The sequence below is a fragment of the Pomacea canaliculata genome, linkage group LG2 (genome assembly GCF_003073045.1).
Source record: "Pomacea canaliculata isolate SZHN2017 linkage group LG2, ASM307304v1, whole genome shotgun sequence".
NCBI lineage: Eukaryota > Metazoa > Mollusca > Gastropoda > Architaenioglossa > Ampullariidae > Pomacea > Pomacea canaliculata.
This window is the reverse complement of record NC_037591.1, coordinates 32,866,120-33,111,840: the sequence shown is the minus strand read 5'-3', so window position 1 is coordinate 33,111,840 and position 245,721 is coordinate 32,866,120. Positions and strand designations below refer to the sequence as shown.

General features: G+C 44.4%; 5 protein-coding genes and 1 long non-coding RNA gene across 14 annotated transcripts in view; 3 read left to right on the top strand and 3 right to left on the bottom strand.

Moving 5' to 3' along the window:
- The first annotated feature begins 2,294 nt into the window (after positions 1 to 2,294).
- Positions 2,295 to 156,079, top strand: LOC112555840 (arginine-glutamic acid dipeptide repeats protein-like). The gene is given in 28 exon segments (XM_025224376.1): positions 2,295 to 2,405; positions 18,322 to 18,963; positions 22,515 to 22,585; positions 32,313 to 32,418; positions 94,127 to 94,220; positions 95,639 to 95,792; positions 96,303 to 96,436; positions 100,171 to 100,270; positions 100,483 to 100,581; positions 108,597 to 108,677; positions 129,747 to 129,882; positions 136,035 to 136,133; positions 138,460 to 138,662; positions 138,981 to 139,139; positions 139,469 to 139,546; positions 139,693 to 139,785; positions 141,070 to 141,882; positions 141,884 to 142,451; positions 143,992 to 144,142; positions 145,008 to 145,194; positions 145,632 to 145,806; positions 146,341 to 146,458; positions 146,707 to 146,834; positions 147,448 to 147,660; positions 150,393 to 150,755; positions 151,549 to 151,718; positions 152,175 to 152,345; positions 152,650 to 156,079. Coding segments are annotated over 28 exon segments (5,454 nt in total). The 5' UTR covers positions 2,295 to 2,344; the 3' UTR covers positions 152,737 to 156,079.
- Positions 156,080 to 162,508: 6,429 nt separating this feature from the next.
- Positions 162,509 to 173,436, top strand: LOC112557953. Of its 3 annotated transcripts, XM_025228119.1 has the most exons (4): positions 162,509 to 162,984; positions 163,403 to 163,675; positions 167,565 to 167,668; positions 169,560 to 173,436. In XM_025228119.1, the coding sequence occupies exon 4, from the start codon at positions 169,690 to 169,692 to the stop codon at positions 170,749 to 170,751; it is 1,062 nt and encodes a 353-aa protein (XP_025083904.1). In that variant the 5' UTR covers positions 162,509 to 162,984; positions 163,403 to 163,675; positions 167,565 to 167,668; positions 169,560 to 169,689; the 3' UTR covers positions 170,752 to 173,436. The 3 variants fall into 3 exon arrangements, with proteins under 3 accessions (XP_025083904.1, XP_025083906.1, XP_025083905.1); XM_025228121.1 differs by lacking the exon at positions 163,403 to 163,675; XM_025228120.1 differs by lacking the exon at positions 162,509 to 162,984 and having other exon boundaries at positions 163,340 to 163,675.
- A 1,174-nt stretch (positions 173,437 to 174,610) lies between these two features.
- LOC112558114 lies at positions 174,611 to 176,768 on the top strand. Its single transcript, XM_025228324.1, has 2 exons — positions 174,611 to 174,909; positions 175,212 to 176,768. Exon 2 carries the CDS (start codon positions 175,946 to 175,948, stop codon positions 176,492 to 176,494), a length of 549 nt encoding a protein of 182 aa, XP_025084109.1. The 5' UTR covers positions 174,611 to 174,909; positions 175,212 to 175,945; the 3' UTR covers positions 176,495 to 176,768.
- A 2,502-nt stretch (positions 176,769 to 179,270) lies between these two features.
- LOC112558072 lies at positions 179,271 to 184,937 on the bottom strand. Its single transcript, XR_003098064.1, has 5 exons — positions 184,923 to 184,937; positions 184,267 to 184,477; positions 180,975 to 181,164; positions 180,505 to 180,641; positions 179,271 to 179,732 (listed from the first exon to the last, which is right to left on the bottom strand). It is a non-coding gene; the product is annotated as an uncharacterized LOC112558072 (long non-coding RNA).
- A 5,798-nt stretch (positions 184,938 to 190,735) lies between these two features.
- On the bottom strand, positions 190,736 to 236,854 carry LOC112557818 (transmembrane protein 26-like). Its single transcript, XM_025227877.1, has 6 exons — positions 234,617 to 236,854; positions 201,087 to 201,321; positions 198,858 to 199,051; positions 193,402 to 193,616; positions 192,574 to 192,821; positions 190,736 to 192,302 (listed from the first exon to the last, which is right to left on the bottom strand). Exons 2-6 carry the CDS (start codon positions 201,275 to 201,277, stop codon positions 191,762 to 191,764), a joined length of 1,389 nt encoding a protein of 462 aa, XP_025083662.1. The 5' UTR covers positions 201,278 to 201,321; positions 234,617 to 236,854; the 3' UTR covers positions 190,736 to 191,761.
- Positions 236,855 to 239,120: 2,266 nt separating this feature from the next.
- LOC112556614 overlaps positions 239,121 to 245,721 on the bottom strand; it is an 86,099-nt gene continuing 79,498 nt past the window's right edge. For 5 of the 7 annotated variants that reach the window (XM_025225771.1, XM_025225769.1, XM_025225770.1 and 2 more), the window contains 2 exons: positions 245,290 to 245,389; positions 239,121 to 241,808 (listed from right to left, as the gene is read on the bottom strand). In XM_025225771.1, coding sequence (XP_025081556.1) covers positions 241,628 to 241,808; positions 245,290 to 245,389 — 281 coding nt within the window. In that variant the 3' untranslated portion in view covers positions 239,121 to 241,627. Of the gene's footprint in view, positions 241,809 to 244,107; positions 244,182 to 245,289; positions 245,390 to 245,721 lie in introns of all 7 variants that reach the window. The other 2 variants (XM_025225772.1, XM_025225775.1) reach the window with 1 other exon arrangement.

Genomic DNA, 245,721 nt, shown 5'->3' with positions numbered 1-245,721 from the left:
ATCACTTCGCTTACTAACTCTGACAATCCTAGTTCATTATCTGTCAGCAGATGTCAGATCGCCCCTATCTCCACTTCTTTTAACATGTACCAGCCCGCGCCACAAGAAAGAATAAAAAAAACAAACAAATCAAAATAACAAAAAACAACCCCCACCCCCAAAAAAAACCCCGAATAAGAAGAACAATCTCCTTTTCGCCCACATGAATGGCGTTTGATAAAAGAACTGCCTCCAGAGGATATCAACCTATCGAAGACGATTTGAATGGTAAATATAGCCCAAATGGGGGCGGCTGGTGCAGAGTTCAAAATAGTACCGGCTATCAATAATGCTGATCAGCCGTCTGATCGGAGCAGAGACAGACAATAAGCGGAGGCCTGGAAATTCTGACCAAACAGTCAATCTGTGCACGCCACATGCAGTCTAATGCTCATGTTGTATAGTGCTCGGCTTTGTTGAGGATAATGATGTCGAGGAGACAACTTTTAGGATGAGGCATTAGAATGGCGGGTTATCAAGGAGAATCATAATTGCTGAACACATTCTTTCAGAAAAAGACTTCGACGTCGTTCTTTTTTTTTTCGATGCCGAAAAGCACCTGTCTGTTTGAGTCAGGAGACATTTCCGACTTCCTTCTTCTTTCTTTCACTTTTTTTTTTTTTTTTTTTTTTTTTTTTTGCTTGCATTTATTATTTATTTCTTATCTTTGTCTTTTAGGATTCTTAATTTCTTTGTTTTTCCCTCTGTCTTCATATTTATGTTTTAATGGTTATGCTTTGCCTGTAAGAAAGAGAAAGTTTATATTTGTTACACGAAAGGCTTTTTATTTATTTATTTTTCCTTGTCTGGAGAACACTGTGAGAACTTTTTAGAAGGTTGGGGAAGAGAGGGAGAGAGAGAGAGAGAAAGAGAAACCAACACTGACGAAATGTGTTGTGTGGAATAAAGAAACAACAACAGGAAGGGCCCTTGATCTGTTATCTATCACGAGTTCTTGGTAAAAGAAAGAAATAACAATAAGAAAAATCCACAGACGCACTAATTGTTTGTGTTTGTTGAAGAATGGTAAACCACCTGCAGAAAATCGAATGAAATGAGTTCATTGTTTGGTGACTTGTTGTCAGGGCTGAACAGGAAAAGACGTAACAGGTGACTGCACAGTGGGGTGCTCTATATTTTCTGTATGTAGTCCTTATAGTTTCAACATGCATTCTTGCTATATAACTTTGTTAGAGATATTTACGTAGGACAAGCGAAGTCTGTGTCATAAATAAGCTTCCGACTGAAAAAAGAAAATCTCGCCGTTGTAAATCATCTCAAAGAAATTCATTAAAAAAAATTAGCATAGACTGTAGTTTGTAGAACAGATATTTGTAACTAGGAAGACATTTGATTAAATGCAGAACTAGAAGACAGCTTTAGTTTGACTTACATCTTGTATCTTAAAAAACTGTAATATTGTGTGATAGTCCCTAATAATTTGATGCTGAAGGTTCATCTGAAGTAGCAAGATTTTTTTTTTAAAGTAGGGGAGATAACTTCATATTACAAGGTGGATGTTTTGTTGTCTACCTTAAGTGGGTTTTGTTTTCTAGTGGTTCCCACACAGGAATAAATAAATTCATCCACTGGTTAAATAAATATGAAAAAAACTTGCATATAAGTGAAATTCTTTGTGCAAACGATATAAACAAACATATAAATCACCACAGTGTTTTTCTGTCATATTTTCTCTCGTCTTTTCAATGCTGGTTAATCATCAATTTTTTTAATTTTAAAATATATGTTTGATTGTTTAAAACATGGTAAAGGAGCTAATATTTTATCTGTTACTGTATTTTCCAAGTTCTATTTACAGCTTAGAAAGTAGTGAAAAAATGTTAAGTTATAAAGTCAAATAAGAGAGAAATGTCAATTAAAATACGAAAAGAAACCCCAGTAAAACATAAAAGACACAAAACACAAAAAACACATTTAATTTCCAAAACTGAAATAAATGTTCACAAAGGCATAAAAGCATTATTCCCACAAATTATGATTAAAACCTACGGCTGCAAGATGAAAGAATTTCGCCGAATCAACTAATACTTTAGGTAAGAATTGATCATTTTTATTTATTAACAAATTCACTGATTCCAATCATAGTATTTTATTTAAGTCTGTATTTTGCACATTATTGTATCGCTCTTTTCTTCGTTGTTGTCTCTCAAACATATTTTACAGGGGCGTTTTTTCGCTTTTCTTGTGAGGTAGCAGGATTACCTCCCCTCTATCATTGTTATACGCTCGCGCGTTCTGGATGATGATTGGCTGGAGCGAGTTTTCATTCAATGAGCACTCGCACATGGCTTGCATTGACACAAAAGATGAGTCTGCTGGCGAACGGAAGGAGCGCCTAACTGCAGGTAAAGAAACGCAAAGACTACGCCGTGGTATTTACAATGATTTTAGTTTCGTGGTTGCAAGCTGAGGTAAAGGTCTTATGTACGCATGTTTTTTTATGTGAGCTTGAAAACGAGCGAAACCAGCAAGATGATGCGAGCAAGAGGAGTAGAAGAGAGGCCCTGTCGGAAACGAGATAGAGAGGGAGGGAGAGTAAGAAGGACTGAGCGGGGGAAAATTTTACAGCTAACACTTCGCAGGGCCCTAGTCAACAAAGGGCGTTTGCGATGTTTGTGTCAGGGCTTTCAGCCTCTCTTCCTTCGGCGTTTTTACTCGTGTGTGCAGCTTCTTCTGGCGTATCTGTGTGCGAGTGTAAGGGGTTTAATTTGGGCGGAGAGGAGAAAAGAAAGGGGGAAGGCGGCACGTTAAAATCATCTATTGAAACTTAACAGCATATCTCATCAAACGGTTAGAAAGATTTCGTAAGACAGGTAAGGGCAGTCGGTGTGTGCGTGTGTGTGTGTGTGAGAGAGAAAAAAAAAGATGCGCTTCTGCGTGTGAGAGAGAAGGAGAGAGAAAGTGAAATCTGTTGTTGCTATTTGTTTTTTTTCGTCGCAGGTTAGGAAATAAAGCACAGTACTACGTTTTTTTTTTAACTTAATTTATTCATAAAATATATTATTTGCAACTACTCATTTAGTACTCCCAGTATATGATGACTACTATGACTACTATAAAGAAAAAAAAATTATGTGATCTGATGTCCATCAGCAGTTAAGGGCTGGATTACAGAAATAATCAGTTTAATGTTATAAAAAGGAAAGATTACCAAACTACCAACAAGTTATTTACTACCTCTCAAGTCATCAGGTTACCTAAATGCTATATAGATTAATTAAGGATTTAATATACATCTGTGTGTGCCATGACTACTATGATTCTTTAAAAAATTTATTGGACAGTTGCTGAATATATTTCATGAAAGAAAAATTGTTTACAATTGAACTAATTGACCTTACACTGTTGTGGGTGTTAATTTAAGAATCGGACTAGTAGAATTTGATGACAGTTAATCAGTATTTTAATTGCTGGGTTTTTTTTTTTTTTTTTTAGTGAAATTTTTTAGTCACCTTAGTGGTAAATGAGTGGAACCAACCAATGGTAGAGTATCCAACTTATCATCAAAATGGTGATCTTAGAAAATAGAGAACATGGTGTCTGTTTCATATGATATGCAAAAGACACGTTTATGAGACTGAAAATATGGCATTCACTAAAGGCTAATATTCAGAACATTTAATCAGAAAGCTGATTTCTAGCTGGTTATTGGAAAGTTATACAACCTCTTGCATGGAGCTAGTGGTATTTCTGACTGTAAATTTTTATCTATTTTGAATAGGTTTTAGCAGTTATTCACACATATTTTTATAAAATAAAGCCTTATAAATGAAGCCTTCATGTGAAGTCTTAAAACCAGCAAGAGGAAGACATTAAAAGTTCTTTGATTATATTAAAAAAAAATCAGTCCTCCATTGACATTAGGGTGCGAGTCTGTTATGAACTGTTCTTTGATCTTTGTCTCTGATTTCCATTTTTATAAGTCTTCCAGATAGCACAAAGCTAAGTTATAGTGCTTTTTCCTAGTTAAATACCATTAAGTCAATTTTGGGGTTTGATGCTGTTTTCTGTGTGCTGGAGGGGTGGGAATTTTAAAAGATATTTCAATGAGAAGGAATGGAAGGATGTTGTTGGCACTAGGACCACTCACCGTGTGAATATGCTGCTAGCTGTGAAAGGCTGATCTGAGTGAAAATTTTAAGATTTTGTTATGTTTCATTGTTTTGGAGAAATAATTCCAGGCTGTTTTCTCTAGCTTTGAATACAGATTGTGTTACAAATGCCTTATTGATTTTTCACTGTGCTTTTCTGTAAACCTGATTACTATTCACAAGAGTTGTATGGAAATTGTAAAAACATTGCACATTTCTCAGTTTTATTCTGCATGGTGCATACTATTAAAACACGAATCCGCTTTATGATGTGTGATTCGATATCCAGCAAATGTAGCCATATTTGATAACACTGAAGCAGCAAAATAAATGGTAATCACTAAGTCAAAGGAGCTTGGAGCCTTCCATGCATGATGCATTTGTAAGTTAAAAAACAGCGTCTGTATCCGTAATGAAAAACAAATTAGGCCACTTCAAAATTTTGGGTGGTTTTATAGCCTGCTTATTGGTGCCCTTGTCCGTAAAGCAGGTCATTGGTTAAAAGGCTGTCTTGGGCATGGATGGAAAACTACCATGGCTTACATAGCACTGCTTAGAAATTAGAAAAAATGGGCACCTGATTATACAGGGAAAGTAAAGGCAGCAGACATCAAGAGTTAAGTGTCACCTTTGCAAATGCTGTTCCTTGGACTTCTTACAACTGCCATGGCCACTAGGTTTTGAAATATTTTATAAATTGAAGGTTGTTTTTGTTTTAACATTACACTTTCACATGAAACTTGTCACTCAGTTATTATTTAAAGGAGTCGTTAAAGTACAGTTTCTGGTGGTTTTCCTGTTAGTAACTCTACTCTCATTCAGGCCCCCACACGTAGCCCCATACAGATCTGTCCTCACCATCTCCATAGCCTGACTTAATCTTTTCATCAGTTTTGTAATAAATATTTCTTAATGTGGAGGCAGGCTCAATGCACTGGCAAGCATAAGGCCATCTTTCACCATTTCCCAGGGTTAATCATGTAATATCTTTTTCTGTACATTTGTCTTTATACTGTCTTTATTTTTTTTTCTTGGCATTTCACTGAAAGCTGTTTTTTAGTCAAGGGAATGATAGAAATCAGGATGCAAATTCAGTTTCAAAGGTACTCGGATTCAGTGGTCGACATTTTCATACACATATTTTATCAAGTGAATGTGCAACATCAGGGTAATAAAAGTGAAGTTGAAATAGCTCATGTTAAATAAAATACTAATCTATATGCTCATTCAATTGCATTTAGTTTACAGTCTCCAAGTTTGGCCGCAGGCCATTTTATAATTTCTTATCGCTCATAATTGTTTTTATTTCCTATCCTTTCACCAGATATACACTCTATTGCTTTAGTATAGTTGATACCACAGATGTATACAACAGACGTGTATGGGTGGACGTCTGTCTGTCGAGACATACGCTTAGCCTCTTGCGAAGTTCTTCTCTTAGTCTCTGTGAGCCTAAACAATGAAAATGACTAAACTGGAAGCTTTGTATACACCAGCCTCGTTCTTGTAGTTAACTAAAAAAAAATCGTCTGCAAGCAGTCCAGTAATGCAAGTTCGTGGGTATACTTTGCAAATTGAGTGTTGCATTTCTTCCACTACTGGTTGCATTTTGCTTCTTTAAATCATGGTCAGGAATGTGTGAAGACAGGGCTTAGACTTGATTGTGTATATATGCAGTGTAAAGTGTCCTCTGGCCCTGGAAGGTTCTTAACAGTCCACTGCCTAAAGAAAAGTCTTGATTCTTTTTCCCTACAGTTTTTGCAATTTCATTGTAAATACATGTATGCATATTGATTTATATCTGTGCTCTCAGTGACCTGATATATTCTATCTGTGAGCGTGTTTATTCTTTTGATGAAGTGATAGTAGTGTTCCTATTCTAGCAGGGGCTAAATTTGCTTCATATTGGAATTAATATCTTATACTTTTTCTTATATATGGCAGGTGACTGATTTGAAATCCATAGATACCATCAAACATGGGGATGACAGGTTAAGGATGGAGTGTCTAGAATGTTCTCACGTCACCTGCCTTTATTGACCCATTATTTCTACTGTTCTGTGAACGTATATTGAAAATTGTGTATCTTAGGATCTCTTGCTCCTGGCGCAAGTGGCAATTTGATTTTTGTTGAGCAACATAAATAGACTGATAAGCAGGTGGTGACCCATTTCTTACTGCTTATAAGGATGTTGAGCAAGACATGGGTAATGCATTGTTGACATTCTCCTTGGTATTGAGATAACTTGTCCACAAGAGCAGAGAGGGGTGTGAATGTTCAGTCTCAGACTGCGTCAGAGTGCAAGCACAAGGGGGCAACTGATCTGTGATTTTGCTGGGATCTTGTATTAATCAGAGAGTGCTTAAATATGATAGTCAAAGAAACTTAACACTTTAACAGGGGCAAGTCATCATTGTTGTACTATATTTTTCACTAATTAAGCTTCATAGAAAGAACAGTAGTCCTGCTGAACTTGTGGGCACTCTTTGGTTTTATTTGTTAAGTGTCAAGGCAACTAGAAGAGGATTTCAAGAGGCAGACAGAATTGTAGACTGTTTGGATTATTAGCTCTGAAACATGGTGGACTCTACCCTCTTATCACTGTGGTGAATCCGATTTACCGTGGCTGTTTCCTTCTTCACATTTGATAAAGTTGCAATTTGAAAAGAGTCTTTTATTTGTTTTGGGTGAATCCTTTAACGGCCATTGTTAATGCTTTCTCAGCAGTGTTGTTGTTAATAAGAAGCTACTATACACAAAGTTTGCACGATTTCCCAGGGCATTCTGGGCTGATTGGTCTGGCATACATGATGAATTGAGGATTTTGGCTAGTGGCCTGTTGTGGAAGTTGAGCCTAGCTGCATAGTTTGGAAGGACATGGCTGGTGTATATTTTTTAAGCATCATTATGGCTTTGCAACAATATAAAATTACAGCCAACAGTAACTATGTTTGGTCCTTTTAATTTTTGTTTTTGGCTATGTTTAGGATGATTTATGATTCATTTCATGAAGCAAAAGGGAAGGTAACAAATTAGGCTCAAAGAGTTTATACTATTATGCAGAGAAAAGCAAACTGATCCTTATACATTACTTAGCAACACCTGTTGGCAGGAAAAGTGTCAATTGAGTTTGAGGTATTGTTAGCAGTTTTATTAACTGATATTAACTGATTTTTATAGCTTGTAATCTGCAAAATAAATCACGGAAAGCTTGCAATTCGCAGAAAGGCAAGGCTTGTCTTGGTTGCATCCTACCTTTGAAAAAGCAGGGTTTGTATTGGGCACTGTGTGTGTGTGTGAGGAAATATCAACATTCTACTTACACTACAGTTGAATTGAGCACAGAGACACAGAATGTTCATTCAGTTTTGTGAAGATATTTTTCAGATGGAGAGATCATTCTCCTCACAGTTTCTTTGGTATCTGTTGCCATGTTGAACCATCAGTTGTCATTATGAAACTGTGTTATGGTTGGTAACCATATCCGCTGTCATGTCAGGGCTGTCTAACTTGCTGAACTTTCATGACTGTGCTCTTGTTCAAAATTTTATGGCACAATCTCCGGATCTGTGATGCCAGCATTTTGATGACTGGACTTAGGAGGCTTCATGAAAGCCAGTGATTGCATTCAACAAAAAGGTATTGCAGCCTTTAGCAACTCGCCTTAAGCTGTGATTTAGAAACTTTTGTTTGTAAACCATTTTTGTTTTTGAGACCCAAAATTTTGAGAGGACATAATTCAGCATGGGGATATTTATCATGTATGCTATCTGCTAACTTAGTATACTAACTTATCATTCCCTTCAAAAGAATTAAAATAAGCTTTATTTTTGGTGATTAGTGAGAATTCAGTGCAGGAGAGAAAATAAGAATGATTCTGCAACCTGGAATACAAATCAGGGCTGTATTGTTTTGGTCATGGAAATGTTGATATGAAAGAGGAAAGGGATACAAGCTAGTAGAAACATGCATGCCAACAATAAATAGATATGCTTGCACAAAACTGATGTGCAGTCACATGTGCACATGTCATGTGCAAGCTGGTAGGGAGTGGAGGGTAGGCTGCTTTTAGGACAATTCAATCTCTGTTGTGTAGGATTTAATGTAAGTGTATTATTTTAGTCTGAAAAATTATTTATTAACTGAATATTTCTTCAAATCAATAATCTTAGGCTGCTATTGATGTGATAGTGATACCAAATAAATACATACATCATTTTGATGACAGCTTCTTTTTTAATGTGAGTAGATTTTTATACCATCTCGTAATAACAGTCTCAACCAAAGAACTTACAGGGCTTACAATTAAAAATCATCAGTTCTGTTTTGTGTCTGCTGGAGTATTGGAACTGAAATCTATTGTTATTGTGTTAAGACATCTATGGGAGAAAGAATGTGTATGTTGCCTTATCTAGGTGCTGTGTGCATTTACTTGAAACAAGGCTATGCTGTGAAATGTTTTAATAGCATTGGTGAAAATTTTTCCTTGTTGCTGATTTGCATCGTCATTGATCCTTTGCATGTGATCAATGTAGACCTCTGAAGAATTTCATCAGAAATGGCTCGTGGCTGACAACAGACTAATGAGGGGCTTTTTTTTGTTTGTTCTTGTAAGCAAATGTTTAGTGTGGTTAATTTTTATATTGATTTTTTTCCCCAGTTAGAGAAACATATGATGTGAGTAGATTCAAGCTTGATTGATAAGTCATCAGCCTAGATTATCCAGAGAAATTAAAAATATTGTACAAAATGAAATATTTTCATCCTTGCATTACTTAATGACACTAATGTCATGGATTGGTCAGTGGCAGTGGGGTGTAGGCTTAAAGGCAATTTCTGTGGTCTTAACTACTCTGCTTTGCTAGAAATTTGTTAGTTTGATTGATTTGTCAGTGCTCTTAAAGTTTGTATACACGAGGTGCTGTTTGGTTCATTGCCTAAGGAGTAAGTTCTGTGTCACAGGTCCACAGCGACTAGCGACAGCATCAGAAAGGAGTCATTTAAGATGGCAATCAGTTTCTTTTTTATCAGCTGCAGAATGTATGCCAGTTTGACTGACTGGTGAAGGGAGGATGTGAAAACAACTTTGTGTGCAGACTGACAATTTTTTATCTCCTTGGAAAATGGATCCAATGTAGATGGCCAGACGAGTTAAAACTCCCTCATCTCTTTCATGTGTCAGCTAAAGTGTGTCTGAATAATCTAACAGGATGTTTTTTTGTGTGTAGACAATGGATCTGTAGCAGTAGGTAAAGAGTAAAATGATAGAGCAGCGTTCTGGCTGAGCACAATGAATTTACTGATGCCGGCAAGCATAGTTTTTTAGACAAGGATAGCTATCATGAGGACTAGAGATAAAACTGTAAAGTGATTTTTTTTTTAATTATTGTGAGCATCCCATGCTAACTTGCTGTTTTGAACACACTCCTAAACATGGTACATCTGCAAGGAATCAGTAAACAGCATTTTTAAAATGTACCAATATATCAGGCTGAGACGGATTATTCAGTCTCCTCATTGAGCAAACACATGGGCACAATTTATTGCCGTCTGATAACCATCGGATCCACCATACTGACATCTTTAACTTTTCATCACCAAAGCCTGCTTAACGCCGTTAAGTACAATGCCACACACTGGCAAGACACAATCGATAAGACAGCATATTGAGAGCACAGGCCAGTAGATACATGGTTGTTACAGAGAGGTCAGAGTTCAATGTAGTCTCGCTGGAAACGAGATAAGGGTGGCGGGATTTTTTGCTTTTGTTTTATTTATATTTTTTTTATGTCCCTCCTTCAGAGTGGAAGGGTGGTGTGGTAGAGGAGCTGTCCTCTGGAGTGTGACCAGAATTCAGATCACGCCCGGACTGGAGTATCGGCAGACAGATCTATCGAACGTGTAAATGGCAGCCAAGGGAGCGAACTAAGTGCCACAAATAGGCCCTTGTCGCAGGGGCAGATAAGAAGTTACACTGGAGGAAATGTCTACACATGGGGTCGTGTACCGTCTTTGTTGGAAGACACAGAGACACAGGGAATGGAGGAGGTGGGGGAGAGAGGAAGAACGGACATGTGCCTGCCCAGAGGGCGATTAGGTGCATCTGTTCAGCTAGGCGAGTGTAATAAGAGGTCTGCTGTCCTGGCTAAACACGGGGCTGGGGCAGAAAACTACTTTACCATAAACTACCATCTTGGAACACAAGAATTACTCGGTTATCATCCTAGATAGGTTTCTTTTTTTTTCTTCCCCACTACCCCTGCTAAGTAGACAGAGCAATGTTACTGTGCCGAATCAAGTGTTTTTACTCTAAGTTTGCTTGTCTGGGAAAGAGCTTGATGGAAGAGGGAGCATTGGGGTGTGTTTATATAGTTTTATTTGTCTGTAAACAGCATGTTATGCTCTCTCGTAATGGAATGGATGGAGGGAGAGGAATAGAGTGATTTTTCCCCCTTTAGTTTGGAAATTGAGCTGTGTGAGATTTTGAGCCTGGGGCGTACGTTATCTCTGTTTCATTAATGCGTGGTGGGTTGGAATAGAATCGTTCTGGTACATACAAGGTTAGGGAAATACAATGTTGTCGTCACGAATGTTCTGGATTTTAAAAGAAATGTATTTTGGCGGTGTTTATACAGCGATTAACCTCTGTCGTCTTTGAAAGCAGCCACCTGTGCGGGAGCTTCAATCTCATGCTAATGAAACATTGCCATTAACTTTTGTGACGACCCAAAAAAGAGAGGCTTTGGCTTCCATCCAAAAAGCGGGTTAGAATTGCCATGTTAATAGTCGTAAATTTTTGTGAGGGGAAGAGTGTTATTGTCTCACATTTGGGGAATCGGTATCCGATATCTTGTAATGAACTGCATCCGGTCATTAAAAAAAGAGAGTTATGCTTTCGTATAGAACAAAAATTTAGTTACAGAGGCCCAAAAAAGAGCGAAACGCTGATGGTCTGACGTCAGGGCCTTGAGTCACTTGACTCGTGACTCGAATTGTTTGCTATCGCCCGTCTCGAGTGACCTTTTTGACTCAAACAGCAAGCAACCCTCGCATATAATTGGCAGTCGTCCGGAACGTTTGGTTGTGACGTGTCCGTTCGATGCCGCGCTGCTCCTTATTGCTGGTCCAGGGCGCCACCTACACCGCAAGACACACCGTGACGCCAGCGGAGAGCGGCACTGACGTCATTATCTCGTTCACCATCAGTGGAATCCAAAGGGCGAGAATCGAGACGTGGCGCTGTATCGATTCTGTCCAGCTGAAGGTTTTGTGAGTCAGGCCGTCTTAGGACACGTCATCTGCCCTTCCCCCATATCCTTCTCCCCACCCACTCCACCGTGGAGTTGGGCAGTTGCTTCGGGTGTGTATCCCCTGCAGCCGCTTGGCCTTTTGGGTTGGGTGAGGATGGACAGGCGAACTTGTAGTGGCTTTCTGTGGCTGCCCACGGGCTGTTTTCCTCCATCATTTATAGCTTTTGCATGGACTAGGGCTGGGAGGGGAAACACGAAACATCTCGCTTTGCCCGCCCCCTACGACCACCACCTGGGGTAAATAATCGCTTCGTCTGTGCGCTGTCGGCTGGTTGAGTGACTGGCTAGCGTCTGGGCCTTCCATTCTGCGTCTTTCGGTGTCAGACATCTGGTCAGGGTGGAAACTGTACAGACTATGTTATCCCAGGATACGAAGTCCCTGCTGTTTTGTCTTCAACTGACTTGGTTACCGTTAGTTTTAGTAGGTTACTCCTAAAATTTGAGCAAAAGTACATTTTGTTGGCTAGATAATACGTTTCAAACTTGGGCATTCTGACTGGTGACCGCCGTCATTTTTTTCTCCTCATTAAGACTAGGTACAAGATAATTACTGTTGAACACTCTTGAAAACTTCATATTTGTTATCTCTAACGACGTCTGTAGATAATGACTACCTTTCCACACAAACCTGGGACTATTCCAAAATTGGATGCTTTTTCTCTCGTAAACGACTGATACCGATTTTGTAAAATCTCAGTTGCTTGGAGTGGTAGCGGGAGTCATGCGTATTGTCAAAGTCCGGAAGGGTGCAAAGACTATCTGTATATCCAAGGTCCATTAAATCGCTTGGTAACCGTAATTTTGCTGCCTGCGTCACCGTCAAGTGTTCTGCGTATCGTGAAACAGGCAGGTGACAGGACACTGCCTTCAAGCTGATCACTTGTATACATAAACCATCGTTCGGAGGAGAGCTTGGGGTACAGTCAACGGAAAGAACCCATCTTCCGTTAAAAGAACTCAGAGGGTGACCAGAGTCGATATAGAAGCGTGGACGAGGTCTGAGTATCCATACATCTGCTAATTCATCAAATTCACAACCTAGTCCATAGTTTCCAGGTCGCGGCAGTTGGGATCGGCGGGATCTTATTGGCTGGCACCACATTCCACACCAAGAGTCGCTGACGTGGCGTCGGATTGCCTCTTTTTGAAGTTTCCGCCACCTTTCGCTGCGACGTCAGCAAGTGCTCACAACTGAAGCATGTTTACTCGCACATTTTCATACCTTAACTCTTGTTCATTGGAGTGGGAACAAAAATGCCTAAAAGGAAGGATGAGAAAAGGCATTTCACACTCGTAGCCATTATGAGACTTTGAGTTTGCTTACTACCGTTTCGTCAGGTTGGTGTCTGGGCTGAAGCGTTGCTGCGATTGGCTCGCAGGTCACGTGGCCTCTTTCAGGGCATTTGCTATTTCCTTGAATCGTCAAGCCTCAGGGCGACGGCTCTTTATCCGGAGTCGATAGGGAGGTCAACGCAAGAGGCAGGAGGACGTCCATTTAAGCGCATTGTTCTCGCACCAATAAGCGCTTTATTTGTCCATCGAGACGCCAGCGCGAAGAAGAGCGGCCAGTCAAAGCTGGTGGACATGCCATGAAAACTTACATCTTTCTCTCGACCTCTTTCACTCCCCACCCCATTAATTCGTCTGTCGGTGGCCTCTTTCTCTTGTCTAGACATCTTTCGTCTGAAATCTGCTGGTATCGAGTCCTGCGAGGCCAATTTTTTTCCGTGTGTGATCAATGTGAAGCAGCGAAAAATCGGTAGTAGATTTGTCTCCCCGTGTGGAAATAGTAATGATATAGAGGTACATCCAGTGGTTGATTTACCTCCGATAGGTACCTAACAGCCCTCTGTAGTCGTGATGTGGGCCATACTCAAAATCTCCAGATTGTCTGGGAGGTCTGCGCCGTCTTCTTACAGGACCCTGCAAATGCTCAGGTCCAATACTAACATTGGGGTTAACATTTGCCCTGCTTCATGATTGCAGCTCTTGATGTATCACGAGTAGAATTTGCAGACGCTTTTCTACTGACCATAGATATTAAGGGGGCAAGAATCCAGTCTGATCATCCTCGGATCCTGGGTCAGACATTGAAGTTGTAGACTCTACAGGGGTCCTTCAGTTTGTTTAGCGTGTTCCAACCGAGACTAAAAGTCATGCTGTGGCCGAGATGTGCGATCTTGGTACTTGAGACCAATAGCACAATTGACTGTTGTTGTACTGGATGACTTTTCATGGTTTTTAATGACCTTAGCAGGGATCTGACTATACATAAAGGAACGGCCAGCGTCACATTTGGGAGAGCTGAACTACCAGATTGGTATCTGACGACCTCATGACACTTTGACAATACACTACACTGAAAACCCTCTCTAGAACTAGCTGGTGGGGTCAGTTACGGGATGTCAGCCATAAAGAGAGATCAGCTGTAAGTCTCGGATCCACCTCTAGCTCGCGCGCGTTGCCAACGGCCGCCCGTGGTCATTTCGCCTCCTAATGACGTAGTACGTAGTCACGTACTGAGTGCCTGAGGCCTGCATGGTTTTGTTGTGTTCCATTGCGGCATTGCTGTTCTCAAACACCTGCCGGAGGTTTATCTTGTATCTCGTTTGACCTGAAGTATATACACACCCTCCTTCGCTAAGTTCTTGCTGGCAGTCACCGAAACTGTTTCTACATGTACAATATTTCATTCATAGTTTTACTTCTAGGTGCCAGCCGTCCACTGGCCTACATATGAGCGTTCCATCACCTCTCGTCCTTGTGGGTGTCATTTGGTCATGTGGGTCGTTAGCTTTTTCATCGTTTTTCGCTATAACCAAGAGGGGCTGTGATAGGTCAGACTGTCACGTCACTCGGGGACAGTTCGATCACGGTGAGTATACCTAATCGATTGCTTTAGCAAGCTCACAACAACTTGCCTCTTGCGTGTGAAGGGCACTGCGTTAACGGAGCAGATGTCGAAAGTTTAAGTTGTGTGTAAAAGGTCACAGCTGCTTTGGGGCGGGGCACTTGGGACATTAAACTTTTGTCCTCATGCCTACCGATCTTAGTTCAAACGTGTTGACCGCTATGTTGCCATTGGAACACTTGCGACACATTGACACTTGGGCACTTTGCCTGGTCAAGAGCTTGAAGTCGCCCTTTAGGTTGAACTTGAAGTGTAACGGAGTAGATTGTCAGGAGGTCCTTTGTTGGAAAAACTATGCTGTCTGCTGCTCCAGTTATTCGGTAGGCCATCTTGGCGGAAGTGACGCTCTTTAGAGCCTACCTTTATTGTCTGGTGATGGATTTTCACACGTTCCATTGGCTGCTTTAAACAAATTGGCACGTTCTCTTTCCATTTGTCTCTCCTTTCGTAGATGTTCTTCCCGGTCGTGTGTTCCATTCAGTTCCATTTTCGTTTCGGCACTGTTATTGCCCGCAAGGATTGTTTTTCTCTCCCCTAATACTGCCATTCTGTCTTCAGTGGTCTGGATGCAGTTGGCAGGCAGTAATCGCCAGAGGATGAAGCTGCTGGTGCCGCTTCCTCTCAGTTCGACAGTTATTGTTTTGTTGATAACTGATGCTTTATTGAGTACGGGCAAAGGGCGAAGCGAGGGGGAGCGGGGTCGACCTCGATGTTGCAAAACACGCCAAGAACTGCCCCAAGGCAGCGGGGTAAATGTCCCCGTCTCAATGGCTAGGTATTACCAAAAGGTTGTTCGTTAGATGATTGTTCCTCTTCCAGGAACGTTTTACCGATGTCTCTGTAACCTTTTAGCTCCAGTAAGAATCATGTCTCTCTTAATATGTCCATTTAGCTCGCACTATTAATCTCTCTCCTCTGTCGCCATTTTACATTTATTTTCTCTCATAGCCAACACACACATAAAGAAAGACAGTTTACACTCTTTCGTGCAGTTGTTACATCCTGCTGCATGGAGCTGTAACGGGGGAAAAAATGGCAGGACCGAAGTCTTGACACACTCTTTGTGACGTGTCAGGCGACCATTGTATGTCCAGCAGTGGACGTCAGCGATGAGGTCAGCTGCCTTCACCCCCTTGTCCCTCTCATTTCGTCCTTTTGACTGTTGTGCTAGAGGGTTGGGGAGGTGGTTAGCATGTCACGTGCTCTGCCTCGCCAGTTGTTCAATACAACTTTGTCTCCTGCTTCTGTTCTCCACGCCCGTCCTTGTCCGCGTCAGAGGTGATGGCCTCCTTCTCTTTCTGTCCTCGGTGAGTGTGTGTGTGGTTAATGAGGAGCGCGTTTATACAAAATTGCATGGCGGTAGATTTGTTCCGGTTCGATATTTGCCTTATTCCCCATCAGACCTCTCGTTGCCTTCGCGGTGTCTGATGTTATTGAATGGCGCCCCTTTGAGGAGCTCTCCCCTCTTCAAGTCAGCTGGAGGAATTATCGTCGTTTCACGCACTTGCTGACGCTCGTTGTTAGTCCTGTTTGCCCAGTGTCAGGGCAATAGCTCTCTCACTAATATACACAGCTCTTGTTTCACCTTCCTGTCAGTACACAGCACACACACGCAGAAAGAAAGAAATGGTGGGGAAGTAGAGAAGGATGTAAAAAGGAGTGTGTCAATAAAGAAAGATTAAGTTGGCGTAAAGGAGAGATAGCGGGGAAATATTGAGTTTTTTCTTCTTTTTTTTTAAATGCGTTTCCTTTAATTATCGGATTTTCTTTGGGCGTATGGTCGTTAAGAGGCCGGCAAGAAGAACTTTTACTTGCAAAGGTGAAATGAGTGAGGGATCGGATACAGGCGTAGCCTTGATGGGCAGGTATTGTCTAATCAAGCATGCTGGATGCGGGCAGTGTTGGGTAACCTTGCTTGTCAGTAGGATACCGCACTCCCTCGGGTAAACAGGATTGGGAGGAGTGGGGAGGGATGTCTGTGGTTGTTGCGGTTGAGGGGCTTCGTTGTGAGGAAGCCTTGTAGACGGCGCTTGCAGCCAGACACAGAACTAGAGTACAGCTGGTTGCACGTGGCAGATGATTGAGCGGAAGACTGAGTCGGTGCGAGGGCAGAGCTAGAAGTCTTGGTCCTGGATTTATCAACTGCCTTTTCATGAAGGGCTTGAAGCCACACCTCCTCGGTTGATTATCTTGAGCTGGTCTTCAGACAAAGCTTTTTTTTTTAAAAGATTGGTGGACAAGCGGAAAGGCTTGAGGAGGAGACTGACCGGGCTTTATGATTAAGACGTATACTGATGATGTCTAATTGGAGACTGTCTCCATTTTTCATAGTTTTTTCGCAAGCACGCATTTTAAATCACTTGGCACATCGTACCACAATGTCTGACGCATGATTTAAACTTACATGAATTAGAAAATACATCTGTGAATACGGTCCACGAGAAGACGTGGTGGTCTGACTCTCGCTACCGTTCCATCTTCTTAACAGCTTCCGACGATGTAACAGTTTTGTCGGTGATAATCCTGATTGTGTTGACGATAGTTGCGATAACGATGAGGAGGAAGAGAGTTCGGTAATGGAAATATCAGTCGTCTCCCTTTCCAGCTGTTGCATTTAAAGAAACATGGAGCCAAAGATGTTTTCGCGAACAACTCGCTTATGCCGCCCGGAATGAAACGATTCCTCAGCTTGTGTTTCCATTCGTCCTATTTGGCTCCACCTTTCCAACGTTTTTGGAATTAAAATAATAAAAATCTGACACAAGATGGATTTTTGTATTTTTACATTATTAAACAAGATTACAAAGCCATTTCAAGAAAGGCTGAAGAGTAATAAAATAAATTTCCTGATTCTCAGTTTTAATTTCTCTGCATCGTATCTATAACCGCGTGCGATCATTTTTTCCACATTTGTTAAAGGCGGTGAAGTTTTAATGTGAAATAATCGACTTTTGAAGTGCGTTTTTAATAGAAACCTTATTAAAAGTTTTCATAGGGTCGAGCTCACGGTATTTCAAAGATGATAGCTCGGCAAGGTGCTTCCGCAGCCTTTCACGCTTTTTCAGTTGTTCAGACGGAGTCGTTCGGACAAGGATTTCACGGTGCGTGCATCCAAGTGAATACGGTTAACATTGCTGCGGTTGTTTTGGTTTTTTTTTGGTCTTTTTCTCGGTGTAAGACCTTACTAGTCTAAAGCTAGAGAGAACATAGCCGTCGTCTTGCTGTAACGCAATCTAAGACCAAAGACAAAGATGGGGAGATAATGGAATTTGCTGATGATTCACGCCGCTAAACAACGTTAACTGACGAGCGGGCACTGCATGAGATTAGCGTTTTCTTGCCAACTTCCCCACATGTTTTTTTTTTCTTTTCAATACAACAAAACACCTCCTGATATCGATAATGTCGTCTCGTACTGAGCATCGTGCAGGAATTCCCGGATGCTGGGGTCTCGTGGATCCTAGTCCGAGCGGGAGGATGAGGCGGGCAGCTACGGGTCCCGCGGGGCGAGCTGACGTGGTCCTGGCAGCCGATGACCAGTGCGAATGTTGGTGCTGGCATCAGTGCAGCCGCCTACGGTTGGAGTGAGAAGGGAGAACAGTCTGGTCAGTAGTGCCAGCAGACACTGTAATGTGATCGGTGGACATCCTATATCCCCTCTGGATCATTCTTCGATAAAAAAAAATCGCCTTACTTGTTGATTCTTATTTTTCTTTCTAAAATTTCGTGATTATATATGGAGATCGATGTATATGGCTAATAGCTTCCACTGTTGAAGAAGTTGTCATCCGTGTTTTGTCTATGTGTCATGTGTTACGACCGCCTTGTGGTCATCACTGTCTTTGCAGAGGTTAGTCGCTTGGGTGTGTTCTGTGTAAAGGGATTATCCGGAGTCGGTTCTAACTAAAACAAAAATCGTATATTCAGCCTTGTGCTTTTTTATCCTAGGTCGCCCACTCAGGGACAGCGGAAGAAAGCAGCAGCAGCAGCAGCATCCGGAGGAAGCCATGATGGAGACGAACCCAGAGAGCGCCACGTGTGACGACACCCACATGGAAACCGACGGGGGCGACCAGCCCAGCAAAGGCAGCTCCACGACCTGGGAGTACCCGCTGACTGACGACAACGATAACAGGAGCGACCACAACAACGAAGACAACAACAACCTTCAGCAACAACAGGCCGAGGCTCCAGCGGAGCCAACACGGAGCGCAGGAGGTGGCAGACCCAAGCGGGAGGGGGATTCGTTGCGGCTGAACATCGTCATCAACAGCAACGACCAGAGCTTGGCCGAGAAGTTTATCGACGACAGGAACAAGCGGCTGGGGGGCCAGGAGAGGGAGGATGCACGCAAGCAATCGCTGGTGGCCACGGCGGCGGCAACGACGACAGCGAAGAAGAAAAAAAGGAAGAGAAAAGTGGGCAAAACCAAGGTGGTCGAGCCTCCACCCGTGGACAACGGCGAGGTGCTGGTGCCTGTGCACAGCGTCTGGCACCGGAATCGCCGCGTGGGAGCTGGTCACGTGATCAAGAAAGGCGACCAGGTGCTTCGGTACGTCGACCGCAAAGGCATCGTCTACAGCCCTAAAGGTAAGCGGTTGCTAGAAGAGATATTTTTCTTTGTGAGTCTTGATATTCATTTGTTTACATTCAATCGACAGGTTTTATTCATCTGCTATAGAGTCTCGTTTTCTGTTTCCGGTCGGCTGTTTCTTCCATCACCCTTCACACACACTCAAACATGCAGTCATGCATGTATCTGTATCGTCTGTCGTTTATCTGTCCAGATCTGTTCGCATGAAATAGGAAGATGTAGTTTGCAGAGGTCAAATACCTTTCTACCCAAGACACTCAAATGTGTTACGCATGGCTGCATTCGTGTCATTCTGCGCACGTGCTTACAGGCTATAACATCGAGGGAGGAAGAAAGAGAGAGTAGGGAGGGAGATAAGGTTTGTTGGGGTTGGAGAGAGAAGATAAATCACGGTTTGTTTTCGTCGGAAGCTCGACAAACTAACGTGGGTGCACCATCTCTTGTCTTCCTACCTGTCCCTTCAGAACTATTTATCAAACATTTTTATAGGTGACTAGCGACTGCGAGATGGCGTGGGGAAGGGACTTGGCAAGAAACCTTCTCCTAACTGTTGCTAAAGGAAAGCCTGTCGGAGCGGAAATGACGTTACTCGAAGGACTATCACGTGACGTTTAGGGTCATGGAAATAATGCCGTTATTTACTTCGTGGCAAATCCGTGTACGCAAGGATAGTAATTTGTGAACGATGTGGATGAATGTTGACCATTGAGATCATAAGAAAGACTAGTTGCACCTGGCGACTTGAGGCCTGCTATCCTAATTTTCATTGATTTTACTTTAACTAAATTACACAATGTTAGTAAAGTTACAACCACTGTATAGGTTGATTGTGAATGTTTTTGTTCCTTTTTTATCTCCTTTCTCTCTCTCTCCCATTCGCTGTCACTCGTTCAGATTCATACTTAGTCCATTATGCATGCATGCGTGTGCTGAAATAGCAGACGGTTCCATTTTGAAGTGATGTGTCAGTTATCTGTAGCAGCCATGTTTCTTTTTCTCATCCTGATTGTTTCTTGTGCGTGGGAAACTCCCCCCCAATCCACCGAAGCGCCTCTTAACACTTCCTTCCGCCGTCCGTGTCTCTAAACCCACAGTCTAACGATAAATACGCTCACCTAGGAGACGAAAATATTTGTAAACACTGCTTCCTCCTCCTACCCCTCTCTCTCTCGCATAGTCCCACCTTCCTCTTTTCTCATTTATCTCGTAGTTAGCTGCAGGTGTCGAAAAGAAAAGTAAACGGTGATGGGACGACCTTTAACCTATCGGGTGTGCACCTGTCAGACAGGTCAGTCAACCGGGCCAAGATGGAGTGATAGGAGGGGGCACCTGGCGACCTGCTGCCTGCGCGAAATCACGAGTTCGCTGTCAGGTATCGTCGGCTCATCTATTCACCTGTCAGCCATTCATCCAGCCATCCATCAATCGCTTCAGAACATAAAAAAGAAACAGCCGAACGTTTTAAAGGTTGTGGTTCGAACATTCCTTCACAGTTGTTTGTTTTAATGGCTACAGATGTCCAGGGGTAGTAGCAAAGGGTCGGCGAGGTTCCCGCTGGAGGCTATCAGTTTTTTTGCCCCTCCTCCTCCCAAAAAACAGTTTCTCGAATTGAGAACTCTTCTCACTCGCACTGCAGATCGCGCGAGGCCCCAGAAGCCACCGCGTTACTGCTGGCTGGCTGGTTGGCTGGCCGGCGAGGGCGAGGTCTAAATATTTACATCCGCAAAGTGGCGTGAAACGCGACACACGCCGTTCCTGTTTACTGGGAGTTCTCCTATAAGAAGTCCTTTGCTGCTTCATGCTCCTACGATCCTCACTTCACCCTACACACCTGCCCAAGGGAGCCACCATCACCATGGCCGTACATTCTTGGCCTGCAGACTACAGAAGCTGTCTTCATCCCACCTGGATGTTTGTCCGCAGCTGATCCAAAAGAAGAAAATCTGACCGGAAATCTCAGTCTGGATTCTCTCACCTCACACCTTTATCTAGTATTTGAACAGCAGTAATTTAATACCGTTATTTGAGCTCAGCGAGGTTTTATAATCTCTCAATAAAATTACAAAAAAGACTTATTATATATTTTTGTAATCGGGAGGGTAGTAAGTAGTTTTTGCAACTGGACAGATGGTGCTTCCGCCACTTGCTATGACAGCATATTTGTTTACACACGCTAACTCAGTAAGAGCAGATGTTTTTCCGAGGGCGGTAAAGGCCAAGTCACTAATGGTCCTGAGCTTGTGTTTTCTGGATGTTTTGAGTGAAAGTTTTGTCGCTTGCAGGAGGTAGCAAGTCCAGTCGAGGGGCTTGTTTGTTATTGATTGTCCTTCGCTGCCATCTTACCTGTCAGCCTTTTATTTTTATTTGAGAATCAGAGACTGCCATAAGAAATAATTAGACGGAGAGAAAGTCGTATATACTATATGGGGAGATTGTTGGTGGTTAGTACACTCCACAGTGTAGCAGACTGTCGTTAATTTGAGATCTTCTGAGGGTTTTGCTGGAAAACTTCTTCCCACCCCATCCATCCAACCAGTCCAGCAGGTTCATAAAAAAATGGAGGTTCTTGAATTACCAAGGAAGTAAAGCATGAAGAAGTGGCCTTCCACCTGCCGTTTCCTAGACACGGTGAACCGGTCACTTTCGCGTCACTGCGCCTCAGGATGCTTGGGAAGGTTCCAAATGTTTTAAGAGATCAACGCCTGTGTGCCTGGTGGCATCGCGTGGCTGGCAGCTTCCTGTTGTATTGATTGTGTGGGGCTCTCTCCCTGGGTTACATTTCAAACATTTCACAACTTGTTGCTGCGTGTGTGAAGACGTAGTTGTAGCTACTGTACGATGTATGTATGCCATAGGTATGTAAGTCGTCGTCGTCATCATCATCATCATCATCATCATCATCGATACGACGTCAGGACATATACAGGAATTGTTCACCTCCATTATTATAGTCTCGGGGAAGCGGATAGCCGAGTGGTTAGAGTGCTGGCGTCCGAACTGAGAGCGCGCTGGTTCAGTTCCCATTTTTTCCTTACTTCTGTGTGTGTGTGTGTGTGTCATTGGTTCTGTCTCAAATATATTGCCGTCCGCGTGCACCCACTTTCTCTTGCTTTAAATATATATATATGGGAAAGGGTCAGAGAGAGGCATTTGTAGAAACATTTTATCTAACAAGTGGTAGAATTAAAAAAAAAAGTTTTTCATAACCTAATTGTATGTTTGATCGCTGACACGTACGTTGCAACCCATTGTCATTAATACAGTAATAGTCTAATGCTAAGGGTTCAGATCTCGTCTCGGGCACGCTTGTTTTTATTTTCTGCAATTGGCAACCATATACCGGGCGGGCTGCATTGCCTTGATATAACTCTAGATCCTGGCTTATCATCAAATAACCAGCCATCCCCTCCCAACAACCTAATCTTGCTGGCACGCAGACATATATATATACCTCTGCTTACAGGTAATTCCACTCTGGATGTAATTTGTGTGTTCAAATGTTTTTAGGGTATGTACTTACATGGGAGTGTTTGTGTTATTGTTACAGATTCTATCTACCTGGAGAACAAGCAGGCAGACCAGCCTTTCTACATCTGCAGCATTCAGCAATTTAAATTGGTATGTATTCAACATGGTTGCTTTTCTTAGAAAACACATTTTTACATACGTGTTTATGTATATAGGGGAGAGGAGCGGAGGGTTACGTGTCTGTAGCAAATCGACAGGTTTATTTTTATTTTATTTTTCGATTCTGGGAATGAGAAGAAAGAGGTGGTAGTGCCCTCAGGATGAGTGCAGAGTAGAGTGGACCTCGGTGGTACAGGCTATTATGTCCGGTTTCAAAGCATCGACCTGATGCCCCTTTTGAAAGGTCTCCCTGTGATCTTTGAGATTAGACCTACGGCGCCCTGATGCTGGCAATGCCTGACAGAAATGTATTTCATTTCCTTCGCCAGCGAGATACGTCGCTCACATTTCAGTCCCTTGGCAGCGAGCTGGGAGCCGAATCTCCACCTCTCCAGCCCGCAGTGGAATTATTTAGCCAAGGTTGTAGAGCACACAAGCGGCCATATGCTTGAGCATCACCGCCAGCACAGATAGAAAGAAAGAAAAAGACTTTTTTTTTTTTTTTGGAGAGACGGTGCCGGAGTGGTGGCCCATCGAAAGGGAAAGGGAGACAACGTCCTTTTGGGTGCGGATAACTCCTCCTTCAGCCCGCGCATCTCTGTGACGTTTTGGTCAAATCCCTTTTTCACGGGGAAATGATACCCTCTCCAAAAAGGCACTGACATTAAGCACCTCCGATGGTCTGGCGGCTCGCGGATGAAAAGAACAAGTCGGGCAAAAGGAGCTGATAATTTGGAGGAAAAGCGAAAGGCGCGGTCGGACCGGTAGTTGGTCCTCCTCGGTGTCGTCGAGACGGTGAATGCCGCCGTCAAGTAGAGGTTGGGGGGTATGGTTGGAAAAGGAGGAGAGTGGTGTTCATACTACAGGCGACGCGCCGAACGTGTCACCAAAAGGTTCTCTCGAAAGGAACTGCTCAGTAAGCTTGTTAAAACATCTCATCTTTCCATAACCTCGTGCTGGTCTAGGGAGGGTGAGCGATATACAATGAACTCGTTCATTGGTGCTTTGGACCATGTGGTCCAACGTGCTCCTCCTCCAACCCGTTCGCGCTCGCGCGCACTACACACACAAAAGAAAACACAGACATACAAACACTAAACCCCAGAGACATATTTGTTTCCTGAGTAAACTACGACCGGGCTTGTCTATCTGCTCTGTTTCTCTGTTCCCAGAGTGTTGTAAATGGAAATCCCTTGGAAGCTTTAAGCGAAGCTTTATGAGGGAATGCAGGGAAACTGTCGGGCTATCAGCCTTCTCCCTTTCTGCGAGCGACTGCAACAAGGTGTAATCTGTTATCTGGCGCAGGAATTTGCTGCAGGAGAAAGGGGCCGAACGCATTAAAAAAAAAAAAAAAAGGACGGAGGCTGTTATTGCAGTGGGAGATGTAAATGCGAGGTTTATTTTTTCATGCTAGTTTTGTCGCGAATTAAAGCCAAACAGGAAACAGAGTCGAGGCTGTGGCTGGGGATTACCGTCGGAGCGAGAGGGGAAGAGGGTGACGAGGAGTGGAGCTGGTCTGGTGATGAAGAGAAACGGCCGGCATGGTTACGCCACATACATATACTCTCCGCTCTCCTTTTGCCCTGGAGAGTTGTGGTGAGCTTTCCATTCAAAGGACGAGCCTTGACTTTGTTTCTGATCTTTGGTTGGTCCTGCGGTTCGACAAAATGCGTCCAAACATCAGAAACGATTTTGGAGTGTTGGAAGTACAATGGAAGAAATGAACGATTGTTGGAAGGTCAGTGCATCCCCGAAGAGAAGAGTGTAGAGAAGAATTCACCCTCTTTCTGGAATGGCCCGATGAACGCTCTCACCCTTTCACCCCCGATATCCGAAGGTCCTAATCCGCCGCGGTCACTGAGGACATCTTGGAGGTATCAGGAGGATTAAATAAATGCCTCTTACGCTGTCAAGCATACGCATCAACACTGACTCACCGTGCAGATGCACGCGCAGACACGCACACATACACCTGGAGTTCTCGTTGACATTACAATTTAGTTGATTGGTTGCCTCGAGAAAGAGAGACTAGCCGTTGCTTTCAGCATTGACCTTAAATACATTTTGTCTTGCAGTCGCTGAAAACCTTTCTACAGGAGGTCTTCATTTCTTGTCGTGACTGCGCCAGCGTTTTCCCCAGTGGTGGGGGAAATAGGTTGAAGCATGGCGGCCTCTTGTTTTTGCTGGCCTGTAAATCATTTTAATGCTAAACTTCTCTTTTTCTTCAACCACGACTCAAGTGCTCGGTATTACTCTCTGCCCGCGAATTCCCCTTGCTGGGCGTTTGTTTGACAGGTCGCGTTTCTCTAAGCCGATCTCCTTGTCCTTTGCGCGCCATTGCTAAGCCGGAGAGTTGTCTCCCCCGTTGAAGCCAGTTTTCAAACGCTTGGTGTTGAACGGTAGTCATCAATACACTCTGTAGAAGCCTTGACAAAGTAGTAGTAGTAGTACTACCAGACCTCCCGTCTTTCCCCTCCAAAAATAAATATATTAATAAAAAAATTGAGATAAAAAATAATGAACAGGAACGTGGTAAATGCAGCAAACGCCACTGGATTCGGCAATGATCACGTGACAGCCTGTGATGACTTCTTTCCTGACATCAGAGTGTGCGAAGATGTGATGTTGCGCAGTCGGAGCAGGGAGCGAGGAGGGAAGGGAGGCGGGGAATCAATGACAGGACATCGGCGGATGGAAGGGAAAGGAGGGGGAGGCAGCTCTCTCATCGTTCCTTTATCGTCACCACCTAATCTCTGTGTAGAAAGATCTCGTGAAAAATGAAACGGCGGCGCTGACTTTCCCAGGCGGATTTCGACAGCAGTGCTATGTAAATGTAAAACTTACATGAAGGGAATGAAGAACATGTGGAGATTTACCGACTGTCGATCTTTAGAACCTCGCAGACACCCTTCGCGAGCATACCAACAGGAAGCTGTCTGCTTCTTTTTTCTTTATGACCCTTCTTCCCCCTGAAGAGGTAAGAAATCGATAAAATCCGCATAAGCCGGTTCAACAAATAAGTTGATCATGTGGTCTGAGACTTATTTATGACCAAAAACTTAGCAAGAAAAGCCCAAACAAGAGTATACGTCATGAGAACCTGCGTTGATTACAAAAATAGCATCAAAGATGTCTGTCTTCCAACAAAACACGCTCTCCACATCCATGCATTCGTGCGACTAATATATTAATCTTTCGTGTGTTCTTTTTTACACCTTTCTTTTACAGAATGAGACATCGTGTTAATTCTGGGGTTTTAGTGCTAAGTAGTTGTTGAGACTTGGCATTTGGGTGATATTAATAAATAACTTAAAATAGAGGCAACTTTTTTTTTTACATTTAAATAACTAAGAAAACCATCCTTTATAAATATTACAATAACCACAAAATATTTCTTCCTGTGGCTTATGTTTTAGTCTGTATGTCTACACTGGAAAAATCTTATTTCTTGATTCGGAATTTTAGCAAAGGGCTTATTGAGTAGCTGGCAGATTTTTTTTCAGATATACGAAAATAGAAAATGTGAGGTAAGGCGAGAAAATTGGGGCAGGGTGTTTTTTTTTTTTATTTATTTAATTTATTTATTTGGTGATAAGCTGGTGAAAGTCTTGTCGGTAGTGGAATAAGAGATGACACATGGTGATGTATGTCATATTTCTTCAGTCGCGTGAAAAACATGTTTGACAGAGATCATTCCCCCTGTTTGACAGAACAGATTAGAATGGCACTGGACCATTTTAGTTGGCAAGCACCAAAGCGTCGAGAAGCAGAGCAGGGACCGATCTCTGACAAGTCGTTCAGTGTAAAGGGGCCTTAAGTGACATATAGGTGCAGAGTGTCGGGTGCGTTTCTTTGCGATCTTTGCTTTCCTGTCCAGCCAGGAGAGGGTTAAATCAAGTCTGAACGTCGATGAAGTTCTAGCACTGCCATGAATCAAAGCTGGGTTACCCTTCCCCTCGCCACGTCCACGGTTAGCCGCCCCTGCCGCCTGCGCCCTGTGTCCAAAAGACATCGATCGCCGCGCGAGGTCGCCGCCAGAAGTCACTGTAGTTGTTCGGCCAGCTGGCTGGCTGGCAGGCAGGATGCCTGCGATCTGTGTTCCTTCTCGAGCTTTTTCGTTGATTTCGTTGGTTTTTTCAGCAGCATAATCCAACAGTAAACAGCGCACGCAGTTCAGTACGCACGCAAAAATCTTCGAAGCGCCATCTTTTTTTTCTTCTTCTTCTCCAGCACATAGATGTACAGCACGCCTTCGCCTTGGATATATTTATAAGTCCCAGACTGATGATTTTCTCTCTCTCGTTTAATTCCCGTTAGAAAGATGTTTCCTGTTTTGTTCTGCCACAGACAGCTTAACACCAGCTCTCCTCCTTATACGCCATCTTGTTCCCTTGGTTGTCCCCGTCGTTGGGTGGGTCAATAAGTGTAAGACTCCTTAACGACCGTCGGCAGCTTCTCCATCTCCTCCCCCCTCCCCCAACACTTATTCCGATACTGCGGTCACCTGACCTGACTTGACCCGACGTAACCTGACCTGACGGTCTACACGCCTGCAGTAACCCTTTCTCTGCTCACCTTGAATTACAGACCCGCCACCACCATAATTTATACATGAAACGGAGGTTCCGTAACTTTCATTGTTAATCTTAAAATACTTGATGTAAACTGTTAAACCTTTATTCACTTTTTCTCCATCTCTCCACCTTCCCTGTCCTAGCCTACACACGCCCTCGAACAAAAGGTGGCGCTACGATAATGTATGTCGTCCCCATAATTGTCCTCAGGGTAGCGTACCCGTCTGGTCAGCTACACTCTTAGAAATGCTGGGCTGAAGTCTTTCAGGGGTAGGGCGCGGGGTGTGTGGGTTGGGGGACATATTGACCGAGTTGTCAGCGGAGGGCGGTGGTGTCGGGGTTGAGTCGCGAGGCAAAGACGAGAGGCTGGAGGTTGGCGAGGGCGCTTGACTACGACAGTGGAGGGACAGTTATCGTTAGGACACGGCATCGTCTCAATAGTACCTCCGACGCGGGGAAGAAGGGCACTGGGTTTGTGTCCCCTCTCCCTTACATATGAATGGGAAGATAACGTGTTGTCGGCGGGACTCGCGTGTCTAAACCCTCACCCATAGAAAACTGCATTAGCTGCAAAAGTAGCTCCTTAACGATCACAGCCTTGACGGATGTCAGGCTGATACTAGTCGACAACGAAGAAACCGTCAATAAGACCTCGATTGAAAAAAAAAAAAATAAAAAAAAAAAAAAAGGATTGGTCGTCAGCGCTGGACCTGGAGATGAATTGGTGTGCGGAGCTTTTCGCGTGCAACAAAGTCCGTTGGTATTACATGACCGAGAAGGATGAGAGAGAGAGGTTTTTAGACTGAATGATGGTTGGATTCATGTGTAAGGCGGTTAGGGTAGAAAACTAATGAGGATAGGTCGAAGCGACGAATTCACTGAGCAGTTTTGCTCGACAAATTGAAACGTTAAAAAGGACTAGAGCAGTTGGAGCAGGCGGTAACTAACAGTTTGATTTTACTTGTCTTTGAGAATCATATCTTCGAGAGAGAACATTCTGTGAATCACATGATGGCTCGGTTACCTGAACAGCTTTTGTGCCACGCAGCTGTGTAAACCGCCCCCAAGCAGACATGACGTAGCCTTTCTCGCGGTGCACGTCATCAGCTTCATCACGCGCTGTAACGTCATCAAAGAAACCTTGGCGGCAAAGGGATGACATCATGACCTGTAGGTTGACCCCTAACCTTGGCAGCTGAAGTGAACGACCCTAGATGTAGCTGTCAGAGTTAAAGACGTCTCGAAGAAGTCTTCTTTTCGTTTCTGTCTTTAGTCTGTCAGTTCCGACTCTCAGACAGACATCGGCATCCTCCAGCGCTTTGGAAACTGTCAGACGCGACGTCTGGGGAAAGAATCGTCTTACCGGCTGAGCACAGGCTTGAAAAAGATATCTTCTTGCCGAACATAAGTCATTGCAGCACACGCAAGCACACACACACATATACACAGAGGTTAACAGCAGGGTTTCCATATGAGCACGTAAAGAAATAAACAAATTAGCGTCGGGAAGGAGGTCTGAAAAAGAAAAAAAAATGTTGGAGGTTTTCTCGTGTCAGTAATAAACCAATTATAAAAGATGATACTTTGCTATTATTATCAACACGTTGCACTTTCATAGGCATAAAAATGAATATCAGGAATAAGTGCTCCAATAATAGCAACAAATAAATGTTTTGTGTATTTTTTAATGCAACTGACTGATAAGATCAGCATTTTTTTTTTCTTGGAGAAACGGGAAAGAGGAGGCTATAAAAAAAAAAAAAATACCCCAACATTTTGAACTGGGGATCTGAAAACTCTTTGCATTTTATGGATGGAAAAATCCTGGTTGAGGGGACACGACTGTTCCTAATATAGAAGATTTACTACTTTAAATCTTCAAGGGTTGTTTTCCGTTTTTCATGTCTCGAGAGCCTGTTCTATACCCTCTGGCATCCACCCCCGACCCCACCTCACCTGCCTTTCGAAATCCGCGAGGGCTTGCGGCCATTACCACAGTCAAAACACTAGTTACACAGTCTGGGACAAGAACACTTTTGTCGTTTTTCCCCCTGCAACAAAATTTTACTTCACTTCCGTCAGCTGCAGTGCGTTCCTATCATTTAGTTTTCCAGGCAATAAATGGGATCGGAGGGGGAGGGAGGATGTCAACTTGTGAATGAATGAATTGTGCAGGAACCGTTTGCACGAGGACGCCACCTTCTCCAGAATGTTTTAACCGCCGCTCGGTGCTTACTCTGGAAAAAAGAGGACCTTCGACTGGAGAAGGGCCAAGAGTTGAGGAGATGCGGGCTAAAGATTTTGTGTGTGAGTGGGCGGGGGATGGAACCGAAAAAGCATTGGTTGTGAAAGGGAATTTCCGGCGTTTGAAAGGAGGAAGTGATGGAAACACTGCCTACAACCAAGCTGTAGTCGTTGTCGTCGCACACCGACGCTGTTTTTGAGATCCTCCCGATCGCGTACAAATATTAGCAACCTACTGTGGACACCTAAGACAGGCGATACTTGTATTTGCCAGCGACTGATATAAACACCGCGTGGTCCTTTAACTGTCCGTTTATCTGTTGACGCCATTGGCTCTGTGATCAATACCACGGACACAAGAGCCAGCAACCAGACAGGGAGGAGGCCCTCCAGTCCTCTGACACACTTCAACGGGGAAAGGGAGGTAAACTCAATATCATTGGGAAGCCCACATTGTACTCAGCCGTGAGGATGACCTTTCGGTCGTGGACCCAGATCGAGTTTTCTCACACCAGTCATCTAACTCTGACACCTTCTCGTCGACAATTTCAACCAAAGGCCATGTATAAAGAGCAAACTGCTAGCTAACGAATTATCTGAGTTAACTCCTAGATCGAGAGTTTTGCATATAGGTTCCGGCTTTGCTATAAACACCGAGAGGACGGGCTCTCGTATTGATGAAGAAGCAAAATGTCAAGCTTTTATGGTGTGCGGTATTTTAGATGTATTGGCTCTTAAGCCGAGAGTAATGAGGGTCGACGACTTTTGCCGAAGAAGCTATAAATAATAAAATAACTACCCAAGAAAGAAGGCATTCAGAATTTCGGCGTCATCAACCTCAACTTGCTGTTTCCAGATATTGGACTCGCCGAAACCTGATAACTTACCACTTCGTTAATTACTAAACCGTTGGTCTTGGCAGACCGCGAATAGTCCAGTTTGTGTGCTGTCCGTGGGTTTTGACTGCTTTGACCATCAAATATGGCGCGTGCACCTCCACAACCAAGATGGCGCATAACAAAGAGTTTGATGAAGCACCACTTTTTTCTGCCTCAAGCTTCGAGGCACAGAGCAATTAATTATAAAGGTTCCTTGGTGACCTTAGCTCCGATTAACTCACTAACCACACCACGTGTCACGTTCCACGCTCTTTCTTACCGCCGCGAACTGCAAGGAGGCGAGAACCTAATGAAAAGTCTTGCTTGGCGCAAGAATCTGCCAAGGAACGTAACTCTTGGCTCGCTGCGGCGGCCCGATCCTGGTTGCGTTTCTTTGTCTTCGGAAGCCTGCCCGCCACAGCGGGGCCATTTCATTAGCCGGTCCGTCCATGTCAGGGCTAATCTCCAATTAGGGCTGATATGGAAGCGGGAATGTCGAGCTAAAGCGAGTAATAAATGACAGACTGTTGGAGAAGGAGGTGAGGGTGATGGAGGGAGTCGAAGATCGATAGGAGAAAGAATGCGGGGAGGAAAACCTGGGAGCGCACGGGGGTAGTGTTGGTCGCTCTGTCCTTGTGTCGCGTCAGTGGGAATTTAGCTCGCGGTTTTTTTCTTTGGGAGTATCACGGGAGCTGTTGTGTTGCTAGACTGAACGAAATGTTATCGATGCGGCTTCGTGCGAGCGCATGTTTAGTGTACACTTGCATCTATAAACAGTGTGTGTTATATTGTGTGCAAAGAAAGGCTTTTATCAGTCGCTGGTTTTTTTTTTTTTAATTGTTATTATTTGGCAGCAAATCTCTATCGTTCAAAGTCCATTAATTTCAAACATTTTGTAAACTTCTGAGTCTCTGGAAGGCGACGGTCTGTCCTTTTTTTTTTTTCTCCACCCTCTTGGTATCTTTTCTTCCTTTAGTTGATTAATGAATTTCTTAAAGAAGACTCCATTGCGCCCCTCTCTCCGTCCCTGGATTGAGATTAGAGGAAGGCGGGTGTGTAGGGCACCATCGATCTGCCTCTCTCCTTGCTTCTCGGGCGCAAGTGAGGCCGCATTTTAGCCGCACGAAATTGCATGCCATGAGTTATCCGAGGTGTCCTCCCTCCAGGGGTATTGTTTTACCTGCCCTGCTAGTCATTTCTACCTTTCCTCCCGTGAAAGAGGGTTGGGAAGAGAAGTGCCGCAGTCAATGGCGACATCCATACGCCACTCAGTTTTCGAAATTTACTCTTCAGACACGTGATCCATCCCTTTAGAGAAGCAGGATCTTGGTGTGTCGTGACGCCTTAGAGATCATTTCTGCTCCCAAGAGGGACAGTAAGAAACCGCCGAGAGACTCTCAAGGCAAGCCTATACCTAGTTCCGCTAGCTACATTCGTATTGTCACGCACGTCCACAACACTACGTGGCATCACGAGGACGCTTTGTAACGTCACGTAGTGGATGACCTCGGGGCTCGGGAGTGTGCTGCTAAATTCCGGAGGCCACACACGGCAGTCGCACGTCATAAAAGAGCAGACGGCAGCAGAGGAGGACAGTAGGAACCGCCCCGACACTGGGAGACCACGATGGTCTTGTCAGAGCGATTGCCGCGCGATAAATGGCAGGAGGGGGTTAGGAACGAGGATTGAACCGTACGTCGTCTGATGTGATGTCCTCTCATTTTTTATTAGCAGAAAGCTCTTGAGGATAAAACCCGCTGACAACAGTTCCGTATTTACTCATGCTGGTCACATCACACCCCAACACACCTTCTGCCTTGATAGACATTTTGTCTTGTTAGAAATTCTGGCACGGCCATTAAAAAAAACGCTTTGATGTAAATATCGACCCAATCGTTAATACTCAATTTTTTCATGTTATAAATTATGAAGGAGTGTGTGGCGTAGAGTAATAGAAAGCTTAATTCAATGATTACCTCGAGGAAATGACTTTTTATTCTATTTATCTTCTTCTGCTGTCAGACCAAGAGAGACACGCTGTTGATGAACGTTAAATGGTACTTCCGGTTGTCTGAGATCCCGGGTAGCGTGTCGCACCACTTGCTTCTGGATCGCCATATCGAGCACGGTAAGGTTTTTTTCACTGTAGCTAATGCTGCTGCTGTTGTTGTTGTTGTCGTTTTGTTTGTTTCAGTTATTAACGTTTTCTTTTCTTTTTTCTTTATTTGGTTTGAATGATGGTTAGGGTTTGGATAGAGTGAGAAGTTATCGTCACCACAAGGAAAACGTGAGCTTAAAGAACAAGCATGTCAACTGTAGTCGCCAGTTTACATACCACTCTCCCTCTTTGATTTATTTACCCCACTCTTGCTGTAAATGAACTACCTTCACGACACACATGCAGGCACGCACGCATGCCCGAAAAAAGAAACGAAGATATTTTTCAGGTCATGGCTTTCTCGTGTGAAAAATATCGGCCTCCAGGATCTACTCGCTATTTTTAACTGCCTGAACAACTTGAAATAAAATAAACGAGAAATTTGTATTGTGGCCTACTTGTACAGAAATAACATTTTTTCTAGCAGATGTACTCGAAAAATAGTATTGTACTAATTTATAGAAAAAAGTGTCATGTCAGTACGTCTATAATGTAGACAATATCAACAAGGGAAGTAAACAACAGAAGCAGACGACACATGCTATTGCGTGCTCTTTTGTTGCCAGTTTTAACTGCTTGATGTTTTATGTACAAGATGTTTATATTTTGCTGCACTAAGGAGATCTGTTTAATGCACTTTTTTTATTTATTCCGTTATTTAATTTCATCGTTCCACTAAACGATGGGTCGACTGTCGTGTATGTGTGACGCCATTAAGCTAATAATTTTGATGATTAAATACTTTTACCGGGGCGCAAGCTTCGTGATTCAGTCTGGAACAAATTTTGGAACTTGATTGCCCCTACCGTTTAAAGTAAAATATTCAGGACGGACTGTACATGTTATTTGCAGGGAATATGTGTTGTGTTTATGCCTCAGTCATGTTGGCCAAGTCCGAACCGGAAGTAGTGAAAACAATAAATGTTTGCGCCTATCTTTCGCACACGTAATGTATGAAAACGTCCATAGAGGAGCCAGCACTACCGAGAATTAGCTTGTTCGGCTGTTATCATGAGATTGCCGGTCGTCTCCTCCATCGTCTGTCCTCTACCCTCCCGCTGCCTGTTATCCGCAGTCACCGACTGTCTGCGGTTGTCTCCCTTTAGTCGCCGGCATCTCCGGTTGTCAACGCAAACAGCGATGTCCACTGAGCAGTTAGCTTCCTTGTGGTGCTGGTGAAGCAGCAGACTGCATTGTCAATTATCTGTACATTTATACACACATCTTTCTTTCCTCCGCTCTGTCTTCCTGCATACCAACCTCTTTTCTCAGTCTTTGCCGAGTTATTCTTTCTTGTCTTTTATAAGCTTTATGTTTGTGTAGTGTGGCCTTAAAACGTCCTTTTTAGGTTGGTTTTTTAATATTTTTATTTGTCCGCAGATTAAAGTTGTTGTAAATCAGGGGAGAAAAAGGAAACCTGGATTAGAGAGATGGACTGGGGGAAGGGAAGAAGAGATTTTACTGCTTAACCTGTATTAGTGTTTGTGTGCGCGCGCGTTTGCTTCGTGGATAGGTAAAATCTGTCCGTATGGCAGATGATCCAGCCTGTTTTAGGCATTGTGAACTTTTTACTGCTTCCATCTTCACCCCTCCCCCAACCTTTTTTTTTTTATATTTTTGTAAGAGCATCACAGGTCATCATCGTCCAGCCGCGCGTGCAAGTGCGAGTTGTGTGCGTTGTGCGGTCGGTTCCCAGAGATCAATACGCCGCGTTCTGCTGGCTGGCCGCCTGTCTGTCAACGGGGCTTGGGAGCAGACGCCGCTGTGTGCGGTGCCAGGTTCTAGTCAACAAGGAGGCTGTGTATACAAGCTGTCCCCGCCTGCCATGCCTAGCCTTGTATTCCGGTCCTTTAGCGCGAGCTTAGCTTCACCATGCCTCCATCTCAACTCCATTCAAAACCACACACAACGACATATACCCAGCTTGCGTTTACTGAACGGTGACATCGAAAAAAGGCGTTAAACTCTTTTTTTTTAAATTTTTTAAACCAGGCAACAAGTATAACTAGTTAACTAGTAATTGATGGCAGGAAAAAAAAGAGAGGTGGGTTTTTTTTTCTTTGGTGTTGAAAATGACTTCTGTAACCTAAGTGATAATATTAAAACGATATTTTAAAAGCTGCTTGCGTGGAGAGGCGAGAATATAAATCGAATGAAACAGGTGAAGAGATTGAAGCAGAAAAAAAGGAAGCGTGTTAATGTCTCAAGGGAACTGGGAATGTTGTTAGTCGGGAATGCTGTGGCTCTACTGAGGCGTGAAGAGAGATGAAATGAAGGAATTAGCGGGGATTTCGCCCTGCGCCATGGTGTCGTGTCCTTTCCTCCCTTGGCAGCCGCTCGTGGGCATCAGACTAACGAGTCGGTTCGTGTGTTAGTGAGTAAATAAGTGCGTGCGGACTTGGACAGTTGTCGATTTGTAGTAAAGACCTTGCATGCATAGTAAGTGTTTATTACATTCTTCCTGTCTTTTATTCCTTTTTTTATTATTTTTAATCCTAGCTCCTTCACTCCTGTATGTTTTTCTTCTCTGACTGTCTCTCTAGGTAAAGCTTTGATGTTTGCTAGGTTGATCTCAAGATCTCTTAGCATATTTGTTGGTTTCTGTGTCTGTTTTGCAGGATTAGCACGGTATTGGGAAATCTTTATTCTGTAATTTTATTCTCTTTCATTTTTTGGATACTGCAGCCTTCTGCGTTTTTCGGTATGTTTGAGACCCGCGGACCACAAAGAGTTGATTACAGATCTCATGGATTCCTGAGCATTTTCTCGGTGGTGTGTCTTTGGTGAACGCCTTTGAAAGAGAGATGGAGTGGGGTAGGGGAGCGAGGGATAGGAGTTCATGGAAGTGAGCGAGAACGCGACACGCCATATTTGAATTGTTGTAAAGACATGCGACTTTTCTTTTTTTTCTTTTTTTTTTTCTTTTAAAATTCTGTCAACAGCCTACAGAAAAGATCACCGAAATAGCATTCACAATATTGTTAAATTTGCACGATTCTTACTAGATCAAGCGTTGTGCGGTGCTTTTCCACTAGGGGTTATTGTCAAGGCAATGCCAGTCCAGTTTTTTATTTTATTTATTTTTAAAAATTTATCGGTCATGATGCTTCGCGAAATGAGAACTCGCGACGGAGAAGGAAGTGATCATAAGGCTGGTCAATATCCACATCGCTAAAGAAGGGAAAGCACCCTCGAGAAATCAGCGGGTCTGCCACGGGGGCAATAATCCTCCCCTTCCTCGGTTGTCGTTCTTGGCATAGAAATGTTTAGCCGTGGTTGAGTCCCTTGATCAGGTCTTGGCATTCTGCCGTTAGGGGGGAAAACCGGGGTTAGTGTGGTCTGAAAAAAAGAAGCTAGTTCTGTATTCTGAAACGGATTGCATGCAGCGATCGCGATTTATTTATTTTTATCAAAGCTCGAAGAGTGAACAATTTCAGCGAAGAAACACGATTTTTGGTGTGTTTTGTGTGTGTGAGAGAGAGGGGGGAGGAGGGAAAGAGAGAGAGAGAGAACGTGTGAGCGTGTCTGCACGGAGCTCAGTTGCCGAGGATCGTCTAGTGATCTCCCTTGCTCTGATAACGGCCGCAAGGACCAGTCGAAAGGCCATCTTCCATTAGTGGCGGCCTCCCCAGATGCTTGGAGTGGCGAGGTGATAGATCTTTCAAGTCAAGCTCCGCCGTGTATTGGTCTGCCGGCCTCAGTCTACAGCAGCGCCCACCATTGATCGGCGGCTCCTTGAGGCTGCAGACGACAGAGAGACGGACAGGCAAGAGGAGGGGGAGGTGAGTGCAGAGACTGAGTGGTGCGTGGATGAAACAGTACGGAAAGGTAGGGCTGGTGGTCTCCCCGTCGCGTATATACCTCTTATAGACACAATTCCGCTGCCTCGGAGTTACTCACGTGCACCTCCGAAGTCACAATGCCTCGAGGGGCTGTTGTGTGTGTATATACTCGGGGTATTCTGTCACGACAGGGTGCATACCTCTAGTACACACACACATCGCCTAATTGACTGCGGTTCCAAAACCGAGTATGACAGCAGCCTCCTCCAAACTGCCCTCGCTGGCCACGATGCATAATACGTTTTCCATCTCCAGCCGTTCGCTTCATTTTGTTCTCGTCAATGCACTTTGCCGGTTCTCTGTGCCTCTCCGGCGTATTTCATAATTTTGTGGACACGGAATCGCATTATCTACAGGGCGATTGTCGCGCAATCGACCATGCATGGAAAATGAAGCCGTTCTTCTCGCTTCGTTAGTAATCTGGAACAGGTCAGGCCAGAAGAACTGCCTAGAACGTGGTGAAATGGTGCAGGAAGATTAACCTTCCTCCCCTCCCCTCTTTCCCTTGCTGTTTTCCCGCTCCCCTCCCTCTCCCCATCCTCCCACTTCCCATCTCTTCCTCCGTGCCGGAAGGCGTGCAGCGTGCGCTACAAGGACGCCTGGGGAAGGTCGTGCCTGCGAGCACCGCGGACAGAGAGGACACCTGACGGGAGGAAGAAGCCGCTATCGCATGAATAAATGATTAGCTAACCGATTGCTTTTGTTTGCTCCGCTCATTTTCTGGCGATCGACTGGACCTGCCGGCCGGGTCTCACTGTCCGAAAGGCATATTGGACGTGCCAGCCGACCGGAAGGTATGAATATGACAAAGGAGCGGACGGTGCTTCCTCCCTACCGCCATCGCAAATATGACTTTGGAGGGGAGGTCGGCGGTGTGGAGTTAAAATAAAAAGAAATAAAAATAAAAAATAAAAATCTTTTTCGATTTTTATTAACCTCCGCTAAAAACGCCATCTTATGGGGAGGAGGGATCCGTGATTAGCGTGGCCAATATGTGAAGTGTGTGTGTCTCATCGTATGCCTCCATTTTCATTTCCTTCCCGTCTTGCTGTCATTCTGTTTTACTTCTCTGTTTCATGCATCTTGTATCCATTATTTTCTTATATACCGCGAGATATACAGGCATCTCCTGTTCTCTATCGGCCTGTGTAATTACTACTCATTCTTTCCTGCTGCAGCAGATTTATTTTGTGAGTGGGATCCCGGAGATGCTGGTTGTCCTCACGGAATCCAATTTTCAGCCACATCCACGCTCTGGTTTGCTTCTTTATTTAGTCGCAGTGATTTCCTATTTTGTGTTTTATATTAATGGCAACTGGATTACTTTTTATTTTCAGGGTAGTGGGATCCGTACATTTTCCTTTCAGATGTCCCCAAGAAGTATATGCAGTGTTTGATGTAGAGTTCTCTCCCTTCCTCCATCCCTTCACCCAACCCCTACTTACTGTACCTTGGTCACCAATCATCTTGTGCAGTCTGATGTTTAGTGTACTTATTGGTCTGCTCTGGTGTGTATCTAACTGTTTGTTTTCTTGAAAGGATGCAGAGAGTTATTTGGTGGTCATTGGCATGCATTTTTTAAACTTGATTATGTCACTGATTAATTCATTCCTCAGTGTCAGTCACATCATAAATGTATCAGGATAAAGGAACAAAACTCTCCCCACTCTCCGGTACAACATATCTGATTTCGTGTTTATGACTGTTTTGCCATAAGTGATGGGTCAAAAACTGTGAAGTTGACCTGTGTGATCGTCCCCGAGTACCTATCAAACCAACATTTGCACTTGCTGGCCGAGACAAGAAAAAGAAGAAGCGTTTACAAAATTCGCTTTTACAGCTGTAAAAGACAGTTAACACACCATGCATTTGCTCCTTACCTGTTTCAAGCATAGTTCTTCGTCAGCTATGCATTTCATCTTTTATTGTTTAACACTTAAAGATAATCATTCTCGGCAGTATTACCGCGCGGCAAATTTGTGGCGAGGGGGAGAAGGCGAGGTAATGTGCTCGGAGGACGCGGCGCCCTGACGGTGGTGAGAGCCGAGGATGGAGGAGGGAGGACGGTGACGGTGTTGTGGAGGATGTAGCTCTGGGTGCACGCGCAGCCCGGCGACGGGCCGTGAATGCCAACTGCACCTAACGAGGAGTTCGGAGCTTGGTCGATAGCGGCGATGTTTGAAATCAAATTTCGCCTGCCTTGTACATGTTTATTAAATCAGCGTGCCTGCCTTCTTATTCGCACCCTCCCCTTCCTTCCTTCCTCCCCCCTGCGCATTTATCAGCGGTCACTGAGCAGCGGCCGTGGCTCAAGCCATCGCAGGATGTTCGTGAGAAAGGCTCACGAACCACTGTCACTAGTTCATGCTAAATAGATAAAAGTAAAAGGGTAAATTTTTAACAAAAAAATGAAAAAACAAACCTCTGGGATTGAAGAAGCTGCTTTTTTCCCCGCCTTGCATTTTTATCATTTTCTCCTCATTTCCTCTTTACCGAGTACCCCACCAACTCTCGGGCTATGATAGGGGTGTAGGTAGACAAGACAAGAAAGTGCGCTAAATGTTTGTGGGAGGGAGATGGGAAAGGGAAATGGATAGAAGAGTTAATTAAAATGAACATCAGCGGCTTGTCTCGCCGAAGGCAGCCTGACCTTTTCGCGAAAGATTTCAGAAAATTGAGGGTGCTGGCTGTACACTGCACCCGTCACTCACTGCAAGCGGATCTGTCTTTCCTTCATACTTTTTTTTTTTTTCGGGTTTCAATAAAAGATTAGAAAGTGTAAACTTGGATTTCATTTTGAAGTGTCTTGAGGAGAATCAAAAGTCAAACATTTTGTGTGTTTTGGATGGGCAGTTCGTGCTTAAAAAAAAAAAATGATTGCTGTGGTGAATTGTGGAACATGCACCCATGCCGAAGGTGAGAAGTACTTTTCACATGTCACATAAGCTGAGTACTGACCCGTCATCTTTGCCAGCTCAACACCACTTTCCATTATTAAATGGATTCCGTTTCGGTAGTTAACGTCGGTCATCACAGCGCCACCCCAGACGATCGCCGTTCATTAACTGCTCGCTAATGCTGGCTGCTGTCCATCTGGCTTTCACAGAGCATGCTAATGCACCACTCACCCGAGCCTGTGCACATACATAAAGCCTTGATGAATCACTCACTGTTTCTGTAACTGAGCCATTGCCTCGTAAATGTCAGGCAAAATGGCAAAGAAGGAATAGGGAAGGACACACTCACAAAACACACAGGGTCTGATACAAATAACAATTACAGTCACAAAAACAGGAAGATTAAAAGCTAGGCTGACTTTCCTTTTTTACACTAGTGAACGTGTGATAAAAATTTTGAATTAAATTTTAAAAAATGTTTTATTTAACGAGAATCCAGTAAATTCAAAAAAATAGGGATCGTTGGGAGGGCATGGGGAGTGCGAGTGGGGAAGGAGAAAAAAAAGCTGTTATTCAACTGTGAAGATGCCGTCAGGGTGACGCCTGGCGTTCGACAACAGCCCGGCTGATGTCCATCTTTCAGATCGGTCTGGCGTGAATTCGACAAGTTCTTTTTAACCTACGCAATCGAATGTTTGATCAAGTTTGGCAATGTTTTTGTGTAACCGTCATGTGAAAGCTGTTGCCGAGCTTGGTCGAACGTGTAAATTATTTGTAAGGTTAGAGTAGGCCAAGATGGCGGTACTGAGTGAAACAACGAAGTTTCACAACGGAAATACCTGAATATTGGCGGTGGATGAGGTGGTAGTTGGTGTAGGCGATGTGTGTGTGTGGACTGGAGGTGTGCACCCTGTCGTGACCGTATACCCTGAGTGCTCTGCATACACATAAAGGGAAAGGGCAGGTTAACTTCGTGAGAAGCCTTGTCCTGTTGCATTGCCGTTGAGCTTGACGACAACAAGAATATATTCTGTTTTCACCCTTCTTCTTCTTTTTTTTTTTTTTTTTCTTCATCGTTCTTCGGCGTGGTTTTTAATCGCAGTCGTTAGCGGTGAAAAGGCTTTCGACTGCGTGAGGGTTAATTTGAATTCTAGAAACTTGTCTTCAAACGGCAATTTCCTGGCTTGGTGCGTTTCCCAAATCAAGTGATCGTGCCGTGCGCGAGAGCGGACGTGGAGCACGCGAGACCTTGGCATCCCCGCGGTTACAGCTCGTCTTTGCAGGGCCGCTAACTGCGGATTGACGCTTTTCACATGCCCTTTAAAGACGTTTATGGCCCCTGTCGACAAATGGACGTAGGCGTCGCTAGTTTGATTACGATGCGCGAACAGCGGTGTTCAACGGGCAAGGGATAGGGAAAGGGGAAGGGGATGGGAGGATGGATATGCCCTTTGGTGGGGTGTGAGAAAAGAGTGGAGCTATTTAAAGTTCAGTTCCCTTGTGTTCCATTGATGTTTCTCGGTGCAGCAGAACCGTGGCAAGTCGACCTCCCTTCTTTCCCCTTCCCTTTCCTCCTCCTTGCCAACCGCCAGAGCGTGTTGCTACTTTATTTGCATCAGTTTCGTGAAGCAAGTGGGAAAATCTATGATTCTAACGACGTCTTAATCTTTACTGGCTTCCCATCCGCCATTCCGGGGCCCCTGTCTTCCAGACTTGGCTCGCGGTGCTCAGCGCCCTCTCGGGAGCAGTTATCCTGCAGTTAGGTTGGGGACAGACGTCAGAAGGTCTGGAACGAGTCACAGTCACGCACTATATTTTTGACAGTTATTTCTTTTTTGACTCCCTTACATGCTACAGCTTCTTTTTCTTTTTGGGGGGTAGGTGGGGAGAAGATAGAGACAGACTGCTGTAGAACCATTTAACGTCTAATTAGCTAGTGGGAGGGGAATTTTTTTTAAATTTATTATTCGCACTAAATGCCATCGTCGAATAGAAGTTGTCTCCCTTCCAAGTGGTGTTTAACGTTGCCGGATCGTCTCCCTTGGTAGCCACCATGATTCATGTTGGAATGGTGCTGACAAGTGACATGGGGCAGGCATTTAATGCGCGTTCGTGTGAAAGTTTTGCGGGAAAAGGGTCATTATGGGCTTAAGCATTGTTTTCTTCTTCGCAAAAACCTAATCACTGGGAGGGGGAAGGAATCTACAAGACAATACTCAACCACTTATACACGTTGCGTTAAAGATATGGGGCGAGGAGAGAGTACGGAGTGTCGTATCCTTGACTGAGATGGATAATGAATAAAGTATTTTAGTTGTAGAAGCTTGGCTCTTCAAAATGATAGCAGTGGAAAAGAAAATGCATCATTTCATTTTCCATCATCATCATTATCTTGTTTGGTTTGAGGAAGTGCGGCCTGATAGGCTAGTGTCGAGCGGGCGTTTTTTTCCGGTTGTTCGGTAGCCCGTGAGTCCGGCGCATGCGTTCAGCAGCTTGTGGTGCAGATTCCTGCCTTTGATGCTTTCGCTCCATCTACCGAGCGTTTAGAGAGAATGAAGGGGGCAAAGGTTTTTTTTTTTACCCACCCGAGAAGCATTCCCCGGCTAATCTACACCAGGCGGGACGCCTCAGCTGTCGTGGGAAGACGAGAACAACTCCGCAAGGGGACATGACTCTTGCGCAGCTCTCTAGCAGGAAGGCGTGAAAGAAATTAATGAAGATGTGTGCTTATTTTGTCATCCTGTTTGTTGGTCAGTGCTGAAGGGTTTGTGGAGGATGCCTTATTTCCTTAATTTGTCAGAATAAAATCAGAAGTAGGATTGTGCGATACAGTTTTAAGAGAGAGAGAGAGAGAAAAAAATTTTGGTGGTTGCAGTGGAGGTGGGCTTGAAGGAAAAGGAAGAGCCTTCATGTGCGAGTCATAGAAACATTAACAGAAAAACTGTGTCGATGTCTTTGTGGTGTGAGTCACTGGGCTGTTACATACAGGGCAGGGAGCACCAACCTCACTCCACCCCACACAACACACACGGGTCGCTGAGCCACAAAGGCACGGGGGCAAAGGTCGTCACATTAATGCAGCTGCACTACCCTGCTATCATTTTGACCAAACAGTTAATGTGACAAGGTAATTAAAAGTCTTGGCCGTGCCGCATCAAACAAGTTGCTGATGTTGTATCTGAGTACTCCTGGTATATGACTTGCTTAGACTGCCCCGTCTGTGTTTCAGTGTAAAACAAGACGATTAAACTGTTGAACCCTTGTTTTTGCTACCCTGTAATTTCTTTCCTCTCGTGTTTATTAATATATTTACATTCTAATTTATTACCACGCCGTATTAATATTGTGTGTCCACACACAGTTGTTTGCAAAACCCACCCAAGCTCTTTTTTTTTGTCTTGTCTCTGTCAGTCTCTCCTTGTCGTCTTAAGAAACGTTTACGCATTAACGTCTGATGGGTCGGTCTAGACGCTTATCATCTTAGGCTACCAGGCTACCAGGCTTAGCCTTCCATTACCTTTCTGTCTGAAAGCAGTGTAGGGGAATATTTATCTGTCAGCCTGCCTTCCTGCGGCTGTTAGATCAACACTGCTCCCTAGGGACCTGTACGCATCCCAAATTTTCTGGCGTGTCGACTTCGTGAAGTAAGGTCCTCCAGCCCCGAGGTTCGCGTGGTTTGTCACGGGATTGCTGGGTGGACAGCTGTTCCCTTTCTGTTGCAGCAGCACACAAACACGGGCGACACGGGGGTGCATCTGTGAGGGTGGGAGGACGGCCAGCCAGACGCAGCTTCCGCTGGTGAATTTATTTTGAAGACTTGGCGAACCGTGCTGCATCAGTCAGGCACATTAATTATATCGTGACCTCAGGGACTGCTGCGTCAGTAGGCCGCATTAATTATTATCAGGTGACCTGCGAGGTGCTGGCACTTGTTAGTGCCTTTTTAAAGGTTAGTGGGGTGCTGCATTTTTTTCTGATGATTGGGAGAAGCTCAGATACTATTTCGCTAACTCTGAATAAACACGTCTTACCTTCCATATTTATTGTGGATGGAGTTTGCTCGGGTTAAGGACTTGGAGTGGAGGCGTGCACGGATGAATCACGGATGACGTGCACATCTTTATGGTGGTGGTAGTGGTGGTGGTAGTGGAAGACGTGGTAGAGGTGGTAGGACGGGGATGTACGTGTTGTGAACTATTTAAGTGTTCAGGGCAAAGTGGCAGTGACTGTAGTACAAGCCCTGCATCCCTTTCTTTCATGCTGATGCTAACTCTACATTTACTTTTTTTTAATTTTAAGTTTTGCTTACCGTCGTTCCTTCTTGCTGCTCACTCGTGAATTTTTCGTGTTTCGCTTGCGTCTTTCTATCCGACACTTTTCCAATCTTCATCTCTCCTTTTTTTTTTTTTTTTTATCCTTGTTTCCTTCGCTGTCATTATTTCCTCTCCTCTTTCTTTGTCTTTGCTATTTTTTGTATTTGTGTTTCCTCCTAGCTGCCCTCTCGCCTTTTATCTTTTTGATCGCCTTTTTTTGTTTTAAGTTATTACTTTTTTATATTTTGGCCTTTCTTGTAAGGGTCGAGATTGACTGAACCAAATCTGACAGGCGCCTGGCGAAAGCGTTAACCTTGTTAGGGAGCTGACATGTGGCTGGGGAGATGGGGAGCCCGCTACCAAGCTGACAGCAGGATGAGGAGGGGTGGAGTTGTGGTACTTTGTTATTTAATTCTTCTAAGGGATGTGACCGAGAACGGAAGAGGCTGGTGACCGGAGAATAGGTGACGGGTGTCCGGGATATACAAAGTTTTCTGACCGGGGTAATACAGACTGGCGATGGGTACCAGCAGTGTTGTTCATAGGAATGGGAATCCCATGGGAAACGTCCCATGGGATGGGATGGGATGGGACAGCACACATTTGTATTTCCCATGGTAGTTGATACTTGATATTGCAAACTAAATTTACTGTTATTTCATTCATCAAGGATTTAAATCTTTCCTCTGAATCATCTATTGTATGTGAAGTAGCAGGAATTATAGAACAAAAGCCGAAAAGTGGTTTTCAGTGTTGTCCATAGGATTGTTAATACCATGGGAATCCCATGAGAAACGTCCCGTGGGATGGGACGTGATGGGACAGGCATAAATTGCCATGGGATGGGATGGGACGGGATAGAAAAATATGCCCCATGGACAACCCTGGGTACCAGACTTTGTTTGCTAAGGATGAGTACAGTAACGAATGATAACCTAAGGATGGATGGAGTGTAGTTAAGGTGTGTGGTGGTGGGTAATCGGTGAGTAGTGTACTGGATAAAAAGACTGAAAGGATAGGGGACGGGTGTGGGGGTTGTTCCTGGAACGATTCTCTGCCCTTGTGCCGATAGAACTTATAGGTTATCTGCCCCTGTGCGAATAGAACCTTTTCTTTTCTGTTTAACTGTTCCCACGGCTCAGCATCCCTTGCGATCGTAATTGATTTGAGCCATTTTTCCCCCTTTTTGGTGGCAGTTAGCAAAAATATCACGTCAGCTAATTCCGTGTCTCCTTGAATTTGCTCTCCCTTGCGTTTGCTGGCGTCGCAGAGTACTGGCGCCTGGATGCTGACGGCGGTCGGTCGTGCAGGCGAGTTAGTGTTCCTGGGCACTGATCCACGTGATTGCCCTCCCCATCCTCACCCCATCCTAGGAGGGGTAGCGTTTTAGTGGCTAGAGTAGAGGCCTCTGCATCGGAAGGCGCGAACGCTACTCGGATGGTTCGATACCCGTGGTGTCACGCGGCGCACTTTTCACAGTTGACTCAGCTGTGGTACCTGATTCGTGGAGGATTGGTTGAAGGGTCAGGCACCGAGAGAAAGAAAGAGTGAGAGAAGATGGGTGTCGTACTAACAAAATTATTGACCTGGAGAAATGTGCGGTGTTTGACACCTCACTCCCCAACGACCGAGAGGTCTCGAGGGCTTCCTTTACCAGCCTGACCGTGCGGAACGATGCGCCTTCTTCGTCATATTGTGAACACGTTTATTATCAAATAAATAATTGATGACGATGTGTTTGGGGAATTAGTGAGTGGCTCAATTCACTTCAAACAGCAAATCCACACAAATCCACACACCCTCTATCTCTCTCACACACACACTCTCACACACACAGAGATGCTGCAGCTGCTGCTGAATCGAGGTAGATGAGGTGCTTTGTCTGTCAGTGGCACTCCCAGCTAGCCTTGTTGCTGCTAATTCACACATGGCAGGAGTTCTCCTTTTTTTTTTTTTTTATTTATTTTTTTTTATTTAACCCTTTTTATCCCCTCGTTGCACTTCGGTGTCGGTGTGTTGAATTTTTTTTCCTTGGTTAAATTTTGCATTTCGCTAGATGCCTGAGTAATTATTTTCCATGATCTCCTCCTTCCTTTCAACTGGGAAGAAAATTTAAAAAAAAAAAAATAGAAAAGGCCATGGTCCTGAAGGTAGGAGGATGTTCTAATCACATTCATATCTTTTGAGACTAGTGTCAGACTGTTGTCAGATGTGTCCTGTGTGCTCTCAAACCGCTGTCATGTGTCATGTATGTGTCTTTGTGACCTGTGTCAGACGGTGTGGGATGTGTCACACGACTTGCTTGCGCTGTGCCATTCTCAGTGCATGCAAACCTGTGTGTCAGACATGAAGGTGTCATGTGTCATTCTGTCAGTGCCCGCCCACCCGCTGGCACAATAGATAAGAAACATTTCTCCTGCATCCGCCACTCACTTTTCTTGTCGAACCTTCCAAATCAGCTTTTGCACTAAAACAACATTTCAGTGGTTCTCGTTCCTGAGCGGAATTCTCGGACTGGAATCGACTGCATCTTCATCATCTTGTTGGTCGCGACATTTTCTTTCTTGCTTTCCCCGGACACGATATTCTGTTACATCCGGTTATTGTTTATGTGCCTGTCTACTGGGCTGACGACAGTCTTGAAGACCTGACCGATGACACTCGAATAACAGAAAGCTATTTACACGGTCGATCTCCTGTCGGATCGTTTATTAACATGTTTGTTGATCTGTTTTATCGCCTGTGCATTTAGTTGCCTCCCAGATTCTGCTTCTTGTTTCTTCTTGCGCTGATGAGATAGGTAAGATTATTAAAGCCAAGCGATCACAGGAGCCGTAAGTGGTTTATCGTGTCTAAAGCGTGACACGAGGAAGACATTTAACCTCACTTGAAAGACCCAGTAACCATTCTGACATTGGAGGGGAAGTGTGGGCGCGGCGGATGAACTTTTCCAGACACTGTCTCCCGACCGAATCACGAACCCTGAACCCTCTACGTCAAAGTCTCGCGGCACTGGTCCCGCTGTTATTGAGCCTCCACGAGGGAGTTACTCCCTGTTATTTCCACTGGGGCTGATCTTTGCCGTGCTCAGCCTTTCTACTCAGAAAACGGCTGTCCTCCATCGCCTGCCCTTTTTTCTCCGGTGCTTGATGTTAAGTCTCGCGCAGAAAATGTTAGGGTACTACGTGATGTACCACGGGGTGGGCAGACAACCGCGTGTGAGGGTGGGTGCAGGGGAGGGAACTGCGTCGGGGGAGACAATCGATTAGTACGTCACATGTTCCGGCGCCCCTGACGGTGGAGAGCTCCCAGGGGAATCCTCCTCCTTTCACTCGCTCTCTTGGTGCTCGCGGAGATGCGGTTTTTTGTTTGGCAGATACGTCAAACACTCCACCTCACCCCCGGTGTCTTTGTCTGTCCTTTTTACTCTCCTGTGTGTGTCTGTGTGATTCTCGCACGTGAGAGAGAGGTTGGGGGATGTGTGACAGGAGTTGTCCTTGTCCAGTTTACTCAGACAGCAAGTCCAATACACACTTACTCTCTAGCACGACTCTGCGTGGCCGCACACCTAATCACTTGAGCCTGAGCTCCACGTGACTGTTCATCATTAACACCTCACTTCGCTTTGTCCCCCCACACACACTCCCATTCCTTCCTCCGAGCAGTAGCAGGAGCATTGACCGTTCCATTAACTCCTCTATAACGGGACAGCAGTGTAAGAGCAATAGGATAACAATGACCGTTCCACTAACACCTCTATAACGGGAGTTCCCCCACTTTCCGGCTCTAGGATTGGTTCCCCCGATATCCACCACACAAAGTATCTAAGGACCGCTGTTCTACGGAGAGACATGCACCATTCCAGAATAAGAAGGAAGGAGAGAGAGAGAATAAGGAAATAGTGTCGCTGGGCGCATCGCTACCAGACATAGCAGCTGTCGGGCAGTCACCTTTCTTGTTACTTTAGACACAGAGTGGATAGATGAAGGTAACAACCACAGAATGGAAAGAAGAGGGGAGAAGACAAATAACCCCAAACTGTCATTCCTACAATAATATGAATTCCATTACAAGCAGTTAAAATTTAGCGTCCACTACCTAACCTCAAGTTAACCTCAGTTCCGAGAGTGTCTGTGACCCTCACACTTTTATATTTCAAGTTACATGTATTAAAGAAAACCATGAGACCCAAGGAAGATTTTTTAAAACCCTTTTTAGTACATTTCTTTTTTTTTTTTTCGTTTGGCTTTGTGACTTTTAAGAAGAATTAGGGGAGATAACTCAAGTTTACTAGTCCTAGACCAGCAGTTACCTATCTCCCCTAATTCGGCCTACAAGTTCTCATACAAAAATAAAATAAAAAAATAGTTCACTACTCTTGGACTGCTTGAATCTATGTAATATTACATTGTCACAGGAAATGAGCAACTGATGAAAATTCCAGACCTCTAGGACGATGGGAAGTGGGTAAGAAAATCGAAAAAAAAAATTTCCTCCCACAGTAATCCATGCGGCGCACTGGTCACGTGGTTAGGGGATGTCTCGCCTCGTGTGGCTTATCGCACCTCGTAATACATTCCCCACTACTGCACTGATTTCCGCTTATATATTTTTTTTTTAAGCTTTGAAAAAATGTTAATTCCAGTAGAATAAATGTTGCTTATTTTATTGCTTGTTTGCGGCAGATAATGATGCTGAGGATGATGATGATTAAATATCGTCGTTGTGCTATCAAAACCAGGTGATTACGACATCGACAAGGACAGAAACTTCGGGCAACATCGGTGTTCAGGGAAAATGGATTTTATGAAAGACGAGGAATAGCAAAACAGCTTTTACTCAAAGAAAACATTGTGTTAGTGTGTCTTACCCTGATGTAGATGGTATTGGGAATGCGGTAGGTGGTAGGTGGCGTGGAGGCTGACCCCAGAAGGTGCTTAGTGGCTGTGTGGCACAGGCCAGGCGGTAATCTGCCAGTCATTACGCCGTTAAATGAGTTCTGGTCCTGCTAATGGAGAGAGACACAGAGATAGACGCGAGAGTGAGAGAGAGAGATTGGTTCCCTTCCTCCCTATCCTTCTATTCCTCCCCATCTCCAAAAAAGGAGCATATGAGGGCGCCTGTCACAGTTCCCAGAGGAAAAAATATTGGAAGAACACTCTTTCTGTTTTTGCGCGTGTAACAGGGTAGTGATCGAGTCTCGGTGTGGGCAGCCGCAGATAGTAGTGTCGAGAGCTGTTGCTGCTGCACGTTTTTCTCCCCGTGTTTTGTTGTTGCTTTTTTCAAACTTTTTTGCTTGTTTTGTTTTTAGTTTTCCCTAGCTCGTGTTTTTTTTTTCTCTCCCCGATTGCCGATTTGAAAAGACTGATTGCCATGAATACGCTTAGCTTGTCTTCAGCTTGTAAAAGAAATGTCGTGACAGTTAAATGTCTTCTAACTCACAGAGGAACCATGCCTATGTAATTATTGGCTCATTAATTTTTTTCAAGAATTTTTACTTCTTGTGCATTGAACGGAAAAGTGCCATTAAATGCGGTTTTGTCCCCCTTTATGTATTTTTTTTCTTAGCTCCTGCATTCATTTTTCTCTCTAATGTGCATATACGTCTTTCTGTGCTTCTCTTTTTTTACTCTTTTTTCTATTTTTCTTTGTGTCTTTGATTCTCTGATTCTGCAAAATCATGGGGTCGGGGGGTCAGCCACCCTTTCTTGCCATTCATTCTTTCCTTGATCACTTAACTGCTACAAGTGGACAAACGGTTACTGGTCGTCAGGCTACCTGCCACATGTCTGATGCTCCAGGTGATTTCTGTCAACTTTTTATTCCTCTGTTAGCACTTTTAGCGATTAACTGTCAAATTTCAGTGTGTTCAAGATGTAAAGGAGTGGAGCACAGCTCGAGTGGCCGATTTTCTTTTCTCAAGACAGAAAGAAGTGTGTTGTGTGTGGTCTCGGTTCGCACTGGCTCTGATTCCCCCGGCGCTTGGCACCAGCCATGGCCTGCGATGCGATCCTGGACTGCAAAACTTTGCTTTGTGCGAGAGTGGAGTCTGTTTCCGCTAAACTCGCTTGTGCATTGTCTGCGCCTGATCACGCCGACCCCCACGAGCCTTTTCTCGGCGAACTGGCGGCCTGTGTACATAAACACACCCGGCAAAATATGACTGGCACTCACCGTCCTGCGGGGAGGTAACCAATGCATTGGAAAGTAAGGGAGATAAGCGCGCTGAGGTCTCTTGTAACACACACACACGCAGCCCACAAACACTCACAGACGGTTTTCAGTAGCTTGAGTTTTGCTCCCTGGCTCAGCTATTCCCATCACAAAGCAGTAACGACAACTGTGCAATAGAGTGGTTGTAAGAGTTGTCTCCCTTGCCCGGTCAGAATTTTTTTATATCATATTGATACCTAAGAGGTACAAAGTAGTACATGTTACAATTTAGCTGGATAAGTTGTGTTTTGAGATACAGGTTGAGAGGAAAGATAGCCTTAGTTTTAAGCACCTTCAAGGTATCCTCCTTCCTCCCCATCCTCCCCTCCTGCTGCGCATGACAGCGGTGGAGAAACTGGGAACAGAGCAGCTTTACAACGCCGTCGAGCATTTGTTGCGAGGAGATTATGGGGGAGAAGCGTGATAAAAGATGGCGTGGCAGTCTTCGCGGCAAAGCTTGGCACAATCTGTTGGTGATTAGGAGCGACATTAGCAGGGCTTTTATGGTCACGAGATGTGACATATGTGCTCCATATGCTTGGGATATTTCTTCTCCTTCCTCTCACTCTTCCACCATCACCATCACGACCGAAGGAAAATTCCGTTCCGTTTCTAGCATCGCAAAACTGACTCGCTTTTGGACAAAGCGCACACCGAAACTCGATCCTGCAGACTCTGGTGCTGCTGCAGCATGTTCGCGATAAATCAGGCGATTGTTTTGCTGTGGCAATCTGTTTGTGTAACTAGCCGAGACACGGGCATTTCGATAAATAGGGGTAGTTCTCTTCCTCGGGTGTTTTTGCAAACCGAGTACTGCTCTGAGAAAGCGAAAGAGAGAAAGAAAGGTCTGGAAGTGTGAGCTTCTCTTTTTTTTTGTCTAACACCGTGTTGGCAATATCCTGAAAATATTGCGACTTGCACCTGTTCCTGCGTCTTGATTGGTGTATAAAGCATTCTCAACTCACACAAGGTGTGCACGAGCTGGCAGCTACACCTGTGCCTGGCGGCTGCACCGACACACAAAAGGCGGGTCTGACCACATGTTTATTCGCTGCCCGAGGTCAGCTTGGGGGGATGCTGGCGTTCTTGGAGCAGAAAGCAAGGGTACGGCTTCGCGGAACTCGCTGAGCGAAAAGGACAACACTTGCGTCACATCCGCCTGAGATCATCCGCTAGAGGGCAGCAAGGGAAGCCATTAGCAGAGCGTTTACTGAGGAGCCTCTTCGTCGATGATGTAATGTAGTCAGATCAGAGGCTAGCAATGATCGCGAGAGCGAAGCTTCGCCCGCATGAACCCTCCCCCACATACACCACCCTCCAACCACGCCACCTCCTCCCTCCGATGCCTCCTTACCATGGGGGAAGAGGGGAGGGAGCGGAGAGCGGAATGAGTCACTGATGGGGATGCCTAAGAGAGCGGGGCAGATAACTCCGCTCGGCGATTACGCGGCTTGGTGTGAAGGAAAGCAACGGTAGCATTATTTTCACATCATCGCCGCTGTGCGATGTGTTTCTAATAGCGACCAACGAGCCGAGAGGGGATCAAGGTCAGAACGAAACAGCTGGTTCTTCTTTTTTTTTTCTTTTTTTCTTTTTTTTAATGAAGGCTCCACGAGGTTCCTGCGTTAATGTCAGCAGGCGCAGCGAGGCGAGAAAGGGCCATGACAAACTCGGAGTGACATAAATCTCGTCTTTCGTGATGTTGGGAAGAGCCGCTGCATCTTCTTTCTCCACCTGCAGCTAGCGCCTCCCAAAGCTGTTGTGGAGAAAAAAAAATCAGGTTGGACGAGCACGTGCATATGTCTCGGGCTTGGTGACGGTCTACAAGCGGTTCTAGAGAGACGAAGCCATGTTTCCGGATGAGTAGAAGCGTGCCGGCCCCTCTTGCTCCTAACCGATAGGGGTTGACTGGATTCGCTTTATCTAATTGCATGGACACTGTAGAGATGAGAGGTTGGGAACTGTTCCCATCCACCAGTGAAGGTGTTGCACTGTTCGTAGTCTTCTTCTATATTCAAATGTCCATCTGGTCGTTGATCATCAAGTGCTGGGCAGTTTAAAAATCATTTAAGATAATTTTCTCATTTCTACATCTTGCCCCTGTGCTCTGTAGGTGGGAAAGCAAGTCTCATGGTACATGTCAGGAGGATTGTCGAAGATACTTTTTTGAAAGATCTGTTGTAACCTATTTTTGCCGGGTTTGGTCATTGTTGGAGCGAAGGTAAGGGATGGACAAGAACCGTTGTGTGTCCGACCAGAACTTTCTAGCTGACAATGACCTTAACCTATCACATCGTCGAAATATATGACTGCTTAGGTTTTTTTTTTCCCCACTGGACGAACTCAAATACCCATCCCATAAAAAAAAATACCAAACAAACCTAGTTACGTATCCAACTAAAAGAATGTCCGATGTTAAAGCGTCTTATTCGCGGCAATGACCACCACGACTGTTGTCGAACTCTCGTCTAGTCCAAGCGCCGTCGAGAACTCCAGCGACATTCTCATATCATTAACAAACCCGTCAACAGCTTTGGGTCGAGCTCTCCTCGTAATGCCAGCCAAGGGGCTCGTGCCGGCGATCACGTTACCTGGACGGTGCGCGGCCTGCTCACTCACAGCGCCATCCACTCGCTGCAGGAGGCCCACCCTCTAGGGGCCAGCCCCGCTCCCACCCTACCCCAACCCACCCAATGCTCACAAAAAGCCACCCGCAATATTTGCGCAGACTTTGTCGCGGAGGGCGTAAATCAAGCTTTTCATACGCCAGCTGTAGCCCCCGAGTCTCAACGACGGCACCCGGTCTTGAAAATAGAAGAAGGTGGCGAAGGAGGAATAAGCACCGTCACCCAATCGCTTATAAACTGTTTGGGTGTGTCACGTGGCGGAGGTAGAGGGCTGATACGAAGACAAATTAAAAAGCAGCAGGTGGTGGTAGAGAGAAAGGTCTCCTACGTGTGTGTAGGGAGGAGAGAGACGGGGGGAGTGGAGTTAGTCGGTAAGTATCGGTTGCAGTATCATTTTCCTGTTCAACTAAACGTCATGTAAATATTTTCCGGAACATCTACCACGAAAAACTTGTTATTGTTTTTTTTTTTTGTCCTTTTTGCTTGATATTAGAGTATTGTCGACGTTTAACGGCCTGTTTAGCGGGAATGGGAGACATTTTCTATCATCACCGTAAAACGTAACTAATGACGGTGTCAGGGTATTTTTGCACCCAGTCACATAATGAACAAATACTTCTTGTTCCGCATCTTCAGGTTCATATAAGCTTTAAAAAAAAAAAAAAGAAAAAAAAAAGCCCTTACAGGTCTTTGGTTTCTACCCTGGCTGCTGTTCTGACTTCCGCCCTGCCATCAGGTTCCTCTGACTGCACCAACCAACTGCACGCTCCTGGCCCTTGATGTTCGCCATGTTTACCGAGGCTCTGGCAATGATTGACACCAACCTCCCTCTCGCCCATTCCACAAACAACTGTCCTTCTCTTTAAAGCTGCATGTTGTTATTGTCTTCTCGGGACCTACATCCATTTTATATCTTCCTTCCTGGGCGATGTTTGCATCTCACTACCCACCCGACTCACCTTCCTTGCCTCTGGTCGTGTAAGCTGTTTGCATCCGGGCTTTATCTGTGTGCGTGCGTGTGTGTGTGTGTTTGCGCGCACGCATGCGTGCTAATGGGTAGCTGTTATCGCGGCCATAACTCACGCTTGCTATTCATGTCGCGCCGACAGGCCGTGAAAACAGCCGAGCATGGGCTGCGTGTGACGGCGAGTGATAGCGAGTTGTCGGGGACTGGAGATGAAAGAGACTTGTGCAGTGTGACGGGCACCCGGGATAAACGGTGGAGCTTAGCAGGATGACATGACGCCATAGTTCTGTGACACCCTGCTGAGCGCAAATACCTCGGCAAATAATGCGGGATGTGTGCTTCTACCCAGCTGATGGCATGAATAGAGAGTGAGAGAGAAAACATGAAGTTAATTAATGTGGGAAAGTTCAAACGTTTATTCTAAATTGACCTTTTTTAAATAAAGGTGGGTTTCTTGGGGTAAATAAGGTTGTTTTTAATTTAATTGTCATGTTGGGAGGTGGCCGTTCAGCGGAGTGCCCGTCACGCTTTCATCCCCTCTACAAATCGCCATCAGTCGCCGTCAGATGACTACAGTCGAGAGATTGACGGAGGACTAGAGCGAGTAGGAGATGAATTTTGTTGATTTTGGACAGGAGAAGTACTTCCACATACAGGCGATTTCGCTGTGTTGGGGGATGTCAATGTTGGGGGAATGGGGTAGAGGTTGGGAGGGAAGAGGTTAGGGTAGTTGTTGGAGTAGGATCGCTGCTCAGTGACGCGGCAAGTGTTTACTCTTTGCATACCCTCTTTTCTTCTTGCTCGTTGTGTCCAACAGGCCTGCCATGTCCGCAGTGTTGGTATACTGTGTAGATGAGCAGAGAAACCTCATATTTACTATGATTTCTTTCAAAGATATTTCGAATTTATTATAGGGTTCTGCAAGGGTAAAAGTCGTATTATTAATTCATTTGTGGCAATGTTATTGTTTTTGTTTTGGCTCATATTGCTTTTAAATGAGTCTAGACTTTGGATGGCTGTTCACTATTGTTACCACTAGTCACAGAATAGTGTGCCAAGCTCTTTGGATGGATTAAGAACAGGGAGGAACAGTTTTTGCGTAGAGTAATAGACTTCAAAACCCGCACCGCGCGGTGTAATGATTGGAAAGAAGCAGGTGGCCAATTGATTTGATTGAAATCCGATCAGGTCCTCGTTGCACACGTGAAGATTCCACACACACCCCACCCCCACACCCTCTCTAATTTACCACAGTAATGAAGTCGTTAGACTGAGATGAAATGAGATGAACTCTTCGCTGCAGATGCTGGGCTACCTCCCCTCGACCACCTGCGTGGTTGCGGCGTGTGAAGGGGGCTTTAGCGCCTCTCCAGTCGGCGTGTTGCGATGGTGTATCAGATGCTGTAGTGTTGACGCAGCTTTATAGATCAAAAGTCAAAAGCTGTAGCAGCGAGCGGGTGCCAGCCGCAGTCCACGGCAGACTGTTTGTGGGTAAATATTTCACGAGGTGCCACCCCACACCAGGGCGCGGGACGGAATCGATTAGACACGGGATCAACGGAGGAGCGAGATTAACGCCAGATGGCGCGAGACCTGCTCGGGGGGGCAGACGAGTCTCGAGGAACTGGCGTGTGTCCACCACACCCACCGCCCGATGGTGTGGACACCGATGCCCTGCATCCTGGTTTTGTCTGCTAATACCTCCACCTTCGTCTTCTTTTAATCTGGCTTTGTTTACTGATCAACTGGATAGTTCTACTGCTAACCTGGCTTTGACTGTTGACCTGAAGGACTGATAACCCATCTTGGTTGTGTTTACCTACAAGGATAGAGACGAGAAACTCTTCCCCAACCCCCACTATATTATTCTACATCGCTCTTCAGAGACTCGTACTTCGTTCTTTGAAGAAAATGTAGTCAAGACAGTTAAAAAAAATTAAAATAAACATTTCTGCGGCCTAGTGATTGCGAGTACTGGCGATTAGAGTCTGGGTAGGGTTGCACGCGGAGTCTTAATTTGGACTTGACGGTAAGCCCAAGTTTTGGTTGGAGGGCGGTTGGGGTCTTAAAAATGAGTCACAAGGTGTAAACAGCAAGCCGACCATCCACACCAGACTTAGAGAAGTCGACTTGCACTTGTCTCAACCGGCGACTCAAAGGTTTCACGTGGAAGTCACTCAAGGGTATCACTGTTCGTTATGACGAGACATAAAGCCACCCCGAGAGCGAGTGTTTGGCCATTTGATAGATGATCTTCGGCTACAATGTGGACAATATGTATGTGTGTTTTACTGCCAAAGGCAAGGGGGAAGAAAGTAGACAGTTGAGAGTTTATGTCTCCGACTGACCACGTGACCCTAGAACATTCTGGCCTGGTCCTTTTAATACTACTGTCCGCATCCTTGCTGCTGTCTGAACTTCAATCCACATCAGTGACCTCAACTACCTTGGTGTTGGCCGAAACCAAGACCTTGTTCCATGGAGGGCTGCGCGGGTTTGTTCAGGTCAATGAAATACATTTTTAAAGATTACAGACTCGTACACAAATCACTTTTGTCACTTTAGAAACCGCTCCGGATCAACGCACAGCGAAGACAGGCGTTTCTTCCCTCCCTATCCCATCCCCCTGCTCCTTTCTCCTTGTCTCGTGCAAACTCTCACCTGGTGGTCCAGCAATTAGCGCCTCGTGGAAACAACGACTTTACCTGTGCAAGGTGCGGACTTGAGCTTTTGATGCGTTTGACTGTGCGCGAACAGACGACTGGAGGCGAGAAACAGCGAGGTGCTGACGAGCCCCTGCCGAGGTCTTCTCTTTCTTTCTCTTTCTTTCTCTCTTGCCTTGATAGACAGGTCCACAGACTGCACGGCGGCGCACCAGCTCTTACCATGTAATGCCCCTGAGGAAAGGGTGGGAGGAACTCTTTTATCTCCGTGATTTCAGCTTTGAAGAGCAGGTACCGTTGCTGCCAGCTTGTTGTGTTTTGCTTCGCCACTCCGCCTCCTCCTTGCAACCGTTTCTTTATCCCCCTTTTTTTATCATCATTATTATTATTTCACATTGTTAAAATCCTATAGTGGTTTTTGTAGGAGATCCTAGTGCTTGTCATGCACACCTCTGTTGCAAGTGTGTGCGTGTGTGTGATTAAGACGAGATTTAAGCATTGATGCAACGCCCATCATTTCTGAGGTATGTGAGATGTTTTGGTCGTGTTTTGCTGAATGTTGAGCGTCTGTGTAACATTTCGACTTTTTTTGGTGTGGAGGGGAAGGTATGGAGGCTGAACGCACAGACGGTTTATTGTCTTCGAATTCTCGTGACTAACGCGACCGGGGAACACCACAGACCCAAGAAGAAAGAATTGGCAGACAGGGGTCATAGAGGGCAGGCGGGGTCAAAGGGCTGTTCTAAATTAGAAAGACTTAAAGCACTCTGGTAACCTTGCTTTGCTTTTTGTAATAACCGTCAGGTACAATAGAAAACATTTTTATTGCTTGTTTTTCATTGTGACCAGACAAAATATGCTCGTTTCACTTGAAAAATACGAAGATTAGAACTATTTCACATTTTAATGAGTAATAGTAACTGTGTTTGGTCAAAGCTTTAATGATTCGTCCGAACTTCACGTGCACACCGCACACAGTTTGATCCCTTTAAAGGAGAAGGCGCGTGGCTGGGTTTATTTTAAGGCGGCTGATGAGTGGCTCATTGGACCCACGTCTCAGTATTAACAGTAAGAAGTGATGCAAGTCTCCGTCCTGTGTCGCCAGTCGTTACCGGGGGTCTGGGGGTCACACACAACAGTGAGTGCTGCAGCAGAGCCCGGGGGTGAGTAGGGAGGAGACATCATCACGCGCAGTTCACACGCCCGTCTTGAGACTCTTAGCCCCTCCCGTCTGCCAGGTAACCTTTGCGGGCCTCCGCATTTACAAGGAGATTACTGTTGCCAAGCTATCATCCATTCTGGATCTGCTCGGGTTCCAGCATCCCTCCCCCCAGCTCTCACCCGCCTGCAGGTTAGACGCGTGTGATATGGCGGCCTGAGCCCTCCTTTGAACCGAGCGGCATGTGTGCGATTCCTCCGCGTTTAAACCCGGGCAGGCAGGAAGGCTGGAATTCCTGGAATCTTGGAGGGAGAGTGAGAGAGAAAGGCAGTTGCCTTGTGGTTCGGGCGGTTGGACAGTAACTGTTACGTCGGCAGCTATATAATTGTCCAATTAAGGGGTAATTCCCCCATCAATACTAAACATCCCATAGATCTTTTAAAATGTTTAATTACGGATCGTTCTTAAACTGTTTAATTGTTTGGTTTTTTTTTGTTTTGTTTTGTTTTTTTGTTTTGGGGGGTTTTTTTTGGTTTTTTTTATGTTTCCTTTATTCCTGCCAGTTTGTTAGGGCGGTCCAGTGGTGCACGGTTAGCGTCTGTCACCAATACAGTCAAACTTGGTTGTCCTGGGTTCAGATCTCGTCTCGGGCACGCTGGTTTGTTTTTTTATTTTTTTTTTTTCTGGTTTGTTTGTTTGTTTGTTTTTTGTTTGTTTTTTTTTTCTCTCTCTGCATGTGGCATCTGTTCTGATCGTTTTTAATATGGAAGTCGCTCTCGCTTTGTCTCCTTTTCCCCTCCCACCCCGTAGAGCGTCCTCCTTGGTTGTGGTGTTCAAAACTATAGTAGCTCTTACACAACACGTGCCTGCTACAGAGAATCTGATGGTTGATGAGTTTGTTCCTCTGGATGTTTCATTCCTTCATCTGTTCATTTACTCGTAGCGATGCGTTCGATTCAGTTGTTCGATGATTTGATTGGAGCTTGCGATGGAGGAGGGGTAGGACGACGTAGAACAGCGGTGAAGCCGGAGTTGTCGGGAGGGTTGTGTGGGAGGTGTGAGAGGAAGAGAGGGAGGGTAGTCCACCGCTAACTTGCGGGTGGCGACCTCCTTGCAACATGGCGCAACCTCTGTTGCTGCTTGTTACACGTTATCTAGCAACGATCGACAACGTCACTCTGGCACGCGGCAGATTGTGGAAGTGAGGCCGCCGCCAGCTGCCGAACCTTTGACCCTGTGGGTCACGTGATACGCTGGCGTCAGGGACGGAGTTTTTCCTTTTGAAAAAAAAAACCAAACCAACCTCAACCACTTTCGACATGGTAGTAACGCTGTAACACTAAGAATACACGATGTTAAGCGATTTCTGTCATCTCAGTGAGATTGAATCAGTTTTTTTTAGCTGCTGAAGCATCGATGATGTGTTCGAGAAACTGGTCGACAACTGTGACTGTCAGAGACAAATATCAGGGTTATGCTTTTATCCTAATGAGTAATAATTGTGTAATGTTGATATATAAAAAAAAGTGTGGACCTTGAGGGTAGGTCAGTCGCAGGAGGACCTTTCCTGTGTGAGGAGCTTTCTCTCCCATGGGCGGCGAACCGTGAAATATTGATGCCATTATAGACAGTCACAGATAATCAGTTTGCTTTTATGTGACATTTCAGAAACATCCTCCACCCCACACACTTTCCCCCCTTGCTTATTTTATTTTGATGTGAATATCTCCATTTCGTGTTGGGATTTCTGTTTCTGTCCACACTGCCGGACTGGCGTTTCTCACATTTCATCGTTCCTCCATTTCCTCCCTTAATCGAGTCTCTTCCTGTTGTGACATCAACACATTTTGCAGGCAGATACACGTGGCGAGCACCTCGTACCCACGGCTCAGGCAGGTGGGTATCTTCAGAGTGTTGATCCATATTGACATTCTCAGATGTCTGTGTCAGAACTGGCGAAAAAATGAACGAATAATGCATATAAATTACAGTTTATAAATAATGGATTCGGCGGAGACCGCATGGCAGGATCGCTAATGATCAGAAGTGGAAAGAAAATATTCGTGAATGATAGGTTGATCGAAAAAAAAGGAAAAAGAGAGAAATCGAAGTTACTTTCAGTGCTTTGCGCAGTGAAAACATCAGGCGGCGTTTGCTACACTTAGAAGAGTCAACACGATGGGGCGTGAAAGCTGAGCAGAGCTCGACCGTCAAAGGTCAAAGGTCCTGGCTGTTAACTCCAGAAAGGTCTTGAGCCCTGGCTTGTGATTTTCTGTCCTGAGTGAACTGCGTGCTCCGAGTTAATCCTCAAGAAAAGTGCGGAGAGAGATAAGGCTAAAGACTACATCCATCTGGCCAAACTGTTGTGGTAGTGTGAGATGGTAGGGTGGGTTTGGGGTTGTAGTGTGAGATGGTAGGGTGGGTTTGGGGTTGTAGTGTGAGATGGTAGGGTGGATTTGGGGTTGTGGCTGTTTGGGTGAGTTAGAGATCATGTGATCACGGCTTTCGAAGACATTGCAAAATATCGTCTTTTCTCTTGAGGTTTCCTGATGCGATTATCTTAAAGCAAAGATGTCTTTAAAAGGAACTACAGCGACCAACAAATTTCTCTTGAAGTTCTTACCTAGTATAACCAAAAAAGCGAGCTTTGTATGATTGGCATGGTTCAGTCTTAACTGTCTGTCACATGACCAGAGGCCGACAGTAAAATGGTGAATGAATTAAATCTTTAGCGTTGTTCCTAAACAAGGATGAGGAGAAAATCAGTTCCGTGTCGCAGAAGGGAAGGATGATGTTTATAAAAAGGAAATTCTTCCTCCCAGGGATACGAGCCGAACTTCGTGGGAACTGATGGGAGTCGTCTGGAAACCCCCTGGAGGCTGTTAGCTCTTCCATCCAGCAAGTCCTGTGTGGTATCAGACGACGCGGCCATTAGGGTAGTGCTACTAAAACAAATAGCGACCGTGACTGCGGGGCTTGTCTGGTCCCCCCACGTGGACCCCGCAGACCCCGCCTTGGGAACGCGGATTGCAAGAGTGAGGTTGAGAAGAGTACGTTGACAGAGTAAGCAGTGATAAGGCTACTATGTTACGTCATCAACTGCCAACCGTGACTGCAGGCTTTGTGATCACGTGTCTTCTTTAGTCTCTAGGGCAGCGGTTCTCAACCTTTTACATGTGACGACCCCCCTGACGAACACCGGTACGTCCGCGACCCCCTTAGCCAGCTAGGTCGGTGGAAGAGCGGGGGGGGGGGGGGAGCCTTAGCTAACCTCGAACGCCGCGTCGAGGAAATCAACAACGGAAGAACAAAGTTCGTATCTGCAAGAAGTATAACTGTTAATGAAATTTTACTAAAGCAAATTCTGTGGTGCTAAAATATTTTTATTGGACACTCACTTTGATTAATGAGAAGGTTGAGCCTGCTTGCTGTTGCATAGAGAAGCGAACCTGTGTGCGATGTTCGTACCCACTGCTATTCGCAGCTCAGCATCTGCGTCCACACGATTTCTGTATTTCGACTTCAGTGCTGCCAATGCTGAAAATCCTTGCTCACACATATATGAAGTTGAAAATGGCAGAAGAACTTTCATTGCTTTCTCAGAAAGGAGAGGATATTCACCTTTGACGCTAATCCAGAATTCTGGCACTGGTGTTGTTTGGAAGACCATTTTCAGGGATTGGTCACTCGAAATGTCGATGAGCTGTTCTTCTTCTTCCGTGGACAACCCGCTTGTGCTAGGATCAGCCAGAAATGGATTACGAATCCAATCGTATTTAGTCACATCAACTTCAGCGAAATAATGCTGAAACCTTTCTTGCAGTCCGTTTAGATGGGCAATAATTACATTCTTCACCTGATCAAGATTCAAGTTGTCAGCCTTGCACTTACACAAGCACGGAAACATATCAAAAATATTTTCTTGGCGTATCTTTTGCGTCCAAAACGAAATTTTTCGGACGAAAGCATTCATCTTGTCAGTTGTTTGTAATATGGTGGTGTCCTTCCCTTGTCTGGTCATGGCCTTCTGTCAGGGACCTATAGAGTACTAGGACTGAGCACGTGTGAATGAAAGGGTGTAAATGATGGACGTTTCCTAAATGCGTGCCTTTTAGATGTTTAAAAAAAAAGTGAGGTGTGACTGGAGAGGGAGAGGGGAGTCAGCGATGAGAGATTGGGGGAGAGAGAGGGCAAAAGGCGAGAGGAGGGAGATTGGAGGCTTAATTGTTGAGAGGGGGATTGTGTTTTGAGTTTTGGAAGTGAGAAGTCACTGCATGCCGAGACAGTGTAGTTGAATAGGAAGAAGAGATTTGGAGTTTGATCGCCCTCACCACTCGGTTACACAATGTAAACTAATTTCACTAATACCAGTATAAGAAACTTTTTTAAAAAATGACCACCTTCGCGACCCCCTTGTAGGCACAGGTTGAGAACCGCTGCTCTAGGGTTTTGTTTGTTTGTTGTTCTCAAGTAGGCTCGCATGTATGGGTGGGTGGTGGACAGATGAGTACCCACACCACCCCACACCCTGGGTGTGTCGGGTACGTAAGTCTTTACTTTTGTTATCAGCGCAGGTGGCGCGAGACAAGATCGTGCGGTGTGTGTGGAGTTATTATCACTCACCTGTGCCGAGTGTTTTGTTGGTTAGCTTGCTCGCTTAGTCGTGATACCCCGGGTGACACCTGCAGTCAAAGCACAGTCTTGTTGCTCACATTTGTGGCCTAACGCCAGACTTAACTCTCAACGACAGTTTTCTTTCAAGAGAGTTGATCCTCTAGGCGCTTGTCCTTTGTATCGATACCCGGTCTCTCTATATTTCTGCTCCAGTCTTTCTTTATTCTTTCTTTCAGTCTGTTTGCTGAAACCCTGAAGATCATAGCTCTTGAGTTCAGGTCACCGGCACACTCGACTTTCTCCCTGGCTTATATCACCTGGCTTAGTGGCTGGCTGTTTGAACGCCTAAACTTTCTTTTTTTATTTATTTATTACTATTATTTTGAAATTATGGGATGTGTGAGGCTCTTAGGAAAGACATAAACACGAGATCCTCATTTTACATTGCGGCAAGGTTCGAGACTCTAAACATTTATACTTAGTAAAAACCTGACGACTGCTCCCCCTCCTTTCGAGGATTTATTGTGCCCTAGGGGATTGCGAGGTGTAAAACAGGAAACGAGACCTGAATTTACCCCGATGACAGCAGCAGGGGTACAGATGGAACAAGATCTCCCGGATGAATCAACAGGTTGCGATCGCAGCCAGGGAGGAAACGGTATGGGGGCTGAGACTAGGGTGGGGTGGGTGGTAGAGGCGCTGGGTACGTGGCACAGATTTATCAGTCGAGCCGAAGGCCGGCAGAAAACTGAGTGCTGGTGGACATTAATGAGTTTAGTTTTTTGCTCACGAAACAAGGGGCAAGAACTGTGCCAGAGGCCGGCAGGTGTTGAAACCATTCACCTAAGAACGGATGACGAATTGGAGAGGAAAGTGATGGAAAGGAAATGAAGAGAATAAAAATCTACGACTCAAGGCTTTTGCAGAAAGTTGACACCCTACCCGTCCCTCGATGTTTTTTTTTTAACCGAAAATGTAGAGTTGTTGGTATGTGACATTTGTTCTATCGCCTTTTCATCTTCTTCTGTCTTCTCCCAATTTTTTTTCCTATTATTTTTTCTCATTCTTCTCCATCTGCTCTTCCTCACAAGAAGCGGGGTAGTTCTGTGGAGCATCTGAGGAGCAGGAGGGAACCAACACCTGGCGACCTTGTTACCAGCAGCAACGCGGCAGAGATGGCTTCTGTTCGGGGTATCGCCAGTATGGCTTCCAGTCGACCACGTGACTGGTCAGGGAGCCGCATGCACCCGACACAAGCATACGTCACGCGTGGCGTCACGGTGTCACGGTGCATTAAGCAGCTCTGTTCACCCGAGCGTGGCGAGTTGGAGGACAGGCTGGGCTAAACACTGCCAGCAGGGTAAACGGGTTTTAATGCGTGGAACGTCGACAGTTAAAACACATCAACACTTGGTGGCCCAGGCCGTGAAATTTCAATTTTGGCCAACATAAACTTTTTTTCTTGCATCGGAGATCGACTCGTTCATTCATCAGGAGTGACGTCGATGACTAGGTTAATGCCGGTGTGATCACCTCCCAGCAGGTACGGCTGCTTTTCACCTGTGCCAGGAGGTAACGTGTGAACCATTAGGGAAAATTTAAAAATAGTTTAGTTTTACTTTATGCAGGATGAAGAATGCAAGAGAGGAAAGGAGAGAGGGAGGGGAGGAGTTAAAAAATTCAGACCAACGTTGGCAATCACATTTTTCTTGAAATTCCATCGACAGTTAATGCAGCAGCACCTCGTAGATGCTCCTACACAAGGGAAGCGAGTCGGCGAATGTTTTTGTAGTGTATCCGAGAGGAAATTAATGAGAGTAATCTTGACCTTCGTGCTCTATATATAGCAGCTGATACCGCGAGCTTGATGGCGTCTCGCTCCTCGCGTCGTTTATTTTTAGTACCGATGCCATTGCTGACGACTGCAGACAAGGGGGCGGCCTGTTGCACAGACCTTCGCTCCTCCTAACTCCACTTCCGCTGCCAGCCTCCTTTAAAAACAACAACAACAACAAAAATGCGCGATGAGGGGTTTGCCTTTCCATTTTCTTGTTAATTATGTTTGGTTTTTTTTTTTTTAAGGGGAAAAACATCTCTGGTGCTAAATGAGAAACATTGTGGCAAAATCGAATCGCATTTTGTAATGAATGATGGCTGTTGTGTTACCAAGGGTTAGCTCCACAATATAAAAGAAAAAAAATGCGGGTGCGGGTGCGTGCGCACGCGTGTGGCAGAAGGCTGGCAGTGTGGTACAACCTCCCTTGCCTCCTCCTCTCTTCCTCCATCATCATCCTCTCTCCAGATCCGCTGTTTTTGTTTCCACAGAGCGGCTCTGTTTAGCTTCGTTCGTTTGTCTAAGTGAATAAACCCGGTGCAGGTTTGGCGGCAACCGTTGCGACATGGCAGTAAATAAAGCACAACCTGCACTCACTTAGCTTTTGGGAGGGGTAGAGATGGGGTGGGTGAGTGAAAAGGGTCGAGGAGTGGGGCTTGGAGGGAGAGAAAGGGGTTTGATGGTTGAAGATCTTGGGAAGCACCCTTTTTGCGGTTTCTAAAGATAGCAGCTGCCGTCACTCTCCGCCTTTGGCGTCCATCTCTCTCTCCCTCCGCTGGCAGTGATGCCGGGCTCTCCTCCGCCTGCAGTCTGCTTCATGTCCGCCGCCAGTTCCGCGGGTGTTTGCCGCTTGCCGAGCTCGCCAACTCTCACTTTCCCTGTGGCTAGTCGTGACGTGGCCAGCACGCCCGGGGCTGCCGTTCCTCGCGCTGGTTCCTGCCCGTACGTCCGGCGGTTGCGTCATTTCCTGGAAGGGAGGCAACGCGGCGCGTGCGACACCGAGGGGGTAGGTACGGCGTTGTGGCGATGGAAGTACTTGTTAGTGCATGTGTCTTGGCTAGCGGTGTCGTGGAAGGTTTTGTGATAACACGAGCCGTGCATGTGTGTGTGAACTGCTCTTTTTTTTTTTTTCTTCCGTCTCTCCGCCATCCTGCTCATCCTGTTAGTGCAGGCGGCAGAGGGTTGGACTGAGTTGCTTAAAGAAAATGCTTACAACTTATTTCAGGTCAACTTCCTTGCTGTCCCCCCCCACCCTTTATTTACCAGTCTTTTTCCTTCCTCTTTCCATCCTTCCTCCTCTTGCTTTTTACTCTTATGTCGTTTTCTAGTCTCTGCTTTCACTCCATTTTTTTAATTTTTTTTTTTTTAACAAATCGCCAGTAACAGATACTAAATTGATGGAGTCGTTTACATTGTTCACCAAGTTGAACAAACTGAGAATTTTTATGTAAATAGTTGACATTACGTTTTACAGGATCAAAGCGCCGAAAGAATGACAATACGATTTGGGGGATCTCTAGCCTAAGGTTAAGGTCTGTTTACACTAAGAAATTTATTGTTGCTTTCTCTAACAGCAGCTTATTATCTGACAACACTTACTTGATTACACGTTGACCCCGTAGCTTTGTTAAGTGTTCTGTTAACATCTTTTTTTTTTCTTAAGATGATTAGGATTCAGCTTCTGAAATAGCTGTTTTGTTTATTGTCATGGATACTCACCGTCTCCCTTGCCGCAGTCTCGTGTGATTTGACGGGATTCTCTCAGCTCGAGCTGCGGCGCTTGGTTTCCAGGCAACGCGTGGTGGTCGAGAGAGTAAAGAACGAGACTTTGAGTAGGTTAACCAGTAACAGCCCTACCTTTGCCCCTCGTATGATGTCCTTCTCAGCACGTACTACCGGGATGATAACTCGAATTTGTTAGATTTGACTTGTCTCCCTTCACGTTTATTGTAGTTGTCGCCGCCTTCCATTGCGATACTGTTGGTGCCTGGTGTTAGCGCCCCTGTCCTGTTGAGGGAGATAAGAGGTGAAGCAACGTTCAAGGTTCATATCCAGTCATATCCAGTCCTGCATATATAGTTTATTGTGTTTTATCTGCTTACGACTAAAATTGCGAGCAGGGCAGGGGTGTGTGTGTGAGAGAGAGAGATGTGTGTTATAAATTCACGTAACAACAGATCTTAGAGACCGGACAACATTACATGCAAATGCTCCCAACACGAAGCAGGAAGGACTTGCACACCAAGAAGACTGAAGGCGGGGAAAGCAGCCAGAGACATCCCCCAGCAGCGGGTTGTTATAAGGCTAGCGAGGCGTGCGAGCTCTAACATGTCAGGGGAAGATAAGGGCCGGCACAACAATCTCTTTCCTTTCTCGGCGGCAGTCATCAAGTGGGGCATCGCCAGACGAGGGAGGCCTGCGCCGTGGTCCCTGTCTGTGGCGTGTGGATAATCTCACCCTCACACTCCGCCATGGGCCTGCCTGCCGCGTGACGTCACCCATCGACCTGCGCAACATGGCGCCCAGCACGTGCTACCAGGCTGGCATCGCGCCGCCAGTCACCCGGCGCTACCAGAGCCAGTCTGTGATGTGATGGAAATCAGGAAAGAAGATTTGATAATAGTAAATAACAAGAATAATTAGAATCCTAGTATGTTTATCTCGTCGTTAATCTTTCTTGCTCACCTCATTGACTCAGGGTCAGGGTCCAGACACAAAGATGGAGAACTAGCACAAGACTGGAAGCAATTATGAGCCGAGAAGTTGTGCTAAACCGAATTAATCTGTAGATAATGTAGTAGAAAGAGAAAAACAAAGCACTTATATAAGGGATTGCGAAGGAAATTGCATCACTGTGACCAGAAAGTTGTGACAGTGGGGAGGACGAGAAGATGAACTAAGACGATATTTTAGTATTAAGCAAGTCTGGAAATAGTTTGGGTGAATTCTTATTTATCATTATTTATTTTGCTAACATTGATCTCATTTTTATGTCACTGGGTTTGACTTTGTACCGGCTTGTCCACCATGCGAGGTCTGTTCAGGTCTCGTGATTTCTTGGTTTTACTGGATGTGGGGATGGTGGTTAGGGGTGAGGGCTAGCGGAGAGCGTGTGCATCTTCCTCACCCTCCCACCACAAGTTCAAGCGAGGTTTCCTCCCGGCTCTGGCAGGGAGCCACTGATGTCATCTCTGCATGTCCGCAGGCCAGAGAGACGCTGTTTGTTTTGGGTAGGCGCCTGATTTGGCGATGGACGAGCAGGGTGTGGAGAGGGTGGGGGTCAAAGTTTATGTGTTTATTCTCATAGACAGAGATAGACAGCTCCGCGGAGCAACGAGAGTTAAGCGGGTGCAAGCGATGTTAAGTGCTGCTGAGCGGTTTTATACAGGTACTAAAGGGCGAGTAAAAAAATATGTGCGTGTGTCTGTGGGTGGGGTGGGTGCATCGGGGAAGGGGAAAGACTTCTATGGGTGTATAAGCTTGTTCCAGGTTTGTCTCTGTTTTTCACTGTTGTCAGTGACGCACTGGGAAATGAGGGATGGTGTATTCTTGATATACTTTCAGGCGACGGCTTGTTAAGACATGAAATACAGGCTTAAGAGTATTGTTTACAAACGATTGTATTTTGAAAATAAAGTGACACAAAAGGCACAGTCACATTTTTCATCATTCACACTGTTTTTATCAGGGAAAGGAGTAGTAGTCAGTTATATATTTTTTTTAATCCAGTAGTAGTAACACGTTAGCTAAAAACTGTTTACAATTCCACACTGAGTTAAATATTTGAAAAAAAAACCCAACACATTACCCCCATCCCTTTTTCAGTGAATGTGTGAAGAAGGGAAGTATTGTTAAGGGTGAAGCTCCTGTTCGTCACCACCTTCACTCAACCCTCACCAGCTCGTGGTTTCCCATCGCTTAGAAACGCGAAACACATGTAAATATCATCAAGAGCTAAAAAAAATGTTTAACATTGAAGGGGGTCTGAAAACGTAAACATTTTTTGATCATGAGGTCAGGTAACGACCCCGAAACATTTCCTGGATGGTAAACACCGATAACACTTTCCCCTTCCATCCCCCTAACGCTCTTATTGGTGACGTCAGAGGCACCTTGATCTAGTTTCGCCGAGTTGGTAGACCGCGTGTCCACGTGCATGAGCCTGCCACGTTTAGCCTTGATAGCATAACAACAACAACAACAACAACAACAACAACAGGCGGCAACACCAGGAAGGGCAATAACTCTGGCGGCAAAGCTTGTCTCCAAATAACGCGCAGCTGCGGCTGCTTTTGTTTTGGTGTCGATGATATCAGGCTGGTGAGGATCACGGCGGAGATTTGTCTGAAAAGGCGAAAAGATTTTTTTTTTTAATGAAAAGCAGATATTTTTTTTTTTGGTGTCGAACGAGCTTAGCTGCGATTTGAGGGAGGGAGCGGGAGAGGGAGAGAGAGAATGGCATCTAGAAAAAAGCTAGGTAATCTGTCTGTTAACCCACCCTAAACCTCCCGTGTCGCGACAGTTGGCTGCTTGGCGAGGAACTGCAAATGCAACTATGGCTTACATTCTATACATACTGCGATGGGGTGAAGGAGGAGGAGGAGAAGGAGGGGTCATTTCCTTCCATGTAGGGGATTTCCAGGGGTGAGACACAACTCAGCCATTTCATCTCACCATTTATTTCATCCACCGCCGGAGGAATTCGATCGCCACAAACAAGTGAATGGACGTCGACAACTTTCTGGCTTTATTTTCACACACTCGACGAGTGTTTCTGTCAGCCGTTACACTTGTGCTTCGTTCTCCCCGGTAATATTGATCACGTGCGTGAGTTGTCATCAAGTTTGTGCGTGCACTTCAAACTCGACACATCCACAGGACAGACTCCGATGGCCAGTTGTAGTCAGACACCCGCTTCTCGTGTCTCGGGTATGGCTGGCTGGCTGGCTGGCTGGCTGAGTAGTCCGCATGCTCGCGCTGGGAGGTCGCGGTGAGATCGCTAGATTTGCTCCCCCATTTTCCCACCTCATTACGAAACGAGGGGATAACCACCCTAATGACTGTCAGGGGGGCAAACATGTTGACATGCATTGTTTTCATATTTCCCGTCTTCATTTCTCGCCTCACCCTGACTCCTACAGATAGAACCAACAGACCACCCGTGAATACAAAATGGATTCTAGCAGTCGACACTCGGGTACGAGTAGTTCAATCCAATCTCTATAGTTGTGAACTCTCTGGCAGGGACAATGTGTTCTAGACTACGATAGGAGCAGACAATTGTAAACTCAGGTAAGGCCGCGGCCTGCTTCTCTCCCCTGTCTGGTCACAGGCACGTGATGCGGAGAATGCTGGGATGCACGTTACATATGACGGAACACTACTTGTAGGGTAATTACAGGTAGATTTTAGTTTAGCACCAGAAAACTGAGATGACAACAACAACAACAACAACAAAAGTGAAAACGAACTGCGTGGGATGAATCATTGCCTGCAGGAAGTCGTTGTCGTGCGCATGTCGGTGTCATTAATATCGTGCCATCTGCAGATTGCTGTTGGTATCTTGTGAAAAATGACTGGCTGTCATTGCTTGTGACAAACAGTGTTGGGTGTGTAGCTGGGGTGTTCCGCCATCTGCCGCCATGATTAGCGAGACGAAACCTATTAAAACCCTGACTCCACATACGGGGCGTTATCAGCAGCACGTATCTGTTTATGAAGGAAAAAATATATATGTACACCTCAATACACGTATCGAAGCATCTCTAGTAACCTGAGAGACTAACTGTGGGAGATCAAATGGAGCGACACTCAGGGACGGTGCAGGGTGAAAGAGGTTGTCTGCCCTCAGCGGAAACGTGCGAGCGACCATGTTGGCCTTCCTGAAGCTGCTAAGGGCAGTAACTCGTTCGGCTAAGGGCGGCAACTTGTGTTGCGGGGTGATTGAAAGGAAGATGTCAGGGGCCTGGGGTAGAGTTGACGGCTGTCTCGTCTACTTAGCCCTGTAATCTGCGCCATCTCGCGCTAGTCACGGCGAGCCAGCGATGATCCGCGAGATGTCTTGCATCTGTCTTCGTTATCGACTCGTAGCGGCTACAGTGACGTACAGTGACGTGCAGTGACGTACAGTGACGTGCAGTCGTTGATGGTGGGAGTTTGGTGACGAGGTGGTGGGAGTACAGTCGCGCAGACCCCATCCTGTGTAAGCTGAACAGGGTGACTATGACGAGTATCGGGTATGGCGGACCTGTCAAGTTTTGTTGTATATATGTGTGTGGACACCACTGTGACGTAAGCAACTGAAGCAACAAGTTTTGAAAGCTGACATTGCAACGCATGCCCAACAGCGGTTAAAACAGACAAACATTCGTCTTTTGCCACAAAAGAACGCAATGGCAGCTCGGAGATAGCTCGAACAAAAAAAAAATAATAATAAAACAAAATTTAGAAATCATGAAGGATCCCGCGAGACCTCGCGTGTCACCAACCGCCAGGGGGCGCTTTCTACAGAACAACATCTGTTACGTGAGTGGGCTGGAGTAATCTCCCTTCCACAGCTGCCTCTCTTCCCTCCCGTCAAATTAATAACAGAAACAGTCAGCGGAACGTTCCTCCCATTAAATTCAGACCTGGAAACCCACGGCCGTGTGCACGTGCGCTCACTGCTGTACGTTCACGGATCGAGCAACACACGTGCGCAATGGAGACAGGGAACCAGTGTTACAAAATACAAAAATATCATCCCTGCTCCCTTCCTCGTCGAGAATGCTATCTTTTTTTTAAAAATGGAATGTTTGGGGGTGTGAATAAGATCGATGTGGGGCTATCAGTATCTGCCTCCAGCCAAGTGTCGGATGCCTTTCAACAACATTCGAGCTCACACACACGCCGCCCCACCACCACACACATGCACGCACGCGCGCTTACACGTAAACAACAACAATGTCAATGCCCATTGTTTTCCTCTTCTTGTATTGACAATTCAGTTCCAACTTTCGGTTACGGGGTAAAGCTCTTTGTAATTTTTTTTAATTCAGTAACGAAGTTTTTAATATTCAAAAGAAAAATATGTAAAAAAAAAAAAAAAAAAAAAAGACAACTACGATACAACAATGGCTTGGTGCATCTATGGGAATATTACCGAAATGAAGACTGAGAGCTTGACACAATCGACGGACATGAAAACATCGATGTTAATCTTTATCGTCTAAGTACAACAATCTACACCTCACCAATATTTCCGTCTTCCATAAAGTTTATTAGTGCCTGCATGTTTCATACACAGCGGATGTACAATTTTACCTTCATTGAAGCGCAGCACGAGCATCAACGACCCTTACCTAGAGCCGAGATTCAGTCACGTGACCCAGGTGGCCAATCAGAAGCTCAGGTAAAGTCCCTCCAAGACTTTTTCTTTGGGAATAATAATAATACAGTCGCTAGCGGGACCGACCTACCAGTGCCAGCGCCCTCGCGGACAAGACTCTCCAGCTGACAGGCGGCAACGATCGGAGGATTCCGGGAGGAGGTCACCTCGGAGGAATCGAAATCTCGTTTCGTGTCGGCCGCCGTCAGTAGCCTCCCCCCGTTCGCCGGGTTTTCTAAAGCAGATTCCCTGGGCGCACGCACAGCTCGGACAGAAATGTCGTTTGGCGGTGTCACATCTTCATCACAGATACCGCGATACATTATCGAACTCGGGTTGGTGCTCGCTGCGATAACTCTGTGAGTGGCACATTCTATTACGCTGAATGTCGCTTGCAATTTTCTTTGTTAAACCTATCGCAGGTCCTCAACCTCTCGCTTTCTTCCTCTCAGCGCTCTTGCTTCCATTTTTCTTTCTTCTTTCCTCCTTCCCCGCCTCCCATCCCGAAAGACTTTTTTTTCACCATCTCATTTTGTTTTTCTTTCTCGGTTGTTTGCTTTTCATGCATCGCATTCACACATTTGCACCTTCTTCAGCTCTCCTCCTCCTTTCTCTCACAGGAAGAAACACAAACGGGATAGTAGAGAAAAAGAAGACAAGGAATAATGGTATGAGGGGAGACTGGCTAGACATGTATTTCACATACCACTCACCTGGTGGAAAATATTCTTGTTCCTATTTATTTCTTGATTTCTTCCTCTCTCTCTCATATTGGCATCTTGCAGCGCCGCGTTCTTTGCACCATCACTCGTTACTGTTAATGATCTCTTCTTTCTTTGCAATTCGCCTTTCTCTCTCCAACCCCTTTCACGTGGTTCTAATTGTTTTTTTCTCCCCTCTCTCATCCCAGTCGACCTGACGTTCAGCCTGTCGTGTGCCATAGTTTTTGCGTATACAGGGGGAAAGGTGGGGAGGCTCGAGGTTGTAAAACCCACGGCTTCTCGCATCCTTGTCCTCCTCCAGCAGAAAGGCAAGTCAAGTCGGAAGAAGGGGAGGGGATTGGACATTTTCCTCCCATGTCGTTTCAATGTCAATGAACAAACTCAGTGTGGGATATTTTTTTTCTCTCTCTCTTTTTTTTTTTTTTCTCATCTTTTGACTTGTCGTGGAAAAGGCACCGGAAGTGAACGTGTTCATGCCGAGCGCTCGCCGTGAGAATCTTCACGCCCGGATGATTCCCAGCAGGTGACAGCGCGAGGCCAGTCCGGCGACAAAAGGGACGCAACTTGCGACGCGCGTCACCCGCGGCATCGGTGAAGCTGAGCTGAGCTCGGTCGCTCGTCGTGGTGCGTAGGGGAGTGAGTTGGAGGGTAGAGTAGTACGGGTGAGGAGGAGGAGGAGACCGAAGAGTTTTCTTGTCGGCTCGATGCTACTTTACCACCAGGGGGATTGGGTGTCGCTCGACAACCGTGATGACGCGGCCAGCAGCCAGTCGACCGCCGAGCATCTGTGACGTGAGACGGTGTGATGAGCCGCGCGCGTTTGTCACGTGTGTGTCACGTCTGTCAAGTCACCCTGGCGGGCTTGTCAAAGGTCATTCTCACAAGGTTGACCTTTGTTCCCGTGGGTACTGCACATGGCTGAAAGAGGTAGCTGGTAGTCACCAATGAAAGTGACGGTTGGGCAGAATGTTCACCATTTTTTTTTTTTTTGGATGGGGTTGGGTCCGAGATCCTTGCAGCAAACCCTGTATAGCTGTCTGCCATCATTTTCTCTCTCCAAATTTGTCTTCTGTTCAAGTCCGGGTGTGTGAGAGAGGATGGAGAGAAAGACGCCCAGACGTGACAGAGTGAGCGAGCAATGATTTACAGACTAGCGGAGGAATGAATAAGTGAACGTGTTTAACTACGCATTGTCTTGTCGGCTCCTCGTTGTTTGTTCCCCTCGCCATGCACTACACTGAGGGATCACTTGTAAGTGACAGGCTGTCCGCGTGTTGTTTACGTTTGTTGTTAGTGGATGATAAACGATCAGAATCGAATGTCATGTTTATCGACTTTTAAACAAAACTGTCGCAACAGTTTTAGTGCACTAGTTGACGGTTGACGGTTTACACAAGAGAGAAAGACAGAAGTAATAAAAGTCTGGACCGCAGCAACAAGTGGCAGAGTGAAGTGACATCAACAGCCTGACTGCAACCGGCACCTGAAGGATGTCGCAGCAAAGGATGGCGGCGATACTAAAAGCTTTTGCATCCTGTTGTTGGCGAGTGCAGGCCCTTGTTTTCCCTTTCCACTCGAGAGTGTTAACAGCGGCAACAAAGGGCAGCGGACGAGTGTTGTTGAGTGAGACACGGAACTCACATGTTCGCCCAGAAGTTGGGGTGGAGTGGGGTCTGGGGTCGGGGTTGATGTTGTGAGAGAATCTTCCTGCTTGTTGCACACTTTGTTGTTATTGTTGCTGCACGTTGCGTCTTTTATCTCCCCTTTTTCGACCTGCAACAAAGGATTTAAAGCCTCTTGATGCTGTTTATACCCGGAATGAGCCATCTGAGGTCAGTTATACTTACCGTCCACCCGACTGCATGCATGCCGCCCCTTTCTTGTCCATTTTTTTTTCTTCTGATACCAGCGTGTACAGTTCACGTGTAGGTTATAAGATCGACTTTGTAAGAAACAAAATTGTTGTTTTGTGTAAGGGGTGGGAGAGGAGTTCGAATGTGGGGTGTGTATGGACGGGTGGGTGTAATGACGTATGTGTGTGCGGCCAACTTGGGTGTCGAGTACGCTAACAGCTTGTGGGGATCAGAGCGAGGGATATGTTGCTTCTCTCTCTCTTTTATCTCACATCGCGAAAGAAGGAAGAAAAAAAAAAGCGAGACACCTAGAAGCTATCAGGCGTTGGGTCACAGGTCACGCGTCACACTTGCGCCGGCAACACACTGCCGCGGGTGGTAGCGGGTGCGGCGACAGTGGAGTTAACCCGTCATCATTAGCAACTGTGGTGGTGTGGACACCTCGCGGAGTCCTGCTCCCGGCGCAAGTTGAATCATCTTTTGTCCGCCAAATCTTCCTTTGATCGACTTCCCGCAACAGCTCGCTGGCAATCTCGTGAAAGGTCAGAGGCAACAACATGCACAGTCATGCACCTTGCATTGACACACGCTCGCCTTTTTCTCGCCAGAATTTCAATGCTTGTAACTGTGGGTAGGGAAGGGGAATACTAACCCTGGGTCTCTGCTGCCTCCCCACATTCCCCCCTCACAACAAGATGTTAAGAAAATCTTCTCGTTAGAAGCGCATGTTCCAGTTCTCAGTTGTTCCGACGAGCCACTCGAAACTCTGATGTTCTGTATGAACTGTGGAGTTTAAACATGTCTGTAGTTTCTCTGGAAACAAGACAGAAAGAGAGAAGGAATAACTGATGAGCCAAGGGGTGGGGAGAGAGAGAAAGAATTTCTGTCTTGCGTTTGGCGGAGGATGTCAGAATTATCTAAGCCCGCGGTCAGCAGCAATCACGGTGTGAAGCCTTAATGATCAGATGTTGATGTTTTGTGGGTGGAGTATCTTAAAAATAGAATGTTTAATTATTTATTTACAGTTTTGACGAAATTAGTGAACGTTTAATGCTTTTTTTTTCTATATGGAGAAAAATATTTTCGTATACCCTTTACATCAGTTCAAAGGCGTGTTGTTTTCGTCATGTATGTCCAGCTTTGTTTTTGACCTCTAACCTGCAACCCCGTCATCTCTCCCCCCCCATCCCGGTGGCGAAGGTCAGGGTCAATTAAGTAGACGGCGCTGCTTCACGGGTAGCTGCACGCCATCTGCGACCGTGGCTGCGGCACGGCGTCGTCTGCAAGCCGTTTACGTGTCAGCGGCAAGGCGGCAGACGACAACAAAAGCCAGCAACACCCTCAACAGCGACCCGCTTTGTTTGTTGCCTGCACGGAAGCTGGCGGCTGGGGGATGCGCTGCGCACGCATCCAGCTTTGCACGTGCAGCCCGCACGCGAGAAACTGCTTTACTGTCCCCCTCTCCCCTAGAGCCCCTCCTCCATCCTGTATCTCCTGATGAAGGGTTTGTTTAAAATGCATTTTTGTTCTTGACGTCACTGGTGACAGTTGGGTGGAAAGGGGGGTGGTGTTGGGACGGAGGATGAGAGGAATGATAGGGGGGTGATGGTGGTGGTGACGGTGGCGTTTATTTACTATAAGAGATTCTTCTCATGTGCGGAATTCGATGTTTCGTTTGTTTATTGGTTGGAGAGGGACTGCGACAAATAATGATTACAGTGGGGCCAAGCGTGCGAGGCCAGGCGGTTGCCGGTGTAGATGCAGGTGAGGCCAGGGTATGAGCGTCTGACTGGCGCTGGCAGGGAGGGGGCATGACAGGGAAGGAGGCATGGTGGACAAAAACGAGCCCCAGCTCGCGAAGTCATGATCTGTAGCTTTTAGAGTTTTGCAGTTGGGCCTATGGAGTGGTAACCTTTCATGGGTGGCCGCTAATCATCAGCGAAAGAACCTCTTGCATCGTTCTTAGGAACGGGGAGGGAGAGAGCTACCCGCAGTTCAGCTGACGACTTGTGCGTGACGCATCTCGATGAAAAATCGTCGACGCCAACACCCGCTCGGCTTCGTCACCCCGAGCGTTGGTCGAGGGCAGATCGCGACATTCTCCTAGCAGTGGAGAAAACCTCGGCCAAGCAAAGACAAAATGTCTGAAGCTCGGATCGTCGCATTGTCTTGGTGCCAGTGGACGACTTGATCTTGGCGTGGTCGACTTGGGCCTTGCAGTGATCGAGTGATTCTGAGCTCTGCAGAGGTCAGTGTTTTTCTTGTCCACCAGGGGACGAGAGCCCTGACGTCTGCATGGGTACTAACCTTCAAAGCGTCAAACAACTCCATACACAACATTAACAGTCCAGCTGATTGCTAGCCATCGACTGCGACACCTTTATCACGCCAAATGGCGGCGCATGTTCAAAGGCTGCTGCGTGAGTGAGTTTCATCCCCCGACTGGTTCCCCCTCTTAGCTGCTGCACTGTTGGGCCATAAGCTAGGGTCCCGCTATGGGACCGGAAACACTTAACCCATACATCACGTGAAACATTTAACGGAAACAGTTAACTCATACATCACACATGAAACATTTACCTCATACATCACTTGAAAAAAAGAAAAGCAAAAGGACCTTTTTTTTTTAAATCGATCCCACCTGGGACTGGGTACGTAGTTTCCGGGGTAAATTGAGAGAAGACATGCGCACTCCACTCCACCCCGTCCCTCCCCAACCCTCCACCCCCGACTTACCTACTGTCGGGTACGTACATGGGCCTGGGTGTCCCGAGTACGTGTGCTGACAGCATGGCACCCGGGTTGAGCGGTTTGCAAACGTTGTGCACCTGGCGAACCGCCGTCCGTAAAGTGGCCCGGGGTGTTGGAGAGGCGCCGAGGGAGCACGCTAAGAGTGCAGGTGCTTCTGGCTGCACTTCTGGCTGCACTTCTGGTCGTCAGGCAGGTTACGAAGCGCGGCATTTGAAGACGCCCAGAAAACATCTTCTCTTCTCCTCCCTATTGATGTGACGCACGTAGGGTCATATGTCATCGATGGGTAACTTCCCCTCTACCACCCTTCCATCACCCTAAAAAAAAGAAATCTCGTACAAAAGTACAGGAAAGAAAGAAAAAGAAAGACTACGCCCCATGTCACTCGTCATTATCACCTCCTTTGCTTATATTGCAGTAGTGCTGCGGCGTGTTTATACATGGTAGTGTGCTGGAGTGGATTGTAAATCTCTCGTTTTAACAGTAGAGGGTGAGAAAGAGTTGGCATTCTATGTTAGGCTTGGGAGGGACCCGGAGGGACACCCACCCGGAGGGTCACCCACCCAACCCCATTTCTTTGTAGGTTGACAGTTGACAGAAGACCGCGTAATCCAGGCTCTAGCAATACCCTGCGATTCCCACCTGTCTGTTGAATGTAGATCCGTGGGGAGGGGGAGAGTTGAGGTGAGGGCAGAAGGCGAGAAAGAAGAATTACCAGTGCTTGCCCTCGGGTGGCGTGTTAGCGCCATGACAGTGGTCCATTGTAAGGTAAGCGTGGCGTTGACGTCATCTTGGTGTCGCCGGTAAAACTGTCGGAGAGTCATGTTCACCTGCGTGTTGAGAGGTGCTTCCACAACGGGGTAGGGGTGAAGGGAATGACGGGGTCAAAGTGAGCAGCGGAGGGATTGAGACCGGGGCACTTAGATGAAAGGGTTCTGGTCGTCTGGGACCAAGTTCCTCTCCGAGCAAACGGGCCCAGCAGGCCCTCGGGCGATCCACTCGGATTCCTGGAGTTTGTGTTTGTTTTTTTGACGTGTGTCATTCCTGGAACTGCAGCCTACAGACACCGGAGATACAGCTCTTGCCTCCAGGGTCCAAATCGGAGATACAGGGGTCGTAAAGGAGGCAGTCACCGTCTCATAAATTTAGCTCCTGGTGATTCGTCTAGCTCTGCAACGAAACTGTTTCTTTCATCAAAGTTCGTTTTTAAGTTTTTTTTTCATGTTTTTCTCGGTTAATGTTCCTTTTAAAAGTTTTTTTTTTCCCATGTTTTGTTTGATTATTTTTTTAATTGTTAAGTCGACATGAAGACAGAGCTTCAGGGAATACCAGTTTTTTGTTGGTGGTAGCGGATGTATGGTGCGTGCTTCACCTTTAAAAAATAAAAATTGTTGCTTGTTGAGTCTGTACGAAAAGAAGTCCTTGTGTACGTTTGTCACCTAAAAAACCTCCGCTACCAGTATAAAAGAGTCCGTTGCACACTCATGCTATTTTCATGGCGGGAGATCAAAGGCCCCGCAGCGTACGCTACAAGCCGTCGATACGTTCGCGATAAAGCGAAGAAAGAAAAAACAAACCCAAACCCAGTTTGACACGATGAACTACGAACATTTAAAGTTTCATCAAAAGGAGGGCATTGACTCGATGAACAAGAAACATTTCGCTGCAAAGTGGGCGTGCAACCGTAAATAAACAATAAAACGTTCATCACAGCGGCACTGCCGAGAACGACAACTGTTTTTCCTTTACAAACGACGGCGACGAGCGGCAGCCATTGTGTTGGGGGAGGACGATGAGGCAAAGGAAGGAGAGAACAGAGTGATGAGGGGGAGGCGGCGCGGCAGGCGACGAGGGCAGCGGCTTCACGCGGCGAGGCGAGGGCCGCGCGGTATCGGTGGTAATTAGCGGCGCGAAAAGTGCCGCGTCGCGTGCAGCGGGTGTGTCACGTGACGTCCTGCTGCGGCGTTGTCATTATGGATCCTTGACTCTTTCCACGGGCACGCAGAGAGAGATGCCATTACGAAGAAGCATGGAATACTTTTAAATGCAGAAAAAAAGGAAAAAAAATTATGACCTGTTTTGTCAATGGTCGGACATTGTGTACACACTTGCTAACACACGCAAACAGATGGATAACCTGATTCAACGCATCCCGGACCTATTACTCCGGACTGCAGCTCTCGCCAGTAAGCGTTGCGCGAGCATCCGTTGAGAAGGATGCTGGCAAAGAAGAGGTGATTGCTGGTGTTATTGTCGGCCCAGGCACGCGTCATGATCTCTCTCAACAAACCGCCAGTGTGTGTGTGCGTGCGTGTAAGGTTCCGGTTCAAGCCAGCGATAGGGCCTGTGCGCGCGCAATAGCAACACGCACGCACACATACACGCACACACTCAAACTGTTGAGCATGAGTTTCGCCGCCTCGTTACGAACAGCTGGGGGATGTGGGGAAGAGGGGACGGGAGGGTTGGGGGTTGGAATGCAGTGCGAAAGGGAAGTCACTGCTGCTGGCGAGCGCTCACCCGGCAGCTGTCTGGTGATCGTGTGTGCGCGCGCGAGAGAGAGAGGCGCTCTTGACGGTGAGTTGACTGTATGTTGTGGTGTAGGTTTTTGTTGGCGTAACGATCCGAGCCTCCCTTTTTCTTTCTCTCTCTCTTCCATCTCTCTGCATGGGGTGGATCTGTCGGGCTCTTGGCGGAGAAGCTGTCTCACTGGTTTAGACATGGTTAGATAGCATAGCATCTATTGTTCTCGATCATCTTTTTTTTTCTCTCTCTCTCACACACACAACTCTATTCCTGCATAGCCTGGGTCCCACCTGTACCACCATCCAGCACGGCCAGTCCACGTGAGGTGAGAAGTGCAGCGCTAGGAACGCTGGGTCGAACCCAGAGCTGACGCACTCGTTGTACTATCTGTCGACCTCCGCGGTGTTGCTGTGTGCACGCACCTCTGTTCGCAACGCGCCGAGGGTTACACATCTGTAGCTTCATTTCTTCCTCTCCACTTTCTCTCCCTCTTTCTTATGTCTGGGGACAGGTTAGCTGGTCGTAGTGATGCTGACCCACCCTGTTTCTGAAAGTTGATGGTTGGGTTGGACGGGAGATATCGGACGCCTCGCTTTTTGCCGCAGTTAGCTAACAATGAAGATCAAATATCAGCAGTTGTCTCCCTAATACAACTGATACTCTTTAAAGAAAAAAAAAAGACACAACCAGCCTGTCTGGGAGTCAAGATTTTTCTCTCTGTGTGTAGCGACCGCCATCTCTCTATATTGGCTTCGATCTCTATTGTCCGTACAGGCTGGAGAATCGAATCAATTTTTTTTTTTCTACTCTATTTCAAAAATACATCCACCAACAACCTTCCTTTTTTTTCTCTCTCTCTCTCACACGTTATACGACACAATTTTCCGCTCTACCACCCCCTCTGTCTCCAGGGCGCACGCGCACTCCCCACGCCAAGTTCCAGCACATCTGCGGTGTTGACTGCAGGCGCAGCGCGGCGTCTGAGCGGGTGGAAGTTCTTTTGTACCCAGATCGTCTATCCGTCAGTCAACCGCTTGGTTGACGGGTGGGCAAGTGTGTGGCCCACTCCAACCAGACGACAACCGCGGTAAGGGGCTCACTCTCTCTCTCTGTGTTCAGAAACAAAGTTTGAAATCGAGACGAAACGCGGAACTACCGGGCGCTCCCCTCCCCTCCTCCTCCTCCTTCCATCCTCCACCTTCCACCCTCACACGGTTGTAGGAAGTAAAGTGTGCGTGTCTGTCACGAGTGGATTGTAGTTAGAATAACGTATTCTCTGTAACTGGAGACCTTGTCGGGAACCTGTTTTGAAAACGTGGGCCAGCGCGTCAAGAGGGAATGCGAGGCAGACGAGGAAAGCCGGCCTGACGTCGAGTGATAGTCTGTGTCGAGGTTGTCGCTGCGAGCGTTGGTGTGTCTCTTTGACAGCGGATTTGTGTGAGTGTGGGTGTCGTCAGAGGGTGCTGCATTCCTGACTCTCGAAAGACGAGACGGCAACAAGGTTAGTGGTGTGTGCACGTGTGCCGGAGATGCTTTGTCTGACAACGAGCGGAGGAGGTGAGTGAGCGAGGTTTGGGTGGAGGGGAGGGTTGTCAGGTCTCGAGAAAGATGAGGTTTGGGTGGAAGGGAGTTGTGGTGGTGTGTATGTGTTGTGGTGGATTAATTTGGGCGTTGTTGTTTCGCAGCTAAACACACGAGACAGGAATGTAAGACTAGCGAGTAGGGTCACACTGAATTTGTGTCCATTTTTCCCTCGTGATCTTTTTTCTTTTCTCTTCAGTCGACGGCAGTGTGTGTGTGTTCGTGCGTGCGCTCGCACCGTCTGAAGTTCAGGTAGATTAATGACTGTGATGACGCAACCTCAGGTGTTGTAAAGTTGATCCGCATGTTGGCACAGCTGGTCATGTTTGGTCAGCTCTAGCTACCCCTCCACCTCTAGTCCTGTAGGTAGTATATCTTACTGTTTATAGTTAGTGTGTTAGCCCGCTTTGTGGACTAAACAGTATCCGGGTAGGAGAGTTACCTCACCACTTGTCTGATCCTTCCCCTCCCCCCACCCAAGGCTTTGTTGCAGTGCGCTCACCATCACATCACACGTAGTTCTTGTGTACTCCTCACTGAGTCGTCGTGACCCGTGACCTTTAGCCTGCTACTCTCGCCTTGACTTACTGTGTAACACGTGTGTGATATATTGATATATTCTTTGGGGTTTTTTTTCTTAGAGAGAGACATCTTTTAACTATTGTAACTGGATAATACAATCTTAATGTGATAGACTACATACACAATTCAAGAGCTGAATTAGACCCTTGTCAGTATTGTCAACAGCAGTGGTTTGATTGTTAGCGCTCGTCAGAAGGCATTCTAGTCTATCATAACCCTCATAACCCTCCACACTTGCAGTGTCTTGTCTTCTTTGCTGTCCTGGCCTCGTGCCTCATGCTTGGTCTTTTTTGTCAAGGTGTTATGACGAGCGGTGTGTGTGTGTCAAACCCGACATGTTTTAGGGATGTTGGTGGAAGAGAGAGGGGATGTCCTCAGTCCTCTGCGTCAGCGTCCAATATGTACACAAGCTTGACATTCCATTCAGGAATTTCTGTTTTTTAGGGGGAAGAGGGATGGTGGTAGACATAGAAACACGTGGCATTGTTGAAAAAATATTGCTAATAATTGAAAAGAATGGATGAAAAAACTATCAGTCATTGATATATTGCTATTAGTAGTAGTAATGTTTGAGCTGTTATAGCGCTTTATCCAGGCTCCGCACCTTACACAAAATAGACAGTCAAAATTCCTGTGGGTCTGTAAACTGATTGGCGCTGTTGTAAAGTCTATCCCAGGGACGACTTAAAAAAATGAAGAAACTGTGATGGTCTAAGCCAGAGAGGATGAGCAGCGACGAGAGAGAGAGTATTGATATTAGGAGAGGAATAATAAAAAAAAGCTACAGGCAAGTAAACAAAGTAATGGTAACGCCAGGAGCAACGCAGGTACAAAACAACAACCCCAAGAAGAAAAAAAAATGCGGAGAGCTGGCTCCTTCAAACCTGTTCGGGAAGGGACACCACTGTTTGGTTACACATCTTACAAATATGGATTACATTATAATTATGGTTTTATGTTTGCTTGTTACTTGCCAGACTGTGAAGCACAAAGAGCTTTCTACATATCTCCCGAAGTCTTCCTTTCCCACAGAAAACAACTTCCCAAGTGTGTTAAGCGGATTACAAAGCTAACCGAAGGACCGCGTGGCGGTGGAAGTATCCTGAGTATAAATACAAACATTCACGCCTTCCCCCAAGGCGCTGGGTTATCTCCCCGCACTGACAAAAGAGATGGAGTGCTGGGCCCTGGCCTGATTGATGTTGACATTTTCCGCGCTTCTGTCGTTCACCTCTGTAATCTGACATCAGCGTTCGAACACGAGGGTGGGTTGATGGTGGAGCAGGCCGTGGTGTATTGATCACGGTGTGGCCGGTACGAATACCTGTGGTCCTTCCTCCCCGCGACTGTGACCACGCGTCTAGCCAGCATCCCTTCCCCTTTACACCTCCCCCCGATCTTTCTCTCTTCCCCCCCTACATCCTCGATGTCAGCGTGGCTTGACTGCAAGCTTCATGTCTAGCCGAGAGGGGGCAGGGCTGGTGGGTGGTGGTAGATTGATCCCGTCGCCCAAGCCTCGTAATGTATTCGCTGATGGTGAAGGTTGAGATACTGTAACCCCGGGATGAAGGAAGTTCTTCCTTCTCTCTCCACCCTTTCCGCCAACACCCCCACACCCAGCGTGGCAGGGGCAGAATTGTTGTTGGTCCGTCCTTAATAATGTAGGCTAGCTTATGCTGTGCAGGAGGAAAGCAATCTCACGGAAATTGCCCATCGATGGGTAATCGAGTGACAGGCGGGAACGGCTAGCCTTATAAAAAGCGCTGAACTGCTGATGGAGGAGGAAGGCTGTTTTTTTTTTTTTTTTTTTTTCTTTTTTTTTCCCTTTATAGCTCACTGTAGACACAATGACTTAAACACGTTGTCGAGTTTGGTGTTCACAGTTTCTTGACCTTTGGGAAACACGCACACAGAGATACATATCAGGGTTTTTGTTTTTTTAGTAAACCTCAACATTCAAACATTAACTTTTTTTTTAAATTTGGAGAAAAGCTTCAAAATGTTTGGAGGGTTGATAAGGTGTTTTTGTAGGTGTTATTTCGAGCAGGGTTTAATGGGTTTTGTCAAGGCTGTTTACACTCTTCAAATTTTTCTGTTGATACATTGAGGACTGGTGTACTTGGTAAAACACTGCTGATAGCATTGTTGAGATATTCACTGTTCACTGTGACAGTGATCTGTCATGTCAGTTGTTCAACCCTTGTTGACTCACACCATCACACATGTAATCTGTGCCATGGATGAGTGGTTATCCTAACATGACTTGAAGGATAAGTAAAGGGAGTCCTCTCTTTATTGACATTATTCCCTTGTCTACCATCTAAACAGGAAAACGAATGAAAGGGTTGCTGCTTGGATTGTGTTTTGCAGTAGCTTGATTGGTGGTGTCTACATGGCAGTGCCTAATGATGTTCCCAGAGTTACTCTTAACCTTTTAGTTTTACTGAGCAGATTACATAAACATTTGAAAAAATAGTAAAAAAATATAAGGGTGAGTTAAGTTTAATGCATTACAATACATTTTTAAGAGGGCTTTTAAGATGCATTTCTTCCTCAAGCCTTAGAGAAAGAATGTATAATTTTTGAAAAGATTATTTATATTACATAATGTTCAGATTCTTGCAAGGAAAGCTTGTCTGCAGATATCAGCTACAAAACTAATTTTGTTTTTCACGTCAAATTTTTATAGAACAAATAGCATATAAATGCCATATAGAAGATAAGACATGACATTCACATTCAAGGCAGGGAGGGTTGAGACATTGCAGAAAGACCCAACGGCATAATAATGAATGTAGCATGCATGATAAAGCCAAGATATGATTAACTTTTTTTCCTTCCCTCATTTTGTGGCATGAAGGTTCAGCATCTCCCATTCAACCTCAGCTTCCTGAAGACATTTTCTTTCTCTCCGGTCTTGCCTGCTTTGCGTGTCCTGCACGTGAGCAGCTCGCGTGGTTTTTCCAGCCTCTGTGTGTTCATTGCTTTGACCTGGGTTTGTTTAGTGCTCCCTCCCTCCTGCTTCAGAGATAGAGCTGCAGTTCTCAGTGGGGTTGTTGTTTCTGGTTGCAAGTGCCTAGTGTGGTGGTATGAAGGCGTCACAAAGTAACATGTAAATAATTGATTGCATAGCCTCTGTATGTGTGTGTGTTATGAAACACAGGGTTTTTTTTAAATACCATGCAGCTATGAGAATTCTTTGTAAAATAAAATTAACGGTTTACCGCATTCCACACCAGAATTTTCTTTACAGTGGAGTTGTGACGATTTATACTTAAAGCTTGCTGAATTCTTCCCCATGAATTCTTTCTTCTGTATGTAGTGTTGCTAGCCTCACCCTCATAACCAATTCAGCAGCAACAGCATCCAGAAAAAAACAGCTAAACTGCTAATGTAAATTATGCAAATACACGGGAGAGGCGTGGTAAGAGAGAAAAAGGAAGAAAAGGAGAGAAGAAAAAGAGAAAGATAAAGGATTAAGAGGATAGAACAGGAGATAGAGTGAAGGCGGGAGAGTGTGTGTGTGAGGGGGAGGGGAGATGGGGAGGGTCCAGTAGGAGCTCTGAAATCAGAAGTGATCATCAGGCTAAAAGCCTTTGGGAAGTGCTTGCGAATGGGGGACTGTTTATCGATTTGGTCCTGGAGGTTTGCAGGCTATTCTGGCCGCGCTTTGCATGCTGGGGGTTAGCGGGCAGGCAGCGATGGGGGGGAGGGAGTAGGTGGTGGTGGGGGGCTAATACAGTTGATGTGATCCCTTTACACTCGAGTCAACCGCGTCAGTTGATGGCTGAGTAGCGGGTTCTGATTGATTTTAATCACTTTTTTTTTTACTTGTGGCCACGACAGGGACATCTGCTGATCTTTCGGATGATTGTTCACTTGTTGATTTATCATCGACAGACCCTTCCCACAAAGTAATCTGCAGACTTAACTATCAAATTATGTTTGCATGAATAACACGTATTTTCTCTATATATATATAATGTCTTCTTATACCTCAAACTTTTGAGCCTCTTTTTTTCCCTTTCCTACAAATTATTTCCTTGATAGACTTTTCACGAGGTTTTTCTTTGTACAGATGTCATGGGATATTGAACACTTCACCTTCTCTCTTTGTAGAATACTGTGTCTGTCTGTTAGTCTATCTCTCTATGGTTGAATCACGCAGAAGAAATCCATAAACATAAATTAGCCTAGGGGGTCTGAAAACATAAGTACACAGGAAAACATAAGTACACAGGAAAAAGTTTAGATAAGAGGGCTTATCAGGTGAGACATTTTGCAATAAGCCAGACATAAAAGCTGATAATTCTTCATTACTTGTTATCAGATAGCAGGGACATAGTGTCACATGCTGAAATACGTGGCACTAGCAATTAAAACAGTTTATTGACATCAGAATAATAAGATTGATGGATTGATGTTTTCTTTGTTACTGGTTTTTAAATAAACCAATAATTTCTACTGGGGGTCTAAAAACCTGTAGTTTATAGATAAGAAACTCTCTTTCTCTCGTTGACTATTGATGTCTGATATCAGTATCTTATGTGTAGGTTGTTTCTTTCGATAAAGCATTGGTTGTAAGGAAATGTTGCAAAAGTAATGAACGGAGTTCACAGATTGAACAGTTACCCTCAGGATACCCATATTTTATATTGGAAACTTTACATATGCTGTTTCATGATCATGTTTTGGTGTTTTTTGGTTAATGTTTTTTGGGTTCAAACAAGTGCACAAAAGCACTGGGGAACTAGTGCACGCCTCATTGTATCCCTGATTCTGTACCGGCTGTTTAGACACAGATATTATGTATGCATGTCAACATGTCTGATAGCCATCATGCTAATTATATGCTGTCTGGGTTGTTGAATGATTTTTTTTTTTAAAAGCTTAAATATGGTAAATTGTGTATCATATAGCTATCATCTCTGAGCTTGGCCTAGTACCCTAGATCAATAAAAAGTGTTTTAATGAGTGAGATATATATATAGCTCAGCATTTTTTTTAACCACCACGTAAGCATGTACGATGTAAAATAAAGTTGCCACAGTTTACCGCTTTAGTTCATCATCCGATGAGGCAATACAAGAAGACGATAAGCTCAAAGCGATGCACGCGCTCCTCCGCTGGCTGTTATGTCGGGATCAGATAACAGAAAATAGCCCAATTGATAACACATCTTCGGCCAGAACCCCTTTCTCTCCTAGGTGGTTCGTATGAAATATAAAATGGTTATAATACACTACTTCCCTCCTCCCAAGACTGAATACGGCTTTCCGGCCGCCAACACCGCCAGCTTTGAGTGCGCGTGCGAAGAAAGGGCGGGATTTTTGGCAGGAAACTGTTGAAGAGCGAAAAGGGTTTGAAACTTTTCGACACAATCAGCAGCGACCTCACCTAATGGCTTTAATGGAAGTTTGGAAAGGTCACGAGGTCTTCTACTACATCTCTCTAAAGGCTGTTTTCATGCCCTGGCAACTGTAGCTGCAGCTTAATGTCAGTTTACTCGGAACCAGATGTCTTAGAGTTATGACTCAACGGTTGAAGCAAACAAACGTTCTGGAGGGTTCATTTACAGACACGTTTGTGTGGGGGGATGAGAGAGAGAGAAGAGAGAGCTGCGGTTGTTGGATTTGACTATGTGCTCACCTCAAGTCCAGTATTCGTGGATGAGGTGAAACGAATGGTGTAACATTGGAGTGTGATATTCTCAATCAAAGCAGACATAGCGATTGGAGTGAGATGTTATTGTTCTGTCAAAGCAATCGATGGTGATGGACATTATTAGGTGTTATTATTGTGGCGGGGGTGTATTGGGTCACGTGGCAGCCAGCGGCGGTGATGACCAGGCGCTGAGTCGCCTGAAGACCAGGGGTCGGGGTCCGCGTGTTATTTTTACACTGTGATGACACATTCCTGTCACGATTATTATAACCTCGTTTGTAGCCTCACCAACTATTTGAGGATGTCAGGCGGAAGCTCAATTTGCACATTATTATTTTATCCGGAAGCTCATTAGCACAGTTACGCGGTTAAGAGTTTGAAATGTTTGCAGTGAGATGTAAGCGCGCGATTTTACTCATCTGAGGGAAGATTCGCATCTTCTATTATCCGTCCTTACAAGTCGTTACCTTAAAGATTTTTCTAAGTCATTTAAGTCTCGCCCTGCCCCTTACAAGTCCTAAGTCCTTATTGCTTTTAAATATATTTGTACAAACCTTTATAAATCCACTTTTGTTTGTCTTGGGCTCGTCTTTAGAGCTGACTTGTCTGAAAAATGTAGACAACTCTTCACCAGCCCCGTCCCCTCCAATTCCCTCCAGATCACGTGCACTTTAGTCAGTTGATTGCCAGGTCCGTTGGTGTTATTTTCCGTTCCCATTTCGATCGGTTGCAGACGCAAAATAAAAATTGTAGACAGTTGATTACAGCTAAACTTTAGCGTCAGAAAGATAAAAAGAAGTAAAGCAAAGGTCAGAAGAAACAAAAATCAGGAGAGTTAAAGGGAGAAGAAAGGGAGGCTATGACTATGTGAAAGGGAGACTATGTGGGAAGATTGTTATACATCACTAGTAGTAGTAAGCTTCGCAACTTTTGACTCTGTTTGCGTGATGCATTACCACGTGACCGCCAACTGTCGTTATGGTACAGATGAGGCTTGTCATGAAGCTTGGAGTAAACAAGAAATGTATACAGGACAAAACCTGCAAACATCGTGTTTTTCTATACCTAGGCTGTGTAGTGTATGTCGTATCATGTGTTTTATACTTTTTTTTTTTCTTTTTCTGGGGAGGGGAGAGGTTGCGTGAGACAGCTCCCTCTAACAGCTGTTGACTGCGTGGTAAGTTGAGCTTGTGGTGGGTCACGTACATGATGACCTGTGTGACAAGTCAGGCTGCTGCGTCGGTCACGCGTGACAAATAGGGTGCAGGTCAAGGGCAGACACGCAGTCTTGTCACACCCGTATTGGTCATTGTTAGTCTTAGGAGGATATTAGTTTGTAACCCAAAGCCAGCCAAGTTCCAATGGAGATGACCGGACAAAACACGTGTAGTGCTGCGCGTAGATGACAGGAATGCAAACGAATTGAAGAGCGTGCTGTGAATAGTTCAGATGATGCTAAAACATTGTAAAGAACAAAGCAGGGTATGATGATTACCGACGAATGAAGCAAGAGGAGACCAAATCAGCTCGGTCAACTGTCTGAGAATTCCGGACTCTTAAGACCCGCAAACGATACTTCATCCCTCCACCCGCTGGACTAACACCATCATTAAAAATAAAATCAGCTTAGAAATACGGTCACAAAGAAAGAAGTCATGGACCCTCGTATAATGTAGGTTCCCGACTGTAGCAGTATACATGACGGATTGACCAAACTCAACACAAGGTCCAGGAGAAGTCAACGAGCATCATCTCTCATCGGAAAGAAAAAAAAAATCATTGATTGAAAGAGGGCTTGCCACATAAAGCACGCGAGATTACAGACAGGAAAGGGGCAGATAATTGTCCTGTCTCGTCTTGGCCTGTGCCTGTCACATTACTTTTCACGCTCCCGTCTTGTGCCCCCTGCCCATCTCCTCCCCCCATCTCCCCCAACCCCCTGGGTCGTCTTGTTGCATCGGGCAGATTCATTTGTTAGCAGTGGTCCGTGCCATAGTTGACTGCAGTCAGCAGGGGGAATACACGCGCGAGACAGAATGGCCACCCCGGGCGCGCATGCGCGTTTAGGTATTGCCCTCCTCCCCCCGCTGCCCCCGGCGTTCTGTTTTGCACACGACACTCGTTAGTATGGCGGACGACGCAGCGTCCGTGATAACGGCGTTAGTCTCGGTGTCTTGTTGGCGGGTCACCTAGCAACACTGTGATTAAAGGTTCTTTAAAGGTCGATTATAGTGTTGAGTGTTCCTATGAGTGAAGATGCCGGAGACTCACTCGCGCTTGCAGCCAGTAAAGAGAGGGGGTGGTGTGGGGAGGTAGGGGAAATCAGTAATTCTGAACAAGGGCCAGGGCTTTTTGACTGCGAATTATTTCAGCTGTAATATTATTGTCAATTTTGTTTTATCAATTTATCCACGCATATTGACAGCGAAGTAGTGAACCTCTTGTACTCTTGATTCCCCCCCCCAACTCTTATGTTGACACAATTGGCAACGACGACATGAAATTTTTTGAAGGGGAAAGATAAACATTTCTCCACTCTACTCTGTCTTTTTATCTCTCACCACACACACTGTCTCACTCTCTCATCCTTCCTGTCTTAAATTAAGACTTGTGTGAAAAAATTTTTGCGCTATGCAGCAGACGTATGTCGAAATTTTTTCTGCATACTACTCCTTCCTTTGAAGCCACCGACAGCCTCTTGGAACGGAGAAAATAAACATGCTGCAAAGCAATGTACACCAACCACACATGACCTACAACCTTCCCGGAAATGTCGGGAATATTCTCGCCAAATTTAGCGAGGATCGAATAAACGATGTAGATTTGTAAACAAACGGGGGTGAAAGGGAACCGATATAAAAAAAAAAAAAAAAAGAATCCCCTGCTATTCTCCACTTTATTTATAAGATGTCATATACACATAGGGTCGTGACAGTTCAACAAAAGATTGCCTGCGTTATCAGTTGATAAACAGTAAATTATTTATTACATATTAGCGAGCAATCAGATTAAAGCCATCGTCGTCCCCGCCGCCGCTGAGCAGTTGACGAAGCTTGTCGATGTGTCTTTGATTCACTTTTCTTTCTTTCTTTTGGGACAGTCTACGAAACCAGGAGCTATTGCGCTGCCAACAGAATAAAGAAAATAAACAAAGCAGTGTGTTGGTGGATGGGGAAGGTGACTCTCACATTATTACAGACAATAGGGTTTGCTGATTCGACAAATACCAGATAATGTGCAGTGTAAACAAGTGACGAGTGCTGGAGGTGTGTATTGGGGAAGGAAACTTGTAAGTCAACAACTCAGCAGGAGGAACAGAATAAATAAAATAAAAAAAAAGTGGGGAGGATGGTAGGCTGGGGGCGGGTAAGGGTGGGATGTGGTGGTGGGATCCGGTCGGTCGGCGGTTTGAAGGCAAAGGTGTTCGGGTACAAGCTCAGTGCTGAGGGGGGTGAAATGGGGGGAGAGATCTAGAGAGGTATGCTGCACTTGGCGAACTGCGCACACCCGGGAAACATGAGCTTGACAGGGCTGTCATCAATCCTGAACATGAATTCCTGCAAGACACCCTGTGCGCCAAGGGTCCCGACAAGCTCGCTTATCCGAACAGGCTTCGGGCGTCTCTCTTGATGAACAGGTGCTTGCAGAAACTTATTGACCCAGCTGATAGGGCTGCCCAGCGTTTCTTAAATGTATACTTTAATAGTATCGGCTAACCCATTTATATTCATTCCTTCTCCAAGCTGTCTTACCAGGTCATAATGTGAAATACTGGTCCTGCACTCCGTAACCCGCCCCCCCCCACCTTTTTTTTAACACATACAGTTTATATACAGAGAAGCGATCTTGCTGATAAACGAACATCAGAGTAATGTCTTGATAATAAATGACTTTTGGATGCTACAGGTTAGCGTGTCAGGTAGCTCTGGCAGAGCAAGATAGTGTTATGAAATATGTTATTTTCTTTCTTCCCAAGTCCCTCTTGGTTGTGAAGGGTATTGCCCGTAAGTGCTTCAGAACCTTCAAGGTAGCACCACAACAGATTACAAACATTGTAGGATACCTTTTTTCTCTCAGATGTTGCTGGGCTAATAGGCAGTTACGGCAGTTTTGTTAGGGTGTATCTGGTGTGACTTTGCAGTCAATGGTTCCTATTGACAGCAGGGTGTGGACCACAGTCGTGGGTAGGTTAATGACACAATAGTCGCTGCAGTCAATTTTTGGCAGAACAAAGACCGCGGACCTCTAGAGCATCTCCCGATCTCCGAGGTTTTTTTTCTCCTGGGGCGATTTTTGCATAGTTTCCGATCCTGATTTAACCTCCGCGGTGGTCTTTATATCCCATGGTGTCTAGAAATCCATATTATCTACCTCGCCGCCTCCTTGTCGCACCCCGCGCAGCTTTGCATGATCAAAGCACGGGTGCGTGTGTGTATACACGAGAACACAGACAGGTATGCTTGGCACGTACAGACCAGTGAAGACGCCTTTACACACACACACCTCTCCTCCCGCTCACAGACTCGCTTTTATTTCCTATTAAATGCATTTTGATCGCATGATTGCGTCATACAGAGGACCACAAAATGCTCACCGAACTATACAGGGAGGGGGTGTGTGGGGTGGGTCGGTGGAAAGGGGAGGGGACGATCGTTGCGCCAGATGTTTCAGACTTGGTTGGGCGACACGTTGTGAAAAGCTGGCGCCTGTCCCATAACAGTTAATGTTTTCTCCTGCCACACGCACACATATCACCCCGTCCCACAAAATTAATCATTTATGTGCAAGGAACACGTGTCCCTTATCAGAATTGACTATCTGTTTATCTGTTTGGACTGGTAGGGGGGTGGCTTGTGAATAAATCGATGTCACATGGGTAAGAGCGAGATTGGCTGTAGTCATTACTAGGGGGTGATGGGAGGTCAAAGGGCAGGTTTGGGTGACCTCTTCACAGGAAGGGGTAGGTGTGGGAGGGGGCTTTGTTGTCATGTGAAAGAGAAAAGCCAAGTATTGAAAATGTTGTGGCGCATGAAACACTTGCCAAAGATTTTATTTTGTTTTATTAAAATAATTTTTTTCCCGAATGATTTTATATAAAGCTTCGCCATATTTGGTTTCAGGTTGTAGAAAACGTGAATAACCTTTTAGATTTGTTGTCCTCATAAAACATTGAGTATTCATGTTGTTTTGTGAGTACTTGGAGCAGGGCAAATTTGATGCAAACATACAAATTACAAAATAAAATGTCATGGTGCTCTTTTACTCAGTATTGCATGCCTTCACCCATATATGCTCACTTGTTTACCCAACCCCCTCCCCCCACACGCGCGTACATGCATTCATAGAAGTAACAAGGCTGTCATATGGTTTTCAGGTTTTGTGTAGATTTCAAGTTTCTTTTACTATTTCTGTACACTGTACAGTGTAGGGCCATTAACCGAGGTCCAGTAATCCGCGAATTTGCTGAAGCCACACGAAATGCTTGGATCCCAATTTTTTGACACTATGGATCATGGGGACCTGGACATGGCTTCTCATACGCTCCAGACAGGTGTTGACAGCTGTCATTTTGGCATTTCGAATGTCTGTGATTGACATGCTATGCACTCTCACGGAGTAAATATTTTAATGGTGGGTTGTAACTTTAAAGAGGTTTTTATAGAATATTAGTCTTTTGTTTATCAATAAACAATAAAATAATTACAATGAAATTCAGATAGTAATCTGTTTTATCTATGCTGTGTCAGTGTTATGAAGGCCGATTCACAGCTTACAATGCTACAAAGTTAAGAGAAAGGATTGTGATAAAAACACTTATTTTTGCATTATTTATTGTAATTTATACTTTATCAAAACCAAGCCACGGTTAAGTAGTTTGGACCCCAATCACTGCGGCTTAATGGCCCTACATGGTATTATTTACAAGTATCAAAATAATATCAAAAATATAATAAACAGTGCATCCCTACCAGTGATGATGAATACAATGTTTGACAAACCCTTTTTATATGTTGTTAGAAATTTGGCTGCCTGAGAATCATTGAGCAATTTATGCACTCTTATACTGAAGTACCAGTTGTAAGCTGGTAAAATGCCTCTGGAAAATATGCTTTCTATATAAAGTTCATTGTTTCTGCAGCTGTAATAGGCGAACAACGTTATACTTTCGTGTATTGACTTAAAAGTAGTGGGGTTTTTTTTATGGGTTTTTTGTGGTGTTTTTTTTGTTTTTTTTTTAAGATGCTTGCGAGTTTGCGACCGAAAAAGAGAAAGAGAAGGAAATCCTCGCATCGTCTGCTAGTCTAAACAAGGGACATAATTCGTCGATTAGATGTTCATAGTTTGCTGTTACTTCTCTTGAGGGAAGGCATTTTATATTGAATAAGTAGAGTTTATCGCTGTTTGTATCAGAGGTGGTTATATACAAGTTTTATTTTGGGGAGCTACAGATTTTTTTAAAAATTGAACTTACCCCTAATAGTTTATTTGCGTATTTTTGTAGCTTTACTTCTTTACTAGTAAGGAAGCCATCTTGGTCAGCCTAGTGCTTTCCTCTTGTGATAGCGTCGGCGTTCTTTGTATCTGGTGTGAAGAACCGCGATTGGCATCTTTCTTGCACTCTACTCGGAACACATGAGATATTTGATATGAGTTTTTGTGACATTTGATTACAACGAGCCTCTGTGTGATTTTCTAGCGGGTATCATGTCTCCATTTTGTGTTTCAACGCCCTTTCACACTCGTCAAATGAGGTGTCGGGAATGACCTCAGAACTGTTTGGAATTTGTACACAGCAGAAGAAGAGCAGAAAGCGCACCAACACAAGGGAAAATTGCAGTAGGTTTTTGGGGAACAGAGGGATGGAGAGAGACTGGATGTTGAGTTGTCTTCCGTGACCCCGTAATGTTGCAAAGTGTGATGGATGAAATGAAAGAGGAGTCGTATATTATGAATGATAGTCAATATTAGAATGTTTACGTGAACAGGATGAATAAATGTGCATTCATGCTTCAACAGCCAGTGGCCCAATGCATGGTGTAAGGTCATAACTAAGTTTGTTACATGTAGCTGTATTATATTAATGTGAATCGACGAGAAATCTGTACCAACTGCAAAAAATGCCCAAACAATGCAGTTTGAATACAAGTACACCAACAAACGTAACAGTCTTTCAGAAACAATCATATTAGTTTAACTGGTTTGGCATTAGAAGGTGTAATATCATTTTCTTTTATCTGTTTGATCAAAATTTAGTATTGCATTCATTACTTAATAGATTTATGCAGAATAGATTTGTATGGCATTTACATTAAAAAATATCTTGTACTCTATTTTTTTAAAATTTTTGCAGCAGTATCAGTTAAAACATTGTGGTATAAATAGAGTTTATGCTGGTTAGTGTGGTATACCAGATGTTGCACTGCAATATTATATTAGAATAACAAGTGGAAGTAATTGTAGATGCAGTGCATATATTTTATTTGATCTTGTGTGTGTTTTACAGGCTCTGGTGAATCAGTTATTAAAGATCCTGCCATCAAGTCCCGTGAACTGTTTACCTCAGATGCCTCTGACACTGTTCCTATTACAGCTTTGAGGTAAATAAAGTGACATTTTTTCACATTACTTGTTCTGATGCTCAGCTTCCTTTTTTTGGCAACGTTCGAGATAATTCAAAATATTACTTTTATTAATGATTTGATGTTAAATATTACAGTAACTAAATTTTGTGCATCGGTGGTGTAGTATTAGTTACAGAATTTGTTCAGTATGAAGACTTAACTGAAAAATGCATGTGGTCATATGTATTGCTTAGTACAATCTTCCCCTTCCCACCTGTCACAGTAGCATATTTGTCAGTGACATTTCGTAATGGCCTCAGCGAATGCCTTGGCATACCTCTTGTACCTTCTACGTTACTTATTTGCTCACTTTTTATTGATAGAATTAGGACTAGGCTGTCATGACTTTTCCTTTTAACTGAATTTACCTAGTTAATGTATTTCTTGATATGACCTTTGCTGCTGGCACGGTGATAAACATTCATGAACTAACAATGGCAAGTCAATATGAAATAGCTGGTAAAAATCGCAAGATGATGTACATGTTATTTCAGCATTAAAAAGGTAGTTCCCTGACCTTAACAAGTGAGGTGTTAGAGCCCTCACATTATCTCAATGCCATTTTTTTTGGGGGGGTAGTGTCTTTCTCTACCCTGCATCCTTATCTTTCCCAGCCATTTACTGTAAATTACAGCTAGATGAAGTATGATGTTTCAAATAGGGTATCAAACTGGCTAGGATGCATTCCTTTTGATGTGGATGGTATTGCCCTAACCACTAGGCTGTCTGTCTCCCGAAACAACCATAGATCGGATTTGAGCATATTTGTAATATTTAGCTTTTGATGGGTGTGTTTGGAATGCCCTTCTTTAACTGAGACATGCATCATTTTCAGCATTTAAACAGCAGCTGGGAGACATCTGTTTGTTGTACCTTTGATAGTATGTTATTTAGATAATGCAGAATCTTGTTATGTACGGGAAACTATGTACATGGTATTAGTTTTTATACGATATAAATTTGGTGCTGATGGGAAGAAAGGCTTTTATTTTACATGCATCGTCTTAAGTGTAATCTCAGTAAAATTGATTTGTATGCATTGTAAACTAACCAGACATTGGTGGGAAAGAATGATTTAATCATATATAAAAAATCAGATGCACAACAATGTTAGCATCTTTTATATCATAAGCTCATATTTTCTTATACTTTGGTTGGAGTTTTTGGGAGTTAAACTCATAGGTTGTTATTTCAACTTACATTTTAAACCTTGAAGTGATATCATTGCATGTGTGTAGACTTTTTAACAGTAATAATAAATAAAAGGTAAATGTTCATATCGTGTATTGTTAATTTTATTTAGCTGTTATTACCAAGTACTATATGTTATTGTAGCTGTGGAAAAGAAAGAAATGATTGATGATTGCATTTTGTTATTTGTCAAATATTTTCAGAGGTAAGTGCCAAGTTGTGCACTACCAGGATATTAGGTCTGCCAGGGCCTTCAAGCCTGCACCGGACGTCTTCTTTTACGTCCTAGGCTACAACCCGCAGACCAAAAGGCTGGCGACAACTCAGGGAGAGATTCGGGTGGGCTCGAGCCACCAGGTTAGTTATAACCATTAATTTTGGTTTAGCCCAGAATTGTTGTAGTGGTGTTTATCACTTTTGGGTTATACATCACTAAAAACTCAAGAAAAAGCACTGTTTCAGGGGGTTTATGTGACAGCCTGAAGACTGTTGTTGGATATGTTAGAGGTGATGGGAGGGGGAAAGAAGAATATTTCTAATCTTAAAAATTAGGTGCAGTTAAAATTTTTGGACTCTTCATTAATGATCTGTATGGGTCTTATTCTTGGTGAAAGAGCATTTGTAGAATTTATAGAGAAGCTATGAAGTCTAGAAGAGTAAATCCTGTAATTTTTTTGCGAACTTTAGTTTTCAGAATTTATAAGCTAGGTTTTTTTACCCCTTTTTTAAAACCTGCAGTTTCAAGATGTACGACACTTGAATGTCTATTAAACAGTTTATTATTTCATTGGCTATTTCGGTCTTCTCTATAATGTGTAATTTCAGGAACCAACTTTGAGAGCTTTTTCTTTTTTCTTTTTTTATCAGGCTCGGCTTCCAGAATGCAAACCAAATGTACAGCCGGCAGAAATGCCAGAGAGGTGCGACAACCACGAAGAGATCAGGTGGCGCCCTTTACATGTGATGGATGGCGATCTGATAATGTACCTGCGTGCAGCTCGGTAAGATTTTTTACATCAGTGCACAGATAAGTATTAGTTGACTGCTGTTAAGCTTCAGGTTCTTGTCAAGATGCCCAGTCCCATGGAGGAATTCAGTTTTATAGTATGAAGGTAAAAGTAGTCCTGTAACCTTTCAGTCACTGAGGAGCAAGGTTTTAGAGACCACTATTATCTTGAGGCAAGCTTTTAAAGTTTTTAAAGATCTAGTGGGGTGCATTTCTTTTCTTATGACTGAGTATATTAGTACAAGATAATATTTTCCCATAGCTTGCCTGATACCTCTTTTTAGAGATACACTCCTAAAAGCATCATGATGCACAAGACTGGAAGTGGGTTATGTACCCATATTTTAGGGAGAAGTATTTTGCACTGAGCTTTACCCAGTTTGTATATAACCATTATTACCAGCCTTTGGTTGAAAGGTATGTCCACACCTTTTTTAAAATTGTCACGTTCATTCTCTAGATATCCTAATCATGACACCCGATATTTTTATTTCACAGGAAATTAAAATATTGAGAATGACATAACACAGTTTGGTAATAATAACGTACAGTCTAATAAAATAAAATCAAAGAGAAAGCAGGCCAGCCACCAGAGATGAAAACTTCCCTTAACATCAATGTCCCAAAAGGATAAGAAATTTTAAGAAACTTTATAGTGCAAGAATACATGATCTAAATATTTGATATGCACATATAAACTTATTACAGCTGTCATTAACGCAGCAAAAGAAAGAAGAATGAAATGAAGGGAGGGAAGATAGTAAGAAAGGAAAGACAGCAATAGGCAGGAGGAGGATTGAATGGGAAAAGAAACAAGGAAAACAGTAAAAAAAAAAAAAAAAAAAGGTAAAGAAAGAAGTGAAAGGGAATAAAGACTTGGAGGAAGGAGGAACGGGAAAGACCTTACGAAAAAAGAAAACTGATTCAACAGGCTTCTTGACTTGCCCACTAAGATCCATATAAGTGGGCTTATGCATTGTGCTGTTCATGCCTGTAATTTTTGTAAGACTCTTTATTACATCCCTTTTTTATTGTTGAGGGGGTGGGTAACGACAGAAATTGTGATTTTTGAAAAGTTTTAACCCAGAGATATCAAACACATCCATGTGCACTTTCTTTCAGCTGCTTCTGAGTAATCCTTTCAATCATTGTCAATGAACTTGGTATTTCTTTCCTCTTCCTCTGCACACTTTTGTGACTACAGTGGGCATTGTGCTGGTGGCTAGAGTGGGAACTGTTCTGGTGACTAGAACGCACATGGGACATACATGCCTAGATCATGTTTTAGCAAAGTCAATTAAGAGAGGCATCACATAGCATGTATAAAGGCTCACAGACAAGAACAGTGACAGAAATAGGTGGGAATAGGGTCCACTTAATGCATCATGCACAGGCAGGAAACAGCTTACATTATCATTTAAAAATATTGAGGATAAAAGGACATCATTTTCGTCATCATTGCTATTTGGGCCAACACATTAGACAAGTGAGACAAAAGCAGAAATAGCCTCATGATGAAGAGGTGAATGCAAGTTTAGAGTTTGTATGTAAATATTGGTTGGATTTTATATTTCCATGCAGCAGTAAAAATATCCAAAACAAAAACAAAAAAAAAAAACATTAATTTGGAGACCAGCAGCAAGTCTAAACTAGTATAGCTTTGGAAAACATTGGTTTGCAGAAGGAAACGACTGGTTTGAAGTACAGCTCTTCAGTTTTGTTGGGTCACCTTGAGTGTGGTGACAAGCATTTTGTGAGATTGAAATCTAGCATACAGATTTGTAAGGAAGAAAACATTATCTTCCTGCTACACAGACTTGCTTTCACCAGTGAATTATTAGGGCTCTGAAAAAAAAAAAGCAAATTTTTAGTTCACTTTTTCTTCACCATCTTCCCTGCTGAAACTTGTAGTGCCATAGTTGATCACATTTGAGAAATTAAGACAGTGTATTGTCCAAATTAAATATACTCTGCTGTAAAGGACAGAGCCCTGTTTTGCAGAATATACTTCCTCCTCACAGTGATAATTCTGTTAATTTTGTTTTTTCTTTTGGAGGGGGGAATATTAGTATAGAGAATCATTGCCTAGGCTTCATTAATCTCATTTAGATTTTTATTGTTGTTGAAAATAAGAATGTTGCTCACTTCAAGTGATGAGATAAAATACCTTTAAAACTGAGACATGGTAGAACTGACAGACTCAGGAACGCTTTCCCACAAGATGGAAATGATCAGATGATTTGTGTTAACAGCATCTTGGATAGTTTTTCTCAATCATTTTTTAAATAGGAGTGTGAGCAAACAAAAATCTACAAGTCTTTGTTTTAATAAATATGATTTAAAAGGTGGATATTTCATGAGTGTGTTGTGGGGGGCAGTTGGAAGGGGAAACATCAATTCATTTATCTTTCTTTGCACCACCATTTTAATTCTTGTATTATTATTATTTCTGTGCTTTCTGATGTTGAGTGCTGTCAGGCTGTTGAAGGTTATGTTATCACAAATGCCTGCTCGACTGGCAAAATTACCACAAAAAAAAACTATTGATAGGCAACACATGAAAAAATTGATTATTGTGCAGAGAGAACAATAAAAGCATACTGCAGGCAACAGCAAGTTGCTGTTATTGAACAGGTATATGTTCAGGGCTTGTACATATGTTACGGGAAGACAGGCGAGAATGCAATGAAAATCAATAGTTGACTTATAATGCCATCTGTTGTTCATTGGGGCTGTAAGAATAGTGGGAGATCAGGGTGCATTGATACTCCTCACATCAAATATCATTCTGAGCACGATGACACGAGGATGAACATGTGTTTCACAAGTAAAAACATTGTGTATGAGTTGAACAATGAGGCAGGATATTGGAAAAATGTTTTTAACAAAGATGTTTACATGACTAAATGGTTTACAAGGGTAACCTTAAAAGGTGTATGGTTGCAATATTTTTTATTAGCCTGCTTCATTTTTCACTTAATGTCAGATGCTTTCATAATTATTATAGATGTGCAACTGCTTGATATAAGAAGCAGGTTAATGTGTAGTGCATGAAGGAACAGAAAGGTGGGCAATGATGAAAATGAAGTACAAAAGAAAAAGGAATATTGACATGACTAATTTGACTGACCCAGCAATCAAAAAGGAAAAAGGGATGAGATAGAACATGTCAGTAGGGGACTGTGTTCAGGAGTAATGCTCATGTTCTTAATGCTTTCTTAAAAGACTCGGCGGTGGGTAAGTTATTTATGTAATAAAGGGGAGTTACACTGCTTCACTGCACCAGAGCTAAAGACATTGGTGGCCATTGTTTGATAATGTGATGTGCAGCACAAAAAAAAAACATACAATGCATTTGTAGTACATCCCTGGGGTCAGCAGTATATCGAGTACTTGTAAAAAAAGAAAAGACAATTCATGCTCTGATTTTAGTTCATGTATTGTAGCAGGCTTCTAGAAATCTATAGTGTTTAGTACCTCTTTGTTAATGTATAGGTCTGAAATTACAACTCTCCCATTTTATTTGTGTATTTTTGTGGAAGCAGAAAAAATATTTTAGGTGTCATTTATATGAATGCTTTTATTCTTGTTATTATTTTCCTTAGACATTGTATGCACTCTGGCTTTTCCGCGGACATAATACACCATTCTCGCTGTTGCTGACCTTGATCTAATGGTATCAACACATTAACTTACCACAACATTTTGCTCTGTTTCTGACCTCTTCAGGAGCATAGCTGCATTTGCAGGCATGTGTGATGGTGGGTCTGCAGATGACGGGTGTCAGGCTGCATCTATGGACGAGACCACAATGAATGCCATGGACATTGTAAGTATCTAAGTGGATCAAATTTATACAGGGGATACTGAGAGCATTTTGAAATTTATAAGTGGTTGTCTTTTCAGTATTTAATTTTATGTAGTCTTCCTTTCTCTCTCTTTTTTGGTGTGTGTGTGTTTGGTCACACATGCTTGTGCATAATGTTCAAACATCTCCCTGCATTCACATTATGGTGACAAGAATGCTTTACTTTTTTCTAGCTCCATCGTAACAGCTATGACACAGGCAAGGCACTACAAGCCCTTGTAAAGAGCCCAGCCATGAAAACCATTGAAAAGAAATGGACTGATGAAGATTCTGTAAGTCTTATTTCACTCTACTGTTGTTATGTGTTGGTGTTGTTTTTCAGAATGATGCTTTCCTTTATATTCTTTTTTTAGAGGCTTTGAGGAACCAATTACTTTTTTCTAGAAAACAGGCTGGAACAAGGAATTCAAATAAAAGTCAAATATGGTTCATTCTGTGTATCAAAATCTTTTATGTAGAAGAGAAAATGTTGGAACCAGGCTACATGTGTTTAATTTGTTTACAAGTAAGCTAAACCAAATTTTGTTTCTTTCATCTTTATATCAATTTTTTGCTCTTCTTTTTCCCATGTTTTTGCCATCTTTATTAAAATATTAGTTAAGTTAGTAAATAACCTAGCAACTATAATAAAAAAATTATTCCCATTTTTAAAAAAAAACCAGTTTTTGATTCAGCAGAAGCTGTCAGGCTTCCACCCCACACAGCCATAGCTCTTGTAGTCACCTTTTCATTTAAGATATTTGTTAATGTGCTAAAATTGGTGGGTGGAAAAATTGCAATTCATTTTAGATGGGTCTTCACGCAACGTCACTCAGTCTGTATGGAGTTTCTGACTTTTATGAGTAGAAAATCCATGGTATAGCTTTGTGACATTAAAAGATTGATTTTGACGTATTGCACTTAACATTGTTTCCATAGCCGGAATATCACCTAATGAAGATATGATAAGCTGCAGCCATTACACAGTAAAATTTGATCCAGTCTGTTAATGGCAGTCTTAGCGAGAGTCCTTTTTTCCAGTGTCACTGATACCTGGGGGTGTAATACCTGGGTATAGACTGGGGCATAGACGTTATACCCTAATGTCTGTGACTGGGGCAAGTGCTGAGTAAGGCGACTAATTGCTTACCACGTTGCAAGTTTTTTTTTCAAGTTAAGCAGTATTATATCGTTATTCTTATTCTAAAACTTAACCTCCTGAAGAGTTTTGTGGTTGTATTGGTTGAAAACAGGACTGTTTGATGTAAAAGCAACTGTTTAGATTGCATCCACTGTTCGTGATGTAGTGTTATCTGTTTGTCTGCTGTCACGGCTGTCAAACAGATAACCCATGTGTCGCAGCCGCCTTGTTACCCAGCTGTCCTAGCAGTGGATCAGGCGAGACTGACCCCCTCAGTGGTTGTGGAGGATGTACACCATCCTTAACAGAATGGAAAGGCAGTTCTTAGAAAAATCCCTAACCGAAATTGTGAGGGGACTGTAGGGCTATTTTTCGTGTGTGATAAAGAGAGATTGGGGAGGGGGAGAGGTTTGGAAAGAAACGTGTGTGAAGCCTTGAATGTGAGTAAGCATCCGCTATGTAATAGTTACTAGAAATAGTTACACTAGTTCAGTGAATCGGGGTTTTTATTGTCCTGTTTTCAGCTATGTTAATTATGTGACATTGATTCGCTATATGTTGGTGAATAATTTAGGATGTTGGAAGACGGTATGGTCTGCAAGGTAATTTTGCTGTTTCTAGAGGGCCATAGTTATTCTGAGTAAGGGAAGCTTCGTCTAGGTCGACTTACCATCTGCTTTTGCTGGCCGAGAGCTCACCGGGGATTGCGCGCTCTATTTAACCGAACATACTCGAAGAAGATAGGACTGTTTGCAATGCAGGGTCGAGTGCTGTACCACAGAGGATAAAGAGGAACAGGGCCACAGACGTTAATGTGAGAATCATTTTCCAGCCAGGAACTAAGGCTCTGTCTGGGAACGCCACTAGTCGGAGCTTTTGAATGGCTGAAGAAGGGGACACAAGCACGCGGTCTGCCAGGGCCTGACGTGGGCTTGCAAATTTAAACAGTCGCCTGCCACAGAATGGCGGCTGATGGCCTGCCTGCCCACCAGTTGATTGGATTCTTGTATCCCCTGTGGCTTCTCTCTTCGTTTTGCCGCTCTGAAGTCGGGTCTTGGGGAAACAAGACTGGTGTTGAGGAACCTTCATGGTGTCACATCATGCAGCCAGAATACCGGTTCAGACACTTTTCTGTCGGCTGAGCCTTGCGCTCACCACCGGCGCAGAAACGGGTAGCCACTTCGGGTAAGATCGAGGTACCACATCGGGTAACCACACAGTTTTTTTTTTCTCTCTCTCTCTTGTTGGCACCCCTTTGGTGCGGATGTGACAACCGACTTGCTCGCCATTTTGTTTTTGGTTGTTTGTGTGGGGGATTTGTTTGTTTTTCACGTGAATGGACCCAACTGTTGCTCGTTTGGTAACATTATACGCAAACGAACCTGTAAGGAGTGGGGGAGTGGTGGCATTAAGGCCCGCTCATAGACGAATGCGACAAAGGTGCCAGAGTGACGTCAGGGCTAAACGGTCTCTCTACAACACCCTAGAAGCGTAAGCGGTCAGAGTTACCTGCAAGCACTACCCATCACAACTCCGTATTTCAGAGGTTTTTGAAATACATTCTCAGAGAGAGAATAACCTCCGTGCTTGTTATTCTTGTTCTTTCAATAATGAAGAAGAGTGTTTTGAAAGATTACAAACTTGTAGGCAGTGTGTTGACCTTGGGCCGAGGAAGCTGATTGACGCGTCTACTTGCAAGGTGGCAGTCCCCGCCCCTACCCTCCTCCATCCCTCATCCCTCGTGCTGTGTTTGTCTTCGTGTCTTGCCCGCCCACTCTTTTCGCCATCTTTATCGCCTCTCTCTCACACTACAAGAGGATGGCGGGGAGCAGAGTCTGTGTGTTGGGGGGTAATATCGACAGCAGCTATATTGAATGTTGTTTGTGGAGGGGGAGATAAAATCAGTCAACGACACGCCCCGGCTTGGATTTCAGGCTCAATGTTTTGTTCATTATTGTCGGCGAGAAAGATGTGAAGTTTGCAAGCGCCATTGACGACCATTGGATGCGTGGAGAGCCTGGACATCGATCCAATTATTGGTATGATGGCTGGCGTTCGTTTCGCACAGGCCTCTCGCTCACTGCGTGCCCCGAACAAACGTTGTGTGCGGTGCACAATTTGTCAATGCATTTTGAACTTATCCAGGTTTATTTGCTTTGTTTTTTTAAGGGGGAAGATTTGTTACTTGCATCTACACACACACATCCCCGTTGTTAGAGTTTGTTCAGCAACGCTAACACGCCAATATGTAAAATCTGTATGGGAACTTGTGGATGCATCAAACCATAATCACTTCTGCTGCACCCTTAAAGCCAGGGTCTTGGTGTGCATTTTCCGTAGAATTGTGCAGATTTTGTAAATGAGATAAGGAAAAAGGGACAACTTACTACAAACATTGGTGATCGTAGACAGTTAAAATACTCGAGTGGTTAGAACACCGGCGTCCCAGGCCAGAAGTGCGCACACCCGCCAGTTCGATACCCGTGTGGAGTTACATGCTTCCCGCTCTTTCCTTCCCCTCTCCCCGTTGACCCAGACATTCAATGGGTTGAGGGTGGTCAGACAGCCGGGCTAGTGTGATTAAAACATTTGTTTGCTACCACCGCAGTGTGAACTAGAAGGTTCATGGGTTTAGGTCTCGTCTAGGGATGCTGTCTGTGTGTAACTTGCAGCACTATTGTCAGGGGTTTCCTCTGGGTACTCCGGTTTCATCACAGAGTGCAAAATCTAGGTCGAAACCATGTTCAACCAAATAAACCAACCAGGCATCGAGAAGTGATTGGCAGCGCCCTCTCTCGCTCAAGCTGTCTCCGAGAAAAGTGAGGTCTCGACACCTCACTCGCCAACGACCAGTCGCGTAACAACCTTAACTTTTTAGGGTGATGGAAGGGTCATTGTTATTAAGGTCTTTGCATGAGTATGTGGCATTCAGTAAGAAAAGAAGCTATTTTTGTATGTATGAAATGTCTTGCAGGACCGCCTTTTCCATTGTACCGAACACATCAAAGTTAAATTCATTTGTATTACAGGCTCCGTTTTTTTCCACCACCTCAAGAACAAGTCGGCATTTCTTTTTAAGCTGCACTTTTATTCGGGGTCCGCCAGAGTTAATACGGAGCCCGGCAATTGCCAATTTTCACGGTTTCCATTTATCATCCAAGGTTCCTGGAGTCGGCGCGCACAGACGCGTTGACAGACCGTCGTCAGCAGTGCACACGGCTCGCAACACTTGCGTCCCAAAGCCTGCCTCGTAATGCGCCGTCAGGTGCGCGGGCAGGTAGGGAATTTCAGCAGCTCCTCCTTTCTTTTTGATTTGTGGAATCTAAGCTTCCCCCAGCTTTGATCTGTGCGGTAAAAACTGCCGACTTTGATTGTGCGAAATAAATCAACCCACTTTGATCGCGTGATAATTTATATTCATGGGACGTGCATTTCGGTTGAAAGGGGAGGGTAAAAAACGGTTCCAAGAGCTTGCGCTGTGCTTTGTGTCAGGCTTCTTGATCTGGCAACTCCAATGATGATTTGTAGTGCATTTCCTTGGCAGGCTCAGCAAACATATTTTTGTGTGTGTGTGTGGGGGGGTGTCTCCAACAGTTTCATAATAGTCCCACTGTGCTAATTCATTCGAGTTTGTTTTTTGTTGGGTTTTGGTTTGTTTCTGTGGGGAGGGGAGAATATTCATTGGTTTATGAAGATTCATTAGTATATTGCTACGTTGGTGTGAAATGAAGACTGCTGTAAGGTGCTAACTCGTACAGTAGCGAGTGTGGCTTGATGAATGCTGTAGGCTGGCCAGCGAGGGAGCTCACCACTCTCCCTCCAGTCGCTGGAATAGTGGCGGGGAGGAAGTGAGTGTCGCGCATGCGCCGCCAGTCCTTGTGTGGAGCCAAGCATCGGAAGAGGCCAGCGCCTGGCGCGGTGCCTGCAGGTTGTCTGTCCACCACGTACAGCGCGGCAGGCTGGCAAGCTCTACCCGCCGCCATCCATCATCCGGGTAAGCCATACCCAGATCGTTACCGTCGCGGAATGTTCACACTGTCTCTCAGGCACGGGGAATTTGCAAGCTGTACGTCCTGCAACGCCAGTTGTCGTCGTCCGCAACAAGAAATGGATTTTAAAAAAAAAAGGTAGTGGAGGGGTGAGGGTAGGCGTTGGGGGGAGGGGGATAACTCGGCAAATGACAGTTGTGAGCAAATACAGGCTGAAATGGACTCTTGTCGTGTTTGTTTGCTCAGGGATTGGAGCGGGGTGGCATTCTGTTGATCCAGAGACAGTTTTGTTTGAGTTTAGCCTGCCTGTGAAGGCTGAAACCACTTGCATATGTCAGGCAGACACAGCGGCCGTGATGTTAGCGACAGCTCTGACAGTGCTGTAGTGTGCAGGTCGTGAAACAAAATGGAAATCAAACAGCCCCCAAAATTGTCTTGGGTTACCTGCCCTTCGTTCGGCAGTTTGCGCAAACAAGCCAAAGGAAAGATTTTATTGGATTTCTCAGTCCCTCCCCCTACTGTTACCCCCTCCTCTCCACCGCCAGTGAAGTTTAGCAACATTAAAGAAAAGGAAAGCTGACATTTTATTGAGCAGATATCAAGCATGATCTGTCTGTGTGTGTGTGCGCGAGTGAGAAAAAGTGAGTGGGAGTGAGAGAGTTGAGATGGAGAGAGAGCTGTGATGGTAGTTTTAAAAGGCGGATCGAAGCAAGAAGCAGGTGCAAGTCGTCAGCTTGATTAGAACAGGATTTGAAGATGTCTAAGGTGAGCGGAGAGGGATGTTCGCTTGAGAGCTACAGCTATATCTTAGGTTGCAGCGAAAAGAAAAGGCGAAAAATATGGTTGATCGGGCGAATGGATGGGCGTTTTGCCCTAAACACATCTACGCGCAGAGATTTTTTAAAATTTACTTTACAACTACTTTTAATTCGTTAACGGCCGTGCGTATTGCACCTGTAATAATCGCACTCTGCGCACACCCAGTGCGCACTCGCATACCCTCTTATAAACATTCAGAATAAGATTATCAGGGAACACCTGGCAGGATCGGGGATGCACCGATGTTTAGCAGCCATATTTTTCGTTAATGGCGCAATAATCAGCACGTGTCCTGCAAAAACCGGAGAAAGGTGGTGGTGTGTGTGTGTGGGGGGGGGGATCAAAAGTTGCTGGGAATGTTTCTTTTGGCAAGAAAGGTATTGTAGCTCATCGTCCACTGTTATCTAATATTTATTTATCATTACTGGTCTGCGTAAAGAGTGCGATCTGTCTTGTTCGTGATGCTGCGGATTACAAGTACTTATTATTGTTGTAGCTTCGATAGTAGTTATTGGGTGATACGGCACTCGCCGGTTCACAGTACACATTGGTGAGGACTCTTAGTGCATGGACAGAAGATTGAGAGTACACACACACAGACACATTCTCGCCCTACATCGCTCACTCATTCCAGCGCGCTTGGATCTGACAGTTGCATCATGGGCTCTGGGGCTATTCTGGTTTCCTGACGCTGTGATTGTGTAATTCATTAATATAAACTCCCAAGGAAACCCGCTCGTAACATTTTCACCTGCATATTTGTGTTGGCTTCAGGTTTGTTGTGTCTCGTCATTTGTGAAGGAAATTGCCGCGTCTCACCTCCCCGCACACCCCTCCTCCCCGTTTGCTTCCTCCCCTCCCCTCGCGTAAACCGTGTAGCGATGGTGAGGCGCCTGCTTGCTGGAGGCACGTCTCTGAGACCGACATTGTCTTCTGTCATTGGCAAATCTTCGGAGCGGGGTGAGGCGCCAAAGATGCGCGCGCAGCCTTCCCCCTCCCCACACCTTCCATGACGACCAGTTACTGAAGAGGAAACAAGACCGGTCGATGTTGTGGACGTCAACAACAACAGGCCTTAGCTTGTCCAGGTGTCAGAGTAGCTTGTATCACATGATAACCAGCTGTGTGCGCATGCTCTGTAGTCTAACAGGTCCGCCTCTGTGTACCTGTCAACCTTGCGATGGGGCGCATCCTATTGCAGTGGTCAAGCCACTCTCTTATTGCCACCACAGTGAAGACATCCTGGTTCGGATCTCATCTCATCTCAAGACACTCCGAGACACCTTTTCGCCAGTTTCCTCCTTCCTTCACGTACGGGGCACTTGAGAGCAGACGATATGTCGCTAGTCTATCCCCCGCTACCTTTTCCATCGACTACACTCTCGGAAGCAGCTGCACCTTCTGGTAAGGCGATGGTCGTCATTAAAATGCCCTGGACAACGGGGTAAGGGGCGGGACAGTGACAAAATCTCGTTGGTGAACAAGTCCGTTGAAGTACTAACTAGCATGGTGGCACAAGCATATCGCAGGGCAGTGGTCAGCAAGCGTGGAGATGGTAAGGGAGAGGGGATGCTGACGAAACCTTAGCATCAGGGAACTTTTTGATGCTCGTCCTTTCTGCCAGGTCAGCGTAACGGTTGAACGCTCTTCAGCAACAATTTGCTGTCTTGGGTTCACATCTCGTCTCGAGGATAGCTTTCTTTCCACATTCAATTAAAATGGCTCACTTGCTTCTACGACCGTCTGCTTGTCCGTGATATACAGCCTCATTTGCTTGGCTCGGTATAAAAATCCAATCCTTAACTTCTCACAAACAACCCTCTCCCCCCACCCCCCACCCCCGCAAAAAAAAACACACACAATTGCTTACACTCCTCGTTCTACAAACATTTTACATAGATGAGCCCAGAAGGTTCCACTGAATGATCCCGACTCGGTGGCGTTCGAGCGTGATGAGGAAATGTCGTGTGTTCATGTTTTGAGATGGTGTGTCGGGTGTAAACACTAGCGAAGGTGACAGCACCTTTCGTCCCTAGGGTGAGGGGTGGGGGCGATTTTTTTTTTTTTACAACCTAATAAGACTAATGTAATGAATAAGACTGACTATGATGCATTTCATGAACTTATTATAGGATGAGTTTGTTTACAGCTAGAATTTAAATCAAGTACCCTCTCATCACAAGGCCCACAAACATTATTTTGTCTTTTTTTTTTTTTTTCAGATCTCTCTTTTCTTGCTACCCTACCCCACCGCCCCGCCTGTTCTTTTCTCTCTTCTGTCCGTCGTTAAAACTTCATTAAGTGGATTTTTCAATGGGCGTGTTTTAAAGGTTACCGCAATGTTTTGTGCTGCTTTCAGAAACGCTTTGTGAAAGGTCTCCGGCAATACGGCAAGAACTTTTTCAAGATCAGAAAGGAGTTGCTACCTCACAGAGAAACGGTAAGACTCCTTTTTGTATTTTCACCGTTTATTTATGCATATTGCTTGTACGTGGTTGTTCCAGAAAAGAAGTGTGTGTGAGGGAGGGAGAGAATGAGGGAAGAGAGTGTGTTGGGGTGGAGAGAGAGAGGAGAGCGCATGCATAAGTGGATGCAGCGTTGATCACAAGGGGTTCGGTGGCGGGCCGGGGTTGAGAGGTGGGTGTCGTTACTTGGTGCCTGACACAGCGACAAAGCCATATGACATCACTGAAACGGGTGGGAAGGGGGTGCCCTAGCGGGCTTCGTCATCTTTCAACGCCTTCTCCTCCCCTAGAACACCCACCCCGTCTCCTGACACCGATAAGCGCGTGCAAGTGCATGGTGCAGGCTTTGTTGTCGTCACTCGAGGTCTCGGTGGCAAGCTTGCAGCTTGGGACGTGGGCAGCTGCCAGGCTTGATCATCTCATTGGCTGAGTCAGGCTGTGTAGGCATCATGTGTGAGGGTTTTTGTTTGTTATATACCTCGGAGAAGAAAAGGATGGAAGATTTCTGGAGGTACCAGCCTTCTTGCTGTTACAAAATATTCAATTGCTGTTGTTAGTGCAATAACCACTGCTTGTCTATGCGGCCTTAAGGGGTTGGGCTAGGAAGGGGACGTGTGGCACGCGTGACGGGGTAGCGGGGGATGGGAAGGCATTGGAGGAGAAAATTGAACCCTAGATGGCGCCATCAACGCGAAAGAGGAAGGCACGAGTTGCGCTTAAAACGCCTTGGAGGGGGAGAATAACAAGAAAGGCGCAAGCCCACCCCAGATATTTTTTTCCTCCTGAGCCGGGAGGGCTGTTGGAAAGAGCTGTTGGATAGGTTAGGTCGGAAGGTTTTCTAGAAGTTGGTGCTGAGAGATGTGCATGCTGTTGAGAGGAGGCGATTGTGGCGCTGGTGAAGGCGCGGATGGTGCAGGTGTCTGCGCACTCGTGTCCAGGGTGAGAGTGAGTCTGCCTTACGAGTATCAAGGGTTTCCACTGCATCAGGGTTTAAGGAGGTTGTCTACCAAATACTTATTGTCGAATATACTGTCTGGAAGGTTTTTTTTTTTTTTGAATGACTAGACCGTCAACCAACAATTTGTCAAACATCGTTCACAGTGTCCAATAAGGATGTTCAGTGGACTCGACGGCCGAAGATGATGGTGACAGACGGCGTCCGACATTGCAGCTCATCAAGAATCCTTGCGACTTTTTGATACAGGAGCTGCCGAAGATCAGAAGCCTTGCAGAGTCAGAATTTTCTTTCACCCGCGTGATGGACCCGGATCCTGCGGTTCTGAAATAAACCTAATTCTGACGGGTGATAGAAATCAGCTCTTTCATTGGGTGCTCCTTTTGGCTTTCGGTTCGCTTCCCTTATCTTTTGCTTTTCGTCGATCGTCTTTAGGGACACCCACGTCCTAGTACGTGCTGATAGCATTGTTATGTCTTGTTGTCTCCTGGAGTTTTAGGAGGGTCGACTAATGGGGACTACAACATTTTCAGCTATTTGTGCGCTTTCACTATCCTTGCGTTTCTGGCTCACATTCTTTGCCTTCATATCGGTAGATCTTATCAGTTCCCCGTGTTGTGTAGGGAAGGAAATAAAGTGGGAGAGGGGGATAATATTTCTTGTTTGGCATTGAAAAAGACGCCAGAACAATTGCAGCCTTCCCCCCTCTTGCTTCTGTCCCGAGGCCACAGTTGGAGGAGGGTACAAGTACAGAGGGCGCTGTGAGCCTGTTCTCCCACAGCCATCCTGATCAAGCCTGCTTGCGGCAGCGGGTATGAGGAGTGCGCCAGGCAAGGCGGCAAGAACGATGAAAACGTAATGTGTCTCTCTTACCGCAGGATGTTATTTTGTGCCTGTCTTTCGTCTGGCCCATTCGACTTCACTTCAAAGCGTTGTAAATGTAGCAGAGAGCCATTCTGAGGGCTGGCTTATGAGCCGTGCAGGTTGTGTGCGTGTGTGCGTGAAGATTGTTTAAGAGAACGCAAGCTTTGTATCAAGATGCGTGAAAGGTGTTCAGTGTACGTCTTCCTGACAGGCTGACAACCCAGTGCTATTCTTGGAAGAAGGATAATTCGGGCGAGAAAGGAGCCGACGATGCTTGTTGTTCCTTTCGTCCGCGTAATGCTGGTTTGCTGAGCGAGGCTGCCGCATGATGCGCTGCGACCAAAAGGCTGTGCTGCATGTGCAACCGTTTGTTGTCGATGGTGCATGTTGGGATTGATGGTTGTCGGAGGTCGCGGTCTCCACTCGCAGGCTTGCTGCGCCTGATGCGATGTGTGGCAGAGCTTGTTGCGGGTGGCCCGAGTGGCTTGTCACAAGAGAATGCATGGACAGTGTTACTCTGTATACCCTTGTCTACGCTTGTTGGCATTGTATCTGTCCACAGTTTTTCTGCCTCGACAGCTGTCGCTCTTCCGCACTCGTTATGGAAGACACATTTGTCGTTTAGATTGACGACGATGAGGGTTAGAAAAAAAAAAGCACTCTTGTCTCCAGTGTTCGACAGCTGTCAGTGTTTAGTCTCGCCTGTACGTCTGGTAACGAGAGCTGGCGTGAGTGATGGAGGTGGGGTAGGCCGCCATTACTACTTCCACTCGTTGTGTCCTGTCTCTCTCGCTTACTCCATCCGTACACCATCAGGGTCCCTTGTGCCTGGCCACGTTGACGGGTGTGCGATAGTACAGATCACGAGTGGTGTACCCCCAGTTCTCCTGGGTGAAAGGCGTGAAGACTTGCGATAAGGCCGGCTGCATTGATTGTAGTCCTAACACCTGTTTGACACACGCCTGGCAACACCTCTTGCCTTGCGACTGGATGGGTGGATGGGAGGTGTCGGGACATGTTACCTGCAAAGGCGGACGGGGGTTGATCGAAGGACAGGGGCGTAAAGAACAGTCTTGTTACAACATGGTATCGTTTCCCTGTGTGTGGAGCTATACCCTGCAACTCCAGTTTATCTATTTCGCAGTGGATCATCTTGCCCTGGCCCTACGTCAGCAGTTGCGATAAAACCCACGGGACTGTGTTTCTCCGTCTTTACAGCGGACGGTAGTGGTGGGCTTATCGCCTTCACCACTACCTTACACTCCTTCTGTGTAATACGCCAGATACTGGAGACATAAGTTTGTTTTGTTTGAGCCTCTCTCTCATGGCGGCTGTGGCCCCCCGTCTACCTCAGCTTAGCAAGTTCACGTGTCCTTGCGTGTGGTGTTCAGACCCCGCCTGCCAGCCTGTCGCTTGTCATTACCGTGGGGCTGTCTGAGTCATTTTTCTCATCGTAGATGAAGAGAGTGGAGGGTGCTACAAAAATCCCTACGCAGTATGCTTGGTCGTAATGCATTTCTAGTGCCCTGAGGCACTTTTATTTGTCGTTAGGTTTTTCTTCCCCCCTCTCCCCATTATCTGCGGGGTTGTTTTCCAGCATAGGCTTTTTTTTCAGATTTTTATGCCTCTCTCAGACGTATTGTTATTGCGCTGCCAGGCAGTCGCTGTTATCAAAGTTTTGCTCGTTCTTTATCTAGGCATGCATGTCTCTTCCATCGGTCCATTTGAGATGATGTCGGTTTGACCTTTAGACGAGTCCCCTGCTGTCGCAGATACAAGATATCGAGCTTCGTGCACTACTTACCTCGCCACACATGCATTCCACAACAGGGCTACTTGCCGCGACTAGAGCTTGCCAGACCGTGTGTTACCGTAGGTGCATTTTATGTGAAAGTTGATAAAGCCAACTGTGATAACACGTGTTAGAGAAAACATCTTGAATATCGTCAGCACAGAAAGGAAACGAACACTGGATCATGTAGTAGTCGATTCCCACCAGCATGTTGATGAGCCACGCATGACCGTATTCTGTATTGAGGTGGTTGGAGACTTTAGGCGTTAGGATTCTAAATGCTTATTAGATGGCTTGGCGTGAAGGGAATTTCCGGCAAGGAAGGCAGAGATTGCTTCATCATTAAAGATGACAGCTACCTTCTATTATCTCCCATGTGGGCGGTTGAGTCACCTGCAATTTTGCTGCTCCAGGCAGTTCTAGCACAGAGAGAGAGAGAACCGAGATGCCGATGGCAGCGTGCAGTGTGGCGACATCGTCGATGCATGTATCGCGATAAGCGGAGACATACGGCTACGATTTCCTGATACACTTTACAGCATCAGGAAGCGCGGCAAGTTGGTTGCCTGCCCTTGTAATGAAGTATGTCTCCCTAGCATTGGGGTGGCTGGCAGTCATTATCCACAAGCCAGTCAGCTGCGGGCCATGTTACAAGCCTGATAAGCATGAAGAGAAAATGTCCTTTTCCCTTTAACCCCTTCCCCTCAGCATCCTTGTCGGAGATTTGAAGGAATATGAGCTGTTTTCATGTTACTTGACAATGTTTGTGTACTGAGGCCGGCTTGAAAAAAAAATTTCATTGCACATGAAGTGTGCATGTGCTGTACCTTTCTCTTTTTGTGTGTGTTCTGTCTACTTTTCCTCACATTTGTCGTTCTATCTCCCTCTCCATCCCCCAACCTCAGTCCTGTAGGTAGATGATTAAAGAACCTTGGTTTTCACAGCCGTGTTTTCAATTTGACATAGTAACAATGATCAAAAGGGGTCTGCGGTTACCAACGTGCACATTCGCTCTTCAGGCAGATGCATGCTGGCGCGAGCGCAGACTGGCTGAACTGCCCCTTGCAGCTGACCTCACAAAAGCCGGCAGATTTATCGAATACAAGAAGCAAAGGGACAAGCGATGGAATTTGGGGAGTTGCCCATCTGCACAAGTGTGGCAGGCATTATTGAGTAGATTCGGGCAAGCCTCCTTGATATGCGCCCGGCTAACTCGATATTCCCTCTATAATTCACCTTACACAAATCCAGTTTGCGGCCCCTGTGATGCACGGAGGTGGAGTGGGGCAGCTCCCGGGGTCTAGTTGGGGCGGGGCTGGGTGTGTGTGTGCGCGTGTGTGTGTGTGTATTGATCCGTTTAGAGGACGGTGCAGTCGTGTGAAACTGAGAACCCCGTTTATAATATTTCCCGTAGACTAATTTCACAGAATTTTAATAAGACCTGCACTTTTTTTGTCTTAAGGATAACAACGCACAACACCTCTTCTCCACTTAAGAAAAAGGGTATTTGATCAGCATGCTCTGAAGAGGATAAAATATATACAGAGATTATGAAATAATTAGAAAACTTTTGTTTTTGGAAGTTCGCCGCAAACAAAATTCTTGTTACTTAATCTTTCTTTGTGTGTTAATGTGTGTGTGTTTTTTTCCTATGTAAACTGCAGGTGATCTGAGGTATATGGATATAGAGTGGTGAGTGTAGTTGGCTTTGCACAGATTCAAACACATTATGTATGATCTTGTTCCTATTCAGCACTGTTTGATATTTACACATGATCAGAAGCAAAAGGTCATTTTCCGAGTAAGCTGTACGCCCAGACGATCGGGTGAAGAACTTCCATAGGAACAGCTTTTTCACAGGCGGCATCGCATCTGTAGTCACCAGTGCACCAAGATGCCCAGAAGGGACGTAAATAAAGACTTTGAGTCAACAATGGATGTTTGTTTGCTGGATCACGCCTGGCGGACTTTCCTCCAGGCCGCTGTGTAGGACCACAGATGAGAGTAACAAACTAAACAATGCCAGAGGAAAAGCAATATTTTGAATTTTTTTTTCATTAAGCATTTCAGAAAGAATCGCGCGGCTGGTGAGTGGTGCTCATCAGGCTGTGTGCTAACTGTATACAGTTTTAAGGTTTACACCATTACGGGTATGTCCTGCCATTGTATGGCAACATTTGCCAGTCATCTTGGGCTACATAGTTGTAACTACTACCGGAGTCCTGAAGACTTCTCCTGTTGTCCAGATTGAGGTGATTGAGTAACGGGTGGAAAACAAGCATAGTTTCATCTTCCACTGCGCTGTGTATTTAGAATGCGCCAGAAATACAAACTGTAGGACAAGCTAATGTCAGAACTGATCTGAATCTTGTTGTTGTAGAAAATTAACCGGGGACAGAATGCGCAAGAGTGGGCTTGGGCATGGTGCCACCTCCTTGAAGCGTTGTTGTTTGCCGGCCCTAAAGTCGCCTTGTATACACATCGTCAAAGGCGCCCGTTGAAAGCCTGACCTTTGATCAAGCAGATCTGGTTTGCCAGCGGGGTAGGTAGGGTTAGCGAGGTAGGTCTTCGGCTACATGCGGCCGACAGGGACCCTAAGGCTTGCTTCCATTTGCTGGCAAAGGTTAGGTACAGTGCCTCTTTGCAGATGTGCATTCCAGTCGTGTGCATTTCAGGGATACACTGCCGAACGAAAGTACATGTATTGTATATGCATGAATGCATTCGTTTGTGTATCTTTTACCCACGCGCGTTATATACACACGAGCTTCCCCCCCACAAGCTTCCCCCCATATCCTGTCTGAGACCCGGGTCATGTTTTGTATAAACACTCCAAAGTTTGTCTCAAGAAAGTGAACAGTGATCGCACCTGTCAAAACGACAAAAAATCCCTGTTAATGGCTGTATGGCTGGGCGTAACTGCTGTCTCATCCTTTTGAAATGAACCAGAAGTTATATATACATAAGTGCCACTTGCCTCCGACATATAAATTTATGCATACACAAGTCCCGCACAAACATCTTTATTTTCCCCCAGGAGGGCTCAATTTGAAAAATCCGACTTCGAACCTCTTGACCTCCACTTGCTGGAGGCCGTAGTCTGGTCTAAGTGGCGGGAATTTTCTTAATTGACATACACCACATGGCGGTAAGAATCAACCCACAAGTGGCGGTGGCGAGGGGGTAAAGGTCTGTTCATCTTTTTCAGTCAGTGCTACAGACACCGTTGTTCAGGCTTTTACTCAAATAGAAGTATACATACCTACATTACTGCAAAAGGAAAGGAAAGATTAAAAATCTGTCCGTTTGTTCATAGTAGTTTCATTGAGCGACTAGATTGTTCACATGACGCCATCGTGCAGGTAGCGTCCTAGTGGTCAAATACGAAGTAAAGGCTTTTTTTTTTACTCCCCTCTTTCCATCTCACTCACACATACGTCGGGTGTGTGCACTGACGGTTGTAGGGGCGGGAGGTTAAGGAGCGCAGCAGCCATGGCGCACATCGGTGCAAGGGAAGTAACTGCCGCTTGAGAGGTTTCTCAATTTCAGAAGATTGTCTTCCTTCAGTAAAATGCACAAATTGCAAGTGCCTTGACGATGGCAAGCTGTTCTTTTGGTAGCATGCGGTCTGAGGACAGCGTCAAGGGCTGGCGACTAAGTGTGTGGAGTGACCCTCCCCCTAACTGTGGGCTCCACCTGCTTTTTCAACGTCTTTCCAATTGAGCACGCCACCCTCTACCTCTTTGTACTTGCCCGCTACGTTTGCTCAGCGCGCTAAAAACCTGGTTGGCAGGGTGGGATGGAGGGAGAACATGGGGACAGAGGTTGGCCATGTGTCCTCATGCCCTGCCACAGGTCGTGTGATGTTGCACTCGCCGCCACGCGCAGTGACGTGTGTGGCGCGCCAGGTATTTGTGCAGCAACGTGACGTTTGACGAAACGGGTGGGTGGAGGCGTTGAAGTCTCGGTGTTTAAAGTGTTGATGCCAGAGTGTGGGGTGTCTAGTTGCTTAGTTTGTGTAAATGCGTTGTTGTGTGAAACACATCTTTCGTGCATGCTACGACATTGTGTATGTCGTGTAATATTGAAGATGGAGGGCAGACCAGTGCAGGCCGTACCCGGAGCGAATGAAAGGACGCTTGCCCTCACACTAGTTGTGAGAGTAACTGGGTAACACTGCGTGCCTAGTCATCTGCTACTTAATAAAAGATTACAGGCGTGTCTCCTGCGGAAAGCGAGCAAGTGAAGACGCCTGTACTTACAGGCGAGCCGGCGTGCTTAGTAATTACACCTGGCAGGCAGCGAATGTTGACAGGTTTTTGTTCCAGGCTCGCCTAGGTGTGGAAGCTCGCCATCTTGACGGATAACTGTGCGTACGTGTCGGCGACCTTATACACGGCCGTTAGCTGCCTCTCAGCCGCCGTCATCGGGGTGCCAAGGCGTCAGCCTGCCGCCGTTAAAACTGCCGGTGATTAGCACGGAACATCGAACTTGAGGAGAAAAAAGAAAACAAAGCAAACCTACGGCTGCACCGACATTGCGGCACAGTGACTAAACCTTGCACTTCGTGAACTGCGCTGTGTGTGTGTGTTTTAAATTATTTAATGACATCGGTGTGCAGGTGTAATTGGGGGGGGGGGGTGGAAAATTAACATTTTCTTTCTTGACGTGGGTGTACAAATATAGTGAAGTACGTGTGACTGTGTGTGTGTGCGCTAAGTGCTGTTGGGATGGGGAGCCACTCAGAGCTCGTAGGGCAGCTCCTTTATTTGCACTGCGGGGCCTGCAAGGCTGGCAGAGGTCTACCCCTGTGGTAAGTACCTTGGTGTAGAGGATAGCCACAGTGGAGGCCGTGCAGTATTATGTACAAGCTGGGTGCATCTTACAGGTGGACCTGCCAGCCAGCTGTGACGTTTTACAGAAAACACTGCAACCTCTCCACACGCACTTTATCTTGCGTCTTGTCGTGGCGGTATCACTGCTCGCACTGCCTGTCGTGTGTAGTGCTGTAGGCGCGCGGGCTTGAAGTAGTGTCGGGTGGTTTGGTGGCCTTGTCTAACAGGCTACAAGCTCGTCAGCCCGCTGTCTACACTGTCGGGGCCCGCTCCGCTCCGTCATGGGAACCTTTCACAGTGTCGCGCGGCCAGCCTCGCCGCTTCTCTCCTCTCTCTCTCTGCTTCTTCCTCTTTTGGACAAGCACCGCTCCCCCCACTTTACCCCGCGCGTTCACCTCTTGTAGCAGGCAAGTCAATAGCGACTACCCCGCCTTGCACGTTTCCACGCACACACACACAGGACACAAAAAGCTTGATGGTGCGACGAGAGAAGAGAGAGTGGCGGAGTGGTTGCGAGCTCCCGCCGCCATGTTGGCTGAAAGCATGCGGCCATGCTTGTTGTAGTCTGCCAGGCGCCTGAAGAACACCGTGGCTGTGCTGCTGCTGCTGGTGGTGCCGCCGACTGCTGTGTGTGTGTGGCTGGTGTTGTAAGCACGAGGAAAGGGGGGCAGTTGGGGTCACCTTGAGACTACTCTTGCTTTTTGTTGGCTGACCAAACGGTGTGGCTGCTGCAGAGAAGCGGTCAAGGACCTGGAAGACCGGCGGTTAAAGGAGTTTGTGTGTGTGTGAACAGTGAACAAGCATCGCCTTTTTCCTTCGCCACCGATCCGTGCTACCGTCTGCTGCCCGCTGCAGTTGCCGGGGGAGAGAGAGGGAGGACTTTGCAAGTCGCGGCTTGCTCCTTGCAGCCAGTGGAGAGAGAGATAACGACACCCACGGCCCCCCGAGCAGCCATCGCGTTTGTGGGGCGAGTGCTGTTGTGGGTGTTAAGCCTCGAGTGTTGCCAGTCGTGTGTTTGTGTGTACCAGCCTCGCCAGTGTAACAGCCGCTAAACCCTTTCATTACTTGGCGAGCCCCGTACGGGGGTCTGTGTGCGCGCGCAAGTGCGTGTGTGTTGTGTGTGTGCTGCGTCAGGAGCCTTGTGGACCCAGGGAGCCCGACACCAGCCTGTGCTGCACGCAGCATACATCAGCCGAGTAGCCAGCTACAGTCTCTAGCGGCCTGCTGTGGCCTGGCGTGCGCTGCTTGTTGTAGGCAAGTGGGTGAGAGCCCCCGTGTGTGGAGTGAGTGAGAGAGTGTGTGTGTGCTGCCTGCTGTCGCGATACAGGCGCCAGTGGTGGATATGGCAGTGGTGTGGCCAGCACCAGCACAGCACCGCCACCAGGAGTAACACGACCAGCGACTTGCTGCTGATGTTGTAGCACACAGCAGCTGCAACCTTTAGTGTCCGAGACGTCGACCTGTGTGTGCGAGAGAGAGAGAATAGAGCGGGGGTGAGCTGTCACTAGTTGTAGTGACCCTTGACTCTCCCCCCTTCATAGTCCCTCCATTCGACGTGTTGCCACTGGGGAGGCGAGCGGCTTGTCCCTGTGAGAGAGGGAAGTTGAGTAGCCATACTGTGAAAGGAGGAAGCCTGTGGTTTTGATGTACCGCCTGCGCGACACCATCCAGTTTGTTCGGCAGCTGTGAAGGGAGTGCGTGCATCTTGTACTTGTGTGCCGTGGACAGCCTTTCATTGCAGGGCTGTTGTGTGGATATCACCAGCGTTGACGGCTGTGCTCGACCTGCAGGACCTTACTAAGGTAAGAATATGGACTGAGGTTTCACTCAACACCTTAGCAGTCCTCTCTCTTCCCTCCTACAGTCCGTTCCTGTAACTGGTCTAGACGCGTCTTGGGGTGACGCTTGAATCGCGCACTGCCCTAGTGTTTGTGTGTTTAGTCAGTGCTACGTGTGTGGTGTACATATTGACAAGTGTTCTCTGTGTGTTTGTGTGAATATGGAGATTTGTACACAAGTGACCTGATTACGATACGGGTGTCGACTGTGTGGCAGTAGCATCGCGGTCATTTTTGTATGCGCGCTGCACAGTGGGATGTGTGATGTCACTGGTGTGCAGTGTGACGCGTGCATGCACCGTCTCGTAAGGTGGCTGCGTGCACCGGGGGTAGTGGTGGTGATGCCGACGTGCGAATGAGGTTGCACTGTGAGTGGTGTTGACGCGACAAACCACCGTGCAGTGAGAGGTGCAGGAGGTGCTGGGGTAGTGGCGAGGTGCAGAGAGAGGAGGGACAGGCTGCGGGCCAGAAGCCCAGCGCGTAACTGGAGCTACGAGACAGGCAGGATGGCGGCCGCTTTTAGCCTGTCCTGGCCTGTCAGCGCCACTGTCAACACTACAAGCTCGCCAACAACTAGCGAAGGGCGCACGTCAGGCCATCCATCCCTTCTCTCTCTCTACCCTCCGTTGTAAGGTGGGGGGGGGGAGGCTAACACAAGCAAGCCGCAGTTGCCAGCATCACCATCACATCATCACTAGCAGCCGCCGTGTGGCCCCGGCTGGCTGTGCGTGTCAGTAGTAGCAGCAGGCGCCACAGTGTACAAGGGTGGCCATACCCCGCTCCCACCCCTCCCCCACACCACCCCCCGTGCCTGTTGGTCCAGAAGGGTCTGGTAAAGGGACAGAGAGAGTTTTGGAGGTCGATGGGCTGTCTGTCGGCCCTGGAGACGTCAGGCTGGAGGTGGGGAGGGGTGGAGAGATGCTGGGGGGGGGGGTGGCTGCTGTGCTGGGTCACCGAGTCGTGCGAGTGACGTGGTCTGGTGCTGGAGCGTAGTGCCGCGGCAGCAGCAAGCGTGTGGGCTGCGGGCTCCAAGGAAGCTGCCAGCCGCCTTCTTTGGGACTTGCGCGCCTTGCTAGCCTGGTGTCAGGGCACTTCCTGTCGCAAATACATCTCTTTTTGTAGTATTATTCCTTGTGCAAGTCACGACACTGCTCGCAAGGCTTACAGAGGTCAGTACCTGTCAGTTAGGACCCTCCCACCCGGGGGGAGAGGGGAGGCACGCCGGTGGTCGGCAGGAGAGGGGTTGGTGTCTGTGTGGCGGGGGGATGAGGTTATGCACGTCTCTTACAGCCACGGCCGTGGTGTTCCTCTAACCGTCAACTCACTCACTCAGCACCGAGCCCCGAGCTTGTTCAAAAAGGCAAAAGGCCGACCTCTCGGCTTTAGCATTCCACAGCTCGCCGAACTTGTTTGACCTGGGATGTTTGGTTGTCATGACAACCACTCTGCACTCGTGACCTCAACCCTGGCCGCGGGGAATGCGGTTGATAGTAGAAAGCCACGTAGGTTCTCGAGTTCTGACCTCTCTCTCTAGTCTGTGATGGATGTGGGTGTGAGGAGGAGAGGGGTGGGATGTGAGCTGGAGAGACAAGTACATGTTGCGGATGATAAGATCGAAAGATATTCATTTCGTGCGGTTTCTTTTTTTTGTTTTCGTAAGGTGATAGAGTATATATGAAAATAGCTACTGACAGTGACAGCGGTGTGTTGTACACATACACTGGCCCTGTGCTGCAACCATACACAGGCTGTGTACTGCAATGTTTTGATGAGCGCGGCAGCAAGGGTGGCGGTGCTACTACAGGCGGTCGTTGTTGCAGCACAGCACGCCAGCGGTGAGCTCGCACTGCGCTGTATGTACACTGCCGGGCTGGTCGTGACGTCCTTGTCATGCGTTTTTGCGGCGGCGATGGTGGTGGTGGTGAGATGGTGTAGGTGCAGCGTTGAGAGAGAACAAGCTTTGCCAGCCAGGCTGCTTGGGCGCTGACGCCGCATGGACATGGCAGCGGCACGTCAGTCTTGCTTCTTCGTGGAATGCACGTGCACGCCTGCGGGGCTGCTGCTTCGCGCCTTTGGCTGTTAACGTGTGCATGACGTGCGCAAATGGTGTGACGTGCAACCCACGTCTGGCCATGCATCTTCACATGCGTGCATCTTCCTTCTATCTCGCACACACACAGAGGAAGTGCACTTGCTGGCTCGCATCCCCGATGTTAAGATGGCGGCTGTGTTCAAGTCATCGCATAACACATCCTTCCACTAGAGGCTACGCGTGTTTCCCTTGTGTGCTGGCTGCAGAAAAGTCGGTGTAGACAAAATGAACTTGAAGATGTAGACGGTAGGAGCAGGTAGGAGAGTGTACATGGGTAGCTTGGGTGTCAGCGTGCTGTGGGCAGACCCCGGGACACTTGAGGGAAGAAGAGGGCACGGGAGTAATCAGAAGCCAAGGGAAAACAACAGCACGATGTGCAGCTAACGAACCAGTTCTAATTCTCAGTGAAGGACCGCTGAAGATTGCTGGCACAGCAGTTGTCGAGAGAGAAACAGGTCATCTGCATACATACGGTAGAAAATGCTACGTTTAATAATAAAAAACGCAGTGCAGATGCTTGCCCTGTTGACGAGCACCATGTTCCGACTACACTGAGTCTTGTCTTTAGGGGAGACGTCTGCGACCTACAGGAGCAATGATCGGGATTATCTGCAAGGAAGAGCAAGAGTGCAAAGCCGACAGCACTGAGGGGTAATAAATACTTGCTCACTACCCACCACTCACACTACCCACCCCAGTGACGGGTGGCTGTCTAGGTTCAGCTCTCGTCTCGGGCACTGTGTTCTTTCTCTGCATGTGTCATCTGTTTACAAGGCTTGCCTTAGCTGAGGCCTAAGACACCATCCCCCTCCCCACTCGTGCTTTTACTGGTGCCAACCGTTTGACTAACACAACACATCGTCGTTGAAGAGGCGTGTGGGTTGGGAGAGCGGAATGTTTGTTTCTTCCCATCAGTTCGTGATGAAAGCCGTGGACAGGACAAAAGTTTACAATCAGCCTGCCATTATTCACACAATCAACACTTTCTGTGAGCAGGCTGAAGTCTTGCACTTGCCTGATCGTCCTCCCTCCCCTACATCCACTCCTACATCACATTGTCGCCTGCTGTCCGCTTTTCTTTTGTAGTGGCTGGAGCCTTTGCAAGCTGGAAAGTGGCGAGGAAATAGCGTTTTACAATAGCTATCGGCCCCCGTGAAGCTGCCAGTAATTAAGTCTAGGACCCATTTCCGGCCCCTTTCCGTCCACTGGGACATGCGGTGCGCCGCCACAGGCTTTTTGTGGTCGGTCAGGGCATGGAGTCGCTTCTCGCAAGACGCCGACTCGGGAAGGAGAGCAAGACGATGGGACTGGACCGACTTGGGCTCAAGTCTACTCTTCCCCAGCGTGCTCTCAAGCACTCGACGCTGGCCCCAACTGTCCTGCCGCGCGTGCTGCGTCTCTGCATAACACGCTTGACGTGATGCAGCCTTGGTTCCAGGCACAGCAATAATCGCCATCAACCAAGCATCAGCATGAAACGCAATGAGCCGCATCCCGCCATCCTGTCCGCTGGCCGGTAGTTGGTGGTGCTGGTGGCAGTGTGGGAGCAGGTGTAGAGACGAGAGTATATGAACACTTCATTAGGGGCGACTGCTTATCCTCACCATTTTCCAGGCTGGACACACAGCTCTTACTTGTCTCGTGGTCAGTGTTGATGATGTTATAAACGGGTAGTGGATGTAGATTGTGTGTGCGTGTGGGCAGGTTGTGAGGCTGGCTTGTGTACACATGCGTGTGCGGACGTGTTCGGGAGGCTGGTATGTGGAGCCTTGCTGCCCAGTGGCTACAGTAAGCGTCTCTCGGAGACGAAATCCCTCCTCGACTCTCGTCAACAACGGGAAGCAGGCGCCAGTGGGACTGGGTGCTTGGAAGCCGTAGCCACGCGTCGTCCAACTGCCTGGGGAGCCGTTTGGCAGGGCGGGAGCTAGGCACGAGACTTGTTAGGCATCCTGGTGTGTCCCGTCTTCCTCCCCTTGGTGTGGTCGATATGTAGAGACTGGGAGTCCTTGCTGTCATCTTTATGTGTGCGTGCGTGCGTGCGTGCCCAGCGACAGATGTGTGCACCAGCTCGGGCACAGGAGCAGGACCTGATGTTGAAGGTGTGTGTGCGTGTGGCTAGGGCCGCCATTTTGACGTGTTCATCGTCTGCTGTAGTAGTAGCGTTTGGCGTAAGAAACCTACTTGCAGTATTTCATTCTGTGGTTTTTGCTTTGTGTGTGAGAGAGAGAGAGAGCGTGTTTTATTATTATGCGCCCTGGGAGTGTGAAGTCTTTCGACTGTTGAAGTAAGTGGCATAATAAGGTCGATAACTACAGCGAGGTTCTCGCACTAATGCCTTCCACTGATCGCAGGTGACCTTTCAGCGTGCCCGACGTGAAGCTGCATCATAGGTGCGGTGCGTCATCTCGCTGCAGCAGCTCTCGTCAGCGGCTGTCTTGCGTGTGCGGCCCAGTTTGAGCTTTGATGGAATAGATGGCCCCAGCCACAAACACCGCATCCTGCAGCTTTGTGGTTTTTTTTTTTTTTTTCCGGCATATCAGCTTCCTCCGTTTTTATTGTCCAATGGTTTTTCCACTTTATTGTCCAACAGTTTTTCCACTCAGACCAGGCATTTTCACCTGTGCACGCACGATCACCTCGCGTTGACCACACACACACGCGTGGCACGTCCGCGTCGTAAAAGTGCCGCCGTAACAGTTGGAAGATGATGAGAGGGGGCACTGTACGGCCAGTTGTGATTCACCGTCAAGGTTTTAAACCGCAATCAATAGGGAGAGTGACAAGTGCTGCATGTACCGGTTGGCGCGCCGCAGAGGGTCGGTTGGAGATTTTGTTGTCGACGAAGTGTCTCGCACCCGGCCACAGTGCGGTGCCTCCTCCCACCACACAAACACTCCTTGAGCGCACCCGCCAAACCGCTGGAGGGTCTGGTGTCACCGCGTCTGAGCTTGTCGCAGGCTTTGGTGTCGGTGCGATCGACAGTCGCGCACCTGAGAGGTGGATGGGGGGATACTTTCTCTCCCATTTTGTTTTTCTGAGTAGTACAGTTTTCAAATGTGGTGCATGAAAGAAAAGGTGAGAACGTCGGAGGTTATGCAACGCAGTTTTAACTCTTGGGAAATTGAAATGTTAGAGGTTGGGCGGTAGGTGAGAGGGACGAATGAAACTCGGTGTTGGCAGGTGTTTATAAAGCTGTAGTGGTTTTGATGCTGTGCTTGGCCGGCCAGGAGGCTGGGTACGTGATGGTTACGTGATCTGAGATTTGAAAGTTTCGAGCGCAGTGGCGGGTGGAGTGGAAAAAACTCCAGTAGGCATTGTGGGTGGGGGCATGTCGTCGTTGAGCAGGCGCCGTGTCACCTACTTCTGTCCCCCTCTCGCCCCCACCAAGCACCAAGAGCGCAGGCACGTGTGCGCGCGCTGCCTGTCCCACCTGTCAAGCCGCGGACACGTGCTCCTTTGTGTTGCGCCGCCAAGCCATCCAGAACTTGCTGCACACGGGTGTAGGGTTAGCTTCACCCCACCCCCACCTCAATTGTTTTTTTCTTCTTCTCCTCTACCCAGGGATGGAGGTTATCGGGGATCTCCACTGAAGTTGTTGTGTAGCCAAGCGGACAGACTGACATGTCAGACGTGGTCGCTCGCCGCCATTGTGGAAAGCGCTAGCGAAGGAAATTGCATCATGGCTTGTGACGAGCTTAGGAGACGACACCGTAGCGACGCTGAGCCGATGATGACTCATTGTCCCCTGAGCCGACAGAGCCATTGGAACATAGTGAACAGTGCAGTGCCACGTGATCGGTGGCATCACTGGTCTGTTTCCCCTTCTTCATTCTGGTTCTGTCTTTCACTCACACACGAGAGCGGTAAGTAGTCGAGGGGTGCCACGTTGGCGTTTGTGTTCTGGTACGCGAATGAAGTTTAACAGGCATAGCAGTCGTTTTCACCTCTTTTCGTCTAGCGATAATGAGGGTATTTCGATAATTGCTCAGCGCATGCGCAGTACGCGGTGGTTAAAGCGGAAGGTCGGCAGTTCAGCTGCTTTTATCGACGCACATTGAGCGTAAGAGAAATTGTGAAAAAGATCACTGTTGTGTTGTAAATTGCCGCAACAGTAAATCTCAAAAAGCCAGGGAAAAAGCGTTAACATGATCTGCTTTCCAGATGGTAAACGCCTACAAGCTTGAGAGCAAAATTGTGATTATGTTGTATGAGGTACGAAGAGAGAACTTCTTGCTGACAGCGAACTCAACAGTATGTGGCCGACAGTTCGTACTGGGATTTTCACAAAAATGACATTGTTAATCAGCTACATCCCAATATTACATCGAGGGTATAAAAGTGAGACACAAGGTCACCGCAAGAAGCAAAAAACTGCCTGCTGTGTCTGCTCGAACTTCTTTGCCAGGCTTTGAAAAAACTCTAGTAAAAAAAGCTGCAGCATCAGGCATTGATTCCAGAATAAGTGGGCAGAGGGCACAACACATGAATAAATGTATTAATAATAAACATACATTAAGCTATTACACAATATTGTTTTGGTACATGAACGAATCGTTGGAGAAACAAATGCTGGGAGTGATGTTTTGCCCATTGCCTTTCAGATCACTGTGATATGCTTGCCAATTCCCTTTATAGAGAGAGCAATAAGTACGAAATACTTTTTGTTACAGTTTTGACAAACGACCCTTCTACACCCTTCCCACTCCCAAACACATACTAGCATTAGACGAGCCTGTCCTGTTAAGGGAGCTACAAATCGTGAAGTTCATAGAAGACGCCTATAGTGAAATAAAGCTACAAACCAAACCACGCACATAAGCTGGCAGTAAGTAAGCTGCTAAATGTTGATTAGATGTTGCCATAGAGTCCTCCTGTCTCCGCACCATCTTGCTTGTTTTGTGTGTGCTGCTTTGGCACATCCAGAGAACCCAATAACTATTATTTATGGCGCAGCAAGTGCTTGCGTTTTTTTATTTTCATTTGATTCTGCTAGCTACCCTGCTCGGTGAAGTGTTCGGCAGAACAGACTGGCGAACTGATGGGTGGGCGCGTATTGTGTGGCGCTAGGGTGGCGGAGAAAGAGAGCATTTGTTGGTAACTGGTTGCTGCTGGGATTGTGTGGGGATCTCGTTGTATTCGCTGATTTTCGGACTCCGGGCTCAGGCCAACCGATGGGTACAGGGTGAGCGGACCACTGACTGTGGTGACAAACGTGGGATGGGTAGTCATAGCACCCCCCTGCATGGCAGGCAGACAGCGAAATGTCTCCAGCTTTTACAGAGGGATGACCAGTGACAGGGGTACCGTCACGAGCTTGCGTTTATTTTTGGAAGATGTTTGCTCGTCTTTTCAGTGAAACATCACTTTTTTATGTTCGGAAGACCGTTATAACTGTCATCCTGTGACCCACTTCCGGGCCGGTTCCGCGTGTCACATGCAATGGCGCGTGACGCGTGGGGGCCACTGGGACATCGACGGTACAACTGACGCTGATAATGTAGACAGGAGCTTGCTTACACTGAGATACGCGTTTCTTTAGGAAACTTTTTCAAAGAAACTCCTCCTGTCCATTGTGGGCAGGATGTGATTAGGAACATGGTGGTGAGAGGAGTATTTGGGCAAAGTGGGCTGCATGTTGAAGTGGTTAAGAGGAGGAGGGTTTGTAATTGGCCGTCCCCCAAATCATTCAGCCAAGAAAAGTAGGTCGGGTGAGTTTTGGAGGTGAAATACTGGCCTTTTGTTGCCTCGACGATGTGGCGTCTGTGGGGCGACATTTGCAGTGTGTCAGCATCAGTACACTGTACATCATCACCGCAACTCCACGTGTCCGCTGTGCAGCCGCTCGTGTGCGTCGGGTCACGTGGTGTGCCGCCCTACATTCCTGGTGACAATAAAGATACGGGGTTACATTGTGTTCATCCGTGAGAAACCATTCTTGTCACTGTCTCCACCTACTCCCGGCCTTTTGTGATGCGGCGTGAAGCTCCAACCCACCCACCACCTTCCTTCCTGAGCCTGAAGGGCTTTACATGTGTGTGCGCGCGCGTGTCTGCGTATACGTTTTGGTTGAATCTGTTTTGAGATAAACTAACAGCAGTTGGGTGGGCGATGAGTGCGAACATTGCGAACTCGTTGACCGACAATGATGTCGGTGTTGACGGCAGGGTACCGAAGAGGAGAGTGGAGGTAGCGTTGTGATCGCATACTTTTCTCACTTGGCTGTGCATTGTCTGCTGTGAACGATGCAATCTGTTGGCACCTGTCAGCCAGCAGCCCTACCTTTTCACACCTCCGACTTGCTAAGGACTGCTGTAAAGAGGATTGAATCGCTCCACTTTACGGAGGGCGCGTGTTTGAATGTAACCACAACGAGCAAGAGAAAAGTGGGCCCGTCATCCAGTGTGTCCACAGCTCGCACAGGTCGGTAAACACAATAAAATATATAGCATGATCTCGCATCATGTATTGGCCAGCAGCCGTAGATAAAATGCTTTGTTGTGTACCCGAAACTTTTGGCCACCGATGTGTCTCGAAGGCCTTCTCGACTTCTGAGGCTGCACACAGTAGTGCCGACCTCGAGGTCTGTGCCCTTTAACACCTGCTAGCACCTGACGAGTGGGACAGAAGTCTCATGACAAATGGAAGCATCAGTCCGCTGCGCATAGGCACCCGGCGCCGCCTGGCAGGAAGTGGACTATATTACAACAGACTGGGAGCAGGATGGGTCCAGATGTTCAAAGATCGGGTCGGTGTGGAAGGTGCTGTACACTGTAATTGTGGACCAGAAGAGCGGATGGAAAGGTTACAAAGATGGATTACAAATATACAGTTTTGATTATTAGAACGGCGTTTCAGAAGGTTAGCGAGAGGCCATGTGTTTTTGTTTTGGAGAGCCAGTTTCCATGGCCGCTGCTATGGCTACAAATTTCCTGCACCTACCCCACCCCTTCTCTTCATCTGCAGCCCGCCATGAAACGCCTTCCCGTCAGTTGATGTCAGGCTAGGTGCTAAGAGTAACTGAGATTCCGCTTTTGAAGTGGGCCGGCTGATTGGGGAGCAGCGCGTGAGTGAGGAGGGGGGCAGCTAATGAAGGAGAGTCATCGACGGGTCTGTCAAAGCTGCTGTTCGGTCAGGCAAGTGAACAATTTTGTATGAGGGACGCCCCCTTCATCCTCTTCTCTTAAAAAAAATGTAAATAGATCCACTGAGATTGAGTTCACGCTAAAGCCCAGAGTCAAGCGACTTCATCAAAGAAAGATGTTGCTTTTATCATCACTTTCTGGTGGAGGGGAATCTGGTGCTGGACGATACCCGGTGTTGTTTGCTGAGGAGTCGCGGGGATGACGACTGTGTACCAGAAGGCAGAGTTTCTTACCCAGAGGTCAGTGTGGTTTAGTCCAGTGTTATCACGTTCTCTGGGGGCTGGGTAGGTTTGGGGCGCGAAACACAGGGTTTGTAAAGTCAGTAACCCGAACAGCCGTGTGATGTATCTGGCGTGGTGGAGTTGGGGGATTGCGGTCTGGGTTGGACTGATAACCCTGTCATGCTTGATGAACGTCAGGAAACCCGAGAACGATAGTGCGCAGTGTGAGACGAAGCTTGGTTAGAGTCGTGGTAATATATATATACCTTTGTGTATATATGTGTGTGAGAGAGAGAATCCTCCATTGAGGCCGTTACGGACACGTGAACGTGTGGAGCTGTGGGATTAGAAGGCGGTCCGTGCGCCGCTCTGAACGATCATTTCCTGTGTGGAGGACGAGATTTGCAGGCGTGCACGACAGTTGTGGAAGGTAATAAGGCTGGTATGAGGAGGAGATGTCCTCCTGGGAGAAAGTGAAAATACATCTTGTGAAGATGGAAGCAGGAAGTGCTCATTGCGTGCAGTTCTTCACACTCCAGTCGCTAGAGAGTGAATCAGTTCAATGGTGACGATGAGCTCGTCGCACTTTTTCTCGATGATAAGCAAGACATAGTCCTGCAGTAGCCGCCACCTACAGACAGAACTGTTCTGGTGTCATTCGCTTGGATTAATGTTGACTTGGTGGTCAAATTTCGGGGTAGTGCGTACCCAGCGGATGAGTGATCGATCAGGTCAGGTTTTCATGGTTGCCCTCCGCTCAGCCACTGTTGACATGTTTTGTTATAGTGGGCTACCTCGTGTCCGTCGGTGAGCGCGCGTGTGTGCATTTCTACAGACACGTCATAATACACATCGACAGACCACCCGCTTCACGGCTCGTGATGTGGGGTAGGTGGCTGCGCACGTGTCCATTTCGCTGCCCTCCGGTAGTCGCACTCATCCAGCTTAGGGCGTCTGTAACCTCACACCCGTCAGGGCATTCTTCGGGTAGGTTCCAAACCTCCGACTACAGAACCCTACTGAAAGCCAGGCACGGTATTTTCTGTCTAGCTTGCTTATCAACCTCTGTGTGTTTAGAGCGGAGGTGATAGGTGCAAATACCTGTGTCGTCCAGAATTTGTATGAGTAGGGTAAGGGTTGGCGGGGTAAGGTTGGAAGAACCATAACGTTCTGTGGGAAATTATGAAAGATCTGGAAGTATGTATCTTGATGTACTTACTTACAGCCCTCTTTTTTTAATTTTATTTTGGTGACACCGTCAAAGGAACAACTGGTTAGTCTTTTTGTAACCTATGTGTGTTCTAGGGCGAGCTGATTGAATACTATTACTTCTGGAAGAAGACCCCTTCGGCCGTTTCCAACCGCCCACACCGACGACATCGACGGCAGGGAGGCCTGAAACGCCAGAATACTCGCTCATCATCTCAGCCCTCCGAATACCGTGAGTACCTTTGTCCACAATTGTGTTTTGTAAGGTGTCTTTTTGTCAGTTAAAGCTGTCGACTAGAATAAATTAGTTATCAGTCAATTATTTTCTGCCCTGACCAGTATGTTGCTGATGTTCTTGCACGCGTGCCTGCTACAGCCAGCTCACATTCTTGTGCATCTTACACATGCTGGCGGTTGCTTTCTCTTCCCAGCTTACAATAGGGAGGTCACTTTAAAAGGCGTGTATTCGTTGAGAGAAAGGGTTCAGATACAAATAGATTGAGGGTAACTAGGGCTAGTGTTTGATAATAATGGTGTGTCATAGCTGAACGTGCTTCATGAAAGAGGACTCACGCGAAACCGTGTTACAGGAAAGGACCACTATAGTCTGCGTGCATTGTTTGCTCCAACCTCATTCTGCACTTAAGGGATTTGGGGGAGGGGGATACCCAGAGCACGACGTTAAACAGTTAACGGTCTAGTGAGACCCTCTTCCAAATGGCACGCTCTTGAGATGACTGCTAACGCGCGTGTGCCACGTGATCTCCGCAAACTGGTGCTGGCGGCAACGATGATGGTGACAGTAGTAGCAGGGTGGGAGAATTTGCGCTTGTTGTTCAACACAAGTAGACGGGTGGGGGACTGTAATGGTCATGCCGTGTGTTCTTGCTAATCGTGCAGTGCCATATTCTTGCTAATTGTCTGAACTTGGTTAAAACTGTCCTGTTGGGGGGTGGGTGGAGGGTAGCAGACGGCAAGAGTTTCTCCACCTGGGCGGCCGGGAATGTCAAAAAGCCCGTTAAGAAATCCTGCGTCGCCGCTGTCTGCGAGAGATGCCGAGAATAGAGGAGATGCTTTATGGCGCACACGCCATTCTTGCTCCCCACATCCCCGCAGCATGGTGTGGGGCGGGAGGGCATACCGTCCTGTAGCAAGCACAGAAGAACGGGAGGACGAGAGTTATGCAGCGGGAGCCAAGGCGTGGAGGAAAGATGGAGATGAATGATGGGAAAGCTTTGTAAAGACTGGACGGCGAATAGGCGGCACCTACTGTTGTCTGTCTCTTCTCCCCCTGCCTCAATTTTTTTTTCTAGCCTGGCGCAAAGCGCGCTTCAAGAATTTCTTTTGAGACTTCGGAGCTGCGCCACCTTTTACCACCCAAACGAAACAAAACAACTGGCTATGACGTATTCATTTCGTTACCTCTGATTGGGGAAGTCCGACCGATCAACCTATCGGCGGAAGACTGCGAAGTTGCAGAAATCAAAAAGTCCCACCCACCCTACCCCAATCTACCCCACCTTACCCCACCTTTTTTTTTAGGTTGGTCTGGGGGGGGTCAGATGAAATGGCCTGAAAATGGCTTGAGTACTTGGTGTGCGCTGGCGGTATTCATTATGTAAGGATGCTGAAGGCGCTGGAAGGCCGTGAGAGGTGGGCCTGGTGACGCTCCTCGTGCAGCCAGCCAGGCTTCCATAGTGACACGTGTCTTTGTTAGCTAAGGGCAGTGCCGTCGCAGTAAGGAGGCCGCTGTTCGATCCAGGCGAGGGGCGGTGACGGACACTACACCACCTTGTGCCACACAACACGTACACACCCGCCTGTCCGGTTCCAGAGCGCTGTGCGTCTGGTGTCCTGTCCTCCCATCTTGACGCTCACCCGTCGCGTCTTTACCGCGGTGTCGGGCGTGACAGCCTTCACAGCAGAGCCAGCTCGCTAGCTCTCACCTTTGGCAGGTCACACGAGATAGAAAGATGTTAACCCCGTGCCCCTCACCCGCTCCCTCCTCCACTTTTCTCCATCTTCCGATTCTCGTCACACCAATGGCTGTAACCCGGCATGGCGTCGGTTTTGGAGTCTCGTGTGTCGGCATTCAAATTTTCTCCAAGCGCAGTCAGGTCTTTAGTGGCAACAAAATGCATTAGAGAGGACCAGGAGGAGTGAGTTTGTTTTGTTTTATTTTCGTCGGGCAGGCTCGTTATCGGTTGCATAACGCCTCGTGGATTTTGTGACAGCGGCTCCCCCACCAGTGCACTTAGCTCTCCGTCTTGTACATGCGACCATTCATCATGCACAGGGGCTGCAGCAGCCTTGTTTTTACAGCTTTATTTAGTTTGCATTTCGTGCACAACTCTTTCTCTCTTAAGTGTTTCGAGTCATTTGGGTGGGCATCCTGAGTTGCAGCAAATTTGTTGCAGGCGCGCCAGTCGGGTGATTCTGTGCCATTTTGTGTACAGCGATAGCTTTTAAAATGGCTCTCTCGGGTAGGGATAGGGGGCATCTATCCCGCGGGGCGAGCTTCACTTAAAAGCTGCTGTTCAGAGAGAAGTGCTTGGGTGATGGGATCATCTTTCACTCACAGACGTCTGTTTTCGTTGGTTGTCTGGATTCGCCATCAGCGTCCGTTCCCTCCTCCCCCCAAGCTCACCGCCCCCACCACCACCACTTGTTTCCCGTTGTTGTTGTTGTTGTTGCTCTTACTGAATGGACCTTCACCTTCAGTCTCAAAGACAACGTTGACGTGTCGTTCTCCAACCCCCCCCCCCTCACCCTCACATTAGAAACTCAAGCCCTCCCTCCTCCCAGGCTGGTGAGGTGAGACACATGGCGGGGATTTTTTGTTTCGGCGAGGGAGAGGGCGGAGTTGTGGTGTAATGTTTATGGACATGACAGTAGTTTGCGTTGGTCCTTTTTTTTTTTTTGTAGCAAGCTCGGAGTTGATTTGTGTTAATGGTAATCGGTGCGACTTGGGGTCGCCGACGGCCTTTGTTGCGACATTTCTAGCACTGGTTGACGCTGGTGGACCACAGACCCCCCGCGTGCCCTTGTTCATTGATTGCCAGAGACCTGGGAGGGTGGTGTTGGCTGTCTTGACTGGGGGGCGACTGTCACAAAGGGTATTGCCGTCACGCCAGTGGGTAGCTAGCACTACCATGTCGCTACGAGTGGCAGACCGCCACCTAGCTGAACGACAGATGATGTCAAGTGAACGAGGGTATAGCCAGAATAGTTTTCCCACGACGTTTTGGCACGCATGATCTCTACGATCGTCTTTTAGTGTGTTGGTCTTCGAAATGCAGTATTTTAAAAGATTAAATGGTGCTGGTTGAACCTTTCTTTTGGATAGTTTTTTTATCTGTGTTACTTACGTAGGGAAAACTTGTGTGTAAATGCGTTAACTTGTAAACTCAACAAGTGTGCATGAGACATTGGGCTTTGACCGTCGGCAACCACGTGGATGTTTGCGCATGCTAAAATACAGGTCATCTGCAAAACGTGGAGAAAATACAGCTGAGAGCTGGAGTACCAGGGTCAGAAGAAATAATCTCTTTAGCTTCCATGACATCGTACACGCTCCACCACTACTGGCTTGGTGCTTTGGTGGTTACTACGGCTTTTTGAGGAGCCCACAAACGTTGAGCTCATTGTTGCTACCCGAGCTTCTGACGGACATCGATGTGCTGACATAGTCGCAGTATTATACGTCTGCGTGTCCTCCTGATACAAGAACTCTGCTAAACGTTGGCAAGGGGTGGTGTGGGATTGGGAGCTGCCTCCCGCTCGACAACAGGCTTTAAACCGAATCTCGGGAGGTGAATAAAAAATTGGTCCTATAAAACACCCCTAAGGAGTCTGTGCAAGGACTCCAGACAGCGCCATTGCCTGCGGACCCTACAGACACCGGGTCGGCTTGTCCATCTAGACGCATGAGACGAGCTGCAGGCGGTTTTGTATTTAAAGAGAGATTGATGAAACATCGACCCGGCCACTTGATCACGCTGGATGAGGACGCAGCTAGTAGCACTCTTGACTCGGACAGCCGAGATTAGCGTGTTTCAGGGAGGAGGAGGAGAATCAGCGCTAACCAGCCAGCGCCCGGAGACCCGGGTGGGCCTGAGAGCGCCATCAGCACCAAGCCGTGGGTTGCCTAGCGACCGTGCAGGGCTGGTCGTTTCACCTGCGCGAGCGAGTACGAGCCTCCGTGTGTGTGTGTGCAGGTGAGGTTGGCAGCCAGGACGTGCTGGCTGTGTTGGTATTAACTGACACTCGAGGATAAATGAATCAGCAGCCTCTTTTTTTTGTTTGTTTTTTTTGCTGCTAAACGTGGTCATCGATTTCGTTGACGGTGCTGAGGTTCGGACACCGTGTAACAGCTGGCGCTTGTAAGCCACGACAGTCGCAGAAAGAAGGGTTGACGAACGGGTAGACATGGTTGGGTGGGTGTGTACGCGCACGCGATCACAGCGTGCTGCCACCTTCAGAGCAGGTGATGGTTGGATCCTGACAGGTCTCGCACTTGTCACGCGCCGCTGGGCCTCTATGTAGTTAACAAATCTGTCGAGTGGCCTTGTCCACGATGCTTCTCATTCCCTTCAAACCCGAATTTCATTAAATGTGTCTGTGTGTTCACCCTTTGTTAACTGTTTCTGGAACAGCGTTGCTGCAACACACATCAGATAATCATGCGCACTGTACGCAATTTTTGCGTCTGATGAGTTTGTTATTGTGTGATTGATATCTAATATTATGGCCGAAAATGCAACCCCTCCCTGGGCTTATAGCCAACAAATGAAAACGAATGAAACGAAAGTATGTAGGCAGAGTGGGTGTGTGGTTGTTTTCACGGGTACATACCTCACATGTTTTAAGAGAGACATAACAAGTGGTGAGCGCCTGAAGGTCGATTAAGATGCTTCAGCTTTTGCTGTAGGAGGGCGAGTCGCGTGGAGCATGGTTGGAGTGGGGAAGATAGGGGTTGGACTGAGCTCTAGACAGTTGTGTAGGTGTCGCCAGTAGCAGGATATAAAGGGCGAGCACCAGAACCTAGAGTTCTCTTTGTGTACCGGGGTGGAGACAACACCAAGGATCCCTTTCAACAGTTTGCTGCTGACATCATCTGCATATGATGATGGCTGTGTAATTAGAACGGCCTTATCGGGGAGGTTATTGTATCAAACCCACTAATCTGTAGCAGCGAGGAAGGACATGGGGAGGATGCAGTAGTGTAGGAGGGGGAATTGAAGTCAGTAATTGAATGTTAAAAAAAAGTGGGGGAAGGTACGTTACACCATAAAGGCAGAGCTGACTGCGAAAGTCTCTTCATCCCCCACCCTCGCCTGACTGATGTCTGGGCCACGCAAACTGCGGCTTTGAAGTTGGCGAAGATGACATGGCGCCAAGCGCGAGCGTTTCTGGTGTTTATGGCCCTGATAGTTACGTCCCCTTCACTCAGACATCTTTGAGCTTCTTGCTGAGAGAGCTTGGAGAGATGATCCCGCGCTGTGAGCTTGCCATGTGAGCTTGCCAATCGGTCGTGTTGCCCGTCGGTAATGGTTCCTCACACACCTGTACGACTCGCAGCTTCACGGGGAAGGTGAGGAGGAGGAGCAGTAAGTAAAGGGGTGCAGCAAGTCCGGTAGGAGGGATGGAGTAGAAGCGACTTTGACAGTTAAATGTAAGTTGGTGCTCCGAGACTAAGCTGATTCCGTCTGCTTACAGAAGTGTGTGCGCATGAAAAGCTTCACATCCCGTGCAAACAAACACGAAGTGCAGGTGGAGGAGGCCGAGTCTCTCCCTGCCCTTGCTCGTTTGCACACAGGTTTGCGCGGCGCGGTGTGTGTTTGAAGTGCCTCTTGGCAGTCTCTTCCCACGGCTGTGGGACTGAGCAGCGCTATGACAGTCTGTAGAGTGTGTGTGCCTTCAATCCGGCAGCTGGTAGGGGAGACATTTCCGCTGTTTTAGAAGCTGTTTGTATATAGGTCATTGCGAATGGCGCGCACATTTAGGACGCACAGCTGTCAGAACTGCATTGTGTGTTTGTATGAGGGGAGACTCGGGGTGGATGAGCGCCTTTCTTTACCCTCTCATTTGGCGCTGTTTGTATCTATCGTCTCCACAAAGAAAGGTTTAGTGTTGCCAGCCGTCACTGATGTCGGTAGCAGTGGACAAGTGATGTGCTGCTGCCACTGGTGTCGAATGGCACGTAGACCTCGGTGGAAATGCTTTCATTTGTATAAATTTAACTTTTACTTATAAAAAATAGCTTTTGCTTCAGTGGCTTTTAATTTCCATGAAACCGAGAGATGTGAGAATGCGCGAGGTCTAGGTTAAGGCGACTTGATGTGTACATCATGCGTGCTTGATGGATGATAATTTTTGTGACAGTGGACCAGAGTTCTGCCACCGAGTGTTCTGACGATTCGGAAGACAGTGATGGAGGGCGAGACCTGAGCACCTACCTGTGTCGACACTGCTTGACCACAAGTAAGTCGACGACCTTTAAAATCCCACCTTTGTTTTTCCTCCTTTTTTTTTTTTTTTTTCCAAATTTGTGTACCAGATAGTGGCAAGTGGTGATAAATCTGAAAAAGTCTGTGCCACACGAACAAGGGGAAAAAAACCGCAGCCTGTTTTACCTCCCGTCGACGGTTGGGGAGGGTTTACTTTGGAAGTGCCTGCCTGCCCTATTGGCGCGTGCACGAGCGCAGGCTCCAAATCGGCTTCTCTCTCTCTCCTGCCATCGATTTCTCCCTCTCTCTCTCCATCCCCCCGAGTGGCCGCCGGCCAGCATCTCAATACGAGGAGCATGCGCTGGGTTTCTCGCTCGCCGATTCTACCCCGCGGTCGGGTGCCAGCGAGGCCGTGCTACAAATTGGGATGTCCTTGTTTCTGGTGCGAGACAGCAGGACTAGCGCTTGAAAGCACACTTCCTGCACGCGCGCTGCGGCTGCCATCAGCCTCCTCGTCACCATCATCCTCCGGCTCTCGCGGGGAGTAGGGAGGGGGGGGGATTAGAGAGGCAGTGGAGTTTAGAGTCGTTGGTGACAAGATGTGACTGCATTTTGCACTGTGAGGTTTGTTGTGTCTTGCAGTGAGTAGGCGGTGAACAAAAATTGTGCGAGAGAGAATTATGGAGAGAGGTGTTAGCCAGTTGTGGATGTGGGGGAAGGGGGTTGTTCAGAGGGTGATGGATCAGTCTCTTTGATTGCTAGTGTTGTCCTCTTTCATACCCTCGTAACCTACTGACTGCTGAACAAGTGTATACAGTTTGTAAAACGAAACCTGCTTCATCTGCAAGCAACAAAGCAAATCACAGATTAATCAATCACTTTCACCTTCCAGCCAGTGGCGGCTGTCTGGTGCAGCCATTTTGATTTTTCAAGAAAAAAAAATGGGAGGAGTGGCAAATGCACGTGCGTGGGCATATGGATGCATGCTTCTGTAAAACAGCTGGATAGAAGGTGGGGGAGAGAAAGAGGGAGACGCACGGAGCCTTATGCCACCATATGGTGCCTGGGATTTACGGGGATGGAGAGCCAAGAAGTAGGCCCAGGGAAAAGCCATTGCGAGGTCTGGTCATCTGTTTTTGATTCATCTCCACCTCTACCTTGTCATAGAAAAGGCATGATTTTTCCCCCCATCTCCATTTCTTGTGCAGTGAAGTTATGGGATGGATATCAGTTTATATGTATCGTGCAGCTGTTCAACATGCCCAGCCCTCCGCCCTCCTTTCCTCACCAGACTGGCCTGCCAAGCTGTTACCCCCTACTTCTGTCTCTTTTCACCTCCACCCCTCATGTTCATGTGGCTTTCAACCTATTCTTTTTATTTGTGCAAGCCAGTCCATGGGTTGAGGTTTCATGCTGCTCAGCCTGCATGATTTAAAAAAACTATATGCAATACGCCATGGCTGTAGCAGCGTAAATACAGTCCTTATTTGTGAAATGGAGATACAACCTTGACGAAAAGGTTTGTGAGTGGGAATGTAGATGGTATCACCTGAAAACCACCATTATACTCAATCTGTCTCAATGGGTGGTCATACAGGGGAAGGAACTGCAATCCATTTGGTCTGTGCTGGCATAAGCAGACAGTTTTGTGTGCAGTGCTGTTGACCCTTGTGTACCAGATAACAGTGCTGATGTGGCAAGTCCCCCATCTTGATTGCATCTGTTAAGGCTAAAGGTATTAAGTAATTAACATTACCATGGCCAGTGATGGATAATATAGGCATAATTTAGTAAGGTTATACTTTTGCCTCTGCACTCTTAAAGACAAGCTGTAATGGGGTTATAATGGGAACTGATTTGCTGATCCATTTGATGCTGTTTGAATAGTAAAGAACAAAATGGAAAAAGGTGAACAAGAAGGCAGTTACTCCCAGGAATATAATAAAGATGTCAAAGAGAAAAGCAGCTGCAAATAATTTTGCTTGCTGTGCTGCAGCATGAGTGGACTCTTTCAGATGCACTTTCTCATATTTTTAAAATGTGTCGTGTTCATCTGTAGATATATTATTGGGTGAAAGGAATTCATATTTAAAATTTGAATTCACCTCATTTGAAATGATTCTTTACCAAAAGGTATATTTCTTCACATTGTTGATTTGGACACGAGGACCTCACAGAAATATGACAAGAATGAAAGTTGACTGTGAACACAAGTGGTTAATACATTCACATGTGTTCACATTTACACATGCTTGTGTGTGTGAGCGAGAAAGGAAAAAATCCTAAAACAAAAAGCAAAATGTTAAACCTTAAAGTAAGAAGAAATTTTCCTCAAGAGTGACTAGACTTTTTTGTTGCAGTCTCCAAGGACTGGCATCATGCTGGCAAAGACAGAACACTGCTGTGCACAAAATGCCGGCTCTTCTTCAAAAAGTATGGCGAGGAGCGTCCGCTAGAAGGAGAGAAGGAGCCGTCACCTTTCCTCTTCAAACCTGTCAAGGAGGAGGAGGAGGAGTCCGTTAACGGGAAGCACAATATGCGCACACGACGCAGCACTACTTCTGTAAGTTAGTGTGGTCACAGTATGTGCACACGTCACAGCACTACTTCTTTTACGAAAGCACTTGTTAGTATGGTTCACAATGCTACTGTATGCAAGTGCTTGTTAGTGTCATGCAAAAGTTGCTGGCTAGAATGCACGCGTGCTTATTGGGTGGGTGAGGAAACCTTAACACGTATTAACTTTCTAAGGGGAGAACAGAGGGTCAAAGGTCAGATATTTCCCAGGGCAGATTTCCACACCAAGATTGCCAAGATTAATACCAGAAGCCAGGAAGATGACATTCAGTAACTTTTTTTTTTTTTAAAACACTTATTGAAGGGTGAAAACAAAGGCAAGAAGAGTGAACGTCAGAGTACAAGCAGTCCAGACATTGAGGGCCTGACAGGGAAATTAGGCCGTAAATCTCCTAGTGGTGCTAGCACAGGCAGCTCCAGCAGTAACGACAAGGACACCAGCAAAGACAGGCTTGGAGGGCAGGTGAGAGAGTATGCCTCAGGTGTCTGCACCTCATTAGATTTTGCATGAGGCAGGGATGTTATTCAGGAAATCAGTTTAGTCTTTGGGAAGGTGATAGGCAGGCAATGGTAGCAATAGCTGATACTTTGTATCATATACACCTCATTTTAGTGAGACGGTCATGTGAGTTTTTCAGTGTTAAGTATGCAGCACGTATGTCTACACGGGAGGATGTGAACCCCACCAGTCCTTTCATACTAACAATGCACTTCAGCTGTAATTTTATTGATATTTGTTTGATCATTCAGAGTTAAGAGGATTTCTTACAGCATTTTATTTTTCCTTCACAGGCAAAGACAGACGCCAAAGGTCGTAAACGTCTACAAGCTTCAGATACAGAGGGGAAACCCAAAAGAAGAAAAGATCAGGTGGGTGCCTGCAGTGTTGTGTACATTGAGAGAAGGAGAGAACCGAGAGAGAGATTGTGAAAAAGAGACAATGAGAACAATGTGGGTAAGAAAAGATGAGCATTCATTACAGGAGATATGTTCAATCTCTTTGCTTTTATCCTTAGGACCGGTCTGACTCCGAGTCTATGCTTGATAGTAGTGAGGCATCTGGAAATGAAGATCTGGGCAACGAGGCAGACTCTGATGACAACAATCAGGTCAGCATTGTTTTGATTGGTTATTTTTCTTGAGCAGTCACAAGGCTTTTCTTTGGATTTCGTGTCTTCCACTTTATAAGTTTTATTTCTCTCTTTCTCTCAGACTGGTAATACTCTGTATTTCTTCGAATTAAATAGTACTCACCAAACCAAAATGGAATGAACAAGGTTTAATGAAGAATACTAAAGATTCCCTTACTTGCATGCGTGGTTACAGACTTCATACCTCACATCTGCTGTTGGAGTATAATGAAAACAAAAAAGAGAAGAATTCAAAAAAAACAGGTCTTAGATAAATATAGACTGGCATTAAAGATCCAGCTGTCTTAGCCCACCCAAAGAGCTATGGCATGCTATTCTGTCGTTAGTGATAACAGTGGTGGCAACCCATCCAAATTCTTATAAACAGGCAAAAAGTACAGCTGGATAACATCCCCTTAAAAAGCAAAAATTAAAAAAAATAAAACTTTGCCATAAATGAATTAATAAGACTGCTAGCCTAGCGTAACCATGTATCTTTGAAATAAAACATCATAAAAATGGGGTTCCTTCCCTCATCCATAACCAGAAATATTTTTTAAAAAATGTATCCACAAGCTGTAGAGATGGTGGCAAACCACAACAGGAAATGAGGGCACTGGCAACTGTAAACAACACCTGCGGCATCTCAGAGCAGCAACCCTCCTCCCATACCTACCCTAGCCATTTCCCTTCCATCCTACACTCCCCAATATTTCCCCACATTCTCCCATATCACTGTCTGCCCCACTGCAAAATTGTCTTTAGCTAAAAGCACTCTTCCCTTCCAAAATCATCTTTCTCTCTGTAGGACTGTGTGTTGAGGTGGGGATTATTTAATGCTGAGCACGTACACAAATCACTTTTTTAAAAGCATTCCCATTCAAAGTTACACCACAGTTTCAAGGGGGGGAAAGTGTCTTACTAAGAAGTTTTCAGTGTACCAAATGATTGATTAAAAAGTCTTGACATGCTAGCTCATCTTGCCAGGCAAAACTTTGAAAAGACTTTAGCAGGAAGTTTCATTTTCACAGCAGTTTCCTTTTCCCATGTAACAGCTGTCTTTCTTAATAAATGTTCTTGTCTGCTGTTGTGAAATTAAGATTGTCCACACCCCTTTCCCCAACATTTACTATGTAAATTGCAGACTAATCAGAAGCTGTTCATTTGGAGAAGACGCATACTTAAGATGATTTTATCGCTTAATAAATTTTATATGCACTTTATTGAAGGCTACATGATTGATGTTTGTTAATTATCCCACAGGATGACCTGAGTGCCAGTTCTCAGCCCTCTACTCCCAGCTCCCTTGACACGGAGTTCAAACCTGCAAAAGACTATATTAAGCCTGAACCTCTTGCACAATCTCCTTTAGTGGCTCTCTCTCACACTGTCTCAGCCAGCACAACTGCTGGTGCTTCAACTCTTTCAACTTCCAACACCATCAGCACAACTGCAGTGTGCACGTCGACAGCCATTGTGAACCCTGTGGCATCTGCACAGGACTCAAACTCTGGACTGATTCTTGGAGGTGTGGGGACTAGCAGTCATCATACTCCATCATTGGGCAACTCCTTTTCTCCTGTGACACAGGCAGTGGGATTGATTACAGAGAATAAACAGTCCCTGGGTGTCGGTGTTTCACACCTCACGGCAGGAAATTTGTCACTTCCATCTCGGCAGTCTTCTGAACTGCCTTCTGCAATCGCAACAACAGCCAGCATCGATTCCGTGACGATCTCTTCATTAGCCTCTCAGGCACCAGTCACCGTGTCAACGCAGTCTGCTGTATTGATGCCTTCATCGTCTTCATCTTCATTTGCCAGCTCCTCCTCATCCTCTTCTTCGTCATCACCCTTGGTAGTACCTGGAACTACCATGACTTCTATGTCGTCCACAGGTGTGACACTGATGTCATCTGGCTCAGGCACCAGTGGGGAGGGAGAAAAAAAGTATCTCCCTCCTCAAGCAGCCTTTATCTACACTGGGAGGGCATTTGTTCACCCCATATCACCACCACCCATACTACCCATATGCCCCACACCTGGGGCCTCGGCTTGGTGGGCCTCCACCCCCTGTGCCTAGCCTCGTACCAATCAAAAAGGAGCCTGGCTCACCTTTGCGACCAGACGAGCGCATGAAAGAAGCTGCCGAAGAATCTCACCCAGTCATTCGCCCTCATCCACAGTCGATATCTTCCTCATCAACTTCATCAACTTTGCCATCTCTTGTGCCAGATCAGAAACTGCCCCCCTCTCACATCCCTGTGCCTCCTCCACTCACCAGCATAGACTCAGCTGCTGCCAGTGGTCTGGACCATGGTGGTCTGGTGGGGCCTGACTCTTTGAGGGACAATTCCAGGGAAGCCATTTTGAGAGAAGCTCGAGAGACGCCCCTTCTGGGCAGCAGCAGTGGTGTGGGAGGTGCGAGTGGCGTCGGTGGGTCGGATCCACCGCAACGCACCTTGCTGCCACCCCCACTCACTTCTCTCACGCCATCTGCTCCAGCCACATCATCCTCATCTTATGCATCAGGACTGAGTGGCAGCATCTCGCACCACTTGTCAGGAAATACACCTGCACTGCATGGTGAGAAGAGCTCGCACTTAGAGCAACATGGAGGCATGGACAATGTTCGGCAAGAGGGAGGTATGGATGAATCTTTCAAATTCATTATTTTCTTGAGATGTAAAACTGTGTTGACCATAGCATGATGAATTTTCATTTGCAGACACACTTGTATGCAGAGGCTTTCTACATTTTGAGGCTTCTCATCAAATAGCATATTACCTGCCTGGAAGTGGTAATAGATAAAGAATCTGAAATAAAAGTTACAGACATTTTCTAATTTTGTCGTTTGCTTTGAGGTGACAAATTACAAATTGACTGGTGACATGGAGTAATCTATTTCTAAAGTCATGGGAAAATATGGTATTAGAAAAGCTAAATAAAATAGGAGGAGGGGACAAAGAGTGGAGGTTTAAAGTTGCAGAGTATGTAGTGTAAACATGCCAGAACTAAAACTTCCGGCTTGAGCTCTAATGAGCAGACGTAGTAAGTCAGGACTTTGTGCCAGTCATGCCCAGGAATACTCATTGTAGGTGCAGAGATCGTAGTTTACAGTCCACTGGGCATGCTTGTAGATACATAGAAAATTGCTGGTACTGGTAGTATCGATTCCTGTGGAGAATTCCAAATTCGGAATACTGATATCAATGAGATGGGAAACTCAGCTGTCCAACTTATTTGATGATATGTTTCTAAGACTAGTGTGAAACCACAGATAATACCTAACACTGTAACAGTGAAAGCATGACAACTAATGCAGACAGCACAAATGCTACAAGCAGAATTGATGCAGGTTTTTCGAGTGCAGGTATATGGACAAAGATGAGACCATAGTGGTCATGTTTGGGCTGCTGGATTTCACATTCAGAAAGATAGGATTGATTTAGTTTTCCTTTCGGGGTGAGTGGCGCGATAAACCACAGGGAGTCAACAGATATGGGGGCCTGACTATAGTGGAATGCTTCTTCATTGCATCTTGCGGCAGACACATTTAGATAACTCAGTCTTGAAGCATGTGGCAGAGGACAGAACAAGATAGAGACCTGCCAGCTGCTTTGTTTTTCATACCCCATAATAGCTAAGCTAACTAACTGATCAAAATGTGCTGCACATTAGGTCTGGAAAAGGGTTAATTAATACTTCAAGTCGCTTTTGTCAGTAAACCGGTGAACTGTGACACTGTAGTAGTGTAGAAATGGGCCACTATAGCCGTTTCAAATCCAGTCAGTTCCCTTGCAGACTCAACATTTGAAAGCAGATCTCAGAAGGCACTACTTAGTGTCATTTTCATCAATGTGTCTGGCACTGAACGCAGCTGATCCAGAAACCCCCAACAGGCCTGGGGAGAACAAATAAGCCACTGTCACATTTTTAAGTATGAAAAAACAAATCCATAAAATTGTTCTGTGTATAGGTAGAGGCTTGTTTTTTGGAGCAATGATGAAATCACTAGACCTTGATAGCAATAATTATTATCAAGCAGCCAGTGAAAGGTGGTGCAAGGCAGTTTTCTCAGTGGTGCCTCTATAATGACTGCAGATGCAACGTTCCTCTTTGAAAATTGTGGTGTAAGTTCTGTGCCAAGTTAGACATGATCTTTTCTTTGTCTTGATGACAGCAGGAATGCCACTCTCACTGCGACACACCAAGCAGGAGAATGACACCATTGTGGAAGAGGTGGAAGACTCGGACTCCGATCGGGAGGGTACCACTACGCCAGGTCCCAACCCTACTCCATGTAACAAAGAAGTGCTCAAAAGTCATTCAGCAGTGTAAGCACCAAAGGCCTGATCAAATTTAGACTTTCTCCTTGTTTAGCTTAATCTTTGCTATGTTGCTGCAGTTTTTGGGGGGCATTTTTGATGTTGTTTGTTTGGGTTTTTTTTTTTAGTAGAGGGGGACATGAGAAAAATTTATTTCAGATTGTAAAGATGTTTTGGTAAACACTTAAAATATCTATACATTCCACTCATGTCATACCAGCAGATTAGCATGAAAATATTCCCAAGTTTAAGGTGACAGTACATTCTAGAAAAAAGATTTTTAATAACACTTTGCGTGAGTGCAGTTGACCACACATGTCTCCAAGACTTTTTCAAAAATATCAAAATGAGCATTCTGGAAAACTTAGATGATTGTACTTTACAAAGACACTAAAATCAATCATCTAAGTTTTTTGTACTGTCTAAAAGGTTTTTTAAATCATCTAATACAGTCAAAATTTTCATCATAACTGCTTAAAACATATTTTTTAGATAGTTATTTTATATTTAATTGTTCCATCTCAAAATGTTATTAAAAATCTTCAAAACAAAAAATTATTTCTAGAGCCTTTTGTCACCTTAATTTTTCTTTTGATACCAGCTGTGAGGATATCTGTGTTTTTTAGACTACAATAATTTTACAGAGTAGGTGCTCTAGAAGATGATACATGCTCTGCATCTCTGGCTTTTGTGTTCTGGTAACAGCTAGTACATCAAGAGAAATAGCAAAAAGAAACCTTGAATGAATCTCAACAAAATTTTATGAGGATGGGCAGGAGAGAGAGAGGTTAGCAAAAATGGTTGCAGTCTTCAAAAATAATAAAGAACTCACGTTGATCACACAGCCATGCATTAATCTTATGATTGTTGACAGATTTATTAAAGTGCTGGATAGGGGTGACCGCAACTGCTGCTCACGCTGTGACTTGATCTTCAAGCCACTACCTTCATCAGCTTTGGCTAAAAAACGTGAAGAGCGAGCCAAGAAACAAGCTCCATCAGCTCAGCCAGTCTCCTCTCAGTCGTCACATCAGGCTCAGAGGGATGAGCGGCCTAGAGATGTAAGGCATTTTATTCTGTTTTGTATTGATTAGCATGTGTTTAAACCTTTCAGATGTTCTATGTACATGACAATGGTCACCATGAGATGTAGAATTGAGATTGAAACATGATTATTTTATTTATACAAATAACAACAAAACCATCTCATAAAATTGCCGCTAACTAATGTATATTTGATTCATCATCACGTTCAACAAAGTACAAAATTGAAGGAGCTTTATGGTCAATGTAGAAAACTAATGTGTAGTTTCTTGAAATAAATTATTGCAATCCATTGTCAGTAAGTTTTAACTTTGTTTGGTACTCCCTAATGGTGAAGACTACACAACCAGGATGAAGTGTAATAAACCTGGTATTGTAGGTACATTGTTATAATGCACACAGTCTTTACCTTTGCATGTCTTCAGCCCACAGTTTTTAGCGTTTTTTGTTAAAGCAGAAACGGCCAAACACGCCGCCCAAATCGGCATCTGCTGACCTACAGGGTCCTAGCACAAGTTCCTCTCAGCAACAGCACGGTCCATTTGCTGAGCGACATACCCCAAGGCCCTACCCAGATACCCCTGCTCTGCGGCAGCTTCATGAGTATGCTCGACCACATGTTCTTAGTGGTGAGTCTTCTCAATTAGATGCATAATGGCACATATCTTCAAGAGACAAGCTGTTGAACCAAAAGCAGCCATAGCATTCCTTGACAGAGCAGCTGCATCATGACGTGTTTCTCTTGAAGATCACTTTAGTACCATGTCATATGACTAAAGATTATTTGATGCCCCAATCCAAAAGAGGATGCACCACACAGTCTGCACTGATTTGTCAAGATGTGTTTATCCCCTTGGGGTGTTTTTGTTTTTGTTTTTGGTGGTTGTTTTTTTTTAAGTTAGCTCAGTGTGGTATCCTACTATTACATGTCTAGACCTAGGAGTATAGACCTTTTTTTTTTTGCACAGTATCTTCCGTTGAGTGATATTACTGGTCACAGTCTGGTGGTTTGGTTGTTTTAGATAGCATCTGCTGTACTCAGAGCCACATTACTTATTTTCTTGAGTCTGGAAGAAAAGTGGATAGCCGTTGGTGGGTGCATAAAACCTCTATTGAAAGTTCTAGGAATTATATGGGCTAAAAGATGGAACTTTCTTGTACAGGTCAAGACCCTCAGAGGTCAATAGCTTATGGACTGGCAGGTCTTTCAGGCCATCCCCATATGGATCCTCTTGCCAGCTACCATCGTCTAGCTATGTATCCTCCTGGATCCAGGGAAAGGTCAGTCGTATTCTGTGATTATTAGTGACGCTTCTTTTGACTGACAGACGAAACTATTGACATAACAAATGTAATATTGCAGTACAAAACAAGATCCAGAAATATAAGGCTGATTATAGTTGAAACACATGTGAAACTCAGCTCTAAGCAATGACAGAATAATAAGACATGAAAATGAACCAAAATCCATCACTGGGTAGAATGAATGCTGCTTTACAACAATTTAATCCATGACTTTTGGTCTTTAGGTTGGAGTTGGAATTGGAGCGAGACAAACGTGAACGTGACCAACGAGAGCGAGAACTGCGTGAACGAGAGCTGCGCGAAATGGAGATGCGAGAGAAGCTCAAGGCTGAAATGGATCTGAAGCCGCCAGGTATGCCGGCTTCCAAACCAGGTAAAACTCCCCTCTTCGCTCTTAGCCCTGCAACCAAACATCTGTTTTGGTGTGGCCAGATGTACCCAGCTTGAAACTACTGGCTGTGGAACAAGGCTTGTAAGCAGGCCACAAAGCAGATTGAGCTGAGAAGGCACATAATGTGCTTCAGGACTTGCTACATTTGCTGTTAAAGTATCTTTTGACCTATAGGACACAGTGAAATTTGTTAAAACAACAAATTTTGGTTCAAAATGGCTTCCTTCCGTAAGAGAAAAAAATTTGAGATGAGAAATTAAGAATACTTTCGTGTTCTTATCTCATTCATAATTTTTATTTGAAGATTGCGTTTCTAAGGTTGCTGCTATGGCAAGCTACCTGTTACTGAACTTTCCAGAGAGAACAGGGTTGTTTTGGTCCTCGTTTGGAACAATTTAACATAAAATTTTTAGAATAATTTATTGAATATCATAATTTGTGTGGAAACATATTCAGAAGATGGAGTGTTGCTGTAATTTTCTGTAATAACACCAGTCTCCTCTGAAAGAGTAGGAGAACAAAGACCATTATTATGGGATATAAAATTGTAACTTGCTCTGTTTGTCTCCTTCAGGTATTGAACGTCTCCTGCCACTTAGCGCCACACCTCTTGACCCACACTGGCTAGAGCTGCAGCGACGATTTGGGTACCCACCTGTGGGAGCACTAGCCCTGCCTCCTGGTGCTCATGGATCTGGGGTAGGTCCCCACATACCAGGTGTATACCCGCCAGTGTCCCTGACCAGTGACCTTGTGGCCAGAGAGAGGGAGAAGCTGGAGAGGTTGGGTAAGTGGCCATAGCTGGATCAGGGTGAATCTGGGGTTATTTGGGGAGAGTGCCAATAGATCAGGGCTATTTGGGAGAGTGTGCGAGTGATTATTAGTGTTACTGGTGTTAATGCAGAAGAGATTTGACAGGTTTAAACCATGAGACATTGTGTTGGCCTGCCTGCAGCTGTGACAACACTGCAAAGTCATCTGATATATATAAACGTGGCATATCTGTAGCAGATCATTTAGCGTACACCAATATTGAAACTGGTTTTCCTGATTATAACGACTAACTTCGGCTTGTATTAAAATATTCTTCCTGTGACGACATGTTTGACTTGATTGTAATACTCGTTTAGGTACATTTCCTAGGATTTCAGAGTGGCTAGCACAATATGCCTAAAACATTTTTTTGGGGAAATTACTAAGATGATTTTTTTAATTTGGCTTTAGTAACCATTTAGATTTAGCCTAGATTTCTGTAGGTCACTAAACTAGTTCATTGACTACAAGGTAATACATTATTTGTGGTTAAATCATGTAAAGTAGTGACTTAAAAGTACTCGTCAAACAATACTATTTTCCTGTTTGAGAATACTAGTTGCCTTCGTCTAGGGTGCCAGAACATATACATGATTCTAGATGGATGGCAGATTGTGTCCCAGGGCCTGAAAATGTAAGGTGAAAGTGATGGTCTCCAGAACAATGCCCCTGGTTTTCTTGCTTTGTGCTCATCACCACTTCTAGAACCCTCTCCTTTCACCTAGGACTTTCTGCATTGCATCTACATGACTTAGGCATGACATGAACAAGTGGTACCTTTTAATTTGAAAAGCATTTAGCTAACAAGTCATATCATAGATCAGACATTTTACAGCAGATATTAAATCTCTCATTCAATAGGACTTGCGACTAGTGTAAGAATAAATTAATTATGAGTTGTCTCCCTTTGATCAGTTGCCTTGACTGATAGCTTTTATGTAGAACAGACATAAATATATTTTAGATGTCTCATTCTCATGGTTGTTTTCCTAATTCTTTAACTTGGTGTATGAAAAACTTAAAGCAGTTTATTTAAAAAATTCCATTTAAAAACTGCTTTAAGCCAGACCATAAATAATCAGGAGTTTATTCGTACTGTGATTGTGAATACAGTATATTTGAATGGTTATTTTTTTCTGTTTTAGTTAATTCTTGTTGGTGATCATTACTATAGAGCAATGTTAGGGTAGAAGGATACTGGGCAAAGTGGTTGGTTGGAGGAAACAGAAAAAATAAAGATAGGTTGCGATATTTTATGTTTCCTTCTTGGAACTTCTTAAGTCATAGCTAAACTAGGATTTGTGAGTTATCTATTCACACCTATTGTGGTTGAGCATACTTTATTAGTCATTCAAAGAAAAAAAGAAGAATACAGAATGTAACAAATGTTGTCATCTTGATTATTATTTTTATAATTATGGAACAGTTACATAGGGGGAATCACAAATACAGTATTTTAAAGCCTTTTCCTTTTGTATTACTATGGTATTGAATGATCTGCTACAGTGAATGCCATAATAAGACTAGTTTTGAGTATCTGCATTCATTTTCCAATCCCTTACCACAAGCTGTCAATATTTATGCAGAAGACAAGAAAATGTGATGGAAGAATGCCATTATAATATTACCAACTGTTTTGATTCAACAGCTTTTTCAATTTTCATTGTTCACCGTGGTGCATTATGTCTCAAGAGAGAGAGAGCAACGACATTGCTTGCCACAAAATCCCTGGCTGGCTAGAATATGCTGGATCTTGCTATGAAACCTCAGCAGTTGCTTATGCAAGGACTTTCTGTGAGGAAAGATGCAGGCCTAGCATCCACACACTAAGTCTTTTTATATGGAAATGTTGAGGGTTCAAACCAAGAATCCTGTTGATGAATAGGTCAGGCCTCAGAGCTTTCAGCTTCTTTATTTTGATTTCTTCCGTCTCATTTTCTTAGCACCTGCTTAAGCAGATCAGAAAAACATGATTATCAAAAGCCCCCACCTTTCCATTTCTGATTTTTTTTTTTAAATGTGTGTATGCTGTTGCAGTCTGGGAGCAGGCTTCTCATATATGTCTATGGAAGACACAAATCTCTGAGAGATTCCCACGTTTATGGAAATGAGGAAATGATTGCGGTAGATACTAGTACATGATTATGAGAAAAGTAAAAATAAACAGTAATAAGCAGTAGGAGCCACAGATTAACGAGACATTCATGCAAAACATGGAAAGTAGTTATGAAAAAGCAAATGCAAACCAGGTTAAAGAGTTCTGTAATCATGATTATCTCTACAAGAATGAACAGAAACCACAAATCTTTCAAGAGAACATGTTCCTGTTTATGTTGGAATTTCGATTATAATTTGATTACAATTGTGCTGACTTGTGATGTCAGAACTGCACAAATGGATTACTAGTTGAAATTTGAATGGGAAGCTTGCTTTAGCCACTTGTGCTCCTGCTATTATTATTTTTTATTTTGGGGGAAGGGGGTGGGATATAAGTTTTGGTTTGGAGACTTAGAGCAGTATTTGAAGTTGTGGACAACAGTCGGTAATAGATGCAATCAGAAAACCCACCTTGGCAAGTTTATTTGCAGGAATTGCTTTCATCTCAAGAGTGAAGGCACTGAGTTGCTTGGTTGTGGGTAGGTTATAGAAAGTATCTAGAGTACAGAAGACCTCCAAACAAGGCACTGTTATTTTGTCCCGCTGTAGGCCTGCCTACCTCACATCCCCACCTACCACCAGAGATATCCTACGCCAGCGCTGTGGAGAGGCTGTCTGCCGAGCGTCAGCATGCAGAGAAGCTGGGCCTGGTTCCACCTAGCATGCAAAATGAAGCCCTGGCTCGCCTGCAGATGGCCAGTTTTGCCAACAACGCAGCAGCAGCGGCGGCAGCCATGCATGCCCACACTCACACCCACGCCCACTCCCACACACATCTGCACCTGCATCAGCAGCAAGAATCATCCAGCCTGGCCGCTGCAGCAGCCCTAAATAGTATCGGTGGTGGTGGCAGTGGCTTGCCTGCCATTCATCCACTTGCACACCTGTACCCCCCACCAGTTGGTCCCCCAGGTAAGAACTATGGCCTCACAATAATGCTCCTTTCGTGGTTAGAACACATTTTTTCAAATTTTTATTTTGTTTATTACCCCTTCCCTTTGGAGACAGATTGGGGCGTTAGGGAAATATCTGCATGAAAGAGATGCTTGTTTGAGCAAGAAAAATAGTTCGTAGAAGAAATGGTCATCAGGTAAGATAGACACTGCTCTGATGGTCAGTGGGCAAGGGTAGGCCAGCGATGCTTGAAACAGCCGAGGGATTTTTGTGGCAGGCAGTTTTGTGGTTTGCAGTGAAGCTTCTGTGCTGGTGCTTGTGGTTAGTAGATTCGGCTTTTCTCTCTTTTTTTTCTTTTTCTTTTTTCTTTTTTTTTTTAATCTAAATCATGCACAAAGTTGTGCTCTGCACTTGAACTAAATTACTGGCTTCCTCCATTTTATGGTATTGCCTTCAAGTGAGCAACCAGAAGAGAGGCTTTCCTTTAATTGTACCTACAGTTAATAATAAAGTAAGAAGCAGTTTTTGATATTTGAGTTTTGAAGATCAATATTTAATTTACAGAAAAAAGATAGGTCTAAAATCTCTTCCTTGTTGTGGGTATAACACCTTTTCCCAAATCCAGAAAAAAATTATTTCGCCCTGAAAGGGTCTGCCACAAGCATGTCCATAAAGTGAGTCACCAGTAACAGGGCAAGCTTCACTGCTTCCACTGCTCTCTCCTCAAAGACAGTGCTTGGGGAGCGGATGGCAGTAGATGTCTAGCTGCCATTGCACCAGGTACTAGAGGCTGACTGCTGCATTCCCTCAGCTCTTCTTGTTCCAGAAGGCCAGCAATCAGAGCAGCTGTCAAGTCGTATGATTTACCAATATTACTCACAACAACTCACCAATGACCAGCTCATCTACATGCAGAGAGTCACTAATGAGTTTTACTTGCGAACAAAGCAGGAACGAAGTCTGATAGATCCAGCTCAGTTGGTTTATCAGTTTTCTCGTAAGTGATTTAGCATTGAGTTTTGTAATTTATCCAAATAAATTAATGTTTTTGTGCACAAATGCATATGAAGCGTGCCTGTTTATTGAAGGTTAGTTGGGATGTTAAATAACAGGGTTTGAAACTTTAGAAGAATGAAGTATCACTAGAAAGCAAGGTTACAATATAGTCATATCTCCACTTACATTGGGATACAGTCCTGACCGAGCATATAGGCATGATGCTATGTATACCATGGTATGTAATGTTGTTTCATGTATGACAATATCACATAGTTAAAGCTCGTGTTGTTTACACTGTTAGTGATGCCACAAGAGTGGTAGAGGCATGCTCAATGTTACCCTACTTGCACACAGCCATGCAGCTCATGAAGATTCTGTGCTCTGGCCCTGTGCTTGTTGATGCTGCTAGTTGACATTGCTGTCTGGTCATTGGTATAGGTGCAGACCCAATGTCTGGGTCTCCCCAGTGCTAGTGGTGCACCCTCCACCTTGGCCTCCCTTCACCCAGGTGCTCAGACTCTTCTACCTGGGGCCAGCCAGCGGGAGCAGGATCTTATACAGCGTGAACTTTACAGCAGAGCGTGCATGGACCCGTCTTTTGCACATCAGGTATTTATAAACCCACCATTAGCATTGTCTGCTGCCAGACTCCTATTAAGCATCAAGTTTTAAAGTGCTGTAAAACACTTCCACACCTTTGAATTCTTCTGCATATGCTTGCTCTCCATGTTTTTTGTTTTGTTTTTAGCCCACTCCCTCTCCACCCCTGTCTTCTGAACTGTCCTCTTCATGCAAATGTCTCTTTCAAAATCTTTTAATCGAATATAACATTGGATTTTGTAGCCAGTTTAGGATGTACTTTGGGAAAAGTGCTTGTTTAAGTAATTATTATTTTTTTGTTTCATTTATACAGCTGTCCGCTGCCCAGCATGAAGCATTTCAGCGCCAGCTTGCCTTGGAAAGAGAGCGCTATGGAGCAACAGGGCACTTGCCGCACTAGCATCGTCAACCCCTCCATGCTTGCAAGGGGCAGTCCATTGGAATCTGCTTAGAGGAAAGTTTTTCCATTTCCCTGGTGCAGGTAGCAGCATCAGTGTGGCCCAGCTACCAGAAAGGGATGATGTTGAAGGAGAGTTTCCCTTGTTGGTTGTGACTGTAGGAAAAATATGGCTTTCAAACCAAGACTTGCTGTCACCTGTTGGTTTCCCTATGATGTGGAACCAAGGACCAGATTAATGTGAACATTAAGGTGACTATCCTGTTGCCAACACTGCAACAGTGTTCTCCTCTCCCCACTTCCAAATTGTCAAGTGTTTTGTAGTCTGTATCCAAGTGAAATGTTCTGAAGGTAAACACATTGTACTATTATTGGAATTGAAGGGCGATAGTTGATTATTTATGAGTTGGTATGAGTGTTTCTGATGTGATGCATGCATGTGCAAAAGCATTCACCACCATCAGTAGCTTGCACAGAGTCACACTCTTTACCTGTTCTCCTCTGACCTGAAAACTTTGCTGTTGGCTTGTACAGTCTCTCAACAAAACACTCTAAACTCTGAAAGCCTTGAGCATCTTCACATCTGTAAGTTCTTCTCTTTCACTTCTTCCTGATGAAGTCCCCACCCCCTTTTCATTTACTGTTGGTAACAATGTTTGAGCAATAAATTATCAGCAATATGGTTTGATAGTCACCCTAAGCACCAACAGATTCTAGCTCATCTAGAGGGATATTGTTTATGACATGCCAGTTGTGAGATGCACGGTTGCTTGATTTGCAGATATGTGCAGAGTTCAAGTAACTAAGAACACTCTGGTCCTTTTATGATTGACATAGCTCTCGAAATCAGGTTTTCATGTAAATATCGGTGAAGTGCATAAGTGAGTTCAGAGTATTCTCTTCATGTGGCAGTTTTAGTCGAGGCTTACAATATGATAATGTCATTGTCTCCTCGGCTTAGGCTTGTCACATTCAAGGTGCATAAAACCTGCTGCCTTGGATCCCCACTCCCTTTTTTTTTAATGTTGCCATGCAACATGTGATGCATCATTGACAAGGTCCTTCAGAAGCTTGGGCAACACTCCGTAATCAGCCAAGCAGAAGTTACCTGTAAAGTATCAAGTAATATGTAGACTTCAGGGCCACCATACCACATGGGAATACGGTACTGCAGTATCTAGTGCCAAACCTGAACAGCTAGGTGCCAAACTACTGTCTTTTGTTTGTTTGTTTAATCATCTTAGCTAGAATATGTGAAGTCATCACAAACTATTATGAGCATTATCAAAGGTGGTAAAAACACTGGACACTAATTACTGGCAAATAGTAGTTGATTGCAAAATGCAATCAGAGGCTGGAGAACTTGGAATGGTAAGAAAATGTGTGCTCTGGGCTGTGTGGTGTGTTCATTTAGAGCATGTGGCAACAGTCATGGATTTCCCATCTGATGACTGACCATCTGTTAAGTTCTCCCCACCCCCTACAGATGTTCTTAACAGCTGTACATCGTGTGGCACCACTTGCTTGTAAGGTAGACATGGATTTTCTGCTACACAGGAAGCCAGGTACCCCATATTCCCAACATAAGGGAGGAGAGATGGGGAGGGGTCAATCATTTCCATCTCCTTCCCCATTTCAGCCTTTGTTCCTTGTGAGTTTGATGTGCTTTAGTCACATTGCATAAAATCATCTTAAAAGAACCTAACTTACACTCTTATTTTAATTTTCACTGATGCAAGTTTTTCTACACCGTCAAGGGCATAATGAATATTCTTTACTGTAACAGTTGGTGGTTGTTTGTCCCAAGGCACTCTTTAGTATCTGCATTGTTATGCAGTTTGTTAAGGGTACATACGTGTGAGTGGTGTGGTGAATGAATGTTTGTATATATACCTACTTTCACACTTAAATAAAAACATGCAATGAGCAACTTTGCGGCAATATGTAGATTTGTGCAAGATTTTTTTTTTTTCCGGTTTGTGTTCTGTACAGTTATTCTAAATCATACAAGGGTCCGGCTTTCAGTCAGTATTTTGTCATTTTGGGTGGCTGACCTTTCTCAGGCAATAGGTCAGCCGAGGGTGTTTAAGTTATTACATTATTACAAAAACATAAGAAACAGACACATAACTACTCAATTCTATAAAAGAAAAATCAGGGCAGTATTGCTGGTGCAACATCATTATTGAAGCACCTGAATTAATGACCAATTATCAAGGTCTACTGTCCCTGAAAAGCCTGATTTCTGTTTCTTTTTGCCGCAGAATTTGGTGGCTGTGGAGGTGGTATTTTTAAAGTCATAAAGATGCCTCATATAGTCACATGTTCTCCCTTCCCAAGAATTTTGTATACAGACTTATTGACAAGATTTTTTTTTTTCATTCAAAATGTATCTGTATATTTTGATGTAAAATTCATCATTAATGTAATCATTCAGTCTTGTGTATGTGACATTTAGAATGGTAGGAGATTTTTTTATTATTATTATTTCTTTGGTTATACACATCATCCCCAAGTTGACACTTGCTGTGCAAGGCTGGAAGCCATAAATGGTTTATACTGTCAGCTGTAAATTTAGAATTTAAAGTTTTGTGTACAACCATTTTTTAATGCAACATACAAACGGTTCTTGTTCTTTGGACAGCAGACTTTGATATGATAGGTGGGGTGAAATGTTCATAAAAGGAAGGGAAATTACTTGTCTTTTGAGTCCAAATGAACATTTTGTGCCCACCCAACCCCCAAGTAAAACAGTGCGTTCTCGCCTAACGATGGCTCTGTTGATAAAGTTTCTCAATTCCAATGTAACTTGGATTATGAAACAAAAGTACGGTGCAGTTCTGCAAATTGCAGCACCAGATGCTTAATGTTGTAGCCTTAGAACCACATCATATATTAGTCAAAGTTGGAGAAGTCTTCATTATCAAATTCTGCAATATTATTTCTGACGAAAGAGTCAAAAAAATTAAGTTCGGTCAAGGTTGTTGTGGTGGACCTAGGTCTGAGTCTCTCAAATCACAACCTTAAGTCTGCACATTACTTCTCTTCAGGCAGCTTCAAGTGCATGTCATACCATGCACTGTAAAACTCGACTGATAATTATTAACCAGTCTGTGGCCAACAACGGATTTCAGGCTTTTAGCATTTAGGCGTTTCCAACTTTGACTTCTGTATGTGCAGTATTCATAAATAGGATTGATATTTCTTGGAAGGACTTTATTTTTAAAATTCGTTTTCAGTTTTTGTTACCTCCCCTTCCCTTTTCCTCCGAAGGGAAAGGGGAATGTGCACGTGTGTGCATGCCAAGGATAAGAATGTACCGTCTAATAAAAGATTTTTATGCTTGCGTGCATGGTCCTTTGTAGAAATCACACCAGCGCTTTCCAATGTTTGAGAGGGATGTAAAGGATGTTTACACAACTTGCAAGAATAGAGCAGCTCACAATCAAGTTTAATTAAACTCCATGCATATCACATGGAAAAGGTTAACCTCTCCACCTGTACATCGTCGTTGCCTCGATGAGAAGACGCCCCAATTAGGAAGCACGTGTTCAGCAAAGTGAAGCGGGTGGGTAGCTTGTGCAGGGGTTGTCTGCTTCCTGCGCTGCTGTTTGCCGAGTCGTCATAAACATTTGTTAACACACTTGTGAAACATCTGCAGGCCTTTCCTCCCCTATCTCGTCACTGGCTTAGTTAAATGTTCCTCGAGAACTATGCTTTAGTGATCGGGGATCTTTGTCCTCCATCTCCTGTTTCAGAGCAAAGACTTCTATTTCACTCTTCATCGCTTCAGTCTTGCCATGTGACTCCATTTAGTATCTAACTAGTTTCAAAACTTGCACAACTCTTCTCTCTCTTCCGCCAAACGAGTTCCGAGTCTACTCTTTCTGAAAAATGCCACTCTAATCCGTGCTAGAACAAGTTTAAAACCCGTGAAATGGTGTTCACTGTCCAGCATGAGTGTTTTACGGAATGCATTTGTGAAGATGTTCTGCTACCCATCCATCTTCTCTCACTGTACAAGCAAGTTTAGGAAGTTGTACCATTTTGTGTGCATGTTGTATAATCAAACCTATAGTTCGCAAAGCTACAGATACATGGTCCATGTCCCTAAATTACAACAAGCAACACCTAGATACATTTTCATTGTCTCCGGTTGGCTGAACAGACCAGTGTGTAGCTCTTGTTGACAATTGAGAACCTACTGGAAGTTAAATCGTTCTTTAATCCTCCCCCTGCTCCTCTTACCTCCGCCCCAGCAAACAAAATCATGGTTAGAGCCAGGTTAAAGGCCACGGAATGTCCTGTGTGGAACACAAGACCACCAACTATGTGAGAAAGAGGAGTAGGGTTAATAAAATCTCCAGACAATGTTTTCATCACACGACTCTAGTGATTTTCAAGTGTCCCTTGGCTGTCGACCGCTTGTGGGTCACTTTGATCCTAACCCTATAAACCATTTAGAGTCCTTTGGCCAAACTGTTCTCAACAATTAAGGCCATTATTATTATATAATGAAATATCCGGGATAGTACGGTGCTTTTTATACATCCATAATATCCACGAGAAGAGTTCAAACAAGAAATCAAAGTGTATAATGAACAGCCAAGATGAAAACTGCTTGCCGCTCAGGTGAAGGGAGGTCACATCGTAATTCGTGAATTTAACTGTCAACGTGCTAGTAACCAGTTTGTTTTTTCTTAACTAACGCACGGACGACTGAGCATCACTTCCGTGGGTCCAGGGAAGATGATGAGGTGTTAATGCAGTCGATATTCATTAGATGGCATCCTCACAAAGGGAGAAGGACTGAGGAAAACATCAGAGATACACATCGGGCGTGCATCTACGTATCGACAAAAGTCAGAGGCTGGAACTGAATCGTCTTCCCCTTCCCTCCTCCCTCCCACCCATCCCCGTCGTCTCTGAAGGCAGCAAGCAAATGCTTCACCATTCTTTCCAAAACGAAAATGAGAAAGGTTGTCCTAACCCCCAGGATAAAATAGTGTCTCGCTGCCTTTCGTGTCCCTCTCTTGCTGACCTCTTCTTTAACCTTCTAAACTTGCGTAGACACTGATTGCCAAGCCACGTTTGTGGACATTTCCAGAAGTGTAAGGGTTAATGTCCCCTCTGTTAGTACCCACACGTGACATAATTTCATCGAACGAGAGATGAACACCATCAGGCCGTCGGGAAACTTTCGAATGGAAGACTAAGGTGTATAGAAAACGAAAGCCAGTTTTCCTCTTATTTTTGGTCTAAATTCTTGGAAATTGCAGATAAATAATTTTAATAAGTGCCTTGCAAGTGTTGTTTGTTAGTTACCAAAAGTTCAGATGCATACGACTACTACTCACAGGGGAATGTCCACGTGACGCAAACTTTTCAAATGAAGCGCGTGATCCATGTAGAACACGTCACGCGCAAATCGCATCGCCTCCAACAGGATTCAAAAATATCTATCAACACAAACAACTGATTGTTTTGTCGCACGGCTGTAGTGGTCTGACGATACTTGCGTCTCTAGGTTCCCCATAAGAAGACTTTGGCACACGACTGTGAATGTAGTTGGCGGCTGGAATGTTCAGCACTTACAGGAGTCACTGAAGGGTGAAGGAAGAAGTGTGGTGTAATGTCAGCTCTGGTAACACGAGCTCATATTAACATATCTTTTTGATATTCACTCAAATGTAACATCAGCAAGGTGTTGCATGGTGCAAGGTCATGTAACAGGATGTGCAAACTGCACTCTACACCTGCGCCGGGGTAACACAAGGAGTGGATGGTGAGAGCCACGTGTTGTAATTTAGTGACAGCCGAGAGGAGGAGGGCTGAAATACCAAATTGCCTAAACAACCCGACTGATCATGCTGTACATACATTCTTCTAGCAGTAAGAGCCACATGCCCTAGCTGGGATGTGAACCCTGCACACCCAATCCTCACTGGACTGGCGCCACCGGGTCGCATCCACGGCGTCCAAACCCAAATGTAAGCACGTTCGATACCCGTCTGACGCAGCATATTTTCGCCACTTAACCCAGCTGTAAAATGGATACCTGACTTAGAAGGCAAGTCACAATGAGAGGTAAGCCGGCGAGGGAGAGAAAGACACCACCATCACAAGAAAGCTGGCGGCTAGAAAATCAGGGGAACCTCATTCCCCAGGAACCTAAGGTAACTTTCACCTCCCACATTTTTTCGTCGGCTAGGAAGCATCAGGGGGTCGGTCAGGGCTTCAGGGGCGTAGTAGTTATGAAGTGTGGGTTAGTCGTTATCCTGGGGCAACATGGGGAACTCGAGGAGAAGCGTCTTGTTTCCAAAATGTATATGTCCAGACCCCGCAGATGTTATTTTACCCCCGAGGGCGTAGTTCTAAATCAGTGGCAAAGGTGCCCTGGGATAAAATAACAAAGTAGTGTCCACGGGGTCCACATCGTTTTGTGACTTTGGAAACAAGACGCTTTTCCTGGAGTCCCCCATACTGCCCTGGGGAATCGTCCTACTTTCCCTTCATAACTACGGCAGGTGACTAGACGAGGGTGTCTCGGTCCGCACTTTCTGCCGCAACAACACGACTAGAGCAGTGTCTGCTCGGATTGCTCGAGCAGGCACGAGACTTCAACGATAACCCTCTCCTCCCTACGACTGCTGACGTCACCAAAATGAAGGTGCGGTTACAAGACACAAGATCGAGATCTTACCAAATGTAAATACCAACCACCCCACCGCCAGTGCCACTTAATGCATTCAAACATCGAAAAACATAGAAGACGTTTCTTGAAACACATTTGTTGATGTCAAGACTACAGCTACTGGGAAAACTGGTCAAGTGTATATTACTTAAGATTAATTAATCAACACCATCTTTTTTTTTTTTTTTTTTGTATGTCTTAGTGAAAATGAGAATCTTGATGACGGAATGAATTCTTGATAAAACATTGTTTCAGGAAGTGAACAACACTCACCGCAAGGACTGTTGCTCATGCTATGACTTGCAACCCTGTCGCCATTCACTTCAGAGTTGAAGTAGGACACACCCCACTAGAAGTACCCAGAAAGCAATCTCTCATTGTGTAACATCAGCACACTTACACTGGTAGTACTTCTCTTATCACGGAGGTCTGTAAGAGAATTGACTTCTGTGATTGGGAAAACAGACTTCCTGGGTGAACCACACGCTGGGAAAATCCCCTCAGCAAATCCACCGCCACATTTCTCCTTTTTTACGACTTGATAAGAGAGGTGGAGGGTGGGGATCAGTAAATAGCTCGACCCCACGACAAGTCAAATCTCTCTTATTGCTTATTGTCGTCGGTGACCTGCTGCTGGCTTTACCCACAGTGGATGTACGTGGACACGTGGTGGCACCGGTGTTGTGACCAGATTAACATATTGCTTTTATTGCTCTCTCTCTCACACACACACATGCGATACACATGCGGCACGCATGCACTCAGACTGATAAGTTCCGTTTAATTGTTGTTACAACAGATATAAAGAAAGTGAGTCAAGCTCAGACTTGACAGATGTACTCAGCCGGCGTGTACCCTTCAACTTTGGACTTGAAGCCCTCACTCAAGTTGGTGAGTTGACTGAAGAACCTATCGCCGACAACGTAAGAGATAGAGGAAGGAAAGAGAGAGGAGAAATAAAGACGAAGAAAGACCAAAGAGACAATGTGAAAAAGATCGAGATTAACGAGCGCAGTACTGAGTTTGGGCTCCGACTGTACAACAGTGACGACAATAAGTGTTTTGGGGTTTTTTTTTTTATTTATTAATTTCTGTCTTCCTTTTGCGTTTGCTGCAGCATTATGCTCCTCGAGGAGTAAGAAGGACTACACTAACTTTCTTTTGCTTGTTTGTTCTGTTTCTCTCTCCCCACCACTGTCTCTTTTCTCTACCCCTCCCCACTTCTTTTCTCTCTCTTTCTCGCAAACTCTTGTCCGTCGTAAATCAGCACAAAAAAAAAATTAAAAAAAGAAAAGTTATCAGAAACAAAAAGCATTTTCACATTCGAAAAAACATCGGATGTTCCCCAAAACAGTTCGTTGCCAAACGATTCAGACAAATTGTGTTTTCTACTCGCCATGATCAGATAACCGAAACTTTTAACGCGACGCTTCCGTTTGAAATGACGTTTCCATTGTACTATACACACTGACCTCTGACCTCAAGCAAGCAATCACAGGCCGAGTTCTTGTGCCGCCAGGCAACGTCCCAGCAGAAAGGATCGTTAGCTCTCGACATGATCGCGAGAAAGCATTCATCTCTAACTCTTACTCCTACTCCACAGACAACACAACTCGAGACAACGAGCCATGATGTTGTCGTCTTCAATCTGTCTGCGCCAGCCAAGCTTCATTACTGAAAAGCCGAAAACACCCCATATTTTTTTTTTGTAAATTCACATCTTAATGTTTACAGATCCCGAATATCTCTTCATTTGTGTGTGTGTTTTCCTCTCAAAGAAAATGTACAAAGTGCTTTTCTGTCAGTTCTTGAAATCATCAGAAGGTCGATGAAATAATAGGCTATGAAGAACTGAGCGAGCTTCATCATTTCTTCCACCGTCTCCGATAAATGAAGACATGTTTCTTCCTTTTTGATGACATTCTGTCTTAATGAATAAATGTATATTTTACTGTCTCCCTGAGATGGCTGTCTATAGAAGGTCGAAGTTATGTTCCCCGTCTTCCTGCTCTCCTCAACAGTTGGATTCGATCTCTGTACCTCGGCCCCGACTGAATGTGATGGAGGGTTTGAAGGGCATTTCGACCTAACTGTAAACAACACGACGACGTCAACAAGCCAAGATGTTGACTGTTGATGTGATGGAGGTGACTTGTAGCAGCTGGGACACTTTACAGAGAAAACTGATGCTACCGTCAATAATAGATTAGCAGAAGCCTGAGGTTAGTTAACCATCATCATGATGATCATGCGACAACACAATTTCCTTCTCACCAATACTGTAAACGAATTTTTAATTTGTCGACCACATAGCCTTTAATTCAAAAATGTCTTATGTTTTTGTTTTTGTATATTTTTTTGGTGCGGGGGAGTAAGGGGTGCGTATGTGTGTTTGTGGGGATGGGCTACGTGTGTGTATGTTGCTGGGGTGGTATCGCATTTTTTTCATTTTATTTATTATTTGTATATCCTGCCCACTCCTCCTGCCCCCGCCGCATCCTACACTGATTGTAATAATTAACTCCAATCCACCAACGGACAGCTCGTGACCCGACGAGGAAGGCCAATCCTGATTCGAGTAGGCAGCAGGATGATGGACCCCTTCATCATCACCACCATCATCACCTTAACATGATCTGGTCCTACCTTGTGGAGACCACGTCCTATGTGTGGAATTCCGGTGCACCCCACAGACTTCAGACACTTTGAAAAATTTACCACCACCCGATTTAACTTTGCGAAGGTGGGGAGGACCCAAGGGAATTCTTAGAATTCTCAGAAGACTTAGAGCCCCGAGTATTTCGAAATAAAAATAAAAACAAAACTTTTACAAAGTCTGGGACCGTAAAGGTCGGACTTCGAGAGTTGTAAGGAAGCGAGTTATCTTTATTATTTCCTCTTCTCTCTGTACATTCTCTTATTTGTTTTTTTTTTTTTTTTTTCTATTCTGTTACTGACTCCACCATCGTCCCGATTCTCGCCAAAGACTTGAGGAACTGGAGGAGAGTAAGATTCCTCCGTCCTGCCCCAAACGACCGGTAACACCAAAAGACAGATTGATTTGAAGCGAACGGAGGATAACACTCGTGAAATATTAATTACAGTTTCTCTGAAATGTCTTTCTGAAAAAGAAAGGTGCGCAGATATACCAGAATTCCTGGTGTTTGGAGGAAAACAAAATTAGACTTCACGGAAGACTTCACGAAGCAAGGAGTTTAGTTACATCTCAAGTCCACTTTCTCAAAAATCGGTTTTTATCGGCTTTGAACATCAAGGCCTTGCCTTCTTACCTCCATTACAGACGAGATACTGTTATCTCTGTGAAGTGTTTTGAGCAAAATCTGTGTGGCGGCCACAGAGCAAGAGGACAGGATGCCCCGGAGAAGCAGCCGCTGAACCACTAAACAAAAGCTCAGTCCCGCCGCCAAAACACATACATTGTACCGCTCACCTGGCAGGTAATGTGTCAAAGTTCGCCGACTCACCTGAGGCAGCCTCGTCACAAGGACGTCTGCACTCACTTCCCACGGTGACCAGCATCAGCCAGGTGCGAACAGGTAACAAATAAACTTCATATTCTTCGCGGAGAAAGAAGGATAGAAAGGAGAAAGAGCTATAGGGGAGCTGTTACATTATTCATAAGCAAATAAAATATAAGTAAATAAACAGACGTTGTTTCGTTAAGCTAGTCTAGTAAACAATAAACAGACTTCTATCCTGCTTGATCCTGAAAGAGGATTAAGTGAGATTATTTTAGCCCAACACACACACACACAGACGACACCACCAGATCTTTATCAGGTACGCAATGTGTCGGGGCTGCGGCAGGTAAACATAAAATGAAGTGGGGGTGGCAATACCCGATACCCACACCCTCAGACGGAAGTTAACGCACCGCCTCACACACAGAAGAGTTCTGACTAGACCTCACCTAATAAACATCTGTTCTCATTGGCTGCTCACACAATGTTGTAGATCATCGCTGGTGTAGATTTATGACACTCAGACCCTCGACCTGTCGAGTTTCCGGATGTTGGGGGCCGGCACAACCGCGCACCTTGCAGGTGAGGGAACAGGTAGACAGTCGCTCGTACAGGGACTCACTGCACACGTCCAGCAGGCGCGATCCCTCGTGTACTGGGTGGCATGTGTACACGGGGTACAGTACAGCCTCGACACGTTGCCGCAAAAAAAAAGGTAGATCATCCATGGCACACGTTGGCAGGTGTTTGATGTCGTCTGTCACAGGTTAGTGGTAGTGCGTGTTTGTGTGTGTGTGTGTGTTTGCCTGTGTGTATTTTATCTGTCTACATCTGTATTCGTTGGTGTCTTGCTGTCTATCCGATTGTTTCTGTGTTCCTACCTACAACCTGTTAGTTTTGACCCACACGCATGCGCGCACACACACACACACATACGCACGCGCTCTCACACGTAGTCACGTGAGCTGAGACTAGATGCACACAGAGGGGATTGTGCAACATAAGCTGTTGGTTTATTGTTTGACGAATGTCACTGGGATCAATTGCTAACACCCTGATATAGTACCCCGACACCAGGAAAACCTCTGGCCACATCTGGTGTCACCTCAGTGGGACTCGAACCCTTGTCGCACCGTGTGGAATCACTCAGCGTGTCTGCAAGAGACATGCGCAGTGCACTCACATTGGGTCATATTTCTTTGACCCTACCTTGCTGGACACACCCTGACATAAGTGATGAGCGTTTGTCAGTCTGTCCTTCACACACACATACACACAGACATACAGACACATAGACAAAGAGAGAATAGAAAGGTCTGACTAAGATTGAGGCTGTAGTAGAGAGATTTCGCATATGGATGCAAGACGAGATAAATACAGAAAAGGAAAGAGAGAGAGAGAGAAAAAGACAAAGACACTGATAGCTCTTACAAATGGTTCACGTGTATCATATATCTTTCACCTGTGATAAAAGAACAGAGGAGTCGTTGTATTGTTCCAGCCACATCCCGTAATAAATATGCAGCCAGTCCCCACCCCGAAATAATGTAGAAATCTGTTTACATTCTGTGGTGGGGAACCTTAATTCCTACAAAGGATGTTTTGATATTTGTAACATCACCTGCAAGACCTACAAAATTATTTTAAAATTATTTTTTTGTCTTGTTTGTTAGCTGTAGTCTGGCCTCAGTGTGTTTACACTTTCGCAACCTGTACAATCCCATTGTCGTCCTCTGAGTCACCACAATCCGCCTTTTTGTAATCAGGTTTGCAAAAAAATTGCTCTGTTCCTATGAAAAGCATGTCGAAACAAGTGTTTGCAGTCTGTAAATTATCTGATTATAGCCATAAAGTTCCTAGAGGAGAAAGAACAAATAGTAACAAACCTTCTGACACAATTTTGTTTTGGTTCTTCAGTGGAAGTACATTAACAATAATCCATGACTATTTAGTACACAACACCCCTTTCTTGTTGTGGAGATTACGGTGTTTACAGAGTGTGTACACATGCTACACACACACAGACACACAGAGACACACACACAGACATGTTTGCACATGGACAAATAAACTCGGAAACCCAAGCGAAATTCTCCCAGCCACGGCTGCTTCATTTGCATCCTTTGGAAATCCAGTAAAATAGAATAATGTTGGACTCTTGTAGGCCTGACCTACACCGAGGTTCACAGCAGTGTCAACGACCATTTTATTATTTTTTTATTGTATGAGCCGACGAACGCTACGTGTGTCAACACCCGACATCCAACCCGAAGTGGTCGACCCTCGGCTGGGAGCAAAGGTCACGTGCATGCATAATTATTCTCTCAAATCGTTCACACAGCACTCGTGTCTGTCCTGTGGAACTCGTATGTATCCAGTCTGTCTCGTAATGAACTTTCCTTGCTTTTCATTTAAATTTCATGTTATTATTAGTATTATTTACTGAGTACATATTGCTATGAAGAAAAGCTTCAAGATTTATTGAAATCTGCGGTTGCGGGTCGGATGAAAGGATTTCCCCACTTTCCCCACTTTCTCTATTTTCCCCACTGCTGTAAATGAACATGCAGTCTTGTCACGAATAAAAACTAATTTCCTGAGGGGTGAAGTCTCTCTACCCATCCAACCTTCCCCACCCCAGCTGCCGTGGAGTTTTCCCGTCCCTCCTTCTTCGCTCCTTCATCGTCTAAGAGAATCGCTAATCTCGTTCAGTTCCATTTAGTCTCGCTCTTCGAGTCCATTTCCATGCCACCCTGGCCTGGGATAGCAGTGCCTGCTGCATTCCCCTCACACAAGCAGTTTCTCCTCTATTCAGCTCATTGTTTCCCCCACAGCCAAGAAGAGGGGGAGGGACAAACTCCCCACATCCTCCCCCGCACAGGAAGCTGAAGCTCTTTAAATTTTCTAGTCTGGCTGTCTCGTTTTGTTGATGAAGATTGACATGTCTGCCTTTTATCTGGTTTCTTATTTACAAAGGGGGCAAGAAAAAGGCAAAGCTATTATTCATGGGAGTGAAGTCGAGGGCGGGGGTGGAAAGAGGTAAAAATAGGATGAAGTGAAAGGGGAGACAATGTTGAGATGGAGGGAGACGTGTGGAGTGTAGGAGAGGTGATGAATGATTTCTCGGTAGTGGTCATAAAATGAAGAACATGAACTGCAGTGACTAACTTGCCAAGAGGAATATGACTGGAGTGTAAGGACTAACATCACGAGAACGAGTTGTTTCATCTTTTTTCCTCATCTTTCTTCTCATCTCTCACACCTTGGGCACCAAGCAGCCCGCTTAGATATTACAACTCTCTCATCTCTCAAACTTTGTTTAAGCAATCAGGGATATAGTTATTTGTAGTGCACACAGCCAAAATATTTGTTTGAGATTTAGCGCGACGGGTACGAGTACAGGGACGGGTGGCGCATACGTGTAGAGGATGACATCACAAGTACCCGTACACATGCCTACAGTCAGATTTCAAAATTTCTATTGACACATTGATAAATGCAAGTTTCCCTTTCATTTTCTTTCTTTCGTTCTTTCTTTCTCTCTCTCTCTCCACACAAGCACTCACGTTTCTTTTTTCTGCGTTGTCAGTAGAAGGATTTCACGGAAGTCGATTTGGCGTCAGGTCCATGTTCTCCATTGTCTGCCTGAAGCTGCAAAACTTGCTTACAACATCCCCGACTTCTTTTAGTGCTAGTGGCAAACACTGTGGACAGAAACAGATAACACTACCTTAGAGAAATATTATTTGACACGTTAGTACAGATGAAGATCTTGAAGTTGGAAAACAAAATCAATTAGGAGGGAAGGGCAAAGGTGAAAGACGGAAGAACGTACAGACCGACTCCTGTTATGATCATGTTATGTTGACACAGACTCACCCCACCGAGTCCTTCCTTGTCTAGTCTGTTATCAGCAGACAAGATCAGGAAAGATTAATTGTTTATTCATTCCCTTATTTTGTGTCGCATTAACGTTGTAATGATTACAGTGAGTTCCGCTCTTCTTTCTTGCGAAACGTCACCCCTACATCCACTCCTTTACACTCCCTGTGTCAAAGTTTACTTATAAAGGAGATAAAGCAAACTAAATAGGATTGAGCATGCACAGCATCCTGAAATAAGTAATTGCCGTTAGTTGTAAATTCGTGTTCAATGAAACAATCTCAAATTTCACTTAAATTTCACTTTTCTCAGTAGGAAATACCCGGATCGAATCCCAGTAATAAGGAAGGGTGGGGGCCTAGTATCAGGTGAGATTATACTTTCACAGATAAGGAGTTTTATTTGTTCCTGGTGTCTGAAGAGCTTTCTCCTGCAATAATGTCGCCTCTTTAGAATTTATCTCACGGGCTTTACAGGTTTTAACACACACACACACGTACACACACACATCGCACACTATTCTAAAAAAAAAAGTTTCTCAGTTATAAATTTACCTCCAGCCGTCACATGAACATCGACCACTCCAGTCCCCACCAACTCTCAGTCCCTCACCCCACCCCAGCACACTCACACCCTCCTACTGTAGCAGCCAGGAGCCAATCCGATGACTCAATTAACCATTATGCAAGATGTGTGCTGACAGCTCCCTGCTATCAGGAACACGGACCCCCGTGATCGAGGCCAGCATGAGTAATCACCTTCTTGTGTCTCAGATTCGACAGGAAACTTCAGCGACACCAGCGTCTGTCTCGTGGTCATGTCCGCCACCAGCAGCACCGGAGTCTGTCCTCCCGCCGACACAACTGGAAAATCTTAGGTAAGTTTTTTTTGTCTACCTCTTACCCTACAATAATAATAATAATTACCACTGCCTACCACCTCAGATTTAGACACCTGATTGCGAAATTGTCGTCGTGTAAAAAAAAAAAAAAACTACGGGCATTGTGTAAGGAAAACTCCATTGTCAGTACTGTAATTAAAACAGCACGTGGACCTTAACAATCTGGAATAAGGAGGACTGACTAATTAGACAATTGTAATAATGTGTTTGATAATAATTAGAGCTTCAGCGCTTGCGACTTTTACTTTTAACCATCCTGAAAATATATCAAGATACTGTATAGTGAATTGATTCTTATAAACTCTTTTGAAGTTTTACTGACCAGACGCGAGAGTTTCTAACAATAGACTGAACACTAATTACGTTGATAATTGAAAAAAAAATATCGCGAATCGTGTTGCTGAGAGGTAAAGGCTAAATATTACAGAAACTAGGCATTTTGAGTGGGAATGCTACTAATGAGGACATTTTAAATGGGAATATCATTTTTGATGATGATGATGATTGATAGCGATGATTGATGTATGAACAGGATGACGATTAATGGATGAAGATTGATTGACGATTGACGTATAATAATGATAATGATGATGATTGATGGATGACGTAGCACTTTCTAGAGATCATTTCTTTAGGTTCATCCCTAGATCTATCTATAGTTCCTTCTAGAGATCCTCTCTTGAGATTCATCCCTAGATCTATCTATAGCTCCTTGAGATCCTCGCTTTAGATCCATCTTGCGATCTATCTCTACATCTATCTATAGCTCCTTTTAGAAATCCTTTCTTTAGATCTTTATAGATCTATAGCTCCTTCTAGAGATCCCCTTAAGATCCATATATAGATCTATTTATAATTCATTCTTTAGATCCAAAAGAAAAACTAGAAAGAAATTTTTCAAGCTATATATTCTGTTAGCTAAAGCAACATAATTTCCAGAAGAGAGATATTTGGTACACAAACAGTTCTCCTGTGGTAAAAGCCAAATCTGCCTGTTATAATGATCTTAGTAATTAAAGCTTGGAGGGTCGATGGCGAACGCCAAACCAAAATAATTTTTTCCATAAACCTATCATTTGTCGTCATAACCTTTACGCATCTATTTAATAAAATTACAGAAATAATTTCTAGTAAATATATATTCATACAACCTTTTGTACATTGTAAATTTTTTGTATAGATTCTGTTTGAGTGTTGTCTCTAAGGTTGTAGATTAGATTTACTTCTTTCCTCCGATCTCCCCATTATTAAAGGGCCATCATCGATCAGTTTTCCCGGCGGTTTGTTGACGGTGAACAGTTTGCAGTGCACACGTGAAATGTCAACAAACACGTCCATGATGTTTACAGTCAGCGCGAACTTTGCTTTTATAAGTAACGACAGCTTGAGACAATCAATGCGCCGAGCTTTGTCATGTTCCTCAGTCACGTGATTACCTGTCATCACCTCATACCCCACCCCACCGCCATATTCTCTCATCGTCAGGCCAGCTTGATGATGACAGGCTGGCTGAGGGTCATCACTCACATCAGTGACCATTAATAAACAGTCGGCTTCATTAGTAAACAGTCAGTTCAGTGACTTCATTCGTGACCAATCATTTAAATAAAACACTTTTACAGAGAGAAGCAACCACACAGCCTTCTTGGACACGCAGACAAACAGAGAAATGTCATGCACAAAGAGGGAGCGGGTGGACCTATGGTTGTTTCACCTTATCCCCTTATTCTTGGAACAGTCAAACGACGGGAGGTTAGCAATAGCGATAACAAAAGACATGCAGACAGAAGAGAGAATTAATTATAGGTAATTACTGTGCATGGCATTCAACCAAAACAGTGACTCGACCTCAATCTTTTTTCAACAGGGAGCTTGTTGCTGTGGAAGCCATTGACCACTCAACGACCTCTCGTCTTTGACCTTACTCGAAAGACGCCGCAAAGGGTTGTAGGGTCATTCTTCTGAACTCTCAGAGGTCAGCATTGAGGTCCAGCAAAATGGCTCCCACCTACGACAATCTCTTCGCCAACGCCACCACTGACCATACAACCGCCAGCAGCTTCTTCGCCAATGAAAGCTCAGCCCAGACAACATCCACCATACTCGCCGTCAACACCACCATCGCCCAGACCATCACCAGCACCACCGCCTCCGGAAACAGCAGCATCGATGCTGCCACCAAGGTGATTAACTCCTTCATGCCTTTGGTGCTGATCGTGTTCGGCAGCGTCTTCAACGCTTTCATCATTCTGGGCATGCGCACCAAGGAGTTCCGGGACCTGTCCACCTCGATGTACATGACGGCGGGGGCCGTGAACGACCTGCTGGGGCTGCTCATCGCCCTCACAGCCCACTGGCTGTATGTGAACTTTCCGGAGACCATCGTGCGGGGAGGAAGGGCCGACATCTTGTGTCGCTTCTTCAACTTCTACGGTTGGGGCCAGGCTGACGTCGGCATCGTCATCATCACGGCGATGACGGCGGACCGCGCCTACGGCATCCTGCGGCCCATGAGCATCAGTAACCCCGTGTGGAGAGCGAAAGTCACCATCGCCGTCGTCATCGGCGTCTGCGTCGTCAAGGATTTTCACTTTTGGTTCCAGTCGGACCTCGTCGACCTCGGTAGAAACGAGCGAATGTGTGACGTGTTTCCACAGACCGTGAGTTACAGAGTGTTCTACGAGGAGGTCTGGCCGTGGATTCACGCTTCCTTTCTGGCCGTCTGCTTCGTCATCATGCTGACCAGCAACTCCATCATCATCCACCAGGTGCGCACGCGAGCCGGCACGCGCTCGGGCTCCATCAAGAAAGTCAGCGTCCGGAAGGAGGGCAGCGGGCAACGGGGCAACAACGTCCCCGACCCGCGCGACTCCAACACTATGACCATCCACACCCGCAACTACGACCACTACGCTCGTCACGTGACTTCCATGCTGCTGGCCGAGTCCTTCACCCTCATCCTCCTGACCTTCCCCTTCTCCGTGCAGCTGGTCGTGTCCTCCCAACTGAACCTGGACACCGTGGAAAAGCAGCGGACCAACGCCTTCGTCTTTCCCTAGTCTTCTACCTCATCTACGCCAACAAGTGTGTGACGTTCGTGGTGTACTGCCTGGCCGGAAGTCGCTTCCGCCGCGCCATCGTGACGCAGGTGCTGTGCTGCTGCCGGACGCCCACCCGCACGTTGCAGTCGAGGTCACTGAGCCAGAACAGCTGGGGGGTCTGTCAGGTCAGCGCGACCAGCAGGAGACTGTCATCACAGAGACACATTAGAAACCGAGACACGTCCTCTGGGATGAGAGGTGTCAGCAATATAAGGGTCACGTGACACATTCATCAGGTCAATCAGGAGCTGACATTATGATAAAGCAATGGAGGCGTTAACTGTGTCCAACACTGAAGTGCGGTCATTATGAGGGTTCATGGCTGCTGAACAATATAATATTTTATGGTGGAAATGAGAGAACCCTACTCAGTATTTTTACACTACATGTGTGAACTGTGGGATCTACGTCAAGGCTTCCTTAGGGAGCTTGGTGTTCTTTGGGGCGTGGAGACAAACTACAGTATTACTTATCACACGACATAGGGTTTGGTGAAGCCCTTGTGGAGGTCCACGCTCGACTTTATTCGGTATACAGTGACCTCTTGTCATCTGATGATCTCTGGCACTCGGTGGGATCATTGCTTTTTTATAAGGTGCTGCACTTTTGTAAGTACTCGCGTGTTATCGTTTTGTGGTCTGATTAGAGGATCACCCCTTCCTCACCCCTGTTAGTCACCGACGTCACCCAGATATTTAGCTATAATTAGCAACACGGGAATTGTTCAAAATCTGTTCAAGACCGCGGACTTGTAAGTTATGGCCCTCGGATGTGATGGTATTGTCCTTAACATCCATCGGGAGCATGTCTCGTGACAGTGATCGTTCACACTGGAGTTGTCTTTCGTGAAGATCACATTACCGGCAGACGTCACCACAGGTCATTGTTTCACGCCGTGCCAACAACTACAGCTAAAACATCAGACCATCACGAAACACACGAGACAGTTTATGAATTGCCACCCGGGGTACAACTCCCACAAAACACGAGAGTTAGTCCTGCACGGTGATGCCGGGTAGTACAACAACCGCCGTGACTCCCACGTGACGCAGTCAGAGCCATCACGAGGTGGTATAGGCCACTTCCAGAACTACTCCGGGTGTAATAAAATATTGCTGGAAGCACTCGGGGTGTTACGAGACATTGCCGTAACTGTTCTAGTCTTGTTTTAAGTATTATGGACATGGTCATGTTTTTTAGTCAACCCCTGCATCAGTCTGTCTCTCTATTCCAGTGTCGGACATTAGCACCGCTTTGACCTGATGAATGGAAAACAAACTCCTTATTCCCGGCTTTCCTACAATAACACTGCAACTACTCCCGCACCTCCAACCTGTCCTGCCCCAACATCAAAGGTGCAACTGTCACTTTTCAGAATATCATTTCCAGTTTATTCATCTTGGCGTTTCCTTCGCATTTCTGTCGTTCTGGTCTCGTGGACGGAACATAATCGTTGAACCCGGAAGCTCGTGACTGGGAAACTAATGGCGACAGGAGTGACAAGTAGTGACACGATGGTGACACAGGTGAGGACAGGAAGACGTGTGAGCACAGATCAGGGAGCGTGACTGGGGACGAGGACTGGGGACAGGTAGCACGAGACCAGGTGTTCGCCAGGTCTGGTTGATTGAGTCTGTGCTTCATTAGGCGCTCATTAGATATCACGTGACCTGCAGGGAGAATCGTGCCAACCAGCCAACCGTGAAGTTCAAATGCTCTCCCCTCTCCTAACAACCTGTTGAAGTTGAGAACAAACTTGAGCTGATCATAGCTCTGTAGGCTCCAGTCTCAAGATTTCTGATGATGAAGGAGACAAGGACGAGGGGAAGGGAAGGCGTTGGAGGAGAAATGTCTCAAAGGTAGCCCTATGTTACAAATATTGTGTGTGAGTAAATGAGTCAGTGTGTGTGTGGTGTGTGTGTGTGTGTTATTCAACTGAGCTGTAATTTAAATTTTTAAATTAAAACAAAATGCCAAAGATTAAAAAACCCTTGTTGTGATCAAATTATGTATCTTACAGTGACATGACTCATCTTTAGTTAGCATGAGCAGAATAAATAAATAATATCCAGTCATTTACAATTTTAGCAACGACTAAAACAACGACTTTACTGACGACGAAAATAAATACTAAGAAAAGAAAGATAACAAAAGAGGAAGAAAGATACGAACGAAAGAAAGGAAAGAATGGAGCAGGCCAGGGTCTGACTGAGCTCGCCAGTCACATATCGATGATGATGGTGATAAATAATGACAAACAGCTCTCGCAGTCTGTGTGATATTGTCCGAGACTATAACAACATCTGCCGCACGTCAGCAGCCGCTCCACACAATGACAAAGATAAGGTGAGCGGGGGTGTGGGAGCAATAACAGTGACAGCAATACTAATAACAGTATTTATGACGATGACCCTTAAAAAGAAGACAATAGTGGAATGTTTTACAGTTTTCTTCTTCGGTTCTCAAAAATAGCTTTACATGCACACACAGCATGTTTTTACTGGAAGTTTTAAACAAACTCGCAACGCACACACTTAACGAATCCAGAGAATTCAATGGGAAAGTAAGTAAGAGACTAGAGAGACGAGAGAAGAGAAGAACATCTCCTAGTTCCATAAAGATGTTTCGCTGTTTTACACAGTCAGCAATTAAAGCTGTCGATGAGTTAATCCGTCACGTGAGGCGGAGGCGAGAATCGAACCCACGTCCCCACTCCTTACTGTCCTCAGCAAAGTGCTTTATCTGAAAGCTGCTGAGTGTCCTGTGGATGATTGATTGCTCTTGATGGGAAAGTGTTTCTACCGAGCAGTGATTTCGCTCAGTTGAGAAAAAAGTGATAAATGGAGAGTTCACCAAAGTACCCGGATGAGGAGATCGCTGGTCGGGACGGTGAACCACTCACAGCTAACGGCTGCTAAGTCACAAGACAATAAGACTGTGTACACGGCACTGTTACTAGGGAGAAGGGGGTTAATTACTTTTTACTGATATGTAAATGACATCCACTTGGCTTTTATTAGCTCTGAGCTTTGGGGACAGTCCTTACTCACCATTCAACCCAAAGTTAACAATGAAAATCCCTTAATAAAGGGTCCTTTGTCTCTCTCTCAAGGATTGTTGTTTATATCATAATAACTCCCACAGCCTTGCAGCCCCCGAGACAGGGAATTGTCCAGTAGTTCATTGGGAAACTTAGCCTTTGTTCTTTTATCTTTTGATAACTCAGATACCCACCCAAGCTGCTGGGTGGACGAATATTCAAACTGAGAGAACTTCAAGCCAACGACATTGTACTGCTGTGGAGACTCCCCCAGATTGTACTGTGTACAGTGGAAAGGGATTTTTTTTAAAGACACAACAATGATAATAATAATTTACAAAAAATGCAAATACCTAAACAGACACAAAATGTACATACCATAAATACCAACAAGTGAAACCTGTCAGCTAACATATAACATATAACAGCCTGCCATAAAAACAAAGACAAGGTGAGTAAAAAGCGAGTTTGAGGCTTTTGTGATGACGAGATTCTCGTGGTACAAAATGTCTGGAAGCCGAGAGAGAAAAATCCCCTTTCCCACTATCTCCGTCTCCTGCCCCACTCCCCAAGCGAGAAATGACTGACTCGTACATTTTAACTTCAGTGAGTTCAAAGGTCAATAGCAAGGGAGTCGCAACGTCAAAACCTCGTGACTCGTCACGTGCTAAGATTTGCATTGCGATTAAGTCAGTGACGTCACCGACACGTGTTCATTAACGCACACTCGTATGTCTGACGACACGTCACCTCTGTGACACGTACATGCTATCATGTGACGTAGCATACGGGGAACTGAGATCGCGCTCTTGTCTCGTCGTTACGCACGCGGCTGCATCGTTGTCGTCGATTATCGTTTATCGCCTGAAACTTTTCTGCGTTGGTTCCGGATGAACGATTTGCACTTCACGGTGGTTGCGTTCCTCACAGGACTCTACAGACGTCTCTGTCGTATCAGTGGCTCAGGACCGACTCGCAGGGACAAACTTTCGCCATTTTCTGTGTCGTGGCACGAGATGGAAATCTGCGCCGTGGAACCTCGCTTTCGCGCATGACCAGTGACCTGTGATCATAAGGTCAAGATCAGCTGGTTTTAAATTTCGGAAGTTCTACAGACACATTGGTGGAGGCATGTTCTTTGACGATTCATATTTTAAATCTATCTGTCCCTGTAAGAACTTGATTTTTGTGTACAGAGAATTTTCTAATAATAACAATAATAGCAACAATAATAATAATTTGAATAATAATCACACTTATTATGCAAATATATTTACAGCATATTCCTATCACTTCTTCAGGTGCTTGACTAGCTGTTTCACAAACAGTTTTGTTCATTCTTAGTGTTTGTTGTGCTGGTTACTCTTCTTTCATACAGAATCACGCATTCCAGGAAGCTCTGCGGAACACAAAGCAAAACAAAAACAACAACAACAACCTCAAGATAACTATATTGACCGTCCATGACTCCGAGAGACAAGAGTAAGCCGGAATTAAACAGGTCCACTCCATAACTTTGACAAGAAACATGTCTTTCCCTTACAACAAGTCAGAGTCGCCGCCACCGCCAAGCATCGTCCTGAAACTCGACACCGCCTCAAGAGTCATCAACAGCACAGTGCCAGTAGTCATCATCATCGCTGGCTGCGTCACCAACGTCTTCATCATCATGGGCATGCGCAGTAAGAACTTCCGCAGCATGACAACGGCTTACTACATGAAGTGCTTGGCTCTCAACGACATCGCCGCCATTGTCATCCTTCTGGTCCCCTACTGGCTCAACGCAGCTTGTCCCGAAGCAATTTACCGCGGACCAGGGGCAAACATCCAGTGTAAATTTTTCATGTTTTATGGATGGATCCAGATGGACCTCTCCTTTATGCTCATGGCGATGATGTCGTATGACAGAGCGATCACAGTAGGGGTGGAGTTGCTGAAAAGTAACCGCCTTCCCCGGACCAAAATTATCATCATCCTGGCACTATTCTTCTGCGTCTTCAAAAATTTTCACTTTTGTTTTCCTCGGTTTTGTCACAAGAGTTCGACAGACTGTGCACGGTCAGGTTCGTCACTCGTGCCTATGAGGTGTTCTGGAATTCCGTCTGGCCCTGGATGCATTTGGTCTTCCAGGCCGGCTGCTTTCTGTGGATGGCAGTCTGCAACGGCCACGTGATGAAGTTTATCACCGAGACGCATCGCCAAGCGGGATGGCTGCACGAGGAACTGCCCATCCAGATGTCCCGGATGCTGCTGGCGGAGTCCCTGACCTTTACCTTCCTGACCCTTCCGGTCTGCGTGCACACCTTTGTCTCTGGCCACATGCAGCGCAGTGGCGTCATCGACATCAAGTCCGGCACGACCCCCGTGGCCGTGGGGGTCAGCAGCCTGTTGTTTACAATCGCATTCAATCTGCTGTTTGTCAACAAGTGTGTTACTTTCGCTGTATACTGTTGCTTCTCCAAGGAGCTCAGGACCACGATGGTGCAGCAGCTCTCCGCCTGCCAGGCTCCTGCAAAGCGACTGACGTCATGCCCACCTCCTCCCAATCCGCTTCCTGACGATCGGACAGTGCCATGCATCGGTCAGACATTGCCTGATGAAAGTCAGTTTCAGAGGGCGGAGGTAGAGGAGGAACCCACGTCCATGGACAATTCCGCTTAAAACCCGAACATCTGAAGTCACTGAAAGACTCTCAGCAGAATCCTTTTACAGCTTTTATTTCAAGCTTTTAAAGGAAACACTTTTAAACCAGACTTAATAAAAACTGTAATAAGATCCTAATTAAGCATTTGTGAACATGTTGATGTGCTGTTCCCCCGAGATAAGAGCTACAAATTTAAATTTCGAGCTTGCCTCATAAATGTAATTTGCTAAAATACAGATGTAGACTTGCTAATATTAGTAATAACAAGTACAAATAAAAAGCTGACGGATATTTGCGATGTTTTTACTTCCTTCTCAAGTTAGTTTACTTGACAGAAAAACATAAAACGCAATTGCGAATGTGGACAAACAGGATGTGACAAAGCATTTACAGCTTCACAAATAAAACACATACGAGGTGGCTTGAGATATGAAACGCCGAGAAAAAAAACTAAGGAAACACCGAACAGTTCAGGTATGTACACAGAGAAAAAGACAATTTAAATTTTCAATAAAAGGACAAACGATCTTCAACTGAAGCTTTAGTTATAATTCAATGCCAGTTATCAATACCCTTGTTTAAAGACTCTCAAACAATATAACAATACCCATATCCTGATTTTCCCATTCATACCTAGTCATATACAATAAATAGAAAACCCACATCCTTTTGATACCCACATCTTTTGTTCTGAAGATGCATATTTAACATCAATCACGATGTTAGCATTCGAAGGACATGAAGCCAGTAACGAGTACACTGGAGTATAAGAACTGATACTAAGAGGATCTCTCACGATTTCTCCATGTCTCATAGAATCAGGTGTGCAAGAGCCGACATTGAAAAAACGCAAATGAATGAATACTTTCACCCCTAGTCTACATACCTCAGCCTCGTTTGTAAGTAATGTTTGTGCATCCAACAGCGCCAACATAATTGCAGCAAATACACACCATGTACCCACAACATGTGTAAAATGCCAATAACACCTTTATTCAACACTACATCACTCCGGGAAGTGTCATTACTCACTCTTGGGTAAGCTGTATTTCTTTTGTACTAAAAGCGTTATACAGCCAGACAGCGGAATGGTCACAGAATACTTACACTTCAAAATAAGCTTCAGGGGAAATCTGAGAAAAAGGTTTTAGGACAGCAATATCTTAATTGTTAATATATTCTATAACATCAATTTCATATAATCTACCAAGACCCTCAGTGATGTAAGACAGCTTCCACTTCTAACTGTATTAGAAAGACAAGTGCCATACACACCATTACCCTCATCAAGTACAGGCCCTTCCCGTCAGTGAATACTTGTTTCAGAAGGAGTGAGCTCTTGTCTTCTCTCTTCGCTTGGCTGCTGATCTGAGTTAGCTCAGTTTCTGTTGTCACACAAGGTTAGACCCTCCTACCCGCCACGATTTACTCGGTCACATCGACACCCGTCTTTATGGCATCATCCACACGGGGTGCACGACTTGAGATGGCCCGCACTTGGCGCACACAGGAGATATTGGGCCTGGCTTGACACTGGGAGGACAAATCGAAGATACATCTATGGAAAGAAATCCAAGAAAATAAATAAAAAATGTATGCTTTGCGAAAGTTTCGCTACTCAGAGAGAATCTCCAAGGTTCTTTCTAAAACACGTTTACCTTGTGGATGGGTGGCATAGAATTTGAAATTATAATAATAATAATAATAACAATAATAATAATAATAGTGGTAGTATACGAAAGGATTATTTAATTGTGAATCTTTGCGTTTACATTTTCTTTCCACTGCAAAGGGCGCACATACAACTTGTTAGTACTTTTATTTAAAATTTAGATAACATTTTTTTTTATTTGTGTAAAGCTCATTGAGTTTGCTCTATAGTGAAGAAATGCTACATAAACGATTATTGTTGTTGTTTTTGTTTCAATAACGATAAGATCGGACACACGGTGACACGATCACGGACCTGGTTGTTCTGTCATTTGTTCTCGGTGTGCTGTTTAAAAAAAAGGTAAAGTAGCATACAATCGTGAAGATCGACTCCCTGTGAAAGCCACTGTGGACTGTAAGCACACGAGTCTGTTTCTCTGATTTGACGAGTTATCTTTTCTCCGATCGCCGTTCGCACGCACGTGGAAGCAGACATAAAAGCGCAAGGGAGGTAAGCGTGTCTTGGTTCACTTTAGTTTAAGCCGACATGGATTGCTGGCCTTGTTTCTCAACTTGCATTCTTTGAGACACAAGATGTTTTACTTGAATCTCATCGAAACTTTAGAGACTGCCCAGCAGCCCAGTGTTCTGCTTGCATTGAAACATGGCTTAAGTATCCCGATATACTTGATCACTTCATCATGCTTTCCGAACCCTCTGGAAAGAATGAAAAAGCGGTGTGTGCTTATTTGTAAATAACAGATGCAAACGGAACTGTAGTGTTCTGCCCACACATTGCTCCAGTGATATCGAAACGATAACTCACCGTTGCAGCCCATTTTCTTAGCCGAGGGAGCTTAGCTCCCTTGTGTTAGTGGGCGTGTATATTCAACCCTGAACGTGTATTATTATATCACACTGTTGGTAACTTATATCGTCTTCTAATTTTCCCCTCCTAGAAAACTATTTATCTTTTTTCTTCTTCTTTATTACATTTTTCGATATGTTTTCCGTCCTTTGTTCGATCTCTCTTCGCAGTCTTCAGCTATTAATGGTTTGGTGTCGGGTCTGGTATTAAGCGTTTTGTCTTATTTTGCAAACGACGATAGTGACATCCATTAACATGCATCAAACAAGATACAAGACAGTGAAGTATGAGACTTTATTTAATATGGTCCAGAATTAATCAGCTTTGAACAACACATTACCATCATCAACATGCACATACAAAACTTCGCAAGCATCAGAATTTTTAAATTTATTATAAATTACTCTTTCTCTCCCTCTCTGTGTGTTTGTGTGTGTGTGTGTGTAGCAAGTAGCTAGAATATACGATTTTGACATTTCTTCGGTGGATGAGTAAATATTTTGTCACTTTCAGATGCACGTGATGAAATATACACGTATATTTATTTTAATGATTTCTTCTACACACGTGTATTTACACCTCTTCCTTGCCATCTGGACAATATAAGTGCACTGGCAAACATCTTTCAACACACACGAGAGGTCAGTCAGGGTCGTGTCTGACGTCCTCAAGAGACAGTTTCCTCAAGGGTTCGCTTCCTGTGTCCGGGTTACTATTTGTCGTTGTTGAAAGTGGTGCTGGAATTTAAAGAAAAGAGATTTGAGAGAAAGTCAGGCGTCTAACATTTCTATTGTTACTTATTTGTGACAAGATAAAATAGTTATGAAAACATGACTGAGCTACAGATGTTCTTATCGCATCTCTTTCTCACACACACGCACAAAAGGCATAGAAAAGTCCATCGTCTCTTATTGGTTCTTATTACATGGAGTACAGGACAAAATGTATAACATTCAGGAATAATTTCAGTTTCTATGTTAACGTGCTTCTGTCAAAATGTCCTTCCGGTCGGGACTGTGGCATTACAGCGGTTTACATAATTTATTGTTTCGCTGTTGCGCTTGTCAGTCATTCACTCATCTTCAGACGAGAGGCGATAAGAAAATTTCATGACTGTTAAAGGCTTAGTGGCATGCAGAGCCTTTTCTAATGATTGAGTAAATTTCAATGCAAGATATCTCTCCAAACCCGAGTACTACACGCCTACAAACATCCTCACACACAGAAGTAGGTTAACTACAGACGTCAGGCTTGTACATGGATCATGATCATGTAAATGTCCCAGACAGCCAAAGAGCTAGGACGAGACATTAATTACCTCTTATCTTTGATACAGACTTTGATTCTTGGCCTTCTGGCTAACATTACATTAGACGACAATAGTGTTGTATCAGATTGAGAGAAAGAAAGAGAGAGAGAGAGCGCGTGTGTGTGTGAGAGTGAGAGTGAGAGAGAGAGAGTGTAAGTTGCAGTTTAGTACAAGAGCGAAGTTTAACGCAGGACCCTTACTTGTTGCTTCTCTCAGGATCCTCATGGCCCCACAACAAAGAACTGAACCTGGCGATCGTCACGTTCAGGGGCCTGAAAATGGCTTCCACCGAGGCTATCATGAGGTTCCACCACAACACAAAGGCCATGACAGGGAGCTGCAACACAAAGCAAAAAAAAAAAAAGTCCCAATGCAGGTTTGGATATAATGCGTACAGCAGTTACTGGAAGATAGTAACCCCAGGCTGAATTCGAAACAATGGGTGGAAACTCTAAGATGCTGCGGGCAACAAGAACGTGATTATGAGGCCATTGGCGATGCTTTAAGAAAACAGCAAAACACGGTCTTAACCTAAAAAATTGAAACCCTGTACATTTAGGTGTCGTCATACGATAATGAGGTTTATCTGACCTCTGCAATTAGTGTTTACAAATGCACACGCCAACAAGAGGCCAGGTAGTGTACCTGTTGCCGGCAGACAAAAGCTCACCTTCGCGGCGTGTTCAACGACGCCATGGCGCTGACATCTCCCAGACTTTTAGCATCCTCTTTGCTCAGCGCTGGCTTAATCCCATAGTTCCACATTCGAAATGCTATGCCATGAACAAATAAGAAGAACAGTCCGAAGAGTTTGGCGACGAAAATGTAGATTTGATACGGAACATCCAATAGACCCATGTCTGCACAGAAAAAAAATTACAAGATGCAAATAATAAAACACAGCTTCTTGATACTAATAATAATTATTTAAAACCACCATAAAAATTGATTTGACAATGAAAGAAAGCATTACAAATGAAAACTATGTTGAAATGTCTCTCTGAAGAACTATTAGCGTAGAGGTGTTCCTCGTCGACGGAGGAAGGGAGCAAAGCGATCTCGACAATATGTTTTAATTGTAAGCGTTACCTCCCTTGCTACAGTCTGCCCAGCGTGAGGTGGTAATGGGGGAGTGAGAGACAGAAGAGGTGGGGGCAGACAAAATCTTTGAGACAGAGAAAGAGACAGTGTGTGAACAAACTCTGTTTTAAAGACTAAACAGTCGACGACTTTCGAAAATAATTTATACTTTTAGAAACCGTTTCCTGCTTTTACCTATCTTCTCTTCACCTTCCAGATTTGTCTTTCCCCAAAATAGCTCTTGCGTGCGTGCGTCGTCCAAAGTTCTGATATTTAAATATAGTTTGGTTCAAAGTGTCTACAGCTCTTCATTCCCCGGTAGAGACGAAAACATGACCACGTGACCGCCGCACCCGAAATTCACGTGTCCGCCAGCACGCAGCCCCCGGTACAGGTACACTAGTCACGGTCAAGTCCATCTACCTGGTTACACACACATCCAGTCTCACACTCCTAGACTGTGTCCTGGTGCACGTACACGTAGGTAGGTACACACGTGCTTACTGCACCTGGACATTCATTGGCATGAACAGTTAGCCAGATACTTCGCATTGCTTTGGTAGTCTGAGATATAGATATATAAACCTCAAACGTTTTGACACGTGCTGAATGCTGCAATAGTGAGTCTTACACTTCAACACATGTGGCCTAGTGCCCGCGTGAAATGATCCCGGCTGACCCCAGAATGAACGAAAGAAAAAAATTCTCACCCACCCACCCCTACCCAGAAGCAAACTTACACATTTTTTCTTGTTGATGTGGACTTTGACCCTACCCCCCCCCATCCCAGCCTTACCCCCAGCCTCACCCCCGGTGACTTAAAGACTGGTGTCTACTTCTCTCCAAAATCTGTTATCGCAAGGAGTTAAATCGGCCTTGAACATCGGGTCAAGATGGCGAGCTCTGTCCAAGAAATAGTTCAGACTTGAATAAAGAAATCTTTGTTGTGTCAACTGCAACAGGACGACGACGGAGAGCAAAGGCACGCAGGAGACTGACTAAGGTTGATGCTTATTAAGGAACAGAGCTTAGAGCATGACACAGCACCCGAACAAACTTTGTTAATTTTTTTGTATTTTCACTCAAATGTCTTAGTTTTGATGATGATGACCATTTTGCCCTGTTAACGGAAAAGTAAGCCAGACGTTGACAACTTTACGAAGCGCGTGCGTTCTCACAACGCCTATTCAAATTAAAAAGAACTTCAGGTTCGTGAAATCGAAGTTTCACCAGACGTATTGAGCGAGTGAACTTCTCTATTCATCCTCGAAAAATCTTCTCCCCAAGAGAAGTCGTGGAGAAAATCTTTCAACCGTCAAAAAATTAAATTGTCGTTACAGACTGTCGCATCTCAACGATGACAATTGGTTGATTTAGTAGTTTCTACCTTGAGATGATTTCGCACTGTGGGGCAGAAAGCAGGGAGGGAGGGGAGGAAAGCGGAGTACCTGGAGAAAACCTCCTGACGCCCACCTGCAAACAGGTGTCACAGACAGGGAGTGTCCCGAGATGAGATATGAACCCAGAGCCTCTGCAGAGGTGACAAGCGAGTGTTTTAACCACTGCACTGCCGGGCGCCCCTAGTTCTGGTCATATCGTGTGAGGTGGCCTTTACTCTCTTGTTGGTGTGCACTCCATGGTGAGCATGTCGACGACCAGAATTATCGCCACGTGACCTGGTGACGTGGTCACACCTGTAGCACGCAATGATCATGCATGCACGAGGCTGTGCACCCTGACTTCACCTGCTTCTCGTGGTGTAAGGTCGGATTGTCTGCTGACCGCGGTGGTAAAGGCCACAAGAGGAAAACCTACACGAACTTCTGTTCAAATTTGGGGATGAAAATTTTACAATTTATGCTGTTCGAAACTATTATATATATATTTTTTTTTTTAAAGTGTCTATGTTAATACACAGAAAACAAAATTAAAGAATTTTTTGTAGCAACCGCTATTTGTAAACGCAATGGTTGTCACTGATCAAAGTCAAAATAATTTCTTTTTACCAAACGTAACATTCAGTATCTGTATCCTCATTAATAGACCGCTGACATATCTTTCTGGTTCTTTTTGTTATCTCGGGAGTAGGCTGGGGACCACGCCTGTGTATTTGTATTACTTTGTAATAATTCATATACTGATGATACTGGACAGTTATTATTAGATTTATACTGAGGTAGCAGAACGCATTTTTCCGTGTGAAGTATGCTCCATACGAAAGACCACACAAGCTGACAGACGACCATTCAAAAAACACAGTGTCAGCAAATAGAAGACACCCTGGTAAACATGAAGTGCATGGTGAAGACGAAGAGATGAGTGGATGAAGATGAGGAGTGTGGGAAAGTGTACTTGATAATGAAATGTTTCTTTAAGACATTTTTTGATTTTAAATTCTTTACATTTCTTGAATAAGTTTATTTAAGGCCAACTTGAAAAAAATTTAAACGGTTTCCAGAAACATTAAAATGAAGCAAAAATGTTTGCTGACAAGCACCAAGTAATTCTTGTATAATTGAACAGAATATTATTTAACTCAATTTAATTATAGGACTTAATGACGATACATGCTAGCAAAGAACCATAAAAAATGCTCAATCTTACTCATGAAGCACTTAAACTATTTACCTCCAAAATTTCAAGAGGTTCTTGGGCTAAAAGTTATTGTCGTAAATCTTTGAAGAAACACCTACGGTTGGGCGTTACTAAGCTCACACCTGAAATCAAATTTTTTCACGAGCGAAGCAACACACACACACAGACACACAGACAAACACTTGAAAGTCGACTTCAGGACTAGCCTGATAACACACAGTTTACATGGCGGAGCAGGAAGCCCAGCCCACCCCATGGCTGTGATAGTAGGTAGTGTAGGTACTTACTTGACACGAGAGTAGCTGGGTGGCGGGCTGCACGGGGTGAGAAGCGCTCACAAATCACGGTATTGGTGGTCTGGATGGGACTCCCTGACAAAGGTCCTTATATGTTACTCGGGTACTTGACCTTCGGAGTTTGATCGGAAGACCCAGCCCCCACCTCGTGACGTCACAGTCGTCCGTTAGGGCGAGAGGCGGGAACGTAGACTGTTGATTCCTGGAGGTGTAACGATTCACCACAAAAGTGTAGCGATTCTTCATTTAAAGAAGAAGAGAGCAGGTTGTATCGGCGATGTTTGCTGCAGTGTTGTCATTTGTCGTAGTGTTGGGTGAGTTCGAGCTGCCATGACGCATGGGATGTGAGTGAGGCTTTAGAGTGCATGTGTACTTGGACAACACATGCGTACTTGGACAAGAGTGCATACAAACTTTGACTTGGGAGTAGTTAGGTGCGATTTGGTGGCAGTTGTAGGAATTTCAAAGTTGTGTGTATGTGTGCGCGTGTGCGTGTGTGTGCGTGAGAGAGAGAGAGAGACACAGAGGAAGAAATATAAAATAAACATGCCGATGATTTCATCAGAACTAGCGCACCTTGTATACACGAGCGTACACACGTACCCACACAACCCTACCCCTCCCCACACACATAGCATCACACTTACCTCACTGCACCCCGGGTACCTTCCTACGTAACTCAAACTGCTGCTGCGTCGACGGTCAAAGGTTGCGTGACGTCGCCTGTCGATAACCGGACATAGCGAGACGCTGTTTACTCCTTCTCGTGGACTTTGTATCCACCCGGAGAAAGATCACCTTATAGTCGACTTCGTCGTCGTCGTCATTATCCAGATTTTCGCAAAAGTGAATACGCGACAGCACTCTTCCGTGCTCGCCTATACTTTCTACACACTGTTCACACTCTCTACACACTGTCTACACTCTTTACATACTTTCTATACTCTCTACACATTGTCTATTCTCCGTCTAGAGCTCGTGACTCTCTCATTCTGTCCATTCTACTACAGAGACTTAGACAGGGACGACGCATGTTTTCCTGTTTATAAACAATGGCTAGAGCTATTATAACCTCACTAATTTTCTAATATTTGTTAAAGTGTTATGTAAATTTGAAAAAAAAACTACTTTATGAATCCCTTACCTCATCGCCGAATGTATCCTTTTATTTAAACAAGAATGTATCTGCCATTTTAGCTTGGTGCAGTATGTTGATCAGATTTAAAACAAAGAAAGACATCACAATCCCAACTGTCAAAGTAAGCAATCTATATTAAATATAAAAAGAGTTTTAGTGAAAACCTCCTCGGTGGGAAACATCACTCGTGCCGTTAAGACCTTGACCCAAGGAACGCAAAAAAAAAACAACAACAAACAAAACAACAAGCTGTTATCTTACAAGCAAGAGCTCCTTTCAAATCTGTGTTTGGCTTGGAATTTTTTTTTTCTTTCTTCTTGTATCTTTAAGGGCTGAAAGGCTGAGCATCTGTCACCAATACAGTGAGGGTTGGTTGTCCTGGGTTCAGCTCTCGACTCGGGCACGCAATTCTTTCTCTGCATGTGGCATCTGTTTACAGGTCTGGCTGTCTTATCATGATATATATACTTAGTTGCTCACACAGCCTCTTTATCGTTGAGTATTCCTTTGTTTCAAGATGACATGACCCTTCAGCTAATCTTACCTTGATACTTTCCGGGATGCTCTTAGGTGTTCAAGGACGGTTATCTTGCAGGTGTACCACATGTCAAGGCCGCATTGTGCACCAGTAATCTGCACCTGGGTTTAAATTATACGGGTGCCTCATTGCCCCGAATTGTTTGTGTCACTTGCAATAAGTACCTGGAAGGCAGACTGATAAAGCAACTCGAGACATGCTTCACTACTGCGACCAGTGCTCTGGTTTAGTTATCGTAGATGAGAAGATAACGAAGGCGATGACTGTAGACATGTCCCAGACTGTATTTCAAGATGGAAGAGGGGGACATGCAGAGGCACAAGCAAGCTATGCACCCTCGTTTGCATCTTCGCAAACCTATAAACGCGCACCCACTTCAGTAATGCAAAACACAAGTAAATATGACACATAGACACAGATATACCCACTCACATAAACACACTCAAGGCAATTTTTTCAAAGTATGTACACATTTTCATCAGCAGGGTCATAGGTCAGTCAAGGGGTGACTTCACTTGCTGACATCAAGTCACAATGTCAGACAATAACTGAGGAAACCCAGTCTCGCCAGACTCAGTGGAAAGCACGAGACGGCTTTGACCACTGGAAACCAATTTCAAAAGCATGTTTTATTATTTCATTACAGGATGGGTATAGACATTTCCAGAGTCCGTCAAACACGACAGTTAGGTCAGACCTTGAGAACGCCTTTCACCGTTAATACTCAGCTGTCCACGGAGGGACCTGCTTCTTCATCATCAACAAATCTTTGAGTCATTTTTAAACATTAAACAATTCAAAATTGCAGTCAAGATCAAGAAATTGCAGATATTACATTCAGACAGCCAAGTTTTTTCCTTCCACAAATTTTTTTATGGCGGGAAGAAGGGAAGGAACAAAGGAAGAAAAAACGAAAAAGAAAAAAGAGAAACAGAATGTACACGTTTGGTTTAGTCACAATGTACTTACTACGAGAGGACGTTGACTAAATACTTTTTATCCTCTTTATTGGAAATAATCCTCACAAATGTGTATAATTTTATGTATCAGGTGTTTTTTTCTTAAATAATGAATATTATTGTCTGTACAGTCTCGGTTTTATTTAATTTTCCAGCGCATGACGAGCTTCTATACTGCTCTCAAAATAGAAAGCAAAGTCTCACAATGATCGCCTCATTCCGATGTTTCTTGATCGACTTAAAATATTTACTGCATTAATACTCATGCACCGTCACTGAATGTAATATTCTGATTTCCGAAAAGTAAACAATTAGTAGGATAACAGACCTCTGATTATCTTTTGAGCAAATTTACATCTGGCCGCCATCTTTACACTACCGCTATCACGTGACGCAGCTCTAGAGACTCGTGCTGCCGCCTGCCGGTGATTGCTTGTGATTGAGGTCAGTTAGAGCTGCGGGCAGTCCAATCTCTAATTACTGTCAAAGTTTTAAGTCGTCAGACGAGTTTTATTACATCATCTTTCTGGTGTCCTCATTTGAACTTACGGCGATGTCATCTAAAAATATTCCTAACGATTCAGATACAGACCATAAAAATAAGAATTAAAATACATATTAACAAAGGCAACAATTATAAAATGTTGGACGAATAAAGTTGTCAGAACGTGTACCTCTTTGCTTCACTGAAGACCAAAGCAGGGTCGACTCATTATGATTCCCATTATTGGTTATCAATCTGAAAGAAACTGGGGTCGTGGTCCTGAAGCAGGGATAAGGTTACCGCAGGGTTAACAATAGACCGGAAGCAGGGTTAACAATAGAACCAGTCACAGACTAAAACACTGGCTGTAAATACAGAGGTCACCTGCGTACGGCCCACAACTACGACTACAAATGGTTGTTAGAACTGTAGGTGTGGACAGGGGAATTAAAGGTAACCCTGAGGTTAGGGTCCAAAAAGGGGAACAAAAGCTAAAAAAGAACACTTCCTTCCCCTCCCTGCCTCTTATGTGTAATCATAGCCTCCTACAGGCAAAAGAAAACACCACACCACGCTGCAAGTGAGAAAGTCTCAGGATAAAGGGGAAGCTAACCCAGGCTAGGAAAATGGAGGACAAGGTTGGAACAGTTATGTTCCCAAAATCAAAGGACAAAGCTAGAAAAGCCAACCGCCTAACAACTTCGGGATTTCCGACAAGTCATAACAATTGATGGAAAAAAAGCCAAAACATTTTTACTGGGGCCAGTTGTTATGAAGCAAGGGTGAGTCGTTGCCCTCTTTGATACAAGGGTAACTTAAGGACAACTGTCTTGTTTCCGAAGTTATAAAGTGGTGTCCAGAACCAGGTAAAGATGTTTTACCTCTGGGTTCGTAGTTCTAACGCTGGGGTAGATGTGTCCTGGGGTCAAGAAACACAAACTAATATCCGCGGGGTCTGGATCGCTTGATAACTTCGGAAACAAGAAACCTTTCCTTGAGTTCTCAATTCAGCCCGTGGGTAAACGACTTACTCTTGCTTCACAACTACGATAACAAGACAGGCTTCTAGCTGCAGCTTCATTTAACATTTGCAACCTGCATATCTGAACCTGAACTTTATTATAAAGGTTCTCACATAAAAATGCAGCTGACAAAAATGTCGTCAACAAAATTTGGTTAATGTCAATGTCAATTCTTGTGTGTATGTGTGCGTGGGTGGGTGCGTGCGTGCGTGCATGTGTGTGTGTTTCATTTTTGCTATTCATTCTTGTTGTAAGCTGTGCGTGGGCAGCATTTAATCACTGGCACTAAACCACAAAACTCAATCAAGGCCTCATCAAACATTACATAAGGGAGCATCCACTTCAATCACACACCATAGCAACGCAGGTCACCGACTTGTCAGTGGTCAGAACACTCTACCAAATTATCAACAATCTTTTCTGTAGACCACATCAAAGATGAATCTGTCAACAAACCCAACTGCTCCTGACACTACTGCAGTTATTTCTCCAAAGATCCAATCAAAGGTCTGTTCCTCATTTGCAAGTGTCCTCGTGCAAAGTTGTGCCGGCATTTTGTCTCCCGGTAATTAAAATCGCTTTTGCAAATGAATATCCTCTAAATATAATATTACTTATAGTTCAACATGTAAAACATTCATAAATAAAATTTCATCTCATTAGTTTCTAGATCTTCTGAAGCTGTACCGGCGGTGTAGGAATCACACCCGGCGAGCACCCGGCTTGTGATGTTCGGATGGAAAGACGTTGTCCCAGAAAGTAACGAAGAAAATATATGTCAGGAGACATAAATAGTGCAAAACATGATAGGGTTCAAACTGGGTCAACACAGGTGATGACCTAGGGATGTCAAAGATAAGTCGCGTGTCGACAACACCAACAATAAAAGCTGTTTTCAAGGATGCTGGCACTAAACACAGTTCACATGATAACATCACCCAAAGTTTCATTCTACGAGCCGCCTGCGGTTCTAGATGGAACTGAAACAACATACATCAGAGTCGGGAGGAGGATTTCATGAGGCTGACAGCAGGATGCTATTACTCATACACATATTTTTCTTGCATTAGTAACATGTTCGCTGTCTACAGCCTCATTTCGTTTGTTGAGGATCTACGAGTAAGCCGCGTCCTGCAGGGTGATCACTCGTGTTTCCTAAGTTATTTTTATTCAGAAAAATAATCACTTTTTTCACGACATAACATTTAAGACAAAAGTTTCATGAAAGAAATCAGGTACACAGAGCAAATGCAAAATTCAGATTAAGGACAAGTGGTTCACCATTGCAAAGAAACTCACAAAGCAGATAAAGATTGTCATGCGCATGGATGATGTACAGAAAAAAAAAACATTTTGATGGTCACACGCATATCGGGGCTCAAAGGAAATCCAGTCCTCTTGTTCTCTGGTGCCAGGACCCTCGACAGCATCGACTCCATGTTTACATGTTTACATCCGGGTAATCATTAATCATGAGGCAAGTACAGAAGAAACTCGGTGCAGAAACATCACAGCACTAGCTGGATGGTCAGGGTCCAGCAGCAAGTTCAGGTGAATATTTTTATGAAAATTTTAACTGACTTCCTAGCGTTAACCAACCAACCAACACCTGATGACCTGTGCACCGGGATACTACAAAGGCCGCCATCTTTGTGTCTGTGACCCGGATCACATTTCCCTTCCTAGAAGTTTCGCATCAGCCGTAAAACCAGCCACGTCTGAATATTTCTTTGAGCTTTCTTCCCGGGTGGACTGACTGACTGACTGACTGACGCCACCCTTTTGAGGAGCGATTACCTGGACAGACGAGAGACCGATGGGACAGGTTGGAGATAAGTTTGTCGTGAAGTGTTTTCACCTGAAAGCTGCGAAGCTCAAGATGTCAGCAGACTCATCAAACATTATCAGCAGTTGACATGCTGCACCTGATGCATCAAAAACATCTGACGGATGGACTCCCGCCACAGATCATCAACAAACAACAGGTGAGGGCTGAACTCAGACTGGAGGTCAACAACAATGATGGACGTGGTATAAGTAAGGGCGACTACTGACTACATGGGAATGTAGAAGAACAGTTACAAAACTCCACAATAAAAGAAATCACAGAGGTCTTCAATTCTAACCGACTGGATAAGGAAGCTGAAGTGCAACATTTCATTCTTGCTTCGGAATTCATGCTGCTTGTTAAAAAAAAAAAATAATAAAATAGCGGGAAATGTCTCAGGTTCCTTTCCCAGTTCTGGCGGCAGTTATTTATTTCTAAACTCGTATTAATTTGTCCACTAGTTCAATTTCTGCCTACCCATTGTATTTGCTTCATTTTTTTAAAATAAACATTTATTCTGGTGTTTTTTCTGGTATTCAATGTGTCCTAAAGAAAAATATCTATAATAAACTATTATGGTAGGGATTTAAAAATGTCTGATGTCCCCAAATCATTGCATCTCGGTATTCTAGAAGCTGCACAAGGTGAGATACAAGAGAAGCACCATACAGCACATGAACACATATCAAGAAAGTCGAAAGGCGACCAGGAAACGTGTGAAGAATTCCCTGAATGGAGGAGACAAGTGTCCAGTGGTTTGAGAAAACATGGAAAAATCCAGGCAAGATGAGTTCATCTGTGTAGGATTGAAAAGCATCAAGTGTTATTTCCACTGAAGGCAATCCTTCCCTTTGTTTACATATTTGTTTACAGTAAGTTTCGAAAAGTAATTTAAATTTGTATTTCAAATAGAAAGGAGGAGTAATTAATAATATGATGTCCTCACAAATGAAGAGAGAAAGATTGCTAAGACAGGGTAGAGGTGACATAACACACTGTAAAAGCAAAGACAGATTTGCTCGACTTAAAACGTTTCTTACTCCAAAAATAATGATTACAGAGAAACTATGAAGTAAATATCCATGGAAATGTGTTGATTTTCAGTTTGTTAAACTGTGCGACCTCGTGGAAATCATATCTCGAGTAAGGCATCGGCTAGGCAGGTTGACTTTTTTGACAAAGAATTTTTTTCAATGCCTTCTGGAACTTGTGACCATCCAGGCACTGCAAGAAAAACTGTCCTTCTCCATCTGATCATTTCCTTCATATTGACCCACTTGACAAACAGTTCTGGCAACAGTTTCTCGAATAATTATTCCGAGAATTTACTCAAAACACATACGCGTTACATCCGAATATGTGAAATGTAAGACACAATATAATCCATTGAGCTGTCCTGGATAATATGTGGTTGTGATATCATGTCAGGTCTCTGGTTCTGTGGTAGGAAGAAAGAAAAGTTGCATTTTGATTTTGTTTCTCGCTACTTTATTAAACAAACCATTTCTTCTGCTACATCACACTTCTAACGGGTCTGTTCTTTCAAAACACATCCACATCCATACACACTCTCCAGCTCTGTCCTCCCCTCGACCACGACCGCACATTGAAATCCATGGAGTGGTGAGCGCGGGGATCACACCGGAGAACGTGAGGTTCTCCATCGTGCAGGTTCGACTCCATCGGTGGTCTGCCCCGCTCCTGCCCACGGTCCCGCTTCCTCCGCCGACGAAAGGACTGAGGTTGTGACCGATGGTTCCCAGGCTCCCCGTACTCTGCCTGTGCACGGGGGTGGGGCAGCGGAAGGGGTCGTAGATGCCGTTGCTGAAGTCACTCTCGCTTTTGATGAGGCGGCTTTTGCCGCTGCACGAGCTCGGGGTGAGCGACACGGACTCAGCCAAGCGTCGCCCTCGCTCCTTCAGCAGGTTGGAGTCCAAGTTCTCGTTCATCTCTTTCCTCTTTTCGATCTGAACGACGATCAGACGATAGATGAGAAGGATGATGACGATGGTGTTCTTGGAGGTGAAGAACATGTTTGTGTAGCTGAGCACTTTGTACCTGAGGGGATAAACGCCGCAATGGTTAAACAATAATGATAAATATTCACCTTCGATTTTAATTCAACAACTTCCTCATCCCCTGTTTATGAGTTTGTCGAATGGATGTATCAAGTCCTAGCCTACAGGGGAGAGGGGGAGAAAATTGGGTATTGAAGCCTGTTTCAAGTTGTCAGATCACGTGATGCACGGAATTGTGTGTATGTGTGTGTGTGTGTGAGCGTGTCTGGTAATCAAGAACAGAACACGTGAGCATAATTCAATGTACTCACTTGAAAATCAGAAGCATTCTCAGCACTAGAAACGGCAGGTCCTGCAGCATGATGGAGATGATGATGCCGTACACATCAGCGGAGCAGCAACCCACCGTCTCTCCAGAAGCCTTGTATCTTTTGCGGGTCGGCACCAGGCCTGACTGGTCTCGCCGCGCTCTCGTCGCCGTGAGAACGAGCGAGAACTGAATGAGGCTGAAGGACCATATGCCAAGTATGACGATGCAGAGAATGCGATTGTAACGAACCTGTGAAAGACAGACAAGGAGGCTGAAGTCTAGTATTCAGTACGAATTGATTGTCAAGACAAAGGGGAAGACATGAAAGAAGGAGGGGAGGAGGAGAAGGAGGAGAAGAAGAGGAGGAAGAGGGAAGGAGGGGGGGAAGAATAACAACAGTTTTCTTATAACAGGTTTGAGAGGCACGAAGCGTGCAGCCCACAGATTTACGAGGACAAGGTCGATGTAAAGCCCGAATAAAATGAGATTAAGAAGATTTATCTCCCTTTTACTGTACTTGACATAAGATAAAGTGGGTCGGGCAGATAACTCTAGAGTCTAGACTGACAGCCTATCATGGGGGAAGGGGAGTATCAGACAGATGTACAAGCTGTCTGGTCTCTGTTACTGCAAACTTCTGTGTTCAAACTTTATTTATGTGTTTATGTGTGTTTTAATGAGAGAATGCAGGCTGAGGGACCGGAAGAAACAAAGGAGGACGAAAGTGAAGAAAAAAAGGTGGCCGACAAATACAAATATATTGGAAATAGAAAAAGGTGGAGAGACAGACTTGCAGACGGGTGGCCACACAGACCGTTGACACGTGCACTCTACCTCTTTTCTCTTTGAAGGCGTCAAAAAACTCGACGATGTCTGCTGCGGTGCCGATGTAGACGAGGAGAAGTTGAGACAACTGGTCGTGGGTCAGCTTGCCCTTGGGTAGCAGCCAGCGACCCAGAATGAGAAGCAGCAGCAGAAGCTGCTCCAGGGTTCGAATCCACTGGTCGGACGTTAGCTGAAGGGGAATTCGGATCTCCAGTTGACCTGCAAGCACAGAAAAACATCACCAACTTCAACGGAAGGAATTATGAATCTTCAGACTGAGTCACATGATGGAACAATCCAAATGTAACTCAACAAAAGTGGCATCTGAATCTCCAGACTGAGTTTTGGAATAGAAAGCCCTTACCTCGACAAGAAAGAGTTGCCTAGATTTTGTGGGAGAAATTAAGTGTACACATGGGCAAAATTTTGTGAAATTTTAATATTTAATATAGATTTCAATATAAAGAAATGAAGAGTGTCAGAAGGGACGCTCATTTGTACGTTTTAATTTTTGTTTACACATCTGCTATGCTTGAAGCATGAATGTGTATGATATCATGTTTTCTGCGTGTCTACGAAATGCCGATGAATGGTCAAATGCTGGAACCCCGAAAAAAAAAAAACCCTGCCTCTTAAAACATTGAGTCCCAGTATTAATAAGATGCACTAGCACTATTGGTCCGTTGGTATTACCAACGAATGGGAAATAATAAAAAAAAAAACCATTTCTACTTTTCTCAAAGAAGCAAACCCCAATCTTTCATGAAATTCACCAAATTTCACTGTTTCGTATTCCCCTCGCCTCTCAACCGACAGCTAGCGGGAAAAGCTGCTTCTCTTGTTATGGCGGTTACATGTTGGAAATATCTCTCTGTTACGTGAAACTGCACACTTCGGTTTATCATGATTGTTTACAAAATTGTAGAATCGTTTTCACGGAAAGCTTCTAAACAGACATCGGAGAGAAGAGGTGATTAGCTGAACGAAGAAAGCAACAGAAGGCGACCAAGGGGCAGCCCCCGGTGGCATCTGGCATTACAAAACAAACCCCGGGGCTGGATTCTCGGGAAGGAAAGAGACTGCTAAGCTTTTTCCATCTTTGAAATCGAGCAGCGAGCTTTGAACACGGTATGTCAACAGCGATCACTGTCCTCTACCTCCAGACATCGTATTTTGACAAGTTCCATTTGGTGTGAGATATAGAGGATAGATGCCCTCCCCACAAAATACTTCAAACTCCTCCGCAAGCTGACGAAGCGAAGACGCTCTAGTTTCTGGCGCGTAGTGTTCAAAAAAAGACTTCGCTGTTTTTCATCCAGCATCCTTCCCTCCATCTCTCAAGAACGAAAACACTCCGGCACTTGGCCGTGCTGCCAACGCAAACCGTGGCCGCCGAGATGTGTTCTCCAGCAGCACCTGCGAATCTGACATTTTTGAACTTTAACAAGCGCCATCTTACGGACTCTCTTTCAATGGAGCATTGTTTTTGGTCAGAGAGTAGTTGTTAGTGGGGACTTCAGGGAAAAAGAGCGGGAGAGAGGGAGGACAACCGGGGATCTGCGAAACCTGAGATAACCAAAAGAAGCGGTTGGATAGTGGGAGAGATATAAGAAGGTACACAAACGAAGGACGAACTTTAAAGTCAAGTTAAATGAAAGTATAGTACCGCCACAAAATGATGTACGTTTGTTTCTGATGCAGACACATCATCATCATCGTCATCGTCGTCAGTCGTAAAATTTGGATCCTGCAAATACTCTACATTTAATCATTTAGAGTGTGCATTCCAATGGTCAGAAAGAGTATATTCTGTATTTTAATTTGTTCACCAATAACACATTCTTCGTGACCTGACTTTTTCACATCTGAAAGCCTTTCTTAACAGAACAAACATCGTCAACTGTGGCAAAGTTGTGTGTGAAGATCACATGAAACAACTATTTGGAGGAACGCTCGGAACATTGAAACTTCCAGCAACTCGTGAGGTCCAAACTGACTCGTCAATACTTTGTCAACATGTTGGCCATGGGGAGCTTCTGAAGTTTGACTCTTCGGCACTTTCGCTCAGGTAATGAGAGGTTAATGGGGGGTCACTCGTGCACATCGTGATAGCCTTTCTATCAAGATTGCGGTGGTGGTGTGCAATGGATACTCTTGAACACACTTGATACTCTTGATATTGCATGGCTGTTTGTTCACAGGTGAGGCAGTAAAACACGGCAGGGACACACACTTCGCCGGCAGGTGTTGCTGGGAAACGCATCTGGGTGAGCTCTCATTTACAGGAGATGTTAAAAGGTAGGAACACAAAAAAGCAAAGGTGAGCAGTGAGAAGGACTGAGCAGAAAAAGGAAGAAACTGTTTTTTTTTTAAGTCAAAAGACATAATGGGGAGTTAATTAGTAACGGCTATAGATAAAGAAAATAAGAGTATCTTTTCACGCCTCTTTTCTTTATTGTAATCATGTGATCCGTAATGTACACTAAGACTTCGTTCCATTACAAAGGTGCCAGCAAAGAACAACTGAGAAAGGAATCCGGTTAAAAAACAATTACACTGGCCAGCTACTCTTTATTCCTTTAAAAAGAACACCCGCCAATGATCACAAACATTAATCTAATGATGGTGGTGGGTGAAGACTCGGGTGTGTTCACGCTGAGTTCCCACAAATGAATCATAAAAGTTCCAGAATCAGATGCCCACCCACTGGTCCAAAAATCTGGGCTATATTTGTGCACGGCGAAATTCCAAAGTTGTGGAGCATGCTTTCTATTATCTCACGCCCTCCAGCAATCTAGAGAGAGAGAGAAGAGAGAGAATAGTTACGAGGCTTCCTCCTGCTGGCTGCAGTTCTCCGACTCCAATTAACACATCGACAAAAAACAAGTGTTGGAAGTCAGCTAATTGGTGGCTTGTGGCCATAGTGGCTGGGCAGAGAAATAGCAAATTATTGGACTCCAGAAACGCCAAACACTCACACACTCACTCACACGTACACACACACACACACATACACACTCACACACACTGCTCCCTCTCTCTCCTCAAAGCCCTCACACATCCTGTTTACGCATTCTGGCTTATAAGCGTCTTCAAATGGTGGCATCCAGCCATGAAATAGTTGAATGCTCTCAACAAAAGATGCATCAACGATATCAATTGAAGGACTGAATCTGACAGTTTGTAACAACATAAAAAGTGACCTTTCACCCAACAAAGCAGCGAGCGCCAAAGACAGGAGGAACTCAGTCTGCTTGCTGTCCTCCACGTCTTACCTCAGACCTTCTGTCACTCATCTCGCCATGAAACTATCTCAACAGGTCACGCCAACAAACTATAAATTTTCTAGACTGCAAATAACATAACACAGACTCCTTTTTAACAACCCAAGCTTCTTTAAATCACAGAATAGAGTTGCTTTGGGTATCTTTTTTCAGAATGAATTCATCAGAGCTCGACTCGAGTTTAATTTAAGGCAAAGAAGAAAAAAAAATTGTATTCAGTTGAACAAGTCCGTTTTATTTTTATTTTTCATTTGTTACTCAATGCCATCATACATCTTCTCGTTCTCAAGTTAGACGATCTGCTTCTAGAAAATTTGTTTCTGAAAATTATGTCCACCTACACACGAACCACGCCACCACTAATAGAAATGAAAAATAAAAAAAAAGAAGAGAGAAACAAAGGAAGAAAAAGGTAAATGAAACTTAAAACTCAAAGAGACACAGAAACAAAGAAGAGAGAGGTAGTGAAGGTATACTGTAAAAGGTGTTCATGTTGCTGCCATGGCCTGGCGGTTGTGGAAGCTCATCACAGACCCAAGTCGTTGTGGCGGTTTTGATGTTGCTTTATGTGCTGTTTGCGCCGTGCCTGGAGAAGCACATTCTCCACAGGAAATCGTTCCTGAAATAAATTGATCTGGATGGCTCGTGTTACGACTGTCAAAAGTGCCGCCAGTCTCCTCCCGGTGCGGCTAATAGCTGAGCAAATATTCCTCTTTGTGCCCACGTGACCTGGCGGTGCGTTCGCTCAATTACTCGCTGCCAACTTTCAATTAACACTCGCGCTTTGTGGGGGAGCCGGGGACTTGGGTTTCACTGGGATGTTCCTTCCCTCCCTGGGAGCCACTTTGTAGCATGGTGATTGCTGATGAAAGCATGGCCAGATTAGGTGTAATTTTAAGTATTAAAATTAAACATTGGCTGCCATGATGCAGTCATAATGATTCTTGCCTGTAGCCGCGTGTAACTACTTCCTGTCGACAGCGAAACTTACTTAGAACTTTGGCCAACATCTTGGAACTTTCTCAAGCATGTTCTTTTATGTTGGACAACTTTTCTGCAAACTATACAAGAAAAGGATGACACTAATGATTGCCACCTTTCATTGATGCGCGATAACACGATGATAAACTAAATGGATTCCAAAAACAGTTTAGAAGCATTTCCGCTCTGGTGATTAGCCGGACTGTATGATAAAGGTATACTTTGACATTATCTTTCTTTCTTGAAAATGAAAAAAAAATCTTTTGAAATCATGAAAAAATATTCTTTGAAACTGCAGTTAATCTGATTAATAAATTGATATGGAGCTGTTATACAACCATTCGGAATTAAGCACTTCTCCCAAAATCAGATAAAAAAATACCACTTCGTAAAATTGTGATGATTGACGATGAACATAAAGCTTGTGGTTTGCTTCATTCGTTACAAAAATTTGCAAAGTAATTTCCTAGAACCTTGTTTCTGTCTAAAACAAAAGAAAAAAAATGTTATTGGTTCACACGTAGAGCCATGTCTCGACAAATCTCGGTGACAGCGAGAAGTGAAACAAAATGTACCCGGAATATGATCCAAAGGACACAAAACCGTGATCGACAGCAGGATAAATATAGCAGCTGTGGACAGGGAGCAGTGGCAAGCTCCTCCACCCTCCACAATTAGTCGGGCAAACGATTGACCGAGTTACAACATCCAGAGCTAAGCCCCACTCTGACGGTTGATGGAAGGAGTTCATGGATGAACAAGCTAACCTTCCACCTCCCTTACACGCGTGTGTATGTGTGTGCGTGCGTGTGTGTGTGTGTTCTCGAACACACTAAGCTTTTGTCTACATCTCTCTCATATATACCGAGAATAGTGCCCGACTAAAACTACTTTCTCATCTAGTACCCCGACTATTGTATCTACTGAACCCATCTTCAAACCACTTCCCAACTCTCTCTCTCTCATACTCTTAGTACTGTACTCTCGATGCTGTACTGAGTGGCTTAGCTTTACATTTTCTTACACATCTCTAGCACTTCTTACACAGACCCTATTATTGCACCCAGCCCTACCCACGATCTCTCTCTCTCGCACGCACCCCGTTATTGTACTCAGCCCTTCCTACGATCATTCTCTCTTGCATATCCTATTATATGTCTAGCCTTGCCTATCTCTCTCTCTCTCTCACACACACATACCCCGAGTATTGTACCCAGACTGGCGCTCAGCTCCTCGCCTGTCTCGTTGTCGGCCATCAGCAGGTCGTGGGTGATGGTGGACACGTTGGCGCGGTACAGTTCCCGGATGCGTTTCTCCATCTCGTGCAGCTCTAGAAACCAGATGGCCGGCACCACGCACATCAGGTAGATGAACACACTCGGACAAAACCTGGATTGGACGAGGGAGCATTTCAGTCTCTTGACAATGGTGGCTATTAGAGGTCTAAGAGATGCAATATAGAGCTCAGAGAAAGATACTAGTCACTCAGCAGGGTGAACACCTCCATTCCATTCTCGAGATACACAACAAACATCACCACATACAATGAGTCATTAAACTCGTCACCTTTCATCTGTCCACACGACTAATGAAGGAAAAGAAGAACAAGAAGGCCATGCATATGGAATGCAATTGATAAGGGAAATGTGTTAAAATACGGTCTCTCTCTCTCTCTCGCACACACACACACACGCACGCACAGAGAATATTTTAACCACAGGACTGCAGCAGAATGGAGTTACCGAAAAAAAAAAAAAGGAATTTCCGAAACAAGAAAGTTTTTAAGGCAGATATCCATGTACAATCTTGACGTCTGTGTTGTTGACTTCTATCTGCACGTGGTGATGTTCTCCCACATTCCGCAGAAAATAATAGTCTTGCACTGAGCTCTACCCAGTCATTAGAAACAAATAAAACTGCACCCAGCTCACTTTTGTTTTCTTCTGATTTTGTTAATGCTACATTTTTTAAAGCTCTCAAATGGCAACCCTTCCCATCACACTGATGCTTGCATTCAGGTGCTTCAATCGCCGCAGACCTTTCATTTAGCCTTTAAAAACTGAAGGTAAAGGGCCGATAGTCCAATGGCCGAGACGGCAATAAGGTGAAAGTGGTTCATCGAGTCTAATGACGGCGTTGTGGAAGGTGGGGGCTACCTTTTCTTGCTACCACCGTTCTCTGACGAATAAACCACCATACCCTTTACCTTGACCTTAGATTGGAGAGCAAGAGCAAAAACACATAGAGGGAGTGATTTTTGTAAGTCTTGAGTAAGCCAAGTTTTTTGAATGGGGAGGAGATGGTTACATGCATTTTCTTAAATCCCGTTTGCACACTGAACTCAGTGTTTCTTTTACGGTCGAAATGAAAAGAGAAAAAAAAGGGACGTTATTAAAACACAAACTGTAGAGGAAAGAGGCAGCAGCTATGCGGGTAGACGCAAACATTCTCATAAGACATAGAGAGAGTTTCTACCCGACAATTTCAACCAATATCACGCGAAAAATATAATGTCCGGAACACGTTTCATTTTCTCGAACACATTTTAGACATTTCACTTCTACCGGCCACGAATTCCATCCATCGCGTCTCAAGAACTCCTTCATGTCAGGGGAGATAAACGAGGGGTCCGGGATCACTCCAGCTTCCCGCACACACTAAAAGCGTCACATTCAGAAATCAAAGCGAGGCAGCGGAGGTCCATAATGGCTGGCTCACTAAATAACAGCAGCTCGCTCTTCCTGCTAAAAAGAAAAAAAAAAGTTTTCACGAAAGACATTTGCTGTCACTGTCAAGATTCTTATCTGGACATTTGTCGAGTTCTCTCCCTTCGCTGTATGTTTCTGGCTTGGCGTCTGATGTTTAAGATGCTGGCGACGATGAGTGATGCCGGCGTTACGCGTTTCTAAGGCGACACCTTTACACTCAGCGATTATTTTGGAAGATGTTTGGTGAATGTGCTCGCGGCCATATTAAGCCAGGATATATATTTAGAAAAAATGTAGAAATCGTTCTATTTTGAACTTAAAGTCCTTCAGTTATCCATTTCTTTTTATGTTTTGACGAGAGACTTCACACTTTTTTAACCGCGCCCTTCTCTGCCAAAATAAATAATAATAAATAATAATAAATAATAATAAAAAATAAATAAAATAATAAAAAAAATTCCATCAAGTTGATCGTTTCCAAAAACGAATGTACTCTTCCCCGACTCGTACCCACTCCAAATATTCCATTTTTTTCTTATCTTTCTTCTAATAGTTTCTCTCCGTTTTTATAGGGACAGACAGACAGACAGACAGACAGACAGACAGACAGACAGACAGACAGACAGACAGACAGACAGACAGACAGACAGACAGACAGACAGAGCTTTGCGAAGAAACCAAAAACTAACTGTTGCTCTGCAGACGTTCATACAAACCATTTCCACTCCTTGCCTCCCTTCTTGCCGAGGGTGACTGTCATCTCCAGCAGGAGGACGCCCAGGACGGTGGCCAGGTACCAGAAGCGAATTTCGTGCGTCACCACTGCCAGGCGCCATATTGACACCAGCCCGTGCACCGCGAACATCAGGCGCACCACGACGGCACGCGCCACGGACAGCCAGCTCATGACGTCAGGTCGCCAGTGACGTCACAATGTCTACCAGCGGCAACCTGCAACAAGAATCAAGAGATGCAGTTTGTTTCGGTGCTGCTAGTCTGACATCCCGCAACATTCATTATTATCACACTCTTCCATTCACTTCCAGGATGGCTCTGCTACCGTCCTTTCTCCCTCTCTCCATCTCTCAGTGAGCAGTTTTCAGCTTCAGTAAGCCATCACATTCATAAACATCAGATTCGTGAGCACGGAATGGTGCAGGAGGCGGTTTAAAAAAATCCTGAGACTGCGTCTTTTTACTTTCCTACTGATCACCTGCTGTTATGAAACTACGGGTTCACGAAGTTCATGTATCTCTTCCCATCTACCCCTCCCTCCTGCTTACTCCGCCTGGAGAAAAGGTAAATTCGCCCCCCTCCACTGTCTTACCTTCCCCATCCTTCTACCCACACAGATACATAGCCCTTCTCGGGTACTTGCGTCCAACCTATAAGCGGACCCCTCGTTAGAAAGAGCGCACCGCCAGACTGAGACCGTGTCTAGTGTGCACGCGCCGACCTCTAGGACATTAAACTTCTTGTCTTGGGCAGATAGGGATGCTGGCACCACGGAATCCTGTTGTGAAGGCGTAGAACGCTCAGCTCCACCACCTCCCATGACGACAGAACACACAGAGCGATCCTCCTTCCCAAGCCCACACCATTAAACCATAAAGTGAAGAAATGAATGCATAAATTGTACGTGGAGATAAACTTACAGGGAGATAAATGCACTTTTCCAGCTTGGCACCCTTTTAGAGTTTAACGAAGCCAGAAAAGCAGAAGAAATCAGTGTATGGACGATCTCGATCTTCATAAATGAAAGGCACCTGTGCTTGGGAAAATGTAATGAACGGTGGGAGGGTGAAGATCAACAACAGGATAACTGGAGGACTCCAGGTCCAAAACATTTGAGGACTCCCTTGTAGTCCGAGGCCGGCAGACTTGCGACTGGTAGGGGCGGATTAGTGGGTTGTGAAAGTAATGGAAGTCGTGATGTAAGAAGGCTACAAAATATTGTTTTTTCCCCTCTTTCTCCATCTGCCAAAAAGCAAAGAAAATCTGTGCTTGGGATGAAGGCAGCGGATGTCCTGAACTCTTGCGCACTGCGTCCTTGTGTATTTCTCTTGGAAACTTACACGAAGCATCCCCCGCATCTTTGCTTTGGTTGGCAGGATTTCGAATTTTAAAACGACAGCCGGAATTCGCGAGAAAATATATTTAAGGAAAAATCTGTAGCTGCGGGCACTGGTCTTTTTAAAAAAATAAAACAAGAGCAGGGGAAACAAAAACTAGCTTTATCAACTGCCGCTTCAGAGCTCTTCACATCTGGCAATAAACAGAAACATCTGATCTGGAGTTGTTATGTTTGATTGGCAGGCAACACATCTCAGCATAGACTGACTATACGTACAGTTGATAGAACATCTCTAAACAGACTGATTATGATGGATGGCAAGCAGAACATCTCTAGACAGACTAGTTCTGACAAACTGTCCATCGAGAAGACTTCTTGACATATTGAGACAAGAAAAGCTAAATTTGTTTTCGTAATTTTCTGCCACAATTACAAAGGATAAAAAATGGCAAATAAAGAAATATAATAATGATATAAATTATTGTTCTCCAGAAGAAAAACATTTCTCTTTACAAAACAATAATAATCGGGACATAAAGATGCCTTCCTACAGCGGAGGAAAACTATCAAATTTCCCGTAAAGCATATAATGTAGAATTGTAACATTTCTTACTTTCAAAAGAATTCGAACTTTTTGTTATTTTATTATGTTTAATTTATTTTAGTGAATTTTTCTGGTGAAAGTGTTGTTTTCTACGAAGTTTAGTTTACTGCCTGTCGGTAGAAGATGCAAACAAGCTTTGTTATTTATTTTACTTCATTAATCTTTCTCTTCGGCGGCAACTTAAGAGTCGGAAAAGAAAACACAGACTGAAACTGACAAAGACTGAGAGAATCGCAGCAGAAGATTGGAAAGGAAAAGGTGGGAACAGCATTAAGTCACAGGTTACCTGAGCAAATATAGCATTTCTTCCTATTGAATCATTTATCTTATTGTTTATTCTGTCACGTTTCTGTGAGCCTAAAGTGCATCGGGGAGAGGGGAGAGGGAGTTGGGAGGGGTTGGGGTGAGAGATCATCACTTACACTCATCTCACATCGGTGAAGATCATCGGTGCCATGATGCCATGTACACTTGTCACAGAGCCAACAGGAGAGAAATTAGCAGTGACTGCGAACCAACCCAACTCGCCCTTCCCACCGGGCCACCTTTGGCGCTTCCAGTCCATTGGATGATCCGCTTATCTTCTCGGTTACAGGTGGGGTGTCCTCCTCGCCCCGAGACCATTATTCGTTATGAGATATCATATCAAACCTTTCGAAATGAAGCTTGTGTTTACTTTGTTTTCTCGCGTACAGAAATGCGCAGTTTCTAGGACAAAGAACACGTGGCTACAATGAAGTGGTGGTGGTGGTGGTGGTGGTGGTGGTGGTGGTTAGTGCATCATTTTATTGGCTCATCCATCATGCACGTCACTGGCAGATACGCACACACCCACCTATGCATACATACGCGAGGGTATACCCACACAGATATACCCCATCACACACACATACCCATCGCACACACTCACAGACATATCCATAAACACACTCTTCAGTCACACACACGCACACTCGCACGTACATTATAAATGTAAGAGATAACTCCACACACACACACTTATACACAAACATACCCTCACACACTTCCTCTCTATATCTTTCACACACACACACAGGCGAGCGTGCAGAGTTAATTTACCCACAGTACTAAATTCCAGACATTCCAGGTGTAAATATCTCAGGCACACAGAGTAAGCACTGCTCACCCCGATATCCACAAACGTTCTTTGGCCGACTCTGGAGTAATAAAAAACGATATCAATTTGATTATTTTTCAAACGATTTCTTATATTTCTAAGCAATCTTTTTGATTTAAATTAGTACGCAGCTGACTGAAGAGTCTTCATGTAGCTGACACACAGACACTTTCCATAACTGGCTCAAACGTTCATCCATATTAGTCCATTTGAGAAAATCTTTCAGTATTATCAGCAGCATCAGCAGTTATATGTAGTAGTACCAGTATCAGTTGTTGTTGACTTAGTTGTAGTAGTTCAGGGGGTGGTGGTTGTGGTGTGGTCCTCATCACTGTCATCATCTACATCCTGGCTGGATGTGTACACCAGTTTATTACTTCAAATTGCAACTGTACCATTACTGCATTAAATAACTACTTCAAAGTACCGGTAGGACTACATTATAGCACTACTTCACAGCGCCACCATGGTGCTACTTCAAAGCCTGATGGGGTGAACGAGTGCAGACACCAGGTCTGTCCGTCCCAGCGGAGCTGGCTGGCTGGCTGAGTGGCTGACTGGCTGACTGAAATTAATTTGCAGGATGGTGCTTTTACCTTCAGTCTCGGCGGTCTGGCGTGACAGAAGCATAAACAAAAAATTAAGTTCACGCATGCGTGGACCGTGGACCAGGCCATCTCTGTGCAGGACGAGTGCAGGTGCACGCACGTTAGGACGCAAGAGGAAGAGGATGCTCCCTTGGTCGTGTCACTGTGACCTCGTTCTTTACGACCTTTTTAAACGAATGTTCTGGAAATGATGGCAAGGTAGAGGAGATCACTGACTACACTGACTCACAGTTCCGCTTCCAAGAAAAGGCAGGATGGATCTCACGAAACGAACTCAATGTCCTGGTCTTTAATAACAAATTGTGGACAGACAAGATTAGAAGCTTAGACAAGCTTGTTATGATTTCACGAATGCCAAACTTTATCAACATCTTCATCTTCTTCAACTTCCTTCTCCATCACTGCTATAATCATATTCGTGTTTATTCTAAGCATCCCTTTATACTCCTTTTTTTTAAGTACTCCGCCATAATCCACTTTTCCGATCTTGTCTCGTCGTTTTATACAAATATAATCAAAAGTAACAACTGTTCCGAGGTCTGTCGTAGAATAGACAGAAAAATTATCAAAAGTGTCAGCACAAAGAAAATGCAATATATCTTGAATATCCCGAGTGTTGAGGCTAAACTGTGTCGGAGACTGTGTGGTTCTCAGAGGACTCTACACCGCATGCCAAAGCTCCATGGTGAAGAACCTCGTGGCCTCGAGGCCTGCCTGGAGAGATCTTTTGATCGATTACCTGTCTCCATCCTCTTCGCAATGCATCATCATTTTTTCCGATATCGATAGACGTGACTGATGAGCTGCCTGGTAATTACTTTATCATGTTAGTGGCGGGTTCTTTTTAAAATAATGGGACGAGCCCGATTCAGTTTCAAGGTTCGTGATTCTGGATCGTGTATTCGCTTCACTCAGAACATCCTGGACGATCACGATTGAACTGCTTTACTTATTGCCCTGATATATTCTAGAGAGCTTTCGTGAAGTTGGACCAACGTCCTCCAGTAAAATTAATTGGACGACGACAGCTAGTCACGATTGTCGCGACCGTTTACCGAATACAGTAGCAGAACGGACTGAATGTGGTTGCTCTTTGAGAATCTTTACGAGTAATAAAGTTTTTCAAAACAATGTATCAATAATTTCTGTTCAGAAGATGTGAACAAAGTGATTCGAATCTTCCGCACCAGAATGCAACTTCATACGCAATATATAATGCCTGAGTATTGTGTAGTGTAACTTTTTTGCCTTCCATCAATGTCAATATGTTATTTCAAGAGTTATTTTGCTTAGTCTGGGAAGTTTTTAATAATTCAGCTTGTGCTGGATGGTTTCTCTTTTATGCCCACCCACACCCACCCACATCCACACACACTCTATCTCGTACTTCTTCTACCCCTACACGTCAGCTGAAGTGTCATTTTGATTTCTCGAGTCTTTTTTTTTCTGTTTGCGGAGAAAAAAAAAAATTACAGAAATGGCAACGACATCACTTTCTCAACCAGTCAATCAGACAAGTGGTTGATTGTTTTTCGGTTGTCAACCTTTATAGCCCCATTCAATGTTCTTGACCACATAACCACAATAAATATTTTTCGATCTAACAATTTTAGTTGTCAATCATATAACCTCATTGTCTATCGCCTGTCAACCTTTAACCTCAGTTATTAAACTTACGTTGTCAATTATCTAATGACAGTCTCCTACAATAATTTTCTTTATCGTTTTCTTAATATATACATAATTATATAGTATATATATATATTATAGTATAATTTTAAAATATTAAAAAGCACGAAATTTTTTTATCAAGTATATGCACCTATACTTCTTTCGCAAAGACAAGCCTCAACATGTATAACACATATCTAAATCTTAAAGCTTTTTCTTAAAGTCAGTTTAGAAGGGCTTTTAGGAAATTGTTGCTAAATCTTTTAGAAGCGTCGCACGGGCATTTTAGAATTGTTGAAGCAAAATTCTCTTCTCAGTTTTAAAAAGGATGACCGATGTATCGGAATCAGGTTTAGATAAGATCTTGAACTGTTGACAAGAGATCATATGATAAAAGAAAATGAAGATTTATTGTAGTCGTTTGAATTTCAATGAACCCGAGACTTGTAGCTCTCTCTACAGAGAGATTGCAACATCGCCAACATTATTGAAGTGATCGCGAGTAAAATAATAAATTGTTGTTAGATTTCTTTGACTGTTCATAGACAAACATGTATTAAATATTTCACTCGCAAACTTCATTTTAACACATATTCACATAATATACTCACGTACGTTACCATGGTATTTTTGCAAGAAAACTTCTACCGTCTGGTGGCCGAGTCGTCTGCTTGTAGGTCTGAGAGTTCTGTCCCTTGGCCTAACAGACTGAGGTGATCGGCTTCGATTTGGATAAAAGTGTTGGACCTTCATGTTTACAGGTACTTCTGCTGCGTTTTCTTCCTCTTCTGGTTAGCAATATGACTGCATATAAGTATATAATGTTATTTTGAAGTGTGAACTGTTTGAATCAATTTGCTTGATTTCGAAATCCAATTCACTCGCTTCGGCAGCGACCTTGAGCTGCACTGAATAAACTGAAGTGATGATCACCTCTTGTATTTTCTATATGATAACGTTTCTTCATATTCTCAAGATTTTTCATTATCTTGTGAGTATTCTCCTGATGTCACTGTAGTGATCTTTGGAGTCGTTATCTCTAGAGTGACCTCCCTTTACTAATGGAGCGCAGTGAGTCCTCGCGTTGTTCTTCCCTTTACAATACATCTTTGCTACTTTTTGTTAATTTGTTCTACATCTTTGTTACTAGTTCACAATCTTGTTCTACATCTTTGTCACTATTTCATGATCTTGTTCTACATCTTTGTTACTATTTCTTCTAACATTCTCTTACTTTGTTCACGACAAGAAGAGGGAGAAAGGTAAAGATGAAGGTTGCCTTCTAACCTGTTCAGGTCACTATTCTCGGGGCACGCTTTACATGACTGTGATGCCCTCCCTCACTACATTACCTTCCGTGAGTGACGTACCCATTCAGATCGACGGCCGAAGTTTGCTGTGCCACACCTGTGCGCGTCTGAATTCGAACTCCTCGGCTATCCACTTTCCCGGGACAGGAGGGTCAAACGAAAGTACAAAACAAAAAAAAAAAAAAATCCAAAAAGATGATGGTTTTAAAAACTGTACAATCCCTTGGCTCTATACTTGTATGATATTTATTGTAAAATAAAGTAACACGAGTGAGTTGATACCAGGGACGTATAACTCCACACTCAGCTTTTTTCTCTATTTTATTATTTATTTATTTTTAGTTGATTTATTATTTTTGCAGTGCACGCATTTGGTTCGCTGTGTAATAAATATTACACCTGGAGGCAGCCAACAGATCGGAATCCTGACCACGCCCTGCAGTCGTGAGACGCGCACCTGACTGAGTGCGTGCGCAGGTAGTTTCACGAGTGTGATAACGGCTTCTACCCGGCGCTTTAACACCTTCCAGCCCGCTCTGCTTCTCAGCTTAACCTGTTATGTGATGACAATTTTATTAGTCGGTATCAGTGGGAGAATTTCTTTGTGGTCCCTATGGGGACGGTGTTATGCAGACTGCATCTACAGGTGCGTGGTAACCTGTCGGAGCTGAGTGTTCTCATCTGGAAGAGTATTTGTGGGACCAGACAGACAAAAATGCGTATGAGCTGTGAAAAACTATTTGATCTTTCAAAAAATGATGATCTTTAAACAGGCTCGGGAATGTGTGTGTGTGAGCGTGAGCCTTGTTTATCTGTGTGTACCTATGCAGTTGCATGTGCATACGTGTGTGTGTTTGTATGTGTATATGCGTAATTATGTGTGCACGTGTGTCTGCGTGGACGTTCAAAGGGAAGAGGGTGTTAGAGACCTCACTTATTTCTGCAATTCATTTCCTCACTTACTGCTTTACCTTGTCCATCCCTTTACGGAATGGAGTACCACTTCCAACCGCTGGCCAAATAAAAAAAAACAAAAACATGCGTTGCGCAACACGGGTATTGAACCGGCTACTCCACATAATGAAGAAGGTATAAAAAAGACTAACCCATGCACCTCACACAAAAATAACAAGAGTCTTCGTGTTAAGCCAAGATACACACATATACAGCAGACGATGACCTAAAGCCCACGCACCTCGCACAGAAATAACAAGTCTTTGTGTTAAACCATAATACACACATCTACATCAGACGATGACCTATGGCCATGCACGCCGTCACACCACGTCATATCACATTACGAACCACGTAACACGTAAACCAGCCGTTGACAACGAGTGAACGCACAACTTTTTTCAGCTGCAGGTAATGACGCATTGCTCAGTAATTACTCCAAAAATTCAAACTCTGGCAAAACGCAGAGAAACAGGAGACAGTCTGGCTCAGTGCTACCCTGAAGTCGGAGAGCAGAACTGTAGTTTGCATAACGGTTCTCGGCAAAGCTAGAGACCAGAGAAAAAAATGTTTTGGGGGGATTTTATTTCGCGTTATGTAAAAAAAAAAAAAAAAAAGAAAAAAAAAACCCAACCCAACAACAGGGGTATATACAAAACATTCACAAAGGTTTGCCAGGAATGGGAAATAAACCGTCTAAAAATTTACAATGACTTTTATTAACATTTTCTTCTATAATTTCTGTTCTTTTTCTTTTTTTGTGTCTTGGTCTTTCGGCTAGAAATTCTGAAATCTTAATAGGCGCTGTTCAGAGCCACACCAAACAGCAATATATAGATATAGATGTCTATATTAAACAAAAACAAAATTTATGGTTTCTATTTATTCTGTGCATTTTTCCCACAGTGCTTGCAGCAAGTACTACAGCAAATTTACCGAGCGTCACTTTGAATCAGACGAGGGAAGTGGCCTGAAGGGGTTGCCGTCATCGTATAATCACGTGACAACATGCCTGTGATGTCTTAATGGCGCAAAATGATGGATGGTCTGTTTGCACTTGGACTTTATTTTCCAGGCTCAACAAACAAACAAAGTAAAGCGAAACACATGGCAGTACGTTCTTCGAAAATCCCCGTACCTTACAAATCTCTATTGCTTTGTAATTAATGAAGCCGTTATGAGAGTTCATAAAAGAAGTCTTTATAACCAAACTGAGTCTTGTTAGATATGCTACTATATTTGAAAAATGTTTGTCTGTGACCGTTAGGTCAAAAGTTGCCCTCATAAACATTTTCACAATCTGCCATTCCTTGGAAAGTTTTATTCGAGCGACCTAAAATCAACTGATCTTCCCTTTCTTTCACGAAAGAGTTTTCCAATTTTATTCTTTAAGTTTAAGACAGACGAAATATTCCAAGGCTACAAAATAACCGAGTTTGCAAAGTACAGTAAGTAAAAAAATTGTTTATCTGAAGCATAATGCGTAAAAAAATTCTTTTTATTTTCTATGACTGTTGAAAACTATGCAAAACTTTCTAAAATTCGGCATTGCGAGAGATATTCGGGTATGTCGTTTCGCTTGCTTTGATATTGGCTCCAACACAGCATTGGATATATCTATTTTTATTACTATTATTTTTTTTTTGTCCACTTCTTCAGCAAGTGTATGGATGGGAGGAACGCGGCTACGCAGGTGTGGAAAGCTCGCCAAAGTTATTTTTCATTTCTTGCGCGTGCAGACCTAACTTCAACCGACTTTTGGCCTCGACAAGAGAGCGTTTTCGCCGTTTTATGTCGACGCATGGGTGTGTCACCTATCCATGTTAATATTTTTCACTCTTCACCACTAGTCTGGCACCTCACTCTCGCTTGCTGTTATTCTCTGTTGTTATCTGTCCGGAGACAGACAGCAAACAAGTCCACCACAAGCTCACCAGCATCTCTGGCTCGCATCCCAGTCTGCACCACCAACTGTTATGTTTGTAAGGTGTGAGTGTGGGATGATTTCCCTCAAACTGAATATTCTAGTGGCTTAAGTCTACATCCACAAACTTTCTAAACTGTTTACCGGTGATGAAAGCTAAGGTTAAGAGAAAGAAAGAGTGAGGTGAGCTAAATGAGAAAGAAGATGTTTTAAATTAAGTGTCAAAGAAACACAGGAACAAATGTGATTTATGGGGGCCACCAGTTGATGCTCCATTCAACCAATGTGCCATACCAAACCTGCTCAGAGTTTCACGTTTAGTCTCTTGACTTTACAAGGCCTGGGCTAATTTATCATCCTGTTTGTTAAATCATTAAATCCAGTTTAGCTTTACTCCCCTCTGTTCAATGGGATACCCGATACTTCTGTTAAGTACCTTTAATTTCAATAACTCAATTAACTTTTCTGTAATTTCAACTCAATACCACACAAAGCACACGTGCGACTGCTTTTAATGAGAAATCACTACAAAACAAAAAAAAAATTTAAATAACATTCCATCATGATAAATCTTGCAGGACGTAACACACCACGTGTATAATTCATGCTCTCTTTTCAATGTTACAACGGCTTCTACTCACCTCAACTTCGACAAAAGCAGACGACTTTGTGTTTTTTGTAAAACAAACAAACAAGCTGACGTAATACAATACCACCACTGGACAGAAAAGATCACCTGACTGCGCAATACAAACGTCATCACACTTATTTCCATATCCCCGCCCAGCATTTCTAACGCCCTACTCCCCTAAAAATTTGAGCCTGAACACAAATAAATGTCTACCTCTCTCATCTATTTCAATCATCTATTTCTCTCTCTCTCTCACACACACCTATGTATGTAAAGCTGCAAGCGAGATTAAAAGGGCAAAGAATGTATGAAAGGAGTTTAACTGTAAAAGTTGCTTTCCCTCAGCTTGGTGAGTAGAGAGGTGATGAGAGAAGAGATTCGTGATTCATTTGCCAGCAACATTACTTATTCCCTGCGGTCACACGAGATACAGTCCACTTACAAGCTGAGCAAAATGATCTACGAAAACCGACAACAGGTGCAGAATGACAGGACCATGTACCGGAGCTTGTCAAGTCTTCATACACTTAAATCAGAGCAAAACTCGCACGCGCTCAAGAATGGAATCCGGAGCTGGTGTCTGACAATAAATCCTTCGCATCAGTGCTGCCCCCTAGTGCTCGAGCTTCCCAGCATACCCAGAGAGCAACGCGCGGAAATCTCAGAAAAAGAAAAATTGCGATCATTGAGGGCTTTATGCCACACGGTTGTCCTTAACTGGCGAAATCTGGACAAGCGTTTGATGACGTTTCTCAAATTTTGCTTATAACCGTCACGCAGATTCTTTGTCAAACTCGGCCATACTTTCGTCCATATTTGCTCGGTTAGGAACAGTCTTCAAAGCTGTGGCATATCTTAATATCCTTGACACCATTCTAGATAATAAGATACAGCAGATTCCCATAATTCAAGACCAGCCCTTCTCTCTATTTATTGCACGCCTGTACTTGCCGTGCGTTTCTTTAACTCCTGACAGGGTGTCCACTGAAATCTATCATATTTTTAAAACCCGGACACACATTCGGCAATAGATGAAGTTCTGATGGGAATGAATCCAAGATTTCGACACTTGACAGACATGAGAAGCATTTTTGTGCATTGTAACAGCCCTCCTCTTAAAGAAATGGCAGTCAAATGGCAGTCCAATCGCTGAGCCCATTTACAGATGCACCAAAACACTGCTCGGGGAGAAGTTAAAAAATATATTCCCCATGGCATAACTGATGCACTCTCATAAATCTTTTTATGAAAATAATGTGCTGAAAGAAGGATATGAGGCGCCACACTGAAGTTTTTAATCTCAAAAATCAAAATCTTTATGTGATATTGGAAAATTCTAAGTTTCTTTATTTACTGTCCTGTCCTTTTGTGATGCCCCTTGGGTATAGCCAATAAAATTTACTTTTTGTAAGAATTACCCCTGTTTTAATGTTTTTCTCTGACTTTCTGTTCAAATTTTGGATGTCTGTGTTTTCTACTTAGATTATTGTCACCAGTCATCACCAGTAACTTGCACAGACAGCATGATGGCGCAAGAAACGACAGCAGCGGCGTCACCACTCTGAGAAAGGCGCTTGGCAAGAAATTCAAATTCTTGTTAGGCTCTCGTCAGCTATGATAGATATTCCCATTAAGCTAGAGGTGAATGTTGAAGGTGGCCAGCTGTGAAGCAGCCGTTCCTGTTGTTGTTTGATCCAGTTGCTAGCTCGCTTACCTCTAATTCCCCCCGTCGACACCTTTTGCTGTGGATGCACTTCGAGTGGTCCTCCCGTCTAGTTCGCCACGTGCATGCGAGTCACGGAAGGGCGAGCAGGAGCAGGTCTGCTCGTGCTAACGACGGATAAAGAGGTGCAATCGAGCCTGATATTCTAATCATCGCTGACTCAAGGTGGTGCAGCTCCCTTCAGCCTGCTCCCCGCACCAGTTCCGCCCTGCTTGCACTTCATCATGGTCTTCATCTGCGCAATCGCTGTGAGTTCCAGACTCCGGTAAACAAGAGGCTGCGGAAAAGCTGCGAACCGAGACGCCATCGTCCGGGCTCGTCAGGCAGCGCGAGACAAAGCGGATTGCACAGAAGGTCATCGTCGAGATAATTGGACAACAACGCGACAAAGCTCGTTCACAGGGCAATGTCGGACGATCAGACGAGGGGAGACAAGCCGTGAACAGTTTGCTTACAGATTATAGTTGAATTACGGTCTTGTTTTATAGTTCGTTAACAATTGTATTCCCTGTTTCTCGCTGAACCACTCCTACACATTGTCTCCACGTGGACCTGTCAGCCAAAACGAATAGAGTGGTCTCCCTTATAGTTACAAGTCCCTCGGTTCCCTATTTTCTCCACAGGCATCTAACGCTCACTATTACAACTTACAAGACAGATTAATCGTTAGTAGGAGTTGTTTGGGGTGGGGAAAGGACCATATTGACATTCCAGACATTTTACCTCTACAACTATAGGCTCGATGCAACTGTATGTTGTTACCTCCCCTGAAGCCAGTCTAAGTCCCCTTCCCCTCTTTCCCTCTTCCCCTTTCCCCGCGAGTCTATGTATCACTGCTGAGTATCATTACAGTCAAAACAAAACTTTTTCGGCGAAAATATTCTTCCCGACTTCATGGCTTGTCGAGCCTGCTTCACTCTTTGCAAGAATGCATGCTGCAGACGACACTGATAGTGACTGATTTGTCTCCCTTCACACCCGGAAAAACGTTAATATACCGTGAAATACAGCGGCGGTGGGGAAGGTGGGAAGATTGATGAGGTCGAGGCTGGCTCCAACTTTCTATCTTAACTTGTCACGTCTTCCATATCCTTGTGCTTCTCACTTATTCTCTTTCTTTCCAATAAACATTTTCTTCATCACCTCAGCGCAACACTTGTACACTTTTTGACTTTGTTTACGGGAATCTAGGTGTTTTTATGCTGAGACCATAATAGCTGCGCTTTAACGACTACATTATGGCAAAGTAGCCGGATTTATAAGCAGGCGCCCCAAGTAAAGAGAGAAAAAAAAATAGCCACTCCCAAGACGAGATGTGATCCCGGGACAACCAATCATTACTGCTTTTGGGACAAGCGTTAACCCTTGCGCCACCGGGCAGCCCGAGAAACGGGAAGAAAGAAGTTGGGATGGAGGTGGAGGTGAAGCGAGAAAGAGATTTCGGTCCTTTATTGATATATATAATAAAAAGAGAGACAGAAAAGACGTGCAGACAGAGCGACAGAGACACACACAAACAGTATTTATTGAGAGAGAAGGCGAGAGTAAAGAGCATCCCACAGAGCTCATAAAAGAGAGGCGCATACAAGAACCCATTAAGGAGAGAAAAGAGATTAGGGATGAAAGCCAAGCTAACGAACGTTCGTCGAGATATTTTCTCGAAGGGTCGCATTTTCAAAGAGGCTGAAAGCGTGTTACCAGTTTCATCCTCGCGACAAGAGTTCCCATCTGGCACCGGGGCATGCGGCTTTGTGGCGGGTACTTCACGTTTCACCTGATTATTTTCATGCATTTCGCTTTTTGCTCTCTCTGATCTTCCCTCCTGGCGGTACCCTTTGCCATTTTCTTGTAGACAGGTAAGGGCGGTATTAATGAGAGGTCTGGCTAGTCTGCTCTTTGGGTGGAGCAGCGTACCCAAGGTGCAAGTTCACTGATTTCGACTGCTACAGGATACGGTTGAGTGAGTTGTAAGTGAGCGTGAAAACGAAGACATTAGATGGTGTCATAATTACCTAAATATTCCCTCCCTCGCTTTAATGGAAACACAATGGAAACAAACATACCCGTCTTTCCTGTACTTTGATCCTCCGCGAACAAGACCAGCAGCTGCCTGCAGGATGCGATAAAACCTTTTTATTTTATTTTATTTATTTATTTTTTTCTGCTTCCAAACAACAGAATCTTAAACTGCAGAACCAAACACTCTTCATAACAAACTTTTTGTATATATTCGCCTCCAAGTTATCTTCCCGTCGGGTGCACGGGACGCTTAGCCATTAGTCTTAACACTTAATCTTCTGATATAAAAGGAGATGATGCAAACATAAGAACTTGCAAGCGTAAGTTAGTTCAGCTCCACATTTTGTAAAAGCGGAAAACATACATTGTTTTTTCTACTCTCATTTACGGAATGAAATATACCAGATGGCGCTACACGAAAAAAGAAAAGACTTCAGACAAGAAAACCTTCCAAAAAATCATTCTTCTAAATGCATCTGTCAAATACATCATGGCAAAAAGCTCTAATCTCACCATTTGGACAATCCAAACTCGCGTTTTAAAACTTCGTTTTGAGTTTTATTTTGTGTGTGTGGTTGTGTATGGGGAGGGTGAGTTAAGGAAAGTCGTGGGAGGAGTCTGGAGAGGATGGCTATCACGTTGTCATCCTCGACAAATGGTTTAGTGGATGAGTTTCAGCAAAGCAAGCGCAAATGCACGTTGCCGGAAGTGTAGCAACACAACGCCCTTGTGCCTGACTATAGGGCTTTTACTTGGAAAGCCTCGTTTCCACCGAGTGGGATCTGTGGCGCCACGTGACAGCTGTGCATGCAGGCTGGTGCATGCCATTCTGTGGCATGTTGTGATAAGTGTGCACGTGCGGGCGGCAGCGTGTGCGCGTGCGTTTCCGCCAAGGATGGCTGACGATTAATGCTAACACCCGGCCACGGAGGGTGCTCACGGTGCGACTTGCCAGCAACGCCAAACAAGCATCACCATACCCTCCTGACACCTCACAACAGCGCCCCCTGCGATTAACACCCAGTGACGTCATTCGTAGCCCGCGCTTGATTGGCCACGTGCATTGCCCCGGATGTGCAGCCATTTTTTTAAGGACTGTTTTTTTTCCGCTCTGTGTTTTTCAGGCTCTCGCTTCTCAAGTAGGAGGGAAAGCTTGTAATGAGAGCTAAATATGTGAAGTGTGTCATGTTATTTTTGTCTTAATAGGAGTCTGCTATACTTTTAATTAATGTTGGGATACTATTGGCTTGTACCCTAGCCTCCTTTCCACCCGAATAAAGTGACAGATGCTGAGGTTGCTTTCTCATCAATGGAGCACCTTGCTCACGGCACCGTCTATAAACCTCCATCAAGTAGTATGCAACTGTATGAGGCGACCTAACGACCGCCTTTGCCTCCTTTAGGAATATTACCTCTGACCTCTGTTCTCTCGGGTCTTTTTGACTGTCCGGGTATGTTGTCTTTTTGATTGTGAAATGTCTGTGAGGTGTCCATTAAAGAATTGTTAAGTAATTGTCTTGGGTTTTTTTTCGTTTTTGTGGAAGGGAGGGGAAGCTTTCACACATACACTTCTCTCTTCTACCTCGTCTCAAAAATATCTTTTTTTTAACTCTTCATAATCAAAGCTTGTCAAGATGTCAAACACGGTTCCCAGCAACATTCTGTAGCTACAAAACGATAGTACTGCACCATTATACGACCCACAATTCCCTGCGGTCATCACCAGGTGGAGATGCTGTTGCATGCAGCTAGGCTTCCATCTACTGTATCTTCTTTCACACCCCTTCCCCTACCCCCATAAATACTGGTCTGGGTATCTAAAATGTTTGGGCGTGCACGCTAGCGACTCCTGTCTGACTATCGCGCACGTGCAGTCAGGCTAAAGTTAGAGTCTGTGCATACATGACATTCCACCTGCAGCAAACAAATCTGATATTATTGGCTGGCACATACTTTCTAGCCACAAAAACGAGGCTAATACCGGGGATGCAATAAATACAGGCTGCTAGGGTTTCAGGCCGGTCATAGACAAAGACAATAAACTAGATTACAGGTAAATGTTAATTATAGCTTTTACGTGGTTGGTCAGAGAGACTACAGGTCATCATAGTGCGGAGGTGCAACCGCGATGGACAGGTGTAAAGTGTGTAAAGGTGCAAAGGTCAAACCAATTAAATTACATACTATATCCTGTGGATACCTGCAATCTTCTGACCATTCGATCTACCTTTTTAACATGATGTAACGCAGCATAGCTTGATCAACTCACAAACACACACACAAACACATCTCCGCACAGACACAGACTGTATATTTCTGACTGATTATGTATTTCTGTGTTTTGGTGCTGACCCTTTCTGTTGTAACCGCAGCATGTTCTCCACCCACTTACACTAAATGCCTCCCAACTCTTTCTCTGTTTCTGCTAATTAACTTGTTTACCGACTGGTTGTTGCCCCGGAGTCAGATTGTAGCCCTCCAACATGGCGATGTTGATTCCTTTGTTTACCCTCCATGAGAAAGCAGTCTCTAGTGATGACACTCGGCGTCGACGAGGTCTGCTGCACTGACTGACAGTTTGAAGATGAGGCTTTGTCAGCGAGAAGAAAGATGTTTTGCTCTTTCGTCTCTTATCTTCATGCTGCTCTCCCCTCCATTCAGTTCCCTCCCCTCTCTCTGTTTGGACTCTTGGAAAGACAACACCTCTCCAGATGAATGAAAAGAGACGGTTAGGAAAACAATCTATTTACGTACCTTGTTATTATGTTGTATAATATTATCTTCTCTTCACATACGTGATGGCGTTGGTGTGGTGGAATGTCCAGGGAGACTACTGGAGGGCAAATGGCGAACGATGTCGGTTAACAGAGGGCGGAGTCGAGAAGATTTCAGGACATGTTTAATAGTCATAGCCTGTTAACTGTGATGATGTTTTGTGTGTGGATAGGAGTCAACACTCGAAGCGAAAATGGCTTAGTGTGGAAAGTTAGAGAAGTAACTTAATAGTCAACATCATTTGGATGCAAGGGAGACAATAATTATTGTACCGGAAGCTGGTAGAAACATCTAGAATATGTGGATGATTATGTGCTCACTAACGATTTTGAGATTTATGGGTATTTGAGGAATCGATCCTCGATCGAGTGAGACGATTGTGTACATCACTGTTGTTCCCAAATCAGGTGTTAACCTCTTCTAACCTTAAAACTTTGTATTTTTGAAATATTAGCTTAAGTGTGAAAGATAATAATGCAGTTTGTGGACCACTCACATTGATATCTTTTAACGTGTGTAATTTTAGACATTTTTCCACTTGTAATTAATTTAAATGGTTAAGTGTTTATGGGAATGAATGACGGAATGATAAAAGACCACAATATTTTATGGGCGCGGAATGGAGTTTTGAGCAATAAGTTTTAAAGAAGGATGAAGAGTTGTTAAATATTTGTTGTCTCGTCAAAAATCCTTGGTCCACAAAAAAGAGAACCCACAATCAAATTTAGTTCGATATGGACAGTCCGAGGTAGTCTTTGTGACTTGTTGAAAGAATGCGCAGTCGTCACGAGAGTGTGTGAAGACTTGTTTACTTCCGGCGATTGTGTGAGCATCATTCACCAGCGCCATTGTTCGTCGCAAACTCGCATCTGATGCAATTGCAACATGTATTGCAAAGCTCCACGGGAGCATATCCGGTTGCAAAAGTAGTTCTAGAGATAAATTGTGCTCGTATTGGGGATAAAAACTTGTTTTTATACTGACATTATATCGCCCCCTACAGCATGGTCTGCTGTCATAATAAAAATAAGCGGAGAATTTGTTTTTGGTTGATGATTTTCGACTCCAGTTTTTATTATTTCAATTCGATCCAAAACACGAAATTCGTTCTGATATTAGCCTTTCTACAAACCCTTCGTTTTTCCTTCGTTGCCATAATATAACATTAAAATCATGAAAAAGAAAGCTATTGTCGTTTTCAGTGAAAGAGGTTAGCAACCGTGGAGTTGTCTGCAAACTAACAAACATATCCAACAACATATGCATATCTTTTATTTTATTGTATCCATAAGTTAAATATTTTCTCAGCGGTTGGCATGTTCTAAGTTATTAAACCCGCAAAAAGTCGTGAATGGCCGTTCCTAGCAGAAACCAACAAGATTTACAATTCTATCTTAAATTCCTCCTTAATTTCAACAAAACATTTATGTACAGGTATATCACAGACAAAGTCTTTTTGTTCTGGATTGAAAAACGAAACTTCCTTTTTTTCAATGAGTGGAAAGAAAATGAAGAGTAAACCAAGCTATCACGCATAGAGTCTTCTGAAAGCAGGTCGTAGGAAACCTGATTCCAGTCTTTATTGGACCTCGTGACTGACAGGCCCTGGCGATCGGGTCTGTGCGTGTGCGAACGTGAGACAGAGGCGGGCGTCAGCCGCTGGACCGATGAGGCCGCTCGTGGGATGACGCAGGCCATCGGGTAGTGCGACTGCACACAGTTATTGTGGATGATGAAGAGGCTGTCAGTGCCTGGGAGGCGAGACTTATAAGGTGCGATAAGAGTCTGTCGTCCACGTGTGTGAACGTTTAGGGTCAGTCGCACACGGACGTTAGCGTCGGCGTCAGCATCAGCGTCAGCATAGACAACCGCTGCGCGCTTAGTAATCACACACATCATCGACATCTTTTACATGTCATACATGGTTGTAAACCATACATGGGAAGTCGTCCTCAAAGCGAGATGATTTATGGATATTTGATGTTGAATGCATTTTTTATTGATACTTACTGTCTAATACCTACGCTCTTCACCATTATAGTCACGAACAATTTGTCAATTATAACCAGACATTGACGATGTGTTTTCTGTTACTTCAGACAGACAAAGATACAAAGAGAAGAGTAGAGAAAGAATAAATGAAAAAATATTGTCAATGTTCCTCTATTCAAAAAAATTGTTGTGTGTTAATTTCTTAAAGATCCGTCAGCTAAAAATTCATTGTGGCAGCGGCCCTTATCCTGAGACAAACCCTCGTCAAACAAACCTCCCTAAATTAGTTAGACCCTACCTGTCCTCACATCATGGCGTCAAAAAAAAAAAAAAAAAAAAAAAAAAAGCACGCTTGGTTGCGGGCGCCAAGCTAGTCTGACGCGGGGAAGACAACTCGCACAGAAAGCATCATATCACAGAGCTGGACGCACGTCAGATACAGCGCGTCATCATGGCGCCGACACTAGAGTGCGAGAGAACTCAGGCCTCCATCCCCTCCACGGGGCTCCAACCCACGAGGACTATGTCAAAAATTGCACAGCAGTACTGTCAGCATGGTCGCTAGTGAGAGAATGAAGGAATTGTTGATACAGCAGATTGAACGAAATGAAGGAATTCGAGAAGAAGTATGCGATGGTGCAGATGTATGTCTGATTCCCCTTCCTCGGAGATCGCTCGGTTCACTGGGAGTGTACCCTGGTAGGGTCTGGTGGGGAATGTAGGCACGTGAAGGTAATGGAAACAACGATAACACTCTCTTCCCACGGACGTGCCGAAGACGAGACAGAAGAGGGAATATTCCTCGCCGATCGGGTCCACGATGCAGCCTCACCAAGGGAGATAAATCCCAAGCAGCCCTCTGAACCAGCGTGACGAAAGCATAACCCACGTGCGCAAAATTGCTGGCAGGAGCAGTGTTAGTAAGTGCGAAGGGGTATAATAAGTTTTCACGAATTCTTGCCAAATATTCTATTTCCGTGTTTTTTTTTTTTTTTTGAAGGCTATCAAAACTTTCATTTAATTCTGAAGGAGGAGTGGAGCCGCTTCAGAAGAGCCTTTCATTAAGCAAGGGAAGTGAATGAACTGTGAGACCTGTGTGTGTGAAGGGTAAAGGAGAAGATGGTTTCCTGTGGCTTGGCCGTTGAGAAATACCTCGACCATTTATTCAGCTGAGATACAGATTCGCATATTAAGCTCAGCCGTTGGTAATTGTCAGAAAAAAAAAACGAAGAACCCATTACACAGCCGTAACGGAACCAGACATTCAGGTGCAACATTTACTGGTTCAACCTTCAGCTTCATATCAAATGAGGAAGTGTTTAACCAGCTACACATTAAAACAGGTCATTGAATATATCAGATAATAACACGGTGACTGGCATCACACACAGAATGTGTAAATGTCATTGGTCTGACATTAATATTGTGAATTATTCTGGCGACAGAGAGGCAGAGAGAGGGAAAGATTTCATTACCGAAACAGTGGGAGCGGCATGATGAAGGACAGGCCGCTGAATTCTTCAAAGATTATCAACCATCCCGCTCCCAGTTTTTATTTTAAAATTGCGATGAGTTTTCTGTCATCGCTGAGGTCATCCAGTACACAGCAACGATGACCTGCACTACCAGTGATGAAGAGATGCAAATATTTTAATAGTGTCGCTGTCACTTGGAGCTACGTATTCAACCTAACCAAAAACCCTTTTGCACTAGAAAACAGATTGGTATGATAATCATTTAATGAAAAATGTGCTTTCATTGTTCCTGTAATTTTGCTGACCCAGCAAGCAATCTGATCTGATCTTTTGTCGCTAAAACTTTGTTGACCAGTAAACATTCTGAATAAATATCATACAGAAAACAATGTAAGAGACTCTTTGGCACTTCTGTGTTCTGTTTAACCCTTAATGGACGTTCCTTGCTTGCTCAAAATTTCTCATGATTCACTTCATATAAATGTTTGTTGCAATGAAAAAAACTTATAAATTTATTTACTTTCGAGTCCCTCATTAACAGCACAGACCAAATGATTTTGAAGACCTTACACGGCCTGCGGACTGGACGCTCCCAACCACTACTCTAGAATAATTAAGACTTGCACAAAGTCGTTAAATCCCTCGTTAAGGAGGAGACACTTAAATGTACTCTGTGCTCAGCTACTAGCGCCAGTTCCTGTATTCTCTAATTTACTTTTAGGGCGAATTCAGTGCACTAACCCTGGCACAACTCAGGCATTGAGGTTGAACCTGCCCAACTTCTTACACGGACAGAAATATCGACCAATCAATCAATCAATTATTGATCATTCAATCTTAAGCAAAAGTAGTGGCTCGAACGAAATTCTTAGTCTCATTTTGATGATGCATTGACTTGCCTTGTGAAGAAACACTGATGATTTATTTCTAAGAATGACTGCTAGAGGAATTCGTGCAATGCCAGTCCATCGTTTACAACATGGCGACATTAAACTAGCAAGTCAGCTGAACTCCTGCCATGTGCATAAATAATACACGTGAGGTTTGTGTGCGGGGATCCCCAGCAGTGCAATGAGATATTCATATCAGGACAGACGGGTGCTTGCAGCTGCACACCCTGGTGGTCGGGACATCAGCGGGACGTCAGCACACAGTCAGGATCTGACGTCCGATCCTCAAATCCCAGCAACAGAGAAAACTCGGTGAGCAAGGGACATTGAACTGTCATAAAACCTCCATTTTCTGGACCAAGACATCTTGCGAAACAACAACAAACTGGAAAGATGTGGAGACTGTGTACCACACCTTCAACAAACGCAGCCATAGACCCCGGCAGGCAATGGGTTAATGCGGACCACGTGGCCAACAAGGGATGATGGCAATGACTTTGTCCAGCCGGCGTCTGTGAACTATTTTTAGCATCCCAGGCGCTAGATTGTCCATCTCATGCCGCCATCGATCACATGATCACACCATCACTTTGCCCCCAGCTGATGTGAACTGTCAGCTGAGCAGTTTCTCACTTTTGCACAGTCTTTGGTTAATACGTCAATATTATCTCGTAAAACTTTATTTGCCTTTCCCTCCATCTTTCCTCCTTGGCTTCCCCCTTCAACACACACACACACGCACTCACACAGAGCACAAATACACGACGTTTTTAAAACTTAAAACCCTCGTTAAAAAATTTTTTTTTAATTCAAGCCTTAAAAAACCAGAATAACTGTGCAGTGATCTCACTGATGAATCATCAGCTGCCGACAAGAATGACTGTAATACTTTGACTACAGTCTGTGCTCATTTGCTGAGCCTCTCAACCATAATTGGTAACCCTAGTCCGGGATGTGCATTAAACTTACATCAACATTTCAAGGCACAAAACTTCTGAGATACTTTCGAATCCATGACCTCCCCTGTAAGTATGAGTTAATAACGACCTCTTTATATTTATTCCACTTCCCCACCCTGTTGTTTCTCATTTTCCCTTTTAAAGGACAAGAGCTAGGTGAAAAAACATGCCTCGTAAATAAAAAAAACTGCCATTGTTATTGCCCTTTTCTGTGTGTGTGTGTGTGTGTGTGAGAGAGAGAGAGTGGTAGAGAGTAGGTGGTTGCTGTAACACCACTGTTTCACAATAAGTTGTCCTGCAGCTACCATTAGCTACATCCAAAATGTTTTCATGCCGATGGTCTAAAAATCACTCGTCTTCATATGGACAAAGTTGTGAGAGAGAAAACAAACTTCCAACTGATCTCTACCCTCAGAAACAGCTGAAATCAGTTTCCGGCTTCATTAGTTAGCACGTGCAAGCGCAACTACGAGAAAAAAAGAAAAAAGATGGACCAAAAGGACAAACTCGCCGACCACATCCGCAAACAAGCGCGGACGCGGACGTAACACCGGCAACAAACACACACCAGCAGCCCCTCGCACTCACACAGATTACAAGCATTATCTAAAAATCCTTTATATGTAAAGCAAACATCACTGCAAAGTGTCATCACGGAACTCATCGCGGAAAGTATCGCCCAAAGCAAAGAAATTAATATTTCAACAAAAAGGGAAAAAACAAAAATGGAGCAAAACTATACATTCTATAAACATCAAAGCCTGCCAACCATCAATCCGAGCAGACTGGCAGTGAATCATCGCTGGCAGCTGTTAATACAACTTCCTTTAATTACAGATGATAGCACTGGCTATTAAGTTCATTTTGAAAACGAGGGTTGCTGTTCCTGCTCTCTTCTGTACCACACAGGGACAAACAAACCTGCCGTGGGGAAGAGATGCAAAAGCGAAACAACAAAAAAAACACACTAAACAACAAAAAGTGACGAAATCGGGGTGGATAGAGTCTGTTTCATGTCAGTATGATGATGAGGAGAGATCTGTGTTATGTAACCTGCTTCTCTAGGGAAGACACCCAGTGAAAATTTCTTTAGGTTCGACCGCGGTGTGGGAATAATTTAATTTGCTGTCTCGGATTTTTTGATTAATATCACTCACAATAGACACCCAGTCTGCCAGTCTATCGCCATTGGTAGCTGTTGGGATCATAGGTATAATTTTTATGCACTGAAGATGATGAAAGCAAAATGGAAATTTTGAAGAATTTTGACATCTTTCCGCCGTCTATAGGTGGACTTTTGCCGTCTGTCACTCTCACATTCTTCTCAACAATATCAGAAGCATTTTTTTTTTAATTTATTGCCCTTACTTTGAGGCCATTTTAAATCTTTGTTTACCGCCCAAATGACTTTGAAAACAGTACAAAATATTCCCCGCAATTGTAAAGTATAGCCCTTAAACAATAATGAAGAGCTTGTCAGGTATACTACTGAGGGTGGCGTCATCGGGGTGACACATCGGACAAGCTGACATCTGTGTGGTCTTTTACAAGTAACAAAGAGAATTATTATGTTCTTCAGATATCAGCCTCTGGATGTGTATCTGACATTTTTCACGAGTCAGAATATCAAACAAATTTCATTACCAGAAAGTGATAATCTCTCACCTGCATTCAACCTCTCGTACCCGACGTGCCCCATGTACTGGAGAAGAATTTACGCCAGAGAGAAAGAAAGAATGAATTGAAAAAAAGCTCTATCACTACATCTAGACGCACATTTTATTTTTCCTGGAGATACAAGCAGACACTCTGTCGTGGCGAGCGGAAGTGGATCGCACGTTCGGAAATCGTAGCCTCCCAGAAGACCTGCCAGCCAGACAAAAATTGCTGCAGCAGCCAGTAACGCACCTCGCAAACACTCGTTCCTGCAGATGAATAGGATTACTTATCAGGAAAAAGGATATCAGAGTCATTTAATGTGAGTCAATCACTTGGCATGCGAGTTCGTCGTTAAGGGAGGAAGGAGGGGTGAAGACAGGTGGAAGGGGAGTGGTTGTAAGAAAGATGCTCTCCGCCCACAGATGTGTTCACGTGACACGTCAGTGAGCGTTCACTAGGGTTGTAAATAGTAAATAGTAACTGCTGTTCGTAGGTGGATGAAACAGCATCTCATCGACCAGATGGCAGACGGGACGAACAAACGAAGAAAGCGGGAGAGAACGAAATAATGGAGAAGGTAGACTGAGAGACTGACACAAAAAAGATATTCAAACAGACAGGCGGACAAAGGGAAGAATAAAAAAACAGATGAATGAAATAAAATTATCTGAGTGCTGTGGCTTAAAGTTGGTAATCACAAGGTCAATCACTTCTCTCAGACCATCATCGTTTTTAGTTCACGTAGGTTTTTCTTTCTTTCAGTTCACGTAGGTTTTTCTTTCTTTTTTCTTTCTTTCTTTTATCTAACCTCAATTTCCCCCAAGCTAATTAAGGAAGCCGAGCTCTCCACCCATTCTGTCTCAAGAATACCTTCATGGTCAATGGGGACATAATTCAACTTTTGATTTATTCACCTGTTTGCATTAATTTCGCATTTCCTGGGTACAAAGGAAATGGTTTTCGCACGTGAGGAGAACAAGCATGCGTCGCTTGATGTGAACACATCTATTCTCGTGTGGTCCCTTCAAGAGGTCTGTTCACTTTTTAAAAAAATGTTTCCCCTTCAGCACTTGTCATAACGACGAAAACTATATTGTCCCCACCACCACCTCCTCCACCATCACCAGGAATCATTAACAAATAGTATTCACAACATAATTGTCACAAAATAGATGAGAATTCAACAAGACTTCTGGATGAACCACGTGGCAAAAGCCTCAACAAACACTTAAACTTTTCCTGTTTAGAACATTCTTTACAAAATTAGAGATTTAACATTTTTCTTTAATGTATAGTTATTTTACCAAAAAATCCCACAAAACTTAATTTAAAAAAACATTACCGTTTTGTTAAAGCGATTAATGTGAGTATGGTGTATCAATCACCTGCCGAAGGAACTTCATATCAACACCTAATGCGCTGTACCGTTACCTACCTCCCTCTCCTCACAACTCCCTCCCCATCCGACAGCGAGGCCAACTTCACACACCTCCTCCCGCTGTACAAATTCCTTTGCTGGAACATTAAGGTTGCCTCCTACCCTAGAACCGTTGGAGAGGCATTCCACTTTTTGTTACTTAAAAAATAAGACCATTGCAAGTCAGTTGTCAGGTGAATAAAGGCATTCGATAAGGTATTTCTGAGGATTTTTGTGTGCGTGGTGTGCATTTACTGTAAAATGTTAAGTTGTGGAACTGGAAAGACAAACACAGTGTCAAGTTGTACAGCAGTTCCAGGACTAGTAGAAGAAGAAAGTAGAAACAAGAACGGGGAAAAAAAAACACCAAAAAAGTGAAAGAAGCACAGTTACCATCTGTACAAGTCCCTCGTAGTTCCCGTTCTGTTATATGAATGTAAGACTTGGACTCTGTTTGCTAAAACTGGAAACAAAAGGATCCAGAAATTCGAGACGAACAGCCCGAGGAAATGTTTGAACCTGAACACAAGACTAATGAATGGGTGAGCCCGTAACATTCCCTTTTGGCAACAGTCAAGTGGCAAAAGCTTGTCTGGTTCGGCCTGAAACAACACTCTGTGTCGAAGACCATCCTTCTGAACGCTGTTAAACGAGGCTGACTCCGAGATCCACGGAAGATGAACTGGATGGCGAATCTGACCTGACCTGACCTGACCTGACCTTTATTCAGGTCAGTAAAGTCCTCTGTGGCAGTTCTTGTCGGCTATTGCCTCGGTTCATTTCTTGCCAAAACAGCTTAGACCATGGAAGCTAAACTGAACCAAACTTTACTTCTTCGTCATTTCCGAATCTTATTTTTTTATTACTATCTCTGGATCGTATTTAAATACAGCAGCAGAGACCACTTAAGTCTACTGTTAAGCGAAGTTCATCTTTCCTATTTAGCCCTACATTCCTTTTGATAACATTGTTTTGTTTTGTTTCTTTTACAAGAGATTTCCATTCCTAGAGGCGAGAAATTTATCACAGTTGCTTCAATCCAGGCGTAGGTAAAGGTAAAAGGAAGTTACTTATGCCACTCTTCTCCTCAACTCACCCACCTACTCCCAGATTTAATACCCATGATGCAATCTCAAACAGACAGTTGGCATTATCTACAAAAAATGGCAGGAATTTCGAGAACTCCGTTTGACAGTGATATGCTCTCGAAGATAAAGTCAGGAAGGCTACACTTTTTTGTGGGCTTGGTAGTCATTTGGGCCTTAGCATGGAGAGATAGGAGATCGTGTCTCATCTCATGGGCTTTGCATCTCTGCCACCACTTGCCTTCCATTCTGCCTGCAGTCGAGTTCACACGGGTCTCGGGTGGTCTATGCTATATTCTGGGGTTCGAGCTGTTTCAATACTTCACACTTACATACACTAAACCATACTTTAACCATGGTGTACCATGGTGTCATCTTCTTTGCATATTCATCCTTCTGGAACCCATTAATTTTTTTTTCTCTCTCTCTATCCTTCCATGACGCATGACTCTCTTTCTCTTTTACACTATCCTGACTTTCAGCTTCCAATTTTCTCTCATCTGTTGCATCGTTTGCTATCCTGCCAACTCACTCGTCGCTTGTAGCATCGGAAGTACCAGAGGTACCCAGACATATCCGATTTTAAATCTCTTTGCCATCTAGTACTCACTACCTCAGTAACACAGACTTTTCGAGAACCCTCCAAGAATTCCTATTGTCTTTGAACCGGGTTTATCACACGATCTGAAAAATAAAAACACAAGCAAGGACAAAACATGGACATCGTATACCTTCTGAGCTTTCATGATTTTAATGTGATCAGAACCTCGCACTACATATTTGCACGATTTTTATAAGACTAAAACAATCCCTGAACACTTCCCTCATGATTATATCATTCTTCATCACATTATTATTACAATTTGCATACAATGTCGGCCTCTGTTAGTCCTGCATACTAAATCCTGATCTTCAGACAGGAGGGGCGACGGAGCTCTACACTATGTGAAGAGTGAGCGACTGCTCGTAAACTACCTGTCGCCATAATGTTTCTGACATTAATGGAAGTTTGAGTATTAGATGTCCCCTGCACCCTCAACTGCTCCTCACCATTTCTCGTGGAAATCGCATCGGCAGCGAACGGCTGGCTCCATCGTTTTGATCCTTAAATATGCGTCTGACCCGGAAGTGCTCTTCCCCCGAATAATTGTCAATATTTGTTGGGAATGTTTCCGGATGTGGATTTAGCCAAAGGAACGACCAGACTTCATTTAGAGGCAACAGGGAGAACGAGGCAGGAAGGAAGAGAGAGAGAAGAGGTATTTATTTTATTAACCGTCTGTTTGAAGACGTCTTTCCACATCAACTGCAAATGGCGCTTAAAAAAAGAAACAGAGTGCCTGACCAAATGTTTTATTATTTAGCAATATGGACACCTGAGTTTAATTTCACCTTTATTACGATCTCCTCTCCAGAAAAAAAAACAGATATGGGCAAATCACAAGGTACCATTGCTTGCACACAGCTCCTACAATCCAGGGTAAGGACACATATGATTTTCATAACTGTAAATTTTCATTTCATTTCTCTTGAAAATTATTGTAGGACATTGGTGCAATGCATTCTAGATTGTCTCCAAGTAATTTTATCCGTCTCATTCAGATAAGTTGAATTTGAAGTTGCATGTGCGGTTCTGGTAATACTAACTAAAGATTAAAAGGTAAACACATTCCAGACAACTAAGGCTTCTTTAGCTCTTTCAAGCTATGATTAGACAGATTCTGTTTATTATTTAATCGTTGTTTACTCTGAGTTTCTGTCCCCTCTCCCACTCAAGCCCCCAACCCAAAATACAGCTTCATATCTGTTTATTTTACTCACGCCCCCCTCAGACCCCAAATACAGCTCAGTGCCTGCATTTCCATGTCTGAGCCTGTTTACTACCATATGGCGGTTTGCTTCGAAGGTCCTGCATCTGGCGAGGGTTCTGTAAATAAACAGAGATTATCCTTATTTGCCACAAGTTCTGCACGAAGCCGAAGTTAGAAGCTTCGTTCCGCACCGGAGAATATTTTCCTTGCAAACCTTGCTAGACAGGGGACACAACTATTGCAAGTCCTCAGTCGGTAAAAGAAAGAAACAAAAAAAAAATTTTCTTCATTAAAGTAAACCTTTGGGACCATGCATTTTGTCATGTTGCTGAAGAGCAAGCTTCAATATGAAGATACTACTGGACCAAGCAATAAGGTTTGATATTTCGTCATCGTTAGAAGAGGTTTCACAGAGCTCTCGTGTGAGAGAGAGAGAAAGAGGGAGAGACAAGCATCCCCCATTACATTACATCTCGATCACAGTGTGGTATCTTGCCCAGCCACCAGTCCCCGCGACAGGCTCAGATAATAGACAGTGCAGCTTTCACGAAATTAATCACAAAGGGAGAGAGAGGATATGAGATGGAGATCAGAGAAGGGTTGAAGCTGCTTCCTCACTTTCCCCTCCTCCACCCGCACTACTCATGCCTTCCAGCTCATTCATTCCAATGAGAAGCGACTGCTGCACCAGTATGACATAACACAGTGCACCGGAAGTTGTCATCACATTCAGCGCGGAGCACTTCTTAGCCGTCCAGAGAATGTCGTATCCATATCCGCGGAAGAAGGATGCGAATCGAGCACCAGTCGGTTTTGTTAATTGATTCTGGTGAAATCTCACTGCAAAAAAAATTTCGAGGATACCATCCATTGTTAACGTAACATTGTTCACAAATATAAATAGTCTTTATCACATTGATACATACGGCGATAAATAACAAATTCATACTAAACATACCAGAAGAGTAAACATTTAATTTGGAGCAGTCTTGTGTTAGCAGACCCTGAAGACGTGCAGGGATTTATAGTAGACAAGTTTTACATTAGAAAATTCTGTAGACCAGTGATGGGGAAAAAAAAAAGTCATTTTTATATTTATTACATCCTTCGCGGACCATGCAAATTATCTACTTAAAACTAAGTCTGCTCTATTTGGTCAAACTATAGTTTCGCCACAGTATGTTAAAAGACTTTTGCAACGTGTTCAATCCCAGCATGCCTGGCACTGCTGTCCTCCGACTCACCACAACCCGCTTTTTCGAAATTAAATGCACGCAGAGACATGTTTGCACATACGCAAATAAACTTGTAAACTCCAAGTGAGGCATTACCAGCCAAAGCTTTTTCATTTGCTCATCATTTGGAAATCCATGAAATAATATTGGGCACTTGTAGGCAGGAACAGCAATTTCAAATTATGTAGTTTTTTTGGATGAAGAACGCTATGAGCATCAACAGCTGACATGAAACCGGAAGTGGTATACCCGAGGCTTGGGGTGAAGGTCACATGCATTCATAATTCTCCAAAATCGTTCATAAAGGCCAACGAGAAACACAATTTCTGTCCCTTCATTTTCTCGTATGTGTCCTGGCTCGTAATGGACGTTCTTTGGATATCCTCGAAATTTGTTGTTGATTTTGTATACATATATGTTGTTATTAAAAAACATAGATTTACTAAATGATTTTCCGACCAGACGTTCCCCACCCCTATTGTAGACAATAAATAAATCCTTGACATCTCCTCTCGTAGTTTGAGCTTTCGGCTTTTGTGATCGAAGTTGTAGTAAGAATGCTCAGGAACTCATTCGAAGGTTCCCGCTGTTCCTTCTTGATATGTTGTGATGCTTGTTAATGTGTAATGTTTTGTTAGACATGTATGACCAGCCAGCCATCATTTATCGTTCTACTGAGTGCAAGTCTGGAGGCAAAACGCATTTATAAGCCGCCAGTGCATTTAACGAATTGCATAATAAAACGCACATTTATATCCGTTGATAGTTGGAGGGAGGCGGTGAAATGAGTAAATTTTTACAGGTTTCCTCCGTGCACGTGGCTGAGTAAGAAAGAGAATACTTGTTGCCAGGGTCTGTAACCACATAGCCCCTCGTTTCAGTAAACCCCACTTTGCTTTGTATCAGGTAAAATATATCCCAAACCTTTTTATTTTAAACCCTGCAGGTAAAAGCTTAAAATGAAGCTGGTGGATTTTATGCTAGAAGAAATGTTTTTATTGACGGATCATGTGTTTCACACCTGTAAAATGCAGGCGTGGACTTCAAGATCGCACTAAGATAAAGGTAAGTCGAGTAAAAACAAATAAAAACAAGAAGAAAATCTTCAACACGACAGAAGGCGAAATACTTCAAACAGGTTAACCTCCCAGCCTCTAGAGGGTCAAGTATATTCCATTTTTTTCAGTCCACAAAATGCCATCTTGATGAAGATTCAAAGGCGCAAGAAACGGTACACCTCTTCTTTTTTCTTTTTCTTCAATAAAGATATCCCACAACGTCGATGGAGTAAAACCCGCTACCCGCTTTATACCCAGAAAAGAAGATAAACTCGCTGAAGCAATGACAACACCGCACTAGAGACGCTGGGGTGGGTGAGAGGGGTGTGGGTGGAACCTTGGCTGCTGATAGATGCGGGTTAGAGATGAGCAATCTCAGTGAAAGAAGAAAACATTTGGAGAATGACGGTTTTAGTGAGGTTCCACGAGCAGGAGGGCAGAGAAGAGAAGGCGGCAGAGGTTGAGGGTCCATGAAAGTCAGAAACGGCGAGAACAACGACAGCAAGGGGCTTGCGAGGTGGGCTATCACGGTGGAAAGACTGAAAGGATGAGGCGAAAAGGAGGAAGAGGAGGAGATAGGCTGTTTTCTGCAGGTGTTGCTTGACATAAGGAAGGATGCCGTGATGGAATGTATATTCCATAAATTTCCTCTGCTGCTCATATATCTTATTAATACACTCGCCTTGTCCTTTTTTGAGGAAACGTGTTGACGCTTGAGTGAGAGTGGTGGAGGTTGAGTGGGACAAGGAAGGAAGGAAGGAAGTCTGTAAAAACTCCAACCACTCTTTGACGGCCATTAACGTCAGCTTACTGACTTACCTCCCTTTTTGCATGTTTTCTTGTCCTTCACCTGCTCCAGTATTCGGAAGTGCTGCTGACGAAGATTTTTAACCAAGTCGTCGATCACTGCCTCGGTTTTTAGGGTCTCGTTATCTTCTAATTATCCAATACATCCTTGTCCTCCAGGGGGTTTGCCATGAAGGAGGGAGTGGGTACCTGACCCACATAGGATGCGAAATCGATCGCAGGACTGATGAAGACTTGGGTTAATCATCCAGCCTGGTTGTGGGGACTGGCCTCGTCATCGTTTGTGTGGATTTTGAATACAGACTCACTGTGTGAGTATGTCTATGGACTGCTGGTGGACTTTGGTTAATATACAGACTCAACAACAATCGACTGGGTGAGGATTTGGGTTAGTGGTCACAGGCTGGGTGCACGGGTACCTTGCTGACGGTTTGTTGCTGGTGGTTAATCTCGTCTCACTGCGCAGGTGCGCCTGCCGATGGCTCCAGTGGAACTCAAAACACGCGCGGCACGATAGTTCACGTTGTTTTAGTTTTTCTCGTAATTAAGCTCGACTGCATCCAAGCTCTAGGCATGCGCACACACACGCACAAACGCGCGTGCACACACATGCATGAGATTGAGTTCACGTCTGAGTACAAATGCATAATGAAATCGATTTTCCTGCTGATTAATTGTAATTGACTATTTACCCATTTCATCACATATGACCTACATTAATAGCCGTATCGCGCCTTAGAGAATCAAAGGTCGAGTGTGATGCCAAAGAAAGTTTCTTTGCACGCTGACGGCGATAAAGATAATGAATGGAAATCTCTGGCGAATTTTTTATTTAAAGATCATTTGCACTGAGAAATAATGCGTAGTGGAAGCGGTTCACCGTCTTTGGAGTACAGCAAGTGGAAAGGAAAGTGAATAGGATAGTTCACTCCATTCCTTCCCTTCCTAATTCAGATCCATGTTTCCTGTGCACCTAATGGGAGCACAGAGGTCTGACGTCAGCCTGATCCTGAGCAGGCCTCGAACCGGCGACCCTTTGGTGAACAGTCGATATAGTTTTCCAATGTATGCAATACGCGAGACACACTTTCATGCTATATATATATATACTTATATATACATGGGTACACACACAAAGCAGTAAGTGGTGATGCTGCTGCAGACCACCTGTCTTTTTGAAAGTAGGGCAGCAGTGCTTTAAAACCGTCTCTTGAGTGAAGCCACGAGAAAAACAAACAAACAAAAAAAAATCAAAAACATAAAAACGAAGTTAGCAGAGAAGTTATGCTCCAGACTTGAGACTGGTAACTTGTAAGTGTCAGGGAGGTGTACCTGCGCTTGTAGGTGTCAGTGAGGTGTTGTAGATGTCAATGACAAACATCTGCACCTGCAGGTGAGAATGGCACGCACATGCTTGTCAGTGTCGGTGACGTAATCAAGTGTTTGTGTGATGAACAGCGTGCGTCTGTCTTGTATTTCTACCTACAGTTCGTGTGTTTGTCCGCGCGAGTAGACAGGTAAGGTACCCGGCTTCTACGATGACGATGGTTCCAGCACTGTGATCAACGGAAACGAAACTGTTTTAGTCGTCAGCTCAGCAAGTTCATGGTTCAGCAAACACTTCACTTGCTGGGCTGCCAGCGCCTTCCCCAAAACATGGTGAGGAGAAAAAAAGAGAGAAAGAAGTAGCCTGACGAAAAGGTAGGAAAGGTGATTTACAGGTAATCTTGCACAATATTAGTGAAGCCCTTTGCAACCGTCTGCCCCCTAGTTTGGGTGGAGGGTGTAGATGGGAGTTCGGGGTAATAATTGGGTTAGTCGGTCGGCTGTACCAAGCTTCTCTAAAATATCTGAGCATGAAGAGCTATGAACCTTTATGGATCAGTTGCAGACTTGAACAAAGTGAACACCTTCTATTTTTAATTTGAAGCTCGATGATTCTGTTGAGATTTGACTACAAATGCACATACAAACCAAGGCATTCGATCCTGATGTTTGATGCTTTTCTTCAGTTTTGATATACCGTTATCGCTTACCGATGTTTACGATTAACTTGAAATTGGGTTTTAAATCTCTCGCCAACTCGTTCAATCCTTAACAAGACCCAATGATGATGATGATGATATGATGATAGGTAATCGATTTCCACCAATAATCAATCAAAATTTCCCCAATAATCAAAATTAAGAGGTACCTGTATAGATCTCCCCTCCCCCCACTAATCCCCTGCTCACGTTTTCGTAAGAAAAAGTTTGTGGCGTGCTGTAGGTTTTGCTTTTTAGTTTCCTAGCACACACACACACGAGATGAAGAGAATGTGATAAAGATGAAGATGGATATAGTAATGGCAGTGCAAAAACAAAATAAACAAAAAATGAATATCAGTAACCGATGAAAAAGAAATTAATATCAACCAATGCAACTTACCTTCGCAACCACCTTGGTCCTTGTTACGCAGCTGCCATGGTTTCGTAGACGTAGACCCTGTAGACATGCAAGAGCAGGCGGCTGGAGAGAGAGGTTTAAAAAAAGGGGGTGAGGGTGGAATCGGCCTTTCTTGAAATCAGTTAACAAACCACCTCGCTGTTTTTTTCACCTACGGTCTTGAAGAAATCCGCAGAAACGGGAGGGGATAGGGTGGGGGTCATTCGGGCTTCACCCGTTTCACGCTCATCTTCCTCCTCGGTCTAGTCTCTGTCGGTGCACGCATTTTCGCCATCCTCACAAGTGGAAAAAAAAACAACCCTCGCCTCTCTCCCTGTAGTTGTTACGTGGAGCAAACCACTGCTTCCTGAGAACGTTACGTCGTAGCAACGTACCAACGTACCACTGCTCCCTGTGGCTGCTACGTCATCACTCCCATTGACCGTCACGTGGCCGTGGCCACCACTCCCTTATGGCTTTTATATCGTGGGCCCCTCCTCGGTGAAGTGAGAGCCTGTGCGACAGCAGTCTTGTGCAATCCGTGATGTGATGAACGCGCAATATGGCATCAACTCTGAACACGTGACACAAAGGTAAATGTGTTAAAACATTTTCAAGAATTCGCCTTTAATTGAAACTCTGTAAGCTCTTTTTTAAAAGGAAAGAGAAAAAAAGTTTATATTCTTGCCAGGAATCAATGATTTATTTCTTCTCGTCCTCTCTAATATCTGGGACAGGAAGAGCCAAAAAAAAAAAGTACTACTTTGCCCCTAAGACTACAAAGTACAGCGCTGAAATTGAAATCTGTAAGAAAAGCTGCATCTCTTCGATATTTGTTGATAAAAATTGGCTTATTCGTTAATACTTGGTCTCATTCATCAGCCTCAAACCACTGTCGATCGTCTTGTCACCGGAGTACAATGTAGCACACTCATGATTTTCAGTTCTTACTCCAGGACTGAGACTCATCCGCCACGACTCAATAAGTTCCAGGATTTCCAAAAAGTATTATCGACGGCGACGAACATGAATACCAAACGGACATCGCCAGTCGTCGTCTTGTCTGCTGGCTAGACGAACCGTTTTCCAGTGCATGATAATTGAAGACTCGCGCGCGGCAGGTGAGACTGTCGGCCATTGGCGCGCCGGAGTCAGCAGCGGCACGCGCATCCTGCAACTGGGCGTTACGCGTGAAGCCATGCAGCAGACGTGTGCATGCTGGGGCGCACGTAGTGGGTGGGGTGGTTACAGTGTGTGTGTGGGGGGGGGACAGGGCGGGGGTCTCTTCATCCACACGCCCACTTCAAGTCTGCAACCTCGGAAGGATAAATGAGGAGGAAGCTAAAATATTTGTGTGTTGGGGGAGGGGGAGTTGTGATAAATCGTGTTAGCCTCCAGGTGGTAATGATGATGACGGTGGAAATGATTAAAAAAAAAAATATCAAGAACAACTGTTAAGTGTGCGCGTCCGTGTCTTGAGGGGAAAAAAATCCCGTAGGACACGTGCGAGCACGTACACAAAAACCCGCCTATAACACTAGCATACACGCATTTAAAATACACAAACGCACAAAAATTAAACACATACAAACTACCTTCACACACACGAACACACCTGTGCATATACATGTTTGTTTTGCCGCGCACACACACATAAACACGCACGAGCATACTCTTGTGCTGTTTAGTTTTACCAGACTCAACTCGCCCCTCGCTGCGCATGTCTATAGATGTGATATAATGACATCACGGTCATTAACGAGGCATTTAGCCCATCTGTGTAATGTTTTTTTCTCGGGTGGCCTTCCTTCATCGAGCTTTAAGTCTAAACATGCCTTTATGTTGTTGGCGGGTATCTGTATTTGTACGCACGTATTTATGCGTGTGTGCCAATGGGTTGGTTTGGGTAGTTTTTTTTTCTCAGAGCAAGCCGACCTCCCTCATATCATCATCATCATTTTGGTGAAGTCATAAAAAAATACGACTCAGATTTACAAGCTGTTGACTTTCCCTGCCAGCAAATTGCTGCTCCATTAGCCATAAACATCCAGCTGTTGTCGAATGCGAAGCTGGCGACTGCACGCGACCAGTAGAATGCACTCGGAACGAGCCTCATGATGGTTTGTTGCTTTAAGATCTCTCCCCCTCTTCTCTCCTTCTACCTCCATCCTCCCATCATTGTTTGAGGATGGGGGTTATTTTTTCTCAATGAAAGAAGTCATTCACACGCCGTTATTTCATTCACGCCACCTTGAGAAAAAAAAAAGTAAAAACCGATGTACCATGGTGGGAAGATAGGAGTGGTTGGTTAAGAGCAAGGCTTCTAATAGGAATCCTGGAAGGAAGCTGCAGGCAGGTGCAAAGAACGTGGCTAAGCAATGGCTGGATGTTGAGCACCTGGCGACAAGGTGTGCACCTGACCCCCAGACAGCGGAAATGAACTCTAATCGAAGGCCTCTTATCGCATTTTGTGGAACATGTCACAAGAGAGAAGATGCGTCACAGACATTACAACTGGACTCTCCGGAATATTGCGAGAAATAATTTGTGAGGCAAGGCCACTACACAAGATCAACTGACCTCGGAGGGAGTTCCGGTGTCAGTAATAGTGAAGTAGAGAAGTCGAGAAGACTTGAGAATTGAGAGTTTTTTTTTTTTTTTTGCATTCATAGAGAACAGCAGGAAATAGAGACAGTTGAAAGGGTGGGGGAGGGAGAGGGATAAATCCTGTTAATCGTCCCAAAACCCCCGAAAGTGATGGACATCATGATGGTGACTAAAACAAGAAAAAGACAAAAATGTGTTTACACGACCTCAGCTAGAACAATTCATCTGGGAGTGCACTGAAGTAAATCTCTTTGTAGAGATTAGGATGGAAGATTAATTATATCATTTATTTTCAGCATCGAAGAATCCAATTTGTTGCATGCTTCTAAAGATTGTCCTCGAAATAGAAAGATTTTTTTTTTGTTTTTGTTTTTAGGCCGGGGGCGTTTTCACGCAAAATATGCAATATTTACGACTCTCCGGCGGTTTCAGAAACATTCTCCCTCGGGCCACATGTTGCCCCTTCCATCAGCTACCTGTATCTCGCTGTCACATCGACTTGCATGCGACGTGTGGCAGTTGCAGCGCTTGCAGCCTTCCAGTGGCAGCGTTGTCCTATCCCGAGCATCACTCCATCCCACCTGGAAAAGTAACCAGAATGTTCCACCTGCCGGGTTGCTGTGTTCTCTGTCAAGCAAAGACAGAAAACATAGAGAAAAAGCTGAGCACGCGTCTTTCCCTGGGATCATAATAATGAAGCGAGGGTAAGGCACCGCCCTGGGACAACCCAAAGACATGCATCTTGCTTCTTATGTTATGATGTGGCGTCCAGACCCTGGACATAATGTTTTATCCCTGGAGCCGTAATTTTAAAGCGACAGCTTGTAGGCAAGTTCTACCATAGAAATAGGAGCAAACTGAAAGAATGCCAACTTAAGAAAAAAAGGTGCGTGCATATAAGGGTCTGATAGTGCAAATAAAAACGCTGCTTTGAAAGTTGCTGAGACCCCAAAAGAGAAGACAGACTTGAATGTTTCACCAAATAATTTTTTAAACCTTAACAAGTGTTATATTCAGGAGAAAATTAGAATATACTATTGTATATTGCTGTGTAAATTTATTTTATAGATAGCCCTGGTGCTCGTGTCTCACAATCTTTTAATCTTCTCCACTGAACAGGAAAAACAAATTCATCTACTGTCACACGCCCATTCACAAAAAAATGAAAGAAAAAAATAGAAACTTAACACTAAAATATAAATGAAGGAAGTGAAATACAAAAAGAATGGAAAGATAGATTTCCTGTCCTTGGAATTAATTAAAACTCCTCTGTGAGTTTAGCGGCGCTATGCTCCTCGAGGAGTAACAAGGAGTAAACTAAACCATGAGTTTATGCCTTCATACTTTTTAATCTCCCTTCCTTTAGCAAGACAAGTTTTGGCGGAGACCACTGTTCTCTTGCACTGTGCGTCGTTTAATTTACAACAGACAGCAGCAGGTGATCGCCTGTGCGTTTCCACATCTACTAAACATTCTAGAAACACGTTTAGTTGCTTGTTTCAGATACTCTGAGATTACTCTTCAGTTTCACCCCAAAATGTAATTAAAATGCCAGAATGCTTCACTTTGAGAAATTGAAGGTGATTGGACATACGTGTACTCACTGAACCGGAGTACCCTTTGCGTGGTGAACAGTCAGACAAATTATTTATAAGTAGACCTGTCTTTAAATTCCATTTAAATAAGATCAGGTAAATGTAACAATAAATTATAACTCATGTAAGCAACTACTTTTTCAAGCTACAACATGTTCTTACAGACTTGTTTAAGGACAGTAAAGCAATTAAACCTTCCCAGTAATTTCCTCTAAGCATCCCTCTTATGGATCACTTAGTGTATTTATCAGCACTAGCACAATACCATGCTGAGCGAATCCATTACCAGTCACCAGAGAAACAAGGTTTGTTCAGTGTTTTTATTGTCAATTAAAAACAAAGAATTTGCATCAGTGGTCCACTTCACAGCATGTTCTTGAAAGTTCAACTCATTCAAGCTACAAAACACAAAAGCACAGTAGAACATACCTTTCTTTCTGCCCAATTGCTAAGCTAGCAGCCTATGTCATGAGCATTAAGGTGTGTCAAAAATTTACTAAAACTATATAAAACCTCTTTTGAGGCACTCAAAGGTCATCACTCACTATTCCTCTGTCACTTTAGCATGTTTGGGTGACATTTTCATGAATGTGAAAACATAATCATAAAGCAAATGACAAACTATAAGCCTTAACTACCGGTTGTTCCCTCTGGTATAAGTTATAGAGTCCAGCTATTATAAAACTTTTACTTTGACTGGAATTAAAATGTTGTTTGATCAGAACATATACAAAAATAATATCTTTCTTTCACAAATCAGTAACCAATCTAATTAACAAAATTAACAAAAAGCTGACCTGTGTAAGAACTCTTAAAAATGAAGAGTTTTAGCCACCAAAGATTTCTTAAAAGCACTATTCAACTTAGCTTCCTAAGCTTTTGATGCACAATAAAACTATGTACTTGCTTTTCTTGAACAGAAGTTTACAGGTTTAACCTGAAGGCTGCCTTTATTTGCAAAATAAATGCACAATGTATGTACATAATAAACGATGGTCTGTCTTCACATAAACAGACATAAAATTAAAAAGATAAATAAAAGTTAAAACAACTCATTTCAACACTACCACATACACTTGTATTTAAAAACAATTAGAATGCAGGCACACATGCTAAATTTTATGATTATGTGAAAATATCATCTTTTTATGATACATGAAACAGAAAAGTGATGTTCTTTTTCACTAATTGTACAAGACATACAAGTTTTTTTATTTAATTTAACTGGTCTAGACTTTCAGGAATCGCCAGTGTCATGGTAGAGAACTCTAATGGAAAGATCAGAATTATTAATTGTAAATACAGTTGTTTCCCTTGCAGGCAATTTTTGCTTGGAGTCTAGTTTTGGCAGGTCTTTAAACAAGCTGCCCAGATGTTTATCATAAACACATACATACAAAATAGGAAAAAAAAATGGGTAAAAGATGAAAAGCAGAAGACATAACATACAAAACAGAAATATCTTCCCAACATAAGAAACCTGCTGAATGCGTTAAAAAAACAAAAAAACAAACACACACACACACTTTGCAATTTTTGTCAGAAAAGAATAAGCTGTTGTTCATTTCCTCAATGAGCAACACTTACTCCAAAACTGTAGTAGTGAACAGAGCTTTAGTTAACAATTATGTTTATTTTAAAAATCAATGTAGCATTTGGATTTGCTTTCTTTTCACCATAGGAGAAATATTATGTTCACTTATTTTAAAAAATGTTACAAAAAATGAGATGGATAGCTGGTAGCTTTAAATATACCATTTTCATTCCTGGACAGGTTAAATGAAAATTAAGAAAACTCCTATATACATCTTAAAGAAATTTGTCTTAACAGAGTATTTAATAAGTGGCTGAAAAGATCTTAAATCTGACAGCAACGTTCATTGTCATTGAGAAAACTCCCTTTTACTTCTCTCTTAAGTGCATGAACACACAAACACACATTCTTTTTTTTCTCTCTCTCTCTCTCTCTTGATCAGAACAAGAGTTTAAGAGGGAACAAAAAAAAAAAACCCAGCAAAAAATACTTTGAGACAAATGCTCCACAATGCAATGACAGAAAAGATTCCAAGTGGTAAAATCATTATGGCTGACTAAGTATGCATAAGCGTCAGCAAAATCCAGTAAACACCAAGAAGTGGCATGAAGAGGTGACAATTAACTTTCAACACTTTCAACACACACTGCTGATTTCCCAACTGCTTCAAAAATTGTTACTCTTTCATAGGAATATGCTGATTAACACATTAACTCTAGAAAGATTACCCCATAACCTCTTGTCTCTTTGTTCAGTCTGTCCATTTACCTGAAGTGATTTTTACTCATCATCTTTCACTTTCAAGTTATTTCTTAGGTGGATCTGTAGCAGTATCATCTGTTTGTTTTTGAATGAACAGCTTGTTTTTGAATGTGGAGCAATGATTTGGAGGGTGCATGATAATAATGGTCTCCTCAAAACCAGACAAAAGTCTATTTACCCTTCTGTTAGAACACATTCTATTCAGAGGTTTCCTGGACAATAAAACAAACCAGAGATAAGTTACATGAAATCATTCTATGTAAAATCTCTTGAAACAAAACTTGTAGAAAATCACTAGATGCAAATGTTTTTTTAAAAACCATTTTAAATTGTTTCAAACCGACAACACTTTGCTATGTTGTCTTGATTCGTTTGTATTCTTTGTTCCCAGTCTTGAGTATTCTTCCTCAGCCATCAGATCCAACATACTATATAACTTTTAAGACAATAAACGCTTTTAGCAGATATCATGTGATTATATTTGGCAGCTTGAGCAGTTCTTATGAAGATTCTCTCTCATACCCTGTGAATTCTGGTCATGTTGTAGAACTGATTAATTGCTTCAGTTCTTCTTCCAGATTCTGGATTGTGTTGGATGTTCTCCTTGCTCTGTGACTCAAGGAAAATGTATTCTTTGTCACATGCTGCACGTTCTTCTGGTGAAAAAGCCCTCACCCGTTTGTCTCGCACGGCAATTCTGGAAACAGTAAGATATTTGCCCTTCTTGAAAGATCTTTACAAACTGATTAAATTAAACAATAAAATATACAAGGAAATCTAAAAAAGAATAGTATTTGTCTTTTTTCTTTTTTTTTTGCACTTGCTGTAAAGTGATACCTATTTATAGGGAACAAGGAATCCCATGCCATTTGATTGATGCTAACTGACAACTACCAGATAAATTTAAGATTACGACAGCTAATTTTATTCAGTTTTTCATTACATAATCTGATTTGCATGAACACTTGCATTGCGTTTCCCCCAAAAGTGCCCCAAAATTTCAGAGCTGAAACAGGCTTGTGGGACAAAAGAAATCTGTTAGTCATTCATTGAATATTGTTAATACCTTTTTTTGGTAAAAAAAAAGAAAAAAAAAGAAGGTATGACATGATGCAGGGAAAATAATGAGAACTAGAGACAGTGGCATACTAAAGTAAATTACACCTACAGTTACCATGATTGCTCATCTTGTAGAAGGTCAATCAATGGGGGACTTTAAAAGACTAAGTTAATGATTACTATAAATTTAAAAATATGCTGAGATCAAAAACAAATTCTCTGAAGACATATTGATTATAATTAATGAGATATTATAGAATAGAAATCTATGTTAATACAAGTCTTATCTAGACAAAGCATTTTTTTTTTTTAAAAAAGGAAAGGATTTTGGGGTAGCCCTTCATTTGTGATGACTGGGTCATCAACACCCTTCTCCATATGCCACAGACTACAAATAATCAGATGCAAGTGAACCCAACAGGTAGTTAACTTGAAAACATGCAAATACGTATACACAAGTACTTGCTTGTGTATGATCATGCTCCTACGCACACACACAAAGTGCATCACATAAGCAAAGTTAGTTACGCATGGATACCTGTAGGCTAGATATTGGGAAGATGGTAACTCAGAACATTCTGAATGTTAGTACAAATCAATCAGACTAATATTCAGAAACAAAAGATAATTTTTTTTTTTTTTTAAAGAGAATGTGCAACAGTCTGACTTCAGCAAGGAGTGGTGATGTGTCATGGTCAAAGTCTTTCAGCCAAGTTCAAGAACTGTTGGGTTCCCACTTTTCAATTATTGTTTTTTTCAAAATGTCTAAGCTAAATGATGAAAATAATAAATTAACTTTATCATGAACAAGTTCAAGACTTCATGTTAAAGATCATTATAAAAAGTCCCTCTTCAAAGTTTTAATAAAACATGACTAACAGTCATTACTGCCTGAGGACAGTGGGTTACTTTATGGCATAAATCATGTTCACTGTGGATATTCAGGGTTACCCAGAGGGCTTTAGAATCCTTAATTACTTTTCTTGCCATAAACATTTATAGATATTTTTGATAGTCATAACCTCCTCCCAACATTTTTCCTTCCCTCTTTTGTGGTTGCTTTGCTTCCATCTAAAAGTAATTTTTCACTGTGGAAGAATCTGGGGAATATTGATGAATATTATATTATAAATATATTACATTATATTATAAATAATTTGTTATTGCCTGCTCTTATGGTCCAGAAGGTTTTCTTAGTCTGCTGGGGTGGCATACTATACCGGTTGCCACATCCCTTATGTTTCATGGGTGACAGGACTTCTATGAAGATTTTTTCTAATTTACATCAGCTTCAATATCTAAACCAACCTCTTATCATTCCATTTCTCTTTGCACGGTCAGCACAAATTAAAACAAGTATGTTTAAGTATGTTTCATGCTCTTTGACAATCTTGGTAGCCGATCACCTGCTTATCATGCAACTACCTTGCTGCAACCAGTTTGACACAAACAGCTGCTTAGTTTGTCTGTATCATGCTGAAAAATGTATTCTGCTAGGATGTCAGTAAACTTAAAGCAGCATTTGCAGTTAAAAATAATTTTATAATAGTGTTACTGTTAGTGCATGCAGACCAACTCAAGTATTATGATCAAGTTTCTTCATCCAGATAATACATTTATGGTTATTTTTGCTTTCATTTTGTTGTACTTCGCTCATGAAAGATATACTGTATTGTTGATTTTTAAGATAGCAAAAATGTTTTATGACATCAATTTTGTTTTATGCAAGGTCAAGTGACATAAAACCGATCAGAAAAGTCATCAGATGGCGCTATATCAAATGACAACAATACATCTACAAAATCTGTCACAAAACTAATACAGCTGTCCAGAAACAATGACCATTTCAGTATCAGTTACTTATGGACGGTATGGAAACCTCACTCATACAGTTATGCAAAATGCAAAAACAAAATCTGGGACTGGCATGCTGTCACCTAGATCTTTGTTCTCAGCCTGCTTGTCATTAAACTTTGTGTAGAAGTCTGCAAATTCCTCATCCCAGGCTTCCCTGTAAATGGTTTGCAAATATTCTTATGGCAGAGTTGCAGTGCATTTGTTGCACTTTATCCAACAGAATCCATGATTGTAAACAAAAATCTTTTTTTTTAAACAAAGGAGCACACACACAGAAACATTCACACCCACAGACACACATACATATAATAATATTTATAATGTGCATTTCCTCATGTGGATTCAAACTCAATGCGCTGCACGTGAAAGATTACAACCACACCAAAAAAAAAGAGAAAAAAGTGTCAGCAAGCAGAAGAACACCATGGCATATATGTGACTAAGTATATGGACAAAGATGAAGAGTGAGTGAAATAGTACATTTGATTACATCTGAAGGTTTCTTCACACTCTTGAACAGAAAGTGGGCAGTGAATCTCAAACAGTGTGGCTTGAGAAGGACAAGAATGGTGAAGTGAGGAGGGCAACACAAGTATTTTTCCAGTACTTTTTAAAAATTCTTTTATGTCCATACTAAGTCATGAATTCAAAATATATGGTATTCTAGTTTTGACTTTATAAAACATTCAATACTTCTGGTATGTGTGTTTGTACACATAAATCTCTGGTTATATGTGGGGGCTAAAACTTCCTAAATGAACTGCTCAAAATCGAAACACCTATATATGTGTAATTACAGTCAGCTACAACATTCAGTTACAGGGATACATTCTAGAACTGTTTTACCTATCTAAACATGCTTCTATTTGAATATAAAATTAATGTTTTATTATTGTGCTCTAATAAAGAGGGAGAGAAAAATGTCTTTGGGTACATGCTCTTTCCCTCTCATACTATACACATATTGATTTTGTTTTTAACTGTGCCTCAGAGGGAAACACTTAAGTCTCCACTTTTGTTGAAATGATTTTGGAAAACATTTTAATGTTACAGTAAACGGTGTCAATGAAACACTGAGTTGCAGAAATAGAAAGCCAATTAGCTTATATGCTATTGCAAACTTGATAGCTATGTGCAATTAGAAATATCATAAATGCTATGCTTCTTTCACTATTAAACTGATTTTTAGTGATGTGATTAATAATAAACTTTATATTAATAATAGCACAAATTACATTAAAATTATTTAAAATTACACTCACCTTTTTCTTTTAATCTGTGTCAGCTTTTCTTTCAGTTGAGAAATTCTGTCTTTCAGATCTGCAACCAGCTGAACCTGGTTTGAATCTTCTGTTCTTATATCTGTTGTAGAAACGTTTTGCTATTAGTATTAGAAATATCTGGACTATAAAAGAATTTATTGAAAACAACAAAACAAATCCAATGAGAAATACATGTGGACTTGCAAGTGCTGGATTGCTGACTGGAAATATGATCCAATAATTTCAAACACTGGTGTGAAGTAACATGCACACTCTTTTTCATTTGCACTTGTGAAATAGCTGGTCTTCTAATATCGTTTGAATTCTTGTTATAAATAACACTTTTTTCAATATAAACTGCCTTCTGTAAAATTTGACTGACATTAGACTGATCCCCTCCTGTATTTGCACATACCACAAATGCATATGCCT

Bases quoted from the DNA above. Each gene is read 5' to 3' on its own strand.
- LOC112557953 (XM_025228121.1), top strand. From the start codon at position 169,690: ATGGCTCCCACCTACGACAATCTCTTCGCCAACGCCACCACTGACCAT.
- LOC112558114 (XM_025228324.1), top strand. From the start codon at position 175,946: ATGCATTTGGTCTTCCAGGCCGGCTGCTTTCTGTGGATGGCAGTCTGC.
- LOC112557818 (XM_025227877.1), bottom strand. From the start codon at position 201,277: ATGAGCTGGCTGTCCGTGGCGCGTGCCGTCGTGGTGCGCCTGATGTTC. The intron at 193,617-198,857 runs GTGTGTGTGAGA...CTGTGCTTGCAG, and splicing joins GGGTACAATACTCGGGGTAT to GTCAACTGGAGATCCGAATT. The intron at 192,303-192,573 runs GTGAGTACATTG...TTATCCCCTCAG, and splicing joins AGAATGCTTCTGATTTTCAA to GTACAAAGTGCTCAGCTACA.